At 47.7% G+C, this 283,428-nt stretch overlaps 1 protein-coding gene, 1 long non-coding RNA gene and 1 pseudogene across 2 annotated transcripts; 1 reads left to right on the top strand and 2 right to left on the bottom strand.

The window, feature by feature from the left end:
- The first annotated feature begins 43,426 nt into the window (after positions 1–43,426).
- LOC144153168 (uncharacterized) lies at positions 43,427–234,808 on the top strand. The gene is made up of 13 exons (XM_077684816.1): positions 43,427–43,618; positions 65,292–65,349; positions 76,485–76,691; positions 79,606–79,697; positions 84,162–84,272; positions 85,168–85,218; positions 88,341–88,394; positions 109,059–109,116; positions 131,309–131,400; positions 144,790–144,927; positions 223,871–223,927; positions 231,081–231,137; positions 233,772–234,808. The coding sequence occupies exons 1-13, from the start codon at positions 43,427–43,429 to the stop codon at positions 234,159–234,161; spliced, it is 1,557 nt and encodes a 518-aa protein (XP_077540942.1). The 3' UTR covers positions 234,162–234,808.
- LOC144151323 (uncharacterized) lies at positions 111,676–118,251 on the bottom strand. The gene is made up of 3 exons (XR_013318847.1): positions 117,944–118,251; positions 116,142–116,411; positions 111,676–113,256 (listed from the first exon to the last, which is right to left on the bottom strand). It is a non-coding gene; the product is annotated as an uncharacterized LOC144151323 (long non-coding RNA).
- Positions 234,809–240,372: 5,564 nt separating the features above from the next.
- LOC144153166 (uncharacterized) lies at positions 240,373–244,119 on the bottom strand (annotated as a pseudogene).
- Between the last annotated feature and the right edge of the window lie 39,309 nt (positions 244,120–283,428).

Genomic DNA, 283,428 nt, shown 5'->3' with positions numbered 1-283,428 from the left:
TATACGGACCGGCGGCGCAGATGCAGTCTTAAAACGAAGGAATTACGGTCACTTATGGGTCATAAAAGGTCTAAAGTGCTGTCCCATAGCACACCTCCTTAAAAGGTGTTCTGAAGAAATAAGGGTGTGAAGGCGAAAATAAGGTGGATTTGAACACCCCCCAAAATAATGGGAATTTTACGAACATCCTAGAATAAGGGTGTGGGGTTGCTGGACACCATAACGTGAGTGTGTGTAACTACGTGATGCAATGGGGTCGGCTGAGAGCGCTGCACGATATATGAATACCTTCCGCACGTTCAGCAGTATGCACTTTTCCACGAATGAAATAAGCAGCAAGGTCCTCGTAAAACACGCGAATACGTCTGCTCTGCTTGCTTTTATAGCCACCAGAAGAAAATAATTTGCCAGAGTCGGTCGGCTTGTGGCCAAAACGAAACAATTAAGCGCTAATTTTAAAATTAGGCTGATTACGGTCAGCATAGACAAGTCAGCCTGCAGGTTTCCAAAACCTTTTTATCATAATGCGGGGCTGCAAAGCCCTGCAGTTAGTACAGTGTGCAACACCCTTGTCTATAAAATTGTGTGTAACTTCCAACTAGTTACTTCTGAGAACTGCAGACTCAAACTTTCACAAAAAATGTTGAGGTCAAAATATAAGGCTAAGACTTGAGAATTACACAGTAGCTTTCTTCAAATGTTTTTCTGCAGAGGCAAGCTAAGGCTATAAGTACGAAACCTTTGTAATAGACAAGTGTGACCTACAAAAGACCTGTTCCACACTCTTTCAATACCGCCAAGGAATCTATTGCTTCCCCACCCTTTTCTCTACGTAAAATGGTGTTTGCACAACAAAGACAAGAACAAAAACAACAAAAATAGGTGTAACCACAATGCAGCTCTTATCACAGCTTTTGGAGTGAACCAGAATGATAAGTGTGCTGTGTGCATTTATATTATTTATTCTAACAGCGAAGCTGTTTAGCTAATCGCAATTTGTCATGTCCGCAGTTAAACATGCAAAGAAATTGCCGAGCACGCACGTGGGGGTGGGCCTCGCGGCGAGCGCCCGGCCGCTAACAAAACCAAGAAAATGCCTAGCGCTCGTGTGTGTGCACCTCGCGATGACCGCCCAACGCTTTTTCGTCAGGTAAAGCATACCCACTTAGGGAGATAGGACAAGGTTGTGGCGACCACCTGGCAGTTAAGAAAACCAAGAAAATGCCGAACGCTCATGTGTGCGTCCCTCGCGGCGATGGCCCAGCGTCCCTGGCGCACGCTTGTCAAGTCAGGCAAACACATAGGGACATTGGCTAAGATTCGCAAAGAAAAAAAAATTAGTGCCCTTCCGCTCTGTGAAGAAGGATGACCTGCAAAGCAGGACGCAGTTCACAGAGCGCACGAAACAAATCACGTTTTTTTTTTGAAATTTGCGATGGAGCATACTTGCTAGCCAATTAGCTTAATCAACCTCTAAAGGATCCAAGCTTTGTTCTTGCAGACAAACAGGGAGCATCCTAAGTCCCCCCACGTCGTAAGCATCTTACTGTTTGTGTAACACAGAAACCAAATCCGCTGTACCATCAAGGACTCCGGACAGGTCCCATTTGGCCCATTGGCACCCGCGTTTAAACCTCGATCCAGCACAACGGACATGTCATCCATCTATAAGGGCATAAAACCAATAGCTGCGTGTGCAGGCCCCATGTCTTACACTATTCTCAACTACAAACCTGCGTGCGTAACCCGGCAACCGTTCATGTGCGCGTGCTTAGAAGTGAGAGTCGAAAGTATCTCCTGAAAGCCCTCTGAAGAAGTGATATTGGCTCATGTCAGCGTTTCAAGCGGGGAAATTGCTGTTCATCCGGGAGGGATTCGCCGCTACTCCACGAGCTGAACTTAAGGCGGTAACGGTGGTGCCAGAAGCTTTTCGTTGGTTTTGCCTCCGTTCGCGCTGGTGTTCGGGCCAAAGCTTCAGTTCTTGCTCTTCTTCCTCCAAACGAACGGCATGCGTCGGTGCCATACCAACTTAAAACCTGGAAGCCCTTGACATCCATCCTAGCGTACAAACCAAGCATATGGCTGGCCGTTTCCCTTCCCCCTCGTCGTCGTCTTACTGTCTGTGTAAGATGTCGGTGTAGCACATCAACCCACATCCGAACCACTCGATTAAAGCGGACAGCCGACTGAGCGTACTAAGCCATGTTATTTCGATATATAAATCTCCCAACAGCACAACCGAAATTTAATCGGTAGCGGCATGACGCCTAGCTGTGTGTGCACGCCCCCTTTTCCACCCGCGAACCGTGCACGCCTAATCCGGCAACCAGTAATTGCGGATACCTAGGCGTGAAAGACACCGGCGAAAATGTCGCTTCGAAGGTTTTCCAAACTGAAAAAGAAATATGGGCTCATGCCGGCTTCCCAACTGGGCAAGTTTGTCTTCAACCCGTAGGTATTCCCAGCTAAGTAGTGAAGTGGACTTTGAGCGGAAACGGTGACGGCGGGTTTCAGTAGATTTAGGGGGCAGCCCTTTGGCAGCCGTTACCTGGTCTTCCCGGGAGCGGTGTCTGTTTATGTCGGCGTAACCGACTGAACGAACGTAGGAGTAACGAAAGAAAAAAAACGGAGAGGAGGGTCTAGCAAAGGGTGAGGTGGAGTACCCCACGTGGGGCTTCGACGTCATCTTTCTCACTGCCTTTTCCTTACACATCTCTCACGCGTCGCTACCAAGGAGCGCCCTTCCCCTGACACTTTCTCCAGACGCTGTTACATTCTCCACTAATCCAAACCCCTTGAAATTTGCGAGGGAGTTCAAACCCGATTTGCAACAACATGCTCGCCGCTCCCTTGTGCGGGGCTAATCCGAACCACGCGACATTTGCGCGGGAGGTTCAAACACGGTTTGCAGAATGTTGGCCGGCGGTGGGGGCCCGTTGCATGGTAGCAGCAGAGTATCGCACGCCGCCGTGCGTTCACTGATCACAAGAACGATTCCTGAGGCCCACCAGAGATGCGCCGGGACCTAAAAGACTGCAGCTCGCGCTTCGCACAAATTTCATATTAGGGAGTATAGTAATCGTCAGTGCATTTTTAACGCCCATCCGTGCTTCTGTTTATTTTTCCAAAGGGGCATCGGTGGAGGCGAGAGGAAAATAGTTGTGAAAAACATGCCAGTGGTGGTGAGGAGGAGCCCTGCCACGGCGCCGAATAAATCGATGACACCGGAATGAAAACTGGGGGGTTAGACACACTGCTTTGCAGTAAAAAACTCCAGCGTTCGCCGTAATCGTGGAAACACTTGCTCGGAACGATTGATTGATTGATTGCAGGGTTTAACGCGCTGACGCAACGCACGCGATGAGGCGCGCCGTAGTGGAGGGCTCTGGATTAATTTTGACCACATGGGGATCTTTAACGTGCGCCGAAATCTCGTTCTCACAGGCGTTTTTGCTTTTCACCTCCATCAGAAAAGTGGCCGCCGCGGCCGGGAATTGAACCCGCGACCTCTAGCTCAGCAGCGCAACGCTTTAGCCACAAAGCCACCGCGGCGGGTGGCTCGGAACGAGAAAGAGACGTCATAGCGTACGTCCCTCCAAGGCGATGTCCAATGGTTATCACTCCCAAAAAATGAAAGTAGAGCGCACTTATAGCAACAATCATGAAGTAAAGATCGTTGCGGCAGCGAAGAAGAAGCAAATCGGCTGCTATCATGGACTTAACCCTTCGTGATGGTCGTTAAGGTTGCGTAAAGCTTCGCTACCTTCAAGTCTTCCGCGTTAGTGTGAGCTTCCTCCATTCTTTAGGACATCAAAATATTTTTATGGATACCAGCAATAGACTGAGTAAATATTGGGTTGTCATTCTATTTGCTTGATTTAGGGCACATTTTTTAAATATCATGAGTAGTAACAAGAAAGAAATGTTTAGGCGACTTACGCTGATTGTTGTGCAGCATTATTAACGGAAAACTACTGTTAATAGCAAAATGATAACTATATCGTGATGTGAAGGGAGCCGTACTGCTTCAAAACTGAAAGCTAGGGGGGGGGGGGGTAGACATGAACAGTTTCCACTAGGGGTCGGAAGGATACTCTGTACGTCACAGTGTTCAAAACTACATGCTTGGGGTATTTAATTCACCACCGAACATCAACTTCACACCTTTTGTACAGCAGCATACAGTAAACAGAGGGTTTTAAGTCGGCTAACATCCTTTTCGCTGCACAGAATGGGTGTGATTACACCCATTACATCCATAATTGGAGTATTGGTTGCTACATAAAACGGATGTTACCATCTCACACCAGACTAATCACTCTTATAAGACACATTTTTAGAGCATTAGGGGCGTGTAGAGGGAGCATTGTTCCGTCTTCGACGGTGTGCCGCAAAAGGTGTTCGTGCGGTTTTTAGATGCCACGCATCTCATTCACCCGCCTTGTCCCTCCATCCGGCGTCGGCGTCGTTGTTGTCGGCGTCCGCCCCTCCCCCATTCTCCTCGCCGCGCCAGCTTCGCTCTCCGCCGCTCACCCCCTTTCCTCTCCGATAGCGAACACTCTCTCGCGAGGGGCATTGCATTGGATTCGATCGGATTGGCTTGGATTGGATTGGCTTGGCTTGGCTTGACTTGGCTTGGATTGGATTGGATTGGATTGGATTAAAGTGGATTGTGTTGGATTGTGTTGCGTCATAGCCGCGGCAGGCGCACTGGCGCAGGCGCGTCCTATCACCGTTATGCGCGCTATAAAACGCGGTGCCTGCGCCGCTCCGCTCCATCGTTCCAGCGCCGTTCCTCCGCTGTCCAACGCTGCCTGCAACGTGAACCCCCTAGGCGTCGCATCTACACAGGGGTTCTCGCGAGGGGAGGTGGTAGTTTTTCCGTTTCAGAGGTTAATTGACCTTTCTGGCGTGAGGCAAGAAAAACATAAGCTCAGTGTGCCTGTCCTAGGGTAAAGTACAGCAGGAGCCGCATTTGATTTCTATAATGCGAGTCAAACTTTTTTTTCTTGTTTACAGATTATTCTCGGCGTGGGGGAGGTACGTGCAGTTTTGCGTACTGTGTCGGTCACGGTGCTTTCATCGCACGTATCGAGGCTCCATCCTGTGCCTATCCCAGGCCTGCGGAAAAAATTATCTGGCCAGTTCAGAAGTTCTGCGGATGGAAACCGCCATTACCCAGGGCGAATCAAACCGTGCACTTCGCCGCTAACGTACACCGGTTACCATTACGGGTTTAATTTCCGGTTATGTTTCTTAGTAGTTTGTTTTAAGATTCATGAAAGAAAAGGGAGAAGAATTTTTCATGGCAGAGATTACGGCGCAACTTCGAACACCAACACAAAGCAAATAAACAGGCTCTCGCTGCTACGTAGCTGTGCCCTCGGCCAGAGGACAGTTAACAGAATTATTTATTTATTTATTTATTTATTTATTTATTTATTTATTTATTTATTTATTTATTGTTATTTATTTATTTATATATATTTATTTTATTTTATTTGTTTATTTGTTTATTTATTTAGTATGGTAGGGAAATACACACATTTGAAATGTCCAGAATACAAGCGTGGCTTTCATCCATAGAAAAAAAAAAAACGCGGAATTAATCATGTTTTTTTTTCTACATGAAAAGCGTAGGTCAACATGTCAAACATCAAACCACGGGCTTCAGATTACCAGCGAATTTTTGGAACAGAGTAACAAACGTAAGCAAATTGAATGCAGCATGACACCCATGACCAGAAATTTGCAATTATATTTAATAGGAATCCATTGAAACACAGCGTGATGTTTTGAGTAAAGCATTCTAGGCAAAATACTTACCCATTAAAAAGGAAATGCAAAAAATTGCGCCCACTTCCCCGCGAGGGGAACCCTGTGTAGTTGCGCCGCATCGTGGGGTTCACTTGGTGTTTCAGCTGGATTGATTCTGAAATCGCGTGAAATGTGTCGGGAATGCGTATGATTATTATGTTTTATGATTATTATTATGTTTTATTGGCCAATCTTGGTCAATCTTTCTAAGTGGTATGCTTGGGGCTTCGCTGTTGCAACGACCTTTACTCCATCATTGTTGCTGTAAGTGGGAGCTTCTTTTCTTTTATTGCAAGTGTTAATCATTGCCCCATCATGCGTTGTATCAGTAGCTTCTTGACGTAGCTTGAATGAGTCAAGGATATAAGGCGCGTTCGTAGCATTTGATTCTGTCTCGGTTTTGTGGCGCAGTAGGAAGAGCACCATGTACCTCGCGTTCCGCCCACAGGGTCGTGGGATCGAAACCGGGCGCTGCTTGCTATTATATTTTTTTATAGTGTAGGGGGAGGGGTGTGGACGGACAACGCCATATGGAGGGACAAGGCGAGTGAATGAGATGCAGTCGCATCTAAAACCAGCTAGAGTTTCTAAGAAACCATGCGGCAGCACTCCATCGGATTTATGGGTTCACCGTGTTCATTTAGGTGCGTGTAGTTTTTGTGAACTTGTTTCGTGCAGGCGCCTTTTTGCTAACGTTAGGAATCGTTCCATAGATGCGAAACCAGAAATCGACTAATGCGTACCTTTATACTCTATTGTAGCTATTGAAAATAGGGAATATTTCAGGCAATCACTGAGATGATGGCGTTCTTTAAATATTAAAGTCTCATTATGTAATTTCGGCCAAGTTTGTGGGATTCTGAGGTAATTTGAGCATCAAGGTTTAAATTTCTAAGAAGACGTTCACGAGTACCCCTATTGCACTGGAAAGTCACCTGCCCCATGCGCATGCTATTATATGCACTCATGACCGATACCCATGACACTCCCGATTTGTTTTCCTATTTCGAAGCGACAACCTGAAAAACCGTTCCTGCAGGATCAGCTTTACCGCTTAGCCCTAGATCAACATAGTATGTCGCACTAGGTATTATTCCTTGGGGTATAGTTGCGACCAGTAGTGTGTTTTAGAAAGCCTGATTTTTGGGCTGAAGTCACGGCAGAGCAGCAGCTATCGCGCCGCTATTGGTTGGCTTCATTTTAGTGCAAGAATAAAGCCATCCGTTGTCGGTTTAAAGATACACGTAAGGAACGCATAGCAGTGACGAGAAACCAGATCTGGGGCCCTATTCTCGACAGCACAAATTGCCGGCAATTTTTTGCGTAAGCACGACGTAAGAAATAAGTGACGAGCGGCACCTATAGCTATGACGACGTGCAGTGTAATTTGACAATTCACTCATAAAGATCGCAACCAAGGTATCAAATATTGTGCAAAAAAGATATAAAAACACTTGGCATGTACTATAAAAATTAAGACGGTAGCTGAGGCTGACAAGAAAAACACATTTCTGGAGGTCAAAATTGTCGTCAACACCACAAGGTGATCGAGTAACGTTGGTCCAAAAGTGAGCGAAACGGGGATGTCGAGCTAAAGAACATCACATAATTGTTTTACCGTATCTATTAATTCTTTCAATCGCTTTTAGTAACATAGTTGGGCTCTCTGCTTCAATGCAAGCTTTGTTGCGTTATCAACGTCCCTGCCGCCAACGCCGCCACGCCATCGTCTGCTGCTATGTTACAAGTTTATGGCGTGATCAGAGAAAACGATACCATCGCTTGTATGACACATAAGAGCAGCGAAGCGCTACGCCTGATAACTGCGGAGCGCACCGATGTCGCCGATTCACCCATTCGTCAATCTCGACTTGAATCAGCGCTGTAATGAACCAAGTAGTCACTTTTCTTTGCTATTTTTCTCTTGAGTTCGATCATGTGACCCAACAGCTTACGAGGACGAGTGTGGACAAATGCCATGCTTTTGGTTTTCTTTGTCATGGAGAGGCTTGTACTGCCCTCTTATGTTGCGATTACGCCAAACAAATAACTTTTATTTTATTGCCAAACATAAAAGCAAAATACTGCATGTTATTTGTATGCTCCATGATCGCTGACTTGGAAGAAATTGAAACTATAATTTGTTTCGGTAGAAAACATGCTTTAAACAGCGTGCACGCGAAACTTCGCCTGCTGCAAATTCACGGACATTTCGCGCGCCGAAGGTCGCTGCAATTTTTTGCCCTATTTTGCTTGTATTTTGCGACAAAAACAGCCACCACTTTCAAGCTGTTACGTAGCATTACGTCACTTCTACGCAGCCTGAAGTTGCCAATGCATCACGTAATCGTTCCCGCCAACTGTTTAAATTACGTCATGCCTTCTCAGCCAATCACAGAGAGGGCGTGTATTACAGGCATTATTGTTGTTGAATAGCAAAGACAGGCCCACGTTGTCATGTCTAGTGCTTTTAGTCTGGTTTGTCATTGCCGGCCAAGAATTATGCGCTTTCAGTAAAGAGAAATAAGGCAAACTTTGAAACTGGTGCCCGTAAACGTCATAAAACGTCAAAATGACGACAACACACACAACCGCTTTGTCAACCGGAAGCACGTGATCAAAGTTGAAAGCCAATCAGACAAGACTTCCGGCAAATTGCCGGTAATTTGTGCAGTCGAGAATAGGGCCCCTGGTGTAGCGGCCAAGTCATGAAGCGTCACTGTGTGCCGACGGCGGCTGCAGACTTTCCAATCTTTCCATGCAAGGAGCAAAAGAGTGATCCGTTCAGTGCCCCTCTAACGGCGTTCCGGTTATTCTCGTTTGGTGTTTCCGACGAAGTCGCACCGACTTTGGAGTTCTAGCACTTTATCAGGAATCTTCATGTTATTGTGACAGTTAGCAGAAGACGCCACAAGGACGACGCCATTTGACTAAGCTGGTGTCATCTAATACTTTCGACTTGTACGCCTCTTAAGTTCTCTTGCCTTCAACATATGCTGCCTGTGCATTTGGCATTCTATTGCAACGCCAGAGTGTCAGATCTGAATTCCTTAAAGGCAAGGCGTTTTCCGTTGTTGCTGTACTAGCGAACTAGCCAAGCATCTCTCCTGATGCTCACACCCACTTCATCGTTCGCAGTGTTTCGGTTGCATTCAGGACCTCAGGGGAGCCAAGATGAAGTTTGGGTATTTCCTCGGTTGGAAATGCTTTAGTACGGGACTGTGCTACCTGGCGTGCCTGGTTTTGGCGTATTTCAAAAGCAAGAACGTAAGCAGACAAACTTTTCGTCGCTTTTCAATGCATTCCACCCGCACGCAGTGAGGCTGATATCACCAACCATCAAACTTAGCTCTAACGAAGCCTTAACGCATTTTAACCAAGTATGATACCTCTAGATCATAAGAGAAAGGAACGAATGGAGTTGTACAACACCATTTTCTGGAGTTTTCCTGTTTGATCCTGTAATTGATCATTATTATTTTAAAGCTCTCTTGAAGCATGCTGATTTTTTATATACGTATATGAACAGTTACTTTAGCGGGCAGCCTTGTAGCAGTCGAAAATGAAGTGTTGCGCTGTTCGGAGCTAAAGAGTGGATACAGAAAACGAGAGGATATTTTACACCACAGGCGCGAACAGAACAAGTGAACTAAGGCTTGCCAGTTGGTGCACAGTGCCACCTAAAAAATATCAGCGGTACAAACAGAGTAGTGAGAGGGAATAGACGCACACGGCGATGCCTGCAAACAGACCTTCAATTTAAGCAAGCAACGCATATATAAGCCGGTAAGGCAAAAATTCAAGACATACCCGCCCTGTCAATGTGGATGACCAGCGGAGTTGCATAGCCTATCTTTTTTGGGCAGTATCTTTTTTGTCGTACAGAGCCGTGGCACAACGCCACCGAGTAAGGAATACATGTAAACACTCTGGACGTTGCAGGTAAGCGTTTACAGATAGTGTATAACGTAGGTTAGCTGTAATTAAGGGTTGGGTTCAGGGATAGGGTGAGGATAAGTTAGGTTAGGTTGAACGTTAAACTTAAAGATAGATATAGGGTCAGGACAAACTAAGGTTTAAGGTTCGGTTTAGGCATCGATTTAGAAGGGTTAGGTTAGGTCTGAATTATCTTTCATTCATCTCAATTCATCCTAATCTACTTTGGCCCGCCTGCATCTATCTGATTCGACTAATTTTAATATGCCTTATTTCACCTTAATCTGGTTTGGTCGATCCGAATTTGCCTTAATATGCCTTAATCCAACTTACGTCAACGTAAGCCTCCTCAATTCATTGTAATCAATCTTAATCAACCTCACTCCACTCTAATCTACATCGCTTCATTTTAATTCTACCTAGTTTACCCTAATCTACCCTCATTGATTCTAATCCATGCTAGTCCTTCAAAATCTACCTTAATTTATTAAAGTTCATGTTAAAACATCCCAAGCCTTTTAACTTAAATTGTTCTACCTTAATAACTCCTAATTCGTCATCATCGCATTGCAGTACTAATACCTTAAATCATCTTAATGCACCCTCACGTTTTATTCTCCACAGTTCACTTGCCTCTACTTCATCCTATCACTTTTGTTTACCTTATCTTAATTTATCTTAATTCAGAATATTATGGCGAAAACCAAAAGTGCCCCATTCTGCGAGAATTATTGCCCTTTCATTCACTGAAGATGGATGACTTGTGACGCGGGACGCAGACGACGGAGTGCACGAAACAATTTACATTTGGTTGCAAGTTGCGATTGAGCACACTTTCTAGCCATTTAGCTGAATGAAACTTGCAAAGGCTTGAGATTTCTTCTAGCAAACAAACATGCGGCTGTTTGTTTCCCACCCCCGTCGTAGACATCTTTCGGTCTGTGTAACACACAACCCAACCGCTCGACCAGTGAAGACACCAGACAGGTCGCATTCGGCTGTTTGACGTCAACGTGTAAGCCTCCCGCCAGCAGTACAGACATGTCATCAGTGAAGGAATAAAACCTATAGGACGTATTCCCATAGCAGTTTAGTGGCCGATTTCTCCTCTTTACAACTCTGAAAACCGCCATGACAGTGCCTAACGTGTCATCCTATGCGTCCGCACGTCGCAGAAAAAAACCACGCCTCGGCGTCGGTCGGCTGCACCATTACCACCCGATTCTCGGCCGTGGTGTCAAAATGAAGAGATATGAATAATCGCAGTGACGTTGTGTTGTAATGCTGCACTTGCCATAGAGAACTCCGCATGACCACTGGAGAATCGAGCCGTAGTGGCGGAAGGAAGCGGCACAGCCATGAAATGCCTATGCTGCAGCGCAGTTTCCTCCGGACACTGATATCAACACGTGTGCGCTGTTGCGACGTTGTCATCCCACCGCTGACAACCCGTTGCTGCATACGGGAAGAGGTTGAAGGTTGAACGCTAATGGCCCGCTAAGTTGTGGCCCGTCACTACGCTTAGTTTCACCGTGAAAACCGTTCAGTATATCGACTGCTCGCTCTGCCCCAGCGTAGCTCGGTTCTGAACTCGCGTCCGAAGAAACACCTTTCGATTCAACGGACTCGTGTTGTGTCCTTTCGCTAGCGTCACGGTTTAGGCTTTCCCGCGGAACGTCGTTAGGCTGCGAACTGCGCGCGTTCGGGTCGGCAGCCGTTTTCAATGCCTCCCGTGAACCACAGCACTCCGAACACGACGCTGACATATTTCCGCACCCAGTAGGGACCTTACACGCAGTGGACTTAAGATGCCCTCTGTCGTGAGCCTCCGGAAATGCGCTATCCTCGCTATCTTTCTTGGTCTCACCATTCCTCTCAGAGGTGGTGACACTATGCTTACTTGAGCCCTTCGCAGTTAGCTGAGCTGATTCTTTCCTCGGCAGTTTCTCGAAATCGTACCCCTTGTCACGTAACCTGTATTCCGGAAGACGTTTTGGGGATATTGCCGCCTGCGTGACAAGTTCACCAAACGGACCTCCGATGCTGACCTTAGCAATAGGCAGGCGCACGTTTCGTGCTGCTACGGCCTGCTTCACCCAAGCACTCTGTCCCGTCAGCTGATTTGGTGCAACGTTCGAAGGGTGGACCATGTCTACCGTCGCCACGGAGTCGCTAAGAACTCGGCATGGTTTACCGTTTACCACGAGATCACGTACGTACTGCTCCAGAAACTGCCTGCTGTCCTCACTCTTGTTTAGCAAGTGAAAGACAAGCTTGCCCTTATTGCAACTCGCAGCGCAATGCCCCGTTTTGCCGCAGTTGTAACACGCAACCTGTTTTCGCGCTTCTGCCTTTTGGCGCTGCTCCTTGGCGTCTGCGCTCTTTTCGTTTTCGCGGCAAGTTTCCCTATCCGAGGACACGGCATTGTTAGCTCCACCGTCCTCCTGGGGAGCTCTACCTTTTGGCCCTGACTTATCAGGCCTCGGCCTGAACTCTTTTTGCACGTCTTTCGCCTCTACGCACCTCGACGTGCGACGACCTCGTCGTCTAGCTGAGCTGCATGATACACAGTATTTACCCCTGACCTATCTTGCACCCAGAGTCTCAGGTTCTCTGGTAGTCGGCGGTAAAACTGTTCGAGACCGAAGCACTCAACCACATTGTCGTGCTATCCGGAAGCCTTTGCCTCTTTGAGCCACTCTTCCATGTTAGCAATCAGCTTATAGGCTAACTCCGAGTACGCTCGCCCTTAGCCTTTTCGACTTCACGGAATTTTTGACTAAACGCCTGTGCCGACAGCCTGTACTTACGCAGGAGGCTCGACTTGACTTTCTCGTTGTCCTCCGCCTTCTCCTTTGGCAAGCGGGCCATCACGTCGGATGCCTCACCTGGCAAAAGCGTAAGGAGCTTTTGCGGCATTGCATGTCGGCTAAACTGGGCCCTCTCGCACGTGCGCTCGAAATTGACCAAATAAAGGTCAATGTCTTCTCCTACCTTGTAGGGTCGCATTAGGTCACTCATTCGCACCGTAGGTCGATCAGTCGCCGCAGACTGCGCGCTGCTGTCACTCTCCCGCTCAGAATGAGATGCCTCGATCTCTAGACGCTTCATTTCCAGTTCATGCTGTCGCTCGAGTTGACGTTCCTGTTTCTGACTCTCGAGCTCCTGTTCTCATTCGTGTTTCTGCCTCTTGAGCTTCTCACGTTGGCGCTAAGCTTCTGCAGCCTGACGTTTTGCGTTCTCCCTGTCATTGATTAACTCAATGCACTCTGACAGCTTATCATCGTCAGCTCCAACAGCGAGTATAGCCTTTATCAGCTCTGGCTTTCTCAGCGCGTCCGAAACATCCAAGTACAATTCTTTTGTAAGCTCCAACAACTGCGGTTTTTTCAACGCCTTCAAATTCATGGCCGTCTAGAGTACTTCTTTCCCAGTGCTCCGACATTGTTTTCCGCGAATAACACACGCGACAAAAACACACGCCCTACCACCTATCCTCAGAAGTCTGGTGAATGTCTTTTTTAATGTTTCACAAAAAAAATGGGTCTATAGCGACCGAATACGCGGTGAAAAGTAAGTTTATTTGAGCCTGTCTATGCAATGCAAGCACATAGACATGTTCAATCGAATCAACGCTTATTACATTTTAAACTACTGTTAGCCTCTCTAATCTACCTGACTTCACCTTAGTCCATCCCTAATATCCGCCTAAATACCCTGCGATGCACCTTTGCCACCGAACCACCCGTCGGGAAGCTTCCGCTTCACAGCAGCTTTACCTCTACATTTATACAGGATGCGGGAAGTTCTGCGACATGGACGAATGGCAAGGCAGGCACGCACAACTCCACTGTAAAAAAAATTGTATTGCTTTGCAAGTCAGCGTGTGTGATGATCCTAGGTACTTGATCTCTCTCTCAAGCAGATACGGAAGGTTGTTTTACGGAGTGATCTCAAATTTTCTTGTACGATGCTCGCGGTGACATTTACAGACATAGAAAGCCGCCAAAGGCTTTCGTGCGGAAGAATTTAGCGCTGCTAATAACCGAACCATTATCTGTGCCGGCGTTGGCTCTGTGCGCCTGGAATAAAATGTTTGTTCAGTAAAAAGTTATACCTTTGGCAAATTGCTGCTGTATGCCCATCAGATGGCTTAGAAACTTGTTAGAAAGATTTTTATGTTTCTCTGCCTTACGTTCTTCTAAAGCCCGAATTACGTCAAGTTGCAGAACGCCCTCGATAACCACTTGATAAAAAATGCCACAAAAGAAAAGCAGGAACGAAAAGCGAATTTGCTTCGACGAGCACATGACGAGCACATGACCGCTCCGTTTTCGCGGCCATTACACCTTTCGCAGTGCCTCCAGACGCGAAGGAAAGAGTGAAAGCGGTTGTTGGGAGTGTTGCAGAGTCCGCTTAAGAAAAAAGCGCTCACGATAACACGATGGTCAACAGTACAGTGGCGACAATCTACTGTGTTACCTTTATTGCAGACCATTATGTTTGTTACACCATCATCGATTAACGTCTGGGAATCAAAAATGTGTACCCGCACGCCCCCTAAACGTAGAAAATCATGCGTCTCCCAGCAGCAACGCTTGGGGAGAAATCATTACACGTAAAGAAAAAGTTGGGCAGATGAGAGACAAAACGCACATACATCAGAAACGCTCACACTGTTCCTTTAGTTCTCAATTGGCGTTGGATTTGTTGTTTAAAAACGAATTGAAACCTCCTCGTATGGTAGGTGACGACGGCTGAATTAACGTCTGAAAATGGTTATTTATTTCGAATCGATGTTCTGTTATAGGAGAATAATTACAAAAATTTCCAGCGTCCTAACGTGCCTGCGTGCGGCGTGTGGTTGTGTAAATGGATAAAGGAGCGATTGGGGCGTGTTCGAGCCTACTTGGTCTGGGAGGCCAGAAAGCCGGATTGGCAGGCTTTTCGTACGAGGATTAGTAAAATAAGAAAGCTTTCCATCGAAGTTAGACCAGGTGGAGCACAAAATTTGTTGATCACTGCTAAAAACTACAGGAAGTGCTAAGTTTGTGTTTTACACGTTTATTTCCACGTGGCTACCGACTTACGCCGTGCGGCGGAATATGTTTGGGGAGAGACGAGGGTTACAGGACGGGGTGGGGCCAAGGAAGATGTGGTTCGGTCCGTCGGAATGGAGAACGAAGACGACGAATATGTGCAGTGTCTCCTCCGCATAGCGACGCGTGCCACTAGTGGGATGAAACCACTCGCGATACTGCTGAGGCCTTCGTGGCCTGTAGAGAAGGAAGAATATGGGAGGGAAGATTTTGGTTAAGGGGGCAAGTCGACAATATGTGACATATGTGTACCGTTGTCGTCGATGTACCACATTTGGTGCAGTTTCTTTCCCTTCAACTGCACTGTTGTGTAAGGTTCCCAACCGGACCCCTGTGTAAGGTTCCCAACCGGACAATTCCCTTGTTAACCTTCCTTCCTTTCATCCCTCCTTCCTTCCTTCTTTCCTTCCTTCCTTCCTTCCTTCCTTGGTCGGGGCATTTCCTACATGATTGTTTGTGCTGGTGCGGAGTTTTTAATACACCTGTCTGACGGTGGCGGGTTTTCGCAATGTCCGTCTGAATTATTTACGAATTTCAAAAAGGATCTGTTGTGTTGTGTCACGTGAGTGCCGTAATCAACTTCACCGTCCGCCAACTCCGCTGCTTCTTGGCGGTGCATAAAGGTCTCCCACAAAGAGTCTCTTTTTTCGATTTTTCGAGTGGCGACTGCCAATCAAGGCCACAGAGTAAAAGATTTCGCACAAGCAAGAAAAAATGTATCGCTTAGACCAGTTATGGTTCGGCTAGTGCTGTCCATGCTGCGCGACTTGTGAACCGTCATCTTCTTCTCTCTTTCTATCTCCTCTTATGTCTATCCTCATCCCAGACTCAGTCTTGAGGTTCCTTCAACCCGATGGGCAGTCATCGGATGAGTCGACTTTCGTTTCTCTTCTAATAAAGCAACTCTCTATCACGTTACTAGGTGACGCCTGAGGGTGCCGGTGTATGGCGCTGTAGGAGCAGCCGTTCGAAGCGGGTCGTCGGCAGCTTTGCCTCACTCCGCCATTGCACGTCTAGCAACCACTGGATCACCTTCGGGACTACCTAAGTGGCTGAATCAGATCATACATGGCAGATCAGCTGCTTTATGTACAGATTAAGAGCGCGGTAGCTGCACAAAACGGCAGCAGTGCTGTACGGAAGGGCGTTCCTGGAACTATTTCTTTGTGGGAGGAACGGAGGAACGCCACCGTTCCATTAAGAGTGTGTGGAACTGTAGCGCTACTTTGTTGTATTTACAAAAAAACGGCAGAAGGAACGTCGTTCCTTCTGTAAGAGTTGCATCACTACGTCTTTACTGTTTTTGACGCGAAGGCATTAGGGCTGAAACTAGCACTAAAAGCCCCAGGCAACTGCTGTGTTTCTCTTCCTATATGATGCGAAATTTGCCCGCCCTTCTGGAGAACGTCGTTCCTCTAAAGTCAAAGGCAGAAGAATAACCACGCTGCGGGCCGGACGGTGTCGGGCAAGCTGCGCCGGGTGCGCACGGCCATGTCGCTACGTCGTCTGCATATGCGCATGAGACAGGTGCTTCGGTGCCCCTTTGAGTCGTCTTCTGGCTCGACTTCTTGTTTTGTAAATGAGAGTGGAACATGAAAGCTGAGCAGCAGAAGACGTATCTGCACTGTGTATATCCCACGCGTGTTCTCTACAGTACAGGCAGCCGAGCAGGCGGAAGGGGCCATACGAGACTTCTCTCCTGGGTCGCCAGCGTTGCGCTTACCGCGCGTAAAGACAAAGCGTCAAGTTCCCGGCCTCGTATTCTTGAAATATTGCCGCTGCGGCCCAAAGTGGGGCGAGGGCTACATCGCATGTGCAACAGCAACCATCCCTGAGAGCTGCTAGCCGAATCTGACCTCGGACGTCCCATCGCCCCACGGCACGGACATGGTGCTCGAACGCGCCGCCGTCACCTTTCTCACGCACTGAGCGGAATTACGGTTTCGTGATGTTCCAGGGATACTTTGACAATTTGTTATCGAATTTTCGTGGGAGTTACCGTGCCATCTTTCCTCAGCATCATAACAGTGCGGCGACTGTGGTGTATTGTTACGGACTGGTTCCGACCAGGGCTTCAGCCGGGCGCCGATGGCAGGCCGAGTCTTGGTAGCGTAGCTGATGGCTGCTGCCGTGCGCAGAGTTCCTCCGTTCTGACGGCGAGAAGCCTGAGGCCAAATTTAAGCACTGTGGCATAAATTTAAAACAGACAAGGCTGCGACAAAATGGCGAACACGAATTATCAATTCGGCAGAGTAACACTCCGAAGCTCTGTTTTTGAGGCACCGGCCCTCGCGCTTGGAAAAATAAAAGAGCAAACCACAACGGTCAAAGTTATGTGAATGGCACCACAAATGATTCAACGGTCGTAAAACAAAGTATACACGAAACAACCACTGTCCGTGGATATGCGGTTTGTATGCTGGCACACGACTATGAGCACAAGCGGAGGCGGTCTCCTGAGTCTGAGGGACTGAACCAAATTATCCTCAATTACAACACCGAGGTACCCACAAGAGCTTTGGGGTAACGGCTCTACAACATTGTCAACGACGTGTTGACGAAAAAGCGGGTACGTCTGTCAGACACCAGCATCGAAAGAGAGAGAGATGGAACTTTATTTAAAGCGGCCCATGTCCGGGCTGCCGAAAATGGTGTTCTTGTGGGCCTGGAATGCGTTCAAGTGGGTATTTCGCAGGTGTCAGGGCCCCGCACGTGGGCAATGTGCCGGGCGAGGCGAGGCCAAAGGATGGGGTGAAGATCAGGCGTAGGAGCGGTTCAGCTTTACCGTGAGTATGTAATGTGGAATGGTAAAAGGTTTGGGTGAAGAAACCGAGGTCAGGAAGGTCACTGGGATTTCTATTCGCACGAGCATGGGCATGAGCCCTTTCATTTCCTACAATTCCCTGGTGTCAGGGGACATATTCTAGAAGTACGTGCAGGTGAGTGCGGGCTGCAATGTAGCATGTCAGCTCGTGATGAATGTGCGCAGCTAAGGAGTGGCGAATTCTAAGGAGTACGAGTTCAAAGGGTTTGCAGCATGATCGAATCGGCAATGGCTTGAATTTCAGCAGCTGTAGAAGAAGCTACATTACAATATTGACGGATGATGCCTTCACGTGAACCTGCCGCGACAGTTGTGGATATGTTGTCGGTAAAAGTGGCGTCTGTATAATGCGATTCATGTGATGAGCTTGAAAGATGGAGGGCTCTACTTCGGCGCCTACCGGAGTCTGAAGACGGGTCCATGTGACGCGGGATGTGCTTGACGGTTATTCTAGGAATTGTGTCCCATGGTGGAGTTTTTTTTAGTACAGGAGATAAGTGAGATGTCGCAAACCCCTTACCAGCCACGATGGTATGACCTTGGGTTGACGTCGTGAGCCTGTGCTGTTGGGCTGCGATGTGCGGGGCTACTTTCTCCTCAAGAGTACTATGGAGGGCCGTATCGGCAATAACATAGTTTGGGGCGTGCATGAGAACACCGAGCGCTGTTCGTAGGCATTTCTGGATGGCGATCTCCAATTTATTGTCACCAACATCGAGATGCAACTCTTGCTGAGTTCAAAGAAAGGGCACTCTGAAGTTCCGAAAATGTGTTCTGGACGTTTGTTTTCCCACTGATGCTGCAATATTGAATCAGCACTCATTAACCGCATATGTATTGTTCCTTTCGATGTGGATTTTTGTGCGAGACATTTATGTTCGTGCATGGGAGTAAATTTCGTTTCGCACATCTGAAACGCAGTATCATGACTGCGTATTTGAAGACTCGAGAGGAAAGCGCCAAATAAGTAGCACTTGTTATAGATGAGCACCACAGTTCTACTTGTCTGAAATACGTCCACTGTTCCCTGAAAAAGTAGTTTAGGAGCGTTTCGTTGTATTCTTTTTATCTCGAGATAGTCTGTTGCAGTGGCGTTGATATTCGTACTGTATAAGTAGTTCGGTGTGTCCGTAGGACTGCTCACTTTATTTCGCCTCAGTATTATCCGACACTATATTTTATTTAAAAATGAAATGTAACGTTAATGTAACTGCTCGTTACAATGTTCGAAGAGAAACTGGGACACGTTCCGTTCTCGATATGCGGGCCCGAAGGTGGGACAGGTGGCGCTCCTGGCGCCGTTCAACAGCGCCACCCTCAGAAGAAAATCGCAAAAATGGTGTGGACTTGCCCTGGCGTGTGAATGTGGAGCACGCGTGTTTCCGTGTTGTTAAAAAGTGCAGCCGCTGGTTACCCTGATGAAGTTAGTTATATGACACACATTTTTTGTCAGAAATTAGGTGCGGGTGACGCTTGTTCATTTTATTAATGACATAATTGATATTATTTATTAGTTATTAATTATTCATTGATCGGGTTAAAAGTCAAATTAATGTCACTAGGGCTTGTGAGGTATCAAATTAAAGGTCTCTATGAGGGGAATCACGAGCGACAAATTAAAAGTTGCTTCCTGGTTATAGCCATGAGATAGTCACTAGAGTCGTGGACTCGGTTAAAAGTGAAAGTCATGCCATTACGGCTTGTGAGGCATCAAATTAAAGGTCTCGATGAGGGGAATCATGGGGTACAATTTAATTTGTACCCCATGATCGCTTCCTGGATATAGTCATGAGATATTCACGTAGTCATAGATTGGGTTAAAAATCAAAGTTATGCGAGTAGGGCTTGTCAGGTATCAAATTAAAGGTCTCGATGACGGCAATCACGTGGGACAAATTAAAAATTGCTTCTGGTTATAGTCATGACATAGTCACGTGAGTCATGGATTCGGTTAAAAGTGAAAGTGGTACCACTAGGGCTTGTGAGGTACCAAATTAAAGGTCTCGATTAGGGAAATCACGTGGGACAAATAAAAAATTACTTTCTGGTTATACTCACGAGATTGTCACGTGATTCACAAATTGGGTTAAAATTTCAAGTGGTGCCACTAGGGCGTGTGAGGCATCAAATTAAAGGTCTCGATGAGAAAAATCACGTGGGACAAATGAAAAATTGCTTTCTCGTTATAGTCAGGAGACGTGAGTCATGGATTCGGTTAAAAGTGAAAGTGGTGCCACTAGGGCTTGTGTGGCAGCAAATAAACATCTCGATTTAGGGAATCACGTGAAACAACTTAAAAATTGCTTTCTGGTTATAGTCATTAGTTAGTCACGTGAGTCACGAAATGGGTTAAAAGTCAAAGTGCGGGTGACGCTTGTGCGGGTGACAAAGTGCGGGTGACTAGGGCTTGTGAGGTATCAAATTAAAGGCCTCGATGACGGGAATGACGTGGGATAAATTAAAAATCGCTTCCTGGTTGTAGTCACGGGGTTGTCACGTGAGTCATGCATTCAATTAAAAGTGAAAGTGGTGCCACTAGGGCTTGTGGGGTACCAAATTAAAGGTCTCATTGAGGGGAATCACGTAGGACAATTCGAAATTGATTCCTAGTTATACTCATGAGATAGTCACGTGAGTCATAGGTTGGGTTAAATGTGAGTGTGATGCAACTGGGACTTGAGAGAGATCAAATTAAAGGTCTCGATCTAGAATGTTTTCATACAAACTATTTTTTGAAAAGATAACAAAGGAATATTTTAAAATAAAATGACAAAGATCACCAGTTTAGGCGACATCAGTTGATATCACAAGCCGACACAAGTCCGCGATAAATCCGTATTAGGGTAGAGCGCACATTATGGACGCGATTTTCTCTTTACCTAGTACTTGTTTGCCTTTCTGCATTTTAAAAACAATACGAAGGGGAAATATGTTTGATCACAGTTTTTAGAAACCGTATTTTTTTGGTGTATTAGGGAACTTTCTTCACTGTTGATGCGCCACTGCTGTCGAGGCCACTCAATTCGCCGCTGAATGAGCCCCCGAACCTCGGTTCGCCACTAAATATCATTCACCTCAAACGTCCTTCGGTGTTGTCGCGTAGCGCTGAAATATTGACATTTAAAGCAAATGTCATTCGCTCGAAAGATAATTTGATCTGCCGTCTGAGAGTTGTATAACATATGCTACGCAGTTTCGATCGTAATCCATATTATGGCTCATTAAATAAAATAATAATGATAAGCTGAAGCATTTCTATGGCAGTCGCTTGTGTACCAAAGGTAATGCGGCCTTCGCAGAACACTCCGTGCCAAGACATGGCGTTCAGAACGTGTGCTCTGGCCGCTTGCATAAAGTAGTTGGCCCAAGCGGGGCGCGATGGGGAAGTAACACAAAGGCGAGGAGAGAACACAGTGAGAACTTCACACGTGTTGCTGTAAGCCCACGCCGGAAAATGTTTGTACTGGGTTCTTTCTAAATACGGGCTGATTTTTCTGAGCCACTGCGAAACCCGTTACTCGGATTTGGCCATACATACTGTAACAGTCGAATGAAGTGAGCCTCAAAGCTAAGCTATGTGATGAGGTACAAGATGTCTAGTGGAGCTGCAGAAGGACGATCGTTACGATGATAATCATAGCCACTTCTTTGTCCACGCCTCGAATTCCTACAGTATTGGAATGAAAGTGCGCGGATGAGTATTCATGTTCTGGAACCACACATGTAGCAAAAATGGATATATTACCTTAAGCGTAAATGCTAGTCGGGTGCCATAAGCCCGCTCTATATGGTGTGAATTTACAAATGAATTCGCAGCTGCGGCATCCATAGTGCGGCAATATGTAGTTTTGCTGCACAAGCTAAAACAATCCAAGCGATCGATTTTCGTTGCTGCCGAAGCTACAAAATTGCTTCCACAGGTTCAGAGCCACAGTTGGAGAAGACGAAGCGAGAAGCGACTTAAGGAGAACCAAAGGGAGAATGGGCTCAAAATACAAGAACAAGTGAACACTTTTAGGATGGCGTTACCGGTTGCACGAGAGAAATGGTCACAGCCTCTCCTAAACTTTTCAATTTTCGTAGGTGCCAGTATTCAGATAGCTGTGAATAGTTGTACCGAGACGACGCAGATATCTGTATATTGGAATACATGCATGTCGATTTATTCATTGCACTCTTAAGGAGCAGAAAAGACAGTATAGTGCTGTCACGTTAAAAGAGTAACCCTGCGAAACGTCTTGCAGGGCGCATCATGGCGCTGTTGCGGCGCGCATGCCCTAAGAAAAAGGTGACGTCACCAGGAGTATTCGTGGTGACAGTCATCCTGGACGGCACATCACGTGACTGTGGCACTACTCGTTCCGTCGGTGGCTTGCGACATACTCTCTAGAGCCTGAAGTCGTTTATAACAAATTTCACTACAGAAAAGTCTGGCACTGCAATCAGGTGCCGTCATGGGACTGCTGGATAAGATTAAATTTTTACTTCACCTGCCTTTCAAATTCCTCAGCTTCGTGATTGACAACTCTTTTCCCGAACGTGGCTCGAGTTTTTTTTCCCCCCTAGCAGCACGATGCTCCCTATCCACTATTTTGAAGCAAGCACTGCTTGCTTTCTTGAGGCGCTGTGTGTTGCTTTTTTTTTCCGGCTGTTAATTCGGGTCAAAGAGCCACAGAAAAAGAGCTCTGAACAGATGGAACGACCGCAGGAGAGTCGGATCTAACTGAGCAAACTTCGACTGCATCTATGATGGTAGAGGGGGTGCGCAAGAGACCAGGGTGGGGGAGGGGGAGACAAGGGGCTTTTACAGGCACGGATGGCAGAAGACTATTGTGTTTCAATGACATTTGCAGCAAAGGACGGAGATCTAGGGCCTTTTTATTATTTCAGTTCAAAATTCAAATTATGGGAGTTTACGCGCCGCGGCTGTGCACCTGGGCCACGATGGCTCTGGATTACTTTTGAGCACCTGGGCATCTTTAACGCGCGACGAAATCTCGACATACGATAGTCTTTTTTTTCTCCATATGGAAAGCAGTGATCGCGAACGGGACCAAACCCGCATCCTTGGGCTTAGCGGCATAACTGAGCCACGGCAGCGGGTGCTATTTTCAGTTACGGATGTAAGACTGACAGGGGATGTAAAACGGCTTACGAAGCGCGCTGGTTCGTCATGTGTATATTTGTTTACAACGATAAAAACGTAAAGCACAATAGATATGTTTACCAACATGGTACATTATTGTGTTGGTGTTACGTACGTTGTTTCACATTGCATATCAGTCACAAGTAACAAAGTAGTAATAAAGAAGCAAAACAAATGAATATATTTAATTTATATACAAGACAAAAGTGTTATTTCGAATTGCAAGGAGATGCCACATCAGTAGAGTTGTTTCTATCAAATATTGAACGGCGTCAAAAAAATTTTCTTTTCATGTTTTTTAGAAAAATATAGAATATAATAAAACACGATTCCAACCATATCAAAAGCTCGACATGCTTTTGAAGGGTTGCTGAAGAGCTCTTCAAAACAATTGTTGGTGGCATTCCTTTATAGTTTTCTTAATGCTGAATAAGAAAAAGGTATTTATTTCTTGTGAAAATACACTCAAACAGCCTTTTTTTTTTTCGCGAAAGCAAACGACCCCTGCCCATTGTGCGTTCAGAGCACTGGCTGCCTTTCGCGATCGTTCCCCGGTAGATAAAGTCCTATTCGGAATCCCCGGAGCTTCGTCGACCACTCTGCCTGCAGAGCTCATTCTGTTCCCATTCAGAAACGGGTCACAAAGTCCCTAGGGAAATTGAAGACGCCCAAAATCTTTCCTTAGAATAGGGGAGCTTGAAGGAAGCACAAACTGAACAAGTCTGCTCGCGGCGAGCTTAAAAAAGGAATTTTTCCGAACGACTCATGGCCGACTTTGCATTTTGTGATGCAGGGATCTCGTGCAGATATGGGAATGTCGCTTTCACTACCAGCGCGAACACACATTCCTAGCACAATTTTCAACACCCCATCAGCCCCTTTCTCGCATGTGCAACTTTCTTTTTACCTTCGGGAGGGCGATAACAAGCTCTAGGGCATCACTTTCACTTTTAACCCAATCTATCACTCTCGTCACTATCTCATGACTATAAGCAGGAAGTAATATTTAATTTGTCCCACGTTATTCCACTCATCAAGTCATTTAATATGACACCACACAAGCCCTAGCGGCATCACTTTGATTTTAACCGAATCCATGACTCACGTGACTACCTCGTGACTGTAACAAGGTTACAATTTCTAATTTGTCCTATGTGATTCACCTCACTGAGACCTTTAAATCGATACCTCACAAGCCCTGGTGACACCACTTTGACTTTTAACCCAATGTATGACTCACGTGACTATTTCATATTTATAACCAGGAAGCAATTTTTAATTTGTCCGACGTTATTCCCCTCGTTGAGGCCTTTAATTTTATGCCTCAATGCCTCACAAGTCCTAGTGGCATCAATTCAACCCAATCTATTACTAACGAGACTATCTCATGACTATAACCAGAAAGCAATTTTTAATTTGTCCCACATGATCCTCCTCATCGAGACCTTCAATTTGATACTTCACAACCCCTAGTGGCACCACTTTGACTTTTAACGCATCTATGACTCGCGTGACTATCTCGCGTCTAGAACCAGAAAGCGAGTTTTAATTCTTCCTGCATGATTCCCCTCACTGAGACTCTAATTTGATACATCACAAGCCCGAGTGGCACCACTTTGTCTTTTTACTGTATCCATGACTCACTCGACTATCTTATGATTATAACCAGGAAGTGATTTTTAATTTGTTCCCGATGATTCCCCTCATCGAGACCTTTAATTTGATACCTCACAAGCCCTGCTGACATCACTTTCACTGCTAAGCCAATATATGACTCACTTGATTATCTCGTGACTATAACCAGGAAGCAATCTTTAATTTCTCCCACGTGATTCCCCTCATCGAGACCTTTAATGTGATACTGCACAAGTCCTAGTGACATCACTTTGCATTTTCAACCCAATTTGACTAATCAATAATTAACTAATTACCCTAAATGTGGTATGTAACGTTCGGGCCCTACTGCCTCGGGAAAAACTCGCAGCAAGCAAAAACAGCATTCACACGCAAAAAAAAAAAAAAAAAAAAAAAACGGGCCGCAGCTGTTGGCATCGCGCCCACAGCTGCGGCACGTTCTTTTTAAAGACGATAGTCTTTCTTGGGCTACTTAAACCCAGAAATTTTGGTTTGTCTGTATGTCTGTCTGTATGTCTGTCTGTCTGTCCGTCTGTCTGCCTGTGACTCGATTCAGCCACCCGGCCAAAGTAAAATTGATAATGCGCAATAGTCTTATATACTCACAGCCACATGTAAACGTCTCAGCCCGGTTTATATGTTCATACTTGTCAACTTTGTTGAACAAGAACAAGACGTTACGCAAATATAAAACAGGAAATTAGTACACAAGGGATATTTACAGTGTTACTTTATTAAAAAATTCATGGATGCTTGGTTTTTCGATAGCAATTGATATTCTACATCTACTGCAGAAAACCGCCGCCTCCTGGCAGCATATGCAAAATCACGCGGCAACAGCAACGAAACGTTCCACTAGCTAGGTTCCACGTTCTGCTTGGAACGCACGTGGAGCACCGCCACGCGGCTCTATAAACCTTCTAGTCGGCCGCCTCCATTCACGCGCGTCTCCACCGTACTGCAGCGCTGGCATCGTTGAACCCGGCATGTAGCAGAGGAATGCGGTAAATTCAAATCGCCTTGCGCAAACCTTTCGTGTGTTTACCTTGGTATGAGCGCGACGGTACAGGAACATCATGAGAGGTGAGCGGGAAAGCAAAGGGGGGCATTTCCTTGGCAAATGTCTACAAACACTACCGTCTTTTGACGACATTTGCAACGAAAGGAGCAGATACGCTGCCATTTTTTTTTCGTCCACAATTTCCGTTTTCCGTCACTACGGCAAAAAAATGGCGCTTGTGTCACGTGGCAACTCCAGGTTCCGGTCCTTATAGAAACTTGTAATGGCGGCTCGTTGCAAAATTTGTTAAGGAACGAGGAACGAGCTTTCGTTCCTACTTTAGAGGAAAGTGTAACACAGGAGAGCAGTGTGATGATCAGGTTAGCGTATACATCGCCGGGTTCCGTCTTACGCGACCCTATCTTGTAGTGTTGGCACAGCATGACGCCCCTATCGCCTTCATGCTCTTGCAATATCTGCAGCAGATAGACGGGAAAAGTAAAAAAATATAATGAGCGAAGAAGAATAAAGGTTTATTTACCAGGCAACAATAGGTATTCCAGTGGTCGCTACGGTGAGAAAGACCCCCTCAGTCCACGAAATAAAAGGAAAAATCCCAATAAATTAGTCGGCCGTGTTCAGACTAATGAGCCATGTTAAAATAAACGGCTTTCACGTCCTCTTTCTTCTCCTGTGTTGTCGTCTTTTTTCTTCTGCGCTAAAAAATTTGCATCAGTTGTGACCCTTCCAACAGGGCAGCCAACCACCCTAGGAAGCAATTGGGCCTGGACATAAAAAAACAAAACAATATTCAACACATGAGCAGTAGTTATGCACGGCGTGTAATTCGAGCCCTATTAGAACGCGCAAACACCAGACCCGATATAAATGGTCCTCTAATGTAATGTTAAGTAGGACGTCGGGTGGCCATATTAAGTATGACGAAGTACGAGTACGTGCTCATCGCTTCTTGCATTATCATCAGTAATTTGGCCTGGTAGAATCTAGATGCGAAACCCTCTAATAAATGCACCTTCGCTTCTCTTACCGCTAAGCGTTAGAGCACCGCTATTCTCTGTGCTGTTATTCATGCTTAGCTTTATTCTTACACTTACTCTTCCTTAATTTTGTTATAGCGCCTCCCTTCACCGCATGAACACTTAAAGGTGCCCTGAAAGGTGTTTTGAGCACACTAAATGAAGTAGCGCAATCTTTAGATTGGGTCGTCAACGTCATCTGTGCCGAGTATTACTCTTTTACGCCCAGCGGAAAGCTCACACTTTTGTTGCAAAGTTTGTCGCTTTTTTCTCACCCTTCCCTTCGTGTTTTTGGACGCCGCCATCTTCACATGTCTACATCATCGATTCCCAGATGTTCGTTATGAGCTAGGCATCCTGCTATTGGGCGGCTTTTTCACGCACTTCCGGCAAAGAGATGAGTCGTCTGCTCAGCGTCGGCTCGCCGGCTGATCTGCCGTCGGAGTGCCGCAGTGCTTGGACAGTTTACGACAAACGAAACAAGTGTAAACAAACGCTTAACCGTTCGTATTGAATGCCACACGGCCATAACACGACATAGATGTTCTCTTACCTGAGTACGTTCCATAAAGAAAGCGTTGAAGCCCCTACTACTACTACTTTGTATATTTTATTGGCGCAAGGGCGTCTGAGGCCAAAGAGCACCAGGACAATGTTTGTTTTGTCACATTTATTAAAATGCCATGGCGATGATTGTGATGTACTTGATAAAAATAGTGTATATATGGGTGTAAAGGGCCCTTACTCTAAGAAGCGAAGATGAATAAGATGAGGGGTAACAGTGACGATGTTTATGTGTGTGCTGGGAGCGCCATAACATAGCAGGGATGGCGGTGACGTCCCTGGCACGTTATGAAAACGCTCAGAACCGCCCTCACTATTTGCATTGGCTGGCCCTGATGCCACACATGGTATGAGATGAGTGTTAAAAATCCAATGTCAGCGAGATAGGCTAAAAGGCGTTCACTTCTAATCGGGGGTTGATCAGATAAAAACAAGGATGGGTGTAAGGGTATCATGTAGGTGTATAGTTCTGGGAAGTGTCGTTTCCTTGCGTCATGGTATGCCAAGCATTCAATCAATACATGGAGGACTGTAAGTCTTCGTCCGCATTTCTCACAAGATGGTGGTGGGGTTCCGTTTAAAAGGTATGAGTGTGTAGCGTGTGTGTGACCTATTCTTAATCTGCATATTGATATTTCTGTGAACCTGTTCTGTTTCTCTGTGTTGTATTTCCCTATGTGTGGTTTTATAATGTGCAGTTTGTTTTCGATTTGTGTGTCCCACTGTACCTGCCACCGCCTCCGAAGCATACTTCGAACTAGTGGTTTCATGTCTAGGTAGGGCACATGTGGGATATCTACATCACTGCGGAGAGCCGCCACAGCAGCATTCTGGTCAGCAATTTCATTGCCTGAAATTCCACTGTGCCCAGGTACCCAGCACACTACTACAGTCAATTTTAGAGCGTAAGCAGACATTATGGATTTGATAAGACGGTTTAAAATAATGTTTCTAGTTGGTTTTCCTGAATGGAGAGCTAATACTACACTCAGGGAGTCTGTAAAAATAATGGAACTGTGTATTCTGGTTTCTGTAATGTGTTCCACAGTGGTTAAAATGCCGTGTGCCTCAGCTGTAAAAATACTGGTATTTTTGTTCATTGTCTTCGTGGTAGCAAAGTTTGGGCCATGTGCAGCGCATGACACAGAATGGGCAGACTTGGAGGCATCTGTGTAAAACGTTGTGTAGGGGTATTTGTGTCGTAGAGGTAGGAAGTGCTGCAAGATGAGTTCTCTTGGTGCAGTTCTTTTGTTAATGGCTCTGAAAGATAAATCACAAGAAATGGGGGACATTTCCCAGGGAGCAACAAGGTCTGTGATCGAAGTTTTGTAAGTCTCGCTAAAAGAAACCCCAAGCTCTTCAGCATGCACTCCCACTCTCAACGAAAAAGGCATAGATATAGAGGGCCGACTGAGAAACGAGTGCATGGCAGAGGTGTCATTGACAATAAACGAAGAAGGGTGATTTTTTATGGATGTTGCCTTCATGGCATACAATAGATCTGTGTATAAGCGCTGGTCTTCCAGGCACCACTGGTCACATTCCACATATAGGCTTTGTGCAGGACTCGTTCGGAAGGCTCCTCACGAAAGGCGAAGCCCAAGGTGCAGAACAGGGTCAAGCATTTTTAAAGCGGTTTTCGAAGCTGACCCGTATACTACGCTACCATAGTCCAGCCGCGACTTCACTAAACTGTTGTAGAGACGCAGCAGGCACATCTTATCTGCGCCGTAGGAGTGGTGGGATAGGACTTTTAGGATATTTATTGCCTTTATACATTTTATTTTGAGTAGCTTTATATGTGGAATAAATGACAGCTTTTCATCTAGCACAATCCCTAAAAACTTGTGTTCCTTCTTCACAGGCACAGCCACTCCACTGAGGTGGACGGTGGGCTCAGGGTGAATACCACGCCTCTTGGAAAATAAGACACATGTGCTCTTTTGAGGATTTAGCTTAAAGCCATTTTCGTCGGCCCATTTTACAAGCCTGTTTGTGGCAAGTTGTAACTGCCGTTCACAGATAGACAGGTTACAGGACCGGAAACTGATATGAACGTCATCCACGTAAATGGAGTAAAAAATGGTACGGGGCAGAGCTTTTCCAAGTGTGTTCATCTTAGCTATAAAAAGTGTGCAACTAAGTACTCCACCCTGAGGAACGCCATTTTCTTGCATATACAGCGCGGATAATGCAGCCCCGACCCTCACTCTGAATGTTCGTTCAGACAAATAGCTTTCAAGGGCATTAAGCATATTCCCACAAATTCCAAAAGATTTCAGGTCTCGCAGGATGCCGTAGCGCCAGGCAGTGTCATATGCTTTCTCTAGATCAAAAAATATGGACATACAAAACTGTTTGTTAACAAAGGCATTTTTCACATAGGATTCAAAAGCGACAAGTTGGTCTGTTGTTGATCTGCCCGACCGAAAACCTGCCTGGCATCTGTCCAGAATACCATTGTATTCCAGGAAGTATAGTAACCTTCTATTGATCATTTTTTCGAACAGCTTGCACAAGCAGCTGGTCAGGGCAATTGGACGATAACTTGAAACACAGGATGCATCCTTTCCCTCTTTCAGCAGTGGCACAACAATAGCCTGTTTCCATGCCTTAGGAAAGTGCCCAGCACGCCATATTCTGTTAAATAAAAACAGGAGAGTATTGATTGTGTCTGTATGAAGGTGTTTGATCATGCCGTACGTAATGTTATCTGCACCTGGTGCCGAAGGCTTGCAACCAGCCAACGCAGTCATGAGCTCGTGAAGGGAGAATGGAGAGTTATAGGAGTCGTTTGATTGCTTGTGGTCACGTATGGACTTCCGCTCAGCTGACTTTTTGTAGTGTATAAATGTGCTTGTGTAATGTGAAGAGCTTGAGACGTGTTCGAAGTGTTGTGCCAACGCGTTTGCCTGGTCCTCCAGGGTGCCACCAGTGGTGTCAACAAGGGGTAAGCCATGTGTGCTTTGTCCATTTAGTTTTCTTATCCTGTTCCAAACCTTTCTTGTATCGGTGAAAGAATTTATTGAAGTTAAGAAGGACCTCCAGGTATTGTTTTTGGCCTGACGGCGAATGCGCCTTCCCATGGCTTTGGTGCGCTTGAATGCTATAAGGTTGTCCGCAGTGGGGTACCTGCGAAGAATGCCCCACGCCTTGTTCTGTGCCTGGCGTGCTTGTCGACACTCTTCATTCCACCAGGGCCGCCTTAGGTTACTTGTGTCACCAGAAGTCTGGGGAATGAAGTTCTTTGTAGCGTCAAGGATATGTGCCGTGACAAGGCTACAAGCTTCATCAATACCCAAGTGTTCTGTGGAACTGTATGCGAGTTGAGATTTCTGCTTAAATTTCTCCCAGTCTGCAGCGGTTTCTTTAAACCTTTTAGTTGAGGTGGGAGTGTAAGGGTCTCTGTCTAGGCATCTCAGGAATACTGGGAAATGGTCACTTCCAAGCTGGTTTTTCTCCACCTGCCACTCAACGAGTGGAAAAAGAACAGCAGAACCGATTGCCAAGTCTATGTGTGAGTACGTGTTGTGTGTAATGTTATAATATGTGGGCTGTTTTTTGTTGAACAAACACGCACCAGATGATACTAGGAAATGTTCAATCAAGCGGCCGCGAGCGTCAGTTCGCCCAGAACCCCAGAGTTTGTTGTGTGCATTTAGGTCTCCAACTAAGATAAATGGTTCAGGAAGCTCATTTACCAACGACTCAAATTCTGAGGTAGACAATTGATGATCCGGGGGAATGTATAAGGAACATATTGTAATCAGCCGACCAAAAATGATCACGCGGACAGCAACTGCCTCAAGGCTGGTGAGTAGTCTAATGGACTGGGATGGAATGGATTTTCGCGTCACAATGGCAACCCCACCAGATGAATGAGCAAAGGCATCTCTATCTTTCCTGAAGACAGTGTATTGTTTAAGAAAGTTACTTTGCTTGGGATTCAGGTGTGTCTCTTGGAGGCAAACAATACTGGATTGATGTTTATAAAGGAGTTCATATACATCATCCAAGTTTTTTATGAGACCCCTACAGTTCCATTGAACTATGTTTTCAACAGCTATTATGGATTAAAGATAATAAAGATGTAGTTGAGAAGTTGCCTATTCTGGTTCATGTCAGTGAGTCTTGTTTAGGGCCTGTTGTACGTTGAGGTGGTTTTTTCCCACGGCCAAAAGTGCCGCGGCGCTCATTTTGCGCCTGCTGGGCAGGTTGAGATGCCGAGGTGTCCATGTCCTCGTCTGACAAATCAGGCGGCACCGACATGGTGTTCATCCGACATCCACCTTGCGGATTGGTTCCTGAGGTGGCCGCAGGCTTCTTGGTTGGAACCTGCGGTGCGGGAAGGGAAGGAGTACGTGTGGGGCCACCTGAGTTCATGCTCTCAATGCCCTTGGGTGTCGTGCGGGCCAATGGAGCTGGACTGGAAGAGGCCGGACCAGTCCCAACAGCGCCCGTCACCACATTCTCCACGGGCTCCGCAGACGTAGTGGCGGGGTGCTCGGCTGTGGACGGCAGCCCAGCAGGAGGAGGAACCACCAGGGCCTCTGCTGTAGAGGCAGGAGCTGGTGGTTGCTCAGAGGGGGTTAACGACAGCGACACATCAGCTAAGCTGCATTGTGTCGCAGTACTAACCAAACGTCGCCCCAACCCCCGGCGGGCGGCGTCTGCATAGGATGCAGCCGAAAACATCTTGTGCTTTTGGCGTGCTTCGGGGAAACTGATATTTTCGGTTACTTTGATTTGAATGATCTCTTTTTCTTTCTTGAAAGATGGGCAAGATCGTGAGTATGCAGCGTGTGAACCACTGCAGTTCGGACATTTCATGATTGTGTTTTTGCAGTCATCAGAAGAGTGATCATTCTCGCCACATTTCGCACAGGTGAGCTTGCCACGGCAAGCTAGAGTTCCATGACCGTAGTGTTGACATTTAAAGCATCGCCTCGGGTTTGGAATGTAGGCGCGTACACGACAGCTAAGGAAAGCTGCCTTCACTGTCTCTGGCAGGGTAGAGCTAGCAAACGTTAGGATGATGTGTCGGGTCTTGATCTCTGCTCCATCTCTTCTCATAATAATTCTACGGACGCCAACAACACCTTGGTCATGCAGTCCCTCAAGGAGGTCATCATCTGTCTCATGGAGGAGCTCTTTGTCAGAGATAACACCTTGGACAGTGTTTAGCGTGCGGTGTGGCGTAACGGTGACGGTCAAGTTGGCAATTTTTTCTTGCTTCAGGAGGTTCTCGCTTTGGTTTTTTCGCATAACTTCAACAAGGAGGTCTCCAGAGGGCATCTTTTTGGCGTTGTAGTCTTTGCCGACAATGTTTTCAATACATTTGGCAATTAAGAAGACTGACAGGTCGGTGATAGGTTTTTCATCGGTCGAGTGTACAACTAGATACTTGCTGAAAGCTGCCTGAGGTGGTTGGGTGCGGAGTACTTCGGTGCGACCCCTTTTAGAAGGTCGATCAGGGTGTTTTGCGAGAGTTGAGAAAATAGCCCTAGAACATGGAATCAATTCGGTGGCGAGGCCAGTCGCCCACCACCGAGCCCAACGAGGGAACGTGGCTTTGAAGCACACGTTAACTGTACCTCGCCACTATAACCCTATGGTCGGAATCTAGGGTGATGTCCTCGCACAGGGTTAACCCTCGCCGCCTAGAGAAAAAACGGAAAAATGAGGAAGAGAAAAGATGACAGGACAGGGTTAGGAAAGAACATAGGAAAGGGAAAGAATGGAGAAGAGGACAGGAAGAGGCGACTGGCTGATTCCCCCCAGGTCGGGTCAGACTGGGGGCACCTTCTACGGGAAGCGGGGGCCGAAGTGGTGTGTTGCCTCTGCCAGGGGGCCACGAAGGTCCAAAACAACCCTGGCTTTGGCTCAACCACCAGGATGCCCTTTTCCCCGGACACGGCAAAGCCACGCACAGCCGAGGGCGTGGGTGGGTCCAACCCACATGTGCTCGGGTCCGTGGTGTTGCAAGACACCAAGTGCCTACAGCAGTAGGCACCCCTGCGGAGCTCGGGACCGTGGTGGCGCTACTCACCAAAACACCTTGAGTACACAAGGTGCCCTCTGCGGGGGCGTTGAAGCCCCGTGGCACTTCTTACGTGCAATCGCATAGAACGCCCTGAGCCGAATGCCCGGGTTTGACGGATACATTTTATTCAACTTCAAAACAATCCAGAGATGCGTTTCGAACGAACACGACGTCACAACATGCGTTGCAAGTCTGACCCGCGATTGACAGACGATGGGTTGCCTCTTCCTGCCCGTCGTAAATTCGGCACTCACCTCGCGTGCGGTTTGCGGGGACGAGCCGATGGCTTTTAGCTACGCACATTGCACATACCCCACGCGAGGTTGAGTCGTACGTCGCTCGAGAAAGATAATCCAGACCATGGGATGATGGGAAGAACTATCCACCCGCAGAAGCACAATGTCGCATTTCATCACGAAACAAAGGCGTCCACAACACGCACACCATCACCTCCTGTAATGCCAAACGCATCTCACACTTCCCAATGGGAGTGAGTGGTACGCCTGCAGTGCCCACATGTCGCGAGCTGGGGCCTTGAGCTGAACCGGGATCACGCAACCGTAACTGACTTCTGTGGCGGTTTGTGCCTTGTTGCCAAGGCAACCGATGTTTGAGATTGTCAAAGAAATGGCGCTCGCCCCAGCGCTAGAAAGCTCAGAGAACGTTGGCTCAGAGCCGAGCCGGAGCATGTTTTGCCAACGTTGCCGCTTTCCACCACGCGTCGCCCCAAGCTGAACTGGTCACATGATTGAAGCGTTTTGTGCACGGGTTCTGTATCGGTTTAAAATGTCTTTTTCACATGCCGCCGGCAGGAATTACCACTACCGCAAAATAAGACCCGGCACCAGCGGGGCCACATCAGAAACAGTGTGCGGTGCATGAAAGGGACCGAGCGCACGATCCTCCCCCAGCGGCTGCGAGTTCGCCGCGAAAAAAAAGTCACGTGCCGCCGATAGCAACTGCAGCGAAGTACACCGTGAAAGGGGAAGGCCAGGCCGCCGCACAAATGTGGCCAGATTTTTCGTTCGCTTTTCCAGCCTTGGGCAGAGTGCGGGATTCACGGAGTCTTGCCCGTAGGAGACGGCCGTCTGAGGAGCGCCACAGCGGAAGTACGTCACCGCTGAAGAGCGCAGCATCATGGGAGGGAAGGCTCGCGCGCCGTCAACAGCGAAAGGAGGAAATGCGGCGCGACGATAATGCGCGGTTTTTGATTTACGATTTCTCAGCAAACACTCATCGCTTAAACAAAATTCTTGCGGGAGGAGATTGCGAATACATTGTCTTATTTGGTTACATGTACATCCATGCATCGGCGAAAGGTATTTCAGGACCCCTTTAACGTTTGTATCTGCGTTAGCATTAGAACCAACGTGCAAAAGAAGGCCACTGCTGTCCGTAGGTGGACAGACCTGGAAAGGATGACAAGAATTGAGCGGAAGGGGAGGAGAATAGCAGCGGAGCACCACGGCATTGGAAAAGGAGCATAATGCCGAGGCGTAGCCTATCGGGACGTGCGGCGGCTCGTCACGGCAAGGCAGAAACACAGATGGAGGAGGGGCCCCGAACAGTCAGAGCTGGATCAGCTCGGCGGTCATCAGATGCGCTTACGTCCGCAGGAAGTCCCGGCTCGGTCACCCTTTCTGGTAGCCATAATAGCGGCAGCGCTTGTGTCTTTTTGTGCTGTATTTCCAGAAATAACGAGGGACGCAAACCTTGTACCCGTAATAAGTGATACCCTTCGCGAAAACGCGGCAGGAAGAGCGCTTAAACTGCGATGAACACGTGCAACCGAAATGGAGGAGCAAACTCAGTGCGGTTAGGAGATTCCTTTAGCAAAGATTCCTGCTCAACGTTTGAACCGTGTTCTTCTTATAATCCCACGCAAATAGAGAACGTGGGAAAGGAGCGAAAGGGGACACCTAGTCACGATGCATTACGTTGCATAAATACCGTTAATCGCCACTCAAAGTTTTGGTATCGTAATTTCTACACTTTTTGTTACATACAGGTTGCTCTTCTTTGTTTACGTACATTTCCTGATCAGTGAGAAGCGCAACCTGAAACTACCGGCAAACGACCTCTTGTGACACTTCTCTCCGACTATCCTCTACTTTCCTCAGGGAAACGTCATGAGGCTGTCGCAGAACCGTCTCGAAAAAAGCGGAGGGACAGGAACTATTGGCGTAAGTAGAGGAGTTTTCAACTGCTGACCGTAAGTGTATCGACTGCGAGAAATGAATTCTGAAACTCGAGGACAGGTTTAGCTCTAGATGAATATCGTAAATTTGCGCAAATTTACCGCTACTAAGTGAATTTGGTAGGTCTACATTACAGGTGCCTCGAGATATTTTTCTTTAAATCCGGCGGTTCCGTGCGGATTATTGTGTATCTCAGCAAAAACAAGGTCATAACCTGTGTTTACTGTGGGTATTCTTGTTACCTGTCCGCTGCTGCCTATCCCTTAATCAGGAACTATTTGGAAATTGGGTGAAGCATTGGCTACATTGCAATGGTAATTTGCAAGTCGAACACGACGGGCTAAAGAAGAGTTTCGCTTCTCGTGTGGGGGCGGCGCTGCCCACCACTATAGTGCCCAGGACTTATCACTGCAGAAATACATACCCATATATTTGTACAGTGTGCATCACTATAACTTGCTCGACCAATACAGCATATGGACCTTGGGTTCACGGATCCAACAAAATCTGAGGACAGTTTTCTCGATTGTTAGTAGTGATGGTCTTTTATCATAGTTGCCACCTTCGCCCCTATTTCTGATTCAAATTAAACAGAAAGGATACTTGTCCGTATGGCACAAATGGGTCCCTGGCTCACTGGCTGTTCGTAGCTTTACGGTTACACACTGCAGTGGCGACTGATCACTACATCAAAAATGACCATGAACTACCAGTTCAACATTTTAGACAAAGCGAATAGGTTTAAAAATAGTATTTTTAATACGGCCAATGAGCCATACCACCTACAACAACTCAAGACATTGAACCAAAGGGACATGTTGGCCGATGTATCCATTTACGGCAATGTAGCAGTGGTATAGAAAACTCTACGACATTTCTCTAGCCGTAGAAAGATAGCCCGAATGAAATCAATTCCCAGGGAGGGATGCTCATTACTAAGCGGTCAAGTTATCGCCGAATTTGTTATCGTTTTGCTTGCAGGCTGCCTTCATTCTCGTATTCCATGCTGTGACTTATACAGTGGTGGCTGCAGTTAAGGTAAGAAACCGTGTCCTGAAGACCTTAGTAGAACGGCGTCAACCCAGATGTTGCAAACAACTTGTGCAGCCCCGTGTTTGTAGCGCCTTGATAGCACAAAAGGCAAGAAATTGCTACGAAATTTTGGTAAAAAGGATTGATAAAATTTGGCAACACCGAGATGAGTCTGTACTTCTGATGATCGCTTGTGTGTTAGTCTTCAAATAGTTTTCAAACTGTCTTCAAATAGTAGAGCAATAGTGTCGATATTCGTGTTATCTGGAAAAACGTCAGTTAAACGCCATACTGTTACAAATATGTAAAAGTATAGCGGTGGTGAGGGCGATGGCGGCCTTAATCGGAAAAACAATGATATCATCGCAGCGTGAGAAACACTTGTTCCTTGGTTTCATTGGTAATACATGTATCTTCACTTTCTAAAACACTCGTTAAATTAAAAACTTGTATGCACTGCCTAAGGAAGTGTACGAAAAAAATTCACAGCATATCCACTGAATGATGATGAGTGGGCGAAGCTCCTGAGGGGAAATCATCGGTAAAACCGTGACTCTTCAGTGAAAGTTCGCCCACTACATCTGTGTCCGAACGTAACGTCTAGAAAGCCTCGCTTAAACCGCGCGTCGGCACCTTGGGGCTGAGCTCGCCTGATGCGTTTTGCAGACGCCTCACGAGCTCTCACTGCATCGGGGTCTGCCTGCCGATACGCGCACTTTCTCGCCGCTTCCCGTTCTCTGACGTTTTGGAGATCCTCTTCGCGCCGCAGCCGTGCCGCTTCGCGTACGGCAGGGTCCTCGCGCCGTTGCCGTGACGCTTGGGCCTCTCGTTCTCGAACGCTGGGATCTTGGCGGCGGCGTCGCGCAGCCAGACGACACGCTTCGGCCTCCCGCTCTCGTACGGCAGGATCTTGGCGGCGGCGTCGCGCAGCTTCACGGAGCGATTCTGCCTCGGGGGCTCGCACATCTGCAGCCTTATCCATCGGGCGACTCCGAGCGCGCGCCAACAGCGAACGGATTTTATTACAACGCTCCCCGCCATCTATTAAACAATCCAAGAACTAAACTAGAGGTAGCCACGCCATCTAGTAAACAATCCAAGCGCATCTTTTCATCATATACAAGTACCGCCATCTAGTAAACAATCCAAGAACTAAACTAGAGGTAGCCACGCCATCTAGTAAACAATCCAAGAACTAAACTAGAGGTGGCTACATACATACGTGGAGGATGGACAGACCCACGCCCTAAGGAGCTTCGCCCCTAAAAAATGTTTCTCCAAAAAGTGTTCTGTGCTGCTGAAAGCTTCCGGCATTCAGAAACTGTGCATTAAATTTCTTTGCAACACTATACCAAAAGGGACAACTGCTTATATTTTATTTAGGAAATTATACGCGTATTAGGGGCGAAGCTCCTTAGGGCGTGGGTCTGTCCATCCTCGACGTATGTATGTAGCCAAATCTAGTTTAGTTCTTGGATTGTTTACTAGATGGCGTGGCTACCTCTAGTTTAGTTCTTGGATTGTTTGCTAGATGGCGGTACTTGTATATGATGAAAAGATGCGCTTGGATTGTTTACTAGATGGCGTGGCTACCTCTAGTTTAGTTCTTGGATTGTTTACTAGATGGCGGGGAGCGTTGTAATAAAATCCGTTCGCTGTTGGCGCGCGCTCGGAGTCGCCAGATGGATAAGGCTGTAGATGTGCGAGCCCGCGAGGCAGAAACGCTCCGTGAAGCTGCGCGACGCCGCCGCCAAGATCCTGCCGTACGAGAGCGGGAGGCCGAAGCGTGTCGTCTGGCTGCGCGACGACGCCGCCAAGATCCCAGCGTTCGAGAACGAGAGGCCCAAGCGTCACGGCAACGGCGCGAGGACCCTGCCGTACGCGAAGCGGCACGGCTGCGGCGCGAAGAGGATCTCCAAAACGTCAGAGAAAGGGAAGCGGCGAGAAAGCGCGCGTATCGGCAGGCAGACCCCGATGCAGTGAGAGCTCGTGAGGCGTCTGCAAAACGCATCAGGCGAGCTCAGCCCCAAGGTGCCGACGCGCGGTTTAAGCGAGACTTTCTAGACGTTACGTTCGGACACAGATGTAGTGGGCGAACTTTCACTGAAGAGTCACGGTTTTACCGATGATTTCCCCTCAGGAGCTTCGCCCACTCATCATCATTCACCCCGTGGATATGCTGTGAATTTTTTTTCCAGTTGCCAACGGGTCCCCCCAAAGCAATTTCAGGTTGTACATGACCGATAAGCATTTGTTGACATTACAGGCCGATTTGCTTTCTTTAGGATTGCATTTATTTTTGCTGCTGATCGTCTTAACTCCAGTCAAATCGTCACGAGAGAAGAACCCTTTCTTTTTTATTCGAATAGACTAATTGTCCCCCACGCTTTCCTTTCTCTCTGATGTTTCTCAACCGTAACAAGAGGAAAAGCTTGACTACAGTTGCAAATTATTTTTTCTAAGAACACCTCATATGCCCTTGAAACATTTTTCTGTATTTATAAACTTCGGTAAAACTAGTTCCAGCTATTAGATAGTTTTAGCACTCCATATGATCCGACAGTTTCGTAGTTACCGTGTTGACTGGCACCCGGCTGCGAATGCGCGAACCGAAGGGCGAGCAGGAACCCCCCACTGAAACGAATGCGCGGGAATGGCGAAGGCCGGCTCGTGGAACTAACCCACCCTACCGCGAGGAATGCACAAGCGCCCAGACGGGTCCCGGAAAGCACCGTACGGACGTACAACACGGAGCATACGAAGTGCTAAAACTTTCTTTTATGAAAGAGACGTGAGTAACACTTGCAGGATTTATATTTTTGTGTGTATATGATAGAGCTTAGACGGTTTTTTAGTAAAGAAAAAAAGCACGGACAGGACAAGTGATCACTTCGACTGGACAAAAAAAAAAAAAAAAAAACACCTACCGTAGTATTAAATTTACAGCAATGATGAACTGTAGAACACATCTTTTAGTGTCCCCGAACGAATATTAACCTGTGTGGGTGGATTAGTCGAGGTTTCGCACCCACATCTCTGCATAAGTTCAATATATTTACACTGCTGTTAAGAAGACATACTCACTAGTCGTTTGTTTAAGCTTGCAACACAAGACTGTGTCTACTCGGTCTTGGGCATGCAGCAGAAGTATCTGTAGGCCGTGATATTTGATAATAATCGATTCTGCATGATCATGGACAACCGTGTACTCGACTAATTTCCGTCGTTTTTTGCACTTAGATGGCATTCCGCCAGTAAAGTCAATACATAAAACCATCACTCGATTGATGACTCATATTAGCGATTGCCTTGCACATACATCGACTCCCCACCACCCCGCTTGTGTTTTCTAAATACCGAAATATTTAGGTAACTACGCAATGAAGGGACATTAACATCATTGTAAAAACTGCGCAGAAACACACGCACAACAGAAGAAACGTACGACGCAAGCGCAGCCGTATGTTCTTCGGTAGTACGTTTCGTCTTCTATTGTGTGTATGTGTCTGCTCAGTTTTTACAATGAACCAGTACCAATTCGATCAGATTGTCCTTCTTCGAAGACATTGTCATAACAGGCGTACGATGTTTTAGTGAATCCAAAAGTATCCAATTGATGTTGTGATGGCTCTAGATAGGCGTTGATTTATCCTGGTTCATCTCTAACGCTCTGAGGGACAACAATTTATTTTCTTTGTGTACGGGGTGTTGCAACTATGAATGAGCAACTTTAGAATTTTTTTCTTAGCGAACCGGTCCTTGGTCCTTTGTTCAGACTCAAATTTTCCACGAAGGTCTCGTTTCGTCATCCATTTTGGAGAACCCCATAAACAATAACGCTACTTACCTCCTTATTTAGATAACAAAGAAAAACAAGTTTCACCAACGGTAAATGTGGGCGCCATCTTGCCGATCTTGACCAGTTCAGCTGTGCTGTGGCGCCATCTCGGGTATCAAGAACAAAACACACGATGCTGGTTGGCGTTGAATTGCAATTATGAGGCATATTGATTGCATAGGTCATCCTCTACGAGAGTTGTGAACCCAGATGGTTTTTTACATCTGAATGCATTACATTTGGATAATATGAACACTGAATTAAAAAGTTAAAGCTCATAGGATTAACTGTTGATATTTACAGAAATGGTGCGTAAAGGAGCCCTAAATACGCTTCCGAAGCTCGCCGTTGAAATCGCGCAAAAGCTAGAGTGCCCCTTCACGAAAACTCCGACAGAATATTACAGCTCTGCATAAAGCAGGGGCCGCACAAACACGCAAAACAGGTCCTTTCTTTCTTTCCTTGTGTACCCACCGCTTCCTCGCGCTATTCTGCCGTGCTCTGACGTGCGGCAGAATGCTCTGACGCAGCCTCCATTATACCGGAAGCACTGACCAGTATGTAGCCAAACAGCGTTCTCGGCTCTGTGGGAAAAGCGGGGGCGTTTTCGGCGAGCGGCGCTCCGGCACCGTCGGCACGGCGTATCTTAGTAGGGAGAAATGTCGATCGTTGCCCTCCGTCACACGAGCTAAGCTGAGTTTGTAAGATATAGCGCGTAGTTTGCAAGGTATGAATAAGGCTATGTTCAGTCTACCGACGCAAAATACATATCGTGATTTTAACGACGTTAAAAATGGCCTGTCACGCAGTTCGGTTGGCCGAAACGTGAAATGACGGCATTTTTAAAGCTATTAGACAGTTGCGGCTACAGTCTGAACCCGGCCTAACTGCACGCGCGACTGAGGCAAGCACGGTTAGAGCTGTGAGCGGTTGAAAAAAAGAAAAAAAGAAGCATTACAGAAAAACGTCTTTTTGTTTTTTTTTTGAACCAGGGTAACGCTGAAAAAACAAGCAGCTTTTCGGGGAACTTCGTTGTGATGCACCGATCTACAGTAGGGAAACAGTTTCTGAAATCAATGACTTGACGTGTTATCGTGCACACATTTTGAGAGCAGAAGCTCTGCGCGGAATTTTGTGATACAGCATTGAACTATTATATGCTTTTCAGTGAAAAAGGAAAAATTTATCAGGCACTTAATTCTTTTAAGGGATTTGAAGGTGCAAACGAGCGATTATCGAAGGCTTCTTGACGCTGCGTCGTGTTTGCGGTGTTGTCCGGTTAATTCTTGTTCCATCCCGGCACGCTGCCCCATTCGAACTCAAATGTCTTTCTATATATATTTCATTTACTGATTTTCTTTTTACAGCGGCCATAATTTGCTTTTGTTCGTGCAGTCGCCAGCAACTACGGTCACCTTTCGCGTTTGATGAGACATATAAAGATTCGGCCTTAAGAAGTATGTCGAATTTTTTTTACATCTGTGCGAAATTGTCGTTTTTCAAGTTTTCACATTTTGGAAAAAAACATGAAAGAAACAGTTTTTTTCACGCCCCTCGAAATTTTATGAAAACTTGCATCTATAAGCACGGTCAATCAACCAGCAGACCGCTGTGTTGTGTATGCACCATACGGCGTATACATCACAGCAGCTAAAACTTGCCACTGCCCGCCAGAGCGCGGCTATGGCTAAAAATCAGTTTATAAACGCATGAAAGGCGGTGATAGGGCAGTAAAAGATTGGGCTGGTAATCGTCGTTGGCGCAGCTTCGTAAATCGGTGAATGAATAACTGCGGCAATGATAAGCCTTTTCGGCGCAACGCAACCTCGGAGGGCTGTTCTCCGCGACAGCGCCGTATGCGGAACCGTCATCGGGTCGCCATTCGTCGGTGGAAACCTTCAATTACTGTCGTGAGCCAGGATGTTGTGTTTGGCGCCCCTATTTTGCCTTCAGAACCCTCGTTTCCCCTGTTCTGAAACTGACGTGCCGACGCAAGCACGGCCGACGCGAGTAGCCCGGCCGACTGTCAAGCATACCCGCTATGCAGAGTAGGCGGAGCTGTGCAGCGGCTGCCAAAAAAGCATGACGTACGACTGAATGGAGCCAATTGTGCTAGGGCCCCAGCGCCCTGCCCTGTTTCTCTTGATGGTCTTGCGCCGGGTCAGTGACGTCATAGCTTTCACAGTGCTTCTGAGGCGCCAGAAGGGGCGAACGCGCCAAGAATTATTGCTGTCCTTTTTTGATTAATAATAACCCGGCTTATATTTAACGCTTTTAAACCATTTTGGCGGCAGTACGTTCCAAGGATAGAACTCCAGTGATTGCGCACGAAGAATTGCAAGTTTGGGAAACCCTATATAGGGTCCCTTTTATATGTTTCCAAAGCTCTGGTAATGTCTACGATACAATAAGAACACCACAAGCAGCTCACACACGAATCACATACATGAATCATGTAGTAACGGTACTAAAACACCGGAAAACTCGTTTAAGCATCCCGTTATAACGTAAGGCGCGCTAAAAAAACACCAGCACACTCGATTACGCCTCCCGCTAGAGAACTTCGTGTCTCAAAGACAAGATACTTTTACAGCAAAGCTGTATACCACAATGGTGTCATCTCCATTGGCAAAAACGCCGAGGCGCCAGGAATATAATAAAACACTGCATGCTTCGCCCCTCCCCAGGTTTCAGGTTAGTGGAAGTGGCCCGGGATTTTTTTTTCGGTACTCGCCTGTCTCAGTTGTGTCAATTTTAACTGAACGTTTTTCAAGATTAACGTAGTTGCAGATATAAGGCATTCAAACGCCTTACTCTTTTCCGCTTGTGTGTTTCCAGTGACAGTATTCTGCCTATACTAAGCACTCCCTAATTTTTAGCCCATGAAATGGTACATATATTCGAATCACGTTGACCGCTCTAAAAGATAGTGTTTTCGGTGAAGTAAGAAAATACGCTACAATTGTGGCAAGGGCGCCTTGCCTTTATAGCGCTTTCTTAAACCACAATACGTGTTTGTGTACAAAGAAGGCACATTTTTGTGCTGGACCAAACTACACTGCGCCTTGTTGGTCATGAGCTTATTCCTTATCTCTTGTTGCATGCTTATTATCGGCCTCCACACTGCTCGCACGCTTGCCCATAATGTGCAGTGCACACATACATATGACATAGCCAACGTGCCATCCAGAAGGCATGCTTATGCTTACCCGGCTGTCCTGACACGTTCGGCTTCCCAAGGTCGGTGACGGCTACAAATGAGCATCGCTGCGCAGGCTGCAGTCATCTTCGGCATGTACCGGTTCTACCGCAACATGGACACACTGATGAGTCCGAGTAAACAGCCATGGGCTCAGCCGGCTGGCCAGGGAACGGATGGTTACCCCGTCCAACAAGGATACCCGGCTGCAGCTGGTGGAGGAGCCGGAACATCCTACCCGCCTTACCCAGTGACCGGTTCTGAAACAGCCATTGAATCGAATCATCCCTACCCCACTTCTGCTCCCAAAACGGTCCGTAGTTCCTACCCGCCTTACCCAGGGATCGGTTCCGAAACAGACACTGAATCCAATCCTCCCTACCCCACTTCTGCTCTCAAAACGGTCCCTAGTTCCTATCCGCCTTACCCAGTGGCCGGTTCCGGAAGAGACCATGGATCCAGACACTCGACAAGGCGGAAGTCTTATGCATCACTCCGAGGGGCGCAAAATTTATAAGCAAACCGTCTGTGTTACTGTAAGAAAATGAGTTCATGTATCTTTTGGATGAATACCTGCGCTTTATTTGACAAGTACTTTTGTTAATTTTGTGTTTTTTACCTGTCTCCCTTTCCATTTCCATTGCTTTGTAGATGTGTACTCAAGCTTCCTGCAAGCAATAAAAGTTTGGTTGTTAATCAGCGCCGTGTGTGCGTCTTCTACTCTGCGTGCCGTTAATTCGCGCTGTTATTCCATGTTTCCCACATGCACCAACCAGCCCTCTTTATTTTTTATTTATGCACACAATACTGTCAATCTCTAGGGCATTATTACAGGAGTGAGCATATACATTCAAAGTTGTAGAATAGGTGCGCAACTTGCGGAGGCATATCACCAAGAATATAGCAGTGCTGCAGTGCACATTCACAGTAGTCATTATAATCAAATAATACAGTAAAAATAATTACGCATATTCAAGAAATACAGGCACCAAGATGCACAAGAGCATAACATTACATAGATTTCAAGGTATTCAAGATAGTCACAAGTAACGACGCACACCAATTACATACAAGGTAAGTATGAACATCATCCATCAACATACACAGCCTAGCACACATTTTTCAGCACGTTGCAAAATTTTTTTATGGTTGGCTGTTGAGTAATAACAGGGCCTAGCGCATTCCATTTCCCATTGCTGCGTGGAAAAAAAATTGCTGAAAGTGTTGTTATTAAATGAATACTCGTCTCATTCCCAAAAATGGCGTTGCTTTGTGATTCTAGCGAAGCGAAAGGTGAAGAAGGAATCGGATTTAATCCTCAATGATTTATGGATTACCAGGTATAGAAACTTCAGTCGAAGAAGCTGTACTCGGCTTGAAAGGGTGGATAGCCCTTCCCGAAGTAATAGTTCAGTTGGCGAGTCAGTGCGCCCATATGTGTTGTAGATAAAGCGCACTGCTTTGCGTTGAACCCTCTCCAGAGTGGTAATGTTAGACGTGCTGTGAGGGAACCAGACAACAGTTGCATATTCCAAAAAAAGGCCGTATAAACGTGACCTATGCCAGAAGTTTGGTTTCATGGGTGGAAAAATAAAGCGCTCTTTTGATAAAAAAAATCACTTGTTTAATGCTTTCTTTGTGACGTAGCGGACATGCTCCGTCCAGCCAAGATCGGAAGATATCGTCACGTCTAGGTATTTATTGATTTGATTGATTGTGGGGTTTAACGCGCCGACGCCACGCAGGCGATGAGGCGCGCCGTAGTGGAGGGCTCCGGATTAATTTTGACCAGCTTGGGATCTTTAACGTGCGCCGAAATCTCGTGCACACAGGCGTTTTTGCTTTTCGCCTCCATCAGAACAGCGGCCGCCGCGGCCGGGAATCGAAGTTTATTTTTGAGGGATTTAGTCAGAGTGTTTATTTGGCAACGGTAGCCTGGAGCAGTCAGGGGTTTATTAGATTTTCTAAGCCGTTTAAGTTTATGTTTAATATGGATTATTTCACGCGTAATCCAAGGGTTGCATTTTTTCGTTGGTTTGCGCACATTAGGAACACAGGTTTTCATACAATGCGCAACGTGAGACTTGAATTTCAATCATACCTCGTCAATACTATGGCTTTCAGAAAGGCACGTATCATAAAATCATAGTACTCGTGCGCAAGTTATGTCATTATACAGGCATCGTTCGCTCTAGTAAATGCGGGTAGTTGTTTTACTGGACCGTGTGTCCTGGATTGTTTAATCAAAGGCAGTGTGCATAGAACCATTTTGTGGTTAGATAACCCATCGAGTAGGTTTATTTTTGTTTCTTTTTTTAGGACATCGTTGCTTACAAAGATTAGATCCTGCATTGAACACGATGCTCCTTGCACGTGTGTTGGTCACGAACAAGCTGGTCAAGATTAAGTGTAAGCATTAAATCTATAAGAACACTTTGATTTTCTTTTACGTGCTAAGAGAATACCAATCGATTTCGGGAAGGTTAAAGTCACCGGTGAGTACGATTGTCCCCCCATGAACATTGGAGTGGATGCAGTCATATAATGGCTCGATGATGGTTGGTGTTTAATGGCGCAAGGCCAACAAGGGCAAAGAGCGCCAGAGACGAAGTTATTTAATGGGTGGTGAGACTGTAAATACTAAAACCTGTGAGCAGAAGTAAGAGTGACGCAAAACAAAAGACAATAGAGATGGCTGGTGTATAGGTCCATGATGATTACACGTGATATGACAAGAGCTGCAAAAGTTTTACCTCAGCTAAAAACCTAAATCCACGTTGAGTAGAAAACATTGGTTTGTCGGGTAAGAAGTATGATGGGTGCAGTGGAATGTGTCGTCCGTATAATTCAGGGAAATGTTTGTGTCATGTTGTATCAAGTGCCTTGCATGTGATTACTATGTGGACTACGGATAGGCCCTTCCCACACCCGCTACACATGGGTCCCGAAGTTCCAGTGAGCAGGTGGGAGTGCGTTACATGTGTGTGACCTATCCGCAGCCTAGCCAGGGTGATTTCAGTGTATCTGTTGTGTGAGTCATTTGTGTAGAGTCCCAATTGTGGTTTTATTACGAGTAGTTTGTTGTCTATTTGTTGACTCCAGTGTAATTGCCATGTGTTACGAAGCTGTCGTCTGATGTTTGTCTTTAGGTCGGTGTAAGGTACTGTTGTAATGTCAACTGTAGTCATGAGAGCAGCAGCCAGAGCCATTTGATGGGCAGCCTCATTGCCAGGGATTCCACAGTGCCCTGGTACCCAGCATACAGTTATTTCAAGATTTGAGGCATATGCAGTCATTAGAACCTTGAAAAGAACATTGATCACATAGTTTTTAGATGACCTTCCTTATGACAGTGCCTGTACAACGCTTACTATAATGACTCAAGATAGGTACTGTCAGGTGGCCTTTAAGCGACACCAACTTTTGCTGCATACGGCATCCGGCATCGGTGGCATCCGGCATAAAAGCAAAGCATACTCCTTTGAAAAGGAGTGCAACGCCCCCACCACGTGAACGTCGGTCCTTTGGTACAATCGCATATCCCGGAGGAACAGCGTCATTATTGGAAATACTATAATGTAGCCACGTTTCACTGACAGCAACAATATCAGGCGTTAGACCCAAAAGTATTGCTTCTAGCTGGTCTTTTTTTATTAGCGAGACTGCGAGTATTCACGAGGAGGAAACTTGCTGGCTTCGGCTTCTCGTAATGCCCACTTCGTTGGCCGGTTCCTTCACCGCAACCTCCTGCTTGGCATTTTTTGTTATTTCAACCACATCGTTACGGCTTTCATCCCAACGACAAACATGACCTTCCACATTGACCTTATTGTACACAAGGCGTACTTTTTCATGACGGTCCCGGTTTTCTTTCGTGCGAAGCCACAGCTGTTTCCTGACATCAAAAATAGCCCATGAAAAATATTCGCTGACTGAAAACGCAGATCCTTTCAATTTTGGGCAGGTTTTCATGATACGTTCATAGTCTCGGAAGTCAAGCAACTTCATTATAACAGGCCTGGGTTTGTGATCAAGCCCCTGCTTTGGTCGACCAAGACAGTGAATCCGCCCCCCACCCGATATCTTTACGCCAAGCACATCCTGCGAGATTTCGTTAATAACAGCTTACTCGCGATTTTCCGTAGTATCGTTATCCTGTTTGTTAACACCATATACTATTAGGTTCGACAGACGACTCCTGTTTTCAAGGTCGTCAAGTTTTTGAGCCATACTTGCGAGGCTACATTCCAATTCGGCAACTTTGTTAACGCAGCGCGTTACTTTTTCCTCGATTCCAGTACGTTTTTCTAGTTTTTTATCAATTTCGATCACTTTTTCATTGGCCACTGTTTTGCCTTCTTTGATAACCTTAATATCCTCAGCAATGGCTGATACTTGCTGTGCAAGATATTTAAGAGTCGGCCCTGGTTTGACTCGATGTGCCGCCCAGTAAGAGTAGAAATCGCATAGACACACTCAGATCACAAGCCAACTCATACATCTCATAAAAGGCCGAGGGTACGGCTGCCTCACCTGGATGAGGAATAGAAACGTATTTTTAACCGACATCCCGACACTGCCGCCGTGCCCACTGCTGAGCAATCCCTTGGGGGATTGCTCAGCAGTTGCGATGGCGCTGGCAACGAAATGGTATGTACCGGTTGAAGGGTGGTGCCGGCATGGGTGATGCTATGTCGTACTTCCCACAATGAAAAAGGATCAACCAATTCACGTTTTGCGTCGCCTTGTCCAAAGTTTTTGTGAGCAGCGCATCCATTGACGACGATCGTCCCGTTGGTGTCCGCAGGAACACCAGGAAAGTCTGGATGAGGAAGAGAAACAGATTTTTAGCCGGCATTCCGAGAACTGCCGCCGCGCCCACTTGCTTCCCGTTCTTATACCTAAGAGCACAGAAGAGGCACTGACCTAAATAAAGCCGCGATTTGCATGCAGTAGCAGCGCTGAATTGAACAGTGATGGATGCTGTTCCTCGGAAGCCCACGTGGTTTCATGTAGGTTTCGAAGGTACAGATTCCACCAGACAGTACCTATGACTTCCCTGGTATGCTGCACCTCCTACAGTGTTAAGGCGGGGCCTAGTGCAGTCTTGTAGCAATTAAAATTTCTACGTACACCATGCACGTATAGCGCACTTGGCCATGTGTGACCTTTGTCAAAAGGTGTAGACAATTCTCCACTTCCTGCCAAGTTTCTGCCGTTCTCCTCCCTCCGAAAACGATATGCCATGATTCCTCAAAGTTGCTACATTCCTTTCGCCAAAATGTTCTTACATTGATTTTGGCATAGCTTTATTTCTTAGCTTTCTTCCCCCAATGAGATGCCATTCCCACTTCGTCTATCCCCCTCCCCCCCCCACCCCCCCAGGGGGTACGCGACATTGTTTTCTTGGCTACTCCAGCCCATCAGGCGCCAGAGGCGGCCGGTCCTCTTGCGATGGCTACCGCACACTGCAGAGACCCACAACATTCGTATGCTCTCTCTGCTTACTGTGAGGGCCCAGGCAAATTGACGCAGTATAGTCTTCACCGAAGATCAATGCCTACGCCCCACCCGAACCGGTGTTCTGAAAGAAGCGAGAAATGTTAGGAAAATACAGGCGACACCTATTTGCATATGTCCACACTCTCACTGATGTTCCCAGAAAAGTACAATGAAGACTGCAAACAATGTCACCATAAAGCAAATTTATACTATAGAGCTTGGAAATGCCCAATTACCTGGGCCGAAAATAGGCACAAAACGTCATTATGGTCGCGGGTGGAACGCCTGTCCAGGTCGGACCCTGCATAGCAGCTTGCACTGCTTCGTAGGGCCAGGGCTGGCCGATTAGCTTCTGGGGTCCTGAAATTGGGATCCCACCCTTGATCTCTCTGCGTTTCCCTTACCCCTTTTACAAAACAAAGCTTACTACTACTACTACTACTACGAATGAGAAATCCCGTATATATTCGTGGAACCTTCTGAACAGTAGGCGATCCCAACGTAAAGAGATCGCATACCTAAGCGAAACCAGTTGTTCCGAGTTCGCGCCGTGTCGTTTTTTTTTATTCGTCCCTGTTTCCTGAATGTTTTGTCCACCAACATGAGTACCTACCGATCAGCCAAATTTCCCGTTCTACTTGTCGCGTAGCAGGGTAGAAAGTGTGATACACGATGGAAGGTTTTTATGTGATACAGGATGGAAGGTTTTAAGTAAGTCCAGTAATGACATTGATGTGCTTTTAACAGTCACATTTTACCGATTAGTCGGGGTTTATTTCTAACAGCTGCAGCAATCGTCGAGAGGGATCCTTCCAAAGCCGCGGGGACAAGGGGGCGACATTTGATCTCATCAAACTTATCTCATTGTTTCTACAGGGTGCGTAATTGTTACTGTCCATTAAATTGAATTTAATACAAACCCACTCCCCTCTTGCCCGCTGTAGCACCTTTTGGGCTCTGGAGCTTGCTTGAAAAATTAAAAATACAAAAGCGTACTAGAAAAAACCTATAAAAATTAGTGCCCTTGCACTCTGTCCAGAAGGATGACCTGCAAAGCGGGACCCCGTCCACGGAGTACACGAAACAAAACACCTTTATCGTAATATGCGATGAAGCATATTTCCTAGCCAATTAGCTGAAGGAATCTCTGACGGATCTAAGCTTTGTTGTCGCCGATAAACATGGAATTGCCTGTGCCCCTCCCGCGTCGTAAGCATCTCACTGTTTGTGTAAGGCCGGGTTCAGACTGCTGCCGCAAATGTCGTAATACTTTATTAAAGAGTAACGTCATTGCGTGGCATGGCATTTTGCTGGGTCCGTAAATCACGATACGGTTCTTGCGTCGGTAATCTAACATATCCTAACACACAAACACAATCCGCACTACCACTAAGGACTCCGGAAAGCTCTCGTTGGGATGTTTAAAGTTCGCGTTTAAATCTGACACCAGCACTACGGACGTGCCATCGATCAGTACAGGCATGGAACCTATAGCCGCGGCTTCAGGCCTCCCCTCTACCCTCCCACTATTCTGCACTACAAAATTGCGCACGCATAAACCGGCAACCGATCATGTGCGCGTGTTTAGAAGTGACAGACGCCGTCGAAAATGTCCCCTGAAAGCCCTCTGAAGAAGTGATATTGGCTCACGCCGGAGTTCCAAGCGGGCAATTTGCTGTTCACCCGGGAGGGTTTCGCCGCTACTCCACAAGCTGAACTTAAGACGGTAATGGCGGTGCCAGCAGCTCTCCGTTCTTTTGCACCCATTCGCGCTTGGGTTCGGGCCAACGCTTCGATTCTTCTTCTTCCTCCAAATGAACGGCATGCATCCGTCCCATAATGAATCAAGACCTGGAAGCCCTTGAGCTCTATTCTCGCGTACAAACATGTGGCTGTCCGTATTCCTTCCCCCTCGTATGCATCTTCCTGTGTGGGTAAGATATGTGTGTAACACATCAACCCACACCCGAATTACTCGAATAAGGAGGACAGCCGACTAACCGCATTGAGCCATGCAATTTCACAATCTAAATACCAGCACAACCGACATTTCTTCAGTAGAGGCATGAAGCGTAGCTGTGCGTGCACACCCCCCTTTTTCTACCCACAAACCGTGCACGCATAAAATAGCAACCGGTGATAGCGCATAGTGAAAGACACCGGCAAAAATGTCGCTCGGAAAGCCTTCCGAGCTGAAAAAGAAATATGGGCTCAAGCCGGCGTTCCAACTGGGGCAGTTTCTCTTCTACCGGGAGGGATTCGCAGCCACTTGGCGAATCGAATTTGAGTGGAAACGGCAACGGTGGGTTTCGGTCGTTTTAGGGAAAAGCCCTTTGGCAGCCGTTACCTGGGCTTCGCGGGAGCAGCGTCTGTTTATCTCCGCGTAACCGAGTGAGCGAACGCAGCAGCGACGAAAGGAAGAAAAGGAAGAGGAGCGTCCAGCGAAGGGTGAAATGGAGTATGACACGTGCGGCTACCGCGTCATCTCTCTCACTCCCTTTCCCTCACACGTGTTTCATGTGTCGCCACTAAGGAGCGCCCTCCCCCTGGCACTTTCCCCAAACGCTCTTCCATTCTCCACTAATCCAAACAACGTGACGTTTCGCGGGACGTTCAAACACAATATGCAACAACATGCTCGCTGCTTCCTTGTGCGGGGCTAATCGGAACGTGACATTTGCGCGGGAAGTTCAAACACAATTTTCAACCTGCTTTCCGGCGGCTGCGGTGCACTGCGAGGTAGCAGCAGAGTAGCGCACGCCGTTGTACATTCGCTGATCACGCGAACACTTTCTGAGACGCAGCAGAAATGCGCCGTGACCGAGAAGACTGCAGCTCGCTCTGCGCACAAGTTTCATACTAGGGAGTGTAATAATCGTCAGACCATTTTTTACGCCCATGCATGGTTATGTTTGTTGTTCGCAATCATCTGATAACCGCACTACCACCGTTAGCTGCCGACTGCGCAACTTGCCAAAGGGGCAGCGGTGAAGGTGAGGGGGAAAATAGATGTGAAGGAGGTGTCAGCGGTGGTGAGGAGGAGCCCTGGAGCGGCGCCGAGTAAATCGATGACACCGGAATGAAAACTGCGGGGTTAGACATATACTGCTTTGCAGCAAAAAGGGAACAGGTTTACTCAGGAGTCCTTCAAATAGAAAGAACAATCTGGCAGGTTTTCAATCTATTCCGGGTGGTGTTTTCTGTTGTTAAGCTTAACCATTGTGCTGTTTTTGAGTGGCTTACGATACGCCGGTAACAACACGACGCCGAGCTTGTCTTGAATAGAAGTTCTACGGCGTGACACGATCTTTTTACATTCGCAGTGCTCTGGGTTGTCTTGGACGTCGTCTTCGCTGGAGAAACTGCTCTCAACATGGTCTCCGATGGGCTGGTTCTGTGATAACACCCTTTACACCTCCTATTTTTCCTACTTGGTTGGTCGAGAGGAGTGCTGGGCCCGACAGAAAAACGACAGCCATCACGGGACGGTGCTCATACAGCAAGGACAGCTCTGGAAGGTTCTAGAGTCTAAGCTAAAGCCCTGTAAATGTTTTAACTCGCTCTCATGGACAGCAGTTGTGTGTGAAGGCCAGCCAGGACTGCTACGTGTTTATTTGTTACTTCGAATGGTATTCCCTACAGAGAAAGTTACTGGTCGTCGTCTTCGTTGCCCAAAATGTGCCGACAAATTTCACGAGCCTTCCGCGCAATAAATTGTAGGGGACGCCGTTTCGCACGAGGCACAGTTTAAAGCGGTTTCCACAGATCGTAATTTTGACCACTTTTTATCAAAAATTATGTGAGCAACAAAGAACGTTCTTGTTTTATTTTTAGCCGTAGTCACAAAATTGGAGGTAATCATTTCGTGTAACAGCATCCACCCTCGCAGCCGCCAATGCGGCCTTCCAGAATTAAACTTATATTCGAGCCGGCCTGGATGGGCATCCACAGACGCATGCCTGTGTTGCAATCAACCGGAATCCCTAGAACATCATGTGAAGGCCGCTGCTTCTCAGAGCATACTAAATTCTACCTAACTGCCTCATTCGAACGAATCTTTCTCGCATTACTACGCAATGTCCCTCACAGCCATGAGATGGTGCATCCCTAAAGGACAAGCGATGAAAGTTTATTGGACCCATTGAATAGCAAGAAAGGAGCGGGGGATGGTGGTCGGTCGTCCGTGGTCGATGGCGTCCCTAGTCCAGGGGGCCACGTCCAGCTGTAGCTCGAATGGCCCTGGTCACCAGGCCATGTTGCTTTTCCAGGACATCACTGGTAAGCAGGACGTCCCTCTGCTCCGGTGTCGGTCCGAGGACTTCTGATAGTTCCGTGACGCCCTTACACCCCAAAAGCATGCGGTAAAGTGTTTTGGGCGTCCCAGAGCAAAAGTTGCCGTCGTAGCCAAAGCACGGAGGTGTATCCTTGGCAGCTGTGTGGCGTGTGGAGATCAGATTGTTTGCAGCCCCCGACTAGGGCGCCAGAGTACTGGCAGAAGCACGGCTTTGGAAACGCGCCGCGGGGTGGCTTGCTCTATCGCTTGTTGGAAGGACAAAATGAAAGAAGCCAGCAGGCGTTGAAGCGATAACGTTAATCACACTCTTAATCAGCAACCCACACACCAGACCACACAAGCCGAACGGTCAGCTAACACGGCCGCAGAGTAACCTCTCGGAATTAACGAAAGGGTTTTTCTTCTTCAATGACTGCCCACCCTTCCGCGGAGCGCTCCACGCGCGGCCTGCCCATGCCGCTCTAGGAGGTGAACTATCCGACGAGAACGATCGACCGCACCTGCAAGGTGAGGTGATGAGGGCGACGACTCTGACTTCCGTTAATTCGAGGCGTGATACAGCGAGAACTTGTGCGCGCGCGCCAGGAACAGCTGCGAACGGTGAGTGAAAGGGGAATCTCCGGGAAGGTTTAAATTGATAATTGAATCTATAAGCTTCAATACTGGCAGCAGCTTCCCTCAGAAATGTGGCATCATTCCGGGCAATCATTGTCTTTGTTTTATTCCTTCAGCAGTCCCCCATCGGTGTGCATCGGAGCTCGGAATTTCCACCTACATAGTTAACGTATGATTTCGACCTTAAAACATACTGACTAGATGGCGAGCTCGTGCACATGGGCGCACAAGTTTTCATTTCGTTATCAAAGTTACGCGATAAGAAAGAACGCGATTGTGTGCGCTTTTAGCTCTCTTGCCTCGGTCTGACCTTGGCGGTGAAGGTAGTTTCATCGTCCATCTGCTTGTTCGAATTACTCAACTTATGTAGGCGTCGCATCAAATAGCATCCGTTGACACAACATAACATAACATAATATAACATAAGGTCACTCCATCTCACGACAAATCAAATCAAATTAAACCAAATCATATAACATTACCTCAGAAAACAGCACAACGCCTCAAACCGACAAACCAGCTGCACACATTCTCTTGGTTTTGTTACATAAGCTTATGTGAAAGCTCGCTTGACCCCCGCAATTGATGTTAAGTGACGTGAGGAGTGAAGGCATCACTAACTTATAAGCTTCTTGCCGAAAAGCAGGGAGTTCACGTAAGTCCCCGTATTGCTGATGGGCATGCTCCTGTACACGGATAGGGGATATAAACTATCAATGTTATACAACGTGGAACAACTTCGGACACGCATACGCGTTGTGGCAAGGCAACGGGGGCATCCTCTTGCGGTCGCCTGGGTCTCTAAAGTCCAGCACGATCTGCCTTCCCAGTACGAACCATCAGCCTCTTCTCCTCACCCTCCCTGGCTCTTTCCTCCAATGAAAATTGTCAACACGGTACCTTGATTGAAGCGGAAGGGGGATATACCAGCTCTAGCTCTAGAGTTATTTGCCGTGGAGCACATTAACAACAAATACAGAGGCCACACTCACGTGTACACTGGTGACGGCAACATCGTAGGCGATAGGGATATCGATTCGTTCGTCTCTGACTACCATCTGCACCCTACTTAGCCGCAAGTCCTCTACAACAGCTACTGAGCTGGCTGGATTGCGCGATGCTTTTCAGTATATTCTAAAGCAGCCGGCTAATAAATGAGCTGTTTTTACAGACTACAGGTCACCACTCGAGAGTTTAACATCGCTTCCAAAAGAACAGCTGGCCTGGAAAGTCAGTCTTTTGAACTTACAAGCTATACAAAGGGGACACAGCGTATATATATAGATCTGCAGTGGCTTCCTGCCCCCTGCGGAGTTGCCGGCAATGACGCAGCTGACAAAGCCGCCTCATCTGCCCACAGACTCTGCGCTCAAGCTCTGCCGATCCCATCCATGAGAAAGAATGCGGCAATACTCACCTCATCACCCGCATGGCAAGCGCAGATGCCTATCTGGACTGACGCAATACGCACCTTTTCCCGCAATCGATCCTAAGTGCACCTTCAGAATACCACCTGCCTCAGCAAGCGCGAGGAAGCTATTCTGCATAGGCTGCGCTCGAATGTGGCCTATACGGGACATTACCATCTACAAAATCCAGCAGGAATTCTCGCCTTTTTGTTCCACATGTGGCTCACGGGTAGGCATTCATCATGTTATATCCGTGTGTCCGAAGTACACGGTGCACAGACAGAAACTAATATCATCTTTGTGCAGGCAGCTTGGTGCGGGACTCGAACTGAGGGCTGTTTGGGGCGTTGGTAGGCTCTCAGTCAGGCGGAACGGGCAATCAAAGCTCTCTTGGAGTTTCTTCGGAGCACAGAACCAGACAGAGTTTTCGACTGAAAATTTTTATAACTTTCTGTATTGTTTTGTTTTGTTTTGCTTCTTTCTTTCTTTCTTTCTTTCTTCTTTCTTTCTTTCTTTCTTTCTTTCTTTCTTTCTTTCTTTCTTTCTTTCTTTCTTTCTTTCTTTTTCTTTCTTTTTTCCTTTTGTTTTTTTGTTTTCTTCCTCTTTTTCTTCTATCATCAAGTGTAGGATGCCAGCGCAATGGCTCGGCTAACCTCGCTGGTCTTCATTAAAGTTTCTCTCTCTCTCTTTCCTACGGGATGATGGCATTTAACCACATGTCAACAGGTCATGCACAAAGTTAAATGTGAAATATAATTTAAACCGGGATAGACAATTCCAAATGGCTTGTTGCGTGTAATGATTTTGTCTGTTTATCGCCTTCGGGGGGAGTTTTGTGGTATCCCAAATGTTTCTTTTTTTTCCCCACAACGCATTTTTTACAAGATTGAGCACATTGGGCTGAATGCAGCTTACTAAGCAGCGTGTCAATCTGCACCACCAGGGCAGCCGCTTGAAACGCTGGATGATACGCTCTAAAAAAAGATGAAGGCACACGAGCCAGCTCCATTTTGTCAAGAAGGCCTGCTACAAAGCATGACTGAATCTGCGTACGCAAGTTCTGACCACGAGCACCTCCGGCACTCATGGAAGTGCCGGATTAGTCAATCACGAGCTTGTGAAGTTACCCTCACCAGCTTTCGGTGTGGTGTCACAAATTTAAATTATTAGTTGTACCGCTGCAATCTGGCCCCTTCACCACCCTGTGCATTTTGAAACGAATTATAGACAGCAGAACATTTTTTCCTCTCCTGCTGACGGTACTCCTCCATACGAAAAAGATACTTAGAAAACAGCTTCAACCAATTGGCCTTCCCACTGTCTGTTTCTCTAATCTTATCGTTCGGGGTGGAGGCACTGGGTTTTAGCCGCGCAGATATTTGCTCCCCCGTGCACTTATTCATCTCGGAATCTGGCCGCCTCCCGTGCTAGCCCCCGGCGATGCCGGGCTTCCCTCAAAAAGATCCCTGCGAGTATAATCACTCCTATCAGTGCCTTCCCGCCCACTGCCTCTCCTTCACCAACTTCCCTTCTTGTTTTATTTCTCCACATACTTTTCGTTTTCTTCCCTTTTTTATTTTAGGTTGGTTTCAACACTTCCTGATGCTACGTCTCATATTTCGACAGTTTTTTTCTGTTTATATTTTCTTAATATTTTATTTCATTCCTTAAATGTGTTTCTTTAATTACTTTATAATTTCTCTATGTGAGCGCCCCTTTCCTGGCCAATCCCCCTGAGTAGGTATGAGCCACATCTTTTTGGCACCACTACCACCACCACAACCACCAAACACCAGCCGTCATGCCAAACGCAATATTTTTGCAGGTTATTCTCATCATCTGCTTCGTGAGTACTCCAACGCTAATTTCCTGGAATGCAACTGGGCTTGGTCGATGTTTCTGCGTGTTTTCCCCTCAGAACAGGATTCTTGTGATGTTGGCGGCAGTCTGCTATGAGTGCTTGATCAGTGAACAGTGAAACATATTCCGCTTTCACTCATGCGTGCTGTTAGCGGATGCTTTTAAAACTTTGTCCACCTGTTCAGTTATCCTGAGAGCCGTGGAGGTGAAGACCTTTGGGAGTTAGTCTAGGAGAGGCAGCAGTACTTCCGTCTTGTTTCGTGTGACTGAGCGTTAGTTGCGAGGAGATATTTCAAATCTTGCGTCGGTGAACCTTGTGTACGTGGACTATGTGGCACCCTCTGGTGGAGCGTCCGCGCACTGTGTGCGCTTGTGCGTGGCCTCCGCGATTTGCGGCCGGCGGCGCGCCGCCCGTAGCCGATCGCGGAGGCCACGGCTTGTGTTGTAACTAGGTTTAACTAGATGTCGTTGCGGTGGGACGCACGTGATGCTAATGCTCCAATCACGTGCGTATGCGTGTGTAGTCAGTGTAGTTGTGCCGTCATCATGCGAATAAATCATTCTTGGTCTGGGGTTCAAGGAGTGAGGCAGGCACACTCTTTCTTGTGCGTTGTGTGCGGGCCGGCGCGGCGCACCTTCGCTCCCGTCGCTGCCGAGGTCGCTCGCCGTCGCCCACGACACAACAGCGTAATTCTTCTTTCTGTGTGCTCCGGTATCACTGAATCATTTAGCGCTAAACTCTAAGAGTTCGGGGCAAGACTTTCTGTGCGTCAGCCCCTTCTTTTTGCCATAGTTTTCTCGCTACTGACCTCAAGCTGATGAACGTCATGGGAAGAAAGTCATTGTGAGAAAAATGGACAAAAACAGCAATTGGGCCTTGTATTAGCCCCCTTTTAATAAGAGCGGAACTTATGATACACTGGTTTCAAAAGCTACAGAAGATAAAAAAAAGACGTCACCGCGACGAGTGTGCAACACCGCAGGCCGCCCTAAGAAATTTCCTGACCCTTATCCAGCCCCCCCCCCCCCCCCACCCCCTCCCCACCCCACCCCATCCTGTCGTGCCAAAACTGGGGTTCCCAAGCACAGGCAGGACCGTCCTTTAGTACAGTACTAATCCACGCCAAATAACTTCCGGCACTGTTATTCAAGCTTTGTACGTGCTTAACCTATGTTGTGTATTGGCACTTCCAGCAATTTGCCTCAGCTCCTTTTCAGCTCCTTCACCAAATGATCGTATACCGAAAAAAAAAAAAACCAGTCGTGTTCCTTTTGTGATAATTGCCGTACTTGTAGGGTAATTTGGAATGTTTTCGGTTCTCGTTGGGTATCAAGGTAGTTTCTTCGCGGCGTAGGGTGATATCAGCCTTTCCCCTCTGCCTATAATGTGGACCAGACCACAGAATAATGTTTCGCCTTATTATTGGAACCGCGGACCATACAATAATGTCCCGCCATGATCAACTGCTACAACCACTCCGCTCATCGGCCTTCGTGGCGTAGGGGTAGAATCGTGGATTTCCGCACTGGTGGCCTCGGTTATAGTCTCAGCGGTTTTGAAGCAGTTTGTCAAGAACCATAATTTTCTTGCTGTGATAGGTGGATGCTATGCATTCTTTTTTGTAAAAGAGTTCTTGGGTACCTTTTAGGTCGCTTTAGATGAATAAGGGTAAACTGTGCCTTACGCTAAGATCCACAGAATAAAACTGCACATTATCCGATGCACTGATTCACTATTGTTTTGTTGTATGACCCACAGAATAGGCTCTTTCTATCCATCAGTCAGGGACAAGAAACAAATAAACAGGAACGATTAGAAATTGGGTGCTCTCGGAAGTAAGCCGACCGACGTGCCATCCCCATTCTTTCCGAAAGGCAGAACCCACGGAGCTCGCGAGTGCTGAACGTGAATTTACTTTCCCACATGACGCGTGGATGAATAATTTATAACCTTCACTGTACAGTGCAGAACTAAATGGCAATCATTTGGCCAGCATATTTTAACAGATCTCGAAATCATTATCGCCGAAGTCGCCGGTGGCAGAACTTGAACGCGACACATTTTATCGTTATGCATTTTGGGTGGCCTACATCACCCACAGCTTGCGAGGCTCGATTGTTTTATTTTCCCTTCGGGGGAACTGCCTAGCATACGTGCTCATTGGTTGATTTGTCTTTGTTTGTATAAATGTATGTTCCGTCAAGCGTAATGTGTAAACCACGCTACTAGCACCGTGATGAGCTAGGCATTTCGCCTATTGTTACGAATGGGCCAGCGCCGCAGTACTTCCCCGCATCACTCCTCGGCTGTGCGGCGAAGCCACTCGTGCGCCTTCGAAAACAGGCGCAATCATGTCGGCAACAAGTTGCGACAAAGCCTCGTCAGACGCTTCGCTCTCTGCGCATTCGGCGGCTGTCTGCACGGCTCGTCTCCACGCTCTTCAAGGACACAGAGGCAGGCCCCGGTGATCGCAACGGAGTCCTCCTCTCCCCCCTCTCTCGGACTCAACGTGCCCGAGGCTATGAACAGCTTACGAACTCTGGAAAGAGTGTAGTGCGTGTTCCAGCGTGTTGGCGTTTGACCGTTACCGCTTTCGGGTATAAATAGAGCTCCCAAGCGTTGTAAACCATTCCCCTGTTCTGTGCCATTCCTGTTAGAGCAGGGAATCGATGTTGTCGCTCTGTTCGAGTCCTGTATTGTAACCTCGCCCGTCGGGGCATTGTTCTTTGGCTTCGGCTCACCTCTCGCTATGAAGTAAACAGTTACGTTAGCCTACGGCTTCTGGACTTCTTCACGGCTGCAACAGCGGCTGGCCGCTCGCATCATACACGCTACCACTCGTATGTCGGAGGCCACGGAGCTCGGATCGGGTGCCCCCGCCCGGTCGCAACAACTGGTTGGCAGCGGTCGGATGGCAACTTCGTAACACCTGAAGCCAGCGGTGCGAGACCCAACACCACGGACGTCAAGGCGGCTTCGGACTTCGCAGAATTCACGGCGGTCAAGGGTGAGTGCGGGACTTTTCTTCACTGAGTTTTACCAGGCTGCTGAGGATAGCTGGTAGGGCGTGTTTTTGTCGCGTGGGTTATTCGCGCAAAACATTTTTGGAGCAGTGGGAAAGCAGTACTCTAGACCGGCCATGAATTTGAAAGCGTTGAAAAAACCGCAGTTGTTGGAGCTTGCAAAAGAGTTGCGCATGGATGTTACGGACGCACTGAGAAAGCCAGAGCTGATACAGGCTATACTCGCTGTTGGCGCTGACGATGACGAGCTGTCTGATTGCATTGAGACCATCAATGGCAGGGAGACCGCGAAACGTCAGGCTGCCGAGGCAGAGGCTAAACGTCAGGCTGCAGAGGCTGAGCGCCAGCGTGAGGAACGCGAGAGGCAGAAACAGGAAGAACAGGAGGAAAAGAGACGAGAGCATGAGCTCCTACTCGATCGAGAAAAGCGACAGCATGAGCTGGAAATGAAGCGTCTAGACGTCCAGGCGTCTCGACCTAGGCGTGAGAGTGACAGCAGCGCGCCAAGCGTACAGTCTGCGGCGACTGAGCGACCTACGTTGCGAATGTGTGACCTAATGCGACCCTACAAGGTAGGAGAAGACATCGGTCTTTTTTTGGTCAACTTCGAGCGTACGTGTGAGAGGGCCCAGTTTAGCCGAGACTCATGGCCGCAAAAGCTGCTTACGCTTTTGCCAGGTGAGGCATCCGACGTGATGGCCCGCTTGCCAAAGGAGGAGGCGGAGGACTATGAGAAAGTCAAGTCTAGCCTCCTGCGTAAGTACAGGCTGTCAGCAGAGGCGTTTCGCCAGAAGTTCCGTGAAGCCGAGAAAGCCAGGGGCGAGTCGTACTCTGAGTTCGCCTACAAGCTGAGGGCAAACATGGAAGAGTGGCTCAAAGAGGCAAAGGCCTTCGGAGAGCACGACAAGGTAGTTGAGTGCTTCGGTCTTGAGCAGTTTTACCGCCGCCTACCTGAAAACCTGAGACTCTGGGTGCAAGATAGGCCAGGGGTAAATACTGTGGATAAGGCAGCTCAACTAGCCGACGAGTTCATCGCACGTCGAGGTGCGCAGGGGCCGAAAGACGGCCAAAAAGAGTTCAGGCCGAGGCCTGATAAGTTAGGGCCGAAAGGCAGAGCTCCCTACGAAAAGAGCGGAGCAAAAGTGACCGAATCCGCGAATAATGAAACGGGCTCGGAAAACGAAAAGAGCGCAAACGCAGAGGCACAGCGCCGAAAAAAGGCTTTCGAAGCGCGCAAGCAGTCCGCGTGCTACAATTGTGGCGAGACAGGGCATTTCGCAGTTAGTTGCAAAAAGGGCAAGCTTGTCTTTCACATAGTACACCAGAATGAGGAGAGCAGACAACTTTTAGAGCCCTACGTACGCGAGCTTGCAGTTAACGGCAAACCGTGCCGAGTGCTTCGCGATTCCGCAGCAACAATGGACGTGGTCCACCCGTCCTACGTCGAACCGCACCAATTCACGGGCGATCGCGCGTGGATAAAGCAGGCCGTAGAAGCGCAAAGCGTGTGTCTTCCGATCGCCAGGATAACCATCGATGGTCCCTTCGGAAAGCTCGAAACCGAGGCCGCTGTCTCTCCCAGCCTTCCGGCGCAGTATCCGTATCTTTTCTCGAACAGGTCCGATCAGCTGCTGCGCGAAAGGGGACTCGTTTTCGGGGAAGGGATAGTGTTCGCGCTGACGCGCTCGAAGGCTCGCGAACTCGGAGCGAAGGCGGCGGTTGAAAGCAGGAACGATTCGCGAAGAAAGGAGCTCAAGGGAGAGAGACTCCAACGGGAGAACAAGAACCTAGAGCACGAAATTCAACTCTTGCGCGAAAAAGCGAAGGTGAGAAACCCAGAGTTAGAATTGTTGCTTGAAAAAGACCTCGTTGTGGAGGAAAGCACCGTGCCAGCGCTGCCAGTAGCAGACTCTCCGGAGCGCGAGTCGGAGGCGACGGTTGCGGCCGAGCAGCGCGTCAAGGTTGCTGAGAGAGATAACGACGGCACATTAGCTCAGACTGGCGGCAGAGGGCAGTGCGTGTCCACTGAGTGCGATAATGTGCCGGCGTTTGTTGTAGAGATCTCGGCGGAGTGTTCGGACGGTTCAAATTCGCGGGAAGCCTTGGGAACGGCTGCTGACGTGAACGTTAACACTTCGCGAGATAGCGACGTTTCGCAGGAATGCGTAAACGATGAGGTTTCCGAGACGCCGCACGAGTCCGCTGAAACGGAGGTTGTTCCTTCGGACGGTAGCACAGAAACGAGCGATGTGGTGGCAAAGCCTGCAGTCGAAGCAGCGAGCGGTTTGCACAGCTCAGCTGGGAGTCATGACGATCTCGCCACTGAGCAAGCCGATTCCGTCCTGCCAACAGCTCAGGTAGCTGACCTCGAGCAACAGCCAGCCGAGCTCGTAGAGATTCAGGTGTCGCGGGCGGCTGAGCCGTCTTTTGAGACAGGGCAGCTTGGATCTAGCGTAGCCTTGACAGCCGCAAAACCGAACGAAAACACCCTTCGGTGTTCGCTTGCTGAGGCTGTCGCCGAAAGCGCTAGGGACAACGAGGTAGTGACTGCTCAAAGCTACCAGGTGCCTAATAAGCACGTCGTGCCCTTTTCACTCCAAGTTGATGCTCCCGATGATAGGCCAACATCGGCGGAGCTAGTTGAGGTTGCGGTGTCGACTGCGGCTGAGTCGAAGTCGGGAACCGACCAGCCTAGAGCAGAGAACGTAAACGCGTTCCGGCGTTTGCTTGCCGAACGCGTTCGTAAAATGGCGAGCAACGAGGAGATAGCAAAAACGTCCGCGGGTACTTGCGGTGCGTGTTTCAGTGCGGGCACGCCAAGGGGCAAAGCCGTGAGCTCGCATCGCGCCGAGGGAACGCCGCCTCCAAGGAGTGCGCGCCTAACGTATGAACGGTGGAAAATCTCGTTCGCTCCTCCGCGCGCTCGACCTTTGTCGAACAAGACGACCGGTGTCTTTTCACGCGGTCGCAGCAGTCTCTTTCAGAGAACGGGCGCACCTAAAGTGCGATACAAGGGGAAAACTCGGAGCAATGACGAGAGCTCGGATCGCAGCTCTCAGCGCGAGAAGTGGCTTGTAGACGCCTGACTTTCTCAATTTCATTGTTTTTCCTGGAACAGGTTTCGCCCTTTACGATTACATTTCTTTTTGTGTGGGACATTTCCAATCACGCGAAATGTCACCTTTCAAGTTTGTCACTTGTCTAAAGTACTGCTGGGCAAAAATATAACTAGAGTAGTTAGTTATTCGCGTACTTTTTCGCAACTAAAAGCCTGGTAGATCTTCAGTGTTGATTTGTATTCGCACTTGCCGGCGATGCGGTTGTGTCTTCCTGTGTTGTTCTGTTGCTTGCCTGACCAAGCCAGAGACGTTCTTGGGGAGCCACTACTCGTCCAGTGACCCGCCCGGTGAAGCTCCAGCACGGTGTCGTACAGCCAAGGCCTGGAGTCGAGCGTCTGCCGAACACTTCACTTCGACAGCATCCCTCCGGACAACGGTTGCAGACCCTTATCCATCGGGATCTCGGACCCCCGGCGGAGAAGCTGTTACGAATGGGCCAGCGCCGCAGTACTTCCCCGCATCACTCCTCGGCTGTGCGGCGAAGCCACTCGTGCGCCTTCGAAAACAGGCGCAATCATGTCGGCAACAAGTTGCGACAAAGCCTCGTCAGACGCTTCGCTCTCTGCGCATTCGGCGGCTGTCTGCACGGCTCGTCTCCACGCTCTTCAAGGACACAGAGGCAGGCCCCGGTGATCGCAACGGAGTCCTCCTCTCCCCCCTCTCTCGGACTCAACGTGCCCGAGGCTATGAACAGCTTACGAACTCTGGAAAGAGTGTAGTGCGTGTTCCAGCGTGTTGGCGTTTGACCGTTACCGCTTTCGGGTATAAATAGAGCTCCCAAGCGTTGTAAACCATTCCTGTTAGAGCAGGGAATCGATGTTGTCGCTCTGTTCGAGTCCTGTATTGTAACCTCGCCCGTCGGGGCATTGTTCTTTGGCTTCGGCTCACCTCTCGCTATGAAGTAAACAGTTACGTTAGCCTACGGCTTCTGGACTTCTTCACGGCTGCAACAGCGGCTGGCCGCTCGCATCATACACGCTACCACTCGTATGTCGGAGGCCACGGAGCTCGGATCGGGTGCCCCCGCCCGGTCGCAACACTATGCATGTGCCGCTTGTATACGGCCGCTCGGCTGTTGTTTAGGCAAGAAGTACAAATATTACCAAACAACTGTCACAGAGGCGCGAAAAGTTGGCGGCTTCGCTTAAAATGCAGCCACTGAACCTGTAAAAGATGCCTAATTCATCCTACAGCACTTGCTTGTAGTATCTGCCGGCTGGTGTTGCATACATGGAAAGCGCTGAGAGCCACGTACTTGGCTTATCGCTCTCCGGCGACCCTCTCCCTCCCGTGGCATGTCGCTTCAGCTTTTCGCAATGCTCCACAGCTTTCTCAAACGTTGCTCTCGCGCTTTCCACGTCCTTTCACTCTCCACATGACCTTCGCCTTTTCAACACACCTCCTCTTATGTTCCGCATCTCCAGTTGTCCTCTCCACTTCACCAGCCGTATCAGCGAGGGCCGAAACCACAGCCTCCGCTGCCACTAAATGCAGGCCCTGTTGCCTACGAAGGTTCCGAGTTTTTTAGTGCATCTATAGAACTCGTCAATAAATTAGTCTGTGTATATATAGCGTCTTTACGTAATACTAGGGGTCGCATTGGTTGAACAAGCGTGAATAGATTGGAGAAGACCTACGCAGTCGGCTCGAACGAGACGGGAGAGCAGCATGTTGTAATTTTTAAGGCTCGAGGGGTTGTAGGAGAGTTTAAAGCTACAGAAGGTTGCAGCATTGAAGTATCTTCGCGTAGTATCATTGTCGGCGCGCATTGGACATGCCGCCGACTTTCCAAACGCTCGCTTAGGGTTGCTGCCATAGTAGTTTTCGGTTGGTAGGGATGGCATCCTTCCACGGAATTTTGATAAGCACGGCTGATGACCACGGCAGCTGCACAATGCCTAGCGCCCACGGAAAATCACTCATTGAGCAGAGGAATGTGCTCACGCTAAAAAATGTGCCCCACCGAGTGAAATAGTGAGAGTGATTCTTTTGAATAGACGTAATGGCAGCAGCGGAAATATAGAGGGCTAGCCGATTCTTTTACCCTACTCTGTATGCACTTGTAGTCTAATCGGAAGCGCACTGCATTTTATTTTTCAGGTGGTCAACACCTACTGGCTCTTTTACTACGGACTTTACGGAAACAGAAGAGCCGAAGGTAAAACTCTGGAATCGTCGTTTCGAGCACATCACGCTCAGCGCAATTTAGCTTTATTGATACCGACAAGATAGTGGCCCGCATTTCCATTCAAACGCCGAAAGCTTTCAAAATAAATAAATGCCTCGAGTGGCGCGCCAGTTGAGGGGCGCTTGCGCTCAGCGATTTGTGTAGTGCATACAACACTACATATACGTTTAACGGGGTGCGTGTTAGGAGAGTCTTGGCTTCCTCAAAAATCTTTGGCCACATGATGTTGATATCAGCCAGATAACCTCTGCGAGATCGACCTACACGTGGGACGGCGACACACAGCTAGTATGGATGCTCCGCTGGTTGTGAGTGTGTGAATGTACGGCGCGTCGTGTCTATTTCCCGGGTTATGTGCGCGTCAAATATGCATAGGCAGGACCAATGCGCGGTTATTCGGTTCCTCAGTGGGCAATGCGCTTCACAGAAGCGACAAAAAGCAGAAGGACGCCTACACTTGTGTGTCTTAAGATGTGGCCCCGAGAGCGTGTGGCTGCGAGGGGTAGCTGAGGGAGCGAGAATGAAATTTTCACTGTTACAAAATGTGTATTGCGTGAGCGGGCAAGCACTTGGCATCGTGGCGACATTTGCCGTTCGGCACGCCGAGCTTTGGGCGTTTCGGAAAGTGGTGGAGATAAGGAAAATAATTCCCAAATTCTTGTTATTAGACGTTATTAACTTGGTAAAATTTGTAACAAGACTCATTTTCTTTCGCTTTTGTTCATAATCCAGATCTTTATAACCCAGGCCCTCAAATTAATTTCTTATTGCCTATCAATTCTTGCTGGTCCCCAGAGAAGCAATATTTTTCAAGCAGGCAACACGTAACTTTGAAAGCATAATAAGCACGCAGTGGCAAAACCATGTTACAGGAATAGCTAGAGCTACTATACTGATCCTAACATTGGCGTCGACACTTTTCTCAGTAATTAATGACGTAACAAGTTCCTGAATAACTAGGCGTCAGTTTTTTTTTTGTTTACGAAATGTGGTGTTAGTATTTACGTTAGGTATTTACTGTCGTAGAAGGCACAGATAAAATTTAAGTGTTTGAATCTTTTATTAAATTTCTAGTTTTTCGATTCCACGATTTAGTTTTGTCTGTGGGACTGCCGGCGCTTCTGGCGGAGCGCAGAAAACACATGCGCCAAATGAAAAACATTGACAAGTATTGTGTGTTACTGGAGACGCGTTCCACGCTGTGTTCCGCAAAGGTGAAAAAAGGAGGTCCGAAATATGTCAGACAGGCTTCGCAGCCCGAAGTAAACCTATCTCTACTGGGTTATTGGATCCACCACTTCGCTCGCGCTGAAAGGCGCGCGCAGACAGTCTGCGGACGCGCCCCTGATTGCGAGACAGGAATCAACAGAGCTTTCGTGTGCGCGCATCGCGTGTTTCTCTATTTTAAAACAAAGCTGTATACATCTACCCTCAACGGTTTCTTCGTCGTGGGCAAAAACACCAAGGCGCCCAAGCCTCAGACGTCCAGCGCATACGTCAGGCTAATCAGGCAGAATTCGTTGAAGGAAACCACAAAACAAGCATCGAAACCGCATTATGGATGATAAGGCGCCTGTGAATTATATGAACCCCACCCACTTGTGTTCCTGGTAAAGATTGCTAGCAGATTATCTTTGAAGGCTAGGCAGGACTAGTGCCACTAAATAAAGCCGTTCTTGCACAAGACGCCGGAAGCATGCGTCAGGTTAGACGGGACCCGTCATTTGCTGCATCTTCAAAAACACACTTCTGCTGCTGAAATGATATTACACGCGTTATCTTTGATGCACATTCGGAACGACGTCGGTCGTGCCCAGGGTGTCGAACCGGAACCGGAACCGAACCGAAAACCGGAACTGAACCCGAATTTCCACCCGGAACCGGAGCTGAACCGGAACCGTATTTTTTCCGCCATTTTGGAACTGAACCCGAACCGGAACGAATTGAAGGAACCGTTCCGAACCGGTTCCGGGGCTTCAAAACTGTAATTTCTAGTTTTCGATTATGGTGCCACCTTTTGTTTGAAGATATTTTTACCACTCGCCCGACAGCACCACAAAATATTTTACATAGTCTGCAGTAGCACAATAACCCACCAGGTTCTCTGCTTATTATTACCCTCATTTAATGTAAAGTTGACCATATATGCTATCAGATTGCTTTAGATACTGATTAGCACCCTCAGTTTCCTTTTTCATTCAGAAAAAGGTAAGCTAGAACGTATATTCCGAAGGAGCACATTATAGATTGTTCCTCATGATTTCTATCGGCATGGTGTTTAGTATTGTGTAAACTTGTTAATGTGTTGTTATTTTAGGGCATTCCTGCCCCCTTGTGAAAGCATTCAGGGATATTATCAACAATAAATCCATATCTATTCACTCATTTTAGTTTGAATAGGCAGTTATATAAAAACAGCGGTGAGACAAACAGTCCCAGTTCTCCAAGTCATCGGCACCTTTTCTTGTAGAGTGCCGTTGTGTACCTTCTGCTCTCAGAGAGCATGAGAACTGAAAAAAAATGGAAGTCTTTTTAATTTCCACTTTCAAAGTAGATGCGACCGAATTTCTGTATTATCGCGAGTCTTCTCTACCTTAAAGTTAAGGGTAGCATGAAAAAAAGTCGAATAATGCGGATTAGCAGGTAGACTGGAGTGGATTTGTGAGATGAGTGGATGAGCTAGTGAGAATTAGTGGGATTGGTGTGTTGATTAATTTGAATTAGAGGAATTAGAGGGTCGGTTAAGGTGAACTAGAGGGTCGTACCAACCACGATGCCTTTGTGGTCCTTGGTATTCGTAAATATTGCGGCGGTCTCCTTCTCGACCAATCAGAAAATTTAAATTAAAACTGGTCAGCCTAAATTTAACTGGGTACGCAGACAATGACAAGAAACGAAGCGCAAGTTTCGCAGAAAATAGCCGGAAAGTTATGTGACGACCACCTAAATGCTATAAAGTGCCTTTCTTTAAGCACGTTTTGCGCTGTTACATTGTTTCTAGTGTAAGAGTGACATCTCGAACTGAAGTTATAGTAGATAATTACCTAACGCATATTTTATACTCATCCAAGCGTTTTCAAAACAAATATACAGGGTGCTACGACGATAACTGGAAAGTTAAAAAAAAATATCGTGAGTGAACCGCTGCTCGGTTCGCGCTCAAACTTCACACAAAGGTCGCATTTTGTGGTCTATTTTGTTTGACACCAAGAACAACGACGGCACTTGCCTGGTTACTTTGAAAATAAGTAGAAACGATTTTCGCCTATGGGAAAATGGCAGCCGAGGAAAATGGCGGTCTCAGGGTCCCAAGCTGTGTCGAGTGCCTGAGACCCTGAGACACCAAGTGGGCGGCTGCAACAAATCTACCCTAGAACCCCCTCTCCCCCCTTTCTTTAAAACCTCCACCGTTCTACGATGCTTTGGGAGAGACCCTTGGCCAGCTCAGGCCTCGAAGATCAGCTGCGCCTGATCTAAAGTGCTGTCGACTCGGCCCGAGATCAAGACGTCCTTGAATGAGGACGCCTCTCTGAAACTTTTCCTCGATTTAATTAAAGTTCATTCTCTGTCTCTCTCTACAAGCGACTATTACCACTGCTTGCAACCTCACTAAGTTACTATGTTTTCTTGGACCCAATAGCTGCCACCTGTAGCTGAAGTGTCATTAGCAAGTTGTAATCGCTGGTCAGTGAGCCCTTATCCTTCCTTCGAACCAGCATGTTACCAGATGGAAGGTGTGGAGAATGGCATCCAATTAAAGGCCACCTGCAACAGTTTACAGTACAGGCTGACGACGACGCGGGACATTTTTCGACTTCTACCATTGCTAATGTTCTCGTGTTAAAGCTAAAACGCCGTTGAAATTGTGGATAAGTAAAAAGCATAACAGACCAACCAATTGTTTTAAATGTGAAATTTTTTTCCCTCGCCGTGCGAAAATATGTGCGCGCGCGCGTGCATGCGTCGACATCTCATTTTAACAAAATAGACAGCGGGCGCGTAGCCTCTTTGCTACCCAGATAAGTTTCCTGCCCCAAAAAGAGGCTTCCCGCTTGCCAGTAAACTACCTGTCTGCCTGCCTGCCGGCCAGCCAGAACATTCCGGCGAGGTTGGAGGATTTGGAGACGAGGGGCGGCCCACCGGCTAGGGGGGGGGGGGGGGGTGGAAGGGCGCGAAGCCGCTCCACGGAGACACTCCAGAGTACCAAAAAACGATGGTGTATGGACGGGTCGTCTGCTTAGTGGACGAACGGGGCAATGGACATCCTGAAGGGAGGCTGTACATTGCCAGAAGGTTCTGGCGAGAAAGCCACACCAAGGAAGATGAGGAGGAGGAGTCGGAGGCACCGGGGCACTGCCAACTGATCAGGAGGCTACACGCTTGCCTTCCATAAGACTGAGGCAAGGATACATCTTTTGGAAACGAGGTGCGGCCCGTCACTCGTCGGCGAGGGGAGTGGATCCCAAGGCGGTACAGTGACGGCTGAGTAGAGCCACATTTTAGAGCGCAACTTTTAAGCGCCCGCTCCTGTGGTTTCGCGTACTCCCTTAGCGTCGCCCTCGCTGTAACCGAGAGAACGAAAAGGCTACCGAAGGTAGAATAAGCATTAAAGCGGGGGATGAAAGTACGGCGAAAGTGTGAAGGGAAGGGACATGTTCGCCGGTGGCGACGCACAACGAGATAACGACAGAGTATAGCGTGCGCAGTCGTGCGTTCGCAGATGACGCGATAGGCTTCCTGAGACGCAGCAGCTATGCGCCGTCGCCGAGGAAGCTGCAGTTCGCGCCGCACTAAAATTTCGCATTAGCGAGTATCGTAATTGTGAGCCATTTTTTCGTCAAGAAAACTACAGGATATAAAACTGCGGGTTTCTGAGCCAAGAATAAATTTAAAATAGGTTCTACAAATCAGTTAAACCAAATAAATAAAAATAGACCTGCGGCCATAAAGACTACTGATTTCACCTGCACACACATATGCAGCCTTAAGTGTCCCAGCGAACCCTTTATTTCGTTTCAGTTAGTGTTGTAATCGATGACCTACCATAGAAAACAATTTGCAGTGGATTCTACAGTTCAACCTTCAACGCTTCAACGCTTTCTATAAACGTTTTCACTCTTTACGTCGCTTCTTGAAGCGCTGAGAAATCTATAGTCATTGCGCAGCATTGGGCGGCACTCCGTGATTTGCACGTCGCAGCGGATACGCCTTCGTTTCTGCTTTGCTTTTGCGACCGTCTTTTTAAATTGGCTATCAAGTGCGTTCTTTGATGTAATTTAGGGAAAGCCGGCAAATAGCCGCTACACCCCTGTAATGACGTAATTCCAGCGGTCGAAGAACGCAGAGACTGGGAACAAGAGATAAATATTGTGAGCAAGTTTCTAAGTTCTCTTATGGACATAGAGCAGTAATTTTTGTCTGAGGTACTTCGCGACCCCGTAACATAAGTACAGGATGTGTTGGTTGTCTATGTTCTGCAAGCATTCAAGATTTGGAAAAAAGTTGACAAAAGTATTTAGGGTCCCTTTAAGTTGGCCAAAGCAAAACATTTCCACAAACAAACCTACATTATGACTTCATTTTTATACCGACGTCACAGAGAAATGAAAACCAAGCGCACAAAAAAAGCAAAAAAACTCATGCCTTTTTTTCCTGAACCCGTTCGAACCCGTTTGAACCGGTTCGAACCGGTTCGAACCGGAACGGAATGGTGCTCCGGAACAGAACCCGAACCGAACCCGAAAGGCTTGAACCCGAACCCGAACCGAACCCGAAAGAATACCGGTTCGACACCCTGGTCGTGCCCAGGCGCACAGCAGGGAGGAGAAGCGAAGCCTACAGAAGTTGACCGACTAAAACGCATGAACAGCAAAATGGCCGCGCCCATGAAACGTCGCAGTGTAAGCAAATGTCGCGTGATGCGAACTAACCAATGATCAAGGCGGCGGCTCGGAACAATAGAGGAAAAGTGTGTCGATACTATGTAACCTTATCTAGTGACACTACCCATGATCAAGCGACAAGCCCTCCCATACGACGAGAAAGATTTGATACCTTCCTCCATCACCATTTGTAGTGGTTTACAACAGCTTTGCCGGACATCCACTTTCGCAGGGTGGGATGGCGACCAATTTTTATTGCGTTCCTGGAAACTCATTAGGCGCGGCGTTTGCATAGACTAGTCTTTAAACCCCGGTCGCGGGTTCGATTCCCGGCCGCGGCGGCCGCTTTTCTGATGGAGGCGAAAAGCGAAAACGCCCGTGTGTACGAGATTTCGGCGCACGATAAAGATCCCCAGGTGGTCAAAATTAATCCGGAGCCCTCCACTACGGCGCGCCTCATCGTCTGCGTTGCGTCGGCGCGTTAAACCCTACAATCAATCAATCAGTCTTTAAACCCTCGCCTAGTCACGCGGTTCTCTTGCACTGAACCACAGCCACATACAGCCCAGCCGCCGCTGGACGATAAGGTGCAGGAAAAATGGCCAGTTCACCCTCGATTACTCACGTGGTACAGCAGCGGCTGAGCTTCGAACAGGCGAGGCGATAAGAAAGGAGCAGCTTGCGCACCGGCAGCTCAAGACCTCTGCGCCGCGATGAATGACCCTGAAATGTGAAGCCTAGTAGAGATTTGCCGCTAAAATGAGTGACATTTCACTTCGCAAACACAGAATACACACACAAACGTCGAATGTTTTGTAAATGCCTCGACTGCACAGTTTGGCGGCTACAACCACGGAATTCTATGGGGCAGAATCATGCACTCCTGCTTATCAAGCGTTCTCCAATAGGCCATTGCGGGTTTGCGCTACACTATGTGTAACACTTCGCTTAGCTTCAAAGTACGTCCGCATCAATATGTATATGGCACATGATTCTTGTGGTCGAGCCTCGTAGTACTTGCGCTATGATTTATTTATTTATTTATTTATTTATTTATTTATTTATTTATTTATTTATTTATTGATGCATGGATGGATGGATGCCCCAGGACTGTCGTAGTGACGTGCGCTGAAGTAGCATACATGCCTGTTCCTATTTTAAATCATTGGCGACAGGCCACTGTGACTGTGAGCAACTATGTGGGCAGGTGTCACATTGTTAGAATATCGACTTGCAGTAACTGCCAGGTATGTTCCGAATCGTCGGAGTTTAGGCCTAAAGTTTCGTTTTAGGTCTGTGGGCGTCATTTACTACCTGCGGGATAATCGGCTTTTCAAACCCATGCGAGGGCGATCATAAAGCTCCGCATTTCAGCGCCTCAAACCATGCAACTGCCGTTGGTTGTGTAGTTTCGGTCTCAACAGTGCTCGCAGCCTGAGGTACCTTGAGTACGACGAGTACTTTTGTGACGGGTACCGGTGGACGACATTTAATGTGAAAGCTGGACGTTACGCCTAACTTTAAGTAAACTTCAGGTTGTGCCGCACGATATTTTAAACCGCATAACACCCATTGCACGTCAAGTTGCAAGTACCCGTTGACGTCCTTAGAGGTCAAAGCGAGATAGAAAACCAACTTTCTGCTAACTGTCGGCTGTAATCCGCTGATCCGGAGCCTAAGCCGAACGTTTCGTGTTGAGGTCTTATATGAACCGGTACCCTCATGATGTTTGTACCAATGGGCAAGGCTATACGTTACACCGCCAAGCTTGACAGAAAGCCTAGGCGTTGTATGCTTAGGTAAACCTCAAAGTTTATCGTTGCGACACGCCAGGGAACGGTATACTCATTGTACGTCACGCTGCGGGTACCGGTTGATGCTATGCCTCAAAACGTGATTAGGCCTGATGTCTCGTGACGCACTTTTGCGTCACTTCTCCCTCTACTGCGAATCAACGTTATCACAAGCGAGATTTTAACTGGCATATACAAGAAGCCGAGAGCGGCGGAGTCCGGACTCTCTTCTGGGCTGGTGTTCTCTGGATATGCCATGTGTAAACCGCGCATTATATGGAACGTCACTATAAATTCTCGCCACACAGTTTCCCTGGAGCTTCCCCACCTGAGGAACACTCGCTAGGACTGAGCCTCGCCAGAAATAAGTTTTTCTCTTACACGCTACTTTAACGTGTGTTGGGACGCGGGCCACATCCCCGCTCAATGGAAAACGGCCAAAGTCACCACCATCCCCAAACCCGGCAAAAAGCTCCAAATTGAAAACCTGTGTCCAATTTTCCTCACCTCGTGTGTAGGAAAACTCCTGGAACATTTCAGCCTCAATAGGATCAACACCTACATGGAAAAAATTGCCCGCGTGTCTGTCCTTTTGTTGCGAATGTCGACAAAAGACGATAGCCTTTATCGACTTTTGCCAAGTAAATACCTCCCTTCGCTTTCCCGCTCCCCTCTCATGTTGTTCCTCTTGCGTTACGCTCCTCCCAAGGGAAAGACGCCAAATGTTTGCTTAAATCATTTTAAATTTACAGCGTTCCACTGCTCTAGGCCGGGTGTCTCGATGGCAACGCTGCCGTACGGCCAAGACTCGCGTGAATCGAGGCGCCCTACTTCAACATTTACAGAACCGCGTTTCCCTACTCCACGTGCGTTGCAAACAGAACGTGGAACCTATCTAGTGGAACCTTTCGTAACTGTTGCCGGTTGATTCCTTAAAATGCCGCAAGAAGCTATAGCGGCGCGGGCGGCAGCAGGCGGTGGCGGAGTGAATTTTTGTTCTTCAGTTTATGAAGTATTTAATTTCGCAAAAATCAAGCATTTATGACTTTTTATAAAGGAACACTGCAAATATCACTTCTGTATTAATTTGTTGTCTTATATTTGCGTAATGTCTTGTTATTCTTCAACAATACTGACAAGTATGAACATTACAGCGGACTTAGACGGGTGGATTTAGCTGTGACTATATAAGACAATTGCGCCGGCATTGGTTTACTTTGGCCGGGTGGCTGAATCGAGTCACAGACAGACAGACAGACAACCAGACATACAGATGTAGCAAAATTTCTGGGTTTAAGTAGCCCAAGAAAGACTATCGTCTTTAAAACATTTTTAATACCCGCACAGCATGATTGGCTTTCGCCCCGAACTCTCCACACAGGATGTGGTGCTTCGACAGAAGCACGACGCTATTGACAGAGCGCACTCCTCGTCAACAGATTCCCATGCCGTCCTGGGGCTCGACCTCATTAAAGCCTCCGATAACGTCAAAAATTCGGCAATCCTAGAGAATCTCAACAGCCCGGGGGTCGGGAAGAGGGTGTACAACTACATTCGCAACTGCCTTACCGATCGAACAGCAACTATCACGATTGGCGGACTTAAATCAGACAAAATTCACCTAGGAAGCAAGGGAACCCCCCAGGGCTCGGTTCTTTCCCCCTTCCTTTTCAACGTGGCAATTATCGGTCTGCCCAATCTCCTCAATAGCATAGAAGAGCTCCAGCATAGTCTTTACGCTGACGACGTAACACTGTGGGTGTGCGGCGGCAGTGACGGTCACATTGAGGACACTCTCCAGCAAGCCATAAACACAGTCGAACAATACGTTGCACCCCAGGGCCTCAGCTGCTCCCCCAAAAAATCGGACCTTCTTATCTACCGTCCCACCAGTAGAGGGGGGAAATCTACTTCCACTCCCCCTTCAGTCCAACGTTTTGCCGCCGGTTCGCACCGCATTCTTATCCTACCGAGTATTCGCGTTATGGGACTTCGAATACAAGTGAATGGACACAATTCTGAATCCTTGCTAGCGCTCAAAAAAGTTGTGCACCAAACAGCCAGGCTAATATTCAGGATAGCTGGTCCCAACCATGGAATGACAGAAGCTAACCTCCTACGCATCGTACACGCCTTTGTAGTAAGTCGGGTGACGTACGCCACTCCGTACCTCCGGCTACAGAGGGCAGATGCAATTAAAATAGACGCTCTCCTCCGTAGAGCCTACAAGCGGGCCATCGGTCTCCCACTGAACACGCCCACCGAGCGATTTGAGGCCCTGGGCCTTACAAATAGTCTGGATGAACCAATCGAGGCTCAACGGCTGCAGGGCAAAGTACGGCTGACATACATACTCGATTTCGCTGGGTATAGCTCACCCCCACACGCGCTTACTAGTTTCGTGATCCCGTCAACAATAAGGGAGAATATTCACGTCTCTCGGCTCCCGTGTAACATGCACCCTATACATAACAAGGAGCGGCGGGAGGCCAGAGCCCGTGCCCTACAAAGACGCTTTGCGAAAGTCGAGTAAGCTGCCTACGCGGACGCGGCCGATTACGCTGGTCGCGAAGCAATGGCCATAGCGGTGGTCATCAATCAGGGTAACACCATCGCCTCCTGCTCTGTCCGCACGAGAGACGTGGTGGTTGGAGAAGAGGCAGCCATTGCTCTAGCCATGGTTTCCATCACAAAAACCAAGACAATCATTAGCGACTCCAAATCAGCAATTCTAAATTTCTCACGAGGACACATATCAAGGGAAGCGTCCGCAATCTTGATTTCTGGTCTTCACCTCGAAAACCAGGCAGGCAAGGTCAACTTAATTTGGACCCCCACCCACTCAGGCCGTGCAGGGAACGAGTCTGCGCACGAACCCGGCCGCTCGAGGCTTCGCCGACCGAGCGGACGGCACTTCCGATGCGGAATTAGTCCCAATGTCAGGCAGGGACAGGCTATTGTCAAGGTAATTAGCGTTCAGACCGGGCCCGCTTCCCACAGCGCACCCACCCCTCAGTAAACGGCAGTCGCTGGTCTGGCGACTCCTACAGACCCACTCGTATCCAAACCCACTTGTGTATAGCTACTGCTACCCAGGGCGCTACTTCCCTGAGTGTCATAGATATCAGCAACGAGCGGACCTGGCGCACATGTTATGGCAGTGTCCGCAGCGATCACAAATGGCCGCACAATCACTAACAGTGAGCAGTGGGCGACCGTGCTGATCAGCTCCAGCCCGGAAGATCAACTCTGGGCCATCCAGCTGGCTGAGGACGCTGCCAGAATTCAAGGGCTCACGGCCGACGACTAAACAAGGCAGCTGGCAAACTGAATAAAGTTTACTCTCTTTCTTTCTTTCTCTCTCTCTCTCTCTCTCTCTCTCTGGAATTTCTGCAAGAGTGCCAGTAGCCGCGCCTCTTCTCCCGTGCAGAACTCGCCAAGAATAACTGGAAACGACGTGTCGCCGAGGAACGGCAAAAAAACACGGCCCTTGGACTCGAGCATGGCCCGGAGGAAAAACATCTGGGGAGCACCACGACGAAGGGGCCGCAGGGCTATGGGACAGAGGTGCCATCGGACGTCACGAAGGAACCGCCGCAGAGCGCCACCATGCTGAACACACCAGAAGAAATTCCGGGTAAAACACTAATGCCTTCGCTGCACAGTGCGTTTACATTTGCGGCAAAAGAACCGCAGTGCTCTCTTACTGTTTGCATGTTTATAATTTTATATATTAGGAATATTTTGTCAAATAGCTACACAGTGGACGGTATTGCGTAGCCTGCAGCACTCTGGAGCTCACCGCCCAACTCAGCCGACATCTATGACAAATTAGTCTTTGAAAACGATCGATAACCTACAGACGATCTGGAAAGCCTTTCTAAAACTGTCGAAAATGCACACTTCACATAACGGGACATTGAGAGCACCGCAGGTACTTTCACGATCCACAGCTATCGATAGAGGTGTCGCCAGCTCAGCAAATTTCGACGAAACTCGCCCTCTTGGGACGGTGGCACAGGTTGCACTGGCGCTCCTTCGTTGCAGCCTGTATACTGAGGTTCACTGTGTCACAGTATATTCGCGTGGAGACGGATAGAGTTACCACAGCACCAGGTCTTATGCTATCCGTAATCGTCTAATTTCCCCGTTTTTGCATTCTCTCCTGAAGTTAAATAGGTGGCTGAATTCTCTTCCAGAAGTACGGATGGGGCTTAAAAGACTTAAAATATAATTAGGGGTATTAAATATTCGAGGAATTCAGTATTCAATGCGCAAGAATTTCAATCCGCAGTTTGAACGTCTGATATTAGAATTGAGGAATCGATGGGAACTTAGACAATAAAAAGCTTTTCCAAACCTGCGAAATAAATTTGTACTTACACTCGTCCCAGACCCGAAATCCTACTCTGTTGAAGGGAAATTTGAACAGACTGCTCGTTTACAAACGACTAATGGACTCTTTTGATATCGTAAAATCTACGTGATTTATTAAAATCTAGTAAGCCTAGGCCAAATTTTGATTTCTTACGGCCGATCGGCACGCATTTTCAAGGCGAAAGTGCACTCGAAAGTGCCGTTTTATTCGAACGATCTTTCCGTTGATTTGCTGATCATATATCACACGTACGTCTGTCTGTTATACGACAACGCATCGGCAAATATTTATACCTGAAACTAGCAGATTTGTTGCAAATTTGCCTTGTTTGAACCATTGAACACTTGGTTTTTTCAACTAGGTGCACCTTTAACGTACTTGCAAGTTATGCAAAAGACATATCGTGTTCCTATTGATTCTTCCGGGATAGTGCATCAAAGGCCCGTGTATTTTGGGGGGAGATACGCCTTTCAAAGAGCATTTTAGCGATTTGGTGTCACCTTCCACAGAATATTGTCGACATTTGTGTTCCGCAGATGTTAACATTCCCAGTTTCCTCGTTCAAGATTTCGAATTCTCAGAAACCACTGCAGGAAATTGATATTTGGCATGGAGCAGAAGTCCACTTGGACATGAACACTGTGAAGGAACTTTCCAGAACTCTAAATAGTTTTTTCCTTACTCGCTGTCAAAGGTTAGCGCCCATACATTTCAATGGGATAGTTTTCTTGACTCTGGAACGTAGTAGAGTTTAGCGCAGAACTTCAAATTCCGCACAATGCACGCTGTAGCCCTAGTATTAGCAGTGCCAAAATTCGTTAAATTACGCTAAATAACTGCAGAGTAATTACTTCTGAAAGAATTGCGATGAGCCGGAAAGCGGCACATGAAATCTAGTACTTATTTTGTTTCTGAGTATTTTCTGAACTGTATTTTTCAAATGTTCGCGGCTAATTGGTTTCTCTAAAACATCTGCCCTTATAGGTCGCTGCGAGCATGATAGAGCCTTTTCGGTGAACCGTTATTAATTTACAGAAAACTATATAAACAAATACACCAACAAACAAATTAGTAAAAGCTTAGCCGTGTAATTACAAGGGCCTGCGAGAGTAAGAGCCTTGAAGAACTATTTTAATTTAGTATATTATGAATGCTTCCGTACAACCTAGACTCAACTTAGTATAAAAATACTGTAGTGTTAAAACAAGCTGCCTGTATCGGTAATCTACAGGGTTCCGTACGCAGATATACCACTCTCTGAACCAGACGATGCATATTGATGCGTAAAATATCAAATTGTAAAAACTGATATAGCGACTCCATACGTATTAAAGCGAAGCTGTTTACGGCTATGATCCAGCAGACAGCCTCCGCCAATACACCAAGCTTGCCCAAGTATTTTCGGCGTATAGGAAAAAAAGTCCTGAAATACAAGCAAAGGTACCAGGGCTTCTATAGTTTCATACAGTACGGCTTATGTTGTACCTGGCAAAAGGGCCTTTCCAGCGATGCATTTGTATTCAAAGGTGAAGCCGCCTCGATAGGTATCGGTGTAAGCTTGGCCATTGTAAGCTGGCCTTCCCACATTGCGTGCCGCACAGTGAAGCAGGTCCGTTTACGTAGGAGGACCAGGAATAATGTATTATTTTTTTAGGGAAAGGGGAGTGCCCTGTGGCCTCAGTCCCGGCCGCCTTCAGGCTCCCCAGCAGCATGGTTTAGCCCCACCGTCTCCGCGTCTTTCCAGAGTAGTGTGTACAATCCTGGCCACGCGTGGCGTCTCTTTCTTCACTAACGTTGCGCAGTGCCACCCGCTTTTCGGTGGCCAACTGACGGTGCCATAGAGACGTGATTGTATCTACCCAGCGATCATGTGTGTTCTTTTTCAGTGAAGTAGAGATCGCGCCGTTGTCCTTACAATCGAACATAGCAAATCCGCAGTATAGGTAAGCCACAACATAGCAAATTCCACCAGAGCACAAGTTTCGCTGGACTTCCCTTTCAGAGCGTGGAAGGTAAAAAGCGGGCTTGATGCCTATAAGCGTAAATATTGTTGTCTTTAGCATCCCTTAAGCGTATTCTGGGCGACGTGTCAGAGCCGACAGTAGCATGGCTTAGCTCTGCTTAGCCTTGATAACAACGCCTACAGCGAGGAACAATTGTTCTTCCCCTGCAGTGAGTGGCTTCGTCTTCGACTTGATCTTCGGCACCGAGACTGCACTCAACCTGGTCTCCGACATTATGATGCAGGGAGCCCTGTACTCATGGGTACGTGTAGAGACGCAACGCATGTTTCGCGCTGCATATTGCTTTGACTGTACTGGCGGGGTAACCTTTCCCGCTACTTATGTCGACTAAAAATGTCCCCTAATTTCGCTGTGAACGTGGATAGGGAAGACAAACGAGGGCGAACCACGTTAGACTGAGAGGTAAAGAAAGTTGGCTTCGCTGCAATGCATAATAGGTAGACCGTTATTCTGTGGACCAACGGACGCGAAGAAATGCCGGGATTCGGTTTAATGCATCATTCCGTTAAAAAAGTAGCAAGCTCGAGATTTTGCCGGCAATACAGAGCGATCGGAAATACATTTGTTTTATTTGTGTGAGCGTTCTGTGTGCGCCTCCAGGACGTTTTGTAAGCATCACAGCGATACACTGACCACGGCCGCTGGATGAGGGCGCACACAAGGTGCGGCCTACCGCTTCGCGTGGACTTCAACGGGTGAGGGCGTGAGTGGCGGTGTTTACGTTTGCCGCTGCTAGACTCTCTCGCGGCGCTAGCTTTCGGGGACGGGTTTCGGAATGGAGCGGGGTGATCCCCTTGGGCGAGCCCTCGCGCTGACTGAAAGGGGCAGCCGGCGCACGTGATTTAAAGACCATGTAGTGTTTCTTAGGCTATCCAACCACGAAAACTGTCTGTCCGTATGTGTGTTTGTCTGTCTGCCTGTCCCTCGATTCAGTCGCACGGCCAGAAGTTAGAATAATTGATGAGTGAGACACAGGCAACCCATTTTCAATCTAAAAAACCTTAAAAGATGCTCTGTATTCTTCACCATTTTTAAGAAACGATAATATTCAATAAAAAGATAAAAGCACCCATAAGCTTTAAAGGGACCCTGCAACACTCTTCGTGCAGTGTAAGTAAACCTGCGGGACGTTTAGATTAGACTTCCAGGAACACCCGAGCCAAATATTACACGTGCACGTGAAGCGGTAAGCGCGCAAATCGCCGTGAAAGACGCGAAAAAACCAACCGCGCTCTCTTCAATTCTCCTCATTATGCACCCCTGGCATGGCCTCTACGACGTCAAACGGGCCATGGCTGTCCTGGCTGTCCTACTGGCTGTCGCTGGTCAACTTCGCGGCTAAATTCTGGCATTTCCTGTGACGATCAGGCGTCGTCGGCGCTGTGTATGAACCTCTTCTATGTCTGAACCTGTCCGCATGCTTTTGGTGTTTCTTTTGTTTTGAGTGCGCGCGGAGTTTGAGTGACGAACTAAATATTCCACTTTCAACGAGCCCACTCGACAACAAACATTTATTGCTCCAAAAACACCCTACCAGCCTGAGCGCTTGCTTGCGCGCAGGCCACCATGCCAGCTTTTTTGTGGCACCACACCGGAAATAGACCCGTCTACGTTGCGGGGAAAAGGACGAAACTCCCCGGCCTGTGACATATCGAAGGCCGCCGAACAGAACGCCGCCCCTTCTCCGGGTGAGAGCGCGCAGCTTTCGTCGTGTTGTCCGCGGTTGAGTTGAGAGGGAACATTTATGCGCGATTTTTCATAGCGCTTACTTTCGGTGATGGTGAACGGATTTTCATAATTCTTGCGGGAGGAGATTGCTGGGACAATAGACTTTACCCCAAAATACATTCCCAGTAGTCGATGGTAAGTGTTGCAGGGTCCCTTTAACTGTCCGAAAACGTCTCTTACACGCCACGCAGCACGTAACCGAGTTGCATTTTTACAGCCGACAGTTGATTAGTTGATGACAAATGCATCTTCAGCTGCATACACATGAAGAGGCATTTGTTGGGACTTTATTCCTCCAAACTTTTCTCGGGAAACGCGTTGTCGACAAACAGGAGAGCGAATAATATTTGCCAGTGACCGATTAAAGCTTGCTATGAGTACGCGGACACTTTTGATGCAAGAACATGTTCGGGGGGCAGAATGCGCACCTCATAAAGCTTGAATTCTGGACAGGATCGTTGAAAAGGGATTTAAAAAGACAGGCATATTGATATGCGTGTCTTTTGAAACTACTCCTATTGGCTCATGTCTTGCGGCGCATAGAGATTTAAGGTTGTATATAAAGAAAAATAAATACACCTTGCGGTTTTTAAGAGGCAGTGCGTACGGCCTAGTCTCCTGTAGCTGTTAAGCAACTTTGCGATACGATCTAGCGCTATAGATACATTCCCTCCGCTATTTCGTCGCCGATTTGAACCCATATGCATTTATCTCTGAAACTAACGCTCGGGGTCCCGGAGTAGTACTAGCGTGTGCCGAAATTAGCACGTTCTGCGAACATACTGTGCTTCAATTTGAATGAATTTTCGCGGCGTAGGGAAATGCACAAGTACGTTTTTAACATTTTGAAACCTACGCTAACCAGAAACATAATTGACCGGGCCATTGTAGGTATGGATGACGCGCAGTTTCACGGCCGCGCCTTTCCAGCAGCGATCTGCATAACTTTTTTTCTACAAGACGGAACGTTGTGAGAAAGGATGTAATTTGTTTTTCGTTTGGCGATTTATTATCATTTTGTGGAAGGGTAACTTTCCATGAATAGCTTGAGCAAGAGAGTTACATTCGTACTTCCCCAAGGGAATGTCGCGCCTTCGATAGGGCACTTCCCTAATTCAAATGACGCCTATGCCTTCTATTTAACCTGCTGACATGTACATTCGTTAGGAACGTGGTGAAGTCACCAGAGATTAAGGGATCGCGGGAAGTTGTGGAATCTTCTTCTCTCGGCACTCCTTCCGCACTTCAAATGAAGTGCTCCGCTTTGGCCTGTGACATGGAGGACGCCGACGACACCAAGGAACTTTCCGAAGTTATTCTAAAAAAAGTACTGCGACCCTTGCTGGGAACCTTGGCCGGGAATGTAAATGCGAGCGTGGATCGGCTGGTAAAGTTGGTGCAAGAACCACTGCCATGAGAACATGTTGAGGCTTTTATATCAAGTCGAAATTAAAATCGCTTTTCATTCAAGTGTATCATAGTAGTATTACTACATACCTGAACAACGTGTAATGAAGTCTTATGTGCGGCGAAATGAACACTAATTGTGCTGTTTTATTTAGTGCACGAGGAAAGACGTACACAAAAGTTAGCCATGTCGTAAAAACATCGAGATGGATCGGCACTCATGAATAACAAGCGCTGTCGCGAAAACATTAGTTGTGTTTGTCCGGCGTTTTATTATATTTCTCTGCAGTCGGAGCTTGCAGGCAAAACAGGAATCTCTACCGGGCGCGCAATCACTAAAAGCATGCAGGGCAATATGGAACGCAGCGGCTCAGCAATGCCAGTACTAGGGCACACTATCGACCCGTAATGCTGCTGGTGGGAACGGAATTCAACTTCCATCTTGACCAAAAGAAGTTCGGCCGCAGCTGATCGTCCTTGTCTTTTAGCAGGCGTTAACACTAGTAAATGCCTAGAGCGGGGAACGCCGGTAATAAACACACTCTTCGAAACAAGCGGCCCGAAAGCTGGCGTCCCGCGGGCCGCGATCGCCGCGATCAGTCCCGGAAACGGTGGCGCCGCGGTGGCAGTGATGGTCTCTAAATGCGCCCACGCCGCTTTGGGGGCACGCGGCAGGCCGCACGTCAGTGCGCCTTTCATACAGCGGCCGTGCACTGACGCTCGTGATCAGTTGACTGGAACTTCTCTGGAGCTGCGGCGGTGAAGGTAAAGGGACGAAAAAGGGCAAACAACGTCACGCGCCGCAATATTTTTAAATTTTTTTTTCTGAATTGTGCGTTGCACCTGCTAGCTAGCTTTCTTCCAGACAAACATGAAAGTCGCTGCGAGGGAACGGACGGACTGCTCACAGGGTGAGCGACCGGTAGCATCCAGGCTGTGCAGTGACGTACATATGCCGACTGACCCATTAGACGTTACAAATCCCCTCGGCAGACGTTTCCTGACCTTTCGAGACCGTACCAGTCAATATCGATTTAAAGCTGCGTCCAAGCGATGTTTCCCGCCCATTATTTCCAGGAGGCACCTCGGTACCTTTATGAAAAGAACAATGGGAACATTTATGAACATCAGCCATGACACTATCTATTGTCCTATATTCATACACGCCAACATAAAACAAACTCCGTCAGGTTTTATAAAGGGAATTTTATTAAAACAACCCAGCGAGTGACTCAGTGCCCGAACAATCTGACATTCCTCAAAATGTTTCATATCTCAAGAGCTAGCTGCTTGTCTGGTTTGTGGCGCCTAGAGCACCAGTTGCCACAGTTTCCTGTCGTTCCGGAGCCGATGCCCAGTTGTCCTTCAAGCTGATTCATGTATATGCTTGTAAATATTAGAGAACTCCATACCTGCGACCTATATACTGCTAGCCGTATTGTACGAGAAGCATCAATCTTTGGTTTCTGTGGAACCGAAGACGATTGTTGTACTTTGTCGTTAGAGCATTGAGAGCCACATTCGCCAACGACAAGAGTTCCGTCGCTCCTTCACGTTGTCTCTGTCGCAGAAAACTCCCGGAGCGAAAGGAAAGCTGGGACTCTACCTTGTCTGGAACTGCTGCACCACGGGACTGTGCTACATCGCCTCCCTCTTTTTCGCCGATTTCAACAGCAAGATAGTAAGAGGTCCACATTTATGCCGGTTTAAAATAGGCGACCAACCACACGCAGTCAACACTTCAACGAAGGGACTCAAATCGCGCCTGAAAATAAGTATCGATTAAACGTAGTAGATGGACATATCTTGTCATTGAGGGACAATGTGATGGAAAATTTCGGAGAATGCTTTGAGAGATTTTGGTCACCCTATTTCGCAATTGAGAGCTTACCCGCCTCAGCACTTATCGAATTACTTGTGCATTTTGCGCCGTCAAGTTGACTTGAGGCAGTCAGCCTAAACGGGGTTTACTGTTATAAGCTACCGTTATATGTTTAGGTGTATATTTACAGATACCTTTGTTATAAGTAGTTATAGCAGCAAAGCGCTAAAGCATTAAAAGAAACACATCAAGGTGGTTGGCCTGGCGCCATCATTTCCGATGTGATCCCCCCCCCAGTTGGCATAACTCCTTGGGTAAATCATCCTCTGGAAAGCAACGTAATAGATACATGTGCTGTCCTAAATATTTTGGTATTTCGATGTATGGGATATAAACCTGCTGGGGCACTGCAAAGAAAATGTTCATCCAAAGAGATACCCTTGACGCTTGCCATGTGGACACACAGATTCCCAGAACCGTCCAGCCTCCTGTATCAAGCACCACCAGGGATAAGACAAACGGATAGACAGGACAGACAGAGAGACACGCACAGAAGAACAAAGAGGGCAGCCGAACACAAACGCAAAGACAGGGACAGGCAGACAAACTGATGGACGCACAGCCGGGCAGACACAAACGTACGGACAGATGGGACGGCATTATGCCAACCACTTTTTCTTCGTCCCCCTAATAGACAATAGCGCAACGTACTGGCCAAACCATTGGTGTGACTTGCCTCTCTGATATTCCTCAGGTGGGAACTTACCCAACGGAAGGCAGGCTCCTGGATGATGCCACGGCGCGCGTAAGTATCCGCTGTTTGAATCACCGCAGACAAGTGTTCGCGGCCGCAAGGACTACGGAGTCACTTGTCCATAATTTGACTCCATGATATAAATAGGAAGTTGAAGCACGCATGATAATAATTCTGGCAGTAAATTTTGTTGCTTGGTATTGCCATTGTGTCCCACTTTATTTGCGAGTTTACCAGTTCTGCACCAAGGTGTTGGTGTCAAGGTTAACAAAAGGTAGATGACAAGTAGCGCCCGTCCACTTTGTTTTCTTTACCCCGGCCTTTCCGCGTACTGGCGCTAAGCGCGCTCTCTCGTTTATGCTATCCACCAGCCTCTTTCCACACATTATCTATTTTATTACGCCTTTACCGCTGCAACTGCTGCGCTGCCGGTTGCCTCGTCTCTGCGGCTTCAGCGGGACACCGTTACCATTTTCATTAGGGCTCACGCGATGTTACGGCGTGTGTCTCGCTTGCTTCTGAGTGTTCTACCGATGCGAAGTTTGCTACGTTCGCCCGGGTACCCAAACAAAACTTCTAAAGCATGTCACTTAAGATCCTGGAGATAGTGGGGGGTGCATGCATAGGAGCGGATTGTTATACGCCTCGAGCACTGCCTGTAGGGGCGCCACTGAAATCCCCCCAGAGGCCCGTTTCGAAAGTAGCCGCGGGAGATCCGGCCCACTCCCCATTGACGCTGCTGCTTTTGCGGCACGTTCACGATTGAGATTTACCGTTTGCATTTGTTCGAAATACATATTTATGCGGAGAAGTCGCTCTGTTTGCAAATGTGGCGTATTTACCAGAGTGGATGTGTTTCTCACGCGGTCTTAGGGCCGTATTCTGAGTCCTTCCTGCGCTAGATTTGTTCCCTCCACTCGGCTGAGGAGAAGATACGGCGATGCTTATGCATGGCGAAATCAATTTCAAGGATATCTCCACTGGAGGCTCAAGTCGCGAAAGGACTCAAAATGCAAGGGTTAGTGCGGTACTACATTCGGTCTGTATAAGTGCCAGGTGTGCGTCACAGGCCGGAGTCACGAAAGCGGCATATGCGTGGAGCTGATTGTAATTCCACTGCCTCGAAATTCTCTAACAGTGTCTCCGTAAGAAGCGTTTCGTCATATGGTCGTGCTACGGCTATACACTACGATGTAAATAAAGTTTTTGCGTGCGTGCGCTTACATATTCTAGCGGAACACTTATACCTGACAGCACGCCAGTTACGCTTGCCGGTATCATACCTCATATATTGAACACTACCCTGAACAAGCCAATGTGACATAAATTTCACGAACACTCTACGAAAGAAGTACGATAGATAATGGGAAGTATACTCGTGAATCAGCACACGACAAAAATGTAATGCTGGGTCGTCTTGTCGCGAGGTGAGGACTCGCAAAAATTCAGGTTACAGTTATCCTCTGCGAGCAGTGCGGAAACTGGCTTATAGAGGAATTGGCGTCGCGACTAAACTCTTCTTCGAACCAGCGTCATATGATGCAGGGATCCTGAATAATCTAGCACTAACTGAAATAATCGGGCCTTATCAGATACCAGGCTCTTCCAACGACACCTTTTATTGCTTGTGAACTGCCTACCTTTTATTCTTGACAAAAGGTGTCCGCCGAGTGATCATCCGTTCGTTGACGTCGAAAAACAAAAGAAAAGTTAACACTAAGCTTATGTGTGTGCCATTACTAAAACCTTTATTCCTTGATTTTGTTGAACATGTTTAACGACTCATAGCCTTTGAATATACCTGACATTTTCGCGTGGCTATTGGGTAATCCCATCCCCGAAATATATTTTTCTACGACGTGTATATTCGAAACAAAGCCGCATTTGTTGATCACGCTGCAAAACGAAACCAACCTCTCACTGTGCTAATATCTGGTCTAAACGACACAATAGAATTCGCTTGTGTCTGACGTGTTTGGAGGTGACAGTGGTGACATGCTGCTGCCGTCACCAACGCCTGTTAGAGCGGCCGAGAAGCGCGCAGAGCCGCGTTCCCGGGCAAATCAAACACTCTACCAAGACGCACCTGTATTTTTTTGAAGTGCCCTAAACGTAGTATTTGCTTACAGGCGATCACCATAACAAGTTATTTAGGGCGCGTAAAGGCCAACAGAAGAGAAAGAGAACCCAAACACCGGATGAGCCCCCTTCAGCCACGCAGCGCTCATCCTGTGAACGCCGCGGAGAAGCGCCGGCAGGCGGCAGGCGGCGCAGCAATGTCGAAACTCGAGGCGTATAGGGCTTTACTAACCGACTGCCCGCCAGCCAAGTAAACCACCTCTGCCTGAGGGTGACCTCAGTATGGGCTTCCAGTCGATAAACAGGTTCCGGCTGCCCTTTGAAGACGCGAGATTTCTCACTGCGCTTATGCTCCCCAGGCCACCGACGGCTTTCCAACTCCGCGTTGGCATGGAGAGGAGCAAACTTGACACACCTTCTTCCGCAACTGCGCGAGCACTCGAGAACATTCAGACTGCGGTTTTCAACACCACGCACGAAGCCTCACTCTACTATATCACTCCGCACAAATACTTCCGGGGTATCACTCGCAACGTCAGATAATCGCACCCCGAACTTGCATCCAGTCACTCATTACTCTTCCCGGCTACGAGGTACTCGCAGCTGGGCGCCTCCGTGACTCTTTTTTTTAGCGGCGTACCGGTGGTGAAGTGGGCACGGAAGCGAGCGCATGGAGGATAGGAGGGAGGCGGTGGTATTGGGCATGCCATTTCATCTTAATAGCTCAAGGTTTCAAATACCTTGGAAGTGGGAACAGGCCAAATGTCCCCCCCCCCCCTTTGGTTTCTTGCTTAGAATCCTTTTGACAAATGGAATATCACAAACAATCTCAATTAAAACGCCGAAGGTAGGCTACACTAGATTAGGGTTACCACACTTGATCAGAGGAAGCTTGTAGTTTTTAGGCATATGATTCTCATCACAGCACAGGTACATCACATTCAATACATTTGTCTGTCTCAGTCATGAAAAGCGCCTCTACGTAAAACGTGCGCATGAACCTTAAGCTCTTTAACGCACGACTGTTGTGAGCCCTGTTCGCTTACGGCTCATGGAACACAGCATAACTTGATTAATTCTCCCCTTGATTACAGTCTAGAGCCAGGATCATGATGGGGATCACGTACACAGCTGTGTTTCTGGTGAAGGTATGATGCCCTTCTTTGAACGCTCATAAAAAACAGTTTGAAAGTATTGAGCGAAGTTGTACCACTTGTTATAATGGTTATTCCTCGCTAAATTATACTCCTGAACTGGCTGCTCAAAAAAGGAAGAAATGATTGCGAAAATATGTGCGCAAAAATGGGGATTGTATAACGTAAACAGTAACCATAACTTTCTAAGCTAATAGTTCGAGTGTTCGTGTTCATCTCTGTGGCGGGGTTCATTCCGTACCTAAGCCGGTTCCCGCCTCCTGACGTGCTGCAAAACAGAGGAAAGAAAGAGTTTCGGGAAAAAACCCCAGGCGATCTCCACTAACGTGAAATCTGGGGAGGGGCGAAGCATGCAGTGTATAAGTGTATTCTTGGTGCCCTGGCATGTTTGCCAACTGCGATGAAACCGTTGGGGGGTAGCGGCATACAGCTTTGCTGTAAAAGATTTTTGTCTTTGAAGCACTAATCTCTCTAGCGCGAGGCGTAAACGAGTTTCCCGCTGCTTTAGTGCCGTGACTACATGAAACGACGATTACGACGACGACGACACGAGACGCCCACAGCCTCTGCCCCTAAGGGGCTTCGCCCATGAAAGTCCCTTTAGAAACAAATTTGTAATCTCAATCGTAGAACCTGCTCTTGGGTGAACGAAAACCTTTCGGATGCTGTCTTCCTTATAACGACTTTTGGGGAAAACGGAGCCCCTTCCGATGCTGCCTTCTGTGTGACCAGTTTTGGGGTGACCCAAACCCTTTTTTTCTATGCTCTCTTCTGTATAGCTGGTTTTGGGGTGAACGGACCCTTCTCGGCGCTCTCTTTCGTGTAACCAGTTTTGGGGAACATAGATTCCTTTGCGGTGCTCTGTTTAAGTATAACCGGTTTGGGGGAAACAAAACCCTTTCCAATTCTCTGTTCCGTATAAGCGGTTTCTCGGTAAGCGGAACCTTTTCTAAAGCTCTTTCGTTCAACCGAACTTTGTAAGAATGGGACCCCTTCCGTTGAGACAGATTTTTGTAGCTCAGAATACGAAACGTGCTTTACGGCGCTCACGTCAATGAAAGACAGGGTGAGAAGTCCTGTCCGCCATGAAACCGTATTCTCAAGGAGCAGAAACTTAATTCCCTTTCTTATAGGCGTACGAGCAGTATAGCGAATTTGAGAAGAAATCAGTGCGAGATTTTATTATTCAGGCTCTGTGGGTGTAATGAAAATAGCTCGGTAGTGCACCCACTAGGTGCCCTACCGATCCGTTGTCAATTCCGATGTGGATTTGTTATGATATAAAGTTGGATAATCAAACTTGAAGCGCAATCATTACGGTTCCATTTAATGGACAAATTCTACGTAATTTCATATACGGCTCGTTCCAATAACGCAAAAATATACAGTTCCGTATAACAGACAAACTTTCTCTTTCAAAATTCCCAGGAGGCAAATAAAACAGCTCTATCCAACAGAGAATTATCGCAAAGATTGTTTATCTAATCTTGTGCGCCAATGTCCGAGAACCCGATGCCTGAATTTAAGTGCTCTTTTTTATCAAAAAACTGCCTATTCAGTACACCTTCGTGCAAACGCCATTTTTTCATAATGCAGAAAAGACGCAGCAAGGTATTCAAAGCAAATTTTGTTTCGTCGCTTCGGGTTTTTTGATCCCTACATTACAAGGCATCAAATTAGGCGCATATTTCTTTAACACAGGTTCTTTGAATTCAGCATTTTCTTGAGTTAGGTTGATATTTGAATAGCTTAGTGATTCGGATCTGTTTTAACATTCTATTTCAAAATATTTTCATTATATATCAAAAGAACAAAATAGAAAGCTCTGTTTCGTGAAATCGAAAAAATAGCGAATTTAATACGCTGGCGGTATAACATTAACCGCAGAAGCATCCTTCTTAAACTTTCGGAAGTCGTCCCATAGCTCAACTAGTATCCTTAGCCCCAAACAGGTCTATTTTTTGAGAAAACCAAAGCGAAAACATAACATTAAACATTGTAGGATCCTTCGTATACTTCCGGAGGACGCCTGGCAAGTCAACCAATATCTTTAGCCCAAAATAGCCCTATTTTTCGAGCAAACCAAAGCCAGAACCTTTTTCTTCACCGAGCTTTTTGTATTCTTCAACAATGGCTTTTGGAATTCAACAGATCTTAAAGAAAGCACCTGTGCAGGTTCCCTTCTAGGTGCCCAATATCGGCGTCATTGCGAAGCTTGAGCGACATACATTTGCTCGTAGAGACATTTTCATAAACATCGTAAACCTTTGTGAATATGGTCGGGTTGAGCGGGATTCCCTCTTTCCGTGATTGCTTGGTTATCTGAGACTTCGCATTGCTTGTATGCCATTCAAGACATTTTTTTGAATTTTTATTCATACGAAAAAGCAGACCATCCAATTGATTTATTGATTGATTGGTTGAATGATTGATTGATTGATTGATTGATTGATTGATTGATTGATTGATTGATTGATTGATTGATTGATTGATTGATTGATTGATTGATTGATTGATTGATTGATTGATTGATTGCAGGGTTAAATGCGCCGAAGCTACACTTGGGTTATCTGACGGGTCGTAGTGAAGGTCTCTGGATAAACTTGGACTGTGTGGAGATATTTAACATGACCAAAAATCTTGATACACGGGCATTTTCGCTTTTCATCTCCATCAGGAAAGCAGCCACCATGGCCGGGCTCAGAACCGCCTATTTTGGCTCAGGAGCACGACGCCGTAGCTCCTGGGCCACCGTGGCAACTTACCGCGCGTTTGCGTGACCTTCCGATGTTCTAAGCTAATCTCAACAAGCACGATATTTTCCCTATCCTTGGCCATTTCAATGTCCCAGGACACCGTCGTGTGGAATGAGTCGTACATCTAGGCACATTTCAAACTTCTCTTCTGGAAGGCGAATGTCGTATCATACGGGTTCCCCGTGAACCACACGAAAGCTTCAGCGGACCCTTCTGTCCTGTCCAGCATCCGTGGCTTACCTGTTGCTGCAAAATAATTTCACATGCGCAGATCGGAGTCCTCGGCGGCATATACATGTTCTACGCCAACTGGGAAAGACTGGCAAAAGGGGCTACCAACCAGAATTTTCTCCAAGGGTGCGTGGATCCAGGGGCTGCGGCATGCGCTGTAACTTACCCTGAGCCACCGTCTGGATCCCACCCTGCACCGCAGTCCACGTTCTGTCCAGTGCCGCAGCCCGGTTCTTGCCCGACGCCACAGCCTGGAGCCCTCGCTGCACCAGGAGGAGCCGCCTGCCCAGTGCAGCATGACATGCCGCCACCTCCAGGCATGGTGGATGGGCAGATTGGTTTCTATCCTCCACAAGCTGTCGAATCTCCTTCCATCCAGTCCTCGGCTTTGCAGCCTCCGCTTGCTGGCGAACCGGTGACCAAACAGGAGTCTTCAGCCTTAACCATCGAGGTTTCTTCGGGAAACCGAGCATCGTAAGAGGAGGCGCCGGAGCACAGCCCTCCGTGCTTGAAACGGCAGGCGTGTGCGTTTGTTGAGTTGAGACAATAATCCCTACCAGGGCTTCACGTCCATAATAGAAGCTGACGTCATTATGTGACGAAGCAAGAGCCCGTTGACTCGTCATTTCGTTTGGTTCAACTAATTCATTACGCCAGGGGGCATGCGGCCCGCGGGGCAGTATTATGCGTCCTCCAATACGTCACCAGAACCGCTCCACCTGTAACTTTCTATCTGAAGTATGACACGTCAGATTTAACTTCATGGGGGGTTAGTTGGGCAACAAGAACAGAAAATTGATCGGTTCCAGTTGGCATTGTCCGGCAGCTTCACAGTTACCACATTATTGTCAATTATTGTCAAATATTGTTGTCAATTTTCCGAATATTTTCTTTTTCTTGGAAAGCCCCTCCCCTCCTTCCCCTCACCTGCGCTAGAATTGTCATCCGGCCTTCAGCCGTGTCGTCTTCATGCAACTCGGCCAAGGTTGACGCCTGCTGCTTTACGCTAATAGTATATTAAAGTGGCACAAGACGTGGCGTCACATGTGGCCCGGATGCACTGCACGGCGACGTTTAGGTGTTGCGGACTAATGCGACGCTCAAGTTTTGGCTGCAGGGAATAAAGCCACGTGAAGTAATTGTGGGCCTCCGAAAGAAGGGGCCCTTCCAATTATATCGGGGTTCTCTGTGACGGGCTGCTGCCGTAAAATTTACGCGTATGTTTTGTCTTTTGCGTTGCGATCCGAAATGAGACCGTGGTTCTTTTGTGCACTCCTTTGTGATGTCTGCTTCGCAGTTCAACGTACCTTCAATCATATTAGAACGTTCTAGTAGTACTTTACCACCATACATAACATTATTCCTGCCTTATTTATACTGCGGGTTAAAACCGCGCTTCATTTCATTGGAAACGCAATTCATTTAAGCAACAATTTATCAGTCACTCATGTTATCGATCTCGCGAGACATCACAAACTGAAATAATTCACATTTTCATTTGTTCGTGGTGTTGGGCATCGCATTCCAGCATGTCACCACGGTTGCTACTGGGCAATCTCACCGCAGCCACCAACCACTGTTGGGACTGGCCATCCCAGCGCTGTCACCGGTGTAGCGGCTTTGCCTTGCTCCGTCCGCTATCGACTCGGCGCAGAGCAGAGCGATGAAGTTCTCGAGCCGACGAAAAGTTGAAGCAACATTTATATACAGTATGTACAAGGGTAACAACAGCGTTACATTACATGGCTCGCACAAATGCGACAGCACCTCTCCACTCCGTGTCTCCGAAAAGCCTTCGGGCGGGGTTTTATACCCCGGGACTCCGTTGCGGCCCCGAGAAGTTTGAATCGCTTCAATCAGGGCTCTCGCTGGTCGAAGTTTGAAATCCGACGAATGGAGGCGAAGCGGTTGCGTCAGCAGAGCCGCCCGACGGGGAAAGGGAAGGCGGCGCCGTCGCCATCTCGGCGAAGCCACCTCCAGGCAAGTAGCAGCATGTCGGTTGCCGGTCGTTCGCCCCATGAATGATTCGGCCGAGCTGCCACGACGGAAAAAGGACAGGCGAATCTGCAGCGATGCAGGTTTGGGCCTGTCGCCGCGGGCCGTTTGGTCTGGTTGAGACGAGGCGTGAATCGGCCCCACTGTTGGCGCGCCGCCCCGTGCAACGAATTTGGGTCGGGCTCTCTGGCAACACAGTGGTGTGCTGGAATGGAACTTGGCTCTTCCATGTAAATGCAGTGACAATCAAGAATGTGTTTGGCACAGCTATGCTCAGTTTTGTCCAGGGGTAGCGTGTTATATATTTCTGTGTTCGTCAACTGGTTTCCTTGTGGCAATAGCATTCATTAGCCATAATAAAATATTTCGGTCCCCTGTTTACCCTTTTTTGGAATAAAGCGACTTATTTTACTGCTCTTAAATCCTGTAGTAATGCGTAAGCACAACCAGAGTCCTTCAATGCTTTACTGGTCACGAAACTGCTCCGTAACTCAATGGGAGAGCTTCATATGCTACGTTTGGCCGCCGCGCGGTGGCGCCACCCTCTCACTGAGGTCACTCCTCGGGCAGCGTTGCGCTGGCTCGAACGGCGGAGCCGCGGCGAGTTGTGTTTGTTTTGTGTGGGGAAAAAAATGTAACGTGCATATCGCGCTCTTGTGATGCGGCTTAAGTAGTGCAACGACGATGCCGAACATGTGTTGCGTCCCGGGATGTCGTTCCTTGTACAACGATACCACAGAAAATGTTTCCTTGTACTGTTGACCGAGCGACGGGCAGCTGTGTGAGAAATGGAGGGGCGCCATTCCAAGGCAAGCAGCGGGAGATTTCAGCTTCTATTATAAGTGTGCGACAGTGTGTGGAAAGGCACTGTGTGTGAGAATGGAAAAAGCAATGTACCCTGTTGAGAGCATCGTCGACCTAGAATTGTACAAGGCTAACTTAAAGCCGGATTTTTGTCATATCAGTCAGGTTGTAGCGGTGCTTCATTACCTGTTTGTAAACTTGTATAGCCTTGCGCTCAGGCTCGCGTATAAAAAAGCTTTGGGACGTCTTTGTGCTTTTACTTTTCATATTTCCGCGAATTATCCCTTGGGGTTCGTTTTGGTTGTTTTGTAACCGCGCGTGGCTGATTCCGGTTTCTTATCTGGCGTTCCAACCGAAGCACGCGTTTGCTCTTTTTGTCGTACGTCCCGTCGGGCAATATTGTTTGATATGGAAAGGGTGCCACCTTGTCGCTAACTTGATTTTTTGTTTCTTCGACAATCTTCTCGATCCTATTTCCATGTATCTGAAATTAATAACGTTCCAAGAGTAATGCATGCATAGCAAACGTCGCGCAACTCACTTTATCGACGTTCATCTGTTCACGTCACACTGCGGACTGCTTCTTCGACGTTTGTGTTTCATTCTAGTCTTTTGTAGTGCAGGAGATCGCTAGCTCGCTGCGTTCAAAAGGTTTGCGGCGTTTTTGGCTGCGTGGCAATATTCTGTTTCCTCCGTGTGCTGCACATTGCAGCGCGAAAAAATAAATTTTTGTACGCTGGACCACGCTCTTTTGTCTCCCTTCGTAACATTGAAATTTTTTGTTGCGTGTGATAAAATCAGTTTCATTGTTCTTTTTTTTTCGCTTCCTGTTTCTGCAAGGATTGCAAAGCGTGGAAGCATAAAGAAAGACACATGGTGCAACATATATCTCTTCGTGTTTTGATCCTTCGCGTTTCTGCAGCGTTTTTAGATGTTCTCAAGTATGTACCCACTCATCGAAACGACAATACTATTGGGCTATCTCTTTTAGCGTTCTGTGCATTCCACAGCAATCAACGGATTCATTAAGCGTAGTCTGAACGACGCGTACTTGGTTTCTTTCAGTTTTTTTACTGTATTATCGATAGGCCCGCAGCGGTCTGTGACTACACAGCTACCGTATGTGTGGTATTTGCAACTTTTCTTTAAGAAAAGAAGCAATATAGATTTAAAATCCGTAAACACGACGACGCAGCGCTTGTGCCAGAGCACACAGAAGCTGTTGCCGTTCGCGGCTGAAGTCTAGGGTGACTTCGAAAAATAAAACCCCATTGAAGGCAGGTGATAAGCACAACAACTGAACTATTCATCGCTAACTACTACTATAAAAAAACACTTAATCAGCGCGCAGACACCAAAGCAGCGAGAGTTTTCACGCCAAGAGCTGGCCAATACGCCGCACGCGCGGCGGCTGGATGACCTTCGTGCGGCGGTGGCGCCTGTAGTGGCGCGCGCGGTCCCTATATGAAGCGAGCGCCGAATTTTCGTGACCAGTAAAGCATTGAAGGACTCTGGCACAACTCACAAATTATTTAGCTCAGTTATTGAAGAACTGCACTCTTGAAAAGGCATGTGTTCGGGATGTGGTCCGACGGTACTATAAGCACTCCATTATATCGACGTCCACCTCCGTTTCATAAAAATATTCGGCCACCTTGGCAATATACACGTAAAGACTGAGGAAACAGCGGAGCTGGTGGTCTTCAGATTTAACTTGGAGTTTCCGAGGTCTGACTATCTTATCGGTAGATCGGCAACTGATGCAGGCGAGCGCACCTTATTTTTTTTTTCAATTAAAACACCTGTACATCAGACCTTACGTCATCACTAGGAGCAAGCAATCCCCGACGCGTTCCTCCCCCACCACTTAACCGCAATGCGCACACCCCGCACGTGCTCGTCGGCTCCTTGCCTCCTCGGCACTTCCCCTCACCCTTCTTGACCTAGCAGTTTTCTCCTCTCCACTGTGTTGCACCACGCACCGATCGAACTCAAGCTCAAACAGCTCCTCTTTTAAAGTACCGCGACTGGTACTAGTAAACCTAACCTAACATCACCTGCTCCTCCCTGATCCCACATATTCTACTCGTCTTGGCAACAGCGTCACGCGAGATACTACCCCATATTTCACCTTCACCAAAAATTCCACATCAAGCCACCTAGACTAGTAGTAATGAAAACCTATGCAGTGGCCATTACATCGTGGAGACTACAATACCGGCGGCCCTCCCACGGCTCCGGCGTGGGAGAAAACTTAATATCAAGGACGGAGATACGTTCCGACTTTCGCGCTCGGTGGTCCCCGAGCCTTCCAGTATCCCCATCAAGGATATCAAGGAATGGGTAGCAGAACTTCAGCAACACATCAATCTGGCAACCAAAATCATACCAGAGGAAGCTGGGCTGACTGAAGCTGATAGTCGTCTATTACCCATATGGGAAGCCCAGACAAATATACAGAGCCGACTACAACGCCAAAAACACAATCGCTCTCTCAGGAGGTGAGTGGCTCGGCTCAATAAAGAAATTCAAGCACATGCAACCAGGATAATCCAGCGAAATTGGGAGATGGTCTGCGATCTCATACAGCTTAGTACGGAAGTTGCCCGGACAGGGAACACCCTCCACTCTTTATTATACCCAGAAGGTCACAAAACTACACAGCAGAGCAATCTCAACGCGCTGCTCCGCAGTTGTGACGACTCAGATGAGGATCTTTTGCGGGAATTGCGACGCCGGTATGTGGGTGTTCAGCCCACATAGCCCCTACCCAACACTGGTAGCCCTATTCCTATACTGGACAGTCCTCCCACCGTGTCAGAAGGTCTGGCGACAGCACGAGGGCTATGCAGCAAATCAGCCCCGACCAGTACACAATTTCTAAGAAAATTCCTTCTAATCTACACGGCTCACCTCTAGAATATCTCACAGACTACATGAACCATTGCTAGGACTCTGGCTTACTCTGTCAGAGTGGAAGGAAGCCAAGATGACTCTCATACCAAAACCTGGAAAAAGCCTTCAAAGAGACAATTTGCGGCCCATCTCGCTCACATTCTTTGTAGGGAAACACATGGAGCCCGTGGTCGTGACCCGTCTCTATTATTACGTGGATTCTTCCTAGCTCTTTCAACCGTCTATGTACGGTTTCGGCCCCGACTGTCCCCAGCAGATTTCATGCTGCAATTACAACATAGGATCATTACGCTGTGTCATGCCCAGAAGGGGACACCAGAGCCATCGTGAGAATCAACCTATCTAAAGCTTCTGTTCACGTCCATGATGCGATCTTGAACAATCTGATAGGTCTTCATGTGGGCCCTCAAACGTACGACTACATTAAGGCCTTTCTTATGGACTGCACGGCGAAACTTGTGGTTAGGGTAATCGTCGCACCCCTCAGGGATCGGTCGCATTGCCACTTTATTCAATTTAGCAATGATAAAACTCCCTCATTACTTCTCTGCTATTCCACATGTGCATCACAGTTTATACGCTGATGAGATCACGATTTGGACGGCTGGAGGCAGCGACGCGCACATCGCAGACCGCGTACAACAAGCTGTCGACATGGTGGACGCTTACGCCGGAGAACGCAGTCTGATGTGTTCCCCGCAGACGTGCGAACTTTTTCTGTATAGTCCTCCCGGCAAGCGACATCCTCCAGGTACTCCAGACAATAACCTCACATTAACAAATCGCATTGTGCACACCGTACCGTGCATACGTGTTCTCGGCCTCTCCATTCATCAATCCGGCTTCAATACGGACACCATCAAAGCCCTCTCTGCAAGTTTACTACAGATAAGCCACCTCATTTCTCGAATCACGCTCCGCTACCACGGACTTTAGGAGCGCAACCTCATCCGGTTAGTGGAAGCCTTTATTATAAGCCGTGTCATGTATGCCACTCCATACCTTTAACTCCAGAAAGCGGAAGAATGTAAAACTGACTGAATAATACGCAAAGCTTATAAGTAGGCCCAGGCATTCCCATCAACGCATCCACCGAACGTTCCATAGCTCTGGGTATCCAAATACTATAATGGAATTTGTACAAGCACAGGGCACAGCGCGATATCAGCGATTACCTAGCAATCACACAGGGCGCCTTCTACTTCAGAAACGAAGCATTCTGTACGCCAGCCAACATGGAGGCAAGACTTCGCTCCCTCCTCACCTTCAAAGGGCCATCTGCGTCTCCCCCATACCAAGAAACATGCACCTGGTGCACCGCTGGAGTCGCCGCCATGCCCGCACGTCTTCCCTGAACCAGCGTTTCAGATATAACTCTCACGTATGCTATGTTGACGCCGCTGATACCACCCTACGCGCGCCATCGCCATCATTGCCATAGATGCTAAAGGGAACTCTCCTGCATCGGCCTTTATTTACACTAATCACGCCGAGGAAGAAGAAGAGGCCTCTGTCGCGCTTGCCGTCGCCTCCACGACGGCTAAAACCATCGTAAGCCAGTCTAAAACAGCTCTCCGGAATTGCAAAATTGGCAGGATTTCTAATACAGCCATGCGCATCTTTCGGTCCGCCCAAGCCGCTCGTATGCGCAACGTTCAAATAACCTGAACACCGGCCCATGCATCTCTCGCAGGCACACGAGCTTGCACACGACGCGGCCCGAGGTTTGAGCTCCTGGGATTACCCTGAGGACGCTGATGGCTCGGACCAGGGGGCTAGGGACAGCCTGGTGACCTAACGAGACATCACTCAACACTACCGCTTGGAGTGCCATAAATATCCCGCAGCGCATCCCACGCTGAGCAGGCGTCAGTCTGTAGCCTGGCATGCATTCCCCAATCTTGAAATATTCAGTCCCATATTTATCCTTAACTCTAAAATGATCAATGCAAGTTGTGCACCCAGCGAGCCACACTCTCTCACATAATTTGGGCTTGTGATGCGCACCCGCGAACTCTACGAGCATGCTTACGAATTACCAGTGCGGAGCAGTGGGACAGCTGTTTCCTTAGCTCCTACCCCGAAATACGGATTAAGGCCGTCCAACCGGCCGAAGGTGCCGTTCGCGGCCAAGGGCTGCATGCCGTCATCTGCGAGGGAGGAATTAAGGTAGGCTTCCCCTTACCCTTCCTTCTTTCACCCAGTTTTAGGGAAAATAAGGTAATCATCTTCATCATAATCGTCATCCTCATCGGTGCAGATATTTGAACAATAATTTGCCGAAGTTTTCCGGGAACATCTCAAAATATAACAAAGTAATAATTGATGCGATGTCCGTTTACTGCCAATAATTTTAATTTTACTCCACGACTCCTAAAATTCCCCGCGTCAATTTAACAGTTGTGTAGTATTCGGGGTTTTCAGTTTCGGTTTTGGTTTGACGTCGACCGATTCTACAAGCAGGGGGCTAGCCCTGGGTATATATTTCACGTGACTAAATAAACTGTTCACTTTTGGCTTGACTCTTTCACCGGGCGTTTGTCTCCTACTTCGCCCTTCGGGGCCGTCGCCGACGCGACACTACAATTTGCTTTTCCCTTTGGGTCATAATTACAACGTCAATTTCCTAAAAAGGGAAAATTCCTCGCCCGGAAAATTAATGTTTTGGTCTTCTATCGCCATAATGGGGCAATCATTTATTGCCGTCGTCTCGTTTTTTCTTCCGCTATTAGGAACTTTCGGGATTCCGATTATTCCTCAATTATTCTACGAGTGGCACGTGGGTGGGCTTCACTGTATGCCAATCTCCACCGGAGGCTGGGCGCCTCACGAGCTCGAAGAAGTTGCGCGAGGCAGCCCCATTTTTCTCGCCCACCGCCCACCCGAGTAGCAGCAATGCCCAGATTGTGGTTCGTGCACGGGACCCTCGGCGTCTGCATTGTGAGTGCATGAAGCCAATTTTTTTCCCCCCTCAATTCCCTTAGCCCAATTTAGAGCCTCAACACATTATGTCCACCTGAGCTGATAGGCTCCTATCACACCGCGGTTGTTTGAGTACCACTGACGTTCTAATGTGCTCGCGCTAGTCAGGATGCTTGCTAGTCAGTCTCCAACTATTTTGTATCGTCTGCGCGACCTAGTGTCATGCCAGAAAACGTTGCCTCCACGTTCACGTTCTCTGACAACTTTCCACGTCCGATTCCGTCCCGGAAGATGGAATGTTAAAATCGCATGTTTTATTAACCAGCCTTGAGTGCAACTTTCGTATCACCGCCTACCCTTTTTAAAGAAAAGCAAATGACTAAGCTTTCAGATCGCCCTTTACTATTTTCGTCACTACACGCTAAGCTAGGTAACCCTTCGAGTTATAGGTTACTTTCTAGCTTTCTGCATGCATACCTTTATATAGGTGACATCTACCACCATGCAAGGCCACACACCTGGAAGGTGTTATGCTGCATATTAGCGCGTTTCCGCCGACGTCGCTGTGGAGAGCCTCCGATGGCGCCTTTCGGGAGCGGTGAACGCACGATGCGTCAGCGGAAGACGATATGCGCAACAACGTTCTCCATTGCGCAGTCTGAACTCGGAAAACATCGACTGTCTTTTAGATGCGACCGCATCTCATTCACCCGCCTTGTCCCTGCATCCGGCGTCGTCGGCGTTGTCGTCGTCGGCGTCCGCCCCTCCCCCATTCTCCTCGCCGCGCCAGCTGCGCTCTCCGCCGCACACCCCCACTCCTCTCCGATAGCGAACACTCTCTCGCGAGGGGCATTGGATTGTATTCGATTGGATTGGCTTGGATTGAATTGGATTTGATTTGGGTTGGATTGGATTAAAGTGGATTGTGTTGCGTCATAGCCGCGGCAGACGCACTGGCGCCGGCGCGTCCCCTCACCGTTATGCGCGCTATAAAACGCGGTGCCTGCGCCGCTCCGCTCCATCGTTCCAGCGACGTTCCTCGGCTGTCCAACGCTGCAACGTGAACCCCCTATGCGTCTCATCTACACAGGATTTCACGCGAGGGGAGGTGGTAGTTTTTGTACGTCCCTTCAATAAACAGCCGGCCACTATTGAAGCTGTGCAAACATTACAATAAGGATATACTAAAATAAAAGTTACTTTTATAATCCGTAAACTTCCGGCACCATAAAGGTCGAAAATATTGTCTTAATATACCAATATGCATACATATGTATATGCATAAGATGACCTGTTCGATAGCCATTACCCAAGTTGTCACTAAAACATCTTTGAGAATATCGGCAACGCTTGAGGCATATGAACAGGCATGACTAAATTTGATTTTGGCATCAGCTTTGTGCCGTTTAAGTTGAAACGAGCATCACACATGCATCAAACCGCTTATAGTAAATTGCGGGATGAAGTTAAGCTTTAGTGAAACCACATTTTGTTAAATAATCCAGATGAGATGCACTTCATAGCTTACTTCGAAAAGGACGCCAAAGCTGTGATAATATAGCCTTAAGCCAAAGATTCTTGTGTGACTTGGCTCAAGATGATAAACAAAATCGTGCAATACGTGCACTTATCTTTGCACATATTACAGGAGCGCATTTTCAGAAGTTTGGGATGAGTATTTTCGAACATACATAGTACCCATATTTAAGGAATAACACATAAGGACTATTCCTTAAACAGCACCAAAGCTGCGAACCACCCTAATCATATTATTGTCCCTTAACGAGTATTAGGCTTTTCCTATACTTCTGTATAAGGGAGAATTCGTTTTAGTCATATATCCTTATTGTACCTGTTTAATAATCGCTGCAGGATCATTTCACAAACACGGCCAAATATACAGATTTTTCACCCTAATAGTTGCGCGGATGTATGCAAAGTATTCCAAAATTTCCGAATGTTTTGGATACTACCCTTGAACAAATTGTGGACGAGACGAGGAAGTAGAAAGAACATTTATTATAAAATCACTGTTTCCTACAAAGCAGTATTTAGGGCTGTTTTGGCTCCATTCTCCGTGTTACCAAGAGTCTAACTTCACACTTGGAATTCATTTGTCTTTACGAATCCATCTTACACATCGTTATTAGGTTTGTGATTACAATTACATCCGAGTTGTAGATTCCCACACTAAGTTATCGTTTTTCTGCAGCACTAACAAGCTTTTTGGTGAATTGCAATCTGTCTTTTCTACGAAAGTTCTCCTGGCATATAAATTTGCTGCATGAAAACAAGCACTTGGGAAAATGCAAACACATACGTTTGGCATTTTATGTAGTACAGCAGCAGGCACGAAATCAGTGCACACTGAAGATTTTTAGAGGTCATCTAAATAACTTGTTGCCTGCTGCCGTAGATGGAGGTATATATTTGAGGGGCCGTCACTTAGATTTCCCCACGTTTCAAAGCCATCTACAGAAAACAGTAGAAAGAGAACAAAATCCAGTACCATCGTGCGCCCCAATACCAAACAACAGGTATGTGAAGCACTGTAATTACATTGCATGGAAATAAAGATGCAGAATAGAGAATTGAACGAAAGGCCAGACCACACCTGAGGTACAGTAATTTACGCAATTCGAGTAATTTCACAGCAGTTTTTTCATCATTACACAGAGTACTTTTGCAGCATAGTTAAGAATAAGCGAAGCTACTGTAGTCATAGCGGCCAACCCTCCCGAATTTTATTCGTGCCGTGTTCAGTTTGTCACCTGATGTTCCTGCACAGTCACCCAGAACAGGCAGAAATTTTGGGCCACGAGATAAAACTTGGGGGTTGCATGTACATTTGGAAAAGACATAAACAACCACTTCCGCACCTTAATTTGGAATCATTGATAGTGCAGCAGGCGACACAGCGAACGTCATCCCCCCCCCACGCCCCCCCCCTCACCGCCCCCCCCCCCGGTACTAACAATTTTATTTTGAACAAGGCCCCCCTGTAGAAGCCGAAAAGTCTTTCATTTCAGTAAAGTGTTTTTGTCAGAGTTTTGATTCTCTGCTATAAGTAACAAGAAACCGCAGACTTAAAATTTTTTCCATCGAGATGTGTGTGTGGGAGTGGATACATCGAGAGTTTGCACCGATCTTCAAGTATCATTTCCAGGAGGTCCAAAACAGACTCTCTGTACCTGTAATGGCCGGAAGGGTTAGTTAGGTTTAAATGCCAAAAAGTTGACAGCTGGGCCAGGTGTTATACGCCTCGAGCGCGGCCTGTAGAGGCGCCACTGAAATCCCCCTAGCGGCCCGTTTCGAAAGCAGGCGCGGGAGTCTCCGTCCCGGTCCCCACTGTCGCCGCTGCTTTTGCGGCATGTTCACGACTGAGATTTAGCGTTTTCGGGCATTGGAAATTCCTGTTTATGTGGAGCAGTCACTCTGTTCGGAAATGGGGTGTGTTTACGAGAGTGTAAATGTTTCTGACGCGATCTTAGTTCGGTATATTCGGTCTGTATAAGCGCCAGAGGCCAGCGTCGCGGAACCGGCCTATGCATGAACCTGATTGTAGTTACACTGCCCTGAATTTACTAGCAGTGTCTCCGTAAACACCGGTTCCTCAGATGTTCATGCTATCGGTATGCACTACGATGTAAATCGGTTTTGTGCGCTTACATAGTCAGCGGAACACTCATACCAGACAGCACGCCAGTTACTTTTGCCAATGATATACCTCTGATATTGACCATCACCATTTAGAAGCCAGTGTGTGTTAATTTCGGGAATATTCAACGTAAGTACGACGGATAATGCAGAATTATACTAGGGGATCCGCACACGACAGAGTCCTCTTGTCGTGAGGTGAGCGCCCGCAAACATTCGTCTGCTGCGCCCGCAAACATTCATCCTCTGCGAGCAGCGCGCAGACGGGCTTAGAACATAATCGGGGTCCGCGACTAAACGCTTCTTTGAAATATCGTCACATGGCACAGGGAGCCTGCAGAATAAAGGAGAAAGTGAAATCATAATGCCTTATCACATACCCCACTCTTGCAACGACACCTGTCATCGCTTGTGAACTGCCTACCCTGTATACTTACAAAAAATGCGTCCGCCGAACGGTCAGCTGTTCGTTGAAGTCGAAAAACAAAACGACAGTGAACGCGAGATTTGTGCTTGCGATTACTAAACCATTCATTCCTTGATTCCGTTCCGCATTTGTACACAGCGTCCCCCCCCCCCCCCATATGTCTCGCTAAATAGCAGTGCATTTCGCGTATACAGTTGGTCCGGTGATCCCTACCTGGCTTAAGTTTCGACGAACGTCTTTAGCATGTCAGAAGCTGCACTGTATTTTTTTTTCATTTCCGTTAGAGCTATTATGTTTCTTCCGCACTTGCACAGTATGTATTTTTCCGTGGTTTCATATTAGATTGCCTTGGTTCTTGCTATAAGGCGTGTGTTGGCACATATTTAACGACGTACAGGCTTGGAATATATTTAACATTTTAGAATGGTTTATATTCTTATAAAAGGCATAAGTTATTGTCCGCGATTGGCTAGTCACACCCCCGAAACATATTTTTCTGTGACGTATATATTCGAAACGAAGCCGCAATCGTTGTCCACGCTGCAAAATGAAGCCATCCTCTCACTGTGCCAGTATCAGGTCTAAACGAGGCGATAGTAGAATTCATTTGTGCCTGACGTATTTGTAGGTGACAGGGGTGATATGCGGCGAACGTCGCCGACGCCCGGAAGAGCGGCGACGGTGCGCGCAGAACCGCGTCCCCGGGTAGCTCTTGCAGGCGATCGCGTGCTCTACGAAGACGCAGCTGCTTTTTAAGCGACCTAAACGTACTCTTTGCTTATAGACATCACCATACCAATTTTTTTTTTATGGTGCGGAAAGGCGAAAAGAAGCGAAACAGAACCAAAACACTGCACGAGCCCCTATCAGCCACGCAGCGCACATCCCGTCAACGCCGCGGAGAAGCGGCGGCAGGCGGCGCACCGATCGCGAAGCTCGAGGCGTATACATTTATTATGACAGAACACCACAAACTTGACAAGACGAAGAGAAGAGCTCAACACGAGCACTCACTAACAAGTGGAGATTTATTAAAGAGCTCTTTTTTTGTAATCTTCTGTGGTAGCCAGTAACACAACCCATGTAATAGACTAGCTGCAGTTGATGAAAGACTACACAGCTTTATGCTTAGGATATCGTTACGTTAATTTATAATCTACATGCAGTAACAAGCTGATAGAAACAGTCGCTAAGCATGAGGCAAAATACGGTAGGAAGTATAAAACACTATAACACTACTTGAAGAAAAACGTGGCATTTTTAAGGGTGAAGCATTTGAAGCTACTTTTTGTCTGTGCACGCCTGGTTGCCATCTTTACATATAATATTTGAATAGATATGTTCCAGTTTTCGCATCTTCATACCATTGTTTCCACTGAAATAAGACTTCATTTCCCCTTGTGTCATACTCGGGGGAGTGTTTTTTGTCAGCTGAAGGAACACTGTCTGTCTGCAACAAAAACAGTAATGCTGATAGGCCATAGCATAGGTGTTCACATGAAAGCACACTTTTGGATCAGCCAGGCATCGATGCGGGTACAGCAACCATGTTTGCGCCTGTCTAAGAGTAACTTGGCCAGCCCAGCTTGTAAACAAATTCGTCACAATTTCTATGTCATCTGAAAACAACAATCCAGAAGCGTGCATGCAGCCTCATACATACCACCATCCCCTAAAGGAGCTTTACTACTTCACACTGGGATCATGGTCACAGCCATTGGCCCTGCGTTCCACGCGAATAAATAAACGAGAGATTTCTGCAAATCAGAATATGAACCCATTACACGGTGAAAATGATCCGCCTCACAAAATGACCAAACCCAAATTTACCCGCTCAGGAGCAAAAACTTGGCAGAAATAAAGAGGCATATAGAGAAGAACTAGAAATATTCAGCAGCATTTCGTGGACGACTTTTTGGAAATGCACTACTTGTGTTTACCCGAATAGGTTGCTACAAGATAAATAAACTAGACACAATTCCGAAGCTTTTTTTTTTTTTTTGTGGTGGAATCAATTTCTGAGAGAGGCTCGCCGTAGCAGCGTTTTTAAACACGACAGTCTCCCTTGGGCTACTCAAAAGCGAAAATTTTCTTCTGTCTGTCTGTCTGTCTGTCTGTCTGTCTGTCCGTCTGTGGCTAATTTAGCCGCCCGGACAAAGCTAAAAGGATTCTTCAATGAGGTGCTCATACAGGCAAAACATTTTATATCTTCAATACCTAAAATCGGGCTCCACATGAGTCAACATTATTATGCAAAGCAGTAAAAATTAGGCATATCCGAAGAAAAACAGATAACTAGAAGATGTTCGTAACAACACCATACCCAGTGAACCGGAATACGTTATCAGTATAACGAGAAAGCGTAACTAAGCAAAATACAGAACTAAATAAAAAAATAGCGCTGTCGTTTCTTGACTTACTCTGGCCTTCATCATTACCAGCTAGCCCAGATGTCAGTATTGTTACGTCATACGTTATCATGCTGCAGGACTACATCCCTTGACGACCAGCACTGGCCTCGGTCTTACTGTTAGGAGCGAAAAGCCTGAGAGGATCGGGCTGTTTGCGTCTCATGTGGTCACGGTACTAAAACACCAGTACACTCATTTTCTAACAAATCGGACTATATATAGTGCGCAAGGCGCACTAAAAGAAACACCTGGACGCTCGTTTTCCGATGCCTCGCTCTAGAACGCGTCGCGCTTCGAAGACATGAGACTTCTAGTGCAAAGCCTTATACCTCTACCCACAACGGTTTCACCTCCGTGGGAAAACGCCAAGGTGCCAAGGTCTAAGACGCCGAGCACTCAGCATCGAAACCGCATTGCACACTTCATGAGAACTTCGAAATCACATCATACATGAAAACCACATCACCTAAACCATATCGTACACTTTTACAGGGCATGTTTCGCCTCTCCCCAGGATTCACGTTAGCGGAGATGGCCCGGTTTTGGGGGAAGCACCTCATAAGTTCGGGCGGTTGGGGTCTCATGTCGTCGTCGTAACCGACGTCTCATTTAGGCACAGTACTAAAACACTGGGACAGTCGCTTACGCCTCTCGCTAGAACGCAACACGCACGAGAAAAAAAAACACTGGGACACTCGTTTACACCTCGCGCTGGAACAGTTCTTAACGTACTAAAAAAAACACCGGGACACTCGTCTACGCCTCGCGCTGGAACGCTTCGGGCTTCAAGGACACAAGACAGCAAATAGTTCTACCCCCAACCGTTTCATGTCGCTTGGCAAAAGCGCTACGGCGCGAAGAATGCACTTATACACTGCATGCCTCTCCCCTCCCCACATTTCACGGTAGTGGAGATGGCCCGGGATTTTTCCTTTCACCGCCCTTTCACCGCCCCTTAGGCCATCTTTATGTTTTTTTTATTAAATGCAGAGCAATTCAGTAACTCACGATGTCACCCGCGTTGACGTCCGTAGTCGTAGTCCGCACCCCTCCCCCTACACTATTTAAAAATATACTATCCGGCGCCTGGTTTCGATCCCTCGACCCTGCGGCCGGAACGCAATGTACATGGTGCTCTACCCACTGCGCCACAAAGTCGACACAGAATGGGAGGCTACGAACGCGCCTGATATCCTTGACTCATTCAAACTACGTCAAGAAGCTGCTGATACAACGCATTCACTACCACCAACTCCCCAAACACTAAACGTTAACGCAATACACCCACCCCCAATGCGACGCATTTACTCGAGTCCCCCTCGCGGGGAGATGGGCCCAATTACGATGACAGTGCAACGCCGGCACGTGCGGGGAGAAAAGAACAAAGAGAACAGAACTCCCACTGGCTCAGTTTCAGGCGGGGGGCGCGCGAGCACTACGAAGGCGGGAAATTTGAATTGCATGGGGTGGTAGCAGTAAGCGGATAACGGTGATACAGGCCACTATGGCGAATCACTGCTCTGCATTTCCGACAGCTTTTGCTTTGCATATCCAAGTTTACAGAGCTGAGCCGCAACCATTTTTTTATTCCATGTTCCCCTTCAAAAACTACAAAAATGGTGGGGAACACAACGTGCTCTAACGAAGCTATGGCAGGTTAACAACCAACACAAATAAAAACAAATGGGCAGAAGTCAAAAATTTGATTTGTTTGTGTTTTTCTTTCAAATTATCTTTTTTTTTGTCAGTGCGGCAGCGGTGGTGTCCCCTTCCGCGAAAAGCCGACTTTGTTGTAGTTGTTACAAGGCAGAGAAAATGGCTGCCACTGTAACGGGTAAGCAACGAAACGCGTAATTTAATGTGAGATTTGAAGCCGGGTCTCCATTGTCGGAGCCTAATGCGTCAACACCACGCTATCTCCTCGAAGTGTCAGTAGTGGGACAAAAGTTTGAGCCGTGGATGCCCCGTTCCCCGTGGCACGTGAGCGCGCAAATCTTTTATTCAGGAGAAGCTGTGCATGTGTTACAGGTCTGCCTGTTGAAACAAGTCGCACCGAATGCCGGAGAAATGCAATCGAAGAGTGGAAAATGCTATGAAGCAGAAATTAAGTGCTTTATAAGTGTCGCCAGGATCTCTCCTTAATCAGCAAGCATAAATTTGCAGAGGAATTTTTTAACGTGGATCTCCTTTTGACCGCAGCTAAACCCGGGTTGAGAGGCGCACAATAGTGGAGCGCTGTGAATTAATTCAGACAATTCAATTTTACCTTGCGCCTAAAAGTAGTGACCTCCATCTTCGTTGTCTAGTTTCATCGAGGCGAAACAACCGCTGCTTAAGTTTTTTTTTGTGCATTCTGCAGATTAAGTAGCAAATACTTGTTTATCTGGTTCTCAAGCTTGATGCGATTGGGCAAAGTGTGATCCTTGTTAATGGGCACAACCTTCACATGCGCAATTGAATTAAACCGCGTTAAGTTCTCAGGCGTTATTAGTACAAGCACATAACACATTATTATTGATGCTTGCGCTTTTGTTTTCAGCTTGTCAACGGTCTCTGGCTTCTATACTACGCAACGTTTGGGAACAGAACCTTAGAAGGTAAGGCCTTCGAATGTGCGGTTCGAACGTACGCGCTGTGGCTCTTGTCTAGTGGTTGACGAGACTTTCATTTACAGTGTGCAGAGCATGCATCTGGAAGGAATACTTTACTGAGATAGGCACCCTTCTTCCTTTGAGGCTGTAGTTTACATGCAGCGGGCATTGAGCATCAGTGTGACGTCACGATCTGACGAGGGAATAGGCGCTTTATTACGTATGGCCTCGTGTTTTGTCGTTGACGAGACAGTTTCTTTGTGGAGAGCATGCATCTGAAATTCTTAACCGGGGTAGTCATACTACTTAGGTTGTTGTCGTAAGCAGCAGGAATTTAGCATTGGTGTGCCGTCGTTACCACCTGTGGGTGAGGGGTGGGGGGGATTACATTAACATAAGCTTGCACCGTTGAGGTCCCGTGAGTTCAGGGTAAATAGAATACGTTGTTCCGGAGCGGGGGAATTAGACGACGTAAGCTTGTCGACTTGCTATCACCTTTGAAGAAAAATTAAGTCTTCCAACAACACACTAAAAATTTTTACGCCCAAAAGGGTGCTTCAGCTTGTCGCCGCAGGAGCACCCTAAAAACTGAATATTTTACGCCCTTTAGGGTGCTTGGATTTTGTCGCCGCAGGAGCACCCTCTGTGAAGCACCCCAGAAGACAGGTGCCTTATAAACACCCTTGTCCGCCTAAAAGTATCCTAGGGTGCTACTTAGCACCCCAATCTGTAGGAGCATCTTCTGCAAAAGCACCCACCTAAAGGGGTACAAAACGGGTGCGTCATCCTCGGTTCACAGGTGCAGCAGGTGTGAGACCACATATTGCACAATATCACACACGATTATGGTATGAAACATTCGTGCTTTCCAAGCTCGGTTCTGTGAGACATTCCATTGAAGCTCAACATCAGCTGATAATTTCCTTGAACTTGTGTCACCGATTGTTAAAACATCAATTTAAAAAGTCAGGAGCCACATCTCAGTACAGTTATAACTTTAGAGGTAGTTGATTACCCAAAACTTCGTAAAAAACCAATTATATGTTCACTTTGCCGAACTGCAGTACACATCCTTTGAGATTCACTGCAGAGCCTAACCATGCTGTGCAGTGAAAGCAATTAGGTGTGCAACACTTCAACCACACAAAACTTCCTTGAACCTTAAAACCCTTGGCTTCTTAGTATTGCATCAAACTTCCAATCAAGGTAGCTACCTGCAATGTTTAGTGCCTTATTCTTGAGCTGAGCAGGAAGGTTCAATATCAAGGAAGACCAAATGCAAAATGTATAGTTTCCTCCGTAATGCGGCTCATAATATAGTTCCCTCCGTACTGCGGCTCATAATCTACTTATAAAAGTTGGGTACCCAAGCCATTTATTTTCGTTTGCATTATTGTTTTTGCTTTACGGAAAAATATTCATATGGTACAGCACTTGCAAGGTTTGGTGGTATTTGGAGTTTTATAAACATACCTTTAGACTAAATGACCCCACATAGCAATAACAAGAACTGCAAACATCACAGAACAATGCATACAAGTTCCCTGGTGAAGCCCATGGTTGAAATGTAATGCCATTGTTCAGAAAACATTATTTTATCATGAGGCTAGCTTGTACATGGTGCCTTGCATTATGTCCCTGCCGGTGGATGTGGGGTCATTTGTCACTGTTGCAAATGAAAAGCCAACAGCCAGGGCCCATTAGTTTTGGCTAGTATTACGAGGTGCCTCACGGTAAGCATTCTACGTCGATAGACTTTTTTAGAGTTGACTAGAACTGAAATCAGCAAAAGATTCTATACAAAACATTCATTCTATCCGCAGCTTTAGGGTTTGCTAATTTCCATAGTTGGGTTTCTTCTGCCTTTCTTAACAACATTTTTCTTTTGATAAGAAGGTGCACAACCAAAAGCAAAAAGCTTTTCTGTAAACCTTTGGTAGCTATATAATTGTTACAAAATATTTTACTCTAAATATGGCAGCTTAAACTGAGAATATTTGCATTTAAAAACATTAAAATAAGTTTAAATTGATCATAAATTTTTAGCTGTTTTTACGCAAAACTGTACATGGGATGTGAAGTGCACCACAAGGAGGGCTTTGGATTAGCTTTAGCAAATTTGGGACATTTAAGGTGCACTGAAATCTCTACACATGCGCTTTTTCACTTTCTGTATCCACCAGGAAAATGGCTGCCAATTTAGACAGCGATTCTAAATAGTAGTTGACGTGCATTTTAAAATAATCACAAACATTATAGCCACAAAATTAATTTTTACAAGTTGTAGACATTGCCCGTTACACCAGACATTGGACTACACTGTCAAGAGCTTTGACATCTACAATGACGTCTACAAAGCAGGCTTATACTGGTAGAATGTTTCATACCATAATTACTGTGTGTTCAGAGCTCACGTGTGAAGTATGGATACTGCTGCTTCAGCAAGAACCGAGGATGAGCACCCTTCCTGGTTCTGAAAAAAAATAACAGAGGAAATGCCTTAAGCAGGATTCTGAAACGGGGTTGAATGAAACAAGAATGAACAAGAAATTCTTTCAAAACATGTAAAGCAATGCAAACAAATATTTATTTCAACTTATTTCTACAAAAGACCACCTCATGAAGACTGGTGGTGGGGTATTGGCTCAAAAAAAAAAAGCAGAGAGCACTTATACAAATGCTACAGGGAGCTTTCGCAGCCAACAATTGTTTGAACACACCTAAACTAATCACTGTTCAACAAACTCATAAAAAATGTTTGAATGCATAAAAAACCAGTGGTAAACACAGGAAACAGTTAAAACAGAATGACGGCACAAGTTTGTCCCGTCGTTCTCTTCTGTGTCCTGGGTTTTCCTATGGTTTTTCATCCATTCAAACATGTACCAGCTAGCCCAGTCCAACGCCTTGGTATCATAAAAATATGGATAGTCAATCCTTACACAAAGTTGAAAAAAAAAAGAAAGTATAAAGTAGGTGACAAAATTAAAACGACAGCAAATTGGTTGGCTTTTAATTTTAAATGATAATATAAAAAATAATGGCATGAATGAAAGTGAGCAGCACGCGAAGTACCTTGTTGCTAGCCCGACATTCCACTTTGAAGCAAAATGTCCGCTTTCAACACTACATAGGCTAAACATGCAATGAGGCATTCCTTTAGGCACACAAAATATACCATAATTGTTAAAAAAGCTACGAATCAGTTGAAAAAACCTGACCACGACAAATTGGAATTAGTGACTAGATACAGTTTCAGAAATACACAGCGACATCATATAAAAATATATGGTTCCCATACAAAGATTGATCATAACAAAAATTCAGGACATTTATCAGACTGGCATCAATGTGCAAAGCAGCTTAATGAAGGAAGACGGTCTTCACTAAAAACATGTTAATATTGGGAGCTCATGTGCTTCCCTGCAAGTTGGGTGTGTAAACCCACTGACATCTTAACTAACCCGCCTGAATCATCACTTGATAGACATTGAGGAATTTTACGAATTGGTTTATTGTAGCCAGCTGTCTAGTTTATTTCCCTATTTTTCTTGGCATTTCGTGTCTAATTCTAAATTTGGTGACTAGATAGCTTTTACTATGGTCATGCACTGGTGACAACGAATATTTGATTTTACTTTAAAAAAATTTCAGTTTTGTTTTATTGCTCACCAGCCAACGATCTGAAATATCAGAGGTGCTTAAAACGCATGTTGGCATTTCCTTCCTGCAGTGTAGTACAAATAATCATGACTTTTACCATAATTTGTTCACAAATCGTAATATGTGGAAAGTATTCAGCTTAATGAAAATGTCATTTCAGAAGCATGCACAATCAACAAGGCCTCAATGACTCTCATGACGTGGTCCACTTGTTTCTGTCACAAATAACCTGAGTGCAGACACATTCCACCGAAGACGAAGGTAACATGCCCTCTTGGGTGATGAATATTTAAAAAGCCTTACGAGTAAATTTGCTGCTGAGCACGTGAAATTGTGGCATTAAAACAAAAGATCCCTCTGCGGCATCTTTCACTTGGAGGAGCGCTTGACCACAAACTTTGAGAAGCTGGAAAATGCTCCATGAACCGCTCCAGCCAGCAGAAACGATGCAGGACACAAGTTGGTAGGCGGACCGTTGGCATCCTGCGATTGTGAAGATATTTCTGTTTAGTAGATGCTCTTCTTTTTGTACCACTGTTTATTTCACCTTTAACAAGCAGCTGAACTCCTTAACGTTCGCATAATAAAATGCTGCAATGCGGAACAGTTAGCAGGGTTACCTCAATTTTGCTTTTCTACGAATTAACACAATGTAGGTAATCTGCACACAACTACAATCAAAGTACAATTTTCACCTACTTCACTGCTAACATCAGCGTTTGACTGCTCAAGCACAAATACAAGTTAGACATGTGAGCAATCTGCTAAACGTATCCCCACAAACTGAACAATCAGGCATCAGAAATCGGCAAGGAAGGAGGTGTCACGTTTAAATGGCACTTTTTTTGTTCAAAACATAAACAACACCTGGAAGCTTGAAGCATGAGAGGGGGTCTTTCACGCTGACAATGTCAGAACATAGCTTGCTAGTGGGCACCTGCACGATGTGCACAATGTGTTTCTTGAAAATGCGTGCGAAAGTTTGATTGATGTGTAGGACGAGAATTGCAGCACGTTTTGACACAGGCCTTGTGGACGCTTCTGCCTGCTAATGTCAATGTGGATTCTTGCTAGTCGCCCTCTTCGCTTCTTTCTGAATATAATGCTTTAGGCATTATATTCAGGACAACGACTGCATCAAAACGTGCAGCAATTACCTACGTCCCACACATCGGTGAAACTCTCGCACACATTTTCAAGACACGCAGTGCATACATTGTGCATGTGCCCACTAGCAAGCTGCGTTCTGACATTGTCAGCGTGAGAGACCCCCTCTCACGCTCCAAGCTTCCGGGTATTGTTTATTAGATTCCATGCGCTGAATGCAAATCAGTGTACATTGGCGAAACGGGCAATCTGCACAGAAGATTAATGCAGCACTGGAACGAAGTGAACAAGGGCCATGCAAAAACAAGTCCACTGGCAGAGCACCGTGAGAGGACGGGACACGTGGTCGACTGGAACAAGACAAAATTACTGACAACTGAGTGCAATCTATCTTCTCGATTACTGCTCGAGTCCCTCATTGTTCAGACGACGCCCAACATTATCAACATAATGGATGGCAATCTGCACCATATCTATGCAAACTCATTGCGCCGCGTAATGCCCAATATATAGCTTCGTTTTCCACGACACATGCTCACCGTGAACAAGCAACAAACCGTTAAATGGCTTTCTTGACTTGGTCAGTGACCTACGTTTCATCACTGCAATAATGCTTCTACCTGCCTACACGGCATTCCGTCAAACACTGGACTACACCACATGAGCCATTGGCGTTCTTAACCTGCACCAGAGTATATAACCTTTCACTACTGCTATGAGATAGACCCATAAACGCACTTCAATATGGCCTTTATATTTAGCCCTTGGAAACATTATGTATAATTTTACCTTTAAGTTGCACCTGCTACAGCAGCTGGTACTATACCAAAAACATGAAAAAAAAAAACAGTGGTTTAACACGCCAAAGCTACACTTGGGATATGGGGAGCACTGTAGGGGAAGGCTTCGCATTAATTTTGACCATCTGGGTATTTTTGTGCGCATCGAAATCTCCAAACACGGGCGTCTTTACGTGTTGCCTCCATCTGAAAAGCGGCTACACCAAGCGGTATCTAACCGACATTCGCCTCCACAGCACACCACCCTAGCCACGGCAGTGGGTTAAACATATGAAATAAAGCGAGTTTTGGAGTGCAAATGAAAATATTAATCACACGTCTTATTTCCCCAATCGATGCACCTTTTGAAATCCACCATGCGATCCCCCCTCCCCTACCGGCCTACCAAAACACCTTTGTCTCAAGAGGTAATCAGGCTGTTGTTAATGAAGTAAGTATTTACAATCCGAGACTTGCCACCGTTAAAGTCATGCACTTTGTTTTAGAGATAAGCGACATTAGCCATTTGCAGCACCAGGAGTTAATTGTGCTAAGATCAGATTGAAAGCATTGACGGTAGTAGTTGAAAGAAATTGTGTGATAAATTACAACATCATCTGCAAATAGACTTACATGGGAGGATATGCAACATGGAAGATAGACCAAGCAACCTGCCTGGGGGGACAACAAAGTGGCACGAGCAAAAGAAGTATATAGTTATTAGAAGTAAACTGCATTTGAGAAGAATGAAAATCTTTTGCTCAAGTGAGGACATTAGGGTGAAGTTTGAGAAGTAGTCTGTGGTGTGCAATGCGATTGAATGCTTTAGAAAAATCGAGAAAAACTACCGCAGTTTGTAAGCCTGTGTCAATGGATCAATGTAGATCGTGAACAAATCCTGAAAGTTGTGTTTCTCAAGTAACCCTTGTGAAAACCGTGGTGATACTCGAATGTGATATTGTGATTTTATAAATAATTAGCGACCTGAGAGTGGATGAAATGTTTCCTGACCTTGCATATGGTGCTTGTTAGGGAAATTTAATGGTGAAGTACCGTCTCCTGATTTAAAGACTGGTGCTACCTCGACTATCTTCCAACCATTGAGATTAGTGCCTGTCATGAGAGACTGCGAAAAAAGCGCTGTCAGAATTCTACAGACTGCGGGATGTACTTTTCGGTATAGTATGATTATTACCAGTATGATCTGAAGTAGACCAGTTTGTATTGCAAGTTTAAAACCATATCGAAAGATCCTAAATGTTTGCTTGGCTTGATTACATACGAATACTTGCTTCAAAGTCAGTTCAATTTCTCTTCTTGCCCTTTAGTCGTCAGCCCCAGATTCTCTTCAATATCTCTGCTAAGCAATGACACGCTCCATACGCACAGCACTGCTTCATGAAAATGTTTCAAATAATCAGAGGCCACAGCACTGCTAACAGGTATACATCATGGCAAGTTCCACAACATGCAATAACTAACCTGAAAATACATAATCGGTGGGTGCACCGATATGGCAGCAGTGCCTGGACCGATGTGTCGAGCAAATGCGCTGACTTCTGAACGGGTGGTCCAAGCGGCCAGATGATGGATGAATGACCATTCCTGGCGGCAAAGTGTACGGAGCACCAACGAAAGGCCAGGCAGTACTTGGGTACAGCAGGTGCAGTGTCGGTTGGCCAAGGGAGGCCCTGGCAAAGCCTTTGAAACTGGACTGGAAGGCAGCTGACCCAGGACAGCCAGCAGCAGCACCTGCAGGTGCATAATCTGTGAGTGTGCTGACACTTGTTGAAATACAAGAAGAGCACACACAAAGCACGAATGCTTACATCAAGTAGATTTTTAATCGTTTAAAGACAGTAACCTCCAAGGCACTAATAAGAACATTCCCGGAACACCCCAAGTGAAATTTAGGTCACAGTAAGAATGTATTTATTAGACCCGCAGGTACTGTGAGTGGGGTATGCATGATATATGCAAAGCTAGCTACTGAGCTAATTTGCATGGAACGCATGCTAGCAGCTCATCTGTATCCCTTGCTTTCAATCGGAACTGGTGTGTGATAGTTGAGGCTCCTCCATTTCAATGTCTGACTTGTATCTGCACGTTCAATTCTCCAATATAAATCGAGTTGAGTGAGTGCCTACAGCTTTTTTGTTAGTCTCTGTATGGCCTGCGGTTTTGCGAAAATGAGAACTTGCGAATTGGCTCAATTTTCTGCACTAATTTAAACAATACATATGCCTCTGATATCAAGCCCCAGACTTCACGAGAGCTACTCTGACAGAATCGGCAGGCGCCTCGTAGGCGTTGTGAAATCTCCCCCACTACCCCGAGACTATGCTAACTCCCTGCGAGGCCACATGCGCGCATTTCACCTTCAATTTGCACGTATGTGAATTCTATACCTCTATGAACTCTCAGACGGGCGTCGTCATATTCGTGCCGGACTCGTGAAACTCGGCAACGTAAATTACCGCACTCGCTCGCTGGCACGCGGCCCGAACTCTCTCACCGTTTCCGGCCCTTGCATACTATTTTCTCCACCTTGCACTTTGTAAATTCTCATGTTTAACTACACCTCGTGCGCCCTCATCTCTTGCCTGCTTTTCTTCCAGCACAACTCCGTCAGCACCCGGTCGACGCGTACGCTGTCGGGGTGCGTTGGCGAGCGAGTACGGCAATTTCGCTGTTGTCGAGCTTCACGAGAACAGCACACATATCGCGGCCCGAAGACCGCGAGGCGTACGGTCGCCGGTCTCGCGAGCGCAATAGCTGCGAAGCGCACTGCACGGAATTCGTGAAGGGGGGGGGGGGAGAGATTTCACAACACCTACGAGACGCCAGCCATGGAATCACGTGTACGCGTTTTCACATGCACTTCCAGGGAACCTCCTGTTCATGTTATTTCTTGGTATACCGCGGGTATTCACGAGGGAGGACTAATCACAGCGTTGTGCCACTCACGCGAAATTGCGACTGCGATCTGCAACCGCAAAGGCACTGTTTGAGAGACACATAAACAAACGCCCCGGTGTTAAAGAGCCTTGCGTGATGTGAAATTATTAGCAGCCGTGTACCATAGCGCGAGCATCGTAGCCAAGGTCTAGCTTCAGCGTAAATTGATGCTGACTTCTGCGGAAACGGTGGACTGGGCGCCAAACAAGTATACTAACTCACGTAGGCTCTCAGAGCAAACGAGATGGGGGTCTAGCGAATTACTGACCCATAAACACCAGAACTCATTCCAACCAAATACAGAATAATAAAAAATGCGTACTTACCCGAGCAAAAACGATGTTTCCAACGTAAAATTCTCCTTCACTGTCGTCTTCATCTCGCGGACACACGAACACGCTTTGTTCTGATGCAATGTCATCCACTTTTGACGCGCAGTATTTTATCCGGCGATGATTGTTCTTCCGGGGTCCCCATGTTCAACACACGCGTAGGTTAGAAGGGTAGACATCACCCATAAAGCTTCTATAACTATGATTTAAGCTTGAAATAGATAAAACAGATTAAATCACGCCACCAACCACTCGGCACAAAACGCCATGAAAAAACACACACAAAAGTGAGAGATAGTTGCCAGACTTCAAATGCAGCACCTCTATGCTTGACGAAAATTGTGTTACTACTGTAATGTTGGTAATTATCTTTCTGCTTTCAAAGTCTGAAATGTGTTTATAACTTAAATTTAAGGTTTTTAAACACAAAAAGTGAATACACATAAAGTAATTGACATATATACTGATATTGTAAAGAGGTTTGACGTTTGTTTTGGTTTTGTTTTCACGGCGGGCTTCTCAAGAGAGAACGTGCGAGAAAACGAGCTACTTTGGGTTTAGGAAGAGGGCGGTAAATGTCGGCGTGATAGAAAGCAAGGAACAGGTGCTTACCCTGGTCGTTAAAAAAGGAGCTAATGAAACCCTCACGTAAAAAAAAAAAAGAAAAAAGAAAAAAAAAAACGTTCGACGAGGAATCGAACCATTGACCTACAAAACAGTAAACGGACGCGTTAACAAACAGCTATGTCGGCGGGCGTGTTCAAGGCGCCTAAAACAACTCTATACTTACGTAAGTTGTCAACGAATATTGTTGCTTGTGTCTAGTCATCGCCTCCTTTAACGATGGTCTAGTTTATGCTGCATTTTTGAAATTCTGGCTGTCCTAACGCTTGTTTCTCACGCACCGGTCTTGCAGACGAGGCCGCATTGCTAGCGCTGCAAGCGATTGAGCCAAAGCTCCATTATTTGACTCAAGCAAAGCTATCGCAGTCAACCCGACCTTTTCTGCGCAAGCCACGGCAGCCACGAAATAAATGGAATGTGCCGTTAGAATTACGGCGTTGATAACGCTTGTTTGACCGGCACCGTCTTGCAAACAAGCAACGTCGCTCTAATACTACAAGCGATGTCACTCCTGGCATGTCAGGCGCATCAAACCCATCGTGTAAAACGACTGCTAACAGTGCGAAAACCTCTGAGTTTGTAACAAGTGGGGATTTGCGGTGGCGGCGACGTAATAGGTACAGCAAGCAGGTAGGCAGAACAGCAGCGTAGGGTTACAACCTTTCCCCGAAAAAAAAAAAAACGGGCCTTCCGGGGGGGGAGGGGGGGGGGGAGGGGGGATTGTGTTGAAAAAAGACGCCATGTTTTTTAACATGCAGTGCCATTTATTGTAGTGTTTTCTTAGAGAGAAATCAACATAACGTTTGTACTGAAAGTGATTGAGAGCTTGGTTAATCGCTCTGCATGTGCTTCACTGAAAAGTAACCGCAATTGCTGACCGCGGCGGTAGAATTTCGTTATTTTGTTCTTCCCTTAGGTCCCCCTCCATCTGAGGCAGCGCGCTCGCCCGCGTATTTTCTCTGCTCGCGTGTCTTTGCGCAGCTTGTCGTCGTCGACACGTATTTATCGTCTTAGTTGTTGAATTGACGCTTATAAAACGCCAAAACGGGCATAATCACGGCACAAAAGCCAAAAAACCGGCTGATGACGACTGGTTTTAGATATGGACCGGCAACCGGCCCGCTGTTTAAAAAACCGGTCGGGCCGGTCCAAAACCAGGAAGGTGGCAACCCTACGGAAGCGACGAGCGAAAATGATTTTACACGACCGCCCCCGTCGGCCTGCGCAAAAAAGGAAGATAGAACCCCTGCATACACGCCCTCGAAGAAAGCTGTACAGCCGATTCAGTTTGTTGTGGACGAAGAGCAACCGAGGCTGCAGCCACAAACGATTGCGCTTGCCGTGGTATGAGCCAAAGCATATCTTCACATAGTTATGTTATCGTCCGTCTGACTGTTACTTACTGAAGGGAAAATTCAGAACACAAACGTTGACGTCTAGCGTCTATGCCAGACATAGACGCTGCTGTTTAGGCCCTAAAAACCACCTTCAGGGCGTCTGTCGGTTCTGTCTGATGGCGCGCTCGCGCCGCTGATTACGAACGAGGCGTCTGTTGGCGTTGACTTATCGTGTTGGCGAGCCGGTAAACGCCATCACGGTTAAACTCCCTGTTGGAAGACTACGCTGTTGGGACGATAGAGTGCCGACAAAGCTTCTTATTGGCCCCACAAACGCCATCAAGGTTAAACTCCCTGTTGGAAGACTAGGCTATTGGAACGATAGAGTGCCGACAGAACTTCGTATTGGCCCCACAGGCGTGCTGTGAGCCCAACAAGAAAGTCTTGTTGGAATTTTTGCCCGGGGCATAATAATACGGGAACAAATTCTTAGGTAAATTTGATTTCGTTGAGGACACCGATGCCTCGCGTAAAAGTGTTATTTATAGGACTACAAGAGGCATTTTGTAGCCTTTCCTTCCCGTGCACCCAGACATCGAAACGAACCTTGTGATACACTCGAAGCAGTAGATTAGTGCAGAGTGGAATTTAAACATTCAGCACGTTTTGTTCAATTTACGAACAGCAATTTTAGAGCCTTTCCCCTGGTCTATGTGGAGAGTTCATATTTATTCTCTCAACGGGCGGTGAAATAGTGCAATGTGCGGTTTAAACATTCAGCCTGTTTTTGTGCAATTTTGCATGCTTGCATTCACACACCGTTCTTTTAGGCACCCTAACGATAAGGTGCCGTGGTAACACCCCAATCGAGAAGAAATACTTTTTAGCACCCCTGTAACGGTCGTAGCACCCTATGAAACTGTTGATTACACCCCTGAATTTCGGCACCCTCGAGGTGGGGTGCCCGAGCAATATTTGGGTGCTTGAAAGGTGCAAAAAGGGTGCAAAATGTTCAGTACACCCTCCTTGCTCCTTAAAGGGTGTAAAAATGTTAAGATTTACACCCCTTAATATGTGGCACCCTCATGATTGGGTGCCGGAGCAATGTTTTAGTCCTTAAAAGGTGCAAACAGGGTGCAAAATGTTGAGTGCACCCTTTTAGCACCTTTAAGGGTGTTAAAAAGTTTAGTGTGAAGCCATGATTAGAGGAGTTGTAGGAACAGTGGTAACGCATACGAAGTGAACGCCCAAGATTTGTGAACAAGTTCATGTAAATACAGGACTCGAGCAGAGCGACAGCATCGATTCGTTGCACAAACAGGAATGAATTACAACGCTTGCGGTGGTCTATTTATACCCAAAAGCGGTAACGGTCAAAACGCAACAAGCTGCAAAACGCCACGAACGTCACAGACACACACAACGCTCTTTCCAGAGTTCGTAAGCCGTTCATAGCCTGGGCGCACGTTGAGTCCGGGAGAGGGGAGAGAGGAGGCCTCCGCTGAGTTCGTGGGGCCCCTGAGTCCTTGAAGAGCGTTGAGACGAGCCTCGCCGGCAGCTGCCGAGGTTTCGAAATGCGCCGAAAGCGAAGCGTCTGATTAGGCTTGTCGAAACTTGTCGCCGACATGGTGGCGCCTGTTTTCAAAGGCGCACGCAGTGGCTTCGCCGCACAGCCGAGGAGTGATGCGGGAAAGTACGGCGGCGCTGGCCGATTCGTAACAGCTTCTCCGCCGGGGGTCCGAGATCCCGATGGATAAGGGTCTTCAACCGTTGTCCGGAGGGATGCTGTCGAAGTGAAGTGCTCGGCAGACGCTCGACTCCAGGCCTGGGCTGTACGACACCGTGCTGGAGCTTCACCGGGCGGGTCACTGGACGAGTAGTGGCTCCCCAAGAACGGCTCTGGCTTGGTCAGGCAAGCAACAGAACAACACAGGAAGACACAACCGCATCGCCGGCAAGTGCGAAGACAAATCCACACTGAAGATCTACCAGGCTTTTAGTTGCGATAAAATACGCTAATAACTAACTACTCTAGTTATATTTTTGCCCAGCAGTACTTTAGACAAGTGACAAACTTGAAAGGTGACATTTCGCGTGATTGGAAATGTCCCACACAAAAAAAAAACGTAATCGTTAAGGGCGAAACCTGCTTCAGGAAAAAAATGAGGCCGAACTTCCCATTTTCAGGTTTAGGACGTTACATCTCGTGTATAACACATCAAACCGGCACCCACTCCAAAGATGAGGTAAATCCGCCGAATGTCTGGCGCTTTACGTTTGCATTTTTTTATCTCCATCGTAGATGTGGCGACGACGTTTCTCGCTTCTGACGGCGCGTTTCGACGAGCGGCGTGCGGCACCACCGCTCACCACCAGTTTCAATTTGGCGCCGCGGCGTCCTGGAAGCAGACGACGCGCCTCCGTTGCTATAGCAACGGGGCGCATGCGAAGATAGCAGTGGAAGTGCGATCAAGTGCGAAACATCCTCCTCGCGAGGGGCACGATCAAATGCAGAGCATTTCCGGGTGCGCACGACGTTAAGTAGCTTGCGTTACGTTAATGTTGTTGCACTTGTGGCAACTGCTGACGAGAGAGCGCTCGTCAGCAGTAATTGAACAAGTTAACAATAACAATATAGGGCGCGTTCGTAGCGTCCCATTCTGTGTCGGCTTTGTGGCGCAGTGGGTGGAGCACCATGTACATTGCGTTCCACCCGCAGGGTCGAGGGATCGAAACCTGGCGCCGGATAGTATTTTCTTTTATATAGTGTAGGGGGAGGTGTGCGGACTACGACTACGGACGTCAACGCGGGTGACATCGTGAGTAATTGAAATGCTCTGCATTTAATACATACTTGCTCAAATGAAGAGAAAAAGAGGAGTACGGTTGGAGATGTGAAGCGGAGGAGTGACAACAAAATTTATCCGAACAACGTAAGGGCTTTGGAGGTGCGGGGCATGAAGGAGAGGAGGGGGATCATCTCGATGTTAGCATGAAGCTAGCAAATTCGGGGGAGGGGGGTTTTAAAAATTGATTGTGCGGGATTGTGACAGAAGTCGATTAGAGTTGAGGCAGTCTTTGGCTAACAGTGCTTGGTATTGATGGGGGCGATGATAATGATTTTTTTGTAGGAGCTGAAGTGTTTGGAGCCTTATAGGGCATGATATTACCCAATTTTTCAAACAAGAATCAGGTCATTTCTAACATAATGCAACAACATTCCTGCTTTTGTATGCTAAATGAAATGCGAAGCGTCATTTTTGTGCTTTAATTGCATTGAAAAGATACATCATTCCTTCTGCGAAGAATTATTTATGCTGTAAATTGAGTATTATTGTCCTTCTACGCTCCGTGTTTCCTGTGCGGGCTTCTCAATGTGATTGTACAATGCTCTAATTACATGAATTATGCTTTTAATGTCGCCATTGATGTGCATTCTCGATCTCTTGGAGATGTAGCTCGTAGTCAGGCCGAGAAAATGTCTGCTGCCTACTTCTGCAAGGCTGCTTACGCTTGAATACACAGAGATAAATAGATGAAACTTTATAACTTTATTGGCAGGGTCTGGCACAGATGCCCATAATAGAAAAGAATTGGGGTCAAGTTAAATCCGGCTCCCGATGTCAACATCGCATGAGAAATCCCAGAAAAAAGCAGGACACAGGCGACATTCGTGTGCTGTGGTGGCATTAGTTTCGACTCATACGTGGTCAATGGATAGCGATGACGAGCGCGAATGCCCTCAAGACCGGGACGCTCCCACACGAGGTGCTTCATAGTAGGGGAGGCTCCCAAGTCGCATGTCCTGCATGTGACGTCAGGAGTGGAGGACTCAACTCCATCACGTTGCTTGAGTCGACGGCGAGCTATGCAAACTCGCCCGTTGGCACCTCCAGCCTGTACCTTGTGTACGTATATCTCTGCAGCCCCCAAAGGGCCGCTCGGCAATGAATGATGGTTATGAGGTACCGAGGTCAGAAGCACTTGGCGTCCCCGTTGATTAAGCACGTCTGGCTGTTCTTCAGGCTCCTGGAGTGGACGGACGTTAGTGAGCCCTTGTTCCAACGGCGACGAGAGGTGGTTCAAGAGCATACTCACCAAAGCGTGGGTGGATCCATTCCCAAATCCACCCGTTTTCACGTGAACACAGGTATCACGTACTTCCACATTGCCTTGCACGCGAAGTGTACGATAGTGTCCCGGGCATGTTGCTACTCCAGTACTAACAATAATTGCGCAAAAAACGGGGGACACGGACTACGTGAAGACAGACACACACGGCTCACATACCAACATGCCGAGGACGCTACCCATTTCTAGTTCGACGGGCCCTTTTCTGAATGTTTTGCGTGATCCCTGTGCCACTGTTTCCTTGATTTGTGAGATCGTGTGCGGAGCACGGACGCTCTCTTTATGTATACGTGTGAAGCTCATTCGTTTGCTCCGTGCGTGTCTGTCTTCACTTTGTCCGTGTCCCCCCCCCCCCCCCCCCATTTTTATTCCGCAATTATTGTTAGTAATGAAGTGCGCGGCCACTGCTCCTAATTCGATGAGTTTGAGGGAATTGTCGTATAATTTGCCCTAATTTTCCTAGGGCTCCAAGGAACGTGTTTGAATTGTGAGACACTCCCTAAAGAGAAATGCGCCCTGTGAAGACCACTGCGATAGTAAATCCAAGGACATGTATGTGAATAGCGCGCCAGTCCAGTTCAGGAGACGCGGAATAATCCTGATGATCGTAATGGAGCACCAGGCCGGGGTACATGTTGTGTTCGATGTGAGAAAAAGCAATGCCTTCGTGGTGGGTGGAAGCATCCCAGGAGGCGCCCATGAAAATGGCCTCAGCAGGAACTGCATCTGTGCGGGCAGCGCGAGCGGATCGATTAAAAGCGTGGGCTGCTTTATTCTGCTTGCGGGTATCAGGATTCTGCAGACGGACATTCTCACTTTCCCACGGACGAATCTTGGTAGAAATATTTGGGAGGTCGGAATGGCGCAAGGGGGACCCTAGAAATAGCTGCAAGCCAGAGGCAGTCAATATGCGGCTTCCTATGCTCTTCGATAGTCGCATCCATTCTAGGAAGGTCATAGAAGCAATGGATCTCTTCGATTCGCGTCTGCCGAGAAATGCCCTTAATAACATACATGGATGCTCTGTATAAATCACCTAGATGTTTCTTTTCTCCCTTAGTGAGGTAAAAACACGAGGCATGGTGTCAGGACTGCTGTTACTTACACGCTGGCGACCTTGGTACCTGTACCACCGTTGCGACGGGAAATCCTCTTAATGAGATGGAACACCTTCTGCCATGTAGGCGCGACCTGTTTGAGCCGTGCGTCGGCACCTTCGTTCTCCGAAAGCGGAGCTGAGACCTTTCGATCTTGGCAGGTAGGTAATCTGAAGATTGGTTGGTCTCCGAGCTTGTTTCTGTTTCTAACTTTGGTCCTCCCAGAAGAATTTACTGAATCTTCCCAGCCGACGGGTTCGTGCCAGTCTATGGAAGGTAAGCGAATAAAGCATCCAGAGCTGTTTGAATGGCAGGTGCTGCTGGCGTTCAATAAAGATACTGAATAGCAATAACTCTGTAATGCTTTCCTACTCGAAAGTGCATGAACAAACTTAAGGTCAATAAAATGGAAGAGCGAGTGATATCTGACAGCGTATTTGACCTCGTTCGTCGTTGGCAAAGAAGTCCGCTACACCACGGACGCGACACTCCCAGAGAAGTCAATTTAACTATGCGCCAATCTTAATAGGGCGTATTGAAGTACCATATTCAAAAGCAATGTTTCGACGGTTAGCGCAGAAGCTTGGCCGCAGGGAAAAGGGAGAAAGGACGACGCCACGAGCTCCCTATATTTTCTTCAGTTGTTGTCTTTTAAAGTGTCCTCAGTAATTTTTTCACTCTTGAGCAGACTGTCCGTCATTGGTAGTATTACGGCCGCTCTGGAAGCGCTCGCGTGCTCTGCAAGCGAGCGTCCAGACCTGCCGTGGAAGTATCCGAGTCACCGTATTTCAACTACAGTTTGCGCCGAAATCCGTGAAATGGTTACTTTTCTCGTGCAGGTAGCGAATTCGTTAAAAAGTTTAAATCCAGGGGGCTGCAAGAAAACGCGACTGGTGTCCCGCTTCCTTCCCTGCTGGCAAAACAGGAGGAGGCCGCCACCTCAGGGAGCAAGAACACCTCGCAGACGCTAGAAGCGCAGGTTGACCATGGTACGTGTCAATGGCTTGCCGACACCAGCGCTAGCATTCCCTACGCTTCAGCCGCAGACAGGTTTGCGGCTGCAATATTACTTAAGGCAGACTCATAGCCCAGTGCCTACACACCACCCTTCGGCCGGGTTTGAACGACTGCATGCGAGGCGAGCATTCGTTTATGGCGCTTTCCTGAATGACATTCCGTTCCCATGTCGGTGCAAGCTCCTAACTCCTGGCGCGATGCAGAAGGTTAATTCGACGAGGTCAAAAGATGCGCCTCGCACCCAAACCGGCCGAAAGGATGCGAGGTCACTCACTATAACAAAACCAGCGCGTAGAGAGAGGAAGAGAGAGAGAGAGAGAAATAATTTATGTTGATTCGGGGAAACGGTGGTCGTTGAGCCGTCATTCCTGTAGGTTGGATTTGTTTAAGTCCTGGAACTCTTGGGCTTTGGCTCCAGCCCAGCAGTGATGGCGAGAAAGATCTGGTCAGCGTGATGGGAGCTGTTCAGCAGGCCATCCGTCCACTCGGAGGAAGGGTTGGCATTGGGGGTGAGCGATGGGGTGTTTTGACAAACCCCCACCATGCGGTAGGTGGAATTGAGATTGTGGCAGAGGTGAGAGGTGAAGGGGGATTGGGTAGGGTAGATAGAGTGGAGGATGGGTGCGTTGTAATAGGTGCTTGTTGGTAAACGACGCCAAAACAATGTTTCCTCCCCGGTTAATTGAGGATGGGGTTACCATAAGTTACAATGAAAACAATCAAAAATTTATTAGACCCCTTAAAGCTCGATCCGCTTCGAGTGCTTCAAACGGGCCCCAAAATGGGAAACAAAAAAGGCGATCAAACCATTTAGGAGTTCTGCGAACGTACCCCCCCCCCCTCCCCCGAACTTGCGCTGAAATCTCGAACACTGGCGTTTTCCGGCTGCCTCGACCGGGAATCGAACTATAGTACAATTAACTATATGTGTCTAATTTTATTGTGCTTTCTACGGCCGCAATTGTAATATTTGAGACCTTTCACTTTCTTTTTTGTTGAGTATAGAGATACGGCTAAATCAAGCTAATATAGAAAGCAGTGGCAGATTTTTGTTTCCCAGAAAAATTATATTTTGTTATATTTAAAGTTAATCATGATATTTGTTCGTAGGCGACGTGCATGAATCCGGCTTTGTTACGCTTTTAAAAAGGACATTAAGGGCAACTCTTTTCCTACACAGCACTGGTTAAATGTTATGTTCGGCGTATTTTGTATAGATGCGAAGGAAACAAAGCGAAAGGCCTCTTTTTTGTTTGCACATGGAGTTAGGTTATTTCATTTATGTCCCCAGTAAATGAACGGCCACTGATTAGACACTGCTTATATTACAGACCTAAAATTATGAACCAACTGATAAAAGAAAAAAAAGTCAGGCTCCCGCAGGAGGATTTTAAAGCAGGCTTTTTCCGTAGAAGCCGAGTACGGTATCCATTGCCCCACAATGGAGAGGTAAACCTCGCAGCGTCCCTAAATGGTTCGACGCGTTTTTTTGCCTCACTTTTAATACATGGTCCCTATGAAGCGTTTGAACCACTTCATTGTTCTGATTCACTCTAGCAGGAACCAACTATAGAGAGTCTCACTAGCTTACCTAGACTGAAATCTGGCGTAGTGTCAACGTGATTTCACGAAAGCGCTGTATGTCTCCATGAGCACCGCCATACCGCGTATATATATTTCGGCCGAAAATTCGGCGTTGTATGGCCGGCAACGACTTTCGGGCTGCGCAAATTGAAGTTTTGTTAAAAAAATTGCTGTCAAAGGTGCCGCCGTTTACAAATTTTGCTTTGTATAAAATTCTGTGTTAGAGTGCTCAGGTTGTGAAATAATTTCGGGGGTTAGAAATAAAAAAAAGCTGGAGTCTTGCATTAATGGCTCACTCATCCAGATACTGCGGGCGGTCCAAGATATATTTTTAAAATTATTACATGCCCTAACTAGCTGATGCTTTCTTTGCCTTTTTGTAATATTTAGGTGAAAATAAATTACTTAGATTGTCGTAAACATGTTTGTTGCTCCCTCTCAACAATGTAATATTATCGTACGCTACGCGCTTTGGCAGGCGACGCAGATAATACAGCTAGAGATGCACAAAAGATCTAGCGTTGCGTATAATTGTTTTGTCCAAGCAGATATAAATACACCTAGAGACAAAGCCTATTACTGCAATTAAGTCGTGAAGCACGCGCGCAAAGATCTATGAAATGGCATTAATGCTTTAAATGGCAAATAAATAAATGACTTGTCGAGTCGCCATATCTGTTGCCTCATTGCGCCTGTCTATGGCCATGAATGCTTCAACGGTTAACCACACGCAGCGATAGCTTAGCGACTAGCGACCCGCGAAAATCGTAGCTCAATGGGTGGTACACCAAACGGATAGTGTGGGCGACAGTGGCAAGCGGTATAAATTTAAACAAACGCCGCCCGTGCCCTCGCTCGCTTTTTCCCGCCAGGAGCAGCCCACAAGCGAGCGGCAGCGACGATACAGTGAACTGCAGCGACGAGGACGACGACGGAGGACATTGGCGGCAGAGGATTAATTTTAAAGAAAAACTTTCTACCTTAACCATCCAGCAGTTCTTTTGTGGCGTGCGGGACAATAAACTCCCAACGCGGCTGCGGAGGGAAGGGCGGTTTTCACTCACGGAGCATAGTGTAGATGGCGCGGTGAATTTACCCAGCGTTCTCCGCTTTCTCACGCCGCCGGGCGCATCGGCGCGACCAGGCTTTGTCGTCTGCTTTATAGACGGTTGTTCAAGGCCTGTTTAGGCGCAGTTTCAGGTTCATTGCGCGCTTCTTTCGCACGGCTTGACTAAATTGTTCGACAGCACCTCCTGGGTAACCCGGACACGGCAGAATTAAGTGGTCGTACGACAAAGATACGTTAAAGATTGGTTTTCCAGGCACAAAACCAAAAATTAGAAACCGCATACAGACATCTGGCCGCTAGAGAAATGCTACCTTTTGCGCAATGCTTGCCACGAATGGGACTCCGTTTTCTAAATTGGTCAATACCAATTCGGTCATTTTAACAGCTATTACAAAACGCAAAAAGTAGCAACTGGTTCTGATAAATAGAGATTATAAGAGTTAGGTTAGGTTTACCTATCCTAACCCTCAGCTTTCTCGCAATTCTCAAACCTATTTGACTATTTTGAATTGATAAAAATCGGTATCACTAAGCGCACATGCCGAATTGTTTCGCTGTTCGCGCATGTGTCGCGCGGTGGTGTAGCCCTGACAGGCACAACAGGATGGCTATTTTCCAATGTTTCACCCTTCGAAAGACACTCCTCTCCGTTTTCTTTCTCCCGACCCACGGCCGGATTATCCCTGCCGTGGCCGACGCTGCTGCTGCGTCCGGGATCCCGCCTCCACGTATTGCAGGTAACGGGAGGCAGAATCTCTGGATTCACTCTTTGTTGAACCACGTGTGTGAATTCAGGATTGAGCCAACTTTTTAAAGCAGAGCTTCACCACCTTCGTCCAGCGGTTCCGCCGCGGATGCGCAAGTTCCCCTTTCGACCGCATACACACCCCCTGCGACACAGCCCTCGAAGTGCTTCGCGTGATTCACCGCGCCTGCTTTTGGCGCTGTACACAAGGTCCCGTTTTCAGCCGTTCTGCTCAGCTTGCTGCGGCGGCCGCCGCGGTTGAGCGCGGTCAGCGGATCGGCAACCGACCAACCCCGACGCCTCCCGCGCATGCGCCGCTGAGTCGTCTCGGGCTACGTCTTGCGTCCTACAAAGGGGAGCACCGCGTTATCCGTGGGTGAAAGCGCGGCCGGCCTCATCCTGTGTGCGTTGCACGGGACTTAACGGCTCTGAGCCGTGGTCGACAACACAGCTACACCAAATGTTAACCAAGCGAAACCAATGTTAAACCAAACTAAGTCAAGCTTTTGCCTTTTTCGCGTGTCGCTGCTGCTCACACTATTTGTTTGTGGCATCTATTGTGCTACGTTCTCCGCGTCGCTTATCACCGTCGCTACATTTCCCGACAGATGGCGTCCAGATAGGTGTAGGTAAAAATGCCTGCTCGTGTCTATGCGTGTGGTTGGACAGAACCCTGAAATTGGCTTTTGGATAACTGTATGGGCAGAATTAGCAAGAAAAGACTTTGCCAAAACACGTATTTTCTCAAAATTGTGAGAATAAAAATTGTAATGTTAATGAAAACTGTTCTCAGACAGTATTTGCGCGACAAACAGTGATAAACAATTTCAGTGCTCTTTACTGTTTCTCGGGTGTAATATGAAAAAATGTTAGCAATATTCAGCTCGCGCTGTATCAGAATGTGCTCATAAGATGAAACCGTTTGAATGAGAAGTTTGGCTAGGCGTCGATATCTCCCGTTAGACCTTTTCGACTCGTCAGGCGTGTCATTAAAACAAATTCTTTCCGCCCTTTTACCGGCGTCGCAAGGACAAATCCTCAAAATGTTTTGCGTATTTGTTTTAGTAATATTATTAGCAAAAACCAATTGGATAAATGAATCAGTGAAACATTTTTTGAAGAATCCTTGAGAACACCCTGTTTGTTCAGAAATGCAAAATCAGCCCAATAGTGTTGGTTAGGGGAAAGAAAAAAACTGCTTCATAGATGTGCGTGAAGATTACACATACCGCCAAAACCCACATGGATATGTGAACGGGTGAGCGAGATAATGACGAATTGAGGAAAACAGAATGTCCCTTTTTTCCTCACTTAGAATTGCAATTTCGAAAGGTCTCGCTTTAGCGAGACCCTACGTCATAATACGAATGTACTCCCGAAATTTCAAGTCTGTAGGTGTAGCAGATTTGCTAGTTGTTGGTGCGTCTGACGCTTCTTTATAAGTATACATTAATACAAACCGTTCTCCCTCTTGCCCGCAGCAGCACCCTCGGGGCTCGAAACTCGATAGAAAAATTAAAAACACTGACCAGTGAAAACAGAAACAAATCAGAAAGGACAGCTTTAACCGAGCGCTCCTAAAATCTCAAAATTGTTTGGCAACATTCCAGTTCATTCGGGTGGTCCTCTTTAGTTGTTAAGCTTCGTACAGTTGCGCTTTTGAGTGGCCTCTGATACAATGAGAAGAGGCACGTGGCCAATAGCTTCTATCAAAAACGTGGCCTACAGCGAGACGCGCTTCTTATATCTGCGCAGGGGTCTGGGTTTTCATGGACATCCTCTTCGCCGGAGAGACTGCACTCAACCTGGGTTCCGATTTTCTGATGGAATATGTTCTGATGTCACAGGTATGCAGTTAATTGAGGCGTACGTTTCTTAGCTTCCTAGTGAACCATTCGCGCAAGTAGCCCGCTAACGAGATAGTTTGCTGGTAGAGTAGAATAAAAGTCACGTCACTCATATAAAGTATAAAGTGGACAGAGCGTAACACATTAGCATTAGACTTCTTTGTCATCCTTGTGTGAATTAAATGTGTGCTCGTTGCAGTTTGATGACATTAGCCAATATCTGATGAAATTGATTGATCCTACGCCATCAATATCCACCCCGTTACGGGCATAGACACTGAGCTGAGCTTGAGCTGCATATTGTTGCGCAATCAACCTGCCTTTAATGATTCGAAGCTGTTACCAATCGGTTGTTGCATGCTTCTCCGAAAACCGCACCGTGAAGTTGTAGAAAGTGCCCGATCATCTTTTCCCAATGACCCTACCCTCTAGTCCACAGGGTGTTGCACATGGCAATCAAATGTCGAGGAAAAAAAACATTACCGTGCCCGTGTCGGGAGGTTCTGGGCTTCTGCAAACGGGTAAAACTCCCTTTCGAAGATGGCTGCGGGCTTTGGTTGGTAAAAATTCCCCCGCACCTCCCCGAAAGGAATCGTGCAGAAATACGAATGCATTGGGTGCACCGATGAGTTTGTTGCGAGTAATGGCGTAATTAATGACGAGAGTGTGAACTTAATCATTTATTCATCAGCACCAGTTTGTGTTATCGTTGTACCTGACGGCCACAATCACTGCCTTGTGATCGCTAAAGTGCACGGTCAAAGGGTCTTTGAGAAGCATACGCGCGTCACAGTTTCGCGTGAAGACCAGATCAATGCAAATCCCGTGAATTGTAGTGGGGCACGTGTCGAAGCCGGCAGAGAGGCAATGCATAGAGTGCCTGGTCTGCATGTACTCGATCAGCCACTCGCCACTCTATTTGCGCACGTCAACGTTGAAGTCGCCAACCAAGACTATGTGGTCAGAGGGTTTGGAGCGCACTCACACACTTTCCATAGCCGCGTCCAGCTGCGCGGCAACGGCGTCTCGAGCGAGGGCTAGGCGGCCACAGCTGCTGCTAGGGGCGAAGAGGAGCCCGGAGAGATAACACATGCGGGCGCACGCCGACGGAGCACGACAACCCCCGACTAAGAAATGCATTCGCATTTACGACGACGACGACGACGAAGGCAGAACTACGAGGCGCGCGCTCACGTGCACTCGCGCCGGAGGAATGCAGGCGCACGCCGGCCAACGGAACAAGACAACCCCCGGCTAATAAATGCATTCACATTTAAAACTTTATTGACAGCCTCCAGAGCTTTCGCTGATGGGGCCTAAGTCACCCGCTTGGGGGCGTCGCCGCTGGTCCTCTTCGCCCGTTTGGGGGCGTCGAAGTCCTGCCGCTTCACCGCCTCGCAGGCCTGCTGGACGGCCCAGAGTTGGTCGTCGAGGCTGGGGCTGCAGAACGCAGCGGACAGCCGCGGCGGGAGGGTTCCGGAGTTAGCACCGTGCGAATCTTTGGTACAATACCAGAGCATGTGGGTTAAGGTGCCTATCTCTTGGCTGCAGACTTTACATGTTTTTCGTTGTGTAAATTTCCGGATACATTGTGTGATAGTGTGCCGGGCTAGGCTACGTGCGCGTCTGCAGTTGCCTGAGTGCGACCGCCTGTGACCTGTCCAGCTTATCGCTTGGCGGAGGGAAGGTCCGCGGGCCAAGCGGAATGCCTTGGTGATTTCGTTGTAGGTCGTCATTCGATCTTTGGTGCTGAACCACGGACGGTCGTCGCCGGCGCGGTTTGTTAGCTCGCGCGCCCTGGCGTGTGCCGTCTCGTTGCCATTACGATGGGCCTCGGAGACTTCCGCCATGTGTACGGGGAACCACTGGAGTCGGGTTTGTGGTTCTTGCTCTCCATGGACTTCGCGTCGGCTTAGGATTCGGGCCGCTCTCGGCGATATCCGTCCTTTGGTGAAGTTCCTAATCGCTTCTCTGGAGTCGCATACGACCGTTTTGCACGCCGGGTCCGTGAGGGCGATGACAACTGCTATTTCCTCCGCTTCTTCTGCATGTTCGCATGCCCCGCTTGCTGATATCTTTGTCGCCCCGTCTGAATCGACGACCATCACGGCAAATCGGGAACCTTTCTCGTACTCGGCGGCGTCCACAAATCGCGTACCCAGATCGTTGCCGTCAGCGTTCAGGAGAGCCTTGGCTCGGGCCTCCCTTCTGCCTCGGTTGTACTCCGGATGAACGTTTCTGGGGATCGGATCGACTCTAAGTGTCTGCCGGATGGTGTCTGGGATGGTGACTTTATGTCCCTGCTGTGTGTGGTATCCGATGCCAAGGGTCTCGAGGATGTGGCGGCCGGCGTTCATGCCGGACAACCGCTCCAGCTGCGAGGTACGCTGTGCCTCTACGATTTCCTTCAGTGTGTTGTGGATGCCCAGCTGGAACAGGCGGTCCGTGCCGGTGGATTTCGGCCAGCCCAAGGCGATCTTGTAAACCCTGCGTATGAGGACGTTGATCTTGTCTTCTTCTTGCCTTTAGCAGTTATGAAAGGCCGCGACAGAAGCGATGTGGCAGAAGCACAACGAGTGGATGAGCCGCCTGAGATTTTCCTCCCTCATTCCGCTACTTCTGTTGGTGATTCTCGTGATGAGTCTCGTGGCGTTGGACGTCTTATGCATTAGTCTGGTGATGGCTCCACTGTTGTGCCCCGTGACGTCGATTATACACCTCGAGATTCGCGATCGCTGCGCCACCTGCCGCCGCTTCTCCGCGGCGTTTGCGGGATTAGCGCTGCGTGGCTGATAGGTGGTCATGCAGTGTTTTGGTTTTCTTTCGCTTCTCTTTGCCTTTCCGCGCTCTAAACAACTTGTTATGGTGACGTCTGTAAGCTAACTGCACGTTTATGGCACTTAAAAAAACAGCTGCGTCTTGGTAGAGCGCTCTAACGCCAACAAGAGCTACCCGGGGAGGCGGTTCTGCGCGTTTCTTGGACGCTCTTGCGGGCGTCTGCGATGGCAGCAGCATCGAACACGTCAGCACAAGTGAATTCTATTTATTGTCGCCTCGTTTAGACCTGATATTGGCACTGTAAAAGGTTGGTTCGTTTTGCAGCGCAGACAACAAATGCGGCTTTGCTTCGAATATGTACGTCGTAGAAAAATATGTTTCGGGGACGTGATAACCCAATAGCTGACAAAAACTTGTGCCTTTTATGGAAATATAAGCCACGCGAAAATGTTAAGTACAGAAAAGAAAATGTTAAGTCAGATATGTGCCCGCTATTGCCTTATAGTAAGAACCAAGGTATATGTTAATGAAACCACGGGAAAATGAATGGGCTGCAAGTAAGGAATAAATAGAATAGTCGTACGGGAATGGAGAAAAAAAACGAGTGCAGCTTCTGAAATGCTAAAGACGTTTGTTTGAGCAAGGTAGGATTCACCAGACCAACTAGATGCGAAATGCACTGATATTTCGCTAGACATGCGGGGGGGGGGGGGGGGGGGTGAGGAGGAGGAGGCTCAACTATCGTTGTTTACAAATGCGGAGCGAAATCAACGAATGAACGTTTTAGTAATCACACACACAAGCTGCGTGTTCACTTTTCGTTTGTTTTTCGCCTTGAAAAACGGCTGATCACTCAGCGGACTCATTTTTTGAAGAATACAGGGTAGGCAGTTCACAAGCGATACGAGGTGTCGTTGGAAGAGTTGATTGATTGATTGCAGGGTTTAACGCACCGACGCAACGGAGACGATAAGGCACGCCGTAGTGGAGGGCTCCGGATTAATTTTGGCCACCTAGAGCCTTAACGCGCGCCGAAATCTCGTACACACAGGCTCGTTGGAAGAGTGTCGTATCTGATAAGGGTCTCCGATTTCGGTTTATGCTAGATTCTGCAGTCTCCCTGTGTCATGACTCATATGACGGTGTTTCGAAGAAGAGTTTGGTCACGGACGCGGATTACTGTATAAGCCCATCTTCGCGCTTCTCGTGGAGGATAAATGTAACAGATGAATCTTTGCGAGCGCTCACCTCGGGACAAGACGACCCAGCATTAAATTTGTCGTCGTGTGCTGACTCCGGAGTGTAATTTTGCATTATCCATCGTACTTCTTTGGTACAATGTTTGTGAAATTTATGCCGCATTGGCTTGTTCATGGTACTGATCAATATCTGATATGTGATATTGGCAGGCGTAACTTGCCTGCTGTCAGGTATGAGTGCTCCGCTAGATTTTGTAAGTGTACAAAGTCGATTTACATCATAGTGTGTATGGCCGCAACATGACCATCGGAGGAAACGCTGCTTACGGAGACACAGTCACTAAATTTCAGGGCAGCGGAATTGCAATCAGCTGCATGCAAATGCTGGCTTCGGGACGCCGGCCTGTGACACACGCCCGGCGCTCATATAGATCTCACTAAGATCGCGTCATAAACGTTTATACGCTCGTGAACATACCACGCTTGCAAACAGAGTGCCTGCTTCACGTTATTCGGTATTTCGAACGCGGACAAACGGTAAATCGCTGTCTTGAACGAGGCCCAAAAGCAACGGCGAAAGGGGGGAGCGGGCCGGGGACTCCCGCGCCTGCTTTCGAAACGGGCCGCTAGGGGGATTTCAGTGGCGCCCCTACAAAATTACTAAGGTAGCGCCATCTTTAGATCTCGCCGCCTTTCGCCCTCGCCCGCGCTCCTCTCTTACTTCGTTTTTTGCCATTTTCTTTTTCGCCGGCGAACGCCGCGCGCCATTGGCCAAGGGAAAAGTCACGTGGTTTTGTTTTTTTTGCTCCGCCGCCGGGTCGCCTCGCCGATGCCTCGCCGGCTGGGACATTGCGCAACGCCGCCGCTGCGACGCCATTGCTGGCTTCCGAGCCACCGTCGCCACCGTGCTTCAGTACCGGCTTTATCGTAGGCGCCAGCTAATAGCAAAGTAAGAATTAGCTGCTCATTTCGAAAAAATGTCGCACCGGTGTCGTTTTAGGTTGCTTCTTGGTGTCGATGTGTTGTGCCTTAGGCAGCGCGAATATCGTCAGGCAGGGCACAAGACTTCGTTATTCCGTCCGGGAAACGCGACGCAGAAAGGAGAAAAGTTTGGTTGCATAGATTTGAACGGGCATACTTCAGGCCGACGCTACCATCACTCTTTTGCGAGGTAAGTTTCTGAATGCTTGTTCTTGCTCTGTTAAATTCTGCGCGAGCTTGAGCGGTCACTTACGAAGAAATGCGTATTCCCTTCGCGACCGTCGTCCACGCTTTGTTCTGAGTAGGCATTGCGCGCAGCGCCGAGTTCGTCCCGTCGTAAGCTTTGGTTTGGATAAGAGGCCGTGTATTTGTCATGTGCGCGCTTAACTTCCAGCATCAATATCAGCGGCGTAGCATGTTCAGTCAGTTGTCGTAAGGTTTTCGTGACGCGAGAATTGTTCACCTGAATTCATGCTTGTTTTGGCCGACGGCAGCTTGCGTCTGACCATGTATCGTGTGCGTTCCGAGTGCGTGTGCGCTCTTTTTGGCGTGAAGTCATGTTTTGTGTGTTAGCTACCCGGGTGGTATTATAAACCCGTTGTTATGACATCGGAGTGATTTGCTGCGTAATATGGGCTTGGTCGGTGCGGCGCAAATTGAGGCTGTTGCGAGAAAAAAAAAATTGCGGCTAGGTAAAACAATTTAAGGTCAGCTAATATAGTGACCGCGCCGTTGACGTACGTTTGATGCGCAATTTCTGTTATCGCTTTATTAAATTCGCGCATGTTTGAATTAGCACTTCAAATGCATATTCGCACCGTAGCGGCTGTACGCCCTTTCTTCCGTGTATGCACAGAGGAACGTTAATTACGACTTACGTTTGCATTACACGTGATGCCGTACATTTGCAGTGTGCGCGCTTACTTCATCTTAGTAGTCAATGGCGCAGCGTATCCAGTCATTGCGATTTGAACCAAAACACACTGGGCGACTATATTATTTTCAGCAGACGTATTTTTGTCCAGCAAAGCGCTTGCTAAACGGGTTTAGTGTAGCGAGTTGAGCGGACGCGGCACTAAGCAGATGCGCGAACACGAATTTGACCATGCTACGGTAGAACAGTCACTAACTCCCTTCTGCAATGCATTATTGCCTATATTTGCGGAGTGTTTGTGGCGCACCTCAAGCTCGGTGGCGACATTTTTTTTCCCTTCTCAATAGGATTATTTCACGGATCAATTTGAGCAACGGATATTGGAGAAGCTTGGCGATAAAAAAACTAAACCCAAATGCCACTCCCAACATTTTTTCTCACGGGAAGCCACGTCAGCAGCACAAGCCACCTGCACGACGTCATTACGGACGTTTGTTCCAATAAAATATCTATTTGCTGGCACCAATTCATTTTTGTGATTTATTGTTTTCTCTTGATAATCATCGTGACATTGGTCCTCTTTCGAATTTCTTTCGGGTGTATCCCTGTGTTAGTGCAATGTACAAATCTGCCAGAATAAATCCCAGCACAAAACAATTCTGTCCAGGCGCCTCCATTAATAACGGCTGTAAACGACCGCGCCCGGTGAAAAAACGTATTGCATGATTAATTAACTGCAGTAACTAGTTACATAATTTGTACCTAGAGGGACTCGATGTCTGGTTCGTATGAGAAATAAGAGGCCACAAATCTGTAATTTCAGTTTACCCGATCGATTGATCGCAGTCTTCTCTGGCGCGTATTCCCAGAATTACAAGTCTGCGTTTTTCACTAGGTTCGCACATGAACGTACGTCCGCGAGTGTAGTTTAGTGTATCCGGCTGCGAAGTCTGGGAAATAGGGGCTTTTCACGTCGCTGTACGTGCACAGACGCACAACAGCATTCGTATGTTTTTAGTCTACTCACAGCAGCCTATAACGACATGAAGGTGAAGGAAACATTTCTACAAAAACGGCAAAGCACTCTAAACTGCGCGGTATTAAGGTAGGCTGTAGGTCGTTAGTAAAAGCGGGCGCAGAGTGAACGCCGCTGAGGATACACAATTATCGCAAGAAAGGCGAGTGCAAGGACGCCAGCGCAGCGCTCGAACTACGGCATTTGCGAATGAAGCGCACTGTGTACTGCCGCGAACCGTGCGCAAGACCTCTGTGCAGTGATTGCACGACCACAGTCACGCGAATGCAAGAACGGAACTACCGTAACATAGCAGTTTGAAATGTCCACGCTCGATCCTTTCGCATTCACGAGCTATCCTGAGGTGTTACAGAATGCCGCACACGTAAACAAAAACCGCGCTGTGCGTATGCGCCAGCGGCAACCGCCCCGCAAATATCCCCTTGTAGACAAAAATATAAAACAAAACACTATCACTCAGTGCGTGTTGGTAAAACGGGGCTCTAGAAATCCTATAAATGCTACCAAAGAGCGATTTCGGCGCGAAAACAAGAGCAAACTGCAGCGAGCGCCCTGAAGCGTAGCGAGGGCGTCTGCTCTCAAGTGGCCAACAAATATGGCGGCCCCGCCGCGGAGTTAAAGGGACGGCGGCGCCGCGGGTGAGGGGAGAGAAAAAAGAGGAGGGCAGCGGAGAAGGAGGGAGCAGTTGGCGCTACCTTAGTTCTTTCAGGGACCTTAGCCCCTACAGGCCGCGCTCGAGGCGTATAGTTGCCTGAGTGCGACCGCCTGTGACCTGTCCAGCTTATCGCTTGGCGGAGGGAAGGTCCGCGGGCCAAGCGGAATGCCTTGGTGATTTCGTTGTAGGTCGTCATTCGATCTTTGGTGCTGAACCACGGACGGACTCTGATTTTTGGGACTGTAGGGATGACCGTGCCGTCGATCGTGCGTAGACTGATTTCCTCATATTTACTTAGGCTTTGAGCTTGCTGCGTTGTGTCGGGCGGTAGAGAAGGAGTTCTTATTTCTTGGGAGAGCACCGCAGGCCCGTGCCTTGTAGACGGGTTTCTATTGCGTCAATTGCAGACTGCAGTGTCGACTCGATGTGACCTTCGCTGCCTCTGCACACCCAGAGAGTAATGTCGTCGGCGTATATAGTGTGCCGGATGTCTTCGATGTCCAGCAGCTTCTCTGCCACCCCGATCGTAACCAGGTTGAAGAGTGTGGGCGAGATGACCGAGCCCTGCGGGGTGCCGGCGCTGCCCAACGTTTGCTCTTCGAGTTGGAGATCTCCTGCCACTAGTCAAGCGCGTCTGTCCGTCAGGAAGTCTTTCACGTAGTTGTAAGTGCGCAGGCCGAGGTTTCGTTGTGAAATTTGTCGCATTATCGCCGAGTCCGCGACGTTGTCGAAGGCGCTTTCTAGTTCGAGTCCTAGGATTGCCCTGGTTCCCTTGGTCTTGTTGTCAAGCACTTGGTGCTTCAATTGAATCATGGCGTCTTGCGTACCGAGGTGTTGGCGGAGGCCAAGGAGCCCCTCCTTGGCTTCCGCCAACATCTCGCGTATATCCCTTTCTGCTCCAGGTACACTTGCCATTGATTGAGCAGTGCGTGCTCCATGACTTTGCCGATGCACGATGTCAGCGATATGGGGCGGAGGTTGTCGAGGCTCGGCGGTTTGCCGGGTTTTGGGATTAAGATCGTCTTCGCGGTCTTCCACTGGCGCGGTTGGCTGCCTCGCCGCCAGCAGGCGTTGATGTAGTCGGTCAGTTGTTCCACCGAGCGATCGTCGAGATTCTTCAGGGCGCGGTTCGGCACCCGGTCGGGGCCCGGTGCCGACCTGCTGTTGAGTTCATGCAGTGCTGTCCTGATGTCTTCCACACTGAAGACTCTGTCTAGTTCTTTGTTGGGTTCGGCCGTGTGCGGGCCGTGCTGTACGGTCGGAATATGCGGCAGGTATTTTGCGCGCAGGTGGGCGGCCACTGCATCTTTACCATGTTCCCCGAGCTCCTTGTGTAGCAGGCGCCACTATGTCAGGCTCGCTATGTGAGGTCGCTATGTCAGGCACGTTGGACCAGGAATACGAAAAAGTTCTTGCACATACAGAACACCGTTACCGTAGTAATTTGACACCTTAGACATGTGACACAGAAGGTGGTTCTGTGTTTTTTTGTTATTTTTGTTTTGTTTTGCTTACGGTCTCCTCCTTTTAGACAGGAACACCACTTTTCACACTAGTGGCGCAAAGACTGTGCACACAGCGAAGCTGGCAGACCGACCTAGCATATTCTTCGTTCGACCAAGTTTTCTCCGTGGTTATGCGTGGAGAGTCAGCAAAGTTTTCTGCGTGCGCGGTTATGCTTCGAGCTTCGGCCAAGTTTTCTGCGTGGTGTCATCCTTCGCCCCCAGAAAAAAAAAGCTACACTGAACTCGTTCAGTGGCCACCTTTCGGCTTGTGTGGTCTGGTGTGTGGGACGCTAATTAACAAGTCGATTACCGTCACCGCTTCGTGACGTTTTGGCTTCTTTCGATTTGGCGCAATATTTCTGAACTTTGCGCCTTCAAAACTACACCACTCGTCGCAACAAGCGATAGAGCGAGCTTGTTGCTCTATCGCTTGTACATCGACGCGTTTACAAAGCCGTGCTTGTACAAAATACTTCGCACCTCCGACCTGTGGTGACATGAGTTTCGCTCGAGCTCAGCGAGGCATTGCTCAGGTTAAGCGGTGCCAGTGCGCACGACGACGTCGTCGCTTGGCGAGGTTTTCCTGCGCACGTTTGTTGCCCCATCACAAGAATAAACAGCATCGCAGCGAAAAATAACCGCACTTCCGCCCTGCGAAAGTGGATATGTACAGGGAAGCTGTTGTAAACCACTACACATTCTGCGAAGGCAGAGTGTCAAATGTTCCTTGTCCTCTCGGCAGGCTTTTCGCTTGAGCTCGGCTTCTCTGGCGACAAATGCTGGTTCCTGCCTAGCCTGACGCATGCGCTCGTCCTCGAATGACGCCAAAACCCCTTTGCGAGCGCAGCTGCGAACGAAATCTTCACCAGGAACACAAGGGGGTGTCCTATTTTCCGCAAATCCCTTGTCAACCATAATGGGGTTTTGATGTGTGATTTGTGTTCTTTACAGGAGTACTGATCTCCATGGTGTACGCCTGATTAGCCTGACGCATGCGCTCGGCGTCTTGGGTGAGAACTGCGGGGCCCCACCTGGGTTTTTCGCTTACGGCACGAAATTTTCGACCAACAAAAGGTTTACATCTTCACTGCAAAAACAGAAATGGTACAGAGTTCACTGTTTGATAAAAGGGTTAATAGTCCACGTAGGTGAGGACAAAAAAACCTGCGTGGCGTGCGAACTAAACTTTTAAAGAAGGGTGATGACCCCGCGCCACGCCGGTGCCCGCGGAGGCCGCAGACGCGGCCGCGGAGACGCCAGCGCCATCTCTCGCCCCCGCCGCGGATCCTCCCGCGGCGAAGTGCGAGGAGGTGGCGCCGCTCGTCGGCACCCCAGCAAAGAAAGAACTGAAACTAAAGCGTGGAACATTGTTCGCATGGCGACGCAGTGAAACATCCCCCTCGCGAGGGGCACGATCAAATGCAGAGCATTTCCGGGGGCGCACAACGTTAAGTAGTTTGCGTTACGTTAATGTTGTTGCACTTGCGGGCAACTGCTGACGAGAGAGCGCTCGTCAGCAGTAATTTGAATGAGTCAACGATATAAGGCGCGTTCGTAGCGTCCCATTCTGTGTCGGCTTTGTGGCGCAGTGGGTAGAGCACCATGTACATTGCCTTCCCCCCGTAGGGTCGAGGGATCGAAACCTGGTGCCGGATAGTATTTTCTTTTATATAGTGTAGGGGCAGGGGTGCGGACAACGACGGTGCGGACTACGACGGGACAACGCGGGTGACATCGTGAGTTACTGAAATGCTCTGCATTTAAAAATGCAAAGACGGGAAGAAGCACTATTCTACAACAGAAATTTTATTCAAAAGGAGTTTGGCATATACAGCTTGATGCACCCATTCGAGAATTTTAAGAAGCAGACGCAAAAGCTCAACTTCCCACGCGATGCCAGCTACACAGCTCCGTCAAGATAATCTTTTTTTTGCACGAGTGTGACAGAATTTATGATGCAGTTGTCGTTAAGACGGTTCATTTTAAACGCCTCAATTACTCCTCGCATGTACTTGTGTTTTCAATTGTAAATGACTCCGCACTTTTCGTAAACCGGAGCAGGAGCACAACTTTAGAAATCAGAATTTTTTCCGGAAATAAAGGGAAAGAATAAATAACCCTTTCCCTTCACTCAACAAACTGTGCCCTGTGCTATGTCGAGCTCCCTTTTACAGCAAAGCTGCTGGCCTCTCGTTGGTGGGAAAGTTTTGTGTCCTTGTCGTAAGTGAAAAACTGATTGATTGATTGATTGATTGATTGATAAAATAGATTGATTGATTGATTGATTGATTGATTGATTGATTGATTGATTGGTTGATTGATTGATTGATTGATTGATTGATTGATTGATTGATTGATTGATTGATTGATTGATTGATTGATTGAGTGAGTGAGTGAGTGAGTGAGTGATTGTAGGGTTTAACGCGCCGATGCAACGCAGGCGATCAGGTGCGCAGTAGTGGAGGGCTCCGCAATAATTTTGACCACTTGGGAATTTTTAACGTGCTGCGAAATCTCTTGCACACGGCGCTTTTGGTTTTCGCCTCCATCAGAAAAGCGGCCGCGCGGCCGGGAATCGAACCCGCGCCCTCGTGCGCAGCAGCGAAACGCCTTAGCCACTGAGCCACCGCGGCGGGTAAGTGAAAAAAGTGAAACAACCTCCCTAACAATCCAAGGCAAACTGCATATGTTTCCTTGCAATCAGGCATACACCATAGAGCCCAGTATTCGATTAAGAAAACAACAAAACAAGAAAACAAACCGCATCATGGGTGATAACGCACTTGTGAACAATGAGAAACCCCCCTCCCGCCCCCTTGTGGTTCTCGTAAAGACTAGGTTTCCAGCTTCTCTCTAAGACGGGTGGGGACGTCATTAGAAGCCTTCGTGTGAACTGCCAACTAGCGCCTCATTTCAGTTCATAGACACCGAGCGCATGCGTCAGAAGTCTACATGTGTAGTGGTTTACGAGATATTCGCTGATCATCCACTTTTGCAAGGCGGATAGGCGGACATTTTTTCTCTGCTCCGGATTCCCCATAGAAAAGATCGTGGAGACAGTGTTAACTGTCGAAAACATGGCCTCAACGCTTGCTGCACGCTTACCCTACTGAAAAAATCATACGATTATCTCAACGATGTGTGAGTACGAGGTCATGGGATCGTAAAACCAATGATATCGCACAGCCAATGACATATCGTTGTACGATGATCAGGAGCCAATGATATATCGGCGAAGTCCAATGATATCGTAGGCTTTAACGATAATCATACAGCCAACGACACATCATTGAATGTCTGTATGATTATCGTTAGCCTTGATATCATTAGACTTGGGTGATATATCGTTGGCTCCTGATTAGCGTACAACGATATGTCATTGGCTGTGCGATATCATTGGCTGTATGATCCCGTAACCTCGTACTGACACATCGTTGAGATTATCGTATGGCTTTTTAGATGTGGAGCGTCTTATGCTCGGGGGTATGTCCCGCGGCGTCGGCGGTGGTACGGCGTCCGCACACTACCGTTTCTTGGCCAATCTTCCACGTCTTATGCTCGGGGGTACGTCCCGCGGCGTCGGCGGTGGTCTGGCGTCCGCACACCACCGTTTCTGGGCCAATCCCCCACGTGGGTACATGCCATAGAAGAGGAAACACAACAACAACAACAACTCCGGTTGTACTTGCGCTTGACTCCGTGATTCTTCAGATGAAGTAGGATGGAAGCAACAGCCCCGTCAGTGAGTGTGCTGACGCAATTTAGTGAGAGCATAAGCGCAAACACTAACAGCAACGTTGGTTCCACGGGGAACGAGATCGACTGAATGCACTTCAGCGACCATAAGGCCGTCATACGCAAAGTAAAAAGACGTGCAAAACTAAATAAAGACCTTTAGATACCACTTCAATCTCGTCTCACTCGCGTATATACGCATGCAATAAGGAAAAGTACACCCATCTCCCCGAAGGGAACCATGAGTAGGATATATCAGCATTACGGGGTTCACTACATATCCACCAAATTTGGCTAACCAACATAACGGAAACGCAAACGGAACCCCCATGACGCTCCGCATCCTACTCATGGTTCCCTTCGGGGGGATGGGTGCAACTTTTTTGTGCTTGCTTTACTATTGCAGGCGCCAGAGCCTTACTGCGCATTTTTGAACTGGTAATTTTTTTCAGTAGGGTATGTTAGCGTTAATAACAGACTTTGTCCCTCACTACAGTGTGAAATTGATGTCTCCAATGAAAATGTTCTGAAAGGACCGGTGCTTTTTTTTGTACTCACCAATTAAACGAACATCCTGCGGAACGCGAAAACTTCTTGTTTTTCTCGCGTTTTCCTTTCGCCTGCAGGTCTTCAATCTTGCGGGTGAGACTATTTCGCCTGCAGCAAGGAAGACTATCTTTAAGTATTCACTCATCTGGAAATGCTGCAGCACGGGACTGTGCTACGTGGCGTCCCTCGGTGTCGCCTATTTGAGAAGCAAGGGCGTAAGGCCATATTTTCGTCCCCTATTAGTACACTTCAGCTGTACACATCGGGGCTGATTAATAGCTTGTAAAGCTTGCCTTGAGCCAAATTTTAGAGCACTGTCCCCATTGAAATCGCTTGTCAACAAAATGCAAACTAAGAGATAAAATTTTGTCAAATTCTTTCCGAGTGTTTTGTTGCGTATGAAACGTGGTTATCTGACCCTTAACTCTCTGCGTCTCTTGGAATGAGGCATTTGGTTTCGATTTTGCGTGCCCATATTCTAAGGAAAAGTGCTATGGAAGTCAGCCTCAAGTATTGGGTTCTTAGCTACATTTGGAAGCCAGAAAACTCGGGGAATGTCCATATCCGAACGCCGTGAACTTGCGTTCTGAACAAATGAAATAAAAGGGCTTGTTCTTGGCTTCGTGACTTCGTGAAGCGCGCTACAATCGAGTGGGCACATCCCATGTGTACACTGTGCGGACTGCCAAATGACCTTGCCCATTGGGAACGTGATATAAGTTGTGTAATGGCACGTAATAGTTTCAGCAGACACTTTTTTTTGGCATAGCGGTGCTGTGACGTACTGTAAAAATGTCGCAGAGGAGACCTACGCGTATTTTTTGAGCGGTGAGATGCGACAGTGTTACTTCGTGGTCGGGGGCGCGTTTTAAAGGGAGCTGCATTCAGTATCTATGCTCTCGGAGTACTGAAGGTCAGCTTAGAGAGCGCGGCCACGAGCAACGGTTCTGCGGGAATTGTACAGTCCACAGAGAGCGCGGAGAGTGCACCACTCTTCCTAATAGATCTGCCTGCACTGCACACTATAGGTTTAATCGAGTCAAACACAAACTAACCAATTCAGAATCGAGCGGACTTACATCACACCACCTTTGCATACACTTAAAACATTTATGATTGGGAAGGTTTACTGCACTGTGATTATGTTCTCTGGTGCTTTAATGATAAGAGCCTTCTGTGGCTTTTCGTAGCGCTTAATCATCATCATCGTTAGATGCAGGTGGCATTTTCTGTCCAGTTTTGTCCGTTCATGCACCCCTCTCCAAATCTGAAATACTTCGATCGTGCCGTAATGGCGTAATCAGATAGTCGTTAGTTTTTTTTACGCAAGACACTCGGGTTGGATTCCGACCACAGGTAGCGGTGTAATTTTTTTTTCACTTCACACACGACCATCATCGTCAGAGGAAGTTGGCATTCCGGCAGTGCGTTTTGGGGTGGACTACTGATAACATGACAGGCTGACAGGTTCGCTTCAAAAAGTGTAAAGGGTGTCCCGATGCCCCTTTGCTATATTTTTTTGCAACGTGGAAGGCTGGTTATATAAAATCCGTCACTAACGACAGGTGGTTTTTTCTCACTTTTATTAATAATGGAAATAGATGTTGGAGGCGCAAACTCAGTACTACTGCAGAAATAGTATCATGGTAATTACATAAGTAGCATTTAAATTAGCACCAAAATAAACTCAATGGCTTCCAAGGGCGACGCCAAGTATTCTAGCCATTGTAAACTAAAGGGGGCGAAAACGGCACAAAGGCAAAAGCCCGCTCAACATATACCATTGTATACATTGCGTTATACAGCAGTTTAAGATAGGTGGCGAGGCAGTGGAAGTGGTAAGCGAATATATCTACCTAGGCCAAGTTGTTACCCCAGATCCCAACCATGAGGCAGAGATAATTAGAATGATCAGAATGGGGTGGTGTGCATATGGCAGACATTCTCAGATAATGAATAGCAGCCTAACATTGTCGCTGAAGAAGAAAGTGTATGACAGCTGCATCTTACCGGTACTCACCTACGGGGCAGAAACTTGGAGGCTCACTAAGAGGGTTCAACTTAAATTGTGAACGACTCAGCGGGCAATGGAGCGGAAAATGATAGGTGTAACATTAAGGGACAAGAAGAGAGCGGAGTGGGTCAGGGAGAAACTGGTGTTAAAGTCATATTAGTAGAAATTAAGAAGAAGAAATGGACGTGGGCAGGGCATGTAATGCGAAGGCAAGATAACCGCTGGTCATTAAGGGTAACAGCGTGGATCCCTAGAGAAGGCAAGCGTTGCAGGGGCCGGCAGAAAGTTAGATGGGCAGATGACATCAAGAAGTTTGAGGGGATAAATTGGTCACAGTTGGCACAGGACCGAGGTAATTGGAGAATAATGGGAGAGGCCTTTGCCCTGCAGTGGGCGTACATAGGCTGGTGATGATGATGATGATGATGATGATGATGATGATGACATTGCGTTATTATACTACCGCAGTGGGAACGTGCTGATTTCTACGCGACAATTGTTCTCCAAATTTCAGTGTTGTAATTACGGCAATGGGCTCTAAACCGTCTACATAAACAGCAGCTGTTAAACATGACAGGCACACACGATACGCGCATATCCCAACACAACTGAACATTAATGCCTGCATCAAAAACACTGCATAGGTGTTCTAAACTTTTTAATGCGTAGTATTCTTTGCTGAGTAACCCACAGCAGGGACCGTGTAACGCCCACCATTTACGCCAAAATGCAGGTTAGGCGGAAGTTCTGCCTTTATTTGTTATAATAGCGCAAATGGAGCGAGTTGGCAGAATTGTGAAAAAAAAAAAATCACCAGTATAGAAAAAAACTTAACAATATTGATCCCGCATAATCAAGAATATGCATCTTATACATCTCTACCAAAAACCTAAAAATGAAAAAAAGTCTGCAAAAGTTCGTTCGAAATGCGATAATAAAAATAGCGGAGAAGGCGAAAAACCGTGTAAAACCGGGCGTTTCCGCAAAAATGCAGATTTGGGGGAAGTTCCACCTTTAATCTTTATAATAGCTTTAATTGGGATACTTGGTGGAAAGAATCTTGGCAAACCAAAAAATTAAAAAACAAAAATAAAATTTTTATGAAATAGCCCTGAAAAACAAAACATCTCAATCAGAAAACTACAAAAAATGGAAACGTAACAGAAATGATCTGTCAAAATCAACCATATGCAGCTTATGCACCTTCCCCAAAAATCGAAGAATAAACGGAAAAAGCCTGCAAAAAGAACGTTGGAAATAGCGTAAATGGGTCAACTTTTCAATATGCCTTGCGTCTTCGAAAAAGAAACATGATTAGCGAAGTAAGTGCACTTAACCACTATAATTGTATACATTTCTTTTTCTGGCGTAAAGAAACAAGGTATAGCTCAAAATAAACAATAATACGTCCTTTAGACATGCATAGATCTAAATAACGCCTACTCTAGACAAACGACATAAGAATTCTACGCATTAGTAGACAAATCTCTGAAATATGCAGATTTTTTTGGTGCTTATAGTCCTACGTCCTTTCTTCGCACACACTTGGAGCTGATGCATTAAAGTTAAAACGCCCATGTCCAAGCAAAATTTAATCCAAATGCCGTACGCCGTACGCCGTCCACCAAATGCCGTAGGCCGAAGAATTTTACACTGATGTGCGCAATGTCAGCGGGGCCGACACTGCTGCTGCAGGCGGTCCTTCGTGCAGCCCAGTGGTTGCCGTTAGTCTGTCGAGCGTCTGTCACGCACATGTGGTGTTGCACTGTGGATTTAGCGCCACAATGCGGGCAGAGCCGAGAGGGGTACGCGGATGGGTAAATGTGAGGAAAAAGAGCTCCGTTGGGAGCACCGAATTGGAGAAAAACAGGACCTAGTGCGTCTACTGTTCTTTATTCTTATTTGTTTAGTTTCTTATTTGTTTAGTCCGCACCAGTGGACTCGGTGTTTTCTACAAGTACAGTCAAACCCGGCTATAACGAACCCGGATAGAGCGAATTATGGTATATATCGAAGAAAAATATTTCAGTTACGGAAATACATGCGAAACATATTCCTTATAACGAAGTTCACATCCGATATATCGAACTCTGGGCGCCTAGAATGGCCGCCGAAATGCATGATCTCGGAGCGGCGATTGAGATGTGGATTGGACGCGACCACGAAGCAAAACCCGCGACTGAGACATTGCGCCTCGCACAGAGTGACGTGACGCCCAATACTTTCCATAACTGTTTCCCACGCGCGGGACTCCCTCCCTGTCAGCGAATCCGGACCAAGACAGCTGCATCGGTGAACTGTGGGAAGAGCTCGCCAGCACTCCCGATGATGTCGCGAGTGAAATCCGTCCGACGCTTATAATGAAGCGCTTTCGGCAGTCGATGTGCTCCGCCAATGCTTCTTAGATTTTTGAGGACGCGAACTCGAACTGGTGCAAACAATGTTTCGTGTAGGGAATGCTATGCTAGTTGAAGCCGCCAAAACGAAAGTGAAAACAAAAATCACGCTTTTTTTTGCAACGTGGGTAGTTAAGGTGGAAAGTAGCTTTATTACTTGCAATAAATGGATTATTTCGGTATGGTAATGGCTACTGTACTGTGTTTGTTTCTGCATACGCGGATGGCGGAGTGGTAAGGAGGAGGGTGGGGGTGGGGAGGCTCCCGCGGATTGCGAACTCGTAACAATAAGGTCGTTATAGGCGGGTTCGGCTATATCGAACTATTGGATATATCGAACTAATCACGGTGCATATTGCAGTTCGCTATAAACGGGTTTGACTGTAATAGGAATGAGTCTGTAAAAGAGGATCAACTGAATTATGTCGTGACTAAGCGGCGTGACTAAGCGGCGTAAGCGGGTTCGTTGGGCGATACCTCTGATCAAATATTAAATTTACAACTTGGACTCAGCCTCTGACAATTACGCGCAAAAGAAGAAAGTGAAGTAGGGAAAAAGGGAAAACTAGTTACCGGTGCCTTACTGTCTCGTAAATGTTGAATGCCCATTTTTAATTTTCAGTAGCTAATACCGTACTGTTTTTACGATAGTGGTCTTCACACTTTATGCTAACATACTGCCCGATCTGGTGCCACCATCTGCTCCGACTGCAAATCAGAAATTATCCTGAAAATTGATCGCCGATGACCTGATGCTTCACTTCTATTTGACTTTCCTCAGGCACTCGTCACAGCATTCCGACAAAAGCAACTAGAAAAATATGGCAAACATGTTAGCGTAAGTATATGCGTTCTGAGTTGCCTCCAGAAGGGTATAAGATCTCAGAAAAATACAGAAATATGTGTGCATGCTTGGTGTCCACATTACAATGCGAGTCTCTCCCAAAATTGCGGCATCTATTCCGTCGCCTAGGGATTATGTGGGCTTCATATTTCCTTCATTCCGTTTTATGTTTTGCGTGTGGCGTGTGGTTGTGTGCGTGCGTGTGTGAACGTGAACATGCACCAGGTATCTTATATCTCGTATGTGTCCAGAACGCTGGGTCTGGGTGCTAATAAATCGCCCAGTCACTAGGTGTTGATGGGTTTCTTGTTTACTTGTTACTTACCACTCGTTATCTATCAGTACGCAACGGCGTCTCGCAAGAGGTAGAAATTAGTGACTGGTGGTTGCTGCTCCCCAGCCGTAAACCACCAGACCGGCTGCTGGTGTGCAAACCACCTATGTGAGCACCAGAAACTAGTTTGCACGAGAATATCGTGACCGACAAATTACTGGTGCCCTCTGGTGACCTAAGCGCGGGTGCCTGGTGGGTAACATCAGCCAGAGCGGTGGTGCAGAAATAGGGATTAGGAAGGGTAAGGGAAGGAACGTTACTTGCTGAGGCAACAGGCACGAAATTGTCTTTGGAGTTCACTCACCGCGAAAGAACCATATGCGCGGGAAATGTTTCCCTTGATAGCCTTCCCTCGGATGTCTAAGCCCAAGACTTCCTTTCGGCTCTCCACGTTCGTTGATCGCTGCCCGCAGTAGGGTGACGCACTCACCGGTTGTTAATGGGACCCATGGTTGCTCACCGGTCCACTGTGAACCTACGGTGATGGGTAACCCATTGCCACCAACGGGTTACGACAAAATGGCCAACAGTCGCGGGTGTTTACAGTGGTTATGGCAGTCGTTTGTGGACCACACGTTGGGTGACGCACTTTAGGGATGTCAGAATATTGTGTCACTCTTGGGTCGCCAGTTATTTGCGATATTTTGCCAGTAATTTGTGTGGTTGGTCACGTACCTTGGAAGTGTCCACACCTACCCTCTTGTTCTCAGAGTGTCCTCGTCCAAGGTTACTTGGCGTGCCATACTACCCCATTCACTAGGGTCACGTGACATGACAAGGGCGATAGGAAGTACTAAAGAAAAGGAAGGAGGACGAAGACTGTGATGAGCACTAACCGACAGGGTCAGCCGAAAAGTTATCTTTTTTATACAATGTTTGACGAAACAAGCAGTTAAGCGTCCAAATTTGTTTATATGCTAACTGACTCGTAAGTTAATTCCACAAATATAATTGAGACGCCACTTTTCCGCTGCCGTTCACACTGTTGACTGTTGCCTTACTTCTGCTCACTTACGGAACGCTGTCCGAACGTATAGTCACTTACGCATTTTTCAGAACACCTTAAGCCCTCTAGTGTTCGCAGGCACGCTAAATAGTCCGAAACAGTATCAAGACTTCCATTACATATTTAAGAGCCTGTGAACATGCTGCAACGTACGCACAGAGAATAGAATTAGTTCATAATACAGTTCAGTTTAAAATAAATACGAACTGACACAGAGAAAATCAACAGCAAGGAAAAAGATGCGCTCCGATACTGTAACCCTGCTTTCAATAAAGGAGCGTCTAATCTGCCGGCAGAAGGGAGAGATAACTAGAGAAAATTCTTCCAGCACTCACCTCTCATTGGCTTATAAAAGCATGTGACGTTTCCCTTGAAATTAAGTGTCTTGTTATTCGCGCGGACGGAAAATTTCAGCAGTGATAAAATGAATGGCCAGAAGTACCCTAACTTTGCCAAACGTAACATAACCGAATAAACCTACCCTATTTAACGTAACCTGACCTAGCATAACCTAAGCTAACCAAACCCAACGTAACCGACCCTAACACTGGCCAACTGAACAAAACCCAGCTTATCAGAACTCCCACACTCACACTAAAAAAAAGAAAAATTTGATCACTGAGGATTCTAAATTTTGTCCATTCGGTTGAAATTACGTACAATACCACACCCCCACGAGAGAAGTCAGCAACGCAGCCTTTTCCAGCAATATTCCTTCTAAGGGGGCTTTAGGTTGCATGCCTAGCCAATCCCAGGCGACTGCCGCGAGAAATGCCCTGTGCTGTTTCCACCGGCCGTCTGTAGAATAAGCACTGAATTTTACAAAACTGTTCAGTTTTCAGCTTGTTTTAGATTAACATAAAGTTTGCGAGATTTTCATATCGAGACGCAAAGTCTTAAGGATGTTAAATTGCGGCGAAAAGAACTCTGCTTCCCGCATTTATTGCGTACTTTCTACAGGTTTATATGTGTAAAGCGCACAAGGAGACGTTTCCATTCTGACGCTTCCATTCTGCTTCCAACCCGCTTCCAATCTGATGCGACTACGAATGGGCCCCGAAACTCTCCCTCTGCACATCCCACGGTGTTTTGCGTAGTGGGAACGTGCACTATGTTTTTACATTTGCTTTATGTCAGCATCTGAACCTTTTACGCTGGCATTTCTGTTAAGAACGTTCTGTCAATGATCGCGGCTCCTTTCCTGCACACTTTCTCCTTTTGAACGTTTTGCCTTGTTTGTATGCTCCTCTGCCTTCTTCGCAAATTAATGTTTACTCCCTTAATGCACCGCCAACACCATGTGAACCAAACAAGTCAAATTGATTGGCAAAATTTACAGCTACGCCCTGTTAGAACTGCACGGAGGGAATACCTTCATCCTCCGAAGCAAAGTGGGCAAGCGTGAGGATAGATTGTAATCCTTTGGGCTCACTGTGCTCGACCAAAATGTAATATCGCGAAGATGAACTGTTTCATACCAAAAAAATTAACGCATCTCCACGAAGTGATTCATGACGAGTGGGAGAAGCACTGGGATCGTTCTTACCGTAAGTCACCGGTGGCATTCCCCACTCGGGCATGTAAATGAGTGACAACGTGCGTGTACATTATATACGATTCCAATCCAATAAAATCAATCCAATGCTCCTCCCGCATGCGCAACACGGACAAAGCCACGGACAAAGCGAAGTCCTAAGGTGCTTCCCCCCCCCAAAAAGGGATAAATGTTGGCGAAAACAGGGTGCGTTCGGAACTTAAATATGGCGCGTTGTCGTGCTGTGCGGCACTGGTTCGCCATGGCGAACGAAAGAATCCAACAAGTTGGTTTTCGCCGTGCTGAGATCCCCGAGATTGTTTTTTTTTTTTTTTTTGCACAGATTTTTATGAGCAATTACATTTTAGACTTACTGAGGAACGCGAAAACGCACAGAAGAGCACTATCACAGGTCGTTGAATCTGGCAGGAAAGCGCAGACTACGTAAACAAGTTTTCCGCCGTTGCAGTTCAGCTTTGTTAGCCATTTTTGTTTCGCCAGACATTATTACTAGAGGCCGGATTTTTAGGCACTAAGAAAGCACGTTTTAGGCGCCAAAAATAGGCTGCAAAAACAACGTTTTAGGCAGTAAAAAGAACAAAACAGGCGCAATAAAATTTTAGATAAATGCTAATAATTTCAAGTGGAGACGTGAGCGAACTGTAAGCACGACAGGAAATCCAAAAATGTCATTGCTATGAGGCCACAATGGCAGTAACAGTTCAATTCAATTCAATTCAATTCTGTATTTTTCTCTCATAACAAGTTCTATACATTGACCTTAGACGTGGAATTGCCACGTAATACCTCTGGGTTAATGGGGATCAATTGGCTTAATTTCCCAAGCGCATTGCTTACATACATATTCAGATGCGAAAGTCACTCAAGCGTCGCATATTGTGAAACAGGCAAGAGAAACAATACTTGTAATATGGTAATACTGATTTATAAAAGCGCAAAGTTATGTCTGCCTGACGCAATTAAATTACAATTAAGCAACAAAATAATAAATGCAAGATAGACAAGGTTTGTTAGGAAATTAACATGTTGTTGCGTGAGAACTTACGTGCGAACTTTAGTAATTTTCTACAGGTACCTTAATTATACAGGCAATACCTTTCAACGCTGCCAAATACACATACGCTCATTCGAAATATAAATATTAAGAATTGTGTTTGGACAGAACGCGGAACCTAGTTTAAGAATCACTATGAAAATTATAGAAACAATAGGTAACTACCAGCATCTCCAGATTTCCGGGTTCAAAATTGTGCCTCTTGTCGCTGAGAATGAGTTTGTACGCGGAGAACGAACGCTCGACGTCGACAGATGTGATTGGTGCGTACTTATACTTGGGAAGATTCGACGGGTTAATTGACACTGGGATCCTACAGGGCTCACAGGCAAGGACTTCTGAAGCTTCTTTAAGGACAGAAAACCCCTTGTTTTTGTCCAAGACTGATTGCAGCTTCGCACGTGCCTTTTCGGCGACGGGTCCTTCGGGAACGGTGGCGATTCTTTCCTGTGCGTGGAGAATTAGCGCAACGTTCGTAACAAGAGTTTCTCCCGCACTTTCAAGTCTTTTTATAGAATCTGCTAAGAACGTGAAGTTGGCGCAAAGGTACGCGAGGTCTCCTGGAAGGCTATTCACGGAGAGCACAGCTTGAGCCTTTGTGACTGCAACACTCTCGTCAATTGGAAGGCCGTTGATCACGGCCTTGATGTCCGAAAAGTAGTAGTTGTAGTACTCAACAGCTTCTAGCCACGTTCCCCATCGTGTGACGACGGGTTCTGGCGGAAGGGGCACATCAGGCAGCATCTCCTTGAAGACGCGCACGCGAGAGGGTGCCTTCAGTAACACGGCCTTGGCTGAACCAATAAGCTCGTTGACGTCAATGAAGTGCTTCCTCAGTTCCTCGCAAACACGATGAAGCGTATGCGCTAGGCAGGTGATATGGAGCATCTGCGGGTAGAAGGCCTTCAGGAGATGAGCGGCCTTATGCATTTAGGCTGCAGCGTCTGTGTAGAGTAACAGAACATTGGTGGCCTCGACTCCTGTAGGGTAAAGAACTTTTAGGGATTCGTTCACAAAGAATGCTCCAGACTCCCCATTTGTTCTCTCCAAAGGTTTCGAACACACGAGGAAAGCCCTTGTCTTCTCGTGCGCCGCAAGCTTCCTAGCAAGAAAGTGAGCGACAAAGTGCCCTTTGACGTCTGTTGTTTCGTCTTCGGAAATCCAAATGCAGGAGTCGCCAAGCTCTTCTCTGATTCTTGCTAATGTCTGTTCATACAAAGGCAGGAGGTAGTTCTTCCTCAAAGTAGACTCAGACGGCACGTTGTGATTGCAGTATTTCTGTAGAAATTGTTTCAGCACGGGGTTTTCAATTTTGGTCCAAGGGATGTTTGCGGCCACCAGGGCCTCGCACAAATCAACGTTGAAAGCGTTCGTCCTGTCGTCCTTGAAGGCCGTTGTCATAAAAGACTGTTTGGATGTTGAGGGCTTGTCCCGCTTATGGTTTGCCAGGTGACCTGCCGTCTTCTCATGCTGAGCCAGGTGGTACTTCTTCTCGCAAGGAATCTGCGCAAATGCGTTAGGATTTCTTAAACACGAAGCGTATATTCAACATCACAGCGCAGATAAACATGCTAGCATACTAAGCGTCTTGACATGCTAACAGAAGACAAACAAATACGATAAGCATCAATAAACATTCTAACTTCCGCAGAGAAGCGCTCGAACACCCCTGCTGCGTCCTATTTGATGGTATAACTGCACTTGAGCGCCGCGCTGCTACGCGTGCCATACCACCAAAACGTACTTGATAAACAAGGAGAGATTCCATTGACGTTCCGTTCAACTAACTCGGCGCGCACCATCAATACCCTAAATTTCACGGTGGCACGGCGGGGGAGTAAGATACCAGATTCAACTGCGTGTTAACTTAGCGTGGCGTACTGCGGTAATTCTAGCTAGCGTCTGCATGTAATTAACCGAGTAGCTACGAGGTGGACTTCGATTTAACGGGATCCAGTGCATATCTTAAAAACACACTGCGTTCATCAGCGCTAGTTTTGAAACATCATCCTTCAGTACCAACCGATCAATTGCTCGTTTGATTAAGAAATTTCTGGAATTTCACTTAACGCAGCACACAGGGACGGTACATAAAAATGTGAATCTCCTTCTCAAGGTATCTAAAATATTTCATTTCAATAATCTCAATGGTATTGAAAGTTTAGAACTTATAAACAACGCTAGAAATCAAAATAACCAAAGTTTGAAAAAATGCAGGCACCGAAAGGAACGCTGTCTGCCGTATTCAAAATACACAGGTGCCTCCTTTCTTTTCTCAGAAGAAGGGGCAGTATAAACAAAAAGCAATAAGAGCTAATCACGGCCATGACGCCCAGGCGCCAACCAAGGTGGCGCAATGGACAACTTTGCATAGTTTGGAGTTCGACCACGGCCCCTGGATCAAGCGCACTTGATCGAGGGGCCGTGGTTTCGAAAAACACATGAAACACTCACGACACGTAAAAACTCGTCGGCTCACCTTTTTTCCACACGGTTTGCAGAACACGGGCTCTCCGTCTATTCTGTAGCATGGTGAGTTAAGTGTCCACTGTCGGATCAACGCACTTCTGGGCGTCTTCCGTTTCGGCATGGCTGAAAAAGGCAGCGGAGAAAGCCGGACCAGAAGGGAAGGGTGCCTCCTATTGGTCAGGTCCAATCGCCTAGAGCCAATTTCTCCCCTGGTGGTGAACCTTTCAAATAGTAAATTGCAAGCAAGATAAGGGCGTGTACGTCACATTGTTTTTAGACGCAACGCATCTCTTGCTCGGGGCTATGTCACTCCTGGGTCTGTCCGGCAGCGGCGTCCGTCTCTCCTCCAGTCTCCTCCTCTCCTCTTTCTGATAGCGAACGCTCTCGCCTAACGGTGGTGGTGGCGGCGTCGGCAAGGTGCGTCTCTCCTCCACTCTCTTCCTCTCCTCTCTCCGATAGTGAACGTGGTCTCAGTCGACGGTCGTCCGTGCCACGTTTGCACTCTCTCGCAGTACTGGACGATTGCTTGATGCGACGGTTCCTTAGAGAATCAACCCAACGGAAACACCAATGGAACCACCCAGATGCGTTGCATCCCACCAGGGTTCCCGCGAGGGGAGGTGGGCGTAATTTTTCCCCATCACTTTCTTTGCCCCTGACGGTATCATAGTTCCCCTGGGGAGTAGAGTTGTGCGCCCACCGCCAAGTCCTGCGGGAAAGCCACCCGTAAAGCACGCAGAAGCCGCCGTTCTGGTTGCAGAGGCGCACAGGGAGGGGTTGGGGGAAGTGTTAAAAAGAGGACCAGGTTCAAACCCATAGAATTCAGAACAGTAAATATTTCCAGGTAGAATGAATAAAGGTATCAAATTGCACTCGAAAGCGAAACTTGACGCTACATAGTGCTGATTTAGGCGCCAATTTGAGAAAAAAGGTATTTATAGGCATTTATCAGAGTTTAGGCACCAACACCCAAAATAGGCATTTATAGGCACTATAAAACCACCATAAAAGCCATCCTTGACCTCCAATTCATGCTCATATATCTAAATGGGGTGATAGGAACGCAAAGAAAAAAATAGGCATTTGCCTAAAATGCGGTCTCTAATTATTACTTTCTAATATTAGTGCCCCTGCTTGAGGCAACAACCCGCGTGACATTAAAAACTGTCGACAAAGGAAGCGTTCTTGATGGTTGGTTCGTTGTTGCGTTCTGTGTTTGTGTACCAGACCATGCTAACTTCAAAAGTAAAATACGGGATTATTTATAGATAAACTTCGCTAAAGCGTTAAGAGTTACCATGAACAGGGTTTTGCATGAGCGAGAACTCCTGCAGAATCTGCTGGACCTCCTAACGCGAAGGTCCGTAAGTACCCATGAAATGGCACCACCATCTACTTGCAAGGTCTGTATATGCAGTACAAGAGGTCGAAAAAAACCTCCGTCGCATGCCCCCGCGCGAGGGACACGAGTAAATGCAGAGCATTGGGGGTGGTCACGTGGCGTAGGTTGTGGTAGTTGGCGGTGGTAGTTGTAGTTGTCGTTGTCGTAGGGGTTGGGTAGTTGGGTTGCGAGACGAGAGAGAGAGAGAGAGAGAGAGAGAGAGAGAGAGAGAGAGAGAGAGAGAGAGAGACGTAAGTATGTAACGTTGACGTTCGGCGGCGGCTTCTCGTGCACGAAGTTCGGCGTTGGCAGCGCGCCGTCTCGCCGCCTTGTCTTCTGTCGCCGTCGATGAAGAGGATGGCACGATGTCTTGAACTGGTACTGCAACGCTGACGTTGGCTCGCGTCGTGGTACTGGTTGAAAGTGTTGCTTCCATCGCTTATGGACTTCGACGACGACCAAACTCGAGAGTAAGGAGAACAGAGCGCAGAAGTAGAATGGATTGAGCCGCGCCGATACCCGCTTTATATTCGTAGCGCGCGCAGTAGAGGGAGAGGAGGTAGCACCTGCTGCTGCAACGCCTCTTTCAGCGCCGAAGCACGCGCATGCGCGCCCGCACCTGTTGTTGAGAGCGAGGAGGAGCGGGGGAGGGGCGCACCTGCTGGCTGGCTGCGGACGCCGATCGCCAACGGACGGGTGACATTGTGAGTTAAAGAAATGCTCTGCATTTAAAAAATTACACCATCTTCCCACGTGGGAACCCTGAGGGGATGCAAAGCCGTGGAGTAGTAGCGTGTTAATTGGTTGTTAGAGTAAAGACACGTGTAGTAGCGCATTAAATGTCTTCTTTATTTATCGAGTAGTGGGGAACGTTTTGCGACTTCTCGTTCTCGAAGCGAGGAATCCGCTGTTCGACGCTGGCGTTTCGAAGCGTTGTCACGTTGCCGAGCGCCATCTGGATCAGCAGCATCAGCTACTCGCCGCTGGCGTTTCAAAGCGGCTTCTCGTTCTCGAAGCGAGGAATCCGCTGCTCGACGCTGCCGTTTACGTTCGGCGTCACGACCTCTCCTCTGTGCAGCCTTGTCTTCGGAGGTGCTCGCGGTTCTGACAGTGTGCTGGCTGGCGCTAGTTGAAGGTGTGCCAGCCAGTTCGCTGACGGAATCGTTGGCGTCCATTTCCAGTCATCGGACGGCGCAGTACGAGAAGCAACTGAGTGGAGCGCGGACGGGGTTTATTTGCAGAGCAGAGGGAGTGGAGAGGAGGAGCAGCGCGCATGTGCGTGATTGGACAGCTGGTGGGGAGAGGGGAGAGGAGGAGCAGCGCGCGCTAGCTCACAGCTGGTGTGGAGAGGTGGAGGGGAGAGAGAGCGGCGCTATTACAGCTGTTGGGGAGAGAGAGGTGCGGACGCCGGACGACGGAGGGTCGACTAAGAGATGCTTTGCATCTAAAATGTTCGCGTATCTGCTCGTTTAGCTGGGGATGTTGTCCAAACACGATAGGCTTCTGCGCCATGGCCACGTAGCTGCCACTGCTCTCTCCCCGCCAAACTGTTGCACCCTTCCCTCTACCCTTGCTCCTACCATGATAAACGCGATAGAGGTGTGCTCCGTTCACTTCTCGCTCGTTTGCGCTGCCCGCGTGCCATCTGGGGGGACCTAATGTTACTTTTCTGGCTCGCGCTGGTGTCTCACCCTCGCGGTTTTTAAGTCTAGCGCTGTTTGACGTGCCTGGCAAAGGGGAGGAGGAGGATAACCATCTTTATTGTGGACCAAATTTGTATGGCGTCTTAAGGAGGTGGAGTCTTCATTCAAGGACCCCATATGCTTTCCCAGCCGCTAAAGCCCGCTCCACCGCTCCACCAGCCAAAGCTTGTTGGACAGGCATGAGCTGGACAGGGCGCGCCTCCAGAGCTCGGGAGAGTTGTACAGATTCGGTTAGGGGAGGGAGTGGGAGGAGGATCCACCAGCCATGTGGAGAAGAGTGCAGTCTGCTCCACAGAAGGGGCAGCTAGGGGACGTAATTTGTTCGGAGTAGGGGCAGACTCTTTTTGGATGGGAAAGGTGTTTGTTTGCAAGGCACGGTAGTGGTGTGCCTGCTTGATAGTTAGGTGTCGGTGGGGTGGAGGAAGAGTGCGTCGGGCTGGGAGTAGGTGTTGGGTCATTTCTGTGTATGTCAGGAGGGGGAAAATCTCTCCGAGCCGGCATCTTCACTCCTTGTGCGGCGTGTCATTTCTCGCGCAAGGTCGTGGCCTGTCTCGTTCCCTCTGACTCCCAGATGCGCTGGTTTAAATATTGCTTTATTGCGTTTTTGTATTTTGTGTTCCAATAATTAACCCCGCGTCTATTGTTTAGGTCAGTGATAGAATCAGTTGTATACGCATGTTTCGTCTTAAATATGCCTAACCCGCCGCGGTGGCTCAGTGGCTAAGCCGTTGCGCTGCTGAGCACGAGGTCACGGGTTCGATTCCCGACCGCGGCGGCCGCTTTTCTGATGGAGGCGAAAAGCAAAAACGCCCGTGTGTACGAGATTTCGGCGCACGTTGAAGATCCCCAGGTGGTCAAAATTAATCCGGAGCCCTCTACTACGGCGCGCCTCATCGCCTGCGTTGCGTCGGCGCGTTAAACCCAACAAATATTCAATCAAATCGAATCAATTAAATATGCCTAATTGTTTCGTTTTGCTGAACAATCGTGGCGAGTATGAAGGCCGTTTCTTGATTTAGTAATTGGGCAAAGTTTAGCCTATATAAACTTCTAGTTAAGTTATTTTAACTTTTGCACAGGCGGCTAAATAGAGGAACAGACAGACAGACAGACAGACAGACAGATGGACGGATTGACGGATGAATGGACGGATGGACCAAAATTTTCACACTTTGTTGCTAAAGGAAGACATTCGCTTTTGAATCTCGACAGCTTTTTGTAAGCTTAGAAGAAGCTTTCGAGCGCGGGGTGTTTTTTACCAAGTCACCAATGTATCACTCGTTCTCTTCTCTTTTCTTATAGGGTATGGAAATAACGATACCTTTTGCTGTCGCTCACACGATCATTGCTGCACTTAAGGTAAGGAGCATGCTCTATGCCCAACAATCAGGGCAGCGTCATCGCAGAAGCTTTAAATCCCACTTTCACTATGCATGATATTTAGCAATGTTTTAAATGTGGTTATTGCCGAATTTCGAGCACTAATGGCTACCCCAGAGTGCGAAGATAGGCCCGCAAGGGAGTGCCTGAGATCGATTACAATGCTGGAATTATAATCGGGGACAGTTAGGGGTCCTTGTATAAGGATGTTAGTCTGAGCACTGAGATGCATTTTGTAAGGTGACTCTTCCTGTTGTCTAGCGGTGTCGAAATGTACCGCCATTCCTTAGTGTAACTTGTAATGGCCTGCATTTGCACAGAAATGCATAATTGGTGAGTTCATAGGGTATATATTACCGTATTAAATCACCAATAATATATAGGTGAATTAGATCGCTATAATCACATGAATACAGATGATTTCTCGAGCGGAAATTCAAGAAACCTACATATACAAAAAGATACAAAGAGTTACAATTTTGTACCAGTGAAATTGCGAAATGAAAACTAGACGAAAATGAACACGTATGGAAAAGAACGATGGGAATGTGAATAGAAAAATTCGTGAAGCCAGGTCAACCACGTAACGCCGTGCATTTGCACAAAAATGCGTAAAAGGCTGAGATAACATATCTTTTCGTTGTAGTAGCGTAAATACAGATAATTGCTCCAACAGAATTTCAACAAACAGGAAAAAAAACAAGAAATAAAAATGGTACGAAATTATAAAAATCAACCTGCCAAATCCAAAACACAGATCTCATATACCTCCCCTAAAAAACGAACACAAACTTTTTAAAGAAATCCCATAAAAGAACGACGGAACCACGAATAAAAAGGCAGCTGAAACGGACAAACTGTGTATCAGCTTCCATTTGCATAAAACTGCTGAACTAATGGGGTCAAGCCAGTCAATCGCCACAGTTGTGTAGACGTACATCATTTACAATCCCTATATTTGGATACTCATTTACAAAACAACCCCCGTAAAGATACTCATAGCTAAACACGGCTTTTTGTGCGATTTTGTGCGATTTTTGTTCGCTTGTTGCTTTTTTCGCATTTATTTAGAGGTGAATACGAGTCCTTTGAACGCTTCCCTAATTTTATATTGTGTGCCACAGCCCTGCCCCGTATTCAGGAACAGCCCTTTCATAACCATTGTAGCGATATCTTGATTCTAAGCACATTCACCGTAAAAAAAGGTACTGTCGTTGCTGAAGTCAGGAGGGATGCTTACAACCGTGGCGGGGTTATGTGCGGCATCTTTTGCCGCACCTTCTTAAGCTACAACACGCGTTACGTATATACAAAAAAATGATTTTCATACAACGACCCTATGCATTTCCTCTCCGCGGGCATAGCATTGCGCCGGAAAAATTAGCCTCCATAGCCTCCACAATGCTGGCCCATTTGCCCGCAGTTCTCGGTTCAAGGCATTGTGAGCAGGGAACGCATACATTAGGTACAGTACACGGTTTCGCCAGAAGGCGAGTATAAGCTAATACCGGCATTCAAGGCACGTTCCGTTTCAGTTCAGTTTTTATTCATCAGAAACTCGTGTGGTTTCCCAAGTAAAAGCTGCCTTACAAGCTTTCCAAAGCCTTGGAAACCACATACAAGGCAATAGCAGCAAGCACATGAAAGTGTAATCAAATTCCAATTACTTAATCATGTAGAGTAGACCCGCCACAGTGGCTGAGTGGCTAAGACGTTTATCAGCTGAGCACGAGGTCGCGGGTTCGATTCCCGGCCACGGCAGCCGCTTTTCTGATTGAGGAGAAAGGCAAAAACGCCCACCTGTACGAGGTTTCGGCCTACGCTAAATATCCCCAATTGGTACAATTTAATCCGGAGCCCTCCACTACGGCGCGCCTCATCGCCTGCGCTGCGTTGGCGCGTTAAGACCCTACAATCAATCATGTAAAGTAGCACAAGGAGCATATCCTACAAACTTTACGAGCGTACCATGGACAATGAAACATGAGCTATGCAAGTTAACGAAATGTGCATCGAAAACAGTACGCCTACGTTCTGCCTACAGGTACAGTATGAGAAGTAACATACAAAGTAAGAAATAGTAGTAACACTTTATAGCATTCAAAAAGACAAATGAAATATGACCATTAACATTATGAGCAAACACACAAGACATATAGAAATTACGATGAACAATTATAAGTACAGGATAGCAAAAGCATTTACAGCACGAAAAAGCAACTGTGTACTTCAAATATCAGTCCACCTGAATGAAAAAGCTGCGTAGTTCTTTTCACTAGCTTGGTGATTGCTACAAATGAGTGTCGTCGTGCAGGCTGCAGTCCTCTTCGGCATGTACAGATTCTACCTAAACTTCGACACACTGGTGGCACAGCCGACTGGCCAGGCTTACAACTTCCAGCAAGGATACCCGATTGTTGCTGGCGGGGTAGCCCCTGCAACTTACCCGCCGTACGCAACAGCTGATCCCGGAACGGCAGCTGCATCCTACCCGCCGTACCCAGCGGCTGCTCCCGGAACGGCTGCTGCTGCATCCTACCCGCCGTACCCAACACCTGGATCCAATCCGCCCTACCCCGCTTTTGCTCCCGAAACGGCCCGTAGTTCCTATCCGCCATACCCAGTGGCCGGTTCCTAAAAGGCCCCGGAAACCACCACCTGCCCCCGTAACTTCGCATGTATATGAACCCTCACACCTCGAAGTGCTTCGGCGGGCCTCGAAATTGCATTTGTCGCGCAGATCGTCGACAGGGCGTGGCATTTACCGATATAAAGGTTTCTTGCAGTGGCTTGGATTAGCACTGTTTATGCCGTTTAATTGTGCTTTATCTCATTACGTTATTGTCCTCTGAGCCGAATACATGGACCTACTTGCAAATCTGGGACATCACATACTGGGGCGGAGTTTTGTCGAGGGAACAGATGCCTAGTCAATGCAGAAAGCTGAAAGTAAAATAGGTTTTTGTTTGCGTCATCAAATACTCCTTAGCTGCTCTTGAAAACTTGTTGAACTTTGATGTCCAAATTGTACTCTGTATGCGAGAGGAAGGTAATACAAATGAAGATTCTCGGATATTAGGGGCGAAGCACCTTAGGGAGCTCGATTTGCCTCTGGCATGTCCCTTAGCGTCCGTGTACATAGTGTTGCGAATGCGTGAGGAGCATTGATTTGGATTGAATTGGATTTGGATTGGATTGGATTGAATTAAATTGAATTGCATCTGATTGCATTGAATTGGAATTCTATATACTGTACACACGCGTTGTCACTCATTTACATGCGCGAGGGCAGTGCCACAGGTGATTTCCGGTAAGAACGATCCCCATTGCTTCGCCCACTCGTCATGATTCACTTCGTGGAGGAGCGTGAATTTTTTTATAGTTGCTATATGCAGTTTTTCGTTTTCGTATCTGAAGTATTCCCGTTGACAGTCCCCGTGTACGCTAAACGATGAGCCACGAAAAACTAGCGCATATAACATGAAAACTTAAAACCATAATGCCATAAATGCTCTAATGTCGAGGGAATTTTACATCGTTCTCAGAATAGCCCGTTCACTCTTAACAACCACAAACACTTTCAAGCTTACTGGTCAGACCAACAAGTTTTGGAGTTAAATCCGCTTGAATCAAGCCAAAAATTTATAACACTGTGACGAGGATACCGTGACATGTCATAACTCCGCCACCGTATCTGGTTTGCCCCAAATCATATTTTTCAGAGTTAAGAAACGTTCTTTTGGTGCGACACTTTACACGCCTAAAATTTTCGTACTTATACTTAGAATCTGTAGTAAGTTTACTTTTACTCAGGGATCTTCATCACCTGGAGGAAACGCTTATTATTAGGTGCTTAAAGAACAATAAATAAATTGACAAACGACATTTTTCTGCCTCCTTCCTCATTTTCTCACTCATCGAGTATGATCCCGGGGATTTTTTGAAACTATTTTCTCTGCTACTCCCAATAAACAACAAAGGTAGCGAATCACTCCCGTATGCCCCTTCCGAATATGGAGGAAAGACTAGGTGAATATATGGTATTCCACGACGAGATTTGCACCAGGGACTCAACTAGAAGGGTGGGGCGGGAACTTCCACAAAATAAATGCAATAAAAAATATGAATAGCTAAACTTCAACTTCTAAAAGGCCAATATTAGTCGAGTTCAAAGATGTGTTTTATGCTAGAATTCTGGACACCGAAGAACTTCTGATAATGCAGGGAATGCGAAAGCACCAATGTTATTTGAATTGTAGAACGGATATACCAATATCGTGTATGCCGCGTTGTCGCATTGACTATGACGTCGTGGCATGTTTCGTTCGCCTTGTACATTGTGCTGTTGGCGCGCAACCAATTGGGGCAGCGGCACTCGGTCACAGTTGCTTCTCAGCCGGTGTTAAGTTGGGTGCCTCGTAGTTCTTCGCTTCTTCGCGGTCGAATCTGCTGATTCTCCCCGCAGTATCCGCCGCTACTTCCCCCTTTTACTTTGTGGTGGGTGGTTCCACATCCGTAGGTTTGCCGCTGGTTAAAGGAGCCATGAAGAGAAAACACAAGTTTGATTCATTCAAAAGATTTCCTCGTTAGAATCATACCGACACCATTTTTAACGTAAACTTCGCTCAAATAACCTCTATAATTAGGAGAAAAGGGAATGGCTATGTGACCCAATAGCTCATTTCCCGTAACAGAACATATGGTGTCATACCAGCCAGCTCTCCGATTTGCGGAGGGCGGAAAAAGCAAACGCAAATTAAGCAGAGCTTAATTAGCTTGCCGATCAAGCTTTTGCGCCTAAATTGGCACAGGCTTTTTAAAGCCGTAAGAATGATGGGACAAACAGTGGAAATTACGAAGGCACAAGTAAACATACAAGTACCGACGTGTGCTGCTGTTGCTATTGCGCGCACTATGCTTGGTTTTGCTGCACAGGACTGCGGGGCTTTGGGGTTGTGTCAGACAACACTGTTCGATTGACGCCAGCAACGGCGTCTTACGTGACCCTATTTGCCGAGCGAGCACTATGTCTCACAAAATGATTATTTTCTCCTTGAACAAAAACAAGCCAGGTTTAAATACGGTCAAAAACAAACCGAAGGAAAAAAAACGGGTTGCAATGGTATGGTGGTGCCATTTAGGCTCACTAACGGTAAACAAGTCTTCCCTATCGGCTGCTGAGCGGTCGGTTCCTGTTATGTTATCGCAGGCCGTGAAAACGCGCGATTTAGCGGGAGAATCAAAATTTTAACCCAAATTAATCAATTTCTCAGTGAATAAAGCATCGTTTTCATTCGAACAAGCGCTGGGGACACTATGAAACACTAAATCTTTCGAATAACACAAACTTGTATATTGTCTTCATGGCTCCTTTAAGGTCTTTTCTGTTGTCTTGTATGTTGTCTTCATGGCTCCTTTAAGGTCTTTTTTTGTTGTCTTTTTTTCCTCTTTTCGCCGCTTTCTTCCGTCCGCGCTCTTCTTCAGCTCCGAATTGACGAGTACGACCACATTTTACATCTTCTGTTGATGCAGACACTGGAGTTGTGTACGCACCACCGATTATACACAGAGTTGTACATCGTGCTTGAACCTGCCGCGTAACTGTCAGGGTTCGATTGATCCACGCAACGAAGAGAAAGATGAAAGAGGGATGCACGTGCAGTTCGCAGCGCTTGCTGGATTTTGTGCGGTTTGTCAACTTTTTTGGCGCCACTAGACGCCGTGGCGCGTCTTGTAAAGCAGGCGCTCGGAGCTGCGGCGGAGAATATAAATGCTCGACAAGCCATTACAGAACGCCGAAAGATGAATAATTTTTTTACATAAGTACCCGTAGAGTTTATATGCGTTTCTACGTAAAGAGTGCTTCTCACGATTCAGGAATCAAGCGGCTGGAGTGTATGGTGTTATAACATACATAGGACTCATTTGGCCGAAGTTGGTGATAAAGTGACCTTCACAACGAACATCGGAGTTGCACCGCCATGCCATGCGCCGCGACCTGGCGCTCCGATATCCCGCTGTCACGTGAATCTCTTGCGCTGTTCGAGGTTCAACACAGACCTCTCCCTGCGTGCATGTTCTTGAGAAATTTCGCTAAACAAGCCGTTATTGTAAAAACGTCGACATTTGTTTTATTAAACCAATTCAGCTTTTTTTATTGTGCCGTTATGCGGCCCAGCAGCCATGAGGGCCCATTGTCTGCTGTCTTCTGTCGTCTGCCGTCAAGATCGTCTGCTCTCTTCCGGCGCCAAAAAGAACAAAAATTTGCTCTGGCCGCATTACGCATGCTTAAAAGGTTTATGTAGAGCGCCTTGATCATCTACTGTATTAGTTTTGGCATAGAGTGTGCTGTTGGCGGAGCGACGACAGTCACTGCAGCTCGGTATTGCAGCAGACGCGGGCATGTTTAAATTGCCGGGGTACCTGCACAAGCTCCAAATGGCCGAGGCAGCTGCGCAGACGCAGAAACAATCGCAACATTACAGACACCAGAGTCAAAAAAGAAATGAATACCTTGCAGTAGTACAAATATAAGAGAATATGCGCACTTACAGTTTAATGTGAGATGTAAGTTTGAATGATTGGTTGTTTTGTTAGTGTTCGTACGGTGGCGCCACCGAACGCATGTACTACATTTAGGGGGAGTGGGGGGGTGGCGGGAGTGTCCAGGTGAAGGCCGAGTTTGAGGCGCAGTTTCGTCATTATTTACATAAGAGATCTGCTCCCCGCCAACTTTTCGCACTTGTAGTACACCGTTTTAGGAATTTGGTGAAGTGGGCACATTAGCTCCTCAAAGCTTCCGATTCGTAGCCGATACCGCCAGTGGGTATTTGTTACGACGGAAGGAGCAACAATGACATGTTTAGAGCTGGGGGATTCTTCTTCCGGCTGCGCTTGCGTGCGGACACAGAATGTCGAGCTCCGTCCAAGGAGCGGCTTTGGCGGGCCTTTCGGCCCGCGGTGACAGGAATTCTGCTCAGGATAGCGACGATTATCAAGTTGTGTTGCCGCAGTTTCCTTCAGGTAAGTCGGTGTTGAACACTGTTTTTTTTTTTCATGCGGACATGCGCGGGCGCCCTTACCGCGTCGAAGATTTTCGAGACACATTGTCACGTCTGGCACTGCTCCCCAATGTTTTTGGCATTGGGGGCGTATCAGATGAGCCACGTCTGGGCCGTGACTTTCAAGTCGGCGGACGGCGTTAAGACAATTGTGGCTATCGGCGACGTTAAAGTGAAAGACCGTTGTTGCGTCGTTATCGAACCTACCAACCAAGAAGTGGGGCTGAAGCTACACTTGCTTCTCTACAATGGGCCGGACGATGCCGTTCGCTCTGCGCTGGCACCCTACGGTTGTGTCGGCGAAGTGCGTAAGGAAAGGCTGCGCGTCGACGCAATCAGGACAAGGGCTCGACGCTACGGTCGGTGACCTTCAAGCTGAAGGCGGGCGTGACCATCGGCGACCTGCCGCACAAACTTCGTGCGGCGGGTGACAAGGCCGTAACGCTTGGAAGGGGGCCGAAACAACAAAATGCCTTTTGTTGGGGGCTTTGGAAGATGAATAACAAACTTCTCCAAGATGAGGAATTCGTTGAGGTTGTTGACGCAGGCGCACAGGGGTATTTTTGTACTGAAGATGAGAGGACTTATACTACTAAATGTGAGCTCTTTAAACAGGAGATTAAAATGAAAGCCCTTGAACGATCAAGTGCCTTGAAAACGAGGAGAGGCGAAAGGAAGTCGTGATACGAGGTAGCCTTGACGTTTTTCTAAAAGAAGAGTGAGTCACCTGGTACGTTCAAAGAAGATATTAGAGCGTTAAAAGCGCAGCTCGAGGTCATCGACAAGGAAAGGTACCACGGAGCGCTTGTACGGGCGAGAGCTGAAAGTTTTTTTGCTTGGCGAAGGGCCGACTAAAACAGCGCTAAGTTCCGAAAAAAACTACGCCTACAGAAACGCGATAAGTGAAATAGAACTTGATGGCATAGTGTACAATGACCAGACTAATATTGCACGTGGTTTCTATGAGCATTACAAGAAGCTATTCGCGTGTCACCCTGTTGATGCGGTTAAGTTCAAGGAAGAGTTGGTGTTTGTTGCCAAGCTTGGGCAAAGAATCTTCAGAGTATCTCGCAAGGGATATTACTGTAGACGAGGTGAGGAGAGCTATCGACGGGTTGAGCCCCGGAAAGCCACCGGGCCCCGATTGTTTATCCTCAGCCTTCTACAAGAAGTTTAAAACCGACCTAAGTCCTGCGCTGTGTAGAGTGTACTGATAAGTCTTACAAGAATGGGGTTCTTCTGCCTTCATTTCAGGAGTCGCACACCATTTTCATTCCAAAATCAGAGGACAAAGCCAAACTGAGAGTTATAACTGGGTACCGTCCAATCAGTCTAACGAATGTAGACTACAAGGTTTTAATGAAAGTGTTGGCTTCCCGCTTGCAGACTGTTATCAAAGACATTGTCCGACCACACCAAACGTGTGGAATAAAGGGTAGGTCCATAGTCACCAATATTCACACCGCCCGAAGCGTTTTAGAGTGCTGCGATAACGTGCAAGGTTCTCTGGCCATGCTTCGGATAGACCTGGCCAAAGCTTTTGACCAGGTAGCGCACGAACTTCTGTTAAACGTGTTGGAGCACGTTAGTGTAGGGTCAGTTATCCTCGAAGGCGCACGCATGGCGTATACTGGTTGTTCAACCAGCCTCGGTTTCAATAAAACAATCGGCAAATCCATCCAGGTTCAGCGGTCTGTGCGTCAGGGTTCTCCGCTATCCCCTCTGCTTTTTCTGTGTATATTGAAGCATTTTGTTTGAGTATCATTCGGAATAATGTATCAAAGGCTTTCGATTAGGGTCGTGTGAGGTGCGCGTTTTAGCGTACGCAGATGACATCGTCCTTTTTTCTGTTGATAGGAGCAGCATAAGCGTCGCCGTGAACACTTTAAAAGTGTTTTGCAAGTACACTGCTAGTGGATTGAACTGGCAAAAATGTTCGTTTTTGGCATGGCCACTGGGACTGTGCGCCGAATGTGTTTGAGTGCATCAACTGGCAGAGCACGCCAGCAAAATACTTGGGAGTGCCTTTGGAAAAAAAAATTCCCCCGCATAGGCTCCGGAACGATCGCCGGGTGGCGCTGCACTCTCCTCGGAGGGGGAGTATGCCGGGCCGGCGGCCTATTCGGCACGTGCTTTTTTCGCTGCGCGCGTGCTTCATTTCTCGCGCTAGGAAGAGGGCTGGGTAAAATTTTCTTTCGACTTATGAAAGCATACACATTAGCACGTGTCCAGCAAGTTCGGTTTAAACGTAGAGTAGTTACTGAATTCATTTTTGTCGACGTTTGTCTTGTCGTCTGCTACAGACGCGCCGCCTGCTACGCGCCGCTCGAACGCCTCCCGGCCCGCTCCTCCGCGTCTGGCAAGTGCACGCGCAGCTCGCGCTGTCTCCCGCACCGCCTGAGGCATCCAGCCTCCTCTCACGAATGCGACAAAGAGACCGCCGGCTGCGCGAGCCACTTAAGCCAGCACGTACAAAGATCGGCGGGAACACTCCTCACTAGCCCGAAACGAAAAGATGAAACTGAAAGCGAAAAAATAACCCCACATTGTTGCATGGTCAGCTGCCACGACAGTAACAAGGCGAAAGAAGAGGATCCATTCGTTAAATTCTGCATATTCCCCGCGAAAGCGCACCAAAAGGATAGACGGTAAGCATGGATCACTGCGGTTCGACAGGTGAAATAAGTTGACACATTTTTGTTTGTATCTGTGTGCTTTCAGTTTACATTACCCGACTTTGAAAATGCTAACGTGTTCTAACGAGTCCTCCCCTCTACACTTTTTTTAATGCATGCTGCCAATGATTGTTTTCCGCTATAATAAATAAACTTCGGAGTTTAGCTGGTGCCGTTCGATATCGTCCAAATATAACACAATAGGTTGACATTTTGCATGGGTAAAAAAAAAAAAATAGTTTCTAGCGATTTACCTGGGTGTAGTAGCTCTGGTCCGTCTTGTCACTGTGACTTGTGTTCTGGACTCGATTGCTGCGTTGTTCGCCTTTTTCCCACATTTAGCAATACTGGTAATTAGAAGAGGTATACATCAAATTCTGTATATTATAGTAATTAAAAGTTATACGCCACAAGCTGTTCTGTTGTTTCCGCGAACTGACACGCTAACCCATACTTGTACTCCAACCGGGTGACAAAATTGCAAACAAAAATTTCTTCAAGGACAAGTAAAATGGAAATGCGGCGCTGTCAGCGCACCCCTTATTAGCGTGTGCCTTTCTAATGCGTTTTTATAAGATGCAGCTGATTGTTTCAAGAGTAAGAAATAACCTATTAACCATAATCAATCACGTTTATCTTACATTTCTTGCAAGCGTCAGTGTTTCTGCAGTCCAGAAAGTCCGGATGTCAGAAGCGCGAGCACGCGAAGGGAGTAACAACCAAGAGAAAAGTACGCTGTGACCAGCTGAACAGCTGTCGCCTTGCAGAAGAAAAGAGCAACCGACGACCGCCGAACAACGCGTTTCCCCCCTTAAAATCGTGGGGCAGTCTGCCGGTCGAGCGGCGGGAAGCAGGCGGCGCGTCTGTAGCAGACGACAAGACAAACGTCGACAAAAATGAACTCAGTAACTACTCTACGTGTAAACCGAACATACTGGACACGTGCTAATGTGTATGCTTTCATAAGTCGAAAGAAAATTTCACCCAGCCCTCTTCCTATCGCGAGAAATGCAGCACGCGCGCAGCGAAAAAAGCACGTGCCGAATAGGCCGCCGGCCCGGCGTACTCCCCCTCCGGGGAGAGGGCAGCGCTTCCCTCGCCCGGCAAACTTTAGCTTCGCCTCCCTATTTCCCCGAAGGGGAGTATGAGGAAGTGCGAAGCACGGGGTGATGCTATGAGGGGGAGTTTGTTGAAGTTTGGTGGCATTTTGCCCGTTAGTTACATTAACACCCCCTCGTGATCACGTTCGGCTTAACACGCCTCGTTTGTCCCTCTGCGGAAATCTTGGTGGCGGGAGAATGGACGAAGCAAAGCGCGCGCCGCCGCCGCCGGGGGCTGTCAACTGGGACCACCGGCGGGGTCCGCGCGCGCGCCACATATGGTTCTTGCACGGCCGCTGGATGAGAGCGCACGCAAGGTCCAGTGGCCATGGTTCTTGTTTCACCAGGGAACGTGGCCCCCTCTCCCTCGAAAGAAGGGACCGCGGCGGCGGGGAGCGGGGGGCCAGGGAAGAAGAGCGCACCGCACCGCAGCGCACCGCAGCTGCGAAGCGCCGACCGGAGTGAAGGGAGAGGAGGCGCAGTCACGTGAGAGAATGCAGAACTAGCGGGTTTGTAGTATCACGTGTACACCACGCAGTTATCAGCGCGGCCTGTAGGGGCGCCACTGAAATCCCCCTAGCGGCCCGTTTCGAAAGCAGGCGCGGGAGTCTCCTTCCCGCTCCCCACTGCCGCCGCTGCTTTTGCGGCATGTTCACGACTGAGATTTATTCTTGGCGAGCGTTGGAAATTCATGTTTATGTGGAGCAGTCACTCTGTTCGCAAATGATGTGTGTTTACGAGAGTGTAAATGTTTCTGACGCGATCTTAGTGTGGTCTATTCGGTCTGTTTAAGCGCGAGGTGTGTGTCACAGGCCAGCGTCGCGGAACCGGCGTATGCATGAACCTGATTGTGTTACACTACCCTGAATTTACTAGCAGCGTCTCCGTAACCACCGGTTCCTCAGATGTTCATGCTACGGGTATACACTACGATGTAAATCAGTTTTGTGCGCTTACGTATTCAGCGGAACACTGATACCTGATGGCACGCCAGTTACGTTTGCCAATATCATACCTCATATATTGATCACCACCATTTACAAGCCAGTGTGTGTTAATTTCGGGAATATTGAACGTAAGTACGACGGATAACGCAGAATTGTACTCGGGGATTAGCACACGACAAAGAGTCGTCTTGCCGTGAGGTGAGCGCCCGCAAACATTCATGTGCTACGTACACCCTCTGCGAGCACCGCGCAGACGGGCTTAAAATATAATCGGCGTCCGTAACTAAACGCTTCTTCAAAATATCGTCACAATAAGGCACAGGGAGCCTGCAGAATAAAGGAGAAACTGAAATCAGAGGGCCTTATCATTAACAACACTCTTCCAACGACACATTTCATCGCTTGTGAAATGCCTACCCTGTATACTTCCAAAAATGCGTCCGCCGAACGATCAGCTGTTCATTGAAGTCGAAAAACAAAACGTCAGTGAACGCGAGATTTGTGTGTGTGATTACTAAAACGTTCATTGCTTGATTCCGCTCTGCATTTGTACACAGCCTCCCCCTCCCCTACCCCCCACCTATGTCTCGCGAAATAGCAGTGCATTTCGCGTATAGTTGGTCTGGTGAGTCCTACCTGGCTTAAGTTTCGACGAACGTCTTTAGCATGTCAGAAGCTGCACTGTGTTTTTTTTTTTTTCATTTCCGTTAGAGCTGTTATGTTTCTTCCGCACTTGTCCAGCATGTATTTTTCCCTGGTTTCATATTAGAGTGTCTTGGTTCTTGCTATAAGGCGTGCGTGGGCACATATTTAATGACTTACAGGCTTGAAATATAGTTCACATTTTCTAATGGTTCATATTCTTATAAAAGGCATAAGTTATTGTCTAGGATTGGTTAATCACATCCCCGAAACATATTTTTCTGCGTCTTATATATTTGAAACGAAGCCGCATTCATTGTCCACGCTGCAAAATGAAGCCAACCTCTCCCTGTGCCAGTATCAGGTCTAAACGAGGCGACACTAGAATTCATTTGTGCCTGACGTATTTGGAGGTGACAGGTGTGATATGCTGCTGCCGTCGCCGACGCCCGGAAGTGCGGCGGCGATGCGCGCAGAACCGCGTCCCCGCGGGTGGGTATTGCAGGCGATCGCGTGCTCTACGAAGACGCAGCTGCTTTTTAAGTGACCTAGAAGTACTCTTTGCGCACAGACGTCATCATAACAAGGCTTTTTTAGGGCGCGGAAAGGCGAAAAGAAGCGAAACAGAACAAAAACACTGCACGAGCACCTGTCAACCACGCAGCGCACATCCCGTCAACACCGCGGAGAAGCAGCGGCAGGCGGCGCAGCGATCGCGAAGCTCGAGGCGTATAACGCCGCTGAGTCGCGAACGCACGCCGCTGACGACGTAGTTTGAATGCGTTAAAGGGGCACTGACACAAAATTTTGAAGGCGAGATAACGTCGGAGATAGATTGGTGGGAACACATATACATCATCTGCAAAATATCAGCGGCGAATACAGCCTAGAACATATTTAAAATCAATTTTGAAGTGTGCGAAACGCAACCGAGCAGCCAGCAGAGGACCACGCGCAATTGTAAATAAACAACATCCAAACACGTCACGAGTTTGTGTTTGCCGCTTCCGCACTACCGGCGTTTTACGCGGGCTCGCCCGGCTCGCCGCTCCGATCGGAGGGCCGGAGGGCGGAGCTTCTGCTCTCGAGAACGAACGACCCGATCGTTGGCGGCGGAGGCGCCGTGATTTCGTCAGCTAATCGGGCAGCTGGCCGCGACCAAAGTTCTACAGCGATTCCAGCCACTCTGTTTCTATTACTGTTTATTACCATTGGATGCGAAAACGCGCCGGCGGCACGAAAAGCCCACTGAGCTAGCCGCACGGTCGCTGTGCAAGCGGCGGCCACGGCCGCGAAGTGGCCCAGGCTGGCGCAGGTAGCTCGAGTGATAGCTTGTTACCGCTGCACGAAATTGTCCCCAAGTCCCGACCATAGTGGCTTACATGAGAAAGGAGTTAATGATGCGATGGCGGGTTGCATTAAAAATTGTCATCTGCACCGCTTACGAGAGCGGCACTCGAATATCCGCCGCAGTGCTGAGCGAACACATCTGTAGGCGGACCTGTAGGCAGACCGGCCGGCTGCTCCCAGCGCGCGTCGTTGCCACCCACCGTCTCGAGCGTCGCCCGTCTCGAACGTGGCCCCCTCTCCCTCGAAAGAAGGGACCGCGGCGGCGGGGAGCGGGGGGCCAGGGAAGAAGAGCGCACCGCACCGCAGCGCACCGCAGCTGCGAAGCGCCGACCGGAGTGAAGGGAGAGGAGGCGCAGTCACGTGAGAGAATGCAGAACTAGCGGGTTTGTAGTATCACGTGTACACCACGCAGTTATCAGCGCGGCCTGTAGGGGCGCCACTGAAATCCCCCTAGCGGCCCGTTTCGAAAGCAGGCGCGGGAGTCTCCGTCCCGCTCCCCACTGTCGCCGCTGCTTTTGCGGCATGTTCACGACTGAGATTTATTCTTGGCGAGCGTTGGAAATTCATGTTTATGTGGAGCAGTCACTCTGTTCGCAAATGATGTGTGTTTACGAGAGTGTAAATGTTTCTGACGCGATCTTAGTGTGGTCTATTCGGTCTGTTTAAGCGCGAGGTGTGTGTCACAGGCCAGCGTCGCGGAACCGGCGTATGCATGAACCTGATTGTGTTACACTACCCTGAATTTACTAGCAGCGTCTCCGTAACCACCGGTTCCTCAGATGTTCATGCTACGGGTATACACTACGATGTAAATCAGTTTTGTGCGCTTACGTATTCAGCGGAACACTGATACCTGATGGCACGCCAGTTACGTTTGCCAATATCATACCTCATATATTGATCACCACCATTTACAAGCCAGTGTGTGTTAATTTCGGGAATATTGAACGTAAGTACGACGGATAACGCAGAATTGTACTCGGGGATTAGCACACGACAAAGAGTCGCCTTGCCGTGAGGTGAGCGCCCGCAAACATTCATGTGCTACGTACACCCTCTGCGAGCACCGCGCAGACGGGCTTAAAATATAATCTGCGTCCGCAACTAAACGCTTCTTCAAAATATCGTCACAATAAGGCACAGGGAGCCTGCAGAATAAAGGAGAAACTGAAATCAGAGGGCCTTATCATTAACAACACTCTTCCAACGACACATTTCATCGCTTGTGAAATGCCTACCCTGTATACTTCCAAAAATGCGTCCGCCGAACGATCAGCTGTTCATTGAAGTCGAAAAACAAAACGTCAGTGAACGCGAGATTTGTGTGTGTGATTACTAAAACGTTCATTGCTTGATTCCGCTCTGCATTTGTACACAGCCTCCCCCTCCCCTACCCCCACCTATGTCTCGCGAAATAGCAGTGCATTTCGCGTATAGTTGGTCTGGTGAGTCCTACCTGGCTTAAGTTTCGACGAACGTCTTTAGCATGTCAGAAGCTGCACTGTGTTTTTTTTTTTTTTCATTTCCGTTAGAGCTGTTATGTTTCTTCCGCACTTGTCCAGCATGTATTTTTCCCTGGTTTCATATTAGAGTGTCTTGGTTCTTGCTATAAGGCGTGCGTGGGCACATATTTAATGACTTACAGGCTTGAAATATAGTTCACATTTTCTAATGGTTCATATTCTTATAAAAGGCATAAGTTATTGTCCAGGATTGGTTAATCACATCCCCGAAACATATTTTTCTGCGTCTTATATATTTGAAACGAAGCCGCATTCATTGTCCACGCTGCAAAATGAAGCCAACCTCTCCCTGTGCCAGTATCAGGTCTAAACGAGGCGACACTAGAATTCATTTGTGCCTGACGTATTTGGAGGTGACAGGTGTGATATGCTGCTGCCGTCGCCGACGCCCGGAAGTGCGGCGGCGATGCGCGCAGAACCGCGTCCCCGCGGGTGGGTATTGCAGGCGATCGCGTGCTCTACGAAGACGCAGCTGCTTTTTAAGTGACCTAGAAGTACTCTTTGCGCACAGACGTCATCATAACAAGGCTTTTTTAGGGCGCGGAAAGGCGAAAAGAAGCGAAACAGAACCAAAACACTGCACGAGCACCTGTCAACCACGCAGCGCACATCCCGTCAACACCGCGGAGAAGCAGCGGCAGGCGGCGCAGCGATCGCGAAGCTCGAGGCGTATAACGCCGCTGAGTCGCGAACGCACGCCGCTGACGACGTAGTTTGAATGCGTTAAAGGGGCACTGACACAAAATTTTGAAGGCGAGATAACGTCGGAGATAGATTGGTGGGAACACATATACATCATCTGCAAAATATCAGCGGCGAATACAGCCTAGAACATATTTAAAATCAATTTTGAAGTGTGCGAAACGCAACCGAGCAGCCAGCAGAGGACCACGCGCAATTGTAAATAAACAACATCCAAACACGTCACGAGTTTGTGTTTGCCGCTTCCGCACTACCGGCGTTTTACGCGGGCTCGCCCGGCTCGCCGCTCCAATCGGAGGGCCGGAGGGCGGAGCTTCTGCTCTCGAGAACGAACGACCCGATCGTTGGCGGCGGAGGCGCCGTGATTTCGTCAGCTAATCGGGCAGCTGGCCGCGACCAAAGTTCTACAGCGATTCCAGCCACTCTGTTTCTATTACTGTTTATTACCATTGGATGCGAAAACGCGCCGGCGGCACGAAAAGCCCACTGAGCTAGCCGCACGGTCGCTGTGCAAGCGGCGGCCACGGCCGCGAAGTGGCCCAGGCTGGCGCAGGTAGCTCGAGTGATAGCTTGTTACCGCTGCACGAAATTGTCCCCAAGTCCCGACCATAGTGGCTTACATGAGAAAGGAGTTAATGATGCGATGGCGGGTTGCATTAAAAATTGTCATCTGCACCGCTTACGAGAGCGGCACTCGAATATCCGCCGCAGTGCTGAGCGAACACATCTGTAGGCGGACCTGTAGGCAGACCGGCCGGCTGCTCCCAGCGCGCGTCTTGCCACCCACCGTCTCGAGCGTCGCGCGTCGTTCTTAATAGCACGGCCGCTGGATGAGAGGCGCACTGACGTGCGGCCTGCCGCGTGCTCCCAAACCGGCGTGAGGGTGCCTAGTACCCATCGCTGCCGCGGCGGCGCCACCGTTCCGGGACTGGTTGCGGTGAGCGCAGCCCGCGGGACGCCGGCTTTTGGGCCGCTTATTTCGAAGTGTGGGCTTATCATCGGCGTTCCACGCTCCGCATTAGGCATTTACCAGCAGTAATGTTACGCCTGTTAAAAGACAAAGACGATTAGCGGCGGCCGAGCTTAATTTGGTCAAGGTGGAAGTTAAATTCCGTTCACAGCAGCAGCATTACGCGTTGATAGTGGGCCTTCTGTCTTGCATTGCTGTATCGTTGTGTCTCACGTCGCCCGGCATGCTCTTTGTGACCTCACGCACGGCAGAGATTTACGTTTTGTCTGCAAGCTGCGACTGCATAGAATATATTAAAATTCCCGACAAGCAGAAACAATGTTTTTGTGGCGGCGCTTGTTATTTATGAGTGCCAACACTTCTCAATGTTTAAGACGTAACCAACTTTTATGTAGGTTTTTCCTCGTGCACTAAATAAAACACCCCAATTCGTATTAATCTCACGGCACATATGACTTGATTACACGTAATTTAGTTATGAAGTAATACTAATATCATGTCGGCCCTTTTTTATTTTGACAATATATATATATACAGTTGAATGAAAAGCGATTCCAGTTTCTACCTGATATTTTTACTTCTTCCCTGTAGCCTCTAAAAAAATTAAGGAGAGCAGATGGGATTTCCGGGTCGACAAAAAACTTTAAAAAAATATTTGGCGAGCTTGGCAAGCTAAATTTTTTCCCGGACACGAAAGAAAAAAGCGAAATTGTACAGAAATTCCAAAAATTGCCTAATAATGCGTAAGCATTCGAACACCGCTTTTCCACTTCACGTTTTCTTGTTTTCTTTGCTATTTTAAACCAACAATTGTACATCTTGAATATCATAATTATTAATTGTTCTAACTGCGTGAATTACACATTATTTGTGCAGATACAAGGCATTGCACTTGTTGTATTACGTAGAGATTATGCTAGGGTACTCAAAAAAGAAAGCTGACGTAATAATAACGTATGTGAAAATTTTCTTACGCTACGAAAATTAATTCGAATTGAAGCGCAGTATGTTCACAGATCAAAACTAGCGCAACGTCTTTAGAGCGCGCTAATTTGAGCGCATACTGGTGCTGCTCCAGGAGCCCGGCCGTTAGCTTCAGGGATAAATGCGTATGGGTTTAAATCGGCGGTGAAATAACGGAGGATATAGCGCTTGTTCTCATCGCAAAGTTTGAAAAATGCTTAGCAACGTGGACCGCGTACGCACTGTTTCTTGAACACAGCACGGTGCATTTATTTTTCTTTCTATACAACCTCGAGCTGTAATCAAGTTTTCATAGCGCGTTTAAAGGCATTGTCGTGCCTGCGAAAATAAAACAACCCAAATCTCTATGCGCGGCAAGACATGATCGAGCCAGTATAAGAGTATCAAAAAAAAAAAAAAAGACACGCATAGCAAAATGTCTAGTCTTTTCAAATCCTTTTTCGACCATCCTATCGCCTGTCCTCGTTTTATGAGGTGCGCATTCCGCCCGGCCAACATGTTTTTGCAAAGAAGTGTCTTTAGGCAAGCTTTAATCCGTCGCCGGCAAATATTCATCGCTCTCCCGTGTGTCGACACCGCGTTTCCCGAGAAAAGGTGACATTTTTGAAATTTCGGACGAATAAAGTCCCACCAAATACCTGCCGCTTGAACTGTAACTTATGAACTTGCGGCTTTAAACTGTGCAACGCGGTTTACGTGCTGTGTGTGAGACGCTTTGTACAAAGCTAACCGGTGGTTATTATCTTTTTGTTGAATATTATCTTTTTTTAACAATGTTGTCGAATATGGAGCATCTTTATAGATTTGTTAGATTTAAAATGTATTGCCTATATCTCATTCAAGAATTATTTTAGCTTCTGGCTGCTTCAGTCACGGCCGGGCGGCTGGATCGAGCGACAGACTGGCACACTTACATACATACGGACAGACAGTTTTCGCGGTTGAGTAGCCCAGGAAGGACAACCACATCTTTAAAACCCGTGCGCTGGCTGTCTCTCTCAGTCGGTGCAAGCGCTCGCCTACGGGGACCGCCCCGCTCCGTCCCGAAACCAGTCCCCGAACGCTAGCGCCGCGAGGGAGTCAAGCGGCGGCAAACGTAACCACCGCCACTCACGCCCTCGCCCGTTGAAATCCGGGCGACGCGGCAGGCCGCACCTTGCGTGCGCTCTCATCCAGCGGCCGTGGCAGTAGCATTTGCACTCGCAGCGCCTGCGTCACATCCACGGTCGCTTTTTAATTAAGCGCCTCACGAGATCAGTACGTGGGGGCATTCGCAGAAACTGCCGTCGATGCGGATTCGACAGTGCTACGGCGGCTCTGCTCTGTGATATCCCTCCGACGGTCACGTGGTCAGCTTTGTTCACACAAAATCCACAAAATCCACCGTTTCACGGCACTCGCTGAAGCCGAAACTGCGACTGGCCGCATTTAAAATCCCTCTAATTAAACAACCGTCGCACTCTGAAGCAAATGAGGTTTCTACAGGTTATAAGTAGGTCACTAGCTACTTATCGCAACGAAAAAAACAAGATGCTGAATTTTTGTGTCAGTGCCCCTTTAAAGATATAAGGCGCGTTACTAACACTGATGTCAGCGTCGCGTTCGTGGCTTAGTCGGTAGAGCATCGCGCTGCGGCCGCACAGTCCTCGGATCGAAACCTGGCGCCGGATGCCATTTTTTTTATATAGTGTAGTGGCCTGGCTGGCGCGCCGAGCTAGGCTGCGGACGGAGGACGGCGGTGGAAGCAGGAGTAGGCCCGCCTAAGAAGTGCTTCGCACTTAAAATGGCCGCGTATCTGCTCCTTTCGTTGCAAATGATGTCGTCGAAAGACGATAGTCTTTGTAGACATTTGCTAAGGAAATGCCCTTCTTTGCTTTCCCGCTCACTTCTCATGCTATTCCTGTACCGTCGCGCTCATTCCAAGATAAGCACACTAAAGGTTTGCGCAAGGCGATTTGAATTTACCGCGTTCCACTGCTACAGGTGTGCTCCTCGATGCCAGCGCTGCAGTATGGCGGAGACGCGCGTGAATGGAGGCGGACGAATAGACGGTTTATAGAGCCGCGTGGCCGTGCTCCACGTGCGTTCCAAGCAGAACGTGGAACCTAGCTAGTGAAACCTTTCGTTGCTGTTGCTGCGTGATTTTAGATGCGACTGCATCTCATTCACTCGCCTGGTCCCTGCATCCGGCGTCGTCGGCGTTGTCGTCGGCATCCGCCCTCTTCCATTCTCCTCGCCGCACGAGGGTGGTGGTGGTGGTGGTGGTGGTGGTGGTGATTTATTTACAAAGGAGGGAAGAGAAAAGGCCTGGGGATATTGTTGAACTCAACGGGGAGTTCACCCTCACACGACCCAGTCCAGGGAAGGGGATTGGGGCTTCAAAGAATAGGCAGAGAGAAGTGGGAAGAGAAGAGCGGTAGGAGAGTGGGAGATGGTCTATATCGCGTTCGTTTAGTCCATGACTCGATGGCTACAAACGCAGCGCTAGTCCTGTTGTAACCAGGAAGTTGACTAGGTGCTGGAAGACCTCCCGTCGGATGGTGTCCGGTCCCGTGGGGAACAGGAAGTCTTCTAGCTTGTGGCTTGGGGCACCGAGTCGCTGGAGTTCGTCCAGCAGGAGCCGCGCTCTCCGCCGCTCACCCGCTCTCCTCTCCGATAGCGAACGCTCTCTCGGGAGTCGCGACAGGCATTGGATTGGCTTGGCTTGGATTGGATTGGATTTGTATTGGATTGGATTTGGATTGAATTGGATCGGATTAAAGTGGATTGTGTTGGATTGTGCTGCGTCATAGCCGCGGCAGACGCACTGGCGCCGGCGCGTCCCCTCACCGTTATGCGCGCTATAAAACGCGGTGCCTGCGCCGCGCCGCTCCGCTCCATCGTTCCAGGGCCGTTCTTCCGCTGTCCAACGCTGCAACGCTAACCCCCTATGCGTCGCGTCTGCACAGGGGTTCCCGCGAGGGGACGTGGGAGTTTTTTTATATGCCGCTAGGAGGTGGCGCGGGTTTTCTGCAGTAGATGTAGAAAATCATTTTCTATCGAAAAACCAAGCAGCCATGAATTTTTTAATAATGGAACACTGTAAATATCCCTTGTGTACTAATTTCCTGTTTATATTTGCGTAATGTCTTGTTCTTCTTCAACAAAGTTGACAAGTATGAACATATAAACCGGGCTTAGACGTTTACATGTGGCTGTGAGTATATAAGACTATTGCGCAATATCAATTTTACTTTGTCCGGGTGGCTGAATCGATTCACAGACAGACGGACAGACAGACATACAGACTACAATTTCTGGGTTTAAGTAGCCCAAGAAAGACTATCGTCTTTATTTATGTCGACAGTGATGCATACAGACGCAGGCAAGCTGTCGAATTGCGCGAAAAAGCTGAAAAATGGAAAGGGAGTGGGCTGTCAGTGTTTGAGAGGGCATCTGTGTGAAGTTTGTTTTTATCAGCAAATCGTGGTATGTTCTCCAAGTGCTGCACTGTTCACGAACAAATGTACAGGCCTTGCCCCACGTTTTTGCAATGTTGATCTGGGAGTCAGCATGGGAGCGAACGAGCCGCACGAACCAGTTTCGGCACCTGCGTCTGGTGGGCCTTTCCTTACCACATTTGTTTTTGAGACAAGTTGTTAATCGTTTTTTGTTCGTTCGAGATGTGAGGGACCCTTTTCTGCGCACTGTATGTCAATTGAAGCTGTCTAGGGCGCTACCCAACTTAGTTGTCACGTCTGTGTATTTTTCTGTGTGCGGAACTAGAGCTTACTTCAGTGAATTGCTACAGGCCGCTAAGTTTCTATGTGCCCGATTCAGTCTCGAGTATCTATCTTATGCGACACGGAAGAGATTATATAATGATCTCGTAGATACAGAACTACCTATTCCACTGTATAGAGTAATGTATCGAGCAGGGCCAGGACAGAATGCCCTAAAGCGTGTGAAAAGAATGGCTGTGCCACCATTGGTGAAGACCTTCTTCAAAATTCACGCTGGAGTATAAAACCGTGGGAGAAAGAGAAAGGTCTGTACGTTCCATGGGGTTCGACTGCTACCCGTGTAAAAAGCCCGAAACGATCGAACATGTGTTTTTGGAGTGTTGGGACGGCGTCGTTTATGGGACGTGCTGCAGCAAACCCTAAAAAAGGATTTCCCACAGGACGTTCACGGAATTAGGTTTTTACCAAGTGAGAGCGACGATGGTGTACCTTACGACCTCGTAATGGTTCTCGCTCTGCACGGAATATGAAAATCACGTATGGCCATACGCCATCGTGACGCTGACGCGAAGCGTGCTAAAGAATACTTCGCCGAGTCTATGGGGATAATAATTGAAGTTTGGAGAGCTCAGCCCGACCAGCCTGATTGGCTACCCGTGATGGAGACGCTCACAAACCTAAAGCAATTTTAACCGTCTTTCTTCTAGCAAGCTGGCAGCTAGCAGTTTTATCATTGTAGCATATGTTTTTGGTTCTGTTTGCTGGTGCATGTTTTTGTCAAAGCAAGACAATCAAGAAAAATACATGTTTAGTGCTGGGGTACCGCACTGGGCTGCTATCATGGAGACCCGGGCTGAAATCCTGTTGGATGAACCGTGTGCTTTTTTGTTAACTATAAAGATGCACGAAACAAGTAGAACCACGACGGAAGCACCACATGGAAAATTTGTTACTTACTCACGCGCTTTTTTCACCTGTAGAAAGGGCAGTTATCAAGTGTATGAAGATGTGAGGTCGCTGTAAAACCTCGAATCGTTTGAATCTTTTATATATTCCTAAATTTCATTGGCTCGTTTGTTGCTACAACGTTGGTGTTCGGACATAACCATTCCCTTGCTGACGATGTCTTTATGTTTGCAATGAGCTCACATGAAGTGACTTTTTTAAAGATCATAGAGTCTTTCTTAGGCTACTTAAACCCAGAAATTTTGGTCTGTCTGTCTGTCTGTCTGTCTGTCTGTCTGTCGGTGACTCGATTCAGCCACCCGGCCAAAGTGAAACAAGATATGCGCAAATGTCTTATATACGTACTCACAGCTAAATCTAAACGTCTCAGTCCAGTGTCAATGTTCATACTTGTCAACATTGTTGAACAAGAACAAGACATTACGCAAATATAATTATAGAAGAATAATACATAAGTGATATTTACAGTGTTCATAAAACAATCATGGCTGCTTGGTTTTTGCGATAGCGAATGAAATACTACATCTACGGCAGAATACCGTCGCCTGCTGTTGCCAGCGCTCCCGGCGGCATCTAAGAAATCAAACAGCAACAGCAACTAAAGATTCCACCATATAAGTTCCACGTAGACTAGGTCAACGCGGTGTCATAAACGTTGAAGTAGGACCCTCGTTTCACGCGCGTCTACGCCATGTGGATGCGCTGGCATGAAGGCACCCGGCCTGGAGCAGTGGAACGCTGTAAATTTAAATTGACTTAAGCAAACCTTTAGCGCGTTCACCTTGCGAGGAGCGTGACGCAAGAGGGACAACATGAAAGGTACCCGCCGAGGTGGCTCAGTGGCTCGCGCTGCTGAGCACGAGGTCGCGGGTTCGATTCCCGGCCGTGGTGGCCGCTTTTCTGATGGAGGCGAAAAGCAAAAACGCCCGTGTGTGCGAGATTTCGGCGCACGTTAAAGAACCCCAGGTGGTCGAAATTAATCCGGCGCCCTCCACTACGGTGTTCCTCATCGCCTGCGTTGCGTCGGTGCGTTAATCCCTACAATCAATCAGTCAGCGCGGAAGAGAAGGGAGGCATTTCCTTGGCAGATGTCGACAAAGACTATCGTCTTTTGTCGACATTCTCAACGAAAGGAGCAGATACGCGGCCATTTTTTAAAGAAGGAACAGCCTTGCAGACGACGGTCCCAGCTGAGCGCGTTTTTGAATCATGTGCTTAGCCTCAACCTCGTTGCAACTTGGCTCGGTTATATGGGGCTGACGTACAAAACAGTTGCCTCTCTCGCACTCCAATTAAAGATTTCAGCGCATGTACAGGTGGTCACAGAATAAACCGGACCAAGCGAGCGGTGCGCGAATACTATCGGCGCGACACCTTCCGGCCCAGCGCCTGCTGTCGAGATAGCGGCCGCGCAAGCGTGTCCCTCCCTAGAGTTTGTGCATGTCAGTTTCCTTGATTTCGGCTGCAGCACTTTGATCCTCTCCAATGCGACGCGCGGCGGCGCCTTGCGCGGCGCGCCTACCGAGCGGGCGTGATGCATGTCAGCAGCCGGCAGCGTGCGCCATGCGCTGATGCCGCGTAACTGTCCGTTCATCTGAGAATGTTCCTTCGGCGCTCTTTTTATCATTTTATTGACTCAAACGCAAACAGGCGTTGAAGAAAGGCTGCGATAAAGATTCACACATGACTGAACCACTGCTAGTCGTTATGCGACAAACACACAGTTGATAGAACTAAAAACAGCGATGTTTTTTTTTTTTTAATTTCGAATTTTTTCCGTGCGGCATATGAGATACGGTTTAAAGATGGGAGGAGGGAAGAAAGTAAGAAGGAAAGAGTTTATTCGCTTCGGAAAAATAGACCGAAATACACAGCTGTCGGTGTGAGTGAATTGCTATCGAAAAGCAATGAGGCGTTTCCTTCCATGTCACCCATTGGACAGTGATAGCTATGAAGCGTATAAAGCACGTAACTCGTCCTGCATGGTCATATTCGTGAAGAATGCCTTCCCGCGTCCCCATCGAGCAACGGAGGCACATCGGGCGACTTTTCATCGAAGGGACTACTCATTGGGAAAGTTGCCACCTCACCGGGAGGTCTAGGACTTCTGTAAGCCGCATTATTCAAGCTTACCGCGATGATCAGGGCAGACTCATTGACGCAGAGCGCAGCGGGCGGCCTAAAGTCACCAGTGAGGAGCAGAAACTACTGATTGTCGCAGCGGCTGTGGCAGATGCCCTCCTGTCTGAAAAAGAAATTCGACAGGAGCTGTCATTGAATGTCTCTTGCGAGACAATTCGAAGACGACTGAAGGAGGCGGGACTAGGGTGTTGCGTGGCAGCGCAGAAACCGCTCGTGACGGACCGCCAGAGGCTGGAAAGGCTGGAGTTCGCCCGGGCAGTGGAGCGGTGGACAACGGACGAGTGGAAGGAAGTTATATTCACAGACGAATCGACTTTCTCCACTCGCTGGGATCAACAGCGGCGTATTTGGCGTCCGATGAGCTGCAGGTACGAAACTAAACTGTGAAACGTAGCTGGTAATGTGCATTCTAGATGATATAAACTACTACAGTCATCATCATCATCATCATCAGCCTATTTACGCCCACTGCAGGGCAAAGGCCTCTCCCATTATTCTCCAATTACCTAGGTCCTGTGCCAACTGCGACCAAGTTATCCCCGCAAACTTCTTGATCTCATCTGCCCATCTAACTTTCTGCCGCCCCCTGCAACGCTTGACTTCTCTAGTGATCCACTCTGTTACCCTTAATAACCAGCGGTTATCTTGCCTTCGCATTACATGCCCTGCCTACGTCCATTTCTTTTTCTCAATCTCTACTAATATGTCCTTAACACGTGTTTGTTCCCTGACCCACTCCGCTCTCTTCGTGTCCCTTAATGTTACACCTGTCATTTTCCGCTCCATTGCACGGTGTGTCGTTCTCAATTTAATGTGTAAGAGGTCAAATCGGGAGCACGGTTTAATGTGAGAATTGCTGAGCATTCCTTCGGAGGTCCCGAGTGCAACGCTAAGCGTAATTGTTAAGTCTAGCAATGCATAACTACCTGTTAATAACTATATTTCGGAGCAACCGATATACAATGTCTCTGTAAATTTTATTCAGCTGGGTTCATTTGAAACGTTTTAATCGTAGTTTTATAAGCACCGTTTGTTAAGCGTTTCTTGTCGCTGTTTTTTTACGAAACACTTCAGGTAACCCGCATCGGCTAACGGGGCTTTTGTAATTCCCGATGTGGAAAGAGGATGAAATTGATGCATAGTTTTATACAGGATACTGTTCGCCTACGTGGCAGTGGGGGTGCAGCATCCCGCTAAAAAAATGTGCCAGTAATTTCAATCGATGTAAACTATCAAACACGGCGAAAGTCCTTTCATTGATTTATCTAGTATGCCCTCCGAACATCTTCGAAGATATCTTTCCTCGGAGATATCTTTACTGAATGTATTTCTGTATTTAGCCCGATGGTATTTAGATACCAGCCTGGCTACATCCAAAGCGTCCTTTCCAGTGGGAGGTGATCCGTCAGCGTATGGGGCGCAATCAGTGCGGACGGCCTGGGTCCCCTCGTCAGAATTGCTGGGCCATTCAATGCTTCCCAGTACTGTAACATCATTTCGACAAGTCTGCTCTCTTACGTCCTGGACGGGTCCTTCATCCTGCAACAGGACCGAAGCCCTGTCTTCACAGCACGAGCCGTGAGCTCACTGCTCGAGGACCACGCGGTGCGACAGCTGCGGTGGCCTCCGTGCGGGGCAGACCTAAATCCGATAGAAAATGTGTGGGGGATTATGAAGATGAATCTCGGCAAACGAAATGACTGCGGTCGCACGGCGGATGAGCTGTGGCAGGCAGTGGAAGATAAATGGGGACGCCTGCGCCCCCGTCCCGAAATCATAAAGTCGCTTTATGAGTCGCTCCCCCGACGCTTTGTGAAGTTATCAAAAACGACGGAAACTTCACACACAATTAATAAGGGGAACCACTCGGACAATCACCGATGTTTTTTTTTTTTTTTTTTGTTCCGAACCGAATAAACCTTCGCTGTATTCAGTTCTTGCTATCAACTGTGTTCGTCGCATAACGAGCAGCAATGTTTTAGTCATGTGTGAATGCTTATCGCAGCCTTTCTTCAACGCCTGTTTGCGTTCCAGTCATTAAAATGATAAAAAAAGCGCCGAAGAAACATTCTCAGATGAACGCACAGTTACGCGGCATCAGCGCATGGCGCACGCTGCCGGCTGCTGCCAAGCATCACGCTCGCTCGGTAGGCGAGCCGCGCAAGGCGCCGCCGCGCGTCGCATTCGAGAGGAACGGAGTGCTGCAGCCGCAGTCAAGGAAACTGACATGCACAAACTATAGGGAGGGCTACGCATGCGCCCTCCGCTATCTCGACAGCAGGCGCTGGGCCGGAAGGTGTCGCGCCGATAGTATTCGCGCACCGCTCGCTTGGTCCGGTTTATTCTGTGGACGCCTGTACCAGTTGTATAAGTACACGCAGCTTGCAACTCCTGTGAAGGAAGTCACCGAAGCGTCGTCAGCCTGTATATGTACCGAATATGCGCTAAACTAGTTTCGAACATCGAAGCTGTTGAGTAAACCATTCGTGAATGGTGTCAGCAGTTAAAAAAACCAAGAAAATCCCGAGCGCTCGTGTGTGCGTGACTCGCGGCAACCGCCTAGCATTCCCAGCGCACGTTTGTCAGACAAGCATATCCACTTAGGGAGATTGGCCAAGATTGCGGCTACCACCCGGCAGTTAAAAAAATGCCGAGCGCTCGTGTGCGCCAGCCTCGCGGTGACCGCTCCCCGTCCGAGGCGCACGTTTGTCAAACCAAGGATTGCCACGTATAGAGACTGGCCAAGATTGGTAAAGAAATCTCCAGCATTCGCCGTAATCGCGGCAACGCTTCCTCGGAACGAGAAAGACACATCATGGTGTACGCCCCTCCACTGGAATGTCCAATGACCATCACTTTTAAGAAAATTAAGTAAGCTCACTATTATAGCAACGATGATGGAGGTCCTTGCGGTCAATGATGATCCTTGCGGCATCGAAGAAGCAGCAAATCGGTGCAACTGTGAACTTAAACCATCGTGATGGTCGTGAAGGTTGCGTAAACCTTCGCTCCCTTCAAGTCGTACCCGTTAGTGTGAGCTTCCATTATTTTCTGCGCTGGTGACGTGCGGAGATACTATTCGGTTTTTAAATGCAGAGCATTTCAGTAACTCACGATGTCACCCGCGTTGACGTCCGTAGTCCGCACCGTCGTTTTCCCTACCATATAAAAAAATATACTATCCGGCGCCCGGTTTCGATCCCTCGACCCTGCGGGCGGAACGCAATGTACATGGTGCTCTACCCACTGCGCCACAAAGCCGACACAGAATGGGACGCTACGAACGCGCCTTATATCGTTCACTCATTCAAATTACTGCTGACGAGCGCTCTCTCGTCAGCAGTTGCCAGAAGTGCAACAACATTAACGTAACGCAAACTACTTAACGTCGTGCGCCCCCCCGGAAATGCTCTGCATTTGATCGTGCCCCTCGCGAGGGGGATGTTTCACTGCGTCTTTTGCTACGATGGTTTGCTGATCATACGGCATTTTTTGCTTTTTCGGGAGTCTACGGGAGAACTGTTTATGATATATTTGTTGGGGTGGGATTCTACAGCTTGTGGAAGCGCCGCATGACTGACAGGCACTCGTAACCCTCTCGCCCAACGCAGTCCATTTTTCGGGGGCAGGCTGCGTTGTTGCAGAGCATTCATGCGGCGCAAAGTAGCCCACCAGAATGGCTGATCTGTTGAACGCGAGCGTCGGCTTTCCGGAGTTTTGACGGACGGCTTATTTTAGTTGCAGCGACGTGCCTGTCCCTGGATGACAGATTTTGTATGCCGTACTAAGTGCAGTTCTCTAGGCTGTAAAGAAGAAAAAAAAAATAGAACACAGCACTGAAGCAGCGAACTGCGCTGCTCCTATGCATACCCCGGCTCGAATCCCATACCTTCGCACGTTGGTGCGGCCATTTCAAAAACCGCGACAACGACACAAACAATGACGTCGGCAGACATGGTTTTTCAATGTCACAACGACAACAACGGCAAACGGCAAAGGCCGTGAAGGTTTTCGCCTCAAATATTCTGCATAAATTCCGAGAACTGTCTACAAATGCCTAGTATTCTTACGCCACTTGTTTAGGGTTTGGTATTTTACCGCAAGATATGGCTATGAGTAGAGAAAGACATTGGATTATTTTATTATTTCTAAGTTTTCGTTTATTCCTTTTTCCCAATTACGTAAATTTATATGATAATAGCGATGAAATTCCAACACTTGGGTACCTTTTTTTTTCGAAGATTCAAGGCGTATTGCAAGGTTCGTTGGTTTTTGCCATTTTATTCGCGTTTCCAACGTTCTTTTCCGCGTCGTTTAACTTAGTCTTCGTTTTTAAAAGGACTTGTATTACATGCATATTTCTTAAAATTTTGGGGGGATCATCTTTGTGCAAACATTATTCTCTCTCTCTTACCTTCGGTTGTTTTAAATTCTATTCGGCGAATTAACAGCGCCTACAAAATTAAATCGATTGAAGGTGCCCGCGCTCTGCTCTGAAAGTGCTCCCTGAGTGACCTGCCGCGGTATCTCAGTTGCTAAGGCGTTGTGCTCCTGAGGTCAAGGACCAGATTCGATTCGCGGCCGCGGCGGCCGCTTTTCTGATGCAGGCGAAAAGCGAAAACGCCCGTGTGTTCGAGATTTCGGCGGACAATAAAGATTTCCAGGTAGCCAAAATAAATCCGGAGCACTCCTCTATGGCGCGCCCCATCGCATGTAAAGCGTCGACGCGTCAAACCTTATAATCAATAAATACTTCCGCCAAATCTGCATTTATGTGGAAATACCGAAGTTTACACGGTTCACTCATTCTCGCTATTTTTATTCGTGTTTGGAGCGTTCTTTTGTGAACTTTGTGTCATCTTTGGTTTTTCGGGGGATATATAGGATGTATAACTCTGATTTTTCAGAATCTATTTGTGAATGTTTCATGTTCACTGCGGAGCAGTATGTTTCTATCGCCCCCTTCCCCGTTCTCATTCCTGTGAAGCCAGTTTACTCGGCGCTCGTCCTCGCCATAGCCGGCACCGCTTTCACAACTGTTATTCCCCTCGCCACCACCACAACGTTTGCAGGAATTACAACGCCGGTATGTTGGTACTCAGCCCACACAGCCCCCAACCAACACCAGTAGCCCTATTCCTAAACTGGACAGTCCTCTCACCGTGTCAAAAGTGCGCGCGGCAGCACGAGGGGTACGCAGCAAATGCGCTCCGACCAGAATACAATTGCTAAGAAAATTCTTTCTAATCGATATGGCTCATCTCTAGCAGCTCTCACAGACTGCATGAGCCATTGCTGGGACTCTCGCACCCTCCGCTGGAGTGGAAGGAAGCCAAGATCACTCTCATACCAAAACCCGGAAAGAGCCTTAACAGAGACAATTTGCGGCCCATCTCCATCACATCCTTTGTAGGCAAACGTATGGAGCACGTGGTCTTGACCCGTCTCCATTATTACATGGAATCATCCCAGCTATTTCAACCGTCTATGTTCGATTTTCGGCTCCGACTCTCTGCACAAGATGTCAAGCTCCAATTACAACATCGTACCATTAACGCTGTCTCATGCCCAGCAGGGGACACTACAGCCATCGTGGCAGTCAACCGGTCACGTCCATGATGCGATCTTCAACAATTTGACAGGCCTTTATGTGGGCCCTAAAACCTACGACTACATTAAGGCCTAATTCTTATGGACTGCATGTCGAAACTTCTGGTTAGGGGCATGGAATTTACTACCATCTCCCTGGGCAATCGTGGCACCCCTCAGGAATCGCTCCTATCGCCATTTTTTTTCAATGTAGCAATAATAAAACTCCCTCATTACTTCTCTGCTATCAGGCTTGTGCATCACAGTTTACACGCTGATATGAGATCACGATATCGACGGCTGGAGGCAGCGACGCGCACATCGAAGACCGCATATAACAGCTGTCGACATGCTGGAAGCTTACGCCGGAGAACGCGGTTTGATGTGTTCCCCGCAGACGTACGAACTTCTTCCCTACAGTCCTCCCGGCAAGCGACATCCTCCAGGTACTCCAGACAATCAGCTCACATTAACAAATCGCATCGTGTCCATCGTACCGTGCATACGTGTTCTCGGACTCTCCATTCATCAATCCGGCGTTAATACGGACACCATCAAAACCCTCTCTCCAAGTTTACTACAGATAAGCCGCCTCATTTCACGAATCGCGCACCGCTACCACGGACTTTAGGAGCGCAACCTCATCCGGTTAGTGGAAGCCTTTATTATAAGCCGTGTCATGTATGCCACTCCATACCTTTAACTCCAGAAAGCGGAAAAATGTAAAACTGACTGAATAATACGCAAAGCTTATAAGTAGGCCCAGGCATTCCCATCAACGCATCCGCCGAACGTTCCATAGCTCTGGGTATCCAAATACTCTAATGGAATTTGTATAAGCACAGGGCACAGCGCGATACCAGCGATTAACTAGCAATCACACAAGACGCCTTCTACTTCAGAAACGAAGCATTCCGTACGCCAGCCAACATGGAGGCAAGACTTCGCTCCCTCCTCACCTTCAAAGGGCCATCTACGTCTCCACCATATCAAGAAACATACACCCTAGGTATCGCCGGGATCGCCGCCATGCCCGAGCGTCTTCCCTTCACCAGCGTTTCAGATATAACCCTCACGTATGCTATGTTGACGCCGCTGATACCACCCTACGCGCGCTATCGCCATTATTGCCATAGATGCTAAAGGGAACTCTCCTGCATCGGCCTTTAATTATACTAATCACGCTGACGAAGAAGAAGAGGCCGCTGTCGCGCTTGCCGTCGCCTCCACGACGGCTAAAACCATCGTAAGCGAGTCTAAAACAGCTCTCCGGAATTACGAAATCGGCAGGATTAATAATACAGCCATGCGCATCTTACGGTCCGTCCAAGCCACTCGTATGCGCGACGTGCAAATGATCTGAACACCGGCCCATGCATCTCTCGCAGGCACACGAGCTTGCACACGACGCGGCCCGAGGTTTGAGCTCCTGGGATTACCCTGATGACGCTGATGGCTCGGACCAGGGGGCTAGGGACAGCCTGGCGACCTACCGGGACATCACTCAACACTGCCGCATGGAGCGCCAGAAATATCCCGCAGCGCATCCCACGCTGAGCAGGCGTCAGTCTGTAGCCTGGCATGCATTCCCCAATCTTGAAATATTCAGCCGCATTATCCTTAACTTTACAATGATCAATACAAGTGGTGCACCCAGCGAGCCACACTCCCTCACATGATTTGGGCTTGTGATGCTCAGCCGCGAACTCTACGAGTATGCTGACGAATTACCAGTGCCGAGCAGTGGGACACCTGTTTGCTTAGCTCCTACCCCGAAATACGGACTAAGGCTGTCCAACTGGTCAAAGGCCGTTCCCGCCCAAGGGCTGCATGCCGTCATCTGCGAGGGAGGAATTATGGTAGGCTCCCCCTTCCCCTCCCTCCTTTCACCCAGTTTTAGGAAAAATAAGGTAATCATCTTCATCATCATTGTCATCCTCATCGGTGCGAATATTTGAAGAATAATTTGCCGAAGTTTTCAGGGAATGTCTTAAAATAAAACAAAGTAATAATTGATGCGATGTCCGATTACTGCCAATAATTTTAATTTTAATCCACGACTACTAAAATTCCCTGCGTCAATTCAACATTTGCTTTTTCCCTTTGGGTCATAATTACAACGAAAATTTCTCTAAAAAGGGAAAATTCCTCGCTCGGAACATTACTGTATTGGTCTTCTGTCGCCATAATGGGGCAATCATTTATTGCCCTCCTCTCGTTTTTTCTTTCGCTATTTGGAACTTTCGGGATCCCGATTATTCCTCAATTATTCTACGCGTGGCATGTGGGTGGGCTTCACTGTATGCCAATCTCCACCGGAGGCTGGGCGCCTCACGAGCTCGAAGAAGTTGCGCGAGGCAGCCCCATTTTTCTCGCCCACCGCCTATCCGAGTAGCAGCAATGCCCAGATTGTGGTTCATGCAGGGGACCCTCGGCGTTTGCATTGTGAGTGCATGAAGCCAATTTCTTTTCCCCCCTCAATTCCCTTATCCCCACTTTAGAGCCTCAACACATTATGTGTACCTGAGCTGATAGGCTCCTCTCACACCGCAGTTGTTTCAGTACCGCTGACGTTGTAATGTACTCGCGCTTTCAGCATACTTGCTAGTCAGTCTCCAACTATTTTGTATCGTCTGCGCGACCTAGTGTCATGCCAGAAAACGTTGCCTGCACGTTCACGTTCTCTGACAGAACTTTCCACGTCCGATGCCGTCCCGAAAGATGGAATGTTAAAATCGCATGTTTTATTAACCAGCCTCGAGTGCAACTTTCGCATCACCGCCTTCCCTTTTTAAAGAAAAGCAAAAGAATAAGCTTTCAGGTCGCCCTTTACGGTTTTCATCACTACACTCTACGCTAGGTAACCCTTCGAGTTATAGGTTACTTTCTAGCTTTCAGCATGCATACCTTTATATAGGTGACATCTACCACCGTCCAAGGCCACACACCTGGAAGGTGTTATGCTGCATATTAGCGCGTTTCCACCGACATCGCTGTGGAGAGCCTCCGATGGCGCCTTTAGGGAGCGGTGAACGCACGATGCATCAGCGGAAGACGCTATGTGCTACAACGCTCTCCATTGCGCAGTCTGAGCTCGGAAAACATAGAATTCCTTTTGTACGTCCCTTCAATGAACTGCCGGCCACTATTGAAGCTGTGCAAACATTACAATAAGGATATACTAAAATAAAAGTTACTTTTATTATCCGTAGAATTCCGGCACCATAAAGCTCGAAAATATTCTCCTAATATACCTATATGCATCCATATGTATATGCATAAGATGACCTGTTCTATAGTCATTACCCAAGTTGTCACTAAAAAATCTTTGATAATATTGGCAACGCTTGAGGCATATGAATAGGCATGACTAAATTTGATATTGGCATCAGCTTTGTGCCGTTTAAGTAGAAACGAGCATCACACATGCATCAAACCGCTTATAGTAAATTGCGGGATGAAGTTAAGCTTTAGTGAAACCACATTTTGTTAAATAATCCAGATCAGATGCACTTCATAGCTTACTTCTAAAAGTACGCCAAAGCTGTGATAATATAGCCTTTAGCCAAAGATTGTTGTGTGACTTGGCTCATGATGATAAACAAAATCGTGATATACGTGCACTTATGTTTGCACATATTACAGGAGCGCATTTTCAGAAGTTTGGCATGAGTATTTGAAAACATATAGTACCCATATTTAAGGAATAACACATCAGGACTATTCCTTAAAAAGCACCAAAGCTGCGAACCACCCTAATTTATTATTGTCCCTTAACGAGTATTAGGCTTTTCCTATATTTCTATATAAGGTAGAATTCGTTTTAGTCATATGTCCTTATTGTACCTGTTTAATAATCGCTGCGGGATCATTTCACAAACACGGCCAAATATACAGATTTTTCACCCTAATAGTTCCGTGGATGTATGCAAAGTATTCCAAAATTTCGGATTGTTTGGATACCGCCATTTAACAAATGGTGGACGAGACGAGGAAGTAGAAAGAAGATTTATTATAAAATCACTGTTTCATACAAAGCAGTATTTAGGGCTGTATTCGCTGCATTCTCCGTGTCACCCAGAGTATAACTGCACACTTGGAATTAATTTGTCTTTACGAATCCATTTTACACATCGTTCTCAGGTTTGTCATTACAATTACATCTGAGTTGTAGATTCCCACACTAAGTTATCGTTTTTCTGCAGCACTAACAAGATTTTTGGTGAATTGCAATCTGTCTTTTCTACGAAAGTTCTCCTGGCATATAAATTTGCTGCATGAAAACAAGCACTTGGGAAAATGCAAAAACATACGTCTGGCATTTTATGTAGTACACCAGCAGGCACGAAATCAGCGCACACTGAAGATTTCCAGAGGTCATCTAAATAAATTGTTGCCTGCTGCCATAGATGGAGGTATATATTTAAAGGGCCCGTCACTTAGATTTCCCCACGTTGCAAAGCCATCTACAGAAAATAGTAGAAAGAGAACAAAATCCAGTGTCATCGTGCGCCCCAATACCAAACCACAGGCATGTGAAGCACTGTAATTACATTGCATGGAAATAAAGATGCATAATTGAGAATTGAACGAAAGGCCAGACCACACCTGAGGTACAGTAATTTACGCAATTCGAGTAATTTCACAGCAGTTTTTTCATCATTAGACAGAGTACTTTTGCAGCATAGTTAAGAATAAGCGAAGCTACTGTAGTCATACCGGCCAACCCTCCCGAATTTTATTCGTGCCGTGTTCAGTTTGTCACCTGATGTTCCTGCATAGTCACCCAGAACACGCAGAAATTTTGGGCCACGAGATAAAACTTGGGTGCTGCATGTACATTTGGAAAAGACAAAAACAACCATAATTTGGAATCATTGATAGTGCAGCAGGCGACACAGCGAACGTCACGCCCCCCCCCCCCCCCCCCCCCCGGTACTAACAATTTTATTTTGAACAAGGCCCCCTTGTAGAAGCCGAAAAGTCTTTCATTTCAGTAAAGTGTTTTTATCAGTGTTTTGATTCTCTGCTATGAGTAACAAGAAACCGCAGACTTACAATTTTTTTCCATCGAGATGTGTTGTGGGAGTGGATACACCTAGAGTTTGCACCGATCTTCAAGAATCATTTCCACGAGGTCCAAAACAGACTCTCTGTACCTGTGATGGCCGAAAGGGTTATTTAGGTTTAAATGCCAAAGGGTTGACTGCTGGGCCAGGTGGTATACATTTATAATGACAGAACACCACAAACTTGGTAAGACGAAGAGAAGAGCTCAACACGAGCACTCACTAACAAGTGGAGATTTATTAAAGAGCTCTTTTTTTGTAATATTCTGTTGTAGCCAGTAAAACAACCCATGTAATAGACTAGCTGCAGTTGATGAAAGACTACACAGCTTTATGCTTAGGATATTGCTACGTTAATTTAAAATCTACATGCAGTAACAAGCTGACAGAAAGAGTCGCTAAGCATAAGGCAAAATACGGTATGAAGTATAAAATACTATAACACTACTTGAAGAAAAACGTGACATTTTTAAAGGTGAATCATTTGAAGCTACTTTTTGTCTCTGCAGGCCTGGTTGCCATCTTTACATATAATATTTGAATAGATATGTTCCAGCTTTCGCATCTTCATACCATTGTTTCCACTAAAATAAGACTTCATTTCCACTTGTGTCATCTCGGCGGAGTCTTGGTTGCCAGTTGAAGGAACACTGTCTGGCTGCAACAAAAACAGTAATGCTGGTAAGCCATAGCATAGGTGTTCACATGAAAGCACACTTTTGGATCAGCCAGGCATCGATGCGGGTACAGCACCCATGTTTTCCCCTGTCTAAGAGTAACTTGGCCAGCCCAGCTTGTAAACAAATTCGTCACAATTTCTATGTCATCTGAAAACAACAATCCAGAAGCGTGCATGCAGCCTCATACATACCACCATCCCCTAAAGGAGCTTTGCTACTCCACACTGGGATCACGGTCACAGCCATTGGCCCTGCGTTGCACGCGAATAAATAAACGAGAGATTTCTGCAAATCAGAATATGAACCCCTTACATGGTTAAAATGATCCGCTGTCACAAAATGACCAACACCAAATTTACCCGTGAGCGCGCAAAACTTGTGAGCGCGCAAAACTTGTATGTGGGGGAAGCTGTGTGTGTGTTAGAGGTTTGCCTGTTGAAACAAGTCACACCGAATGCCGGACAAACGTAGTCGAAGAGTCGGAAATGCTATGAAGCAGCAAAAAAGCCTTTTATAAGTGTCGCCAGGCTCTCGCCTTAACGCACATAAGCAAACATAAGTTCGGCGAGGAATTTTTCAACGTAGATCTGCTTTTCACAGCAGCTAAACCCGAGCTGTGAAGTGCACAATAATGGAGCGCTGTCAATTATTTCAGACAATTCAATTTTAACTGGCACCTAAATGTAGAGACCTCCATCTTCGTTGTCTAATTTCATCGAGGCGAAACAACAGCTGCTCAAGTTCATTTAGTGCTTTCTGCAGATTAGCCAGCAAATACTTGTTTATCTGGTTCTCAAGCTTTATGCGATTGGGCAAAGTGTGGTCCTTTTTAATGGGCACAACCTTCACATGCGCAATTGAATTAAACAGCGTTAGGTTCTCAGGCGTTATTAGTACAAGCACATAACACATTTTATTGATGCTTGCGCTTTTGTTTTCAGCTTGTCAACAGTCTCTGGCTTCTATACTACGTAACGTTGGGGAACAGATACTTAGAAGGTAAGGCCGTCGAATGTGGGGTTCGAGCGTACACATTGTGGCTCTTGTCTAGCGGTTGACGAGACTTTCATTTACAGTGTGCAGAGCATGCATCTGAAAGGAATACTTTACTGAGATGGGCAGTCTTCTTCCTTTGAGGCTGTAGTTTACATGCAGCGGGCATTGAGCATCAGTGTGACGTCATGATCTCACGAGGGAATAGGCGCTTTATTACGCATGGGCTGCGCCTCGTGTTTTGTCGTTGACGAGAGAGTTTCTTTGTGGAGAGCATGCATCTGAAATTCATACTGCTTAGGCTGTTTTCGTAAGCAGCGGGAATTTAGCATTGGTGTGCCGTCGTTACCATCTGTGGGTGAGGGGTGGGGGCGATTACATTAAGATAAGCTTGCACCGTTGAGGTCCCGTGAGTTCAGGGTAAATATAATACGTAGTTCCGGAGGGGAGGAATTATACGACGTAAGCTTGTCGACTTGCTATCCACTTTGAAGAAAAATTAAGTCTCCGAACAAGCCATGATAACAGGAATTGTAGGAACAGTGGTACCGCATACCAAGTGAACGCTAAAGATTTGGGAACAAGTTCATGTAAATACATACTTGCTCAAGTGAAGAGGAAAAGAGGAGTACGGTTGGAGATGTGAAGCGTAGGAGTGACAACGAAATTTATCCGAACAACGTAAGGGCTTTGGAGGTACGGGGCATGACGCAGAAGAGGGGGATCATCTCGATGTGAGCATGAAGCTAGCAAATTCGGGGGAGGGGGGTTTTAAAAATTGATTGTGCGGGATTGTGACGGAAGCCGGTTAGAGTTGAGGCAGTCTTTGGCTAACAGTGCTCGGTATTGATGGGGGCGATGATAATGATTTTGTTGTAGGAGCTGAAGTGCTTGGAGCCTTATAGGGCATGATATTACCCAATTTTTCAAACAAGAATCAGGTCATTTGTAACATAATGCAACAACATTTCTCCTTTTCTATACTAAATAAAATGCGAAGCGTCATTTTTGTGCTTTAATTGCATTGAAAAGATACATCATTCCTTCTGCGAAGAATTATTTATGCTGTAAATTCAGTTTTATTGTCCTTCTACGCTTTGTGTTTTTTGTTCGGGCTTCTCAAAGTTATTGTACAACACTCTAATTACATAAATTATGCTTTTAATGTCACCATTGATGTGCATACTCGATCTCTTGGGGATGTAGCTCGCAGTCAGGCCGAGAACATCTGTCTGCTGCTTATTTCTGCCAAGGCTGCTTATGTCTGAATACAGATAGATAAATAGATGAACCTTTATTAGGAAGGGGCTGGCACAGATGCCCATAATAGGAAGGAGTGGGGTCAAGGTAAATCCGGCTCCCGATGTTAGCATCGCATGAGAAATCCCAGAAAAAAGCAGGACACAGGCGACATGTGGGTGCTGTGGTGGCATTATTTTGGACTCATACGTGGTCACTGGATAGCGATGACGCCCGCGAATCCCCTCAAGACCGGGACGCTCCCACACGAGGTGCTTCATAGTAGGGGAGGCTGCCAAGTCGCATGTTCTGCAGGTGACGTCAGGAGTGGAGGACTGAACTCCGTCACGTTGCTGGAGTCCACGGCGAGGTATGCAAACTCGCCCGTTGGCTATAACATAAATGGTCAGGGCACCTCCTGCCCGGTCCTTCTGTACGTAAACATCTGCAGCCCCCGGAGGGCCGCTCGGCAATGAATGATGGTTATAAGGTACCGAGATCAGACGCACTTGGCGTCCCCGTTACTTAAGCACGTCTGGCTGTTCTTTGGGCTCCTGGAGTGAACGGACTTTTGTGAGCCCTTGTTCCAGAGGCGACGAGGGGTGGTTCAGGGGCGTGCTCACCAAAGCGTGGGTGGATCCATTTCCAAATCCACCCGTTTTCACGTGAACACAGGTCCCACGTACTTCCACATTGCCTTACGCGCGAAGTGTACGATAGCGTCCCGGGCATGTTGCTACTCCAGTACTAACAATAATTGCGCAAAAAAGGGGGGACACGGACTAAGTGAAGACAGACACACACGGTGCACATACCAACATGCCGAGGACGCTACCCATTTCTTGTTCGACCGGGCCCTTTTATGAATGTTTTGCGTGATCCTTGTGCCACTGTTTCCTTGATTCCTGTGATCGTGTGGCGAGCACGGACGCTATCTTTCTGTATACGTGTGAAGCTCATTCCTTCGCTCCGTGCATGTCTGTCTTCACTTCGTCCGTGTACCCCCCCCCCCCCTTTTATTCCACAATTATTGTTAGTAATGAAGTGCGCGGCCACTGCTCGTAATTCGGTGAGTTTGAGAGCCTTGTCGTAGAATTTGCCCTAATTTTCCTAGGGCTCCAAGGGAACGTGTTTGAATTGTGAAACACTCCCTAAAGAGAAATGCGCCCTGTGAAGACCGCTGCAATAGTAAATCCAAGGACATGTATGTGAATAGCGCGCCCGTCCAGTTCAGGAGACGCGGGGTAATACGAATGATCGTAATGGAGCACCAGGCCGGGGTACATGTCACGTTCGAGGTGATAAAAAGCAATGCCTTCGTGGTGGGTGGAAGCATCCCAGGAGGCGCCCATGAAAATGGCCTCAGCACGAGCTGCATCTGTGCGGCAGCGCGAGCGGATCGATTAAAAGCGTGGGCTGCTTTATTCAGCTTGCGGGTATTAGGATTCTGCAGACGGACATTCTAACTTTCCCACGGACGAATCTTGGTAGAAATATTTGGGAGGTCGGAATGGCGCAAGGGGGACCCCAGAAATAGCTGCAAGCCAGAGGCAGTCAATATGCGGCTTCCTATGCTCTTCGATAGTCGCATCCATTCTAGGAAGGTCAGAGAAGCAATGGATCTCCTCGATTCGCGTCGGCCGAGAAATGCCCTTAATTACATGCATGGACGCTCTGTGTAAAACACCTAGATGTTTCTTTTCTCCCTTAGTGAGGTAAACACACGAGGCATGGTGTTAGGACTGCTGTTACTTACACGCTGGCGACCTTGGTACCTGTGCTCCCGTTGCGACGGGAAATCCTGAGATGGAAGACCTTCTGATCTGTAAGCGCGACCTCTTTAAGCCGTGCGTCGGCACCTTCGTTCTCCGAAAGCGGAACCCAGATTTTTCGAACTTGGCGGGTAAGTAATCTGAAGATTGAATGGTCTCCGAGCTTGTTTCTGTTTCTAACTGTGCTCCTCCCAGAAGAATTTAGTGAATCTTCCCAGCCGACGGGTTCGTGCCAGTCTATGGAAGGTAAGCGAATAAAGCATCCAGAGCTGTTTGAATGGCAGGTACTGCTGGCGTTCAATAAAGATACTGAATAGCAATAACTCTGTAATGCTTTCCTACTGGAAAGTGCATGAACAAACTTAAGGTCAATAGAATGGAAGAGCGAGTGGCAGCTGACAGCGTATTTGACCTCGTTTGTCGTTGGCAAAGAAGACCGCTACACCACGGACGCGACACTCCCAGAGACGTCAATTTAACTATGCTCCAATCGTAATAGGGCGTATTGAAGTTCCATATTCAAAAGCAATGTTTTGACGCTTAGCACGGAAGCCTGGCCGCAGGGAAAAGGGAGAAAAGACGATGCGACGAGCTCCTTATATTTTCTTCTGGTATTGTCCTTTAAAGTGTGCCCAGTAATTTTTTCACTCTTGAGCAGACTGTCCGTCATTGGTAGTATCACGGCCGCTCTGGAAGTGCTCGCGAGCTCTGCAAGCGAGCGTCCAGAACTGCTGTGGAAGTATCCCAGTCACCGTATTTCAACTACAGTTGGCGCCGATGTCAGTGAAATGGTTACTTTTCTCGTGCAGGTAGCGAATATGTTGAAAAGTACAAGCAATGGGCCAAATCGAGGGTGCTGCAAAAAAACGCGACTGGTGCCCCGCTTCCTTCCCTGCTTGCAAAGCAAGAAGAGGCCGCCACCTCACGGAGCAAGAAGAACACCTCGCAGACGCTAGATGCGCAGGTTGACCATGGTACGTGTCAATGGCTTGCCGACACCAGCGCTAGCATTCCCTACGCCTCAGCCACAGACAGGTTTCCGCCTGCAAGATCACTTAAGGCAGACTCATAGCCCAGTGCCTACACCACCCTTCGGCTGGGTTTGAACGACTGGCTGCGAGGCGAGCAGTCGTTTATGGCGCTTTCCTGAATATGATATTCCGTTCCCATGTCGGTGCAAGCTCCTAACTCCTGGCGCGATGCAGAACGTTCATTCGACGTGGTCGAAGATTGCGCCTCGCACCCAAACCAGCCGAAAGGATGCGAGGTCACTCACATTAACAAAACCAGCGCGTAGAGAGAGGAAGACAGAGAGAGAAATAATTTATGTTGATTCGGGGAAACGGTGGTAGTTGAGCGGTAATTCCTGTAGGTTGGATTTGTTTAAGTCCAGGAACCCTTGGGCTTTGGCTCCAGCCCAGCAGCGATAGCCAGAAAGATCTGGTCAGCGTGATGGGAGCTGCTCAGCAGGCCATCCGTCCACTCGGAGAAAAGGTTGGCATTGGGGGTGAGCGATTTGGTGTTTTGACAAACCCCCCCATGTGGTAGGGGGAATTGAGAGAGTGGCAGAGGTGAGAGGTGATGGGGGATTGGGAAGGGGACATAGTGTGGAAGATGGGTGCGTTGTAATATGTGCTTGTTGGTAAACGACGCCAAAATAATGTTTCCGCTTCGGTTAATTGAGGATGGGGTTACAATAACAAGTTACAATGAAAACAATCGAAAATTTTTTAGGCCCCGTAAAGCTCGATCCCTAGCCACACACATAGGAAATAGTGAACTAGTTGTATAGAGTGCTTCAAAATGGCCCCAAAATGGGAAACAAAAAAGGCGATCAAACCATTTAGGAGTTCTGCGAACGTACCCCCCCCCCCTCCGGCCCCCCGCACGTGCGCTGAAATCTCGAACACTGGCGTTTTCCGGCGGCCTCGACCGGGAATCGAACCATAGCAAAATGAACTAAATGTTTCTAATTTTATTGTGCTTTCTCCAGCCGCAATTGTAATATTTGAGACCTTTCACTTGCTTTTTTGTTGAGTATAGAGATGCGGCTAAATCAAGGTAATATAGAAAGCAGTGGAAGATTTTTGTTTGCCAGAAACTACGTTTCAAAAATTATATTTTGTTCTATATAAAGTTAATCGTGATATTTGTTCGTAAGCGACGTGCATGAATGCGGCTTTGTTACGCTTTTAAAAAGGACATTATATGTAACTCTTTCTCTACACCGCACTGGTTAAATGTTCTGTTTGGCGTATTTTGTATACATGGGAAGGAAACAAAGCGAAAGGCCACTTTTTCGTTTGCAAATGGAATTAGCATATTTCATTTATGTTCGTAGTAAATGAACGGGCGCTGATTAAACACTGCTTATATTACAGACCTAAAATTATGAACCAACTGATAAAAGAAAAAAAAGTCAGGCTCCCGCAGGAGGATTTTAAAGCAGGTTTTTTGCGTAGAAGCCGAGTACGGTATCCATTGCTCCACAATGGAGGGGTAAACCTCGCAGCGTCCGTAAATGGTTCGATGCGTTTGTTTTTTGACTCACTTTTAAGACAAGGTCCCTATAAAGAGTTTGAACCACTATATCCTTCTAATTCACTCTAGCAGGAACCAACTATAGACTGTCTCACTAGCTTACCTAGGCTGAAATCTGGCGTAGTGTCAACGTGATTTCGCGAAAGCGCTGCATGTCTCCATGAGTACCGCCATACCGCGTATACATATAGTTCGGCCGAAAATTCGGCGTTGCAAGGCCGGCAACGACTTTCTGGCTGCGCAAATTGAGGTTTTGTTAAAAAAATTGCTGTCACAGGTGCCGCCGTTTACAAATTTTTCTTTGTATAAAATTCTGTGTTAGAGTGCTCAGGTTGTGAAATAATTTCGGGGTTCAGAAATAAAAAAAAGCTGGAGTCTTGCATTAATGGCTCACTCAACCAGATACTGCGGGCGGTCCAAGATATATTTTTAAATTATTACATGCCCTAACTAGCTGGTGCTTTCTTTGCCTTTTTTGTAATATTTAGGTGAAAATAAACTACTTAGATTGCCGTAAACAGGGTTCTTGCTCCCTCTCAATTATGTATTATTATCGTATGCTACAGCTAGAGATGCAACGCAGGCGACGCAGATGATACAGCTAGAGATGCAAAAGTGATCTCGCGTCGCGTCTATTTATTTTTGTCCATTTACTGCATATTACTGCAAGTAAGTGGTGAAGCCCGCGCGCAAAGATTTATGAAATGGCATTAACGCTTTAAATGGCAAATAAATCAATGACTTGTCGAGTCGCCATATATGTTGCCTCATTGCGCCTGTCTATTGCCATGAATGCTTCTAGGGTTAACCACACGCAGCGATAGCGTAGCGACTAGCGACGCGCGAAAATCGTAGCTCAATGGTTGGTGCACCAAACGGATAGTGTGGGCGACAGCGGCTAGCGGTATAAATTTAAGCAAACGCCGCCCGTGTCCTCGCTCGCTTTTTCCCGCCAGGAGCAGCCCACAGGTGAGCGGCAGCGATGATACAGTGAACTGCAGCGACGATGATGACGACGGAGGACATTGGCGGGAGAGGATTCATTTCAAAGAAAAACTTTTTACCTCTACCAGCCAACGGTTCTTTCGTGGCGTGCGGGAAAAAAAACTCCCAGCGCGGCTGCGGAGGGAAGGGTGGTTTTCACTCACGAAGCACAGTGTAAATGGCGCGGTGAATTTACCCAGCGTTCTCCGCGCGCTCACGCCGCCGGGAGCATTGGCGCGACCAGGCTTTGTCGTCTGCTGTATAGACGGTTGTTCAAGGCCTGTTTAGGCGCAGTTTCGCGTTCATTGCGCACTTCCTTCGCACGGCTTGACTAAATTGTTTGACAGCACCTCCTGGGTAACCCGGACACGACGGAATTAAGTTGTCGTACGGCAAATATACGTTAAAGATTCGTTTTCCAGGCACCAAAACAAAAATTAGAAACCACATACAGACATCTGGCCGCTAGAGAAACGCTACATCTTGCGCACTGCTTTCCACGAATGGGACTCCATTTTCTAAATTGGTCAATACCAATTCGGTCGTTTTAACAGCTATTACAAAACGCAAAAAGTAGCAACTGGTTCTGATAAATAGAGATTATAAGAGTTAGGTTAGGTTAACCTATCCTAACCCTCAGCTTTCTCGCAATTCTCAAACTTATTTAACTATTTTAAATCGATAAAAATCGGAATCACTAAGCGCACATGCCGAATGCTTTCGCTGTCCGCGCTTGTGTCGCGCGGTGGTGTAGCCCTGACAGGCACAACAGGATGGCTATGTTCCACTGTTTCACCCTTCGAAAGACACTCCTCTCCGTTTTCTTTCTCCCGATTCACGGCCGGGTTACAGCGGCGGCGTCCGCCGCTCTATCCCGGTCGTGGCCGACGATGCTGCTGCGTCAGGGATGCCGCCCCCGCGAATTCCAGGTAACGACAGGCAGAATCTCTGGTTTCACTCTTTGTTGCGCCACGTGTGTGAATTCAAGTGACGTCGCATGGGCAATTGCGGTGGGTGTCGTTTACAGCTTTGTCTTCCAACCACCTTCACAGCGGGGTTTGAGCCAACTTTTTAAAGCAGAGCTTCACCACCTTCGTCCAGCTTTTCCGCCGCGGATGCGCAAGTTCCCCTTTCGACCGCATACACACCCCCTACGACACAACCCTCGAAGTGCTTCGCGTGATTCGCCGGGCCTGCCTTTGGCGCTGTACACGAAGTCCCGTTTTCAGCCGTTCTGCTCAGCTAGCGGCGGTGGCCGCCGCGGTTAAAGGCGGTCAGTGGATCTCCAACCGACCAACCCCGACACCTCCCGCGCATGCGCCGCTGAGTCGTCTCGGGCTACGTCTTGCGTCCTACGAAGAGAAGCACCGCGTTATCCGTGAATGAAAGCGCGGCCGGCCTCCTCCTGTGTGCGTTGCACGGGACTTAACGGCTCTGAGCCGTGGTCGACAACACTGCTACATCAAAGGTTAACCAAGCGAAACCAATGTTAAACCAGACTAAGTCGAGCTTTTGCCTTTTTCGCGTGCCGCTCCAGCCCACATTATCTGTTTGTTGCCCCTGTTGTGTTACGTTCTCCGCGTCGTTTGTCACCGTCACTACATGTGGTCCCACCTTCATCTTAAGAAACTCCCCAGTACCAAAGCACATGCTTTCAGTGTTAATCCCTCTGGTATTTAGACATACCGGTGGTAGCCACTGAATACCGGAAAGTGGTATGCCGAAAACGGAAAAGCTAGCCGAAAACAAAACTAACTAACACTTCAAGGGCCCACAAGAGCCTTCAAGAGTCTAATCCATCGCACTTTGCACTCTAGCCGCTTGCTGCCAATCCGATTCGCATACGGTACCCATAATTCCCATGGTGGCATGGGATTGCAGCTACAGTCTACGTAATATTGCCGCATGACTAGGACAATCTCCCTGTTTGGGTATGTGTCTTTCTGAACATTGGGTCTTAGAAGAAGAAGAGGCTAAGGTGCTACCACGGCAGCTCTGGTTGTGCGTTAGCTTTGATGCCGTCTGTAGATCCTTTAAACCCAGTAAACACTGCTTTTCTACCTTTATACGTGACATTTGTGGTGGAGGTTCTTGAGCTTTATGCGCAGCGGCCTCACCCCCGGAGGTCGGTGGGTTTAGTTTCCCCAGTTCGCGTTCCCAGTTTAGTTTAGTTCGCGTGACAATATTGCGAAACTGTATGGGGACCAACCTCAAATGGTAGGCTGCTTATTGAATTTACCAGCTGTAGCTACCGACGATGACGGGATGGGCCACTATACTAATGACACTAATGGGCAAAGACCCGTTCAGTTATTGTAATAAAGAGGTAATTCGACATAAAGTTTAGTTTTTTTAGGACCTCCCGCGTGCTGTTAGTACATGGGCTCCTTAGATGGGTGGTAATGGGAAAAGGCAGGGAACTCGTGTTTTATGGGAACTCTCCCGAAAAAAAGTGTACCAAGATTGTGCGCTCAAACGACTACTTACTCATGGGAACTGTTGACTCAGTAGACATGAAGGGCACTTATCAGTCACAGTTTTATTACGAATCACATGGGCTGGTGCTGGGAGGCGGGTTGTTGCAGAAACTCCCGACAGATGGCGAGAGCTAGGCGAGCGCGAGAAAATTGAACTCAATTCCACGTCCAGATAGGTGTATGTTAAAAAATCCTGCTCGTGTCTATACGCGTGTTTGGACAGAATCCTGAAATTGGATTTTGGATAACTGTATGGGCAGAATTAGCAAGAAAAGACTTTGTCAAAAATTGTGATAATAAAAATTGTAATGTTAATGAAAAATGTTCTCAGACAGTATTTGCGTGAAAAACAGTGATAAAGTATTTCAGTGCTCTTTACTGTTTCTCGGGAGTAATATGAAAAAATGTTAGCAATATTCAGCTCGCGCTATATCAGAATGTGCTCATAAGATGAAACCGTTTGAATGAGAAGTTTGGCTAGGCGTCGATATCTCCCGTTAGACCTTTTCGACTCGTCAGGCGTGTCATTAAAACAAATTCTTTTCGCCCTTTTACCGGCGTCGCAGGGACAAATCCTCAAAATTGGTTTTGCGTATTTGTATTAGTAATATTATTAGCAAAAATCAAATGGATAAATCAATCAGTGAAACATTTATTGAAGACTCCTTGAGAACACCGTTTGTTCAGAAATGCAAAATCAGCCCGATAGTGTTGGTTATGGGAAACAAAAAAAACTACTTCATAGATATGCGTGAAGATTACACATATCGCAAAACCCACGTGGATATGTGAACGGGTGAGCCAGATAATGACGAATTCAGGAAAACACAATTTCCCTTTTTTCCTTGCTTAGAAGTGCAATTTCTAAAGGTCTCACCTTAGCGAGACCCTGCGTCATGATACGAATGTACTCCCGAAATATCAAGTCTGTAGATGTAGCAGATCTGCTAGTCGTTGGTGTGTCTGGCGCTTCTTTATAAGTATACATTAATACAAACCGTTCTCCCTCTTGCCCGTAGCAGCACCCTCGGGGATCGAAAGTCGATAGAAAAAGTAAAAACACTCAGTAGTGAAAACAGAAACAAATCAGAAAGGACAGCTTTAGCCGAGCGCTCCTAAAATCTCAAAAGTATTTTGGCAACATTCCAGTTCGTTCGGGTGGTCCTCTTCAGTTGTTAAGCTTCGTACAATTGCGCGTTTTGAGTGGCCTCTGATACAATGAGAAGAGGCACGTGGCCAATGGCTTCTATCGAAAACGTGGCCTACAGCGAGACGCGCTTCTTATATCTGCGCAGGGGTCTGGGTTTTAATGGACATCACCTTCGCCGCAGAGACTGCACTCAACCTGGGTTCCGATTTTGGGATGGAATATGTTCTCATGTCACAGGTATGCAGTTAATTGAAGCGTACTTTGCTTTGCTCCCTAGTGAACCATTCGCGAAAGTAGCCCGCTAACGAGATAGTTTGCTGGTAGAGTAGAATAAAAGTGACGTCACTCATATAAAGTATAAAGTGGACAGAGCGTAACACGTTCACATTAGACTTCTTTGTCATCCTTGTGTGAATTAAATGTGTGTTCGTTGCAGTTTGGTGACATTAGCCAATATCTGATGAAATTGACTGATCCTACGCCATCAATATCCACCCCGATACGGGCATAGACACTGAGCTGAGATTGAGCTGCATATTGTTGCGCAATCAACCTGCATTTAATGATTCGAAGCTGTTACCAATCGGTTGTTGCATGCTTCTCCGCAAACCGCACCGTGAAGTTGTAGCAAGTGCCCCATCATCTTTTCCCAATGACCCTACCCTCTAGTCCACAGGGTGTCGCACATGGCAATCAAATGTCGAGGGAAAAAACATTACCGTGCCCGTGTCAAGAGGCTCTGCGCTTCTGCAAACGGGTAAAACTCACTTTCGATGATGGCTGCGGGCTTTGGTTTGTAAAAAAAGCCAAAGCAGTGACGGCCGAGAGCAAACATCCCCCTCGCGAGGGGCACGATCAAATGCAGAGCATTTCTGCGGGGGGGCGCGCCTGCAAGTCGTATGGATTACGTATTGGTTGTTGTTGTTGTAATTGTTGTCTTCCAGCGTAGACATTGTCGATGAAGTCGATGGTGAAACGTGCCGTGAACCCCCTGCCGCGGCTATGACGCAACGTGGAGCGGCTATGACGCAACGTGGCGCGGCTATGACGCAACACAATCGAACACAATCCACTTTAATCCAATCCAATCCAAATCCAACCCAAGCCAATCCAAGCCAATCCAATCGAATCCAATCCAATGCCCCTCGCGAGAGAGTGTTATAGCGCCGAAATCACCACCACGCGAACGCGTGATGCTGACGTCACGATCACGCCACAGATGTTAGCGACCGCAGCGCGCGCGAACGACATATGTGGTTTAAGCGCGAACCGACCGCGGCGAGAGAGCGCGATGCGAGCGCCCCACCTGTTCTTGCGCGCGAACCTAACGCGGCGAGAGAGGGTGTTGCGCACGTCCCCACCTGTTGTGCGCCCGAACCGAACGCGGCGAGAGAGGGCGTTGCGAGCGGAGAGAAGGCGAGGAGGACGCGGGGGAGAGGGCGCACCTCTGGCCGACGGTTGAATTAGTCAAGGATATAAGGCACGTTCGTAACCTTCCGTTCTGTGTCGGCTTTGTGGCTCAGTTGGTAGAGTACCATGCACCTTGCGTTCCGCCCGCAGAGTCGTAGGATCGAAACCTGGCGCCGGCAAGTATTTATATAGTGTAGGGGGAGCGATGCGGACGCGGACTGCGGACGCCAACGCGGGTGACATGGTGAGTTACTGAAATGCTCTGCATTTAAAACTTTATTGACAGCCTGCAGAGCTCTCGCTGTCCGGGCCTAAGTCACCCGCTTGGGGGCGTCGCCGCTGGTCCACTTCGCCCGTTTGGGGGCGTCGAAGTCCTGCAGCTTCACCGCCTCACAGGCCTGCTGGACGTCCCAGAGTTGGTCGTCGAGGCTGGGGCTGCACAAGGCAGCGGACAGCCATGGCGGGAGGGTTCCGGAGTTAGCACCGTGCGGATCTTTGGTATAAAACCAGAGCATGTACGTTAAGGTGGCTACCTCTTTGCGGCAGACGTTACATGTTTTTGGTTGTGTAAATTTCCGGATACATTCTGTGATAGCGGCCGGGCTAGGGTACGTGCGCGTCTGCAGTTGCCTGAGTGCGACCGGCTGTGACCTGTCCAGCTTATCGCTGGGCGGAGGGAAGGTCCGTCGGGCCAAGCGGAATGCCTTGGTCATTTCGTTGTAGGTCTTCATTCGATCTTTGGTGCTGAACCACGGACGGTCGTCGCAGGCGCGGTTTGTTAGCTCGCGCACCCTGGCGTGTGCCGTCTCGTTGCCATTACGATGGGTCTCGGAGACTTCCCCCATGTGTGCGGGGAACCACTGGAGTCGAGTTTGTGGTTCTTCCTGTCCATGGACTTGGCGTCGGCATAGGATTCGGGCCGCTCTCGGCGATATCCGTCCTTTGGTGAAGTTTCTATTCGTTTGTCTGGAGTCGCATATGACCGTTTCGCACGCCGGGTCCGTGAGGGCGAGGGCCACTGCTATTTCCTCCGCTTCTTCTGCATGTTCGCATGCCACGCTTGCCTTATGTCTTTGTCGCCCCGTCTGAATCGACGACCGTCACGGCAAATCGGGAACCTTAAATATCTCGTACTCAGAGGTGTCCACAAATCGCGTACCCAGATCGTTGCCGTCAGCGTTCAGGAGAGCCTTGGCTCGGGTCTCCCTTCTGCCTCGGTTGTAGTCCGGATGAACATATCTGGGGATCGGATCGACTCTAAGTGTCTGCCGGATGTTGTCTGAGACGGTGACTTTATGTCCTTGCTGTGTGTGGTATCCGATGCCAAGGGTCTCGAGGATGTGGCGGCCAGCGTTCGTGCCGGACAACCGCTCCAGCTGCGAGGTACGCTGTGCCTCTGTGGTTTCCTTCAGTGTGTTGTGGATGCCCAGCTAGAACAGGCGGTCCGTACCGGTGGATTCCGGCTGGCCCAAGGCGATATTGCAAACCCTGCGTATGAGGACGTTGATCTTATCTTCTTCTTGCCTGTACCAGTTATGGAAGGCCGCGACATAAGCGATGGGGCAGACGACGAACCAGTGGGCGAGCCGCGTGAGATTTTTCTTTCTCATTCCGCTCCTTCTGTTGGTGATTCCCTTGATGAGTCTCGTGGCGTTGGACGTCTTATGTATTAGTCTGGTGATGACTCCGCCGTTGTGTTCCGTGGCGTCAATTATCATGCCGAGGACTCTGATTTTTGGGACTGTAGGGATGACCGTGCCGTCGCTCGTGCGTAGACTGACTTCCTCATATTTACTTTGGGCTTTGAGTTTGCCGCGTTGTGTCGGGCGGTAGAGAAGTAGTTCTGATTTCTTGGGAGAGCACCGCAGTTCCGTGCCTTGTAGATGGGTTTCTATTGCGTCAATTGCAGACTGCAGTGTCGACTCGATGTGACCGTCGCCGCCTCTGCACACCCAGAGAGTAATGTCGTTGGCGTATATAGTGTGCCGGACGTCTTCGATGTCTTGCAGCTCCTCTGCCACCCCGATCATGACCAGGTTGAAGAGTGTGGGCGAGATGACCGAGCCCTGCGGGGTGCCGGCGCTGCCCAACGTTTGCTCTTCGAGTTGGAGATCTCCTGCTACTTTTCCGGCACGTCTGTCCATCAGGAAGTCTTTCAGGTAGTTCTAAGTCCGCAGGCCGAGGTTTCGTTGTGAAATTTGTCGCAGGATCGCCGAGTGCGTGACCTTGTCGAAGGCGCTTTCTAGGTCGAGTCCTAGGATTTTCCTGGTTCCCTTGGTCTTGTTGCCAAGCACTTGGGGCTTCAATTGAATCATGGCGTCTTGCGTACCGAGGTGTTGGCGGAGGCCACAGAGGGATGGTGGGTATATCCCTTTCTGCTCCAGGTACACTTGCTATCGATTGAGCAGTGCGTGCTCCATGACTTTGCCGACGCACGATGTCAGCGATATGGGGCGGAGGTTGTCGAGGCTTGGCAGTTTGCCGGGTTTCGGGATTAACATCGTCTTCGCGGTCTTCCACTGGCGCGGTAGGCTGCCTGGCCGCAAGCAGGCGTTGATGTAGTCGGTCAACGCCTGCTTTGGTTCCACCGAGCGATCGTCGGGATTCTTCAGGGCGCGGTTAGACACCCGGTCGGGGCCCTGTGCCGACCTGCTGTTGAGTTCATGCAGTGCTGTCCTGATCTCTTCCACACTGAAGTCTCTGTCTAGTTCTTCGTTGGGTACGCCCATGTACGGGCCGTGCTGTACGGTCGGAATATGCAGCAGGTATTTTGCGCGCAGGCGGGCGGCCACCGCATCTTTACCATGTTCCCCGAGCTCCTTGTGCAGCAGGCGTCACTATGTCAAGCTCGCTATGTGAGGTCGCTATGTAAGGCTTGTTGGACCAAGAATACGAAAACGTTCTTGCACATACAGAACACCGTTACCGTAGTAATTTGACGCCTTAGGCATGTGACACAAAAGATGGTTGTGTGTTTTTTTTGTTATTTTTGTTTTAATTTGCTTACGGTCTCCTTCTTTTAAAGAGGAACACCACTTTTCGCACTAGTGGCGCAAGGACTGTGCAAACAGCGAAGCTGGCAGACCGACCTAGCTTATTCTTGGTTCGACCAAGTTTTTTCCGTGGTTATGCGTGGAGACTCAGCCACGTTTTCTGCGGGCGTGGTTATGCTTCGAGCTTCGGACAAGTTTTCTGCGTGGTGTCATCCTTAGCCCCCCAGAAAACAACAAAAAAGCGACACTGAACTCGTTCAGTGGCCACCTTTCGGCTTGTGTGGTCTGGTGTGTGGGACGCTAATTAACAAGTCGATTACCGTCATCGCTTCTTGACGTTTTGGCTTCTTTCATTCTGGCGCATTATTTCTTCACTTGGCGTCGTCAAAACTACACCACTCGTCGCAACAAGCGATAGAGCGATCTTGTTGCTCTATCGCTTGTACCTTGACGTGTACCTCCACGCATGTACCTCGACGCGTTTCTAAAGACGTTCTTGTACCAAATGCTTCGCACCTCCGACCTGTGGCGACGTGAGTTTCGCTCGAGCTCAGCGAGGCATAGCTCAGGTTAAGCGGCGCCAGTGCGCACGATGACGTCATCGCTTGGCGAGGTTTTCCTGCGCACGTTTATTGCCCCACCACAAGAATAAACAGCATAGCAGCGAAAAATGACCGCACTTCCGCCCTGCGAAAGTGGATATGTACAGCGAAGCTGTTGTAAACCACTACACATTCTGCGAAGGCAGAGTGTGAAATGTTCCTTGTCCTCTCGGCAGGCTTTTCGCTTGAGCTCGGCTTCTCTGGTGACAAATGCTATTCCTGCCTAGCCTGACGCGTGCGCTCGTTCTCGAAGGACGCCAACACCCCTTTTCGAGCGCAGCTGCAAACTAAATCTTCACCAGGAACACAAGGGGGTGTCCTATTTTCCGCAAATCCCTTGCCAACCATAATGGGGTTTTGATGCGTGATTTGTGTTCTTTACAGGAATACTGATCTCCATGGTGTACGCCTGATTAGCCTGACGCATGCGCTCAGCGTCTTGGGTGAGGACTGCGGGGCCCCACCTGGGTTTTCTGCTTACGGCACGAAATTTTCGACCAACAAAAGGCTTAAATCTTCGCTGCAAAAACAGAAACGGTACATGGTTCACTGCTTGATAAAAGGGTTAATGGTCCACGTAGGTGAGGACAAAAAAATGCAGACTGGAAGAAGCACTATACTACAACAGAAATTTTATTCAGAAGTAGTTTGGCATATACAGCCTGATGCACCCATTCGAGAATTTTAAGAAGCAGACTCAAAAGCTCAACTTCGCACGCTCTGCCAGGTACACAGCTTCGTCAAGATAATATTTTTTTTTGTAAGAGTGTGACAGAATTTATGATGCAATTGTCGTTAACACGGTTCATTTTAAACGCCTCAATTACTCCGCGCATGTACTTGTGCTTTCCATTGTAAATGACTCCGCACTTTCCGTAAACCAGAGCACGAGCACAACTTTTGAAAGCATAAATTTTGCCGGAAATAAAGGGAGTTAATAAATAACCGTTTCCCTTCACTCAAGAAACTGTGCCCTGTGCTATGTCGAGCTCCCTTTTACAACAAAGCTGCTAGCCTCTCGTTGGTGCGAAAATTTCGTGTCGTTGTCGTAAGTGAAAAACTGATTGATTGATTGATTGATTGATTGATTGATTGATTGATTGATTGATTGATTGATTGATTGATTGATTGATTGATTGATTGATTGAGTGAGTGAGTGAGTGAGTGAGTGAGTGAGTGAGTGATTGGTTGATTGATTGATTGATTGGTTAGTTGATTAGTTGATTGGTTGATTGGTTGATTGGTTGATTGAGTGATTGATTGGTTGATTGAGTGATTGATTTTATGGTTTAACACGCCGATGCAACGCAGGCGATGAGGTGCGCAGTAGTGGAGGGCTCCGCAATAGTTTTGACCACCTGGGAATTTTTAACGTGCTGCGAAATCTCCACAACACGGGCGTTTTTGGTTTTCGCCTCCATCAGAAAAGCGGCCGCGCGGCCGGGAATCGAACCCGCGACCTCGTGCGCAGCACGAAACGCCTTAGCCACTGAGCCACCGTGGCGGGTAAGTGAAAAAAGTGAAACACTCCTCCCTAACAATCTAAGGCAAACTGCATATGTTTCCTTGCAATCAGGCATACAGAAGAGCTCAGTATTCGATTAAGAAAACAACAAAACAAGCCTGGAAACCGCATCATGGGTGATAACACACTTGTGAACAATGGAAAACCCCCCTCCTAGCCCCATGTGGTCCTCGTAAAGACTAGGTTTGCAGCTTCTCTCTAAAACGGGTTGGGACGTCATTAGAAGCCTTCGTGTGAACTGCCAACTAGCGCCTCATTTCAGTTCATAGACACCGAGCGCATGCGTCAGAAGTCTACATGTGTAGTGGTTTACGAGATATTCGCTGATCATCCACTTTTGCAAGGCGGATAGGCGGACATTTTTTCTCTGCTCCGGATTCCCCATAGAAAAGATCGTGGAGACAGTGTTAACTGTCGAAAACATGGCCTCAACGCTTGCTGCACGCTTACCCTACTGAAAAAAATCATACGATGATCTCAACGATGTGTGAGTACGAGGTTATGGGATCGTACAGCCAATGATATCGCACAGCCAATGACATATCGTTGTACTTATCATGAGTCAATGATATATCGGTGAAGTCCAATGATATCGTAGGCTTTAACGACAATCATACAGCCAACGACACATCACAGAATGTCTGTATGATTATCGTTAGCCTTGCTATCATTAGACTTCGGCGATATATCGTTGGCTCCTGGTTAGCGTACAACGATATGTCATTGGCTGTGCGATATCATTGGCTGTACGATCCTATAACCTCGTACTCACACATCGTTGAGATTATCGTATAGTTTTTTTAATGCAGAGCGTCTTATGCTCGGGGGTATATCCCGCGGCGTCGGCGGTAGTCCGGCGTCCGCACACCACCGTTTCTCGGCCAATCTTCCACGTCTTATGCTCGGGGGTATGTACCGCGGCGTCGGCGGTGGTCCGGCGTCCGCACACCACCGTTTCTTGGCCAATGTTCCACGTCTTATGCTCGGGGGTACGTCCCGCGTCGTCGGCGGTGGTCTGGCGTCCGCACACCACCGTTTCTGGGCCAATCCCCCACGTGGGTACGTGCCATAGAAGACGAAACACAACAACAACAACAACTCCGGTTGTACTTGCGCTTGACTCCGTGATACTTCAGATGAAGTAAAATGGAAGCAACAGCCCCGTCAGTGAGTGTGCTGACGCAATTAAGTGAGAGCATAAGCGCAAACACTAACAGCAACGTTAGTTCCACGGGGAACGAGATCCACTGACTGCACTTCAGCGACCATAAGGCCGTCATACTCAAAGTAAGATGACGTGCAAAACTACATAAAGACCTTTAGATACCAGTTCAATCTCGTCTCACTCGCGTATATACGCATGCAATAAGGAAAAGTACACCCATCTCCCCGAAGGGAACCATGAGTAGGATATATCAGCACTACGGGGTTCACTACATTTCCACCAAATTTGGCTAACCAACGTAACGGAAACGCAAACGGAACCCCCATGACGCTCCGCATCCTACTCATGGTTCCCTTCGGGGAGATGGGTGTAACTTTTTTGTGCTTGCTTTACTATTGCAGGCGCCAGAGCCTCACTCCGCATTTTTTAACTGGACATTTTTTTTCAGTAGGGTATGTTAGCGTTAATAACAGACTTTGTCCCTCACTACAGTGTGAAATCGATATCTCCAATGAAAATGTTCTGAAAGGACAGGTACTTTTTTTTTTGTGCTCACCGATTAAACGAACATCCTGCGGAATGCGAAAACTTCTTGTTTTTCTCGCGTTTTCCTTTCGCCTGCAGGTTCTCAATCTTGCGGGTGAGAATATTTCGCCTGCAGCAAGGAAGACTATCTTTAAGTATTCACTCATCTGGAAATGCTGCAGCACGGGAATGTGCTACGCGGCGTCCCTCGTTGTCGCCTATTTGAGAAGCAAGGACGTAAGGCCATATTTTCGTCCCCTATTAGTACACTTCAGCTGTACACATCGGGGCTGATTAATAGCAAGTAAAGCTTGCTTGAGCCAAATTTTAGAGCACTGTCCCCATTGAAATCGCTTGTCAACAAAATGCAAAAGAAGAGATAAAATTTTGTCAAATTCTTTCCGAGTGTTTTGTTGCGTAAGAAATGTGGTTATCTGACCCTTAATTGTCTGCGTCTCTTGGAATGAGGCATTTGGTTTCGATTTTGCGTGCCCATATTCTAAGGAAAAGTGCTATGGCAGTCAGCCTCAAGTATTGGGTTCTTAGCTACATTTGGAAGCCAGAAAACTCGGGGAATGTCCATATCCGAACGCCGTGAACTTGCTTTGCGCACTGAACAATTGAAATAAAAGTGGCTAGTTCTTGGCTTCGTGACTTTGTGAAGAAACTCGCTACAATCGAGTGGGCAACACATCACATGTGTACACTGTGCGGACTGCCAAATGACCTTGCGCATTGGGAACGTGATATGAGATGTGTAATGGCACGTAATAGTTTCAGCAGAAACTTTTGTTTGGCATAGCGGTGCTGTGACGTACTGTAAAAATGTCGCAGAGGAGACCTACGCGCATTTCTTGAGCGACGAGATGCGATAGTGTTACTTCGTGGTCGCGGGCGCGTTTTAAAGGGAGCTGCATTCAGTATCTATGCTCTCGGAGTACTGAAGGTCAGCGTAGAGAGCGAGGCCAGGAGCAACGGTTTTGCGGGAATTGTACAGTCCACAGAGAGCGCGGAGAGTGCACCACTCTTCCTGATAAACCTGCCAGCAGTGCACACTATAGGCTTTGATCTGGTCCAACACAAAGGAACCAATTCAGAAGCGAGCGGACTTACATCACACCACCTTAGCGTACACTTAAGACATTTATGATTGGGACGGTTTACTGCACTCTGATTGTGTTCTCTGGTGCTTTACTGATAGTGCTTTACTGGTGCCTTCTGCGGCTTTTCGTAGCGCTTAATCATCGTCATCGTTAGACGCAGCGGGCATTTTCTGTCCAGTTTTGTCCGTCCCTGCACCCCTCTCCAAATCTGAAATACTTCGATCGTGCCGTAATGGCGTAATCAGATAGTCGTTAGTTTTTTTACGCAAGACACTCGGGTTGGATTCCGACCACAGGTAGCGGTGTAATTTTTTTTCACTTCACACACGACCATCATCGTCAGAGGAAGTTGGCGTTCCGGCAGTGCGTTTTGGGGTGGACTACTGATAACATGACAGGCTGACAGGTTCGCTTCAACAAGTGTAAAGGGTGTCCCGATGCCCCTTTGCTATATTTTTTTGCAACGTGGAAGGCTGATTATATAAAATCCGTCACTAACGCCAGGTGGTTTTTTCTCACTTTTATTAATAATGGAAATAGATGTTGGAGACGCATATTCAGTACTACTGCAGAAATAGTATCATGGTAATTATTGATTGATTGTAGGATTTAACGCGTCGACGCAACGCAGGCGATGAGGCGCGCCGTGGTGGAGGGCTCCGGATTAATTTTGACCACCCGGGGATCTTTGTCGTGCGCCGAAAGCTCGAACACACGGGCGTTTTAGCTTTTCGCCTCCATCAGAAAAGCGGCCGCCGCGGCCGGGAATCGAACCCGCGACCTCGTGCTCAGCAGCGCAACGCCTTAGCCACTGAGCCACCGCAGCGGGTGATCATGGTAATTACATAAGTAGCATTTAAATTAGTACCAAAATAAACTCAATGGCTTCCAAGGGCGACGCCAAGTATTCTAGCCATTGTAAACTAAAGGGAGCGAAAACGGCACAAAGGCAAAAGCCCGCTCAACATATACCATTGTATACATTGCGTTATTATACTACGCGCAGTGGGAACGTGCTGATTTCTACGCGACAATTGTTCTGCAAATTTCAGTGTTGTTATTACGGCAATGGGCTCTCAACTGTCTACATAAACAGTGGCTGTTAAACATGACAGGCACACACGATACCCGCATATCCCAACACAACTGAACATTAATGCCTGCATCAAAAACAGTGCATAGGTGTTCTAAACTTTTAATGCGTAGTATTCTTTGCTGAGTAACCCACAGCAGGGACCGTGTAACGCCCAGCATTTACGCCGAAATGCAGGTTAGGCGGAAGTTCTGCCTTTATTTGTTATAATAGCGCAAATGGAGCGAGTTGGCAGAATTGTGAAAAAAAAAATCACCAGTATAGAAAAAAACTTAACAATATTGATCCCGCATAATCAAGAATATGCATCTTATACATCTCTACCAAAAACCTATAAATGAAAAAAAGTCTGCGTCGAAATACGAATAAAAAATAGCGAAGAAGGCGAAAAACCGTGTAAAACCGGGCGTTTCCGCAAAAATGCAGATTTGGCGGAAGTTCCACCTTTAATCAGTAAAATAGCTTTAATTGGGATACTTGCTGGACAGAATCTTGGAAAACCAAAAAATTAAAAAACAAAAATAAAATTTTTATAAAATGGCTCTGAAAAACAAAACATCTTTCCCAAAAACAGAAGCATGAAAGAAAAGTGCAAAGGCTCGTTCAGAATAGGAAATAAAAATAGCGAAGAAGGCAAGAAATGGCGTAACGCCCTGCATTTCTCAGAAATGCAGATTTCGCGAAGTTCCATCTTTAACCTTTATAATAGCGTAATGGCGATGATTGGTAAAACAGAAGTTGAAATATCAAGCAATCAGAAAACTACAAAAAATGGAAACGTAACAGAAATGATCTGTCAAATTCAACCATATGCAGCTTATGCATCTTCCCCGAAAATCGAAGAATAAACGGAAAAAGCCTGCGAAAGAACTTTGGAAATACGAATAAAAAAATAGCGTTAACGGGCCAACTCTGCAATATGCCTTGCATCTTCGAAAAACAAACATGATTAGCGAAGTAAGTGAACTTAATCACTATAATTGTATACATTTCTTTTTCTGGCGTAAAGAAACAAAGTAAAGCTGAAAAAAAAAACAATAATACGTCCTTTAGACATGCACAGATCTAAATAACTCCCACTCTAGACAAACGATATAAGAGTTCTACGCATTAAGAGATAAGTCTCTGAAATAGGCAGATTATTCTGGTGCTCATAGTACGACTTCCTTTCTTCCCACACACTTAGAGCTTATGCATTAAAATTAAAACACCCATATCCAAGCGAAATTTAATCCCAGTTCCACCCAACGTGAAATCTGCTGAAACGGTGTAGCTGTGGCTCATATTTACGAAGATTCCGCTTATTCGGCTTCCTTGCTGTGAGTAACGATAGAGTCGTCTTAGTGGCTAATTCTCACATAATATGTATTCGAATTTTTTTTAAAGCACACACAGCCGCTTCCTATAACAGTACTCGCTCCGTAAATGGCCATGCATTGCAAGAAGACAGTAATTCTGGGTCGTTTACCCCTGCACTGTGAAATAACTAAATATGACAAGTAAATGAGACCCCGCATATTCGATTTACCACCCGGCTTGTACGGGAAATCGCCCCTATGGGAAAGGGTGGCAGCAAAAACGCAGGAACTTTTTTTTTTGGCAGAGTCGTCCTAGCGGCCAGTCGCAATATAACTTGCTTCTTGATACTTGCGACAACACCAAAATTAAAGCCGTTTTCTCTGATCAAACTACCTTCTTCAATGGCCATGCTGTACTATGCAACACACAATTTGCAAAAGCCAGCCTACAATGACCAAGCTTATACCGATCTCTTTAAATTTGGCTTCCCGTCGAAACACGCATGCAATGCTGGGAATACATTTTTTTCAGGGGCGGTAGAAACCTGCTATATTGTGGCGACGCAAACGGCGCTGTGGGATATGGGGTCCAGAGCGCATGCGCGTGGTGTGGAAAGTTATCTTCGAGAACAGTGCTACTAATAAACGTTGAATTGTTGTTTGTGATGCGCATTGTTTATTCGAGTGGCTCTGCCGAGAAGCACGTTCCAGAATTGGTGACCTCGTCACGATCCGAATACGCAACCCTCTGATCTGGAGGCAGCCTCGGGAGTGTCGGAGCAACGGCATTATGCAACGTCCGCGACAGACGCCCCTCCGACAGCCTCCTCGGTGGACGGTAAGCTGCCTCCCTTTTGGACTGGGACCCCGAACTTTGGTTCATACAAGTGGAATCGCAGTTTGCAACACGACGCAACACCACAGACCGTGGGAAATACTACTACGTAGTCAGCGGTCTACCACCCGCAATAGCCGGTGAAATAAGGGATCTTTTGCTCGCACCGCCTGGTTAAAATACAGATGCAGCGCTGAAGGCAACCGTCGTTCCCCGAGTTACGTCCTCCGAACCACATCGACTGCAGCCATTCCTTCGTGGCACGGAACTCGGCGACCATACTCGTAGCCAGCTTTTGCGGCACGTGCAACACATGCTCGGCGAGACAACAACCACCCCAGACGGAGATGCTCCAATAACATTTTTGCAAAAGCTGCCTTCAAGCATTCTCATGGTCGCCACTTCGTCAGAGCAGAAATATCTGACCGCGGTCGCGCGGTAGCCCATCTTGCGACCGGCTAATACCGATAACCCCACCCACACCCGTGGCTGCTGCGCAAGCCCAAGAGTCTCGAGGCGAACAGTCTCGAGAAATGCGTGAGGCAATTTCTCAACTCAACCGAGACGGTACCAGCTTTGCGCGCCAGCAGAAGGGCACAAACGTTAACTGAGCCTAAAACGCCGCTATCACACCCTCAGCGCCAGAATGTATGCCGGTATCATCGGCGGTTCCGAGATTCAGCGCATAAATGTATTCCACCCTGCGCGCGCTCAGGATATAGCCGCGGCAAGCACTGAGGGGAACCAGGGCTGCTACGTTGCCTTCAAGTCGTCCCTCGGTATTCTTTATTACCGATCGCAACGACGGAATTCGCCTCTTAGTCAACACAGGCGCCGAAGTGAACGTGATACCATCGTCACAAGCCGAAGGTAGGAAATCTGGTGCATCGCCACTGCAAGCAGTCGATAACACGGGGACAACAACATACGCTCGTAGTCCATTAAAGCTGAATTTCGGCTTTGAAAGAGCGTTTTACTGTGTTTTCATAACTGCGGATGTCAAATTCACCACACTAGGGGAAGGCTTCGTCCAGTACTTCGGTCTTTTAGTCGACGTCCGCAGAAAACGGCTTCAAGATCCGGTTTCTTGTGAAGCGGTACAAGACAAGCCATGTTGACACCCTCCTCTCATCCCGACCTTGTTCATTCCGACTTGAGAAGCGTACTTCACCGCCATAATACAAGAGTTATCCGCGCTGACGTGACATCCGCAAGCGTTTCCCAAAGTAAAGCACGATGTCCAGCATCACATAGAAACCACAGACCCACCGATCTCCACGCGAGCATGGCGCCTTTCATTCGAGAAGCTGCGGCTGTGCCGACAGGAGTTTGCCTACATGATAGAACTCGGGATAGTGCGTCTCTCGTACAGCCCATATGCGTCACCTGTTCACGTGGTCCCCAAATCAAAACGACGATTGGCGCCCTTGCGGGGACTATTAAGCGCTTAATCGGGTAACCGTTCCAGACCGTTAAGCGGTGCAACACGTTGCAACACGGTGCAACACGTTAAGCGGTGCAACACCTCTTTCCTGCATGCTGCTCCCATTTTCTCAGCAATAGATCTGCTACGAGCATACATCAGATACCCGTAGCAGCAGCAGATATTCCCAAGACCGCAATAACAACGCTGTTCGGAATGGGCAAATTTCTGCGTATGCCTTTTGGCTTACGCAACGCCGGCCAAATTTTTACGTTTCGTGGGTGGCGTTGTCCGGGGCCTCTACTTTTGCAAGGTATACCTTTATGATCTTCTGATTCCTAGCAGCACTCCCGAAGAGCACGAGCGGCATCTGCATGCTTCCGCGACTGACCGACCACGGCATCGTTATCGACACGGCAAAGTGCATGCTTGGGGTACCGATGTCAGCATTTTTTTTTTTTTTGCCACGGGATTTCACGCGCAAGACTTCAACCCAGCTCACAACGTGGAAGCAGATCGGCGGTTCCACAGCCAAAAAACATCCGCCAGCTTCGAGAGCTCCTGGAACTCATGAACTTCTACCGTAGGTTCATCACGAAATGCGCCAACATTCTTCATCCTCTCCACCGCCTACTCAAGGTATCAGAAACTTAAGCAACTACCCTTCTGTGGAACGACCAATCCATACAAGCCTTCCGGAGGATTAAGGAGGTTCTTGCAAATGCTACCCTGCTTACGTGCCCGTAGCCAGGTGTTCCTCAATGCGTAATGGGGGACGTTTCCGATGCAGCAATTGGAGCCATGTTGCAGCACAAGGGGAGTGGAGTGTGGCGACCAATTCCTTTCTTCTCCAGAGAACTGAGCCCGTCCGAATGATGGAACAGCACCTTTGGTAGGAAACTCCAGGTCATATACGCTGCTATCCGAAATTTCCGCCCTTATGTAAAGGGCAAGAATTTTTTTGTGCTCACGAATCACAAGCCGCTCACCAATGCATTGCGCGCGCACTGGGATACTGGTGCGCCCGTATCCCGGGAGTTCGCGAAATGCCGTACGCCGAAGAATTTTCCACTGATGTGCGCCATGTCAGCGGGGCGGACACTGCTGCTGCAGACGGTCCTTCGTGCAGCCCAGTGGTTGGCATCAGTCTGTCGAGCGTCTGTCACCCACATGTGGTGTTGCACGGTGGATTTAGCGCCAAAATGCGGGCAGAGCCGAGAGGGGTAGGCGGATGGGTAAATGTGATGAAAAGGAGCTCCGTTGGGAGCACCGAATTGGAGAAAAACAGGACCTAGTGCGTCTACTGTTCTTTATTCTTATTTGTTTAGTTTTTTCCGCGCTCCTTCCGATGTCGCACCAGTGGACTCGCTGTTTTAATAGGAAGGAGTCTGTAAAAGAGGATCAACTGAATTATGTCGTGACTAAGCGGCGTGACTAAGCGGCGTAAGCGGGTTCGTTGGGCGATACCTCTGATCAAATATTAAATTTACAACTTGGACTCAGCCTCTGACAATTACGCGCAAAAGAAGAAAGTGAAGTAGGGAAAAAGGGAAAACTAGTTACCGGTGCCTTACTGTCTCGTAAATGTTGAATGCCCATTTTTAATTTTCAGTAGCTAATACCGTACTGTTTTTACGATAGTGGTCGTTCACACTTTATGCTAATATACTGCCCGATCTGGTGCCACAATCTGCTCCGACTGCAAATCAGAAATGATCGTGAAAATTGATCGCCGATGACCTGATGCTACACTTCTATTTGACTTTCCTCAGGCACTCTGGACAGCATTCCGACAAAAACAACAAGAAAAATATAGCGAACCTTATAGCGTAAGTATGTACGTTTTGAGTTGCTTCCAGAAGGTTATAAGATCTCAGAAAAATACAGAAATATGTGTGCACGCTTGGTGTCCACATTACAATGCGAATCTCTCCCCAAAATTGCGGCATCTATTCCGTCGCCTAGGGGTTTTGTGGGCTTCGTATTTCCTTTATTCCGTTTTATTTTTTGCGTGTGGTTGTGTGCGTGCGTGTGGGAACGTGAACATGCACCAGGTATCTTATATCCAGTATGTGTCCAGAACGCTGGGTTTGGGTGCTAATAAATCGCCCAGTCACCAGGTGTTGATGGGTTTCTTGTTTACTTGTTACTTACCACTGGTGATGTATCAGTGCGCAATGGCGTCTCGCAAGAGATAGAAATTAGTGACTGGTGCGTGCTGGTCCCCAACTGTAAACCACCAGACGGGCTGCTGTTGGCCAAACCACCTGTGTCAGCACCAAAAACTGGTTAGCACGCGAATATCGTGATTGACAATTACTGGTGCCCTCTGGTGACCTAAGCCCGGGTGCCTGGTGGGTAACATCGGCCAGAGCGGTGGTACAGAACTAGGGATTAGGAAGCGTAAGGGAAGGAACGTTGCAACAGGCACGAAATTTTCTTTGGAGTTCACTCGCCGCGAACGAACCATATGCGCGGGAAATGTTTCACCTGATAGCCTTCCCTCGGATGTCTAAGCGCGAGACTTCCTTTCGGCTCTCCATGTTCGTTGATCACTGCCCGCAGTAGGGTGACGCACTCACCGGTTGTTAATGGGACCCATGGTTGCTCACCGGTCCATTGTGAACCTACGGTGATGGGTAACCCATTGCCACCAACGGGTTACGACAAAATGGCCAACAGTCGCGGGTGTTTACAGTGGTTATGTCAGTCATTTGTGGACCACATGTTGGGTGACGCACTATAGGGATGTCAGAATATTGTGTCACTCTTGGGTCGCCAGTTATTTGCGATAATTTGCCAGGAATTTGTTTGGTTGGTCACGTACCTTGGAAGTGTCCTCACCTACCCTCTTGTTCTCAGAGTGCCCTCGTCCAAGGTTACTTGGCGCGCCATACTACCCCATTCACTAGGGTCACGTGACATGACAAGGGCGATATGAAGTACTAAAGATAAAGGATCGAGGACGAAGACTGTGATCAGCACTAACCGTCACGGTCAGCCGAAAAGTTATCTTTTTTAGACAATGTTTGACGAAACAAGCAGTTAAGCGTCCAAATTCGTTTATATGTTAACTGACTCGTAAGTTAATTCCACAATTATACTGGAGACGCCACTTTTCCGCTGCCGTCCACACTGTTGACTGTTGCCTTACTTCTGCTCTCTTAGCTAACGCTGTCCGGACGTGTAGTCACCTACGAATTTTTCAGAACACCTTAAGCCCTCTAGTGTTCGCAGGCAGGCTAAATAGTCCGAAACAGTATCAAGACTTCCATTACATATTTAAGAGCCTGTGAACATGCTGCAAAGTACGCACAGAGAATTGAATTTGTTCATAATACAGCTCAGTTTAAAATAAATACGAACTGACACAGAGAAAATCAACAGCAAGGAAAAATATGCGCTCCGATACTGTAACCCTGCTTTCAATAAAGGAGCATCTAACCTGCCGGAAGAAGGGAGAGATACCTAGAAAAAATTCTGCCAGCACTCACCTCTCATTGGCTTATAAAAGCATGTGACGTTTCCCTTGAAATTAGGCGTCTTGTTAATCGCATGGATGGAAAATTCCAGCATTGATAAAATGAATGGCCAGAGGTAACCTAACTTGCCTAACGTAACGTAACCGAATCGAACCTACCCTATTTAACGTAACCTGACCTAGTATAACCTAAGCTAACCCAACCCAAAGTAACCGACCCTAACACTGGCCAACTGAACTAAAACCCAGCTTATCAGAACTCCCATGCTTCGATACTGTGGATATTGTAGAAATAACCATATCGCAAAAACCACTTTGCTGTGCGATGACCAAAAACTTGTCAAATTCTGCGAACACCAAAAAAAAAGAAAACTTTGATCCCTTAGGATTCTAATCTTTGTCCATTCGGTTGAAATTACGTACAATACCACACCCCCACGGGAGAAGTCAGCAACGCAGCCTTTTCCGGCAATATTCCTTCTAAGGGGGCTTCAGGTTGCATGCCTAGCCAATCCCAGGCGACTGCCGCGAGAAATGCCCTGTGCTGTTTCCACCGGCCGTCGGTAGAATAAGCACTGAATTTTACAAAACTGTTCAGTTTTCAGCTTGTTTTAGATTAACATAAAGTTTGCGAGATTTTCATATCGAGACGCAAAATCTTAAGGATGTTAAATTGCGGCGAAAAGAACTCTGCTTCCCGCATTTATTGCGTACTTTCTACAGGTTTATATGTGTAAAGCGCACAAGGGGATGTTTCCATTCTGACGCTTCCATTCTGCTTCCAACCCGCTTCCAATCTGATGCGACTACGAATGGGCCCCGAAACTCTCCCTCTGCACATCCCACGGTGTTTCGCGAAGTGGGGACGTGCACTATGTTTTTACATTTGCTTCATGTCGGCATCTGAACTTTTTACGCTGGCACTTCTGTTAAGAACGTTCTGTCAAGAACTGTGGCTCCTCTTCTGTACACTTTCTCCTTCTAAACGTTTTGCCTTCTTTGTTCTCCTCTGCCTTCTTCGCAAATTAATGTTTACTCCCTTAATGCACGTCTAATATTACGTCAACCAAACAAATCACATTGATGGGTAAAATGTACTTCTGCTCCATATTAGAACTACACGCAGGAACCACATTGATGTTCTGTATAATGTGGGCAAGATTGAGGGTAGATTGTAATCTTTCCGGCTCAATCTGCTTTACCAAAAGGTAATATCGGCCTGATGAAATTTTATATACAAAAAATTGTGCCCACGTCCCCGCGAGGGGAACCTTGTGTAGATGCGACGCATCGTGGGGTTCACTTGGTGTTTCCGTTGGATTGAGTCTGAAATCGCGTGAAACGTGTCGGGAACGCGTATGATTATTATGTTTTATGATTATTATTATGTTTTATTGGCCAATCTTGGTCAATCTCTCTAAGTGGTATGCTTGGGGCTTCGCTGTCGCAACGACCTTTACTCCATCATTGTTGCTGTAAGTGGGAGCTTGTTTTTTTTTATTGCAAGTGTTAATCATTGCCCCATCATGCGTTGTATCAGTAGCATCTTGACGTAGTTTGAATGAGTCAAGGATATAAGGGTCGTTCGCAGCATTTGAATCTGTCTCGGTTTTGTGGCGCAGTGGGAAGAGCACCATGTACCTTGCGTTCCGCCCACAGGGTCGTGGGATCGAAACCGGGCGCCGCTATCTCTTATTTTTTTTATAGTGTAGGGGGAGGGGTGTGGACGGACAACGCCGTATGGAGGGACAAGGCGAGTGAATGAGATGCATCATCATCATCATCATCATCATCACCAGGCTATCTACGCCCACTGCAGGGCAAAGGCCTCTCCCATTATTCTCCAATTACCTCGGTCCTGTGCCAACTGTGACCAATTTATCCCCGCAAACTTCTTGATCTCATCTGCCCATCTAACTTTCTGCCGCCCTTTGCAACGCTTGCCTTCTCTAGGGATCCACTCGGTTACCCTTAATGACCAGCGGTTATCTTGCCTTTGCATTACATGCCCTGCCCACGTCCATTTCTTCTTAATTTCTACTAATATGTCTTTAACACCAGTTTGCTCTCTGATCCACTCCGCTCTCTTCTTGTCCCTTAATTAATGTTACACCTATCATTTTCCGCTCCATTGCCCGCTGAGTCGTTCTCAATTTAAGTTGAACCCTCTTAGTGAGCCGCCAAGTTTCTGCCCCGTAGGTGAGTACCGGTAAGATGCAGCTGTCATACACTTTCTTCTTCAGCGACAATGGTAGGCTGCTATTCATTATCTGAGAATGTCTGCCATATGCACCCCACCCCATTCTGATCCTTCTAATTATCTCTGCCTCATGGTTGGGATCTGGGGTCACAACTTGGCCTAAGTAGATATATTCGCTTACCACTTCCACTGCCTCACCACCTATCTCAAACTGCTGTGCTGTCCCGAGGTTATTGATCATTACTTTAGTTTTCTGCATATTAATTTTCAGGCCCACGGTTCTACTCTGTTCGCCCAGTGCGGAAAGCATGCTTTGCAATTCGTCCCCCGAGTTACTTAGCAAGGCAAGGTCATCAGCAAATCTGAGGTTACTGAGGTATTCTCCATTAACCCTTACTCCCACCTGTTCCCAATCGAACGTTCTGAATACTTCTTGTAAGCATGCTGTGAATAACATTGGAGAGATTGTGTCTCCTTGTCTGACACCCTTCCTTATAGGTATTTTACTGCTCTCCCTATGGAGGATGATGGTAGCTGTAGGCCCACTGTAGATATCCTCTAGTATTCTTACATAATGCTCATCTACCCCCGGGTTCCGTAATGCCTGAATGACTGCTAGGGTTTCGACCGAGTCAAATGCTTTCTCATAATCTATGAAGGCTATATATAGGGGTTCAGTATACTCAGCGCACTTCTCTATCACCTGATTGATCGTGTGAATATGGTCCATTGTTGAATAACCTTTACGGAACCCTGCTTGTTCTTTAGGTTGACTGAAATCTAAGGTTGCAGAGATTCGGTTAGCGATTACCTTGGTAAATACCTTGTAGACGACTGACAGTAAGCTGATCGGCCTGTAATTTTTCAAGTCCTTCATGTCGCCTTTCTTATGGATTAGGATGATGTTCGCGTTCTTCCAAGATTCCGGTACCATTGCGGTCATTAGGCATTGCGTATTAGGCATTGCGAATGAGATGCCGTAGCATCTAAAGAATTCACGCATCTTCACGACGTGAATCATGTCGATTGGGTGAAGCACTGGGGATCGGTCTTACCGTAAATCACCCGTGGGACTGCCCACTCGCGCATGTAAATGAGTGACAACGCTCGTATACAGTGTATACAATTCCAATCCAATCAAATCCGGTACAATTCAATTTAATTCAATCCAATCCGATCTGAATGCAATCCAATCAAATACAATACTCCTCACGCATGCGCGACACTGTGTATACGAGACGCCAAGGGACAAGCCACGGAGAAAGCGAGGTCCAAAGGTGCTTCGCCGCTAAAAACACATCAATTTACTGATCCAAGGGATAAATGTTGGCGAAAACATTTATTATAGGGAGCGTGCCACACTTAAATATTCCGCGTGGTCGTGCTGTGCGGACACACGTTCGCCATGGCGAACGAAAGAATCCAACAAGCTGGTTTTCGCCGTACTGAGAGCCCTGAGATTTTTTTGTGCGCAAATTTTCATGAGCAAGCACATTTCCGACTTACTGAGAAACGCGAAAATGCACAGAAGATCACTATCACAGGTCGACGAATCTGGCAGGCAAGCGCAAACCACGTAAAAAGCAGTTTTCTGCCGTTGCAGTTCAGCTTGTTAGCAATTTTTGTTTCGCTTGACACTATGACTTTCTAATATTAGTGCTCCTGCTTGAGGCAACAACCCGCGTGACATTAAATACTGTCTACAAAGTAAGCGTTCTTGATCGTTGGTTCGTTGTTGCGTTCCGTGGTAATGAACCAGAGCAGGCTTACTTCAAATGTAAAATGCCGGATTATTTCTAGATATAACTGCGGTAAAGCGTTAAGAGTTACCATGAACAGGGTTTTGCATGAACAAGATCTCCAGCAGTATCTGCTCGACCTCCTAACGCGAAGGTCAGTAAGTACCCATGAACTCGCACCACCATCTACTTGCACGGTCTGTAAATGCCAGTACGAAACGAGGGCGAAAAATGTTCGTGTATCTGCTCGTTTGGCTGGGAATGTTGTCCAAACACGATAGTCTTCTGTGCCATGGCCACGTAGCTGCATCCGCTTTCTCCCCGCCAAACTGTTGCGCCCTTCCCCTCTTACCTCGCTCCTACCATGATAAACGCGATAGAGGTGTGCTCCATTCACTTCTCGCTCCTTTGCGCTCCTCGCCTGCCATCTGTGGGGACCTAATGTTACTTTTCTGGCTCGCGCTGGTGCCTCAACCTCGCGGTTTTAAGTCTAGCGCTGTTTGACGTGCGTGGCAAAGGAGGAGGAGGATAACCATCTTTATTGTGGAGCAAATTTGTATGGCATCTTAAGGAGATGGAGTCTTCATTCAAAGACCCCATATGCTTTCCCAGCCGCTACAGCCCACTCCGCCAGTCGAAGCTGGTCGGACAGGCATGAGCTGGACAGGGCGCGCCTCCAGAGATCGAGTGAGTTCTACAGATTCGGTTTGGGGAGGGAGTGGGAGGAGGCTCCACCAGCCATGTGGAAAAGAGTGCAGTCTGCTCTACAGAAGGGGCAGCTAGGGGACGCAATTTGTTCGGAGTAGGGGCAGACTCTTTTTGGATGGGGAAAGGTGTTTGTTTGCAAGGCGCGGTAGTGGTGTGCCTGCTTGATAGTTAGGTGTCGGTGGGGTGGAGGAAGAGTGCGTCGGGCCAAGCGTAGATGTTGGGTCATTTCTGTGTATGTCAGGAGGGGGAAAATCTCTCCGAGCCGGCATCTTCAATCCTTGTGCTGCGTGTCATTTCTCGCGCAAGGTCGTGGGCTGTCTCTTTCCGTCTGACTCCCAGATGCGCTGGCTTTAATATTGCTTTATTGCGTTTTTGTATGTGGTGTTCCAATAATTAACCCCGCGTCTATTTGTTTAGGTCAGTGATAGAATCAGTTGTGTACGTATGTTTCGTCTAAAATATGCCTAATTCTTTCGTTTTGCTGAACAATCGTGGCGAGTATGAAGGCCGTTTCTTGATTTAGTAGTTGGGCAAAGTTTAGCATATATAAACTTCGAGATAAGTTATTTTAACTTTTGAACAGGCGGCTAAATAGAGGAACGGGCAGACAGACAGACAGACAGACAGACAGACAGACCGACAGACAGACAGACAGACAGACGGACGGACGGACGGACGGACGGACGGACGGACGGACGGACGGAGAGACCAAAATATTCAGGTTTCGTTGCTAAAGAGAGACTATCGCTTTTCAATCTCAGCAGCTTTTTCTAAGCTTAGAAGGAGCTTTCGAGCGCGGGGTGTTTATTACCAAGTCACCAATTTATCACTCGTTCTCTTCTCTTTTCTTATAGGGTATGAAAGTGACGTTATATTTTGCTATCACTTACACGATCATTGCTGCAGTTAAGGTAAGGAGCATTCTCTAAGTCAAACAATCAGCGCAGCGTCATCGTAGAAGTATTAAATCACACTTTCATGATGCATGTAATTTAGCAATATTGTAAATGCGGTTATTGCCAAATTTCGAGAACTAATGGCCACCCCAGAGTGTGAAGATAGGCCCGCAAGGGAATTCCTCAGATCCCTTCCAATGCTGGCATTATAGTCTGGGACAGGAAGGGGTTCTTGTTTGGGAATGTTAGTCTGAGCACCGAGGTGCATTTTGTTGCTTGACTCTTCCTGTTGAGCGGTTTCGCAATATACCGCCATTCCTTAGTGCAACTTGTAACGCCCTGAATTTGCACAAAAATGCATAATTGGTTAGTTCATACGTTGTACATTAACGTATTAAATCACCAATAATACGTAAGTGAGTTGGTTCGCTATTTTAACGTGAATATGGATGAATGGTTGAGCGGAAAAGCAAAAACCTACATATAGAAAAAGATACAGAAAGTTAAAATTTCATTCCAGTGAAATTACGAAAGCAAAACTAGATGAAAATAAACCATTCTGGGAAAGAAAGATGGAAATGGGAATATAAAAATTCGTGAAACCAGGTCAACCGTGTAACGCCATGAATTTGCACAAAAGTGCATAACAGGCTGAGATAAATAATTTTTAGGTATAGTAGCCTAAATAGCGGTAAGTGCTCGAACAGAATTTCAAAAAATTGAAAAAAGCAAGCAATGAAAATGGTACAAGATTATAAAATTGAACTTGTGAAATAAAAAACACGGATATCATACACCTCCCATAAAAAACGAAGACTAAAATTTAATAAAAAAAATCCCAGAAAGGAACGGAACCACGAATAAAAAGGTCACTGAAACGGAAAACTGTATTACCTTCCATTTGCATAAAACTGCTGAACTGAAGGAGTTCAGGCAGTCAGTCGCCACAATGGTGTAGACGTACACCCTTTGTCAAAACTTTGTGGGCCAATCCTAAGCCTTCTCGACCACAAAGAATTCAAAGAATCGGCTTTACCGTTAAGTGTGGCAAAAATATTTAAATGTAGTAAGAACGAAGGGCTTTTTTTTCTCGTTTCACCATCACTCGAAACGTAAGCTTGTACATTGAATGTCTTGCAGCCTGTGCGTTTCCCGCTTTCCCCACAAAAGTTTGACAAAGACTGTACATCATTTACAATCCCTATATTTTGGTACTCATTTAAAAACAACCCCTGTAAAGGTACCCATAGCTAAACCCGGCTGTAAATTTCTAACAATGAATGCAAGCGACATAAGAATGCTATGCATTAGCACACAGTTCTCCGAATTTGTGCAGTTTTTGTTCGCTTGTTGCTTTTTTGCACTTAATGTAGTGGTGAATGAGAGACTTTTAAACGCTTCCGTAATTTTATCTTGTGTGCCACAGCTCGACCCCGCATTCAGGAACGCCTTCTTTCATAACCCATGTAGCGATGTTTTCATTCTAAGCTCATTCACCGTAAAAACGTTTCGCTCGATGCTGAAGTCACGGAATATGCTTAAAACCGTGGCGGGGTGATGTGCGGCAGCTTTTGCCGTGCCTTCTTAAGCTACAACACACGTTACGTATATACAAAAAATGATTTTCATACAACGACCCGATGCATTTTCTCTCCACGGGCATAGCATTGCGCCGGAAAAATTAGCCTCCATAGCCTCCACAATGCTGGCCCATTTGCCCGCAATTCTTGGTTCAAGGCGTTGTGAGCGGGGAACGCATACATTAGGTACAGCACACGGTTTCGCCAGAAGGCGAGTATAAGCTAATACTGGCATTCCAGACACGTTCCGTTTTAGTTCAGTTTTTATTCATCAGAAACTCGTGTGGTTTCCCAAGTAAAAGCTGCCTTAGAAGCTTTACAAAGCCTTGGAAACCACATACAAGGCAATAGCAGCAAGCACATGAAAGTAATCAAATTCCAATTACTTAATCATGTAGAGTAGACACGCCGCGGTGGCTCAGTGGCTAAGGCGTTTCGCTGCTGACCACGAGTTCACGGGTTCGATTCCCGCCCGTGGTGGCCGCTTTTCTCATGGAGGCAAAAAGCGAAAATGCCCGTCTGTACGATATTTCGGCCGACGTTATTGATCCCCAGGTGGTCAAAATTAATCCGGAGCCCTCCACTACAGCGCGCCCCATCGCCTGAGTTGCGTCGGCGCGTTAAAACCCTACAATCAATCAATCAATCAATCAATCAATCAATCAATCAATCAATCATGTAGAGTAGCACAAGAAGCATATCCTACAAACTTTAAGAAAGTACCCCAGACACTGAAGCATAAGCTATGCAAGTTAACAAAATGTGCATAGAAAACAGTCCATGTACATTATGCCAACACATACAGTATAAGAAGTAACATACAAAGTAAGAAACAGTAGTAACACTTTATAGCATTAAAAAAGAAAAATGAAATATGACCATTAACATAATAAGCAAACACACAAGACATGTAGAAATTACAATGTAACAATTACAAGTACAAGATAGCAAAAGCATTTACAGCACGAAAAAGTAACTATGCACTTAAAATACTAGTCCAGCTGCGTGAAAAGCTCCGTACTTCTTTTCACTAGCTTGGTGATTGCTACAAATGAGTGTCGTCGTGCAGGCTGCAGTCCTCTTCGGCATGTACAGATTCTACCGCAACTTCGACACACTGGTGATACAGTCGACTGGCCAGGCTTACAACTTCCAGCAAGGATACCCGAGTGTTGATGGCGGGGTAGCCCCTGGAACTTACCCGCCCTACGCAACAGCTGATCCCGGAACGGCCGCTGCATCCTACCCGCCGTACCCAGCCTCTGCTCCCGGAACGGCCGCTGCTGCATCCTACCCGCCGTACCCAGCCGCTGCTCCCGGAACGGCCGCTGCTGCATCCTACCTGCCGTACCCAACAGCTGGTTCTGGAACTGCCCCTGGATCCAATCCGCCCTACCCCGCTTTTGCTCCCGAAACGGCCCGTAGTTCCTATCCGCCATACCCAGTGGCCGGTTCCTAAAAGGCCCCGGGAACCACCACCCTGCCCCCGTAACGAGTGCCACATCCTCGAACTTCGCATGTATATGAACCCTCACACCTTGAAGTGCTTCGGCGGGCCTCGAAATCGCATTTGTCACGCAGATCGACGACAGGGCGTGGAATTTACCGATATAAAGGTTTGTTGCAGTGGCGGGGATTACCACTTTTGATGCCATTTAATTGTGCTTTATCTCATTACGTTATTGTCCTTTGAGCCGAATACATGGACGTACTTGCAAATCTGGGACATCACATACTGGGGCGAAGTTTTGTCGATGGAACAGATGCCTAGTCTATGGAGAAAGCTGAAAGGAAAATAGGTTTTTTTTCGTTATCAGTTACTCTTTAGCTGCGCTTGAAAACTTGTTGAACTTTGGTGTCCAAATTGTACTCTGTATGTGATGAGAACGTAATACAAACGAAGATTCTCGGATATTAGGGACGAAGCACCTTAGGCACCTCGCTATGCCCATGGCTTGTTCCTTAGCGTCCGTGTACACAGTGTTGCGCATTCACTATTAGCATCGGATTGGATTGGATTTGGTTTAGATTGGGTTGGATTAAATTGAATTGAATCGGATTGGATTGGAATTGTATATACTGAACACACGCGTTGTCACTCATTTAAATGCACGAGTGGGCAGTGCCACGGGTGATTTACGGTAAGAACGATCCCCGTGCTTCGCCCACTCGTCATGATTCACTTCGTTTTTTTTTACAGTTGCTCTATGCAGTTTCCCGTTTTCGTATCTGAAGTGTTCCCGTTGACAGTCCCCGTGGACATTAAACGATGACCCACGAAAACCTAGCACATATAACATAAAAATTTCAAAGAAATCTTCAAAATACCATTAAGATGCCCTAATTCCATAGATGCTCTAATGTCGAGGGAATTGTACATCGTTCTCAGAATATCCCGTTCACTCAAAACAACCACAAGCACTTTCAAGTTTACTTGTCAGACCACCAAGTTTCGGAGCTAAACCCGCTTGGATCAAGCCAAATATTTATAGCACTGTGGCGAGGACACCGTGACGTGTCATAACTCCGCCACCGTATCTGGTTTGTCCCGACTCATATTTTTCAGAGTTAAGAAAAGTTCTTTTGGTACTACACTTTACACGCCTTCAGTTTTCGTACTTATACCTAGAATCTGTAGGAAGGGTACTTTTAATCAAAGATCCTCATCACCTGGAGGAGACGCTTATTATTAGGTGGTTAAAGAACAATAAATAAATTGACAAACGGCATCTTTCTGCCTCATTCGTCATTTTCTCATTCATTGAGTATGATCCCAAAGAGTTTTTGAAACTCTTTTACTGTGCTAGTCCCAATAAACAACAAAGGTAGCGAAACACTTCCGTATGCACCTTCCGAATATAGAGGAAAGACTAGAAGAGTATAAGGTAGTCAACGACGAGATTTGCAACAGGGACTCAACTAGAAGTGTGGGGGGGTGGGGGGGCAACTTCCATAAACTAATTGGAATAAAAAATATCAATAGAAAATTTAACCTCTAAAATGCAGATATTAGCCGAGGTCGAAGATGTGGTGTATGCTAGAATTCAGGACACCGAAGAACTTCTGATAATGCAGTGAATGCGAAAACACCAATGTTATTTGAATTGTGGAACGGGTATACCGGCATCGTGTATGCCGCATTCTCGCACTGATTATGATGTCGTGGCATGTTTCATTCGCCTTGTACATTGTACTGTTGGCGCGCCACCAATTAGGGCAGCGGCACTCGGTCATAGTTGCTTCTCAGCCGGTGTTAAGTTGGGCGCCTCGTAGTCCTTCGCTTCTTCGCTGTCGAATCGGCTGATTCTCCCCGCAGTATCCGCCGATACTTCCCCCTTTTACTTTGTGGTGGGTGGTTCAACATCCGTAGGTTGGCCACTGGTTAAAGGAGCCATGAAGAGAAAAGACAAGTTTGGTTCATTCAAAAGATTGCCTCGTAATAATCATACTGACACCACTTTTAACGTAAACTTTCCTCAAATAAGCTCTATAATTAGGAAAAAACCAACTAGCTCATTTCCCGCAACAGAACCTATGATGTCATAACAGCCAGCTGCGCGATTGGCGGAGGGTGCCAAAACAAACGCAAATTAGGCAGAGGTTATAAGCTTGCCGAACGAGCTATTTGCGCTTAAATTTAGGGCACATGCATTTTAAAGCCGCAAGAATGGTGGGACAAACAGTGGAAGTTACGAAAGCACAAGGAAACATACAAGTACCGATGCGTGCTGCTGTTGCTATTGCGCGCACTATGCTTGGTTTAGCTGCACAGGACTGCGGGGCTTCGGGGTTGTGTCAGACGACACTGGCCGATTGACGCAAGCAATGGTGTTTTACGTGACCATATTTGCCAAGCGAGCACTGTTTCACGAAACGACTATTTTCAACCTGAACAAAAACAAGCCAGGTTTAAATATAGTAAAAAATAAACCGAAGGCAGAAAACGGCTTCCCACAGTATGGTGGCGCCATCTAGGCTCACAATCGGTAAACAAGTTTTCCCAATCGGCTGCAGAGTTGTCGGTTCCTGTTAATGCATCGCAGACCACGAATACACATGATTTAGGGGGAAAATCAAATATCTAACCCAAATTAATTCATTTCTCAGTGAATAAAGCATTGTTTCCATTCGAACAAGCGCTGGGAACACTATAAAACACGAAATCTTTCGAATAACACAAACTTGTACGTTGTCTTCATGGCACATTTAAGGCATGTGGTTTTGCTCTCTTCGCCGCTTTCTTTCGCCCCCGCTCCTCTTCAACTTCAACTCCGAATTGCCGAATGCAACCACGTTTTACATCTCCTGTTAATGCAGACACTTAAGAGTGCAGCGCCGTCTACGCACCACCGATTAAACAAAAATGTGTACATCGTGCTTGAACCTGCCGCATAACTGTCAGGTGGTTCGATTGATCCATGCAACGAAGAGGAAGATGAAAGAGGGATGCACGTGCAGTTCGCAGCGCTTGCTCGATTTGGTGTGGTTTGTCAACGCTTCTGAAAAAAGACGCCCGCTGTCATGGATGCCCGGTTTTGCGCCTGCTTTCTCAGACGCCACTAGACGCCGAGGCGCGTCTTGTGAAGCACAAGCCATTGCAGAACGCCGAAAGATGAAGAATTTTAAATATCGTCAGAGCTATGCGTTACTGTTTCCCAATGCAAAATTTCTATTTAAGGGTTGTCTATTGTGCTCACGTTCGAAATAAGACCCTGGTTGCTTTGTGACCCCTGTACGAGCCACACCACCGGGTAAAGGTGACAGGATGGCATGTGGTCTTTCCCGGTGTTCGGCTGAAGTAGATACGGAACCAGCAAAACAATTCGTCAGAATCACAATGAATAAACTACAGTGGTTCAATGCGCTTTCAGCCTGCACGATAAAAGAAACAGCCTGCACTAGCTGTGCAAGGTTCGAGAAGCATCAGAGTTGTCGGCTTCTTTCCCTTCAAACTTGTCCCTGAAATTTCTTCATAACTGGAGGCCCTTATCGTTTTGTCTCCAGCCTTTCACATCTCTCCCAAAGTGGAACCCGTTAACACGACATCGAACCAAGCTTACCGTAAGAAAGAAAGGAAGAAAGAAATTAAGAAAGAAAAAGAGAGGAAGGAAGAAAGAAAAAAGGAGGAGAGAGAGCAAGAACGAAAGAAAGGAAAAAAAAGAAAAGCGAAAGAAACACGGCAAGGAAGGAAGGAAGAAAGAAAGAAAGAAGGAAGGAAGGAAGGAAGGAAGGAAGGAAAACATGACGGAAGGAAGGAAGAAAAGACGGAACGAACCACCGAACGAATGAACGAACCAATGAGTGAGTGAGTGAGTGAGTGAGTGAGTGAGTGAGTGAGTGAGTGAGTGAGTGAGTGAGTGAGTGAGTGAGTGAGTGAGTGAGTGAGTGAGTGAGTGAGTTAGTGAGTGAGTGAGTGAGTGAGTGAGTGAGTGAGTGAGTGAGTGAGTGAGTGAGTGAGTGAGTGAGTGAGTGAGTGAGTGAGTGAGTGAGTGAGTGAGTGAGTGAGTTAGTTAGTTAGTTAGTTAGTTAGTTAGTTAGTTAGTTAGTTAGTTAGTTAGTTAGTTAGTTAGTTAGTTAGTTAGTTAGTTAGTTAGTTAGTTAGTTAGTTAGTTAGTTAGTTAGTTAGTTAGTTAGTTAGTTAGTTAGTTAGTTAGTTAGTTAGTTAGTTAGTTAGTTAGTTAGTTAGTTAGTTAGTTAGTTTGTTTGTTTGTTAGTTTGTTAGTTTGTTAGTTTGTTAGTTTGTTAGTTTGTTAGTTTGTTAGTTTGTTAGTTTGTTAGTTTGTTAGTTTGTTTGTTTGTTAGTTTGTTTGTTTGTTTGTTTGTTTGTTTGTTTGTTTGTTTGTTTGTTTGTTTGTTTGTTTGTTTGTTTGTTTGTTTGTTTGTTTGTTTGTTTGTTTGTTTGTTTGTTTGTTTGTTTGTTTGTTTGTTTGTTTGTTTGTTAAAGAACGCTCACTTGTGCTCACACTTGAACAGGCACGAAAGCCGGCTTCACTGTATTAATAACCTTGTTGCGGTAGTGCAAGGTTTACAGACGGCGCAAGTTCTTTGTGTTAGCGTTGGGCAGCTTACGGCCGGGTTACACAGCTCTGCTGTTAAAATGTCGCACGACACCTTAACACACATTTTGAGTAGGGAACGCGGAAGCCTTAGTGACTTATAGTATTCCATTCATATAGTGGGTTATGTTGAAGCGGTTGTCAACAGGAAAGGGTGAGGAATGCACCATGAGGCACTGGCTGCAGTTGTCATTAGTGGGGAGTCCAAAAAAGGCGTAAATGAGAATATTATGTGAACATCCCTTCTAGCCAATTTACATACCCTCATACTGCTACTAAATATTCATCACGGCACTTGAGTCTGCTGCTGTGCCTTGACTGTGAAAGCGTGTTGATAATTATAATCTCCTTACTGCTACATCGTATTTGCGTCTTCGTTTCTTCGTCTTTTCACGCGAATTACTTCGGCTTGCTTCGTTTCTGCTACACCTTAGGCGTGTTTTTTTTTGTCTTTCTTTTTTTCATGTTTCATTTTTTCATCTTAAGGCGTGAATTACGTCCGAGAGCAGACTACCAGGCGCCACAGCCTCTCTATAGTCAGCTAGGTCCTGCGACGTTCGTGTACACCAGCTGGATTCCCGTCCCATTAGGTTCGCATGTCATACGGCACTCACTTCTCTACCAGAGTTACTTGATGAAACTCCCCGTAGGCCCCATGCACCAAGAAGTGGCCCAATAATTGGTCCACTCCTTTGGATTTTTCTGTGCAGTGGCGCTAACTGTTGGCGATAAAGTGAACTGCACAACGTGCTTCGCCGTTGAACCGCTGCGCGGCACAGTTTGACTGTTCTACATAGGGCACCTGGATGTGCGCGCCCGCCCACCTCCCCATTCAGAGTGGAGTCAACCGCGTCGTCTGCTACGGCGGCCGCCATGCTCATGCCCGCTCCGAGCGGCGCGCGTGTGTCGAGCGGTATGTCGGAAGCGATGCGCCTTTGTGCGGAAGATAACACTGCAAAAAAGGCACTAAGGCGGCATTACAGTGACTTCTGTGGCTATTAAGAAACCCGCCTGTGAGGGCTTCCACTGGGACGTGCTCCCCATGTTCGTTCCTCGAATGGTCTCAGGCGCCAAGCGCAGCGTATCTATGGCTGAGTTATACTTGTCCATACGTTCAAGACTCAAGAACTGACGGGTGTCGCGATGACATTAACGCATACCATTTAAAGACGAGCTCCAGAAACCACGCTGTGGTTTCAGCCTTCGGGTCTAGTTTCTTATGCTTTATCCAATACCGAATCGCGGCGGGAGTTTTTTTAAAAAACTGAACCGGGACTCCCATCTTGAACCGGGACTCCCATCTTCATCTTTGTAAAATGCCCGTTCGACAGGTGGATCTCCGATAGCTTAGGTGCGACTTTTAGTTCCCGGTCCTCGTCAAAACGTACCACTGCACGCACGTGCTCAAGTTGTTCTTTCTTTGAGGGTAGGCCATGTTGACGCTTGGTTGCTTCACTGATGGTGAAAACGACAGAGCTTAAAAGTTGGCCTCGGATGTTCTTAAGTACGGGCGCAGCGTCTGCAGTGAAGAAGAGTTCCATGTCTTTTAGGCAGGGCTGAGGTATCGAGTATATGGTGTTAGAGTTTCTGTGGCTAGAAAATCCAAACTCGCGCCTACATAGCCCTGTTGGAGGAACCCATATCTGAAGTGACAAAGCGTATCCTCTGGGATATATCTGCACAAAGTCGCACGATATCCATTACGTAGTCCTTCAGGATGCGGCCGTCTACGTAGCTTCCAGTAAAGTGATAAGCTATTGCTTGCTTCCACCGCTGGTTAAGGCCCCCTACCGTGAACACCAGGGCATGGCGAGCCGGTTCTTTTGGATTTTCAGGCAATGTTGTTCCCACAAGAACAACATCTTCAGCTCGATCGAGCTCATAGCCGTGGGGGATCTCCATCTCGTCCAGTAAAGGAACACAGTCATTTTCAATGTCTTGCATGCCTTCTGCTTTCGTTTTCAGCAGGTCTACCACGTCTGTGAGTATCCCAGGCTCAAACTCGAGTACCTGTAATCGACGCGCAAGAGTTCTGTTAGCCGGCAGCGGGTACCCGAGTTTCCTTAAGGTTTCATAGCCAGACGTGCCGCATGAAAATTTAATTTGAAGCGCTTGCTTCACAGTTTGCGGAGGCCAAGTACTCCCTTTGTTGCTTTCGCGCGACAGCGCCTGTATTTGGTCCTCGTTCAGAAATTTCATGTTCTTTCCAAAGGTTTCTATGGTACCTTCGAGCCTCTTGACCTTTTTTTCGAAGGGATTGGATCGTTGAGTTTTCCTGGGTATGCAATTCTTGAAGTTCGCTGTATTTGCGTGTCAGGTCTGCCAGCTGCTTATTTAATTCTGCGCTAGAGGTATTAGCAGACTCCGGGTCAGACACCCCAGCTTTCATTCCACTGGCTGAGCCTTGCAGACCTGTTTCGTGCGCTACCGGTGCAATTGAGCCGGCTTCATGCGAGCTGCAATTCTGTCCTTCAGGCAGCTCAAGGCTGCCCGGCGACGGCATTGCGTCGATCGCAGCTGCATGACCATCAGTGGTTACGTCGTGCTGATCTCCACGCAGGGCTGCGGCGAAAGTGGTCCCAGTCCTTTCCTTTGGTGCCTTCCTGTGACGAGGCAAAGCTGCAAAACCAAAGGAGAGCATCAAACTGCATCCCATAAACAGCATTAGGCATGCCGCGACTGGCTTTCTTAATGCCTTTACACTTCCATGTCTGAAGACCCGGGTGCTACCTTTTTTGCACATTTAAAACGCCTGTTGTCCTCTGCAGAGAGACAAAACGTCATTTCGGGGCAAAGTAACGCACGTCTTCGTGCCCGGCGCCCTTTTACCTAGTTTACAGAAGCAAAAACAGCATAAGAACGCCGCCCCTCCTCCTTCCCCCATAGAGCTGTGATCCAATGTCACATCCGCCACCGTGCAAGAAAAAAATCAACTCCTATATGCCTACGTTCGTTATGTTTAAACGCAAAAACAAATGGCAAAGGTCCGCCACCACAACTCTAACATCTAGAAACAAAACAAGCTCGACCTGCTTTTTTAGTGCACATGTACGGTTAAACTGTATTGTAATTGTAAGCGCCGCTATCAACACAAAAAAAGCACTGCATGCGTACACGGCCACACAATGAAGTCATAAGAATGCAGTGGCGAATAATGCTAAATTCTGTGTACAAGCACGCGGAAAAAAGGAAGTAATAACTTACGTCTGAAGGAAAATACTGTAGGCATGGTATTTGGCTTTAGCTTTTTCCACCCATTTGCCCTGTTTTGCTCGAAGCTGTCCTCTTCAAAATGAGCCTAGTTCTACATGCCGCTGTCACGTGAATTTATCTGCGCAGTTCGATGTTCAACCCACAGCTTTCGACGCGTGTACGTCCTTGACAAGTTGCAATAACCAAGCCGTTATTGTAAAAAAAAAAGTCAACATTTTATTTTATTGAACGAATTCAGCTTTCTTCTCTTGCCAACATGGAACCCAGAAGCCACAAGTGCACTTTGTCGCCTGCTCCGCATCGTGTGCTGTATTCTGGCCACAAAAAAAAGCAAGAAATTTGATTCGGCAGCTTTGCACAAGCTTGAAAGGCTTATTTAGAGAAATTTCATCAGCTACTTTTTAGGTTTTGGCATAAAATGTTCTGTAGCCCGAGAGACGACAGTTACTGTAGCCCCGGTTTGCGACGGACGCGGGAATTTTTAAACTGCCGGTGTGACCGCACAATCTCCAAATGACCGAGGCAGCCGCGCAGACATAAAACAATCACAGAAAACAAGGCACCAGAGTCAAGGAAGCAATCAATAGCCGCCTGGAAAGCCGCTGGAAAGCCGCCACTGTTCAATGTGTTTTCTTCAGTATGTCAATTATTTGTTTTGTTCGCGATAAAATGGGTATCATTTTGATCGGATGAAATCAGTGCTTTTAATGCACCAAACATGTATTTTGTCTGCACTGCCCCGTTAATGAGAAGAGAAGCCTATTTTCCGCCACGGGGGACTTTCTCACGGAACCGCTTCCGTCGGCGGGCTTAAAAAGCGACAGTTTGAGGGGGGATAAACGCGAGAATGGAGACGCGCGCACGCACGCACGCACGCACGCACGCGCGCACGTGCATACGCACACAAACACACGCGCGCACACACGCACGTACAAGCACACGTACGCACACATGCACACACACATACACATGCACATTCAAACACATGCAGTACGCGCACGCGCGCGCGCACACACAGCAAACACGCACACAGGCACACGAACACGCACACGCACGCACACACACACACGAAAGCACACACGCACAAGCACACGAGCAGAAACAAATACGCGCAAACACGGAAACACCCGCACATGTGATGCGCAGGGGTATGCACACATGCACGCGCAAGCATACGCACGCGCACGTACATACACACGCACACTCAAACACACACGGAATTGCGTACGCACACACACACACACGTGCGCGCACGCGCAAACACGCGCCCGCAAACGTCCACACACGAACACGCACACGAACACGCGCACACACGTACGCACACCGACGCACACGCCACACACACGCGCACGAACGCACAGGCACACGAGCTCCCACACACACGCGCACGCGCAGAAACGCACACACGCAAACACGCACCCACCCACACACACGCACACGGGACGCGCACGGGCACAAACAAGCACACACACACAAGCACACTCACGCACGCACACACACGCAGAGACACACGCGCAAACGCATACATGCACACACACACGCGCTCACGAACACATACGCACACCTGCACACCCACGCGAGCATCCACACACGCACACGCAAAAACACGCGTTCTCATACGCACACGCAAGCACACACGCAGGCACAAGCACACACCCCGACATGCGCACGAACACGCCCGCACACCAACTTGCCCACACATGAACCCACACACGTGCACGCGCACGCACACATACGCAAACACACACAGGAAAACGTACACATACACGCACACACACGCAACCACACACGCGCACGCGCACGCACACACACACAGACACCCACACACGAAAACGCACACACGCACACACACATACACACGAACCGACGCACGCGCACGCGCACGCAAACACACGCAGACACACACACGAAAACGCACACACACGCACACACACACACACGCACACGCGCGCGCGCGCAACCACACAAACGCACTTGAAAATAGACACACGCACACCCGAGCACCAACACACACGTACATGCAAACACACGCATACGCGCATGCACACACACATGCACACAGACACGCACACGCGCAGAAACACACACACAGGCGCACACACACACACAGAAAAGTGCGCGTGCACTCACACGCACACAGACGTACATGTACTCACGCGAAGCACATGTGCACGCGTACACACACCCCAACACACGCAAACACGCCCACACACACGCGCGTGCGCACACACGAGCGCACGCACGCAAACACGCAGTCGAATTTTGCGCAAAGAACCGTATGTACACTACTTGCATTAAAATATTCGCGATTACTACACAAACCGTTTAAGCAGCATTTTTCGTTTTGGCAGTTTGCTGTTACAAATTCAGTGGTACAAATATTGTGTAATAATCAAATCATGACCATTTGCGTAAAGCGGTGTGCCTTAGCGGTGCGCCTTAGAAGCTTTCAACTATGTTGCTATGAACTTTTCAAGAAAGAGTTCACGAGGAGCACAGCTGAGTACGTAACTATGAGAAAGATCTTAAAGTCACCCTGTAAACAAAGGGGACACGAAATCAAATGATGTTTTGGTGTCTCAGTCGTACGCATTCAATGACCAAAAGCTCTTTTTACAAAAGTGTCCCTAGAGTTTATATGCATTTCTACGTAAAGAGTGCTTTTCACGATTCAGGAATCAAGCGGTTGGAGTGTGTGGTGGTACAACGTACTTACATCGGACTCTTTTGGCCGAAGTTAGTGATAAAGTGACCTACACAACGTGCATCGGAGTTGCACCGCTGTCCGCCGCGGCCTCACTCTCCGAAATACCGCTGTTATGTGAATATTGCAGCAGACGTGGGCATGTTTAAATTGCCGGCGCGCCTGCACAGGCTCCAATTGGCCGAGGCAGCTGCGCAGACGCAGAAACATTCGCAACATTACAGACACCAGAGTCAAGACAGAAATGAATAATTTACAATAGTACAAATATAAGGGAATATGTCCACTTAAAGCTTAACGTGAGATGTAAGTTTGAATGATTGGTTGTTTTGTTAGTGTTCGTACGCTTGTGGCGCCACCGTATGCATGATCTACATTAGGGGGGGGGGGGGGGGTGTTGGTTTAGGCATAGAGATAATATATGAGGGCCGTGTTTTGAGGCGCAGTTTCATGACTATTTTTATAAGGGATCTGCTCCCCGCCAACTTTGCGCATTTGTAGTACACCGTTTCAGGAATTTTGTGAAGTGGACACATTAGCCCCTCAAAGCTACCCATTCGTACCCTATACCGCCAGTGGGCATTTGTTACGACGAAAGGAGCAGCAACGACATGTTTAGTGCTGGGGTACCACATTGGGCTGCTATCATGGAGACCCGGGCTTAAATACCATTGAATGACCCGTGTGCTTTTGTTAACTCTAAGGATGCACGAAACAAGTAGAAACATGACATAAGCACCACATGCAAATTTGTTATTACTGACGCAAACGCTGTTTTCACCTGTAGAAAGGGCGGTTAACAAGTGTATGATTACGCATGGCCGCTGTAAAACCTCGAATCGTTCGAATCTTTGATATATTCCCAAATGTATTGGGATCTTTAGTTGCTACAACGCGATGTTCGGACATAAAATACGAGCAAAACCATTCCCTTGCCTGTATGTTTGCAATGAGCTCATATGGGGTGACCTTTTTAAAGACGATATAGTCTTTCTTGGGCTACTTAAACCAAAATTTTGGTCTGTCTGTCTGTCTGTCTGTCTGTCTGTCTGTCTGTCTGTCTGTCTGTCTGTCTGTCTGTCTGTCTGTCTGTCTGTCTGTCTGTCTGTCTGTCTGTCTGTCTGTCTGTCCACACTACCCCCCATAGTCAGCACGCTGCGGAACCATAGAGCTTCATGCAATAATAGCTTGTATGAAACTCTATGGCAGCCAGCACCAGACCATTTTCATGCAGCGGCCGCGACCAGGCAAACGGAAAACTGAACCCGGCGCCCTATTGAGCCATGAGTGGCGCCAGCGCCTGACAGCTCCGACAAACACGGCGCAAGCTCGTGTCTCCGCTTGGCGCGCTATGGAGCCACGCGTAACGCGAACCTCCGAGAGCTCCAAGGTTCACGCAATCTCGCGGACCCACCAAGGGTTTGCCCTCGTCCTATGTTTTTGCTTTAAATCGAAGGTTTATACGGCTAGGTTTCCGTGCATCTTTCATTTTCGCGAGCAAAAAGCGCTTGCGTCAAAGCCAACTTTACCGCGAACGCTTAGCACAAAAGGGCTAAACGATTCTTTCATCCAGCAATTCTTCCTCCAAAATAATGACGTAACAGTTACCCGCTAAGACGACTAAGTTTCATTTCCTTGTTATAATTCGTTCACAGGGAAGTTTTGGACGTTGCCGAGTTCATGTATGCTCTCAATAAATAAGCGTGTGTAAGAGGATTATAGTTACAGAAAAAGGCGTAACTCCTGTTTCATCAAAACCTTCTGAATAAATACTGTGTGACAATTTGCCGCTGTTGTAACTCTACTATTAAGCCAGGTTTTGTTTATTTGTCGTAATTATTAGATGCGACGCATCTCTTGCTCTGAGGCATGTCCCTCCTGCGTCGTTATCGCGGCGTCCGTCCGCATCCCTCCTCCGTTCTTCTCTCCCACAGCTGTGTGCAACACTCTCACTTCGGCTCATTAGCATACCCCAGCTGGCGCGCCTGTTAGGGCGTGCTTCGCTGCGTAACGCTGCGTAACGCTGCGTTAACAACTGCTCCGGCGCGCGCAAGTGCGCGCATGCGCGACGCACACCACCTGCGCATGGGAAACTCTCCCCCGTTCTTCTCTCCAACAGCTGTGTGCAACACTCTCACTCCGTCGCATTAGCATAACAACAACAGCTGCGCGCGCGCTTTGCTCCGCTCGCGTCTGCTCCGGTGCGCAAGTGCGCGCATGCGCGACTGTCCTCCGCTGTCTCCTCTCTTTCAGACGCTGTGAATATAAAGCGGGTAGCGCGCTGCGGCGGTTCAGTCAGCGCTCGCTCGCGTTCGACTCCGCGTGACTTTGCTTGACTACTCCGTGCTTGACTTGATTCTTCCGATGAAGACGTGATGGAAGCGACGGTCCCTTCAGCGAGTGGGCTGACACAATCCAATACCAGCGTCAGCGCAAACGCTCAAGGCAACGTTACGACCAATTGAACCCCCCGATGCGTCGCATCACATCAGGGTTCCCTCGCGGGAAGATGGGCGTATTTCACAATAAACGAGTTCGTGATTGTGTTGAATATTCTCTGTCGTGTTCTAAACAGCTTTTCCGGCCATCTACCTTCATGCCATAGTGGCATGGCTCATAATATTTTAGGGGCTCGGGCTGTCGCGTCTAATGTCGTCGTCGTAACGGTCGTCCATTGTAATCAAGGTACTAATACTAAAATAACAGTACACTCGTTTAGGCCTCGCGCTAGAACGTAACGCGTACTAAAAAATACCGGGACACTCGTTTACGCCTCGCGCTAGAACGCTTCGTGCTTCAAAGACACGAGACTTTTACAGCACAGGGCTATATCTGCACCCCCCACCGCTTTCATCACCGTGAGCAAAAACTCCAAGGCGCCGAGATTACACTTATACACTGCATATATGCTTCGCCCCTCCCCAGGTTTCACGTTAATGGAGATGGCCCGGGATTTTTAGACGCGGAGCGTCTTATGCTCGGGGGTACGTCCCGCGGCTTCGGCGGTGGTCCGGCGTCGGCACACCACCGTTTCTTGGCCAATCCCCCACGTCTTAAACTCGGGGGTATGTCTCGCGGCGTCGGCGGTGTTCCGGCGTCCGCACGCCACTGTTTCTTGGCCAATCCCCCACGTGGGTACGTGTCATAGAAGAGGAACAACAAAAACAACAACTCCGGTTGTGCTTGCGCTTGACTCCGTGATTCTTCAGATGAAGTAGGATGGAAGCAACAGCCCCGTCAGTGAGTGTGCTGACGCAATTAAGTGAGAGCATAAGCGCAAACACTAACAGCAATTACACCCAACTATAATCCACAGAACGTGCATCGATCTCGTCTTTACCAACTGCAACGGCGATGACTGCATACAACCGCTGCTACGAGATCCACTGACTGTGCACTTCAGCGACCATAAGGCCGTCATACTCAAAGTAAGAAGACGTGCAAACCTAAATAAAGACCTGTAGATACCACTTCAATCTCGTCTCACTCGCGTATATACGCATACAATAAGGAAAATTACACACATCTCGCCGAAGGGAACCATGAGTAGGATATATGAGCATTACGGGGTTCACTACATTTCCACCAAATTTGGCTAACAAACATAACGGAAACGCAAACGGAACCCCCATGACGCTCCGCATCCTACTCATGGTTCCCTTCGGGGAGATGGGTGTAATTTTTTTTTTGTTATATTTCTTCTTCTGGCAACTTTCCGAAAGAAAGCCTGTCCACACACGCACAGGGAATTGGTACGTCGAATTTCGGAGACATCTGTTGCTTACAACGCTGGATTTCTCCTCTCACAGACTCCATAAGGGTCCGGCCTTAAACAGAGAAGTCATTAACGCGCCCTGAACGCCGAAGCCATGGTGTAAAGGTTACCCAAATACCAGAAAACTCTTCCAACATGCATTTATTTATGTAAAATCATTTTAATCTGTGTATGGTTCGGTACACCCAACACATTCGCTGGCCGGGCACTTCTGTCTATAGGATGGCAACGCTTTTTTTTTTTTTTTTCGTGCTGGTCACAAAAGGGTCGTCATTTTTTCTTCAGTGCATCGTTATTCCGTGACTTTTCTTCGGCGAGACCGAACAGCCGAAAAATGTTCCTAGCCTGCCTGCCCATGGTGCACAAATGTGTTCTCAAGTGCGTTTTACGCGTTCTGTCGTTTTGCTCGGATATTTTGAGGGCTAATTACAACCCTTTCTTGGCTTTCGGAAGCACTGTCGAAGTTGAATGCCGTCACTTTCAGGGTGGGCTGCCGAAGTCAGCGCCGTCATCGTGCTGATTGAAGGTAGGGTGAAAGCCCCGTAATAAAAACGAGGAATTGGAGGTTCATCTCAATTCCGGCATCATCTTTGGTTCGGTTCTTCAGGAGCGGCGATGCGACTAAAATACTGACGCCACACCGATGTAATGTAACCCGTACCCAAACTGCCTTATTCTTAGTTAACCGTTATTTATACCTTTTAAGCAGTGACGTCACATTAAAGCGTGCCAAACAGATCTTGCCAAACCATGTTATTTGGCAAGAACAGAGATAAGAGATAGCGCTATATTAGTCTTCCTTAAATGACTTGACAGATATTGCAACAAAAAAAAAAACGTGGGGTAAAATGGGCAAGCAACGCAAGGCAGCTTTGATTACCTCACGCGAAATGCGGAAAGGTCCATAAGAGCAAATTATATCTATAAGAAACCGAAGGAGGAGCTGGACCAAATGCACACCTACACAGAGTCTGCAGGAGGCAACAACACATGGGCAGTAGTATATTGCGACACACTTAACATATCCTCAACTGAGAGCACCATGCGCTTCCAGAAGGCGGAAGCAGCAGAGATCTACGCAGTTGGAAAAGCGATATCTCACCTCAGTAAACCAACCCGTCCCCTAAATATATACACAGATAGCAAGGAAGCCTGCCGAATGATATAATCAGGACACACCCTCCAAATCGCGGCACGTCTATATAGATATATCCAAGGCACTGTGAAGATATATTGGATTCCGGGTCACACTGGCGCACTGGGTAACGAGAACAAACGAACTCGCTCCAGAAGCGCACTGCCGGGCTACCAGGAACGGCGGCGAAAATTCCAGTGAAACGGAATCAAACCCACAAGAGCTTCATTTAAGACTACATGATAGCCAGACAGCAGTTACCGAAACCACACCCGCAGCGAGGAAGACACGAACAGACTACATTCCACACAAGCGCAAGCCGGTACACTACACACATCGGCTAGACTACTCCTCATGCAAGGTGGAAAGACAGATACACCCCAAATGTGCCGCTCCTGCAATATCATCGCCAATCAACAACACATTATGGGAGTACCCCCTGTATACATAAATTGGACAACACTACACTGTAGAGAGGCTGGCCATAAAGACGGTGGAAGAGCGACGTGGCCTGGTGAACTTCATCGAGAGGGCCATCAGTGGGAGCCTGGACACAGGCACCCAGACACCATGACGTCCTCCAACAGCGATTTCCCTTCGTTTTACTAAATATACAATTCTCTCCCTCTCTCTCTCTCACGCGCGTACAAACCATCAGAAGGGGTAAATAAGAACGTATGCGCTGCTTAGGTCCAGTTAGTAGAAGTTGATAGTGGGGCATTTCGCATAATAAAAAACGAGACAGAAGTTTGTGTAAAAACAAATCTATTAGGCAGATAAACGATGAAAAACTCCCCCGGGACGTGTTTTGAAGGCGAATGTCTAGCGGGTATCAAGGAATTTCTTACTGTTACATCTTGTGGCTGTCCCTTTCCCCGTTTTCGTTTTTTCGTCTTTTGAAGGGAATTCGGAATATGAGGTTCAATGCGCTGAAGTTACACGTGGGCTAGGAGGCGCGCCGTAGTGGAGGCTCCGGATTAATTTTGACCACCTGGAAATCTTCAACGTGCGCCGAAACCTTTTTGCACGGGCATTGTCGCTTTTCCCCTCTGTCTGACAAGCAGTCACTGCAGCCGAAATCGAACCCCCGCCCATGGGATCTGCAGCACAACGCCTTAGCTACTGAGCTGCAGCGGCGGATTTTCCACTCGGTTTACTCCGGCACGCAGAGTGGTTGTAATTTAAATAGGAGCTTCTCCACAGTCAGAGCTATCCTCCCCGTTAACCTGCTGTACTCACGTGCCTTTTTCTTCTGTCACGTGGGACGCGCCAGGCTCATTCTCGTTGTTCCTCTGGCAGGGTACCGAGTGAGGAGCGCAGTGGTAATGCAGTTGACTCCGGTACTGGAGAACAGGGTTGAAATCGCACACAAACCCAAACGTGTTTTATTTATTGATTTTTTTTCTTCATAGGGGTGGCCAACCTGGCACCATCCGTGTTCACGCCAATGGCCAGGAAGTCGACATTCGCTTTCGGCGTTTGATGAGACGTCGAAGGCTTTCGCCTCATTAAATTGTTGCGGTGCATTAGTTCCCATCGATGTTCGTCCAGAAATGTCTCAGATACTCTATGTAAAGCGTGAACTTTCACTCGGGAGCTGCGAAGTACGTGAAGCACTAAATTAATCTTAGCGACGAGGAAGGCATTGCATACCTAGCCACGGTTAACACAGACAGCCTCGCACCTCTTGTGTTAACATTAAAACTTCCTGCCATTTGTTCAGTCCACATTCCAGATATCAGTTTTGAACGCACAGAAAAAACATTTATCTTGCTTCTACGAACCAAGCGTAAAGCGGACACTCCTAGCCCTTGAAAACAGAGCACATTCAGAACAGCTGAAAACATAAGTAGTAAAACTGCGCTTCTAAATTTTTCTAGTTCATAATGCCATTGATTGATTGATTGTGGGGTTTAACGCGCCGACGCAACGCAGGCGATGAGGCGCGCCGTAGTGGAGGGCTCCGGATTAATTTCGACCACCTGGGGATCTTTAACGTGCGCCGAAATCTCGTACACACGGGCGTTTTTGCTTTTCGCCTCCATCAGAAAAGCGGCCGCCGCGGCCGGGAATCGAACCCGCGACCTCGTGCTCAGCAGCGCAACGCCTTAGCCACTTAGCCACCGCGGCGGGTTAGTTCATAATGCCATCCTTAGTAATACAATACAAATGTTAGTACTGTAGCAATGACTGCAATGGTGTTCCTTGCATCGCTTGAGTCAATCCGCGAACTTCCCACAAGTTGTTCAATTCGTTTTCTACATAGATGTTTCGCACTTCAAGAAAAACATGTCCTCGGTGCTAAGGACCTAGAGCAAAGCACCCCACCCCCTTTCTATCCTTTAGCTAGGCACGTTCAAAACAGCTTAAAACAGGTATTGTAAAACTAAGCTTCAAAAATGTCTGAAATAGATAAATAAATCCCGACAACGTTTAATAAACCGCAACATCGATCATCGAAATGTACGTTTGGTCGAAGCTGGCTGCCCCAAGTATTTGTTATTTTCAGTCGCTGAAACATCCTTTAAGTGAAAAAAGGTAAAAAAGCTGCAATTGAAGCGGCGCCCATAGAAAGGTGAAAGATAGGGCTCGTGCTATATATATAAACAAACTATCCCAAAATTAACAAAAAAAGATGCGTGCGTGACGCAAGCTGTGTGTTTGGTTTCCCGCAACAAATAAATTGGGAAAGCTCTCGAGATTGCCAACCCTAACATATGGACGGCCAAGCCTGGGTGCAATAAAAAGCACAAAATCGTTTTGTGTGAAGAATGTGCCGAAGGCGGAGTTTTCCGCCTTTCACTACCCACGAGAAAAAGCTACATAAGCCAGGCCGAGCGTTCCCTTAAAGGAGCCATAAAGACTAAACACAAGTTTGGTTCATTCAAAAGACGGCCTCATTAGAATCATACTGACACCAGTTTTAACGTAAACTTCGCTCAAATACGCTATATAATTAGGAAAAAAAAAGGGAATGGCTATGCGACCCACTCGCCCATTTCCCGCTACGCCATACCGGCCTGCTCTACGATTGGCGGAGGCCGAAAAAAGCAAACCCACATTAGGCATAACTGATAAGCTTGCCGAACGAGCTAGTCGCGCTTAAATTTAGGGCACATTTTTTTAAAGCAATAATAATGGTGGGACAAACAGTGGTAGCTACGAAAGCACATGTAACATAGAAGTACTCATGCGTACTGCTGTTGGTACTGCGCGCACTATGCGTGGTTAGCTGCACAGCACTTCGGGGCTTTGGGGTTGCCTCAGACGACACTGGCCGTGTCTTACGTGACCATATTTGTCGAGCGAGCACTACGTTTTGCGAAACGAATATTTTTTCCCAGAACAAAAACAAGACATGTTTAAATACGGTCAAAAAAAAAAAAAAAACCAAAGGCCGAACCATAATGAATTGCCCCATTCTACGTCCTTCAAAGGCAGAAAACGGCTTGCCACGGTATGGTGGCGCAATCTAGGTTCAGTAACGTAAACAAACGCGCGAGTACCTCGATGCCTGCGCCGCCGTGCAGGCTGGAGGCACCCTTTGAACGGTCCCGTGCAGCTGCAATGTAGTCAACGTGCTCGACGCGTTGTTCTTTTCGTTTCCCGCGAGACCCAGCAACGCGAAACATATAAGATGATTCAAACTTCGCCAGAACACTGCGTTGCGGCGATAATTTTAGCGCGGTTTTGATACAATGACTTGCTTCGGCGGCAAGCGAGTGACCCAAAATGGCGGCACCAGCGTATACTTGTCTCCACACTGTACGGCGGACGCGCGAATCAAGGGACCCTAGGCTGCAGAGCGGTCGGTTCCTGTGATGTCATTGCAGACCACGAAAACACACGAAATAGCGGAAAAAACAAAATTTAAACTTAAACTGACTCATTTCTCATTGAATAAAGCATCGTTTGTATCCGGAAAAGCGCTGCGGGCACTATAAAACACGAAATCTTTCGAATAAAACAAACTTGTATTTTGCCTTCATGGCTCCTTTAATGACACCCTGAGGGATCACAGCAGCAGTGTAAATAACGGATAAGGCCTCATTCATACCCCCGTCACCTTCTCCGTCACGGCACCGTCACGTCAAAAAACCGCGACGGAGACGTAACGGAGTAGCGTTCATACTGGAGCTCTCCGTCAGAGTACAGGGTCGTTTGCCTAGTGATCAGTTTAACCTAGAATTGAGCGTGCTTAATCTGAAAAGTAAAGAAAATGTCGTAATATATACGATACAAGGTGACTGTAACTGCTGTTATGCAAAAATAAATAATGGCTTAGATTTTTGCATGTGCTCACATTTCGTTAAATTTGGCCGTACAATTTTAAGTTTTCTGATTGGCTGGTTTACCGCGGGGCGTGGTCCCGTCGCGTTTTCAGAACGGAAACGCAGAGCTCGGCTCACCGTCACCGTCGCACCGTCTTCGGCGACAAATCGCCCGAGAAACCGTCGCCCATGAGGGAAGATGGTGACGTGACGTTGACGTGATGGAGTGAGAAACATATGATACGTGTACAATTGCAGCAATGCCAGATTTTAACTCACATGCGAGGCCCAGATAATTTCAAACGTGCAGGAGCACAAATTTGTCAGCACTGCTTCTGTAGCACTAACAGGAAAATAGCTTTATTTCTTGTGCCGACCATCACGTAATCATGTACGTCTTGGCACGTGCGTCAGAGTTTACATTTATGTATAGGAAACCTTCTCGCAATAATGCAGTCTGAAGTTAGCGCAGTGCGGGTATGCCCTCGCCTTGTCCTTGCCTTTGTAAGTCCAGCTAAATCTCGTAATACCAGCGATTCTTAAAAATTTTCCCCCTTACCACACCAGATTTTATATGACATGGTTTTAGCGCTAAAAATGGACGAACACAAGAGGACAGGGACAGGCGCTAACTTGTCCTCTTTAGCGCCTCTCCTGTGCTCCTTCTTGTGGTCGTCCATTTTTAGCGCTAAAACCATGTCGCAAAGTTCACGCCAACTCGCTCATCAGCAAGTACAGATCTTATAGTTTTCTCTGTGTTCACTGTCACTGCGGAAGGTCTTCGCGAACACTACAGTTACCGGCAAAATATGCGCTATGTCGTACGCATAAGCGCGAACCTAAAGCTCGCCTGATATTAAACAAGAGCTTCGTACTCTTTGTCTCCACAAAGGGCCGGCCAAATGTGCGGCCACAAAGTTCAACAGAAATGTCAACAAGAGATCAGCAGGAGGTACAATTAGGCTTCACGTTCCGGGTAAAGTTGTACACATCCCACACAAATTTTACGCCGACAACGACGCTTCCTACGAGTGTTCCTATCAAATCAAATTAATGGTTTATAGCTTCCCTGGATAGGAAACAATAGCGGGCCAAACGGGAAAGAAGAAGGAAGAGAAACAACCTATGCTACAAAACACTGAATCGGATACACGCGCATGGAAAATTTTAAATAGAAAACAAAGAAGAAACCCTAATCAAGCATTTGAATGCAATGTGTGTTCCAGAAATCACCGGGTAAGACATTTCCGCAGTTAGTACCAATCGTTATCCGCACTTTCCCTGCAACCTCGTCAGGGAAAAGTAAGACGCATTGCGTTGTGCATCACGTTTTCCGTCAGACAGTAAGGAAGCTACGTGTTGGCCGTGGTGTTATTAGTCAGAGTGCAGCACGCCTTCTGCGGGCGTCGGTGTTGTGCAATGACCATAACTGCCGGTTGGCCGCCAGCTCCGCCGACATAAATGTCATAAACGCGGCCGCCCCGAGCTATTTCCGGCAAATGAATTTCTCTCTCCGGCTAAGCTAATGTGCTAGCGCCAGATGGGAACGAATCTCCCTTTTGGCTAAGCACGTGCGCTGTTATGATCCTACCTACGTCCCCCACGTCCGCTCCCTGAGCTGTGTGACTGGTACCGACGGAGGCGCTGGGGTGCGCGTGCAAGCGCTTTAGCCAACTCCGGCGCCAGTCTGGTAACCCTACTGCAACCGTGATGGCACGAGCTAAGTACACGGTATTTGAAGCCGACATAAAACAGCGTGCGTCGCCATCGGTTAACTTCCAAACAACGATGCGCTATAAAGACCAGGACGTAGTTCTCTAATGCTCACTTCCGCGCGCACGTTTGCCGAGCAACTTTTGCGAAGATGATGCGAAAAAGTTCTTGACAATGTCTTTACATTAGAGGACGGTATAGGGCGACGTGTTGACTTGTTCAGCTGAAGGTCTACGGCTAAAAAGGGCGCTGTTTTTCACTGTTAAATTTCCCGTACGTACGTGCACCACCTTCACTCGGAGAAAGCGTCTGTGACGCTCAATTGATGGGCCGCACTAAGAAATAGGTAATAATGAGCGACCCTAAGTCCTTAATATTTTCATGTAAAAACGCCAATATTTTCTATAAAGAATATCTTGCAAGCAATTCATACGCGTAAAGCAGCGGAACCGAATCTAAAGGGGCTCTGTGTATAGCATTTAATAGATATAAATGGCGTCTGAAGGAAGTGCATAAGAAAATGCGCTCTGGCCTTGATACTTTGATATCGTACCAATTATAGTTACCTCATTTGTTTTTCGATCATTGAGTACAGCCTACATAAAACGGGCCGAGGGTCTTAAGGCGGTAACTTATGAAACGCTCCCGGACCTTCATACTGTGGTAACAGTCCTCTTACAGTGCCACTGAAAAAAATGTCTTCCCAGCAATGTGTTCGTCTAAGCTCGGTGCATAGCACAGCAGCTTACGAGTACAGTGAACTCTCGCTAAGACGAACTCGAAGGGACCACGATAATTTGTTCGTCTTATGAGAAGTTCGTTTTATCAGAAGGCCAGCCAAAAAAAGAATCGGCAACACGCCCAGGTGCATGCAAATAGGACGGTGAAATAAGCTTCAAGACGGTGAAAAAGGTGGACTTACAATGGAGGAAGAAGGCAAAAAAAATATTTATTTGAGTGCCCTCCCCACCCTCCACCCTCCCCACCCGCCCCCACGTAGGCCGAGTCGCCATCCGTATGTCAATAAAGTTTCATTCATTAATTCATTTGAGTGCGCAACTTGATAGAATACTGCCTTCAGTGCTCTTGCCTGGTTTTATCCAGTCTAGGCGTCGACGGAGAGCGCACACCCGCTACCTGAAGCGACAACGCAGCAGAGACAGAGAGGAAACTCCTCGCTTTCTCGGCGGAGACGCGATGGTACTTCCACGCCAACCAGCGCGAACTCACAAGTTCCCGCTTACAAGCGGAATTGGCCAGAAGAGCTGCTACGTTAGCGAGCAGAAAGCCTCCGTCTTCACTTTTTTTACATATTTTACCCTTCTAGATTTGCGCCTCTCTCCTCCGGAGCAGAGCGGCCACAAAACTCGCCCTCGCACTTTTTTGCTTTCTTGTGGTGGTGGTGGTGGTTGGTGTTGTGTGGGATCAGGCGGGGTTAGCCTGGCTGGATATGCCTCGCAATCGCTCCGCCAAAGCTCCTTCTAATTAGTCAATGTTAGGGTCTTTTCACCACGAGTTTGCCAGTTCCGTCTCCTGAAGGAAGCTTAGTAGAAGGTGCGACACGTCTCTGCGCAGCATCCAACTACCACTTGGGAAGACGATGTGGTCCAGGGTGTTGTGTGGGGCTGCCAACTTTCGAATCGCTGAGAGCATTGCATTCCGCTCGACATCATGCTCTGGGCAACACATTACATAGAGGTGTACTATTATGAGCAATATAAAAGGGAACGCAGGAACGCGTGGCGAACAGCCTCTAAACAGACTCGGAGCGATACGCGGATGGCGCTGTGAAAAACAAAGGGGGAAAGGAGGGAGCTGTTCCACTAACTGGTGGCACTCCCACCACGCTGGCATTTCTACAAAGCAGTAGTTTACGTCATTTCACCGATAATATGGTATCGTCCGACAGCCGATAAGACGCACGGCGGGAATGGGAACAGTTGTTAGAACAGCGTCCCCCTTTCCACTTTGTTTCTGATGATGCCCGCTGCGTATCATTGATAGCAGGGTCTGAGTGTGTTTTCTACGCATTCCTGTATTCCCTTTCATATTGCTCATAATAGTACATCGCCTATCACTGCACATGATGAACACAAAGGCGCACAGGCACATGATGAGCACAAGGCCCACCTTGAATAGCCATGGTAGGGTCTTCGCTGAGCCCGTCCGGATGGGGTACAGCAATGTTGCCTCCTATCTCCTAAGTCTCTTTGTGACGCAAGGCTGATGATAGGGATCTCCCAACGACTTGAAATATTCGAAAACTGTTCGCCTGAAGTCGTTCCAGTGATCGGGGGAAAATTTAACAGATGGTGCGAATTGCAGCGCATTCCGTGCCATCGGATCAGCGGTCTCATTGCACTTGACGCAAACATGGGTTGCAATTCATTGAAACCGCAGATTAAAACCCTTGCTGCTGAGTTCTTGCACAAGCCTCAAGGAAATCTGACAGATCCTTTTCGTGGGGATCCCACGCTGCAAGAGTTGTAGCGCTGCTTTTGAAGCAGTCAGAATTACAACTTTCTGCGGCTTATATGACTTAAGTTAGCTCAAAGCAGCCGCGATAGCAATGCACTCGGATTCGGTGGAGGACACCACATAATCCACATAATTTGAAGGTGATTGGGTTAAGAGTTCTCCAAATGTTCGAGAACCAAAAATCTTGCTTCTTTCACTGGCGTGCTTCGCTTGACTCTCATCTGAGGAACATGTAGCTGAGTCTGAAGACTCTCGTAAGACCATTTTTCTTTGCTTTGCCACTGGCTTCGAGGGTTTAAGGGAGGGAGAAATGGTAGCTTTATCCGCATGTCTTTTTTTGGCTGTCTTACTTCCCCCGTGGCGCAAACTCGCTTCGAGCTGTGGTTTTCTTTTGGTGTTCTTTCCCTCTGATCGCGTGAATGTACCGCCGTACACCCCCCCCCCCCCCCCCCCCTCAAGGCTGCCATGTTCGCTACCCAGAATCACCAGTACTGTTGGCCATCCCGAACGTTGTTTGTCTTAACCGAAAAATACGTGCAAAACTGTTGGTCTTAAGCGGAATTTTTTTTTGCATTGGGTCCATGGAAAACCAAAGAAACGGTCCCACCTTGTTCGGCATTATCGACAATTCGTCTTAACCGAGTTGGTCGTAACGGGAGTTCAATGTATACGCAAAATTTTCAAAATAAGAGTTTCTGGAATTTTTTTCTGTAGGAAGTGGATATTGGCGGACAATCGGGTAGAAGCTTTCCTTGAGAGGGGAGTGAATGAATGAATGAATGAATGAATGAATGAATGAATGAATGAATGAATGAATGAATGAATGAATGAATGAACGCGCTTTACTGACAAGGAGGCTGTCGGCCCTGGTTGAGGATTGGGTCAGCGAAAAAAAACAAAAACAATGTAAAACTTATGGTGCCTGGATCCCTGATCAGCCTTCAAGACTTAGTCGTGGCTCTTCTATTAGATCTATGTCCGGACACATGCAGTCGGAGCACACATCACACTGCTGCCATTGACACGTCACTCACAATCGCATGTTCGCTACACACGCATGAGCGGAATGGTCTAATCTTAGTAGGCCCAGGTGATCTTGCTCTGAAGACGGTGGTGCAAAATTCTTAATGGCAATATCACGTCCTTTTGAAAAGGCACCCCCGGAGCCCCCCCCCCCCCCTTCCCCGGGAGCACCCCCGGATATGGCGGTACAAGTTCGGACGGCGTCCGTGTCCTCAGACGGGCAGAGGGCCGGCCTAGGGTCATTAGTAAAGTGCCACTTTCTAGGGGTGTCTGGGGCCACATTCACGTAGGCCTTGTTTGCTAACCACTTCAGCTGATCTTGAGAGTCCGCTAATGAAGGACAAGTCGTCAGGCGGAAATGCTTCGTCGAGTCGTCTATGGCGCTGTGTATGAAATTGGCGACGCTGTTGGTGCCAGGTATAGAAGGGCTGCTTTTCCTTCGAGTGGGGGTCAGTGGCAGGTAAAGGAGGCTGAAGGCTCTCGCGGGCAGCGTCGTGTGCATTCTAATTCCCAACAGCACTGGTGGGATGGCCAGGTGTCAAGCCAATATAGTTTCCAAATTTTTCTTCAGTAGTTTTTGATTTAATAAAAGAATTTGATTAGCAATATCATTATTTGTTCAGTTCTTGACGGGCCACGTGGAAGTCTGTGATGATACGAAAGCGCGTGGAATCAGGAGCACTGAGTTGGGGTTCTTGCGCCTGTAGTCCTTAAGGCACTGAGAATACATCGCAATTAAGGTTTTTCCACTACCCCAGAATTATTCAGCGTGCGATTTGACCCACTGAGAAATGTAAGGTCTGGGCAGCGGCATGCTATGCCAGCCTTACTACCCATTACGGCGTCCGTGAAGATGTCGAATTTATCCTGCAAGCATTCCGAACTCAGTTTGCTGAGAGGCCCCATACGGGCCTCAAGTCGAATGCGGCGAATCGGCCTCTAGCGTATAGTTGCAACGTCTGACCTTCTCCAAGGGGGAAGAAGGGAAGAAAGAGTCGAAATTCGGCTTGACATTGAGTTGGGGCCATCTTCGTAGCTTATATCTCTGGCAGGTAAGTTCAAGTGTATGTCTGTGCCGTGCTTGAGTTTCTTCGGTCAGGCAGCGCTTGTTGCAGGGGAGTTATTCGAGTGTGGCGAGGAAGTCACGTGATTGTGGGAACAGAAACCTGTACAGTACGTCGAGATCCTTGACGTGACGGGCACAAAAGTCATAAAATAGGCAAGGCGTCAGCGAGCCTACCATGGCTTACTGCTCGGCTAAGTGGGAGGCAAACAGGTCGGGTCATTTCTCCATGCTTGTTCGACAGCCGAGTAATAAGATGAAGCCATGTGGACTGGAGTTTCCGTATCCGCGGTTTGGAACCATTACAGCTACCAACAATTGTACTCCGAGTAAGCGAATTGTTCTATTGTTCGACTCAACGGCAGCGTCACTTATCTAGAACAGTGTTTGGATGAATGAATTAGTTTAGGTGCGCCCATCCACAGTGCGAAATACTGTCTTGCAGATAGGGGAAGACTGAATTTACAAAGTGATTTCTCTAGCTGAGGACAGCAGCTTGAAGCTCCGCTTGTATAATCATGTGATCAGCATAGCCACTAGCTTCATCGAGACAACTATGTCGTCCTCATATATCACGAGACGTGCGCATTTGTGCTGTTCAAGTGTTCGAGTTACTTGAATCATAACGCGATTGCCGAGGATAAAATAACTCGCGTGCTCGGATAATTATTTTCTGTGAACAACGCCTCCCTCCTGACCTTTCCGGCAATGAAGTGGGGCGTCGCTGCCACGTTTGGAACAGACGTCGACGAAGAATGACGGACGCGTCGTTTTTTTTAGACGCCAAGTAAGCGGCAGCATTCATTCTCTACTGAAACTCGAACGCAAGCTAAGTTAAAACGGACTCTCACTTTACAAGAGCAGGCACACTCGGGTTGGGAAAAACCAACAGCCAATCCAGGGCCAAATCTGCTAATTCCGGTGGCTCCATGGACTCTGTCGGACCTTGGGCCTGCTGTACTCTCGAAACCAATCCCGCGCGGTCAGTTGAAGCCACGTAATCAGTGTGCCTACAGAAGCTAAATAGGTCCTGCTACGTGGTGAGATCTATGTGGGTTCCAATTCAACGCACACAAGCGGTGGTGTGGTGTGGCACTGCTCTGGTGACCAAAATTTCAGTGGCACAGATACTCTTAATCTTGCCCACACTACGTCTTTGGAGGCTGAGTCCCACGCCGTCACCATTGCTCAGAACCTCATAAGCGTCGACGTCTCGCCGATGCCCCATCTCACATTCGCCACCGTATGTACTCCACCGGCATAGTTCAAAATCCTGGGACAGCCATCTCCTCTCAAACACCTAAAAACCAAATCCGGACCCATTTTCGCCTACTCCTTCGCAGCGGGAGTATGTGTGCGCATCAACTGGGTAGCCGGGAACGGGAAGGAGTGCACGGCTAACCAGGCCCCTCATTCCTCGGAACAGGAAAGTTCATTCAATCCGCTTCCACTGTGCTTCACCATGGCGGCTCCGCTACCGCTGCCTCCTTCGATGTAGTCACTTCGCCATAAGTGCATCAACAAGAAACGATACATCGATGTAGCGTTTCGATGTTTCACGCTACATCGAAACGCTACGTCGATGTTTCAAAAAACGCCTCAGCGATTCCTAACCAGAATCTCTACGCTGCACAGTGCCGGGCAAAGCGCTTTTCAAGGAAGATCTGCGTCGCGCCACACGTGCTCTCATCCCACCGTGTGGAACAGACCTTCCCAGTGGGCTCGCTAGCTGGGAGGAGGTCCTGCTGCGTAGACTACGAGTTGGGGTGGCCCTCTCTCCTGCGGTAACCCGGGCGTGGCCACCGTGATACCATGCCCCGTTTTCCACGACCTGTCCCTTCTGTACGGCTCCTGCCGAAGACGCCGACACCAACGACCTGCTATGGACGTGCCCTTCACTGAGTGCAGCGAGATCCCGACACCTTCGTGGCACAGGCCTGCATCCGGGGAGACCCCCCGATCTTCAGCGATGGCTGTGGGGACCCCACCACCGCTGTTTTCTGGACTTCATCCGGGAAACGGGTGCAAACTTGTACCTGTAGGAACTTATGCCAAAGGGCATACTGTCGCAATTAAAAAAAAAAAAAACTAGCTGCTCGCCAATGGCACCTGCACCCCGCTCATTTTCCGGAAACGGCTTTCACCAAAGCTTCCTCTGAACTGCACGTTATGCACCCTCCTCACATATGCCGACCTCAAGCATCTCCTTTGGGATTCTTCCATCTTCCCTCATCGCTCAGAGATCACATTTGTCGGCGCATTACAAGCACTCCAGTCGAGAATAATTCCATGGGCAGACCTCTACTACATATCGAACAGTGTTGTTTTCCATCAAAAGGGCCCTAGCCCGGACACTGTAGCTTGCGGTGTATTCTGGCCCCTCAAAGCTGCCTCGCCGCCTTAAAAGACGCTGTATTCCCATCCCGTACTCCTCTTCCATTTTATTAAATTGGGTTTGGCCTCCTCTACCCATTAGCTTCAGTGCCATTTCACTGGGTTGGTGAAAGACCAATGGAGCTATTTGTAACGGGACTGAGGTCCCGGTCACAACACAGACGATCACAAACCGCATAAGCGGTGCGGAATAGGTTGCCCAGAAAACCGCGCCGTCACTCCTGGGAAGCGTTCATGGCGATGGGAACCACGCCAACGTCATGCGTTTTCCGTCTTGCGGCATTCCGGATAATGACGGGCATCGCTCTTCAGATTGGTGTCTGCGGCCCGGTCGTCTTTGGGGTCTCCTTCCGGCGCATTCGCTATTTCTTTCTGTATGAGTATGCTTCACTGTGAACACACAATGTGGGAAAGCTAGCTCACAAAGACCAAGATCAAACCGATGTCCTTAAAGTCGGCTTCACTTCTAAATTAATTTATTGCAGAGAATACTTTTTAGTGGCAAAAAACGCCATCGTATATCGAGATATGAAGCGCCGATGCCGAACAGGTGGCCGAAGAGGGAGTGAGAGAAAACCTTAATGAGCACTGAAGAGGTTACCCCCACAAACGGCGGGGCTTGCTAGGGTGTTCATGCAGCACATTAATAAGAAAACACGTACAGTCTTTGTCAAAATTCTCTAGGCCAAGCCGAAAAGGCGCAGGCCTAGAGAGGCTGAAACGTTTTATGCCGGAAAGCTATAGAAAACACCTTTATTGCTTACTGTTGTAAAATATTTAGCCACATTTAAATGTAAAGCTTATTCTTTGAATTCGTTGTGGTCGAGGAGGATTAGGATTGGCCTACAAAATTTTGAGCAGGTGTGTAGTACGAGCAGCAACGGCGCGTTTAGAGAACACCGGGAACGAAGCTGTGAGAACGACCGGCTTTTCTTGGTGCCCTAGGAGCAACCCCACGCTCGCGAAATAAACATCTATTCCTCCTCCGTCCTACGGAAGGAAAAAAAAACTGGTGAGTCAGCCTATAAAAACTCCGCTGTAAAAGGAATTACCACCACTACGCTTGATTCTACATTGTCCCAAATAAGCCACTTAGAATTGATTTCACCCTTCGTTGTTTACGTGGGAATACACAAAATTCTTTCCTACTCTCTCTTTCTCGGCCTCATAAAGTGGAATGCAAAAAAAAAAATGAGAGGAAATTTCTTCTGGGGTTACTTAATGGTTGCGAAGCATACATTAATCAAAAGCACAAAGACATCTGCAACAAAAATTTTGAATTTTTTGGCTATATGACTGGTATGAGTGTTTTCACGAGCGCCATCTTTCACGAGGAGCTTTTTAAACCAGCAACGGCGGACAAATTAGCAAGTGAAAAACTGTCAAAAGGAAGAACGACGGCGCAAACCCAAACCTATACAGGGTGTGTCACGTCACTATTGCACTGATGCGGACAGCGGCCGTGCGCGGCCTTTCTCGTTTCCGTTTTTAATAGTAGAGCTGTTTAAAGGGGCCATGAAGACAAAACACAAGTTTGGTTCGTTCAAAATATTGCCTCGTTAGAATCTCATTGACACCGCTTTTAACGTAAACATCGCCTAAATAAGCTATATAATCAAGTAAAAAGGGAATGGCCATGTGACCCACTCGCTCATTTACCGCAACAGAACCTATGATGTCATACCAGCCAGCTCTGCGATTGGCGGAGGCCGGAAAAAGCAAACGCAAATTATGCATAACTTATAAGCTTGCCGAACGAGCTAGTTGCGCCTAAATTTAAGGCACATCCTTCTTAAAGCAGTAACAATGTTGGGACAAACAGTGAAAGTTACGAAAGTACACGTAAACATAGAAGTAGCGATGCGTACTGCTGTTGGTACAGCGCGCACTATGCTTGGTTTAGCTGCACAGGACTGGGGCGCTTTGGGGAGTCTCAGACGACTCTGGCCGATTGACGCAAGCAGCGGGGTCCTACGTGACCATATTTGTCGAGCGAGCTCGATGTTTCACGAAACGAATATTTTCTCCCTGAACAAAAACAAGCCAGGATCAAATACGGTCAAAAACAAGCCAGAGGCAGAAAACGGCTTTCCACGGTATGCTGGCGCCATCTAGGTTAAAAACAAGGCTTAACCATCGGCTGCAGAGTGGTCGCTCCTGTTATGTCTTTGCAGATCCCGTAAACACGCGATTTAGCGGAAAAATGAAAGTTTAAACTTTAATTGATTAATTTCAGAGTGAATAAAACATCGTTTGCATCCGAACAAGCGCTGGGGACACCATAAAACACGAAATCTTTCGAATGAAACAAACTTTTATTTTGCCTTCATGGCCCCTTGAAGCTTTCAGTTCCGCGATATAGAGGTATCAAAAAATTACCAAGAAAAAAGACCAAGCGCACGTCAGCGTGCCCCTCGTGAGGAGCACCCGGTGCCGGCCACGCTTGCGGCTAGGCTTGTGCCACGTCCGAGGCTCCCAAAGAATACCAAAAATACCTAGCGCACGTGAGGATGTGCCTCGTGAGGAGTGCCCGGCGTTGGCCAGCTTGACCTTCGAGAACACTCTGCCCAGCGTTCATGGCGGGATCTCCCGCGTCCTCTTGCACTCGCCAGTTCACATGCGTTCGCGCCGGAAGTTGGTAGCACAGACGCCGAATCGGCGCTACAGACGCCGAGTTCGTAAAGCCTGCCGCCGCGGGTTCTAGCGCGTGCTCACGCAGTCCACTTTGGGAGAGATGTGCAAGCCTGTGGACAAAACTAACCGGGTCTGCCAGTCATGGAAAACTTTCAGCGGCAGGATCGGAAATTTATGTGAGGTGCAACAGCCGGGTCGCCAGCTATGCTCTTCATCCAGCCTTGTACCACTAGTGCAAGCTTCTCTACTTTTGTTCTTTTAGTTGAATTAAACGTTCGTCAGTGAGATTTGATGGGAACAGCGCTATTTAAAGTGCCCGAGCGCAGTTATTGGCGCACGTCAAGCCGACAGCAGCACAGAGCATTTTAGAGCTGAAACGCTACTAGACAATATCGTCAAGGTCATTCATCGCATCGCAATTGACCGTCGGCCGCCGGCGCGCAAACTGTGCCTTTCTTGCACCTTCGCTGACTCGGTGCAGCGGTTCTGTGGTACCACGTGACCAGGGGTGGAGGAACCGGCTGCTTCGCCTGCGCTTGTGAGTGCCGGCTGGGCTGTCTTTCCGTACACATCAACGCAAGCAAACCACATGACTACTCGAAGGTTCAGCGGCTACTTCGCTGACGCTTTGTCCGCCAGTCTCGCGGTCAGTGTGTGCGCCGGCCGGAATGTCTGTGCGGGCCTTTTACTGCAAGCTAAAGGATGAATCCAAGCATCCCAGCGGATATAGCTAGACGGCAAGCAACGAAATCGCAAGCAAAGGCTCCCCTTCACGGAACATTGTGTGAATAGTCTTTGCTTGCGCTCGCAAGAACTAGGCGTAGAGGTTTTAAACCTGCGCCATTTGTTCTTTACCTTTTTTGTTGCTTTGATTTCGTCTCGCATCTTGCAATATATCACGGGGAACAGAAGGGAATATGAATAACCTCACCTCCCTTACCACTTTCCGCTTACCTCGCTTAGCGCTTAGCACCCTCTCGAGTCCCTTACCGCCTTCCTTACCGCTGGCAAAACACGGAGTCACCCTTCTTAATTCCGACCAAAGAATGATTATAATAATTTCGACCGCGTTTAACATTGTTCGCCAGACGGTGTTTGCTCGCTGTTTTCACAAAAACTAATTCAATTGACATTTAGATACAGCAACGCTGGTATTACCATGCAGTTAAGTACGAATACTTTTGGTCAGTTATGCATGACGGCTCCTTTGGGCTCAACAATGTTGATATGCATGAGCCGTACATGCCAGCACAGCCTGCAGTTCTGAAGGTCTTGCCTTCATACTCTTTTGTTTTGAGGGATATTGACATTTTCCACGGCACAAGGAGTCTAGAAACATAAAAACAACGTCAAAATACGATGTCGAAGAGGCGACGCCGAAAGAGTGGCACCACAAAATGCTACGCCAGCAATCGACGCCAAAAAAGACTGCCTAGGCTCTTGAACGGCGCTTTTCATTTGAAAACGTCTGAAGTTTGCCGTTGGTGATGTCAGGCAGTGGAGGAATCCAGGGGAATTTCCATGAATGCTTCAGAAAATGCATTTGGAAGAACTGAATGTGACGTTTTACTGAACATCATTATTGCATCCTTCGAACACTTCGGATGGCAACTTGTTCTGTGGAGCGATCGTCTTATCTTCGCCCGGTATGTGCAGCCCTCAACATAAGCCGCATTTATAGAAAATGCGGGAGCCAGAAAAGGGAGAAATTTCGTCGCGTGAAATGCTAACCCAGCCTCGGGAAACATTGATTAGCTCGAGGTTCCTACACGCAGTGTGGCCTTCTTTCGGGGTAGCAGGTGGCGGGCCTCAGTCTTGCTTGCATTATACATGAAGCCAAACAAAGCCCACAGAGCATGAACAGAATCCGATGAGGTCTTTCGCAGCCCCGTGGACCATAGGGCGCGCTAGCACACTTCGTAAGGCCAGTGAAATAAATTATGCATGCGACGTCACACGTCTTCCGGCAGCAGGAGGAGCAGTGGACTGTCGGCGCTGAAACATGGGCGCTTCACATTCTCGGGGGCAAAAGTATAAGTAAAGAAAATATGTCACAAAAGAAAGGGAAAACAGTCTTTTAGGGCCGTTCGCTGTAGGCTAAGGCAACCGGAAGCCTTGCGCTTTCTTCTACTGCCTGATTACCTTTACATGCCGCGGGTGGCGAAGACATGCATCTGGATTTCTAAACACTGTTCTCGCTCTTGCCCCTATTTTTCCCTACATTGCCGCCAGCCAAGCACTTCCTTGTAGTATTTTGTTGACCACGCTTTCAAACATACTTGTAAAATCCGGAAATGAAATAAAGGATGCCCTATCAGTTGTTACAGGTGTCCCTCGGAATAAAGATTTTGTATCAATCTCAGAATAAAAATTTTGTGCCAATCTCGGAATAAAGATTTTGCGCTAACGTTTATTGCGAATTTATATTTTTTGAACACGAAGCCAAGGCAATGTTGGGGAAAGACAACGAAATGAAGAATGTAGGAGACGTAAATAATAACTCATTAACGTGAGCTGAGATGGAGGGAGAGTGAACTTCACTGCACAAGCGCGGTGCTCGTAGAAATGACGTATCGTTTTATTTTTGTGTACCCTAGCATTTTTTAACGCGACCTCACAGGCAGGCCTCTTCCTTTTTACACAATTATTGCCACTGCGTCCGATTCCGGCCGTAGGCGGGCGCTCGCTTCTGGCTGTCGCCGTCGTTGGGACCAGTTGTCGGTGATGCTGTGTTTCTGCCATACAGATTCATACTAATATACACTAGAGGGAAATCTTTCGCCACTGTCTACGGGAGCCGCGCTTCAGCGAGCGTTCCGTCATGTACCGGGCAGGCACGTTCCACTTGTCCTTGGCATGGCTCACGAACAGGCTGGAACGTTGCCTCTGGCTGCAAAAGAGCAACAATATTACTGCAGAAGATTAATCGAATTCGTTCTTTTATTATAAAATTAAAGCTCCAGGAAGATTTATTTTTCAGGGATTATTGAGAAGCTCCATGCAAGATGAACATGAAAACAATAATACCCGTTTTTTGTTTTTTTAGGCTTCGAGACAAAAAAGACGCCATGCGCCTAACCAAGCCAAGTAGGCGGGGAACGTGGCTAGCTGCAACGGCGCCGCCCACGGCGGCCCGGGAATGCAGCGCCAGATTTCCCTGTATTATATATTAGTATGCAACTCTATGGTTTCTGCGGACGATTGATTAACATGGCTTCTGACCACGGCTGCTGACCACACCAGCAGCTGACGCTTAGTGCGAACCGAAAATTTTTCAATGAGCCTTTTAATGCCGTCGCGCCTAATAAACGTCCTTAAAGCTTGTCAACCGCTCGCAGGCGGTGGATTTTGAATTAAAAAACAAACAGCGCGAGAACCGCGCGAAAAATTACGACGGTGGTATTGTTGGTGTAAACCACACTATTGTGTAGTGGGGAAATATGCTTCAGACTTCAAACCAGACAGCCACTCGGGTAAAAAAAAAGGGATGCAAGGTTTTTTTAGTGAACCTGCGCGCAAAGAATAAATGGGAAAAGAAGGACGTAGAACGAACATCGAAACAAGTCAAAATGCGCAGTCACAACCTCTGGTCGAATAGAGCAGCGTTTGGCAGGGATCCTTTACAGAGGCAATTACGACAAAGTACAATATTGTTCGGTCCAAAAGAAATAGCCTTGGAAACTCGCTAAGCTCCATTTCATCCACGTGAAGGAAGACGTTTTTAACAAAACTAAACGGAACAAATTTTGAAAAGTGTATACTGGCGCGCTAGACGACGTCAGCAGTGAGGCAGCAGCGTCAGCTCTGAGAAACTAGAAGGAAACACTAAAAACATAGTTACGGTTGTATTGAATTCACGTTTACGTGCATTAATTATTTTGTCTCACGTGCGTCCTAGTTACCGTTCTTCGCGTTATGGTACTTTGACTAGGGGTGTGCGCTGTTGAAAAAAAAGCTTTAAAACTAGTTTTTTTTTTTGTTAACCAGCATATAATTAAAAAAGTGAAACACACCTTGCCCGCCGAGTTCTGTTGTGATGCGAATCTTTTCAATGCACTTGAAAGTTTTGAACGTGTTAGTTTCCGTAGGCGAGTAACATCATACAGCCATTTCCGAGACGTCCTGTTTCAATGGCTTTTAAACATCATGGCTGTTTAGGCTTGAGCCTGGTGCGGTAGAGTTTGCAAAACGTGTTCGTAAAAAACCGAGCGCACGTGAGTGTGAGCATCGTGAGAAACGCCCGGCGTCGTCCAGGCTCGCGCGTAGGCTTGCGCCACGTGATGGGCTCCTCCCAAAAACCAAAAAAAAAGTTCACGTGGATCAACACCTGAAGTAGAAAGCACGGAAAATATGGCGCTACAGATAACGAGTTCACAAAGCAGGTGGACACCGGTTGTAGCGCGGGCTAACGCGATCAACTTTGGGAGAGATGTGAAAGCCTGAAGACAAAACAATCCGGGCCTTCTAGTAATACAGAACTTTCAGCGGCAAGTTCGAAAATCCATGTGAGGTGCACCAGCCTTGCACCCCTAGCGCAAGCTGCACCAATTTGTTTAAATGCTGCCCCTGGGATTTGAGCAATGACTGGCTTTTCGTTTTTCCTCCTAGTACTAGCCGGTCACCCAGTGACCTTACAATGGATGCCTGCAGACTGCGGCATTCTCGGCAATAAAAAAGCGGATGAGGCAGCTCGCAGAGGCCTACAGCTGCGAAATGTAAGAAAGATTTTTTTCACAAAACACGAGGCCGCAGCGCTAGCGAAGGAGCTTGCCTTAGTAGAGCGAAACCGCCTCTGCTCTTTTCCTGAAACTCGGCACCCTTTCCTGCACCATTATAGACCTTGGACTCAGAATGAGGCTACCAGAGCGGATTCCACATAAGCTTGAAACTGTTTGCCGCCGGTTGCATCCCAACGCAGCACTCACTAACTCTTAGACCCATCGCCTCGGTCTAACTGCAAATCCCTATTGCGATAATTGTGGATCACCCAAAATAGTAGAGCATGTCCTTCTAGAGTGTCCGGCATACATGCAAGAAAGAAATCACCTCGTGAAAAGATTGAGTGCCTCAATATACCTTTGAAAGGTCTCCTTAGACCCTGGGCCTGTCCATAATCCCAGAGAAAAGTGTTGCTTGCCTTATTTGACTATTTACACGGAATCGGCGTCCCAGAGACAATTTAGAATTTTACCTGTGAGATCGTGTGGACCTTTGCCTCTCCACGCGAAGCTTCGTGTTCACTTTTTCTTTTAACCTCTTCTTTTTCCCCCTTTCTTCTGCCCTACATCTTTTAGGGCCTTTACTACCTTCTCCCGATCCACGCAGAGTAGTATGTAGGCGGGAACATGCCGGCAAACCTCGCTGCTTTCACCTAATAAAGAGCTGTCTATCTCCTTGTCTCTCTCTAGTACTCCTCTTCTTTGTTTGTTTGTTTTGCAAGTTCTTCCCGAAGTTTCGTTCCGGGCGTCTCTTTAGGACGCCCAGAATGAGGATCTCGGCCTGTCTCACCCGCAAAATCTGTCCGTCAAGTTTGCTTTATAGTTGTTCGTGACTGTGTTCTCTCTTGATTTTTTATAGCCCTTCTTTTCATATGAAAACATCGCAACTCCTTCTTTTCTTTTTAGGAGCGTATCGTTCTCTCGACCAAGTTTTGCCGATTCAAATTTTTTTTTTTACTCCTCTTCGACGACTTTTGTTGCATCTTTGTGGTTTGGGCCGCTTACCTTTAGGTGCACGGCTCCCTGTTGTTTCTTTTTTTCTTTTTCTGCTAAGTCCAAGTGGGTTTCTTAGAGCTGATCTTCTTTGTGAGGTTGGCGATAGTCTTTTGCGAGGTGCTTTTGAGTGTTCTTACTTCGCCTTCCAGTGGCCGCTGCCTTAGCGATGAGGTTAATTGTGATGTCTCGCATTGACTGTATCTCGTTAGCGAGGTCGTCAACTATTTTTGCATCGTCCCTCGCTGCACCAACCTTCGAGAGACAGTTTAGTACTGTGATGTCATCTTCAGTAACCGTGACCGACGTACCGACATATTGATGTTGTGGTGACGCAGCTACTGCGTATGGTGTGGCCCGCGCGTAGTGATGACTGCAGTGAGCGCGCGAAGCACGCAGACTGGGGCAGGTCAGCCCCTATGCGTCGTGTGCCCTGTGCATTTAGTGCGCGTTTATGCGTGATAAATAGTGAGCGGACAAGAAACACGTGTTTGTGGTGCGCATCCAACCCGGAACATGTGCACAACTGCCCCGTCTTGTATAAAGACTGCTCTAACGTGTGCGGGAGGGGTGGAGTTGGCCAGAACAGGTCGGAGGCATCGGAGGGCCAGGATGGGAGCAACACGGGGCAGACCACAGGAACGACGACCCTTGGCCAGCTCGGACTAACCAGCGCATGTGGTGGGCGCACGCGGAGCGCCTTGGTGCAAGAACTCGAACGTTGTCGTGAGTCTCGAGCGAAGCACTGTACTATGCATTTCTGCACAATCAATGCATTGCGTTATTCAGTATCGCGTCGTTGCTATGACCGTTATGTGTTTCCAGTTGCTGTTTGTACGCATGTCATTTTTGTTTTGTTCTCCCGAAATAACCCTGTGCTCCCTGTTTTTTTCGTGTCGGAGCCACTTTGTCGGGCGAGGTCAGGCTCGCGAATCTTTCGCGCATGGAGGAGGTTCCTTCACTCTATGTTCAGTAACTCTAAAAAATGTAGCTTTTGACACCACCTAATAGCAAATGTTGGCCCCCTCTTTGGCGCTGAAAGCTTCTGATTTAACCCTGGGAGAGCCAGCGCCATACGGTTCTTTCCCTTTCCGCGCTCGACTAAAGGCGTGTGCACATTTTTCTGCTTGTGTTTCTACTTTAGCCGCATAATTATAGTCTAAGCAACTTCGGTCAGAGACCTTGTTCAAAAGCAGCTTTTCCTGTGAGTGCCTTCCAAAGAGAAGCCTTCTACCCATTACTTTGTTAACAGGGAAACTGTTTAGCAAATGGTTATTTCGCCTGCACGCCGTTAAAATTACCTAAAAAAATTGAAAGCGCTCGAAAGCGCAAGCCTCGCGATGACCGCCCAGCGTATACCCGGCGTACGTTTCTCAAGCCAACCATACCCACTTAAGGAGATTGGCCAAGATCGGCAAAAAACTCCAGCGTTCGTCGTAATCGTGGCAACACTTGCTCGGGACGAGACACACGCGACATAGTGCACGTCCCTGGAAAGTGATGTCCAATGAATATCACTTCCAAAAAAAGGAGGAATCTCACACTTACAGCAAAAATGATGGAGTAAACGTCGTTGCGGCGGCAAAGAAGCAAATCGGCTGCAATGGTGGACTTATACCGCCGTGATCCTCAAGGTTGTGTACAGCTTCGCTACCTCCTAGGCTTACGCGTTAGTGAGCTTCCTTCATTTTTTATCTTTCTTGGGCTACTGAAACTCAGAAATTTTGGTCTGTCTGTCTGTCTGTCTGTCTGTCTGTCTGTCTGTCTGTCTGTCTGTCTGTCTGTCTGTCTGTCTGTCTGTGACTCGGCTCAGACTGCTGGCCAAAGTAAAGAAATCTGCGCAATAGTCTGATCTACTCATAGCCAAATCTAAACGTCTAAGTCCGGTGTCAATGTTCATACTTGTCAACATTGTTGAAGAAGAACTAGACATTACGGAAATATAAGACTGAAGATCAATACATCAGTGATATTTGCAGTGTTCCTTTATTTATGAATTCATGGGTGCTTGGTTTTGTTCGCTGGAAAATGAAATACTACATCAACTGCAGAAAACCCTCGCCTTCTGTTACCCGCGCTACCTGGTGGCATTTAAAATGTCAAACGGCAACAATATAATGAAAGGTTCCACTAGATAGTTTCCACGTTCCGCTTGGAACGCTCGTGGAGTAGGGCAACGTAATTCTATCAAGCGTTGTAGTAGGGTACCTCGATTCACGCTCTTCTCCGCCGTACGGCAGCGCTGGCATCGAAGCACCACGCCTGGAGCAGTGGAACGCGGTACATTTAAATTGAGTTGAGCAAACCTCTAGCGTGTTAACTTGGGAGGAAATAGACGGGAGAGGAACAGCATGAGAGGTGAGCGGGAAAGAGAAGGGAGGCGTTTAAATGGCAGGGTCGCCACTTGACTGCCGTCTTTCGTCGACATATGCAATGAAAGGAGCAGATACGCGGCCATTTTTTTTAACAGCATCTCCTCTTTCAGGATACTTAGACCAATCTTCCCAATACAAGCCCGTACTTATGCCAGTGACCATGGCATAGCTGCTGTTTTGGCTCATCAACAAGACTCGCATGAGCGTGCGATTGCATGTGCGAGTCCATTGGTTGTCATACCCGAATGCAATTAGTCTATCATGTAGCTGGACCACCCTACCTTAGTGTGGCCAATTTCTATGTTGAAAACTTAGTTTTATATGCTCGGCCTTTCTCCATTGCAGCAGGTCACCACGCACAAAGCTATATTTAATTATGGGAAGAATCGACAGAAGAACGGGACAAATACAGGAAAGATCGTTTCCGCAGTGTCTCTCTCGCAATCTGGTCGACCAATTAGGTTGCGAGAGAGACAGTGCTCTTCTGCTGTTTGCTCCTTACTGCCCCACACGTGCTTTCTCCTTTTCTGATCTAAGGCACATAGGCTACGGGCAACGCCACGACGGCTCCGCCAGACGACATTTGAGAGTATTGACTCCGCTACTCCCGATACCTCACCGCATTCCTGCAGGATGGTGAAATGTGCCGTCGTAACTTTTAAATGCAGAGCATTTCAGTAACTCACGATGTCACCCGCGTTGACGTCCGTCGTAGTCCGCACCGTCGTTGTCCGCACCCCTCCCCCTACACTATATAAAAAAATACTATCCGGCGCCTGGTTTCGATCCCTCGACCCTGCGGGCGGAACGCAATGTACATGGTGCTCTACCCACTGCGCCACAAAGCCGACACAGAATGGGAGGCTACGAACGCGCCTTATATCCTTGACTCATTCAAACTACGTCAAGAAGCTGCTGATACAACGCATTCACTACCACCAACTCCCCAAACACTAAACGTTAACGCAATACACCCACCCCCTATGCGACGCATTTACTCGAGTCCCCCTCGCGGGGAGATGGGCCCAATTTTTGCTCTCTCGGGATGCTGGCGCCCAAAGTGGCGTCGGCTACTCTCCTAGAGACCTTATCCTCCTATTATGTCCTTGTCGCCCACCAGGCCCATCGAAAAGGCATCTTTCATGTTACACTGGCCCGTAGGGTGTACTGCGCCAGGTCACAAATGTGACCTAACCTTTTTCCACCCCTTCTTGGGCATCATTGAGTCGCTGCTAAAAGGAAAATATCCACATGGGTCCTCTGCGACTTAGAGCGCCCCAAGCGCTTCTCCTGCTGCTTATCCCGGCAACCATGCTTTTCCGGCCGGAGGTAACAACATAAGAGTTCGGTTACAAGCGACGAGGAAAATAAAATGAGGGCGTATGCAGCACGCAGCTTGGTGCTTGTTTGTTTAATAAAGAGGAAGACCACGGAGCTACGTGCCAAAGTCATGCCATGCCAGTCATGCTCGCAGCGATTGCTGCTTCAGGTTTGAGGAAAAGGAAAGGGAGTGCACTAGGGATGTATTGAGCTCGGAAGGAAAAAAGGTGAGGAGGCACACACACGGGCTGCCGCACAAGACGATGTGTTGTTGCTTTAACCAGACTTCCCTCACAATAACTGCTTCTTCGTGGGCTGAACTTGATTCGGGAAACCTGTGAAGTACCTTTCTTGCGTCTCCCTCGCAACACCATTTTTTCCCTTAGCTTCGCCCTCCTCCACCCTCAATGCCATGGGTATGTCTCTCTACCACAACAATACAAAAAAATTTATAAGAATGCTTATTGTATTTCCATTCTGAGATACCGTGCGTCGATTGAATGAAGCATTTGCGCAGTAACTAGATTGGTCACCATGAAACTGCCAGTTCAGGGGTAATGCTCCACGGAGGGTCTCTCCGGTCACCACCCTGCGGGATGCACACACGCCCGCAGGCCGCGGAACCGGAGTGAAACCGCCGGTTCAAAGCAAATGCCTCACGGAGGGTCTCTCCGGTCACCACCCTGCGGGATGCACACACGCCCGCAGGCCGCGGAACCGGAGTGAAACCGCCGATTCCGGAAGGTCTCTCCTCGTCACCACCCTGCGGGATGCAAACACGCCCGCAGGCCGCGGAACCGGAGTGAAACCGCCGGTTCAAAGGAAATGCCTCACGGAGGGTCTCTCCGGTCACCACCCTGCGGGATGCACACACGCCCGCAGGCCGCGGAACCGGAGTGAAACCGCCGATTCCGGAAGGTCTCTCCTCGTCACCACCCTGCGGGATGCAAACACGCCCGCAGGCCAAGGAATGGGAGGGAAACCGCCGGCTCAAAGGGAATGCTTCACGGAGGGTCTCTCCGGTTACCACCCTGCGGGATGCACACACGTACACACGCCCGCAGGCCGCGGAACCGGAGGGAAACCGCCGATTCCGGAAGGTCTCTCCGGTCACCACCCTGCGGGATGCACACACGCCCGCAGGCCGCGGAACCGGAGTGAAACCGCCGATTCAAAGGAAATGCCTCACGGAGGGTCTCTCCGGTCACCACCCTGCGGGATGCACACACGCCCGCAGGCCGCGGAACCGGAGTGAAACCACCGATTCCGGAAGGTCTCTCCTCGTCACCACCCTGCGGGATGCAAACACGCCCGCAGGCCAAGGAATGGGAGGGAAACCGCCGGCTCAAAGGGAATGCTTCACGGAGGGTCTCTCCGGTTACCACCCTGCGGGATGCACACACGTACACACGCCCGCAGGCCGCGGAACCGGAGGGAAACCGCCGATTCCGGAAGGTCTCTCCGGTCACCACCCTGCGGGATGCAAACACGCCCGCAGGCCGCGGAACCGGAGTGAAACCGCCGGTTCAAAGGAAATGCCTCACGGAGGGTCTCTCCGGTCACCACCCTGCGCACACACGCCCGCAGGCCGCGGAACCGGAGTGAAACCGCCGATTCCGGAAGGTCTCTCCCGCAGGCCGCGGAACCGGAGGGAAACCGCCGATTCCGGAAGGTCTCTCCGGTCACCACCCTGCGGGATGCAAACACGCCCGCAGGCCGCGGAACCGGAGTGAAACCGCCGGTTCAAAGGAAATGCCTCACGGAGGGTCTCTCCGGTCACCACCCTGCGCACACACGCCCGCAGGCCGCGGAACCGGAGTGAAACCGCCGATTCCGGAAGGTCTCTCCTCGTCACCACCCTGCGGGATGCAAACACGCCCGCAGGCCAAGGAATGGGAGGGAAACCGCCGGCTCAAAGGGAATGCTTCACGGAGGGTCTTTCCGGTCATCACCCTGCAGAACTTTTGTTTTGCAAATATTATTTGTCGTATGACGCAGGCGTAATGCTTCGTATGAATTCCGTACTCCCATATTTCCGTTCGTATAGAACATTTCACTAAAGAAGAAAACCCCATCCACACTTATGAAAAAATGTTTATACTTAACCGGTCCTCCTCGCGATCCTTTAGTTGAGAGCACACTTTTTACCGGTTTTTACAATAGGAAAGTAAAAAGAAACTCGGACACCTTTGCAATTCAGATGCCAATACTGAGAAAAAAGCGGAGCTGGCGGTATTCATTCACTAGCTTTAACTTCCTTGCTTTCCCTAGGCCTGCCAGTCTTATCGGTAGATCGGGAACTGATCACGCCGTTTCTGTCAACGAGGATAACACCACCACGTCGAAGCTTACGGCTCCACTAGGCGCAGCCAACGTGATCAAATTGCTCAACTAGTAATCGAGAACTTGTTCAATTTGTAATTCGGTTCATCTTGTAATCGAGGATACCGTTTTTGTTACCTGATTTTTCTTTTCCGTTCTACCTATCTCGCGTGAGTGCTCGCCGACGAAGAGATGTGAAAGGGTCCATGTCGAAAAAAAGCAGCGGACAGCCCCTCCCTCCCGCCGCACCCCTCCAAAGAATATCACAGTCACGAGATCCGTACACAATGTACAATGTTCGCTTAAAACCTCCCCAAACCCATTCACGACCCATTCACGGAAACAGATGAGCCTTTCCGAGAGTAATCTGCAGGGAGGGAAGTGTTTTCTGAAATCAATTCCTTTACGTGTAATAGCGCAAAGATTTTGAGATAGGAAGCTCTGCTGGGGCTTTTCTCAGGCAGGACGTAGCAATTAAATTCGTCGTTAAAGAAAAAAATTATCGGGTACTCAAGTCTCTTACGTTTTTTTTTTTTTTTTGAAGGCGAACGCCAGGGATTATCGAAGGCTTTTTCATGCTGCATCATACTTGCGGTGCCGTCACGTTGACATATCACGCTCCCCGCATCGCGGTAATTCTTAGTCTCTAAATTTTAGGGGGAATTCCCAAGGTGGAGTAATTTTCTCAGAAGGAAAATTTGGCATCCACCTGAAATGCAGCCGCACTGCTACAAAGAAAAGATATAAAACTTTCTCTTATAAAGGATATAAAGATATAAAGGAGGCCAACCACGCCCTTCTACCCCTTCCCTTTGGCTCAATAAACGTTTTCCCACCACCACCAGGGTCAATTTCCTGTATAGCTTTCCTGTATAGCTGCCCGTATAGCTGCATTCCCAGTGGATGCGAAATTTTCCTTCGCAGGCTAATTCTTGTTCCACTCTAACATGGTACGGAGTTACCGCGTAGCTACCGCACTTGGCTACAGCTCTGGCGACCAGTCTTGAAATCACATTCGAACCCAAACGTCTTTTTTTATTTATATTTGATTTGTTTTCTTTACAGCACCGTCAATTTGGTTCTGCAGTTAAACCTAGATATAGCGAACCTCTGTCTAGCGAATTCCTGGATTTAATCAAGTTTTTCAATTCCCTATTGCCAGCCCCATTGAAAACCGTGCGACCCGTACGTAACGAAGGCGTTGCGACGGTTAACCTTGATGTAACGAAAACTACCGTGCGTTTCCACGTGTGAGTGCGGGAGTGGTTATACGTGCCAGGCCTACCTGTCGGCATGTAGTCGCGCGTGTACACTGCTATCTGGAGTGTCGGTTCTTCGGTGACGATTTCTGCTGCGAGAAAACAAAAACTTTTGTCTATCCCAGACGAGCTAGAAATTTCAAATACCATCTCCTCGGCGAGAAAAAAGAACGTCGCCGCCCGGTACAGTATCCCAGCACCTTCTCACCGAGTTTGAGTGCGCAAAAGAGCAGAAAGACGTCGGAAAAGGCGTCGGAAAAGAGTGCGGAAAAGACGTCCTTCTAGAGTTCTTTTCGTCCTTAAAGCGCGTTAAGGCACCGAAAAGTGTCAAAAGCAAAAGTGATACTTGAGTTACGTTTTTGAATACGGGAGTAAGCAACCTTGCTTATTTGTAGTGCTGTGTAGTCACTAAGCTCGTGAGAAAGCGGTACGCGGGAATCACAGTTTTTCGCAGGGAAGTAAATCCTTGAATTGTGAGTTCACCGGCACTAATATCTAACAGTTTGGTTTCGTTTCTACCTCCTTCACGCGAGCCTTAACTCGTAACCTGCATGTAACGAAAAAGTGCGAATTTTCGTTAACTTCGTTATATCGAGGTTTAACTGTATTCGTGTTGTCGCCGGCCAGAGTTACTCAATATAGACAGTTGCGAAACTCCGCTTCAGAATCCGGGCGGCGCTAGCCCCCCCACTCCGTGGAAGCTGAGGGGCAAGTCGACGCGCGCGGCACCTAGGAGATGAAAACGGAACTTCGCTAAACTATTATTATTCAAAATTCTTCTGTAAATTAAAGATTGCTTTTTAAATTAAAACACAATAATTACGTAAAATTTACTTGTGTTTTTGCGGCTTTCCTTTTTATGACTTACGGCAGCAGCCGCAAGCACTTGAGTACTGCTTCAACGTCCTGCCGACAGACGACAGGCTAGTCAACTTGCCCCGTGCTTGCCCCGGCGCAGGGGGGCAACCGAAGACCGGCTTTCGATACATGGGGCCTATGGGGAGTTTCGCAACTGTCTATATCCAGTAACTCTGGTCGCCGGCAGCTACAATCACGTTTCTCGTTTCATGAGAAATGTAAGGCTTCCCCGTTAATAAATATGTCATGTTCTTTTGTAGATCTGTGCGCAATCGTCTTTTTTTTTAATTTTTCGTATTAGGGGCGAAGCCGCTTAGGGGCTGGGGCTGTTGGCGTCTGCTGTCGTCGTGGTCGTCTTCGTCGTCGTCGTAATTGCTGTCTCATGTAGTCACGGTACTAAAACACCAGGAAACTCGTTTACGCCTCACGATAGAACGTCACGCGTACTAAAAAACACCGGGACACTCGTTTACGCCTGACGCCAGAGATCTTGCTTCAAATACCAGAGAATTTTACAGCAAAGTTGTGTACCTCTACACCCAACGGTGTCATCTCCGTTGGCAAAAACGCCAAGGCGCCAAGAATACTCTTATACACTGCATGCCTCACCCCTTCTCAGGTTTTACGTCACTGGAGATGGCCCGGGATTTTTTAAAAGAACATGTTTTTATCACACCATTGAGAATTTTATTAAATTTTACATCTCTAACTTTGACCCTCTTACCATGATTATCCAATCGAGACACACCAGCATACATCCTCCGTTCACTGGAAACTGGTTCTGAACTATTATACCACTATGTTAGCTGCATATGCACATCATTTCTCACTCTCGAGACACTAACTGGCCTCTAGACAGGTCCCCACTGGGCATTGGAACTAACAAACCCACTGGGCCGCGCAAAACATGTTTAAGCGAAATGGGAGTATTATTCTATACCATCCGTTTTTTGGGGGCAGCTACTGCACGGGGCGCGACTTTCGAGATGCCCTTCTGGGCCGCCACGAACTGGGACGCTGCACACGGTATAATGAGGTTGTTTCAGGACGGCCCGCCGACTTGTGTTCCTTTGACAAACGCATTCACCACTCGTCGCTCTAAATAAGGTCGCGCTGTAACGGCGGGGGCGGAGCGGGCACACTTTACGGCAAACTGGGTTTCGCGTGGCTCTAGCCGGCTATTATCATCGCGAGGCGCGCTACTACCTAGAAATGTAAGCAGTTTTAAAACTGCACAGCATTTAGTCCGGGTCTCTTTCTTCCGCGTTTCTAAATGTGTGCACGTAACACCGCAAAAATGGGCACTCTGCAGACTCTGAGAACTAAACATGAAAGAGATGAAAGCGTAGTTGGATAGTTATAAACTTTAAAAGAATGTTTAAAACTATGTAAAGCACCATTTGCCAACGCTGCTTTACAATGCGGGCCGGAAACATATAATGTAAACCACCGTTGGAAAACTAGCAATGCAAGCACATACAATTGCTTGTATTTACTTTGAAAGCAGACGTTTGGGCCTACCCCACCTTTCCTAAATTGTCGGAAGTACGTAGGGAAACCGAGCAGCTATAAATACTTCAATCTTCTTCCAAATCTATGCGCTATAAGCAAGGGTAATGGCCTCATTGTGCAAGCTCTGTGCATCTAGCTATTCAGTTACACCCAGGCGGGAGTTTTTTGCGTGCACGAGACCACCGGATCTTCTATTCGCCTAGCACGTACAGCTTCGCTTTAAAATATTTCTTGTGCGGCTGTTGTAACCAGCGGCAGTTGGCGTGGTATAAGTTAACTGTAGGGTGAAAAGCGCTGCTCACCGACAGGTGAGCGAGGAATGCACTGCGCCGAATGCTCGACAGCCGGAGAGGACAAGAGAACGTGTCGATTATGAGGTCGATGTCTCTCGAGACAATCGCCTTCTGGACTAGTCTACGCGACGTAAATCTTGTATAGACGCCGTAGAAACCCTTTTGAGTTGTTGAGTGAAATCTCCACAGTGGGCGGAATTAGCGTGTGTAAGCTGCCCCGCCAGCGTACAGAGCAGCGTGCGAAGTTTTGGTTGGATGCAAGTTGTAATGTACGTACGGATAAAATAATCTTCTAAAACATCAAACAATAATTTCTTGGAAGGAACTGAAAAACCCTAACAGGCTACACACGGTTTAGCCGGCGCATTCTGACAGAGGACTGGTAACGAACAGCTGTTGCCCCGTTTCTAGCCTATGTGCAGTCAAGAACAAATGAAACTAGAACCCTAAAATACAAAAATACTGCCTAGAATACTTATAGCGACGGTAAAACCCCAGCCAGATCAAGGCAACTTTCGCGCATGCACACCCGACTCCCGCAATCATGGTACACGCGGTACCTCCAGCTGAAAGTCCGTAAGGACCGGGAAGCTAGCGGGAAAGACCCGGAAGCTAGCTAGCTAGCTTGCGACCCACTTGCTGACGTAAAATGGTGGACCTGGAGGCGAATTCAGGCAGCCAACCATTAAGTGCGTGCTTCGCCTCCGACCACAACGTCATCGTAAGTCGGTGAGGCAACAAATAGTCTTGATTGATTGATTGATTGGTTGATTGATTGTAGGGTTTAACGCGCCGACGCAACGAAGGCGATGAGGCGCGCCGTAGTGGAGGGCTCCGGATTAATTTTAACCACCTGGGGATCTTTAACGTGCGCCGAAATCTCGTAAACACGGGCGTTTTTGCTTTTCGCCTCCATCAGAAAAGCGGCCGCCGCGGCCGGGAATAGAACTCGCGACCTCGTGCTCAGCAGCGCAACGCCTTAGCCACTGAGCCACCGCGGCGGGTAACAAATAGTCTTGTCAGAGTAATATCCTTTGTTCGCGTGAGCGAATACGCCTACAATTTCTTGGAGTAACCTCTACAAGAACCATGGAGTAGATTTCTGACAATAACAAAACCACGTTGAAATCCATCTCAGCGCCCCTTTTAAGAAGCAGCTTTTTTTGTTTCGTATTATTTGTTGTAGTAGATGGGCCTTCGTACCTTAAAAATATCAGAACAATTCTGCTCGGGAACTTTTGCTTCCAATTAAAGATGCACGATATTTCCTAGTGCTAGCGGGACAATAAACACAAGCCGTCGCTCGCCACAATTACAACAGGACCAGTAACAGGAACGTGCTGACACCGGCCGAAGGCTCGTCATTTTCTTACTTCATTTAATGGTCTGCCTGGTATCACAGGCAACTGGTCTGTGGGCAGTTAGAAGCCACTCAAGGAATTTTTAAGGCGTATGTGGTTTAGCAGGTGGGTGAGCGCTTGAGCTGTCAAATCTACAGCGCGCCTCTTCACCTGCGTTGCGTCAGTGCGTTAAACCCTACAATCAGTCAATCTTTTTCGCTGCTGCAATGACCTTAACTTTATCATTGCTGCTATCATTGTTCCTTCATTTCTTTGGAAGTGATAATCATTGGACATCACCTTGGAGGGGCGTACGCCATGACGTGTCTTTCTCGCTCCGAGCAACTGTTTCCACGATTACGGCGAACGCTGCAATTTCTTTTTGACCAATGTTAGCCAACCTCCCTAAGGGGGTAAGCGAGGCTTGACAAACGTGCTCCGGAGGCGCTAGGCGGTATCCGGGAGGCACGCGCTCACGTGCGCTCGGCATTTTCTTGCTGATTTCGGCTGCAAACACCAAACACTAACGATTTGCTAAGCAGCTTCGCTGTTAAAATGACAATAACTGTTTGTTTCATGAATACGGAAGTGATAACCAAATGGCATGTTTGGAGAAGACTCTCTCTCTTATGCTACCCCTTTCCAGGTCATTCATACGGTCCGAACGGTCGCAAGTGACCTTCAGCCGCCGGTGCGCGACCTGAGCCTTTCTTTCTTATCGCATCGCTCCCTCAGAGCCTCGACGCCGCAGTACCGCATCACGAGGCGAGGGTAAAACGGCTGCTTAGCCTGCGCTTGGCCCCTTAGACTAGCCATCAATGGCGCGCCAGCTGGACTGTCTGTACATGCCCTGCAGAGCTAGCGTAGTGATGAGTCCAATCACTTAGTAAACATAGGTAGAAGGCAGGTTGTGAAATCTCACAAAAAAAGGCAAATTTTCATAAGACACCGTCTGCGTAATTTTTTCTTTCGCGTCTAATAACAAGCTTTCCAAGTGTTAAACATTGCCCATTTTTCACTTTCCACGGCAGTGGTGGTGGTGTCGAATTGCTCCTCGGCAGACGCATGTGAAATAAAATATCTCTGGGTTTGTTGGTGTAATATTGCCGCATGCTATGCCTGGAGATTCGTTTTGTTTGTTTTATTAGCAGCGCGTAGCCAGGTGCGGTTACTTTATCCTGTGTTTCGAGAGGAGCGTCCGTTTGCTTCCTCGATGGAATGTCGCGCCAGGCAATCTTGTTTGATAGGGAGTAGGAATCAACTTGTCTTCACTAGCC

The sequence above is a fragment of the Haemaphysalis longicornis genome, unplaced genomic scaffold (assembly GCF_048455015.1).
Source record: "Haemaphysalis longicornis isolate Haplotype H1 unplaced genomic scaffold, Haemaphysalis longicornis Haplotype H1 scaffold_9, whole genome shotgun sequence".
Lineage (NCBI taxonomy): Eukaryota > Metazoa > Arthropoda > Arachnida > Ixodida > Ixodidae > Haemaphysalis > Haemaphysalis longicornis.
This window is presented reverse-complemented; position numbering and strand designations above follow the sequence as displayed.

Bases quoted from the DNA above. Each gene is read 5' to 3' on its own strand.
- LOC144153168 (XM_077684816.1), top strand. From the start codon at position 43,427: ATGAGCATCGCTGCGCAGGCTGCAGTCATCTTCGGCATGTACCGGTTC. The intron at 84,273-85,167 runs GTAAGAGGTCCA...GATATTCCTCAG, and splicing joins CCGATTTCAACAGCAAGATA to GTGGGAACTTACCCAACGGA. The intron at 109,117-131,308 runs GTAAGGCCTTCG...ATATCTGCGCAG, and splicing joins TGGGAACAGAACCTTAGAAG to GGGTCTGGGTTTTCATGGAC.